Source organism: Stegodyphus dumicola, chromosome 1, assembly GCF_044657685.1.
Source record: "Stegodyphus dumicola isolate Sdum_Otavi_A_Nest chromosome 1, ASM4465768v1".
Taxonomy (NCBI): domain Eukaryota; kingdom Metazoa; phylum Arthropoda; class Arachnida; order Araneae; family Eresidae; genus Stegodyphus; species Stegodyphus dumicola.
In genome coordinates this window covers 231,362,251-231,650,608 of record NC_140768.1, presented here as the reverse complement: position 1 = coordinate 231,650,608, position 288,358 = coordinate 231,362,251, and the positions used below count along the sequence as shown (strand labels likewise).

General features: G+C 33.5%; 2 protein-coding genes and 3 long non-coding RNA genes across 10 annotated transcripts; 2 read left to right on the top strand and 3 right to left on the bottom strand.

Annotated features, from left to right (window-relative positions):
- The first annotated feature begins 50,206 nt into the window (after window positions 1-50,206).
- Window positions 50,207-235,055, top strand: LOC146999508 (uncharacterized). Of its 5 annotated transcripts, XR_015043794.1 has the most exons (5): window positions 50,207-50,985; window positions 57,440-57,526; window positions 65,113-65,149; window positions 129,457-129,519; window positions 230,132-235,055. It is a non-coding gene; the product is annotated as an uncharacterized LOC146999508 (long non-coding RNA). The 5 variants fall into 5 exon arrangements; XR_015043793.1 differs by lacking the exon at window positions 57,440-57,526; XR_015043796.1 differs by lacking the exons at window positions 57,440-57,526; window positions 230,132-235,055 and adding an exon at window positions 163,486-167,438 and having other exon boundaries at window positions 50,214-50,985.
- On the bottom strand, window positions 61,520-148,666 carry LOC146999509 (uncharacterized). Of its 2 annotated transcripts, none has more exons than XR_015043798.1 (4): window positions 148,406-148,666; window positions 147,881-148,069; window positions 137,480-137,685; window positions 61,520-61,665 (listed from the first exon to the last, which is right to left on the bottom strand). It is a non-coding gene; the product is annotated as an uncharacterized LOC146999509 (long non-coding RNA). The 2 variants fall into 2 exon arrangements; XR_015043799.1 differs by having other exon boundaries at window positions 147,881-148,015.
- A 21,125-nt stretch (window positions 235,056-256,180) lies between the features above and the next one.
- On the bottom strand, window positions 256,181-258,778 carry LOC146999507 (uncharacterized). Its single transcript, XR_015039788.1, has 3 exons — window positions 258,547-258,778; window positions 258,318-258,446; window positions 256,181-256,403 (listed from the first exon to the last, which is right to left on the bottom strand). It is a non-coding gene; the product is annotated as an uncharacterized LOC146999507 (long non-coding RNA).
- A 16,966-nt stretch (window positions 258,779-275,744) lies between these two features.
- Window positions 275,745-280,888, top strand: LOC146999506 (uncharacterized). Its single transcript, XM_085826330.1, has 3 exons — window positions 275,745-276,458; window positions 279,438-279,597; window positions 280,344-280,888. The coding sequence occupies exons 1-3, from the start codon at window positions 276,389-276,391 to the stop codon at window positions 280,738-280,740; spliced, it is 627 nt and encodes a 208-aa protein (XP_085682456.1). The 5' UTR covers window positions 275,745-276,388; the 3' UTR covers window positions 280,741-280,888.
- Window positions 280,889-281,013: 125 nt separating this feature from the next.
- On the bottom strand, window positions 281,014-287,009 carry LOC146999505 (uncharacterized). Its single transcript, XM_085826324.1, has 4 exons — window positions 286,600-287,009; window positions 286,381-286,500; window positions 284,326-284,451; window positions 281,014-284,220 (listed from the first exon to the last, which is right to left on the bottom strand). Exons 3-4 carry the CDS (start codon window positions 284,369-284,371, stop codon window positions 283,613-283,615), a joined length of 654 nt encoding a protein of 217 aa, XP_085682450.1. The 5' UTR covers window positions 284,372-284,451; window positions 286,381-286,500; window positions 286,600-287,009; the 3' UTR covers window positions 281,014-283,612.
- Between the last annotated feature and the right edge of the window lie 1,349 nt (window positions 287,010-288,358).

Below are 288,358 nucleotides of genomic sequence, written 5' to 3'. Positions count from 1 at the left end.
CGCATAATTGAAAGGTCCATGGTTCGCTTCCCGGCATTGCTTATTTTTCATTTTTTCTGCTTCCAAAATACCTAATGTCTCTAGAACGTAAAAAATAACAAAAATTGTGTTTATGATTTCTCATTCATGAATAAGCTTTTGATAAAATTATTCAAGCTAATTTGTTTTAAGTGCATTCTGCACTCTGATTTATCCCAGTTTGGAAAGTGTGTCTAGAAGCAAAATATTGTTTGCATTTTATTCTCCTTCGAAAAAAGTTTCAACACTTCAAATGTATTTACTGCCTTTTTTATCTCATACTTTCTCTGTGTATGCATATCGTACTTCCTCAGAACGATATATGTATATAGAGGACTGTCGTACTTCCTCGGTCCTACTTTTACATCGCACTTTATCGGAAGCTCATTTGATTTAACTGTAAGCGATGAAAAATACTAAGGTTATCTGCCTAAAGAGCGTAATGCTTTCGTGAAGCATTCTGGAAGGAAACTTACCTCACATTTGTACTCCCTATGGAGAAATCCACAAATGCAGCCAGGCATTTGCCATGATTCTGGCCCAGGTCGAAAACTCAAATTCTTTGGGCTTATCCAATCGGCCATCAGGAGGCCCAGTTTTATAGAAAATTACTTGAATCAAGTCATTGAGAATTTAATAATTTGTTGTTACATAGTATCTGCTAAATAACTTAAAGATGACATAGATTTAAAATTCTAACATAGTACAGCGGTAATATCTCTGAACACTAGTACTTCGAACTAGTGTCTAGTTCTGGCGAACAGGCTGACTCCATGGAGGCTTTCATGGTTTTCCTAATGTGTTAACGTCAGTGCCAGCCAGTTTTCCTTAAGCAGTTCTCCACGAAAGCATGCCTTCATTAGGCAGATAATACCTACGAATACTTGTTTTGCCGCAATCAAATAAATAAAACTAAACCTAAAACACTTACGTGTTTTTGCCACCTTTTAAAGGACGTTTTACACACAACATCCTCCTGTAACAGCAATGAGATAATTTTACTTGATCGCATATTTCATATTGATATATTTTACCCGTTCCAATATTCAAAAGGATAATTATAACACTATTTTGACTGATTATAGAGTTAGAAATAGATTATAGAACAGATGGACATAGATGACAGAAATCGATCTTTACACAGAGCTTGCATCATCGTTACATTGTGGTTGAACTGACTGCTTATATTATATACAGGTAGATAACATAAATTTAAGCATAACAAATTTATGAGTAAAAATATTACTTTAGAATGAATATTACACAAATATTTTTCAGAAAAACAATTTAAGGTGAAAATATTGTGCGATATGCATTCTAAAACAATATTTTCCTCCTTAAATTGTCTTTCTGAAAACCGTAACTGGTTTTATATGTAATATTTTATAAAAGGAATTAAAGAAAATTTAATCAGTTTTTCTTTAAAATTTCAACTTTCCTTGAAAAGAAAATGTATTTAATGTGTTTCTTCTCAAGGTATGCTATTTAGATTATTTCTTGACTTCCTTGTAGAATATTTACAAACAAATAAAACTGATACATTTGAGATCATTTGATATTCAAACAATATATTTATTTATTTTGAAACATCTTAAAAAATCTGATGCGGGCACCACATGACTTCCTTGTACGACAAATAAATGAAACGCAATTCTTGCTAAACTTCATTTAAACCTATTTCGTTTGAAAATGAGATATGATCTTCCATTTCAAAATGCCCCTTTGGCACTGCCGAAAGCAATAAAAAAGTGAGGTGCACAATTAGATGTTATACAGATGCCCCATACAGAAACTTTCAACATTCTACGGTTAACCTTTTTGAGTTATGCGATATACATGCATACATACGTACAGACATACGTCGCGCTAAAACTAGTCATAAGTCCCAAATATAAAATTTCAACATTTTATGTTAAGTTATGCGACATACGTACGTGTAAACGTCATGATGGAACTATTCAAAATGGAAATTTCCTTTGAAATATGAAAATCGAAATGTTTCGCGATTACAATACTTTATTTACTTCTCACAAGTCAAAACGATGTCATAAATAACTAACTACTAATAAATTTATGATGCAATCTAAAGAATTATTTAAATCTAACACTTTAAACTGGAATAAACTTATAATATTTGAAAATTAAATATAAACATAATACTAAAATAAGTTGCGAATAATTTGTATTCGAAAAACTGGAACACGAGAGAAAAAAATTCTCACAAATTCCCTTTGTATATTAAAAAGTATTTCCTCAGAAAATAAGGATAAAAAAAAATGCAAGATTAATTTTTCACCATTATCGAAGCAATTCCTTAAAGAAACTGAAAATTTAAAGCATTTTACGTACTTTCTCTTACTGATGTATATTGACTAACTTTCTGTATTCGGCACACATCTTGATTTAAGGTACGAGTAATATACAGCATATGTGTTAGTGTGCAAATTATAAAGTAGCGAAATAGGAGATAAAATACTATTTTAGCAACCAGTCTCGTTACGAAGATACCATAAGGAGAAAATCTAATTTCACTCGCTAAATTCAACGGAGGGGAGAGTTAGCTTAATTACATCCACATGGTAAGGGGGGCCCGCTTTTGAAGCAGTTTGAGTAAAAATGCTTGCCGCTTTTGCGACAGTCCTGGTAAGAAAACACGATTATTTTTAAGTCGTTTCCTGAAAAAACCCGTAACGCTCGGGGGGTTAAAATATTAACATGGAAAGGTGAAAAAACAGCCTACACGCGAAATAAAACTGTTAAAATCAATGTTGGAAAACATGTGAATGCACAAAAAAAAAAACTAATCTGATCGTTGTGAAATGTGAAAAGTTAATACATATAAAAACAGATCGATGGAACAAGTTAAAACAAAATTGAAACATAATAATTAAAACATAAATTGCAAAAATTATAAAAATTATAATTAAAACATAAATTGCAAAATTATAAAAATTATAAAAATTACAAAGCGGAAAATGGTAAATTAACCCAATTGGACTTCCAACCAGGCTTTTCAAGGGAAAAATAGTTGAATGTCGAACTCAGCTAACACCATATATATATATATATATGGGATGATTTTGCGGATAGACATAGGAATGTCGAAGCTTGGCATCAGAGTCCGGGCTTTGTTTGACTGAGTGGAATACAGCAGAATGATGACACAGAAGAATTTATAGCTCCATATCTTTATTCCATTCAAACGGCAGATTATTATTCTTCTAGACTAAATTCTCCAAAATTACATATTCTATAATGATTTACTAAATAAGATTAACTTTAAATTCACTGCGTCATAATTCGAACAAAAAAATGCAGAACAGCAGCAGTACAGGTCTTAGCAGCAGAGGGAGAAAGTGGTCTCTGTGACACAAAATGACGCGAATTCGTTATTTATAGAAGCGGGTTACATAATAAGCTGGAATGTTCTCAAAAATATACTTTTTGATCACAAGCAGTTATCATGATTTCACATACGCTGGGTATTAAAGGTATGACATAGGCATTTTTGTAAGCCGCGGTTTTGGCAGAGCAGAAGTTAGGAAAGGAACATGACGTAGTTACTTGTAAGCGGTTATACCTAGTAGATGCAGAAAGTAATCTAACCTGGGGGATTGGTTAATTTTAGACTGATATGTAACAGGGAAGATCCCGCATTTCGGAGAACAGATGAATTTAGGTGACGAGAACTTCATGTCTAGAATTATTAATTTTGAGGTCCCCAATTATTCTTAAAGCAGCCATCGTATTTTGTTATATCTTGCATATAATATATATGAAAATTTTATTACTAGCAATTATGATTAAATATATATTATAACTATTATAATTATGCATATTAATAATGGTTAATAACAAAATCATTATTAATTAATTATTATTACGTACAATACATTGTGTGTTAGCAAAAATTTATAATAATTATATATAATATATTAATATTTTGGCTTAATTAAATTAATATAAAAATCTGTATTTTTTCTTTAATTAACATTACGGATCACTGGGAATTGAAGAAAATGCAGAAAACTAATATTGATAATCCCAATATTTTCAAAAACAATTGGCATGCCATCATAGTTTTCACGGGAAAGTTAATAGAAAAATGAGCGGAACCAGTGTTTCAAAAAATGCAGATCGTAAATCTATTGTAAAAATAATGATTACGAAGAACATAACAATATATGTGACATATATTACGAAAAATGTATACGTAAGCTTCAAGCATAAATTTGTCAAAGCATATTTACGTTTGTAAGCATGAAAATACTGTCTGTAATTATTAAGTTTCTCTCATCCACAGCCAGGCGACAAATGAAAAATAATAATTAAAATCAAGGAAAAAAAATTACCTTAATTTGGTATACATTTTTAAGAAAACTACTGAACTACTGAACTCCAAGAGTGCTCCGACAGTCTTGTCTTTTCGAAAAGCAAAAACGTTTTACTTCTGAAAAAGGTCCTGCTTGTTTCTGCTCCATTTGATATAATAGCTTACGTATTACTTAAATTTTTATTAACCTACATTATCTTACTGTAGTTGTACGCACATGAAAATCAGTTGTTTTATAATTTGTGCTTTGTTTACTTGTAAAATACATGCATACATTCAATTGTGTGAGTGTACGTGAGTATATAGTTACATATATGTGTGTATAAGTGTATATTTCGTACAATAACGTCTACGCAATAATCTGCCTGGAAAAACATTAGTAAGCCTGTTTGGGAAGGATCTTTTCGAACAAAACGGTGTTAATTAGTTGCTGTACTTCACCACATATAGCCCATTCGCACCATCTGACTGGATATAATTTTGTTATGGATCAATAGAGTAATCCTAATTATTCTGAAACAAACATTATATAGTTATATACACATATAAGCGCTTTCATTCCGAAAAACTAAATATACATTCAAAGAGCTCTCTTCGCAGCGCGCAACAGCAGAATGTACACAAAACTCATGTGACATCATTCATGTGGGTGGAGTTAACGGTGATATTCATCTGGACTGTCATTGGCCAAATTCAAGGCGTTGCTCTAACAGAAAATTTTGCTAAGATGCGTCACGTAAAGCCATGGACATTATGGTTAGAGAAAAGGCATCTAATAATCTTCAGATGGCCAGCGGTATGTGGCAGGTGATAGGAGGTAATCTTTCTTTATTGTTTTTCATTTCGGCAGGCTTTACCACAGGAACAATTTCTTTTTTTTACGGGCACGTTCTTTCACACTTGATTTTCACAAACACGAAAGGCTGGTTTTAACAATTTTGAATTGTAGGTTTCGAAATCACTGGAGTACCTACCTTCCTGGGTAGAAGTAGGCACGGTTAGATTTTTTGGGGAAGCCCAGATAGTTTCTTTTTCTTTCGCCTCAGGTGCATAACTCTTCCTGCCATATTGAGAATTAAAAGCATCTGAAGTAAAAGTCCAAACTAGAAGTTTTCCCTCAGGATCTCTGAACAGTCCGAAGATGGAGAAATTCGTCGCGTCCAGAAGTATAGAAGTCTAGCTCCACGTCTTACAGGTCGTAAGCACTGACCCTGCCATCGCTAAATCTTCTCTACATACTAGGAACATTATTCAGTGCGGTATGTAAATGCACTAAACTACCTTCTTCGTTGATACTTAATTGCAATAAAACGTTTCTTGCATGAGCAACATTAATCGGAAATTGCTTGGGAGCCATTGTAGGATCACATACCTACACCTCCGATGAGATCAAACGTAAAATTGCGAAAGTTGGTCTGCCTAGATAAGCCAAGGGCAAGTACAACTTCACACTCAACAGCTCAGACAAATCCCGGAATGCAGGTTAGGACCTCATTTTTAGCGTGTTAGATCCCAATGAACGGAGAGAATAAGAATTGAAGCTTAGTGCAAAGTTTTCCGGAAAACCATATCACAATAAAATGTTCAGATTGCTAATTTTGATTTTGTAGTAGAGGAAACTAGTTTGGTTTACCCATATTGCTGCGAAAATTGTTCCTGTAAAAGAATTTTGGAATTTTCTTATAAATTCGCACTCTTTACAGTAAATGGAGAATTGTCGGCACACAGATTTCTAATCTAAGATTGGAATTCTGTTGCAGAAACATATAGAATTAATACGCATGCAGAAAAATATCCTACCTCTAACGCCTACATCCCAAAACGCACTCTACGAGGGAGACGATACTATAATTTTCATTGGGGAGTTGGAAAGTTAAAATTCTTGCCCATGGGTAGGGAAGAATAAGCCAGGTTTTGTGAGGAAGGCACCGGCAACGGACGGTCTTTGTTTACATTTGGAAGTTCAGAAATTTGCAAAGTGAAGTAATAAGCAGTTTTTCTGTTTGCGAGTTAGAGCAAATGGGCAAATTACGTCTACAAATCCCCGTTTGTCTCTGTTTACTTTTAAGTAAAATAAATAATATAAATAAGTTTTTGTGCGTGGTTAAATAGACCCAGTTATGAGGCTTTTTATTGTATATTGTTTTTTATTTGTCAAAACAACACTTTTTATTTAATTTAAGTTCAGTCAAACTCAGACACACATTGATAGCTATTTTCAACACATTTTGAGTATACATCCTCCTTACATAGATATGAGTAAATTGAAAGTATTTTCGTTCTAGGCTCACGTAGAAAGGCTGTTATTATGATGATTCAAACAAAATTCATTAAACTATTAAACTAACAATCATACACTTTTTAAGATAGTAAAAATAAAGATAAATAGTAACAAACTAATGAAAAGAACAATTTCAGAAGGATATTTTTGAAACACAGATAAATTTGCTAAGAATTACACTAATCATAACTCTTTTTTTTTAATTTAGACAAAAAGAATAGAGTCAAAAACTACGCTGACGTTCTTGATGGAAACCTCTTGCATAACTGCCTTCATTGCAAGGAATACTTATTTGAAAAATAAATTGCTAATTGCTCGAAAATTTTTAGTTGGATAAAAATAAATGTAAGCATTTATAATAAAATTGATATGAATTATTTAGTAACAGAAGAAATTCCATAGTTTAATTAATTTATGTTTTTAATTAAAACATAGAAAAGAAGCTGACTATTATTCTGATTAATTAAGACGTTTAGTTTTTAAAAAAAACTGAGCTAGTAATCAGAGTGCTAAAAATTTTTTAAAAAATTAGATTTTAGTCTAATTTTTTTGTTTTTAATGAAACAAAATTATGAAAATAATGACTTCTGAAATAATGAAATTATATCAATTAAAACAAAAATTATAAACATTTTTTTCTAAATTCAATTTCTACTTAGGTCAACAATGAAAAAATTTTTAAAACTTAAAAATACAAAAAAAATTACATTAAAAATTTTTAATATGTGAAAACATATTTAAAAAAAACCTAATCTTTGAAATTTTATCCTCTAATTTATTACACATAACGGTACACAATATACAATAAAACAAATATCACTAGTATAGTATACATTTAATTATATACATAATATAAGGCGTGCAAAACATGTTTGAAGTAATCTCAACTATATACATAATATAAGACGCGCAAAACATGTTTTAAGTAATCTCTTTCCACACGGCATGGCTGCCGGTCCAATCGCTAAAGTACCAAGTCTCGTATTCACGCCACCAGCCTGCCTCGATCGGTTTTTCCGAGGAATCTCGAATTCTTTTAATACGGTGTCTTTAATCATAATATTGTTATATCAATCCATTTCATCGAGAGTCGCGATCAAACTTTTAACTTTTGTTTTTAAACTCTGCAAAATAATTTTCCCTTCTTCAGATATTTTATAGAGATTAAGAATCACTTCAGCATGATGTAAAAAGAACAGCCATTTCTCAGCTTTCGATGGTGGGTCAAACATAACTCCTTTCATTATTTTCAAATGTTTCAATAATCGTTTCCCTTGCTCTAAGAATCTCCTATATCTTGATAAAAATAAGAACCTTAATTTCTCATTTCCATATAAAATATACTTTCTCGGTGTCTACTGGCTTTAACGCCTGACATTCGAATCATGTTATTAACAGACATAAAAACAATTATAATTTTCTAAGTTAATATGGTTAATATATAAATTAAGAAGGACTTACCTTTGATCCCGATAGTGAAAATATCGAACGAAGAGCACAACTTGACGCTGTTAACTTTAATCATGAGCACACTGCAGTGGCACCTAACTTGACATGATTACAACACGGTAATTCACATTATCCCTGATTTAACTTTTCACGATTTCACTAGGATGATGAACACTGATGATCCCATTTTACCACTCACTGGCTGTTAACTTTTTAGCACATCACGCTTTCACAAATCGGATGAATTTATTCGCACACATGGCCCTAAACGCGCCATTTTCTTTCGTCATAAAAATCTTCTCTCATCGTAGATCCATTCGTGAACTATCACCGAATTTCATTTTATAACTTTCAGTAACTTTTTACAACCATATTTATTTATTATTTTCACTATTTAGTGATTTCCTTTTTCACAATCTTATCCTATCGACTGCGCCGATTTGCACCTCGCGCCGTTTCAAGTCCGAGGCGGGTTCGGTCATTTCTCATGCACTCGCCATAATAGGAAAATAATCTCCATCATCTTTGAAATTTTATCCACTAATTTATTAAACAATACACAATAAAACAAATACCACTACTATACATTTAGCTTAAGTTATCTCTTTGCACACGGCATGACTGCCGGTCCAACCGCAAAAGTCACAAGTCTCGTATTCTTCCCACCAGCTTGCCTCCACTCTGTTTTCCGGCGTAACTACGTCCCTTCCTTTAACCGTCTTTCGCCCCTCGCGGATAAAATGTTCTGGAAACGTCTTTCGCTAAGGGAAGTAACATCACAATACCTAGCTGAATATACTGAAAAGAGCTTTTTTATCATTTTAAATTTTAGAGTATTTTACAGTATATTTTGTTACGCATAGTAAAATTTAGCACTGATTATAATCAAAAGCTCTTTTCGGCAAATATTTGGAAGCGTAGTAAATAAGGTATAAAAATTTCAGATACCTGTGAGCAGTAGTTCTTGAGAACAGGTACTACATCGAGTATAAAAAATCACGTTTGGGGGAAAAACGCGATTTTATGTAAAAATTCTCAATTATCAAAGTATTCAATGACAAATTAAAGCTAGATTTTGTACAGTCCTAATTTTCATAGAGATTAAAGAACAGTGTTTTAAGAAAGCTAAAATTGTAGAGAATTTGAAAATGCAAATATCAGAAATCCTCATTTTATGAAATGTTTTGGCTTTCATCACCCCTTCAACTATTCTATTCTTTAAAGTCCTTTCTCTTTTTTTTTCTATTCTGGTAAAACTTGATATATAAATTTAATTCTTTGTCTTTTAATTTTTAATTTTATATCTCTGGTCGCATTTCTCTTTAACGATTAACATTTTGCATTTGGCTTATTATTATTATATTAAAATTATGCAAAATGAACAAACAGTAAATAATGAGATGCTCAATTAAAAACAAATACAGATTTAATGATAAAAGGGAAATTTTTAATGTCATTACAAACAAGATTTCAAGGGGTTCAAGAGGCCGTTGCCTAAAAAAAAAAGAAAACAATTCGTCGTTTCCGGAAGAAATGAAACTTTAAAAAATATTTTCGTTGTCACAAAAACCAAACTTTTTGAAACATTACGTTATTCAAACTCTTACGTCACTTCCGAGTGTCACGTTATCTAAGATGGCATAGGTTTCGGCTACGTACCCAAGCCTCTGGCATCTCCTGAGGGCGGTTGGTTACTACACCTGAACCAACGATAGTGAACTTCCGGTGATATCCTTCTGTCTGTACCTGAATGAAACTGGCTCTATTTGACGGCACACTAGCGAAACACTAAAAAGTCATGATTTAAACGACGATGATTTGAATAATTTAACTGGAATTTTGAGGACGACAATTTAGATTAACTGCTGCTGATTTTTTATTTAGGTGGTCGTGAGTATATGGTTTAGTGATGAAGAGTATGAATAATTGAGTAGGATGATAATAAAACTTTAGGTAATCGGGCTTTGTATCTAGGTGAAGTTTTTTTATTCTGACGACGACTTCAATGATGATGATGAAGATGATACATAGGATGGTTTAGAATGACTGATGTGATTTGGGTGATGATGGTTTATCTTATTCTGACGATGATCATGGTGACGCGATATACATGATGGTTAAAATGACGAAATGTATTAAGTGATAATAAATATTTAGATGAATTTGATGGTGACATAGTTTTGACTGATGACGATTTTATACATGATGTGAGAGTGATTTATATAATACTTTAGAGGAGTTAGACAATAAAGACGATGATTAAATGAGGATGAAGAAGATGATGATTTGGTTGATATTGCTTTCTATTTAGATGATCTGGAAGATTATGATTTATCTATCTCGACGATGATAATGGTGATGATGACATATACGACGGTTTAAACTGAAGGTATGATTTCGATGATGATGATTATTTAAATGATGGTTTTGAATTATCTGGTGATAATTTTATAATTTCTTTCTTGGTTATTCAGATAACAATTTTGATGGTGATTTAGAAGTTTGAGGTGATGAAGACGATGATCAAATGAGAATCATATTGTTGATGGTGGTGATTTAGATGATACTGCTTTTTATTTAGTTGATTTGAGCTATAATGATTTATCTTAATTTGGCGATATTTTCAATGACGATGATGATGATAATATATATATATATGATGGTTTAACATGAAGATGTGTTTTGGGTAGTTATGCTTAGTTAGATGTCTTAGATTAGCAGATGAAGTTGATTGAATTTAGAAGGAAATTTATATATATGATGATTTCAATGAGTTAGATATTGATTTAGATGAAGGTATATTCATTTGATAATGATTATTTAAACAATAAGAGGGTCGTCCGAAAAATTACTTTGCCGTAAACCATAAAAAACAAAGTCTTATTACCTGGAAAAACCTATTGCAAAAGATACAGCTATATTTCTGCTACTTCTCAGCATAAGAAACATCGGAACTATACCAATTGTCATAGCGTCGGTTACCTATTTCCATTAGAGTGTCATAGAAGTCTGTCGCCTGGGAAGAAAGGCAGCCCGTCACATTTGTCTGCAACATTTCACCTGTAGGAAAGTGTGCCCAGACAAGAACGTCTTCAGGTGCAATAACACGTGGAAGTACTTAACAGCAAGATCGAAGCCATAGAATGGATGGTCAGACATCTCCCAGCGAAACGTCTGCAACATATATTTTGTGGAATTCCCCGTATGCGTCCGATGTTGTCGTAGGACACCACAACACCAGCACTGAGCATCCCAAACCATTTGTTCTGAATGGCTCTTCAGATGTTCTCTAGTAAAGCGCAATAAAGATCAGCTTTCACCGGAGCACCACTCGCCAATACGTCAATGAGCAGAATGCCTTTACTATCCCAGAATACCGTGGACTTCAATTTCCGTGCATAGACTGAGGATCGTCCGGCGCGTGGATCCCTGTGACGCCAATCAATTGTGAGTTGCTGTTTTCTGTGGTGAAGTGAGCTACCCACATCTCATCACCTGTAACGATTCTGTTAAATTGCGTTCAATAAACTGATTTATGTATCTGCTGCCTCTAGTTCTTTGTGTTTAAGTTTTGAGTATTCGAAATAGAACTCAAATACAATCAATCATATATATAGATTACATATCAATTCATATATTTGAATTAAATACATATTTACTTACCGGCCCGAAACTTTCTTAACACGTTGAGCGGGGCGCCGGTCTCTGGGGACCGACAGTGAACTTTCCGTGTGGCCGGTGTCGGTCCCTGGGAACCGACACTGGAATTTTCGTTTGCCTGGCGTCGTTCCACGGAACCGACACTATAAGTTAAAAAATAAATATAGTCTCAATGAAATGTGATCAAATTTAGCATTAATGAAATGTATTGAAACATTCTAAACAAAAATACGGCTTAGCTTTAAGGCTTAGCTCGCTGCCGGCTGAACGGAAAGGACAGCAAATTCGGCGCCGAACTCAGCGTGTTAATTAGAAAGCTACCGCTCGGCCTTAAAAACGCACAGCAGTTTGGTTTAAATAACCATTGATAACACTATTCTATAACGTTTTTCTATAACGTTCTATAATGTATTATTCTATAACGTTCTTTGTACGTTAAAGTACATATAGCACAAGAGTGTGCAAGGAAACTGATATATAACAAATTTATTTAATATTTTTCATATAATAAGGATAATTTCAAACTGTAAACATAATTCTAAAAATCCATGACATTATCGAATTGAGACCTGTTTCGATGTCAGATATATCTCGTAATGAAATCTGATATTTTTTGAAATTTAACAACTAATTTTTCGAGGTATTTGACAGTCCAATCTGTATAAGTTTCATTTATTTGTTTAAATGTTTGTAAAGTGTTATCACAGATTTTCATAAAAAAGGGTGTGAGAGATAATTGATAAAATTGATAGATAGAAATGGAGGGAATATTATGCATTTGTTCAGAAACATAAACGTAGTATTTGTGAGATTTCTCGCACAGCCAAATTATAATTGTTTTGTTATTTCTTTTTTTTCATATTTAATTCTTTTAAATTAATTTCTCAAAGTTTGTCATAATTTATGTGACTCAACTAGGTACGAAAAATTGATTCGGAATGTAAAAGAAATATATGTATTCTGTAACATTATTTTTTGTAAAGTTTAATTTTTTTTAATTAACAAGGTCTGTAACCAATGTTTGCACTTATTTAATGCACGGAGTTCCAAGCAATTTCACTCATCATCCTACAAGCTGCAATAAACACAAAAACACAACTCTGAAAATGAAATATTCTAACAAGGATTGTAAAGCCAAAGGCATATAACTAGTCTCCTCTGTATGCTCAGATCATTCAATATGATTTCTCTCACAGCTTATACATTTTCAGATGAGTTACTCACGTTCGTTTTTAAAGGTAATCAAAATAATGTAAAACTGCAATTAAAAAGATTAAAATTTCGACAAATTGACTAAATGAAAAATATATTCGCTGGTCGCTTAAAATTGCTTCAACGGTACCTAGTTCCAAATTGCAAGACGGGTATTCCACACACGGATAATCGAGAATTAGTATAACATTCTACAGCAAAACATTGCAAATTCCGTGCTTTTTTCATATAATGCATTCATGCTGTCAGATTTATTATGTCTAATCTTATAATATTATTGTAAAATTACTGCCGGTAGAAATCATTCCTTGAAAATGAAGGCCCCTTGCCACCTTCTTGATGCCTAATTTCAAATGGATAATTCAAACGTGGCGAAAAGAGAAATATTAAAATTTTCAAAAATTCGTGTTTACGGTTTTTTAATACCTAGATTTACCACTGCTAACTAATATTATGATATAATAATATATTAATAATTAGTCAAATGAAATTTATGTGGCTTCGTGTCAACCACTTGGTATTTTTAACGCTGTGTTTGAGCAAAAACAGAATATTGTTTATTTAAGCTATAATAAACATCCTACAGTAACATTTAGTTATTGTACATTGTTTTTTATCAGCACTTACGAGCTGAAGTTTCGTCTTATTAAACTATCCATATTGGTGTTTTTCATGCTCCTATATTGTTTTTGTATATAAATAATGGAAATTACAATTGGGATGATCAGTTCCATAAAACTCTCAGTATTCTGCAATCCTAACCACATGACCAATGGTGCCCCAAACATACAAGAAACAAACAGGTATTTACAAGTAGGAATGATTTTCGAAACGTTTGCTTAAACACAAAACAAAATAAAACAAAAGGGTCGAATCAAAATGTTAATGTTTCATAAAAATGTGCAGGATAATGTTAGATGTAAAGCCTGTTTTCGTTTCCCTGGCAGACGTACTAGGAAGTTTCATAAATGAAAGTTTTCTCTTTTGGTGGGATAGTGGCTGTGACCTATACATCGAGCATTCATTGCTGGACAGTACGTGTATAATTACAGATAGATAGAGATAAGTAATTAATAGAGTATTTGACATATATAAACTCATCATTCAGATCTTCGAAAGTGTTCAAATAGTAAAAACACGATACCGTATGCTTTCACCACTTCACTTATGATGTATACTATGCCCATATGAGGTACTTCTCCCTGTTAGAGTTAACTAAATCTTAGCTATTGAAATATAGCATTTTCAAATTCTTTCCATTTGAATTTAACATGAATAATTTTACTCTGATCTCTCTCTTTCTTTTCTGTTTGTTTCTTACTTCTAGCCATCTATATCCAGTTCTATATCTTCTACTTGTGCCTCTGATATTTAATGTAACGGCATTTTGCTTTAGAGTAAATAGATTTAAATTAATTAAAAATTACATTCCTATTTTCAAAATACTTTTATTAATATTTCAAGGTAAACATTTTGATATTCGTCAAATGGAACTCGAACCTAAAATTTAATTTTTATTAAATCTTTAATCTATTTCCAGCACTATGCATAAAAATGCCCTTTCTTGTTAAAATAACGAAACTGATTTCAGATTTACTAGTAATGAATCTAATTGCAAATTGCTTAGTTGACATTTTTCAGCTCTCAGAATACATTCCATTTAACTATGCAGTAAATCGAATGATTGTTTGCAGTTAACAATATGTAAAAAGCTGTTTGGGCCCGGTCGAGAAACAGGTGGTTTACATCTGGAGGAAACGAATTTTTGACAATGTCTATATACTATATATAAACGAATAATTAGAAACTTCCGCGTAATGCTCTTATGAAATAATTCACTGTATATTAGAAAAGTACGAGAAACAGACGCATATTTTTTCGAATGAAAAAAATCGAAAAATTATGTGCTTACTAAAATCAAAAATCTCAGGCGAACAACAAATAAGGCCTTGTAAGGCCTTATGTATTGTTCCTTATAAGTTATATGAATTTCCTTATAAGGCCTATTAAATTATACACACTTTTTGCTGCTGATCATTTAAATTTATTTCTTCGAATTGCTCTTTCAAACTTGAATACCCGATTCCTAAAAGAAAGTTGCTGATTTTGAAATAATGTATACTGCTTAATTTTGGTCGTGCGTTTATGAATTTTTTCTAATTTTATTTCTTTATTAGCGGAAGTACCCGATGTCAATTAAGTTAGATTGAAAGCAATGTATCTAACAACAGAGAGAACGATACCGTTGTAATCCTTCTCTAACGATGTAAAAAATACGATTCATAGTTATACATTTTTCAGTCTGGTGCGATATGCAACCCCACATAAAAAATTTCGATAGAAAAATATAATTCTCTCTCATTGTATCAGAAGCAATGTCACTCAGCTTTTAGTGATTTTCGTCTTTCTAATCAAATGGCCATAACAGCTCAAGTTCCATCCAATATTTCACCTATATTCAACTTTAGTCGATTCAATGTCGCAAAATATTTATCATAATTGATGAGAAATCAATAACGCAAACAAACAAACAAACACACAAACAGACATTCTTCTTTATATATATAGGTTATGTAAAATTGACAATTTTTTTTATTAACAAAATGTAAGATTTGCAAGCGAGCAGTAGCAACACTTTTCGAAATAAAACAATTCTATCTCCAACGCCCGAGACTGTTACCACTAGGAAAAATGAGTGCGAAAATTAGAACTTTAATTAGTATTTTCGCTCATGAAAGTGGTTAAGATGAGAATAGTCGAAATGGCTTCCCTCGAATTTTCGGAATCGGGAATAACGTATTTAATGTTTGGGAAAGCTATTTTTATTTCATCTTTTATCTATTTTCGTATTTTAACAAACTCTAGGATTTGAAAGAGAGCAATGGTAACAACTTTCGAAATAAAGCAGATTTTCGTCTCCAGCTTGCGAGACTGTTGCCACTCGAAAAATGAGAAAGAAAATTATCGTTTTTCAGAGTTTTTATTTATAGCTCTGTATTTAGCTACTTTTTTTTTTTTTTTTTTTTTTTTTTTTTTTTTTTTTTTTTTTTTTTTTTGAGAAAAGTGACGTCGACCTAATTGTAGAAAGTTTGGTGGTGATAGCTATAGTAGTGACCGAGTTATGAGAGGACAAACACACAAACTTTCTTCTTTATATACTATATAGATAAAAAGTATGAAACGTTCCCAAATGTAAGTATACGAACCGCGAGACTGTATTAAAATTTGGATTTACTTATTTGTCAAAAAAGAATTTTTTTAATTATTCGACATCGCCAAAACATGAATATTTTCGTGATTTAAAAACATTTCGATAACTGGAAGTATATTACTACAAGCAACGATTGCAAAAATAAAGGTCGTGTAGGGACTTTTAAGCCGGATAAAGGATGTTGGTGTACATATACGTGAGCATATACATATACGGTTGGTACAGCTAACCTGCAATATAAAGAGAGAAGCAAGCCTACTCTTTAGAAAATTTCAATATTCTTCGGCTAATCGTTTTTGAGTTATGCGAGATACATACACACATATATTATATCTACATACATACAGAGAACACGAAAAAATCCCTTTTAAATGCATTATAAAATATACTATGAAAAGGAAGAAGTCTTTATTCTGTCCGTATGAGATGTCGCACAAAAATCATCCAAATGGATTCAGATATGGACAAAATGGATATTTCCACTGAAATGTGATACTTGAAAATTTTCGTAATTATAATACTTCCTTTATATTGTAAAATGCAGTAATAAAATATTACCTAAATGGGAAATCTTAAATAGATGAGAATTAGTACCAGAATTCCACAGCTATACTTTTAAGAAGTGGTCGTAAAAAAAAGTGGTTCGCTGAGAACTTCGTTCTAAAAGTTCAAGCAATAACTAAAACATTTTCGAATAAATTGTGTGTGAAAACTGTATGTCCCGTCGTTCAAAAGTAGTGGACTGTAAATTCACTTGATGTTCCCTCAGTCTAGAACCCAAGAAACCTCAGAGTCATAATGTTGACCGAAACTACTTTATTGGCTTTCAAACATTAAGTTGGCTGAGGAACGGCGAAGAACACTTTGACACCTCTGACTTCAGTAGCGGCTCACCAAGTAAACTCGGGAGAACCTCTGCTTAGTTGAAACTCACAGCAAATTAAAAGCTCTAAACCCGAGCTTTACGATCCTAACAAATTTGTGTCTGCGCCTCTCCCCGGTACAAAGAGAGAAATACAATTTGCGTAACATAGAACTAAAATATTTAATCCTTTGCGGCGCACTGTACGTTAAAGTCGGAATTTCAGCAAGAAACGTTGTATTCAGTCTATTTAGTCCTAAATAAGTATACAGGTAAAATTTTGTAAAAATTGCACTTACCGTTTTAATTCTGTGGGTGTTCCATGAGGTGGAACACTGCGCCGCCAGAGCTTTGAAAAGTGCGACTAAGCGAGCATTGCAGTGAAGCACGAAAATGAGTAGAAGCGTTTGCATAAGAATGAAAAAACTCTGTATTATGGCTGTATACATGGTTTCCTGGATATACACAATATTCTTGAATATATAGGGATAAATGAGATACATATCTACATACACAAGTCCTATATACAAAAATGTTTATAAATTTTCCTATTTCTTAGCTTCGTGAAATTGTTCAAAGCAAGTCACACCTTTTTGATGGAAGCACAAACCAACTAAGACTAAAATAATTAACTACGATTAATATTAACAAAAAAGAAAAATAAGCTTATAATATATAGATACACGAAAAATATCTACACAATTATTGAAAATAAACGGGAATGAGACTAAAAAGGCAGCAAAAATTTCGCGTAGGTCTAAGTAAAGATGAGTCAAGCTACTAATGAAATTCCCGCCTAAAAACTACCCCCAAAAATTTCGAGATGCCAATATTAATGCTTTCATAACACAAAAACCACCTCGCCCCTCAATGCTGCTTTGTTTGAATTCATTCCCTCCCCAAAAAAAATCAACAGAAACAGAAAACGAAAACAACGGATGTTCTCTCCTAAGAGCACAGATGTTCTGATTAGTAACAGCATGAGATTGCTAAAGGCGCAGTGTTCCCGCTAATGGAACACCTGGTTTTATTCAATGATTCTGCGTATGATTTTTGTATGAAAGATTAAAAAAATAATTTGGAGTACAGCCAGCAAAATTATGCCTATTTTTCTCCAAATAAAATTTTTATATCATTAAAAAAATAGAGAAAATTACTTGAAAAAAATGGATTTTAATAACACATAATAAATTAACGTTATGTGTCTCCTTGTGATATGCTGCTATTTACGGTTTAAAAAGAAAAGTTCAAAGTATATTATAAAAGCATTTTTATCTATTTACGGTTGAATTTAGAGGCTTTCGAAGCGATTCAATTTGGGTGTTCCATGTAGTGGCACACTGAGACACAAAAGCTTAACCATATTTTAGAATCATTTATAAAAATATATAAATGTAAAGTTAAATATAAAATATTCGTTTCAAAGCGATCGTTGACGATTCCATATCTCTTTAGTCTTCCGTTGATGCGGTCATCTTAGAGAGACATTGTGAAAAACCTATATTTACTTATTTTCTCAGAAACATCGGTCATCTTAGGATGGTAATCGACAAGAGGATTTATTGTACCTATATTTTCTTTTTGTAAAATTCTGCGTTTACATTTTCTAGATCTAAATTTAAATTTGATCTTTCTCAAAAAAATAGTGTGAAAATGAATGCATTTCCGTTAATAATCTATTCCGTTAATAACTCTATCTGGCTTTAGGGGTCCAGAGGTAAAGTCGTTGAACGCTGGTAGCTAGACCCAGCACAAAAACACGCTGCTTGAGAATTTTGTGGTTTTTCTAATGTGTAATGTGCGTACGAAACTTTTCCTGAGAAAGTCCTCCCCAAACGCTTCCCTCCCCTTAGGAAAAGAGCCCTAACGTGCTCTTCCAATAATCCAATAAATATAAATACGGTACTGAAATATTACATAGTTCATCCTGACTTGTGTCATCACAACTAACGAATCGCAACATGCAAAGGATACTTATATAAAAGGATTACTTTGAAGAAGCTGAAGGAAAAAGAACAAAAGAAGTCTTAATTTTATTCAAAGAACATAATATTAGAAATTTCAGACATGCATAAAACTTTTAAATACATTTAATCTAAAATAAATGCTCCTTTTCCCTTTTTTAATTTTTTAAAAATATATTGTTCATGAAGAACTGCCAATACAACTTTATGAAATGACTTAATTAAATAATAACGTTTAATAGTTAAGTAAATAAATTTAAAATTCTCTTAAAATAAAAATTAAATACTGCGTAGTACTCCCATACGTATCATTAATTTTCTACTTCCTTTCAACTTTTCAATGCAAGAGTTCCTTCTTGGATTTTTAGCAAAAAATTATTAATGAAAGGAAATATATGAAATATAGAGGTAAAAATATTCCTCATTCTTACTCGCACCTATAATTCATTACTCGAATACGCACCAGCACCTTTTAAATGTAGAAAAGATATATCTGCAGAATAATCGTCATGCGATTATTTTATTTACTCTCTTTTATAGGAATATATTTTCCACGACGATATTTTTAAACTGCGAAGTTTTGGAACCTCTTTCTGTTCTTCGTCGATGTTTTGTACCACGATTGTTTTCTTCGATGATGTTTTAGACTTACGATATGTTTTCCTGCCTTCTTTTCTCCCACATGTTTTCTACAACGAAGTTTCCCTCTTACGTTGTTTTCTCCGCTACGTTTTCGTCCGCGATGTCTTCATCGGACCTCCTAGAATTCACTCGCAAGCAAGCGAAATAATCGTTCCATTTAGACTCTTGTCCTTCGACAAAATAATACCTGGCCCATTATGGATTAATGCAAATGTACAGAGACGTATAAGATTATGGGGTTCATTTAAAAATGACTTTTCAGTCCACTTTCATATTAGTTTGATTACCATTAAAAACGAACATGAGAAAGGTGTCTAAAAATTTGCGTCTTATACTTAGGAATTTTTGAATAAGATTACAATCAATTTTTTTTTTCTTATGGTTGGCACTTGCCTATGTCGGCATCGTCCTGCCCTAAGGCCAGATCGGTAGTCTCTTTATCATGGAGGCGCCTAGTAGGCGGGACATCCTTGCCTCCTATGAAGGGACAGACAATTTTACATCCATGCCTTCTCCGGGATTCGAACCTGAGCCCTACGGTATCGCACTCAGGTTTCCCTAACCACCATAACGCTAAAAAAAGGCTTGCAGCTACAGATTTGATTTTATTCATGACTTATCATTATAGTCGTTAGAATATTTTATTCTCACAATTAAATATTGTATTTTTTTTTTTTTAGCTTTCACAACGATGATTCAAATTTTAGTGTTTTTCCAGCATCAAAGCGGTTGCGCACATTGATTACAGACATGTTGTTTAAAAAAATAAAATTTACGAAAAAAAATGCAGATCAATTTTTTAACAGTGGGAATCAATTTTTCGTAACTATTTCAGTAGTGTCAGTTAATTCAGACTTGTAGAGATTAATATTCAAATATTAAAACTGAGACTCGGTCTTTCAGAAAGCCTCACAAGTACTTTCTCTCTTTCCATAACAATGTATGTTATTGTCGTTATGATTGATCAATACCAGTATTGATCACCGATAATTTTTAAGAAAATCTGTGATAACTCTTTACCGACTTTTAAACAAAGGAATGAAGCTTATACAGGGTGAGCTGTCAAGTACTTCAGAAACTGTGTTCTTAAACGTTTAAAAATATTTCATATCTTTTAATGAAATACATCTGACACTGAAGCATGTCTCCATTCGATGATGCCACCGATGCTTGAAATTATATTCACAGTTTCAGCATGTTTATAACAAAAATTGTAACCAATGTGCTACTCATTAGTTTTCTCATATACTCCTGCGCTTTATGTACTTTAAAATTACAAACGGCTACAACTGTGTCTCTGTTCACCTTGTTTATTTAATCAAACTACTTTGTCTTTAACTGACAGAGTGTTGGCTTTATAGTAATATATACTTCTCACACTTCTGCTGCTTTGTTTTGTGTTTAAAATGTTTCTTCAGTTTTATTTGGACCGTAAACGCTTCAAGAAAGTAATTCAGAAATCTGATTTAGAATGTGCGTGTTGATGATTGACTGATTCAGATTCTTGATTATTTTCTGATTAGATCTCATTTGCGTCTGCAAGAAGTGCCAATAATTAGGTAATAAATCTATGCAGACTTTTCGTCAGAACTCGTTGGTATGCAAGTAAATAAAATGCTTACACAAATGAATAAAATACTCCTCATATTACCATTCCGACGTTTCATATACAGATAATTTGACTAAAACCTGATAATAATTTATATTTTCTCTCTCATTGTAATGTTTCTTTATACTTTTATAAACGTTCTTCCAAATAAATGTTTCCACAAAATTATTACAATAGGTTCTCAAGCATTACCCTCTTAACCTTCTAAAACCGGGCCGAAATTCTCATATTATAGCTTTCAGACCAGCGCAATCCGAAACAGTTTTGCCCCCTCTTTGACATTTTCCTAATGAGAAAAGTCGTCAGTTCCCCTCCATGGATGAAGTAAAATTTACATGTTTGTCGGACGCCTACGTCCCATAGTAGAGGAGTTGCTAGATTTGCAATTTTTTCGATGATTATTTTGCTTTCATATTTAAGTGAAAGCAAAATTCTAAATAAATAGTGCATAAATAAATGTGCAGTACTGGATGCATATCCAGTGCACACTTTATTTAGAACAAAATGTATGCAATGTTTATATTTCATTCACTATTTCTAATCAATCTCGTAAATAATTTGTGAATTTTTTAACTTTGTTTTCACTCTTCATTTATATTCGCGTATTTTCGTATTAGAAATTAGCAAGCGAGAACAAAATTTAACAAAATATAGTAAATACAGACTAGATCTGTAAGTCTGCAGGCCGGAATGCGATTTTTAATAACATATTTTCATTAATAAAATAATGGTAATGACTAATTTAATGAAATAATAATAATAATATTTATTACCATTAGATGATTAGAATGAGATTCAATACAAATAGATTTTGAGATGAACTTACAGCAATAATAAAGCTTTACATAACAATAACAGAGATTTAAATCTGCTTTTTTCGATAATTTTGTTATTATAATATAAAAATCAAAATCCGAGATACATTGGTTGCGTTTAATAATTAATTTTAACAAATATTACATTGGACTATCAGGCAAAGAAGGTATATCTTTAACGAGAATTTTTCTTTGTAAAATTGGCTTTTGTTTATGTTAGCCGAGAAAAAAATTCGTGACTTATACATGCAATCATCAAAAGAATTTTGAGAACAGTTTTAAATGTTCATGAAGAATTAATTATACGTCAATTTCTTTCCATAGGTAGAAATTTCGTCTTTAACTATCGTTATATCCAAAAGTTGAAGTCTATTTCATTTTCAACGAATATTCTATTTGCACATAATATATTTTCCAATTTATTTTAGAAAGAGTAATCTTTCACGTTTTCAAAAGAATAAGGAAATATTGGGTGTTGATACCATGTAGTAAATTTGTTTTTTATATTTCTTCCAGTAATGAAAACGATTACCCTGCAATATTTTCAAAGCAAAATTAAGAAAACCGTTTACGCCAAATTGTGCATAAAGTATCTTCTCGTGTATATTTTTATTTAAAGTGTGGAATTTTCTCTTTGAAAATATCAAAAATCATGAAGAGCAAAATTAATTCATGAGAAATAACTTTGAAATGCAATAATTCCATTGTAATATGACATAGTGGATAAAAGTGCAATACAGTTTATTTATTCACAAATAATCCCCCTCATATGCGTAATTTATGTACTGTCGATTGAGAAATATAGGTTAGTAAATTAAACCGGTTAATTCAATACTTTTCCTTTATCAATATTTTTACCTGCTCTTCAGGAAAGCGGTAAAGGTGGCTGAACACTTATAGCTCGCTTGGATTTGAATCCCGGATAAATAGTTGGAGTCATGGTTTTTGTGTAACGTAAATGCAAGCCAGCTTCTCTTAGAAAGTCCTCCGCGAAGACATAACTCCCCTTATACAGGTAATCGTTGGGTGCTTTGATGTAATTCAGTAAGCGAACAAATTAATCCAATCAATACCGAAGAACGGGTTGATTACATGTGGAGTTTTCCACCAGGAATGTAAATGCGAGCAATTTTCTCTTAAAAAGGTTTACACGAAAGCATCCATTCCCTTAAGCAGATAGCGTTCGCGTGCTTTTCCGTAATCCAATCCTAATTTTCATACATTTAGTAGTAAGTTGACATACACCTTATTACAGACAAAATAACAACTTTTTTAAGATATTTTTTTATCAACTTGTCTGAATTCTCTCTATCTCTTGAAGAGTATAAGAATTTCAGCAAATAAAACTGGCCAAAATTTTATAACATTTAACTGATGTTTTGATTCAGTTTAGAAGTAACGTGAGCTTTACTGATATTTAAATATTTTTTGGCAGATCTCATCATAAAAGAGGGTGTAAAGATAAATTGATTTTATTTAATTTACAATCAATGAAAATCATTGAAAGCAATCACTGAATGAATGAAAATCAGAAAAACTATTATGCATACAATTGTCTCTTATTTATCTCCTGATAAATCAGACAAAATTGCCTGCATAATAGAAGCACTTTGAAAGAGTTGACAGTTCTTAAGGGTTTTATGCACTCCACAAAACAATGTCAAAATAAAATCTTATTATTCATAAGTATGAAAAGGAAGTAAACGAGTAAACGATAAAAACGGTTTTACCTATTTTCTAGAAGGGCATTAAATCTAAAATATTAATCTATTCTTATTTGTTATGATTAAAGAACATTAAATATGGTAAGCTTAAAGAGCGTGCAAAATCGCTGACGTTTTAATCATAGCAAAAGTCAGTACTAAAAAAAATAGCATTAAAATTATGAGACAGATTGAGAAAGAGATGGCCTCTATTTAATTTTCAAGTATATTGGCGCGAGACGAAACCTGCGGTTTTTGCCAAAATGTAGCTAAACTGATAAGAAGAGGGAAATAATGCGTAGCCAGCGGCTACTCTGAGCAGCGACAATGGACCACCCAAAGATCTACAGATAGGCGATTCTCTAAAATGGGGAGGGCATGGATGGTACGACAGTTGTACCGATGCCGGCGTCTGAGAAAGTCATTCTCCTTGTACAACTGCTGTACCAGCCGGCTTCGAGAGGTTAATCGCATTTACGTTTACTCGGCTGGAGAACTCAGTAAAGGACTACTTACCACAATGCCCACAGTTGGATAATCTTCGGTTTCTGGCAAGTACTATCTTAGCTATTAAAAGGCAGCAGACCAACAATAAAGTGCTATTCACATTCAATGTTCGCATGTTTAGCTATTGTCTATTTTGCCTTTCTGCTCACTTTTCGAATATTTGATTTTGAGTGAAACGATCGTTAAGATAGTAGGTACTTTGAAATTTATAATCATTCATCCTTTGGTATTTAATTAGGAAAATTCTCATCGGAAGACTCAGTGTGAAAGTAATTCAGCTAACAGGGAAGTACTGCTATATGCGGTAGAATTACATTTGCATAAAGGTATAAAACCGGCCCTTTAAAAGAGCTTCAACGTTTTCATATGAACGTGTATTTCTGTTGAAATTCAACTAGTTGCATAAGCACAAATCTTCATAATTTATTTTGAGATGGTGGAAAAACAGTGCTGATGTGTTATCAAGCTAAAAAAAAAAAAAAAAAAAAAAAAAAAAAAAAAAAAAAAAAAAAGGGGAGGACTGTGCTATATCTCCCGTTCTACTGGGCCGATTGACAAAATTCAAACTGCGTTTTTCATGTCTCGAAAGCGCGACTTAGGAATATATTAGATTTATACATAGCACTATTCTAACGTAGGAATCTAACATAGGCATGTGTTGAAATCTTACTCCAGCTTTGGATTAGCGTGAAACGTGATTGTTTACAAGCTCTTTTGCGATTTCTAAATTTCTTTTGACTTTTTTGAAGGTGTTTTTATTATAACATTGCAGTTTTTGTTTAGTATTTTTATCACCTGATAATTATGGAAAATTGTGAGGAAGATGTAAAAAATAAAAGATCTTATATTCATCGACCAAAGAAAAGAAAGTTCCAGGGAAATCAGCATAATGATACAATGAATAAGAAGTGTGGTGTCAGTTCTTCGTTTAAAAAATTAAATAGTGACACTGTTTTGCCACCAAGAGATAAAGATAACTTTAGAGCCTAATTTTAGTGGTTATAGACTATTTGATTTGGATATCCTATTTCAATGTATTGAAAATAATTTATGTTGTAAAATTTGTAATGTTCATTTAAGTGAACTATTTCATCATGGTTTAAGCTCAAAATTTGAGTTACTATGCTCAAAGTGTTCATGTAAAAGAACTTTCAGAAACTCTAATATGATGGGTGTCCGAAAAAATATATCAGAGCTAAACAGAAGATTTACGTATGCAATGCGAACTCTTGGTCAAGGGAAAGCTGCTATGCAGAAATTCTGCTGCGTTATGGATCTCCCTCCTGTGATTGCACATCGTTCTTTCAAATTCGTCGTTAAATGTGACTGTAAGTGGAGACGGTACATGGAAGACTCGAGGACATACGTCTTTGGTTGGAGTCTGTTCCGTAATAGGGTCAGAAAGCAACACAGTAATCGATACAGAAATACTGTCTTTATATTACAAAGGTTGCGAGTCATTTCTAGGAAATGACGTAAGTGAACACAAGGCCTGTTTGGAGAATCATGCTGGTTCTTCAGGAAAAATGGAAATGAATGGAAAGATAAACAATTTTTCATGTTCCATGGAAAAAAGAGGTGTAAAATATACTTCTTATATTGGTGACGGTATCAGGTTCAATGTTCTGTCTTACTTTCTTCGGGAACATGCAAGGACCTGACTCGGAACAGAGAGCTTACTAAAGCTATGTTCAATAACTGTGGGAAGTAGACAGGATACACAAGAAGGGTATACAAAACCCTTTGTTTTTCTCTCTTTACAATAATTTCCGTACTTCGGAATACAAAGACCCACTACTTGTGGTCTAAACGTAAGAATATAAAAATATTTAACTAAACTCTAACTTAACTTTGGAATAATAAACGTGGAAGATTGGCCTTATATTAACAGGAAGCCGTATGTAGTACAGAGAACTGTTAACACTACAATACGTTTAAAAATTATCACGAGGATTAAACCTCTGGCCTGGAAGGCAACCAGCAACTGAGTAAAACTTCTAAGGTTAGCGGCCTGCTTCGACTAACTCCATCCTCTCTCTCGCTTGGCAAAAAGCCACAACTTAAGTACTTGGCGTTCGACAGACAAATTTTGCATAAATAAGTTAACGCTTTTAATTCTGGCCGGAAGTAGAAAATAAGAAGTGATAGTAAAGATTTAAAATAAAATAAACGTTAGTAAAACTTAAGATCCTTACATAGGTGATGCAAAACCATTTGCAGGTATCACTGACGCCAAACCATATGGTTCATTAAATATAGAAAAAATTGAGCGTGTTGGACATATTCAAAAACGAATGGGAATATGGCTACGCAAATTAAAACTTGAAAGAAAAAAAGTAAAATTAAATGACGGTAAAATCTGCCTGGGAAAGGGAGACCAACAGATAAGTTAATAAATGAAATAACTTCGTATTATGGTAATGCGATTAGAGAATATAATGAGTCTGTTAGTGATATGAGAAAAGCCATTTGGGAAATTTACTACCACAAAATATGGAGTGATGAAAAGCCGATTCATGACGTTTGTCCTACAAATGAAACCACATGGTGCAAATACAATAAATCTAAGCAAAATAAAGCTGATTATAAGCATATAAATTCTGAACCAGTCGCTGTAATGGAGGCAATAAAGCCAGTTTTTATAGATTTGTCACAACCTTCGTAATTGAGACGTTGCCTTGGCGGCAAAACACAAAATAATAATGAATCATTTAATTCCTTAATTTGGAAATTTTGTCCAAAGACATGTCGTGCTGGTAACAGGATAGTTCAAATTGCTGGAAATGAAGCAGTAATTGCTTTTAACGAAAGGTCTGTTGGTAGACATTCTGTAATGAATGAGCTACAGCTTTTTAGAATTAAGTTTTCTATTGAAGGATTTTTACAACTTGATAACAAGAGAATAGATAACGCAGAAAAGAAAGGCTTGTCAGAAACAAAACAACAGCGTAACCTTGAAAGGCAGCAAAAAGTGTAAGAAGTGCAGGCCTCCATAAAAATGATGGGGATGTTTATTGTGCTGATGCGTTTTAATTTGTAAATAAAATTTTAGCAGTTTAGCATACAATTTGAAGTAAGTCGTAAAAGATTTTTTCACCCATGTTAAATAATATGTATATTATACAATATAATACATATCATATGCTTAAATGCTTGAGTTTATTTAACTAAAGTGGTTATGTAAAAATAAATTTTTGTGCAAATATGCCACATGTATTTTAATATACGGCTATCATTCTGTCATGGTAATGTATATAGCAAGGTAAATTTAACGTGTTTCATACTAACAAAAGCTTCTGCAATTTATTAGGATTTATACTTTCTAAATATATTTTGAAAATAAATATACTATGCACTTTATTATTAGAAAGTTATATACTTAAGTATTGGCATTAAAACTCAAATTTCTTAAAATATGGTTTTTTACAGTTGTATACATAGCATTTAAAGTATGCTAAAGTTACATTGTGGAAGAACTATTAAATGTTTTATATGTTTGATATACAGTAATATATTACAGAGAACTTTAAGACATTTGGCTATAAGTAAATTCTTATTTGTAAGGAAGTTTTAGTTTTATCATTCTTAGTCGATATGTTATACTTCAATGAATGTAGCAGTTTAGCATACAATTTCAAATAAGTCGTAAAGGTTTTTTCCCACCTATGTTTAAATAATATTGCATAATATGATACATATCATATGCTTAAATGCTTGAAAGTACTTAAGTGATGTGGTTATGTAAAAATAAATTATTTGTTCAAATAAGCTACACGTATTTTAATACACGGCTATCATTCTGTCATGGTATTTTATATAGTATGGTAATTTTAATGTGTTTCATATTGACAAAACCTTATGCAATTTATTAGGATTTATACTTTTTAAATATATCATTTTGAAAATAAATATACTATGCACTTTATTATTAGAAAGTTGTATACTGAAATATTTGCTTCAAAACTCGATTTTCTTAAAATGCATTTTTTCCCAGTTGTATACATAGCATTTAGAGTATGCTAACGTTACCCTGTGGAAGAACTATTAAATGATTTATATGTTTGATATACAATAATACATTACAGAGAACTTTACCTGAAACATTTGCCTATAAGTAAGTTCCAATTTGTAAGAAAAATTTTAGTTGTATCATTGATAGCGTAGAAGTTTCAAATCATTTTTAGTTGATATGTCATACTTTGATGATGGCAGCTTATTTTACATTAATTATGCTTATACCAACTATTGGAAATTGTATAATATTAAAATATCTCTCAGAAAATAAGCATTTTATATATTTTATAACAAGAGAAGTATTTAAAAAAATATTTACATTAAAACTTGATTATCTCAAAACATAAATTTTCACTGTTGCGCGCATGATATTATAAAAACGGTTCTTGGTACACACTTTAAATTTAATGGACTTCTTTATATGAGTATTATCATCTAACTGAACCAAAATTATATTGAATATTTTAATAGTCAAAAATTTTACGTATGGAAATATTAAAAAATTTTATTAAAATGCATTGTATAAATTTAGTTCTAAATAAAATGAGAATTTAACATGAAATTCTTAAGGTTTTTGGTTCACAGTTGTCTTTAGATGCTATACAAGCTGTATATTAACTATGAAGTTAAAATATATAACAGAATATTTTAAATTGTGCACGCAAAGTGGGAGTATTACGTGAACATATAAAAAATTACCTCACAAAGAAGATTAAATTATAAAAACATTTGTGGCAACACAAACTATTTGCTTACTAATTCAGCTGTGCTATGTAGTCAGCTATAAAAAACTGGAAGTAATAGCTTTAAAAATAAATATGTTATCCCAATTCTTACAACAGGATTATATTCAGAGATTTTGAGGGTTTTAAGGTGTACGAGACCCCTTAACGTAGTTCAATGGAGAACGTGATGCAACCACTTCGCATTCCCCAATGACTTTAGCTTTGGCACTTACGTTTCAACCTTCACCGGAATGACGGCCTAGATAATTAACGAAAGAACATATTATTAGTACTCATTTCGTGCTCTTAACGTTCTTAGCATATTTCATAATGCCTTACCGGAAATTTCTGTTTTCAGCTATAATCCTGGAAGGAAAAGTTCTGTTCATGCTAGTTCTATCATCTCGACTTGAGGTTTTGGATGATGGTAAATTACTCATGTATCGATTGTTATACTAAGGGAACTCTATTTGTATGCCTCATGATTGAAAATTCCATTATTGCCACCAACCATAACCGAAATCTGAAAGGATTTTATGTGGGACTTCTCAATATCTGGCAATCTCTGGCAAATTCCGCTCAACATCCACGATTTGTTTTAGTGACTTCTTGCTGATTAGCAGCATTATCTTCTGTGTCCTAATGTCTTCTGCAGTTCTTTCGTAAGTGTTCATCACCACTGCAGTTCTAGCATACTAAGATTGCTTTCGTCTGACGTCTGTTCCACCTCAAGGCACTTACTTAAGTGGGTAGACTGCCTGGACGAGCTGTCACTTGTCCACTAGCTTCTGGGTTGGAGTAGTTCCGATTGGGCAATGATGTGTGCAAGTTTCTGAAAGGACTGCCACTTTTTTCATGGCGTACACTCTAGGCATTTTTTAAATCCTTGAGATCCACTATTCGCAGTTGTTTCTATACCTCAGGTTCCCGTATGCCACCGAGGAAGTATTTCATGGATTGTACTTCACGTATTTCTGTTGAGCAGTCAAAAAGGAGAGATGGGAGAGAATTTCGATATCAGTGGCGAGCTTCTGGATTATTTTGGTGAGCTTCTGCTATCGAGATATTAACTGCAGCCTTCTGTAGCCTTTTAAACACTTCTTAGTAGAGCTTTAGCGTACCGGTACAGCATCAAAATCTAGCCTCTGGGTTTCTAGAAGAGTGGGACCGATATCGTCTTCTTCTATTCTCAGAGAAGCTGCGAAATTACAGGTTTGTCTTCGGAATCCTACCCATTTCCATTTGGAGCTATACAGAACTGAGCCTTGTACATATGCCAAATGTTTTTTCCATCACACGTGGAAAGCATGAGAAATGGGTCGGAAAACATAGGTACCAATTTAAAGGTATCATAATCGTCTCCAGTTGTCATTATGAATGTGTTAAAGCTGTCAGATTCTTTGGCGACAACAGCAGAAACTCTGTCATCGATTTGTTGTTCGTCATCAGAAACTCTTCCTTTGATTTGTAGTTTGACAGCATTAACTCTTTCTTTGATTTGTTGTTTGACAGCAGAAACACGTTCTCCAGTTTCCCTAACTCTCCTTTCGACCATGTTATTTCTGCTTTCAAAATCCTCGAAAATCTTCTACTGTTCTCTTTTATTTCTTCTTGACAGGCTTAAGTATCAATTTTGGATAGACTCCATCTTTCCTTGAACTGGTATTATTTCCCCTTTCCCTCTTTTGTTGGAAGCATTTATCTCTTCTGTAAAGGAATCAACCTCTCCTTTTATATCTTCCTGGAACGCAGCAAAGACTGTCACAAGCTGCCTCAGATGCTCCTCAATTGTTCTTGTCACTAGCATTCTGTCCTACTTCTAACACCCAAAATTGTTCCTGGCATAAAGGTTCGTAAAGCATGCGGAAGAGCTGGTAGCTTGTTAGAATTTATTTGTCCCGAAAAAACACTAAACAATTCTGGAGTTTTTCGAAAAGTACGAGTAAAAAAATATAATTCCAAAAATATACGAAATATAAAGGAACACTGCTAGTAGTTATCACTTTAAAGTGCTGAGAATGATGAAGAAAATACGATGAAAAGCGAACGTAAAGAGCGAACATAAATCTGTCAATACTTCTTACTCTATGCTGAACTGCAAAGTTCAGAACTGAAGTTGATTCTAGTCTTATCCCATTTTCTCACTCTCCATACCAAAAGCGCGAAACTGACAAAACTGTTGGACGTTCGAAATTTTGGAAGAGAAAACAAATGAAGCCACAAGGAAAAATCTACATGGCTTATAATGATTGTCACATTAAAAAACCTATAAGCTGTATTTACAGTGGTACCTCGATATACGAGTGCCCCAACATACGAGTGTTTTGAGACACGAGCTACCGAGCGAGCGATGTTTTTGCTTTGAGACGAGAGCAAGATTTGAGATACGAGGAATCGCACACTACACCGCTGTACACGACCGCAACATGCGCGCGCATGTTGGTGTCGTGTGCAGCGTCTAACAGTTTCTCCCACCTCAGACTAGTCCTCACTCTGAGTGCTTGTTTCCCTCGTTTTGGAAGCATTTTAGATAAGTTGGGTTCGCGTTTTTTGCTTTTTGTACATTTAGAAAACATTATCATATTTATTTTTATAACCCTGGGTCCAAAGAAGATGATGATGTCTATTGAATTAAAGCGTTAAATAATAGAAAACCATGAGCAAGGTGTGCGAGTAATTGACTTGGGGAGGATGTACGGGCGTAACACATCAATGATATTTACTGTGCTTGAACAAAAGGAGTGATGAAGTATAACGCCAACTAAGGGCGTTACAATAATTTTTAAGCTCCGACCTCTCTCCGTCAAGACATGGAGAAACTACTGATGGTGTGAGTGAGAGAGAAGCAGCTTCAAGGAGGAACCTTAACACAAAGCATCATATGTGAGAAGGCACTATTACGAGTTATTTACGAGCGATTTACGGTTATTTTCTAAAGAAGATCCCACACTCTTCTACAAACGTGGAATCGGAAGACCCGTTTAAAGCCAGTCGGGGCTGGTTTGACAACCTTAGGTAAAGGACCGACCTTCACTCCGTCGTCAGGCATGGTGAGACAGCAAATCCGGATGTAAAGGCAGCTGATGTTTACATCAAAATGTTTTCCGAACAGATAGTAGCCAAAGGATACATCCCCCCCAGCAAGTCCTCAACTGTGACGAGACAGGGCTTTTCTGGAAAAGGATGCCGAATAGAACTTACATAACGGCAGAGGAGAAGATGCCAGGTCACAAACCCATTAAGGATAGATTAAATCTAGCAATTTGCGTCAATGCGAGTGGCGACTGTAAAATCAAGTCTCCGCTAGTATACCATTCGGAAAACCCCAGAGGCTTTAAGTCATATAATATTTTAAAAGAAAACCTGCCAGTTATAATTTTAAGAAGATATGTGGAGGGCAAATCCGAAGGCGTGGGACAGAATGAACTTCTTTGTGGAGTGGATAATTCTGGTGTTCTGTTCTGGTGTTGGCCTCGACAATGCCCCTACTCACCCATCAAATCGAGAAGATGATTTACTCGAAGAGTTCAAGTATATAAAATTTCCCTACCTACCACGCAACACCACTCCTATCCTGCAGCCCATGGATCAGCAGGAGATTTCTGATTTTAAGAATTTGTACACCAAGCACATTTTTCGCCGCTGCTTTGAGGTGACAGAGAACACAAACCTTACCATTCGAGAGTTCTGGAAAAACCACTTTAACATCGTGATGTGCCTAAGAATTATTGTTCAGGCCTGGCTGGGTGTTACAACGTCTGCATGGAAGAAGCTGTGGCCTGAGGCTGTAGCTGAAAGAGAATTCGAAGGATTGGAACCCAAAGTGTCAGTGGTAGAGGAGCTTGTTTCTCTGGGAAAATCCATGAGTCTCGAGGTGGAGGAGAGACATGTGAACGAACTCGTAGAGGAACAGTCTCAGGAGCTGACAACCGAGGAGTTACACGATCTGCATTTGCAGCAGCATACGGTGGTTCAACGAAAAATTAGTTTTGAAGAGGAGCCAGAGATGGAGGAGGTTATCCCTGCAAGAGATATAAAACAGATCTTGAGAATGTGGGATAAAGTTGTAGAGTTCGTGGATAAAAATCACCGCGAAAAAGTTGCAACTAGTCCTAAATCGGAGTTGTTCAACGAAACTTGCCTAACTCGATTACGCAATACCTTGACAGGTAGGAAGAAACAAACCTCCTTGGACAGTTTTTTTAAACGATCTGCGGGTGAAAATGAGCAGATCATGACAAAAAGAGCGAAGACCAGTGACAAAAATTAAGCGCTTCCGTAGGCACTTTTTCTTTTAATTATGTTTTTATAGAATATGTATTTGTTATTTATAAATAAAGGTTTCTTCTTGTTTTTGAATAAGAAACTACATTTTTCTTATTCAAAAACAGTTAAAAAAACAGCTGAGGTCGTGTTTTGGGAGCTGGAACGGATTAATGGCATTTCGATTTCTTTCAATGCGGAAAATTGCTTTGAGATACGAGCAAGGTTACGAAACATATTAAACTCGTATGTCAAGGTACCACTGTACTTAATTATATAATCGTTAGCAAGCAGATAGTAATAATAATTTTAAAACTCTGCTGCTATCAATATACAAATTATGTTGACTAGTATAATTAATTTAGAATTATGCGAATACATATAATATAAGATGATGTATGTTACTACAGATACATGTTAATATAATACATATATAAGTCTGTGCATATATATGAAATCATAATTCTTTTTATACCAGTTAACAGTTAGAATTACTGAAAAACCATGAAAGGTTCCCCAAGAATGAAATATGGTGTAACAATGAACACTTAGTTTAGAAATTCGATTCTATTATATATTGTTGTAAAAGTCATTGTAAGAGTGAAAATTCTTCATTCTGCCTTAATGCGATTTTTTGCGTTTAATGCGTTGTTTGGTGATTTTATGATCCCGAATTATATTGATGTGATATATTAATACTGCATTTGTAGATATACGTTTTTTGAGAAACGAGTCAAAGCGATTGATTTTTTTGTAAAAATTTTGATTTATCCTTATTTTATTGACGTGCACCAGCACTGAATTGAGAATGGCTTGTGCTATGCTTCGATGGATGAAGAAGCGTTTGTAAGTAATGAATATTATGAACGTTTGAACATATTTAAATGAATAGTATTAAAAGTATATATTTACTTATATCATATACTAATACTTTATGGTAAATTTTTCATTATAAATCTCATCACAGTTTCATTTCTCATTCTATTGCATTTCTATAGCGGTACATAAATTTTGTGGTTTACATATTGTAGATTGCATCAGTTTTGCAGCGCAATTTATTCCTCGGTATGTTACTTGTAGTGTTATTAGAAATTCCATTATTTTTGTATTTTTTCTGCAATTGGTAGTATCTGATTAGGAAATTTATGTTTCATTTCAAGATATATATGAAGTTGGTTATATCAAGTGTTAAATAAACGTTGTTATTCGGGCAATAGCGTTAGCTTTATCGAGATAGATAAATGCAATTCTTATTTCTTAAATACACAAGATATAAAGACACACTCGAATAGTAGATTCACTCACTTTACGTTTTTTAAGGGTTATATATATACATTAAGGGCGTGTTCAAAACAACCATTGACGAGTAGTCTTGGCGTAATTCGTATTCATACCAAGATTATCCATTTTTCAAGGCAATAATTTTTGATATTTTTGCTAAACCGCTTACGAAAATATAATTTTCCGAATCCTGAACTCTTATGCATGGAAAAGCAGATTTTAAGATATTTGTTTTGCAATTTGATGCAAAATTCGTATTTTTAAAACACTGATGTATATGTTCTTTTTTTAAAATTCTGCCAGTATATAACATTATATAACATTCTTGTGTTATCACCATTTATAGGTGTCGCTTGCTGTACAGCCTGCTGAATACATTTTACTTTCTAGGTATCTACAATTACATCGTGTTGTTTCGGTACGAACAGTGGCGAAGTATTCATCACTTAGATACATTTAAAGATAATTAATTAATTTTTTCTGATTTTGATATATATAATATATAGACAGGATTACTGATAAGAAATTTAAGGAAATAGTAAATAAAGAAGTAAATAGAAAAATTTCTTTCAGGTATTGTGAGATGTCAATATAAACTTCATACATTTTACTAGGGGGCTGTTGACAAAGCAAAATCTTTACTATATATGTCTACGAGCTCTACGTATACAGTGTGTTGCTCAAAGTAAACTTCCTGCATTGTGAAGAGTACTACGTGTATGTCGTGATGCGTTCATGCGAAGCTTGTTTCCTCGTATGAGCTCTGCCTCTTCGAACCGAAATTGCCCGTAATCTGCAGCGTCTTGAGTTGTTTATGCAGGTTCTTGAGCTGTTCTGGTATTTCCTGTCGAATCTGACGATGACGCGGACAGTATTGTATCCTTCGTTTACTTGCGACAAGTTTCTTGTACTTGCCTGCTGAGTCTCCTAGTGCTTTTTACGTCATTTTTTCTGTAGCTCGCTGTAACGTTTGTGCTGTCTTCTTGCGTTCAGACATTTTAGTAAATTGAAAAAAAAAATTATGTAACTGTAGTAAAGTAACATTGCATCTAAAATATGTTAAATACCTACAGAAGTTTAAACTTCTACTCAGAAAGGAACTATACAATAAAAGAAATTAAATTTTTATAAATAAAATTAGAATAGCATAAAATGCATAGAAACATTTCACTATGAAGAAAATGTATTCATTCTTTCCAAGCAACCAGCTATTCGTAAATAAATTTTTCTTGCCAAGTCAGGAAACAAAGACCTTTGACACTTGGGGTAATACATTTGAAGTTATGATTTAAATTAATTTTAATATAACAAATTTGCAAAATCTCAATAAAAGAATTAACGTAGCGATAGCATATCGTGTCACGGATCTAAAGGTGAAACATAAACGTTGCCAAAAGCAGCTATTCATTTAAAATACTGAAATTAACGAAATATTTTTCGACATACAGTGACGTTATATGTAATCACGTGCTTTCTTCAACTCAGAATATAACCGTAAATAATAACAATAAGTTTCGAGTTTGGCAATACTATTTATTTCATATTTTTTTAACTTAAAAATTTCTCTTAAACAATACGATTTGAGAGTGAGAAGAGCCATCATTTTTCTAAATAAAGCAATTTGATCTCCAGCGCTTTCCGAAATTTTATATAACATCTCGAGTGATAGTCGTAGGAAGATAACAATAGTCGAAAAGTTTTACCAAGAATTTTTGAAATCCGAGGGTACCTCCTTTTAAACTCAAATCTCCCCCCCCCCCGTTCCGGAGGATATGATGTTACGAAGAAAAAAAAAAAAAACAAAGAGGCAAAATCCCAAATATATTTAAACTGCTGATTCCTGTTTACAATATTCAATTTCCTTTAAAAACATTAAGCTTCATTTAAATAAAAGGAAAATAAATTCAGACATTTTCCCTAGCTTTCAAGCTTTTATTGTATTTTTAAATATTCTTTTTGTCACTGTTGCGCAAGTTTTCCGTGGCGTCATTAGGAGCCGTAGGTCGAAAACATATAAGAATCATTGCTATAAATAATGATCATATGATAAATTGCATACATATGCGATTCTTTTGATTAGAATTTGAGTACAATTCTTTATACATCAGCTACTATGCCCCTTTATGTAACGACAAGGATTATTTTCAATGATTATCCGATGAGAATGATTCTTTACAATGATTATTTGATGACAATGATCATTTGCAAAGAATATTAAAAGCCGATGACTACGATTACTTAAATAGAATATGCATGTCATTCGATGACAACGATTATTTCCAAAGAATCTTCGATCACGTCACTATTGTATATCGCTATACTTCTGGGGTTGGGGGGGGGTTGTGTATTGTACTACGGCCCTGTAATTAAGCGTTTTAAATTACATCAAAAACGTTAGTAAAACTTAGGATCCTTACATACTACCCGCCAGAGTTAATTAGTTTGAAACTGAGGTCTAAAACGACCTTGTTGAAAACATTTAGCTCTAGAATCTAACGCGAGGCCAATCTTTTACAAACATTTCTCTCTAGAAACTAGATATTAAAAAGTCGTTTTTACATTATCATCTCTATGGACAAGTATTTTCATCTGTACTGCATCTATAAACAGTAGTTTCTTTGTTGAAATCTGGTTCCTTATGGAAGGAAAACTAGTTTAATGAAATGTTACACAATCAAATGGCAAGTAACTTGAATATTTATATTTCTCCTTTAAAATTCATATTTCATTCATGACGTTATTTAATTATCTCCCCGTGCTCTCTGTCTTGTGTTGTAAAGAAAAACACCAAACACGAGCGTGTCTATGTACAAGTGTTCAACACTACCGCCTGCAATCAAAACACTAACGTGTTAAAATTCAACATAACAAGACCTCAGAACACACCTTATATTCATCTCTAAACCCTGAGGTACTATTCTGAAAAGTGGCTAACTCTGAAGTGTAGCGTCAGAGAGCCTAACTACATTCATTCAACCTTTATCACATATTCACAATAATTTGCTCTTTATACAGTCACACGAATAAGTTAAAATTTTTGGCATTACTCTAATATTTTTACTTTTAACATATCACAATATTTCTTAACTTTTAAGATAACAGTTCACATTGTATATAAGGACATATTAACATGCCGTTAATTTTACGCATTTTAAAACATACATTAGTAGTACATTGTTAACTTCTATTCTTTTCCAAGCAAGTGCCAATTCTTCTGCATTGAAATTCTACATTTCAAAAGTCTTTCAGATTAAAACTTCTTTCTTGCCAGAATCTTTTAAATAAAATTTTATACAATAATTTTTACAATTTTCTTAAGGTACCTTTCTCAAAGATTATCAATGCTTTTTCAATATTCAAGTATTTACACATTCCTATAATACATTAATTTTAGTTTTACTCGCGAGTAATTGAAAAACAATACCAAAATAGGTAACAACTCCTTTCTCGCCTTTTTGGCGATAAAGGTAGGCCTCACATGAGGTAAAAATTCTTGAATTCTGCCACTTGCAGTAAGATTGAAAAATTAACTTACGGTTTCAAAGTAACATAAAGTTTTACTTATCTTTGTGATATTCAGACATCCTTTTTTCTGCCCAGTCTTGGAAGGTAGCGAAGACTACGGTCTGGTTCATCTTCCTTCTTGTGCGGGTTCGCCTTTCGGTTCCTTCCTCCATGAGCTTTCTTTTTCTTCCAGTTCGGTCACCCTTGAAGACCTTTTTTTTAGCATCTGCCTGTGGTCTCGGCCGTTTGATGGCAGCTGGTCTTGGCGGAACCTGAACAACTGTCTCTCGTTGTTGCCTGGATCTCGTTGCTGGCTGTTCAAATTTTTCTTGCGTCTTTGCATCTGCAGCTGGTCTTCCTTCATCAATTCGTCGACATTTGCTGCGTAGACTCCTATCCGATGGGTAGATCTTCTGTTTTGGAGCCGTGTTATAGTTGCTGTCATTTCTCCTGGCTTTCTTTGCATTAGTCGTACTTCTCCCTTCTTCATTCTGGGGTGGTCGTGCCCTCTCTTTTCTGGTCGGTGGAACGACTTCTTTTTCTTGTTACCTTCAGTTTTCCAACGGGGGAACTTTCTTTTCAATTCCTCCTGTCTACTAATGGCTTGCCCTTGGGATTGTCGTTGTTCCACCTCTGGAGCTTGTGCCTGCCGTGCCGGATCCTGCAAAAGATCTTGAAATAGTGGCATTTTATTACGATTATAAAATGGTTTTATCTGGTCTACGTTTGCGGTGCAGGTTTCACCATTCCTGGCTTTTAACACCACTAAGCCTGAGTTACTTTTTCTATGACATATGGTCCTTCAAATCGTGGATAAAATTTGGCAGTTTTATCTTCTGGTGCTGAAGAAAGTTAATGCTTAATTTTTAACACTTCATCTCCTACTTTATAAGTTACTCCCCGTCGTTTCATATCATAATAAAGCTTCTGTTTTCTCTGTGCTACTTCAGTGTTCTTTTTTGCTTCTTTAATTTATTTTTCTATATTGCCCCTTTTAAATTCTGGGGCTCTTTGTTGAACATAAAATAATTTATCTAACGGCGTTATAATCTTTCTGCCTAAAAATAACTCAGCAGGAGTTTTGCCCGTCGTATCATGTTTTGCGGTCCTAAGGGCGAAACCTAATTCATTGACATAGTTAACCCAGCTTTTATGAAAATTTTTAACACAACTACGGACAATTTTCATTACATTTCTATTGACCCGTTCCGCTATATTTGATTGCGGCCGATACGGGACCATTTTTAAATGGCGTATGCCCAGTTTTTGGCACATGTCTTCAAATACATTACTTACAAATTGAGGACCATTATCCGATATTACTTTTAGGGGCGCCCCGTATTTTAAAATATATTTATTTAAAATAGAATCAGTAACTAATTTCGCGGAGGCTCGTTTTAAGGGAACTATTTCGATCCACTTACTAAAATGATCAACCATAACAAGAAGATAGCGACATTTATTTAACTGACTTTTTGGGAAAGGGCCCAATAAATCGATGCCAATTATTTCATTTGGAAATTCGGATTTAATACTATTTAGAAACCCGGCCGTTCGGAAATTAATATAATTAACTGCTTGACATGTTGGGCAGGACTGGACATACGCCCTTGTTAGGACCTTGTTTCCTTTTGCAGCTCACGAAAATAAACTGCTTCGCGTACGCGTTGGATGGTTTTTCGAATACCAGCATGAGAAGCTAAAGGGGAGTCGTGTAACTCCTGCAGTATATTTAATCTAAGACTAGCTGGGATAACAGGTCGAAATTCGTTGTTGGAATTCGTAGTTTTTGTATAAAATAATAGACCATCTATTAGTCCTATTTCTTATCGCCACAATAACTTGGTGGCTAAAATTTTCAGGATCCTTTAAATAATCATAAATATTTTTAAATTCAGGATCCTTACCCAGTTCGGTTATCACAGTTTCTCGGGAATGTAACTTACATGCTGTGAGCATTGCCACCTTTACAGTATCACCTTCTTCATCTATTTTTATTCTGGATAGGGCATTAGCTACGATATTTTCCTTTCCGGGGCGTGTGCTTAATTACCAGATTATACTCTTGTAACTTTAGTGTCCATCTTATTAACCTTGGGGATAAGTTTTTCCCTGAGTACAATCTAGTTCCCGCCGCATGATCAGAATACACTGTTATTGGATCCTTTCCAAAATAGACTCGGAACTTTTGCACTGCTAACAGAACTGCAAGTGAATCTCTCTCAGTCGCGGAATAATTTCTTTGCGTTTGATTTAAAGTTCTACTAAAAAATGCCACGGGCTTCTGATTTTGCGAAAGTATCGCTCCTACCGCATAATCCGAAGCATCCACTGAAATTTCTAAATTCTCATCGTTTTCAGGAAATTTCAAAACAGGGGCTTGCGTTAATGCTTGCTTTAATTTTTCGAAAGCACTATTGGCTTCGGCCGTCCACGAGAATCTTGCCTTTTTCCTTTTTAATTTTAACAATGGTTCAACAATAGCTGCAAAATCTTTTATAAAACTCTAACTTCAATCTTTGGAAGAGTCAAATTTTTCACAATAACTGTATTTGTATAAAACTGTATTTGTATATAAGAGGACTTTTCTTGGCCTTCGGATTTCCGCACCCTCCCGTCAGCAGAAATCCGTTTTAGTTTAAATTTTCTTTCTTCCTTTCCATGCCTTCCTTGTTTTTCCGCTGGCCTTCAGACTTTTTTTCTGGCTTACTATTGAACTGTCGACGTTCGCCGGTTGTTTTTGGATACTTTTTGGTCCTTGCCCTCTGATTCGATTTGCTTCCGTAGCCGTGTTCTTGCCTTTGCTGTGGTCTTCGCGCACCAAATTGGCTTCGTTGCTCATACTGGCGTCTTCATTCGATGTCCGCCGTTCTTCTACTTTCAAACTGGATTGCTAGCTCAAATAACTTTTCCAGTGTAGTCGGATTCCTTAATTAAATAAAGTCTTGTACTTGGGGTACTAAAGTCGGCAAAATCACTTGGATTATCTCAGGATCCGGACGGTTTCCATACAAGAGTTTAAAGACGTGAATTTTTCTTAAAATAAAGGTGGAAAGATTTTCGATTCGTTGCTGGTATATACTGAAGAGTTCCATTTCTAAACTTGCACGATCTCTTACGACAGGGAAGGCTTTTACTAAGGCAGTCTTAAAATTTTCGTAAGTATAAGTGGGACTTCCCGCTTGAAACAAGTGACTTCTGCCTATACATTTGAACCAATTAAGCGCTTGGCCCCTCAAAGCGCTGGTAGCTAAGGTGACTTTATGGAACTCATGGACTGGATACAGCATGAAGTGGTCGTCCAATTTTTCCAAAAAACTGGTTACCGGTGAGTTTCCATTAAATGTTGCTTCTGGTTTCATCAATGCGCGCATGGTCTGTACGATGTACCCAAATCCTTCCAGGGCGGCCGCTGGCATTTCTGGATTCTGAGCCGCTTCTGCAGGCACCACAGGTTCTTCTTGAAACTCGGCCATGGTTATTCTTCTTCGTCGGGCGCCACTATACGGACTTGTATTCCTCTTTACTTGCTTTGAAAACATGAACTATCCTGACTCGGAACAGGGAGCTTACTCAAGCTATGTTTACTAAATTACGTGATTCAAATCTTATTTATTGCAACAACTTAAACTGTTATGTCACTTTCAATTGCACAAGAGGCCCTTGCTTTTACAACTGCATTTATTTGTGGAACACTTCCTTTCGCAATAACATTGTGTACATACACTCCTCTCTTTTCAATCTACACCAGAGCATATCTGTGATTGTCGACATACACAGGTGAGGGTCCGAATGTAGAAGAATGTAATGCAATATTCGATCTTTCACCGACGTATTTGGTGAATGTTAACATTCTCCGGTGAAAGTCGACATTCTTTAATTTCGGTCTTTCAAGGTAACATATTTTTATACGATTATATACATACATACATATATATATATATATATATATATATATATAACACTAATTCAGAAGTCAAACAACAAAAATCAGCGTTAATTTACAAAATTTTCACAGGACTAGTTTCGGTGGTTTTACCGAACCATCATCTTCAGCTGCAAAACCGCAAATGAACAAGATAGGAAATAATGTTTAGATAAGATAAGAAAGCCTGGACAAGAATAAGCAAGTGGCGTCATCTGTTGGCGAAACCAGAACTAAAACATAATTTCTCTAAAAGCCGAAGGCAAATTTGGATTGGAATTAGGATCGTTAACTAGAACAGAAAGATTTTTATGAATGTGAAATGCCTCTAGAAAATCCAGTTCTCCAATGGAAGATGTTTTTTGAATAATTTTGGCAGCAGAAAAATTGAAAGTGTGATTTTCGGACCAACAATGTTGAGCAACAGAAGACTTCTGTGTTTCCTTTTTTCTAACATATGCCTCATGTTCTTTGACGCGAAATTTTAAGGCTCTCTTAGTTTGGCCAATGTAAATTAAACCGCACTGGCAAGGAATCCTATAAATACCCCAGGAATTCATATCCGGAATGGGGTCCTTGAGTTTAGAAGTTGGAATTTTATTGATGGGAGAGTAAACAACCCGAAAGTTAAATTTCTGCAAAATATGTGCAACTTTATAGCTAATTGATGGAAAGAAGGGAATAACAACAGAATTTTTATAATCTCCTAAAATAAGAGTGTGGCTTTTAGTGTGTTGAGATGAGAATTTTTTAACTGCTTGATTAATAATGTTAGGTGAAAAGCCCCTGTCAATAGCTATTGCTTTTAAATAATTTAGTTCTTCATCAAGGGCTAGTTTGGAGGAGCAAACTTTGAAGAGCACGGAAAACATAGGAATAAAATGAAGCTAACTTTTGTTTAGTCGGATGACATGATTTAAAGTGTGGTGGAAGGCAAACCGATGAAGGTTTACGGTAAACTGTAGTACTGAAGTTGGATGTGTTGCGTGTGACCAGAATGTCGAGAAACGGAAGAGAATTGCAAGTCTCAAGTTCAAAAGTGAACTGAATAGCAGGATCAATAGAATTCATTGTTGAAAGAACTCTATTTAAATCATCTTTATTACCTTCAAATAGGGTAAAAGTATCGTCTACGTAGCGGAACCATGCCGGGAAGTTTAAAGTTTCAAACAATTTTGATTCATAATAATGCATGTAGATATCAGCCAGGATGGGACTGAGGGGGCTTCCCGTGGCTAATCCCTCAGTTTGCTTGTAATATTTATTTTGGAAAACAAAATGTGTTTGTTTCAAACAGAGTTGAGTGAGAGAAATTAGCTCATCAATTTCGATGCAAGAGAAATGAAATTCGCGAAGTCTGGTTTCTAGACATCTTAATGCACCCTCCACTGGGACATTGGTGAATAATGATTTTACATCAAAAGAAACCATGAGTAAATTACGAGGAGAAATGTTTTTAACCTTTTTTACAAACTCTATTGAATTTTTTATGGTGTAAATGTTATTGTCTAATAGAGTGGAAAATCTAGAAACTAAATATTTAGCTAATGGATACGAGGCAGTACCTAAATTTAATACAATAGGGCGGAAAGGAATACCACTTTTATGAATTTTGGGAAGAACATATAATCTGGCACAATTCGCAACAGATGGGATAAGCGAATGTTTTAAGTTGCTTGAAATGATTTGCGAAGATTTGATCGCAGTTTTTATTTTGGATAAGTCCGAAGGTGAAGGATCTTTAGGGATCGGATTAGCTTAATTTAACTAAGCTTAATTTTGTTGAATATATGCTTTTTTTTTTCTTTTCAATATTCTTTAACACGAAAAAATATTTCAGTCCCCTCAGTTTTGTGTTAAATGATTTTCACTGTATATCTCTTGCACATAAATCCCTTTCTTACATAAAATATAACTGTAAGTATAGAATAACTAAATAAATTGTAAAGGAAGTTTAATTAGCAACTATGAAATCTTAAAAAAGTACATAGTATGAAATTTATAATGGCAAATATTAAAAATAGATGAAAGTAAATAAAATTTAAATTATAGAATATACTTTATAAAATTAATAATAAGTGGTTAAAATATATTTTTTAATTACTTAAAACATAGAAGTTATTTGGCAGAGATTGTTGGATATGAAATTACTACTTCAAATTTTCAGATTACTATTGTTCATATTTAAAGTCTCAACTTGCAGTCTTAATCCACATAACAACCATTGTAAAAATCACCCGTTATCATATTCCAAAGATCAGCAGCATACATTTTTTTCAAAATCGTGCATAATATTAAATATTGGCTTTTGATAGTCAAGTTGATACAAATAAGATGAACTGTTTTTATGATTTTAGACTAAGTTTATTCTTACATTCACTTATTACAATATTTCATTTTTTATATGCTCGGCTATCCAAAATTTCAAGAGCTTTCCGGATATTTTTTTTGTCGAGTTTTTACTATACATACATTTCAGCATTTACATCGTCAAAATTGCACAGACACATACTTGAAGTGAATTTACTTTTACAACTGGAAAACACTTATTCGGAGATTGTATTTCTTTTTCGTTCATGAAAATCAAAGTTCATTACACAAACATGCATTCACACTGCACAAGCATGTATGGAAATTCTTAATACATTTAGTAAATAAATCAGAAAATATTTTAATGTATAACAAATGAATAGTAAGTAACTAAGCTTTTAGTTAGTAGTTAGCTTTTAGAAGTAGTTAAGCTTTTATAAAACAGAGCATAATAACACAGTTACAAAGATATTTAATGTTATAAAGTTAGGTAATTTAGTAAATTTCAGTTGTTCATCAAAGCAATGAATTATGAAGTTCCTTGTGTATCTTTATAAATGAACTTTATTGCTGTTTTAAGCAATTAAACAACTGTTCAAGTTATTTTAATAATTTTGAAATATATACACTAAAAGAAACAATAAAATGTATTAATCTAATTGTCAAACTTGATTTTGGCACGAAAGTCTGCAGAATGCTTCGTAGTTTTTAAGCACATAGAGGCACTGCAATTCTTATTCCTTGATCTGAAGTTTTCTGCAATTTTTTTTTTTTTTTTTATTTAAATTGCTGTATTGGCACACATATAATTTTTGTATAGTGGCTTCAGATGTGGATAAGTTTTTCAAACACTTTCGTTTATTTTACTGGCGTCGCTGAATTTTGCGATGAAATGCAGCACATTTATTGCCGAGTATCACCTTCCAGACTTTTCATACTGTTAATGTATACATCAGCAGTGAATTATTCTCCTCTTTCCTCAAATACACTACGGCGTTAAACAATAACCATTCACTAAAGATTTTGCGTAAATTTCCACTCATAATAATTTAAATTGCGAAAATCTCACAATTAGCACCTAAACACACTATTCAGGAGCACAATTCTTTCGAAAGCGCACCGTAGTAGTCAAAAGTGGGGTAGGCGTCTTGCCAAACTAGTCGATATTTCCGTGACGTCAAAAATTTGAAAAGTGGGGTAGGGTTTGGAAATACGCGTCTCCTTCCCTATGAGTATTAAGATATAGGTACTTTCGCCTCAGACGAAAGAAAAAAAAATTCTGGGACTTGTATATATTATTTTCCATTTTTACTGTACGATACTGTGTCAAATCTACGATAATGTGTAAAAGATATGCCAAAATTATTAGTTGCTATTATAGCTTATCCAACGAAAACTTCATCTGTGGCCGATATATGGCGTTGTAGTGGCCCAGTTATTGCATGAGAAATAATTATTTTTTATTTCATATATTTGTTCATGTGTTTAATTATTTTATAAAATTAACTTTAATATTTTGTTAATATTCATATTTATATTTAAATTTCTTTATGCTGAATGGCAACTAGTTCTAGTTCTGATTCATGATTGCTAGGTTTTGGTTTCAAAACGTTGCTCGTAGCGTCGCATTTCGATAGCCGGAAAATAAAATGCAATAACTTAGCTATTTGTTTATAATTCATGCTGTTCCTAGTCATAAATTAATTTTAAACATTAGTAGCCAAGGCTACATCGTGGTGACCCTGATTAATTTTCGAAATGTCAACAAATGACTCTTCTGAAACTGCTATGAAAGATACGATGCAGTCACCGGAGCTTCATAAGGTGAGTGTAAAAATATCTCCTTTTTGGACTCATAAACCGGAAATATGGTTTTTTCAAGTTGAAGCTCAGTTCAAAATTAGTAATATCGTTTCAGAAGAAACGAAATTTAATTATTTAGTTTCACAGCTTGAACCTAAGTTCGTCGAAAATATTTGGGACATTGTAACGAACGATAGTGCCACAAAATATTCGGATGCTAAAATTAGGTTATTACATTTATTCAAAGAAAGTGAAAATGTACGGATTAAACGTTTGATTACTGGTATCGAACTTGGAGACATGAAACCAAGCCAACTTTTGCAGAAGTTGAGATCAGTTGCTACTACAGATGTGTCTGAAAATCTAATCAAAACTTTATGGCTGGAGAAGCTACCTGACTCCATAAAAAATATATTATTAGTTAGTGATGAAGATGTAACCAAGTTAGCGTCTATGGCAGATAAAATTAGTGATATGAATCGGAAACCAGAAGTATTTAGTACTAATGCTCCTTCTGTTCCCGCAAATGATTTGTTGCAAAGAATTACCTTTCTTGAACAAAAAATTGATCAAGTAACCATTCGCTCAAGACGAAGGGACTCGGATTTACGTAATTCACGTTCACGATCTCGAAGCCAACCTCGTAAACGATATGACCCTACTGGCAAATTTTGTTTTTATCACTTTCGTTTTGGAGCAAAATTCATTCTAGAGAAATGCAAGCCTCCGTGTGCTTGGGTAAAAAACGATTTCAAAAACCAGGAAAACTCGAATCTGCAGTAGGTTCAGCGGCAAACGCTGCTGCAGAAAATATGAAGGATTGTCGCAAATTTCGTTTATTCGTTCGTGACCGAAGATCAAATTTGCACTTTCTTATTGATAGCGGAGCTGACGTAAGCATAATTCCTGCTACTTCACAGAATAAATGTAAAACTGAATATAAACTGTATGCAGCTAATGGCACAGATATTTCCACTTATGGCATAAAAACGCTAACTCTTGATTTGGGATTACGTCGTGATTTTTAGTTTCCATTCATAATTGCTGATGTCACAAAAGGTATTTTAGAAGCTGACTTTCTTCACAAATATAAATTGCTTGTCGATATAAATAAGAAAAAATTAATTGATGGCGTAACACAGCTTTGTGTCCAGTGTGATGTCGCTGCTATTTCCAGTGATTACTCAGTAACCACATTAAATAAATCCATAAAAATTTTCGATTTACTGTCGAAATATCCCGAAATTTCTAAACCTAACCTTTTTCCTACACAAATTAAACATGGTGTTACACATTTTATTTCGACTGTTGGTCAACCCGTTTATTCAAAGGCACGACAGCTCGATCCAAAACGCTTAGCTATAGCTAAAGAGGAATTTAAATTTATGCTTGACAATGGAATAATTCGTCCATCAAACTCCCAATGGTCAAGCCCCTTGCACCTTGTTACGAAAAAGGATGGTTCATATCGTCCTTGCGGAGACTACCGACGATTGAATGCGCAGACGATACCTGATCGATACCCAATTCCTCGCATTGAAGATTTTCATCATATTTTAAGAGGTACAAATATTTTTTCTAAAATTGATTTATTCAAAGCTTATTTTCAAATTCCCATTGCAGAAGAAGACAAATGTAAAACGGCTATCATCACTCCTTTCGGTTTATACGAATTTAATGTAATGAGTTTCGGTTTAAAAAATGCTCCTGCAACGTTCCAAAGATTTATTCACGAAGTCTTTAGAGGATTAGAATTCGTTTTTCCCTATTTAGACGATATACTCATTGCATCCAGTACCCATGAAGAACACGAAAATCACCTTAAATTAGTTTTCGAAAGATTACATACATTTGGGTTAAGAATTAATGTTTCAAAATCTGTCTTTGCTGTTCCCCAAATCGAGTTTCTAGGCTACCTAATTACACCTAAGGGTTCCCGTCCTTTGCCAGAAAGAGTTCAAGCTATTACTAACTACAAACGACCAGAAACAATTCATGAACTTAGAACCTTTCTTGGAATACTTAACTTTTATCGTCGTTATATAAAGGATGCAGCGAAGAATCAAGCATTGTTACATGCGTATCTCAAGGGAGCTAAAAAGAGGGACAAACGTAAAATCGAATGGACTGAAGAAGCTGAAAAACAGTTTGAAACGTGCAAGAATGACCTGGTGAACACGGCACTGTTGTCTTTTCCCAATTCTGAATTACCTCTGGCGTTATTTACAGATGCTTCAGATACGGCGATTGGCTCAGTGTTGCAACAATATGAAAACTCCTCGTGGAAGCCAATAGCATTTTTTTCTAAAAAATTAAGTGATACTCAGCAAAAATATAGCACCTATGATAGAGAACTATTAAGCATATATCTTTCAGTTAGACACTTTAAGCATTATCTAGAAGGAAGAGTATTTACAATTTATACAGATCACAAGCCCTTAATATTCGCCTTTCGTCAAAAACTTGACAAAGCAACACCTAGACATGCTCGCCAACTTCAATACATCTCCCAGGTTTCGACTGATATCAAATATTTAAAAGGTGAGAATAATATTGTGGCGGATACGTTATCTAGAGTTAATGAAATTTCATCGATAGATTATGCTAAAATAGCTGATGAACAAACTCAAGATGAAGAACTGAAGAGTTTGCAAACCACTACTTCCTTGAATTTCAAGCAATGTTCTCTACCATCGGGGAAATATTTGTGGTGTGATACATCAACTAAACATGTTCGGCCGTATATTCCTCAGGCTTTCAGAAAACACGTCTTTCAAAGAATTCATGGTTTATCACATCCAGGAATAAAATCGACTATGAAATTAATGACATCAAAATTCATTTGGCCTAACATAAAAAAAGATGTACAGTTGTGGACAAGAACCTGCATTCATTGCCAAAAAGCTAAAATCAATCGGCACACCAAAACAAAATTAGGTGAGTTTGAAGTATCACCAGGAAGATTTTCTGTCATCCATATCGATCTCATACGACCACTTCCACCATCTAAAGGGAATATTTATTGTCTTACTTACATAGACAGATTTTCGAATTGGATGGAAGCAATTCCTTTAGAAAATATTTCTGCTGAGAACGTCGCAAGAACCTTTTATAGCAACTGGATTGCGCGTTTCGGAACGCCAAGTAAACTCATTAGTGATCGTGGATCCCAATTTAAAAGTGATACATTACGAGCTTTGTCCAAAATCTGTGGCATCAATTTACAACACACTACTGCCTACCACCCCTCGTGTAATGGCAATGTTGAGCGCCTTCATCGAACATTGAAAACAGCATTAAAAGCCCACAACAACATATCTTGGACGGACACGTTACCAACAGTACTTTTGGGTTTGTAAACTATTCAACAGTACTATTCAAGAAGATACCAATCATTCTATTGCGCAAGTAGTTTATGGCCAGAGTCTCAGACTTCCTGGCGAGTTTTTCAGCGAACCAAGTATCCAGACAGCATCGGAGACTTTTGCTAATAAACTCCAGAAACAGATGGAAGTTGTTGGACCGAGACTAATTCGTAAAAATTCATCTGAACAGATATTTGTCCATAAAGACTTAAAAACTTGTTCTCATGTGTTTCAGCGAATAGATCGGATAAAAAAAACCTTTGGAACCTCCTTATGAAGGACCATTTCCTGTTATTGATCGCAAGGACAAATATTTTACTATTAGCACAAAAGGAAAACATGTTAATGTATCCCTGGATCGCCTGAAACCAGCATATATTTTAGCTGAGGAAAATTCTCAGTTGATACAAGCTGACTACAGTAATTTGCAGAGACCGGACTCAAATTCGGATGTGAATCAAAAACCTTCTCGCACAGGCAGAACTATACGTTTACCTGTTAGATTCAAGGACTGACTAAATTATTTTGATAGTGGTTAACACTGCAATACTAGTTACTACCTATTTCTCCATCTTCGTAACGTAACTTAGTTACTGGTGGGGGAGTAGTGTAGTGGCCCAGTTATTGCATGAGAAATAATTATTTTTTATTTCATATATTTGTTCATGTGTTTAATTATTTTATAAAATTAACTTTAATATTTTGTTAATATTCATATTTATATTTAAATTTCTTTATGCTGAATGGCAACTAGTTCTAGTTCTGATTCATGATTGCTAGGTTTTGGTTTCAAAACGTTGCTCGTAGCGTCGCATTTCGATAGCTGGAAAATAAAATGCAATAACTTAGCTATTTGTTTATAATTCATGCTGTTACTAGTCATAAATTAATTTTAAACATTAGTAGCCAAGGCTACAGCGTCACCCCTGATCAACTTCTTCACTACTGAAGACTTTGCACTTTTATTACAAATGCATATGACTTTTCCAGTTTATGGAATTTAACGAACTTTTACAGGTCCTTAGGGGATTGATAAACATGTAGTGGTAAAGGCCCTCGGGTCGAACACTACTTAACGAATAATGATCTCTGATCTCCCCGTTGAATCACTATTATAAATGTTCGTTTTACTTTTCAAACTGTTGCCACCAAATGTTAGAGTCTTGCATTATATTTGAAGAAATTAAATAATGAAAAATTAGAGTAGCTCCTAAACACTATACCATCTGGGGGGCAAGATCTTTTTATTATAAATTAATTTTAATAGAAAAGTTATTTTAACATATGTGCGTTTAAGAAAAAAGAGGAGGGAAAATTTCCCAAAAACGCAAGCACATGAATTTTGGCAGCATAGTTTTGTCGAAAATTGCGCGATTTGGCAACGTTGAAACGTAAAGCTGATTCGCTGGTTGTGTTTGCGCCAATGAACAAATGTGTTATTTACCGTGTGCTTTTCTTTTTAAAAGTTCCGAGACTTCAATGGATATTGATGCGGGTGATGAAGAAGAACGCTTCAAAAGGCTTGCTGTGTATGTATTCACTTATATATATTTTTTTTCAAATACACAAAATATTGGTAAAAGTTTACAATTGGGTGCCCCTTGTTTTTTGGCGATTCTTTTTTTGATGCCAAGATCGGCACCAGGAAGGTACAATTTCTTGATGGTCGCTACACAAAACAAAAATAAGAAGTCAAAGAATTGTACAGACTCTGTGTCCATGAACACATTGATCTGTTTTCACTTAAAAAAAAATCCTAGAATTGCACAAACTAGGCATTGCGCACTGCCTTAAATTTGCCCATGTACACATCATTCTATTTTCATTTAAATAAAATCAGGAAGCTAAAACAGAGTTAAAACTATCATGGTAACCAGAAGTAAGGTTTCATCGCCAAAATTTAAAAAAGTTGTCGTGAAGCGAAGGGGCACTCAGTTCTACACTAGAGCGAAAATATTTATATTCGTGATCTGTTTGTATGTAGGAATTCAATATACAATTAAAGTAAAATGTTTGATATCCAAATGTAATCGAATATGTGTAGTTTCCTAAAAAAGTGCCAGAATATTTAAATGTGCGAAACTAAAAGTATAAAATGTTAGTTTCCTTGAATTATGCGTTTTCTTAGTCTTCATTTTACAATAAATCCAGATGTTAAGTATAAGTTCAAAAATAGGCTGACTATATTTTCGTCATGTCACGTTATATTAAGTTGACCATTATTCTTCAGAACCGTATGTTTAGCTTAAAATGCTCGTTAAAAATGGGACAAAATGCCATAACGCACAAAATACCTTAGATGGAGCTCACACTGTAAATAAACTAGAAACTCTTAAATTTGTTATTAGTTTGCAAGTAGAAAAAGGGAATTTTTTAGTAAAATTTTTGGTGAATCTTCGGATTATGGTAACTTGGCGAAACTTTGGCGACCATCCCTGCTACAGCAACCTGCTAGTTTTTTTTTTTTTTTTTGGATGCCATTTTGTTTTCACGAAGTAAAGCCATGTTTTATTTTATTTTTTTTTTTTACTCAAAATTTTTTCCAACAATCTGCTAGCCGAATTACGCTTATGCTAGAACTTTTATGGAACAAAAGTGCTTAATCATGACGAAGATTAGGTGCGAAATTGGGAGGAAGTGTAGAATCGCCCACTGCTTGCTGCGTTTTTAAGAATTGCATATACACGATATCTATGTACACATCAACCTATTATAACTTAAAAAAAATCCCAGAATTGCACAAAAATGGCATTGTGCACACTTTGGTATTGCGCACACAAAAATGACTTTATCCATGTACACATTGACCTATTTTCACTTAAAAAATAAAAATTAAAAAAAAAAAAAATTACAAAAATCCAATTCTTCTTACTCTTGTAAAAAGCACCAAACAAATAAGTGGGCGATTCTGCACTTTAGCAGCGAAATTGTTCTTAAGTGCTTATTAGCTATAATCCTGTTTGGAATTTTCCGGAAAATGTCACATGACATGTCTCATGATCTCTCATTTCTCTGAGACAAAATAATCTGTGATTCGAACTGTGTACTTCTCAGATTATTGCTAAAATCCTAGCTAGTAACCTTTATCACCTTACCAAAATGTCACCAAACTACCTGTTACCATGTTCCAAAGATTAACCAAATTTTTGAAATGATCTTTCTGAAAATTTCTAAAATCATGTATTTAACAGCTTTTGACACTATAACATATTTTCTGAAGCAGGGCAGAATTTGAAAGGTGAAACCTCTTGGAAAACACACAAAGATGTCTTGTAGAATATAATACAGTATTATCAATTAATTACATAACTGCTTTTCTCTTACTTGAAGCAGAACTTTACTAATCTTGTGAGATATTTAGTCCAAGACAATTTAATTATAATATTGGGTACTTTTCCGTTTCGCCGGCGCAAATCTCGCCAAGCAGACTTTATTGACAGCAACATACAGTATACACATAAAAAATTTAACCAATGTTAGTTTTAAGAATTTTTTATTTTGAAGGCATAAGCATTTTAGTATGGTTTAAAATTTTGTAAAAAACCAATAAATAAAGACAATAAATTTGTAAAAAGACATTAATTTAAGAATTTACTTTGCTTTCATCCTGATTCGCCGGTTCATATCACGTGACCCCAAGTGATCTTATCTCATGTAAACTACGCTACAAAAATATAATTCTCTCAGTAATTATCTACATTAATTTCTTAATAAGTTAATAAGTTAAATCTTATGGAATACAAGTTCAAATGCAAGAATTATTTTAATTCGTACGAATAGCTTACTCAGAAATTATGTAAAACCGCAGTGCTTTACTTCACTAGTGCATTCTCATTAGATTTGATGAATTTAACCCTTGATTTTCCTTTTCTATATCTTTGCGTTCAGGTGAGTGGTGTGATTGCATCGTAATTAATTACCGCGAATGGTCTTAGGGCAAAAAATTTAACTATCTTGTAAAAATTCTATGTAATTGTATGTCAGTATTGAAAGAAACAATCAATCTGATAAGAAATGGCTGCGACTTGTTTTGAAAATGAAGGGTAAAAGTTTGCCAGCGAAGATATTCCGTTTGGCATCAATTGTACCATTATTGGCGACTTTATCGTTTGTGCCGGCAAAACGGAAAAGTACCTAATATTATTTTTCAAACTTAGGTATATTTATATTGTAATAGATGAGTAAGAATTAAGGATACAGTGGATATTTAGCTGAAATATGCTAATCAGCCTAAATGCTACTATTTATCCAGTAATGTTAAATATTTAGGAAGAGAAAAATTTCCACACTTTTTTTTAATAATTCAGGATCTTTATTGATTATTTATAATGGGGATATTTCCATTCTATTTTATTTCTTTCTTCCTGTTAAATAGTCTTAAAATTTGTTTTAATTAAAAATAAATAAAAGTTGTAGATTGATAGAAGCTTTCCGTAATGTGAAACAACCTTTCCATGAATACGTTTCTTCCCATAATGTTATGCAATTGCAACTTTAAAATATTAGATTATGTTAATTAAAATTTGGGTAAAATCCTATAAGAGCCCTTGGCGACAAACTGGGAGAGTGCAGAATCACCCACTGCTCCGCACGTTTCTCAAAATTGCCAACTTGAAAATAGCAAGTAAAAAAATTGGGGTAGAGTAGACTTTAAGGTACCCCTTGTATTATGGTGAAGTTGTTGTTTGATTTATCACCAAGTTGTTGTTTCATTTATGGTAGCCTGAGTAGTTGAATGTTATGGAAACCCTATTGTGACATAATCGGGTGCATGATTCTGGGAAATTTTGAATCATGGGATGTTTTGTAAGCGTTTTTGTGGTGTGTGTTGGTTTGATTCTTTAGACAGTAGAATGGCCGAATGTAGTAAGATTAATTTGAAGTTTCTGTACAATTTGGAGCAAAAGGGGAAAAGAGCTTTAATTGACTGGTGTGTAAATGTAGGTTTACTTAGTAGCCATTATAAGTGTTCTGTATGTAGGAAGGATATGCGTCTAGTCGAACGTAAAAATCGTTTAGATGGATTTGAATGGGTTTGTAGGAAGAAAAGTTCAGATGGTCACTATGTGAAGTGTTCGATCAGAAAGAGTACCTGGTTTGAAAAAAGTCATTTGAGTATGATTGATATTTTGATTTTTACGTGGCTCGGGGTGTACGAAGCGAACTCGAAAATCATGGTAAGTGAATATTTGCTTTTGGTAGTGCTTAAATATATAACATGTTTTTTCTTTTCTATGTTATTTTATTTTTTGGTTTAAAATGTATTTTATTGAGATTTTGCATTTTTTTCCCCTATATTGTAGAATTTGGTGCTCCTTTGACTTTTTAAGTGTAAATATATCAATGTGTACATGGACAAAGTAAAGGGAGTGTGCAATGCAAGTTTGTGCAATTCTGGGATTTTTTTTAAGTGAAAATAGGTCGACGTGTACATGGATAAAGTTAAAAGAGTGCACAATGCCATTTTTGTGAAATTCGGGGATTTTTTTTTTTTAAGTGAAAATAGATCGACGTGTACATGGATAAAGTTTGTGAAATAACGAAGTATTTATGACCTAAAGGGTATCAAAATTTACAAAAAAAAAAAAAAAAAAAAAAAAAAAAAAGAAGCTTAATATTGATTTGTTTGCCTTATTAAACATTTCTCTCAATGCAAGTTGTTTAAGTTGCTCCGTTTGTTGCGCTAATACATTCTCTTTAATTCTGTAGACAGGCATAATCCTTTGCTTAGTTACATTGTTGAAGTCCTGTAACTGCTGTTTCGAGAATTCCGATTAATTTGTCAATCAAAATTTTCTCGTTGTCAGTAACTTCTCTGTCACTTTCTTCACTATCAGTAGCGTATTTTCTGGATCTAGAACTATACTACAGATTTCGCCATTCATTAATTGATTGATGATTGAGAAGGATTGTCATCACAATGAAAACTTCTTTTATATCATCCTCATTTATTACAGCTTGTCCACATTTCTTTACAAAATCCGTTAATTGGAAAATTTCGCCTTTGTTTTGCTATATCCGAAAACCTTTAAAATTAGTGGCTATCATCATCAAATTTAGCTATCCTTCACTGTACATATTTGGCTATGCATCATGAGCTTGGCGACTAACGACAAGTTGTTCTGTTAAATTTTATCTTGCTTCTATCACGCACTGAGACAATTATGCCTGAATTATATTAGTTTTGTTATTTATCATACTTATGTCTATTTCTTTCACGTGCTTAAGGCTTATTAGAGTTCTGAATAAATAAATTCCCACATATATTTCAGCCTTATTGAAGGCCGGCGCTAGATATCTTACCGCCTGATGCAGTCTCTGTGGGTCCTAAATTCTCCGAGTCTCTGCAGCCATACGAGCCCTGGTGCTGGTTCTGGGTTTATGTGAATAACAAATCAATTATTCTTAATTCAAATAGCCATAAATTTAATCTTTGAGTCTATGAGTATCATCAACAAAATCTATTTTTATCACATGGAAAGAAATGTTTGGTAAATGTTTCCTCGTAAACATTTTTTTAGCACATTTAACTTAAATCTGTAATCATCGCCAAGCGTAATGTCAACATATAAGGTTACCATACACCTTTATTATTCAATTACTAACAAGAAAAATTGGGTACTTTTCCGTTTCGCCGGCGCAAATCTCGCCAAGCAGACTTTATTGGCGACAACAGACAGTATACACATAAAAAATATTAAAAAAATCTTAGTTCTAAGAATTCATTTTTTGAAGGCATAAACATTTTAATATCGCTTAAAACTTTATAAAAAGCCGATAAATAAAGACAATAAATTTGTAAAAAGACATTAATTTAAGAATTTACTATGCTTTCATGGTTCAAAATCCTAATTCGCCGGTTTATATCACGTGACCCCAAGCTATCTCATCTCACGTAAACTACTCTACAAAAATCTAATGCTCTCAGTAATTATCTACATTAATTTCAAGTTAAATCTTAATTTGGAACACAAGTTTAAATGCAAGAAATATTTCAATTCGTACGAATAGCTTACTTAGAAATTATGTAAAACTGCAGTGCTTTACTTCGCTAATGTATCCTTATTAGAATTGATGAATTTAACCCTTGACTTTACCTTTTCTATATTTTCGGCTTCGGGTAAGAGCTGTGATTGCATCCTAATTGACTTAACTACTGAAAATGGCCTTAGACATAAAACTGAACTATCTGATAAAAATTCTATGTAATTATATGCCAGTATTGAAAAAAACAATCAATCTGATAAGAAAAAGCTGCGACTTGTTTTGAAAATGAGGCGTAAAAGGTTACCAGCGAGAATATTCCTTTTGGCATTGATTGTACCATTATTGGCGACTTTATCGCTTGCACCGGCAAAACGGAAAAGTACCAAAAATTGTTTAGGCATCGCTACATGAATCATTACTGAAGTTGTCATGTTTTGATAAACATGCGGTGATGAAAGGAAAGTATAATAAATAATGATTCCCAAGGTTGGCGTCAGATCAATGATGTATCTATGTGGAATGTTTCAGTTTGAGATGTGTACCATAAAGCGGATACGCAGGAATGAAACCAAGTTACTGATCCTGATCGTACACATTTATGCTAAAAGGTTTGTTTCTTCAATAACAATGTATTTCATTTAGTGTCAAAGTGAAATTAAGAATTGGCACACTCCAGATGTTTTATTATGCTCGGAGGGGGGTGGAATCAAATGTGCATGCGTAAAACCTAGGAGAAAAATGTTGTTGGTGGTTTTGAGGTCCGGATTTTAGATCATTTCGGATAATGGACGTCTGGATTTCAGACTTTGTACTGAATTTCTTATTTATTTTGATTAATATAGCAATTGGATTATATGGATGATCTTTAACTTTGTTAGAGATTTCTTGCTGGTAACTTTATGCTTTCTTGACTACTGTTATTATAATGACTTTTGAAATTGCTTGTTTTCATGAATGTGTTTGATTGATTTAGAAATTCTGAATTTTCATCCACAGAGAACCCGTTGGCGCCGTTGCTGTTTTACTTGCCAAGTTCACCTATGGTTGATGGGCGTTGGTTATGAGATATTAAAACACATGGAAGTAAGCCGCGTAAACATGATATTTAAAGAATATAATCAAAGTAATTAAAGAATAAGTAACATAAATTCACGTTAGCAGAGAAAACAATATATTAAGCATATGAAAGTGAAAATTCAAAATTAACTGGTTAAACACGATGCACGAAAATAAATTTGTATTTAATTCAAGTTAGCACAGAAAACAATATGTAAAGCTTAATGGAAGTAGAAAAATCATGTAATATTGAGCTTTGTAATAATGACCCTTTTTCTTGGCAATTTCTTGGGAAAATTGAGATCTGTCTTTGAATATCTTTCAGTATTATAAAATTCCAAAATATTTATGTTTTTAACAGTGCAGTTTCTAAAGAAATTGTGAATTTACGATTAATATCTTCATTGCATAATTTTAAAGTACTTCCAAAACTACGATTGAAAATCCATTATGATCGCATAAATGAAATGAATAGATATTCTCATTTAAATAGAAACTTAATTGCAACTGATTACATAAAAGTTTTTTTAGTAATAAATTATATTCTGCTCTGACTTATTTTTTTAAATTTTATGTATATGTTCATGTATTGCACGAAAAAACCAACGTATTAACTTTACATTTGGCATATCGATTTTTATTAAGACTTGCTTTTTTGCATGTAACCAGGGTTCATAGCGGTCCTTATAAGTGCATATAAGTCCTTATATTTGAAAATAAAATATAAAGGCCCTTATAGGTGCTTACTTTTTCTTTAAAGCCCTTATTTTTTTGTTTTTAGTGCTTATTTTTTGCTTTTAGTGCTTTTTTTTTAATGAACGCGCTATTTTCCCCCTACCAAAGCCGAAACTAAATAAACAACTTTTCTTAATATTGAATGTCAGGTGGTGAATCATACTCCCGGAAATAGCTTTTCCCCCTTTCTCTGCATTAACATAACCTTTGGTGCGCACAAAGAGTACAGACAGGTGCCCGTCGTTATATTGGTCAAAGAATTGCGAAAGCTGTAGAAAATTTTGGTACATTCGGCATTCTTTTCCTCCCACCCAAATACTATACACGTTTAAATTTCTATCCAGATCTTAATAATTTGCATTCTCGTTCCGCTTGGTCAGTTCATATTTGTGTTTATTATGATCATTATGCTTATATTATGAGTATATGTATGAATGTTTATAATAACAGTTGCAGTAACTGCTGAAGTATAGTAAACTTCCAAAAATGGTTGTATTTTAACATAGCGTTTTAGGAATAATACTCGGAATGGCTTAAATAAACGGAAAGTAATCGAATAGTCAAAATAATTTAATTTTTTTTTGGCCAATACATTATATAGTGCGAAGATTGGGAGGTTCTCCCCTTTCTCCGCAAAATCTCAAATATTGAAACTGTTACAAGTTCGCTGCAAAACAAGCAACGGACTTTTTTTTTTTTTTTTGTCACTTTCCAATCTGGATTGAATAGGACTAAAAGTTCTGCGGTCTACCAACCCAAGCGAAGAATGATTCTATTGCGGAAATTTAACGCCGTCTGTTGAAAATTAGAATGAAAAACACCCCAGTTACTCATATTTAGTTCTTTATTCTCCCAATTTCAGCAGCTGTTGATTCCGATTGCGTAATATCACGTAGGGAAGAATTATGGCACACGTATTGTGCAATAACGTTTGCGATATTTCGCAGAGATAATTAATTAATTAATTTTGATGTTCTGTTTGAGATTTGTTTATGAACACTTAAAAGAGTTTTACTGTGCTTGCTAAGCAGAATATTTTTCAGTTCCATTGGTTTATTTTTATATGATTCACATATCAAAATGTCAAAAGCATTTATTTAGCAGAAAAATCTAAAAAGTGGCTACAGTCAACCCCCCCCCCCTCCGCTCCTCTTTTTCAAGTTACGCTCAACTGTCCGAATATTCGCCAGTTTCCAAGTATGCGGCTTAGTTAAGCTTTTACTGTTAAAGGATGACTGCATGAAGCAAATTTCTGTCTTCTGATTTCAGAAATGTTCCTCTTTTTTACTTAAATTACTTTGCTTGCAATATCTGTTAAGAGAAAACTGATATACAATGAAAATTTAGAAAATATTCAGAATTTAGATTTAAATTATTTAAATATTAATATGAGTGGAAAAATAAATTGTATTTATTATTAGGTTCCAAGCAAATACAATAAATATGCCTTATTATTATTTATTTTCTCTATTTTGAACTGAAATTTCATCATTAAATCTTGTAATATAGTTTAGTTCTGCATAGTTTTTTTTTTTTTTTCTCTCATTGTAAACTAGTTCTGTAAATTGAACTATTATTTAAAATTTAAAGGGAAAAAAAAAGTAATTATTTTCCATGGTTGAGGTAATGCTTATTCTCTCTTAATAAATACTGCATTTCTCATATTTTAAATTACAAGTCTAATTAAGGTTATGCAGTTGTGTATAATGTCATTAGACAGGTGCTTATTTTTTTTCTTAAAATGTGCTTGAAAAGTGCTTATTTTTTTAACTAAAATGTGGCTATGAACCCTGTGTAACTCATAACGAGAACCAAGGAATATATCATTTTTTGTGCACTGCTTTGCAACTGATATACAGCTCATCAGCAGCTAAACAGTAAAGTGACTGAACTCTGGTAGTTTAGTTAGCCAAGCTAATGGGCAAGTTGTATGATTGTTTTCATGGTATTCCCAATATGTAACGTGGATTCAAACCAGTGTCCTTCAGAAAGACCTCCTTGAAGGCATCTTTTCTTTTAGGCAGATATCTCTCCCATGCTTTTCCATAATTTAAACAAACCCAAATGATGTATGCTGCTAAAAATTTTATTTAAAGTCCATATTTAATAACATTAGAAAATTGCAAATATGGTCCAAGTTAGATCATTTTTAAATGCATATATTTATTTTAATTACACTAATTGTATATATTTATTATATGAATATTTTAAATGTCCATTTTATCATTAATTATTATTAATATATTTATGGACAACATTTCTTTTTTGATTGTTCTGTCCAATGTATCCTTGATTTTAATTTCACATTTAAATTTTCACACCATAATTTTATAAGTCTTCTGAAATTTAGTCACAATTTCACTCAATTTAACCGCGTAGTTCACAAATGCAGCATAAAAACTATGTTAATATCAGTCACCAAGGATGTATGGATTAGGTTTTTCATGCATAACCATGAGTTTTTGAGTATCCATAAAACTATTCTGTCATTTTAGAGAATCAATAATACTTTTTATTTCAGTTTAATCATCTCTTTGTGTGTCACACCTGAAATCTTCTCAAATGTTATTGTTTTGTTTATTTCATGCTTATGACTGCATAAGAAGACTTAAGTGAAACAAATGTGTCACAAGCAGTGACACTGAGATGTTATTTCACATATAACTGAGAAGTACAGCACTAATTAGCACTGTAATTGTTAAAGAAAGTATCCTGGCTTGTAAAAAGCTTCGTTGCATGTAATGTGAACTTAATAACTTTATCATTTTAAAATTAAGAAGGGTTTGTGTGTACTTAATTCAATATACAAAGCATGTGAGAGCTGGCTGAAAAAGGCATGCTTTTGTGAATATTTTCTAGGGTAAATAGGCTCATGGAAAACCACGAAAATGTCACAAAATTCACAAAACACATACGAAAAAAATAACCTGCACAACCAGCTCGTTTTTCAGGATTTGAGCCGAGATTGAACTACCACTATTCAGCCTTCTTAACCACTCGTAGGACTAAATATGTAATATGTAATATCATGTAATCAAAAGTTAACTATGTGTTGTGTAACAGGATTGCTTTCTCAAGTATCGAGGTAGGAAATACTTAATCTATTCTTTTTTTTAAGTGTTTGGTCATGGTATTATTCATTACATGTACTTTCCATAATTCATATAGAATATTAATATTTCTACTACAAGTGTCTTTTTTAAATTTTTAAGTGTTTTGCTTGTTGATATTCTCAAAATTGTATCTGATAATTAGTATAATAGGTATAAATACAGTAGACATATATAATCGATCAGGAGTGGCTAAACTTTATGTCAGTGAGAACCACAACTGCATATTTACATCATAGGTGAAGTAGGTTTCAGACAGCAAGAAATGTCGATTCCAAACAATCATTCAGTGACAGTCTTAGTTCAATAAGAGCCATGTGCCTGTAATGAATTAATGAATGCATGACTTTTAATACATCCATTTTACATAAACAGTTTTTCAATGTTATTTTTATCAATTTACTTGTAAACAGTTTAAAGCATTTTATGTTGAAACAACTGCCTGTCTTTCATAGTATATTTGACAGTGCCAATAATTTTCAGTATTGAAATTCTATTCAGTAGCATTGTTAATAAAACTTTTGAAGAGTCATTTGCACTTGGATTCATTACACAAGTAGTGGTTTGCTAATTTTGATGACTTTGAGTATCCATAAAACTATTCTGTCATTTTAGAGAATCAATAATACTTTTTATTTCAGTTTAATCATCTCTTTGTGTGTCACACCTGAAATCTTCTCAAATGTTATTGTTGGAAAAGCATTAACAATATATTATCTGGTTAAAGTTTTAAGCCATAAATATTGTTTTTCTCATAATTTTAGATGACCATACCAATAATAAAAACATTACTTAATTAATTATTTAAAATGCATATTTTGGCAGGTGATGAAGTCAAAATATTTTATCGGTTGGAAACCTCATGATTCTGTGTGCTTAACGCTACGTTAACAGCCATGTTACCAATTATCATTAACCCCTCTCCCGCCATATTTTCTTCCACAAACTAGCATCTGTCACCGAAAACTTCCTTTATTATATGAAAATATTTCTATCTATTTGTTAAAAGTTCATAAATAATAACGTGAAAATACAAAAAAATAATAATAAATAAGTGAAGAATAATTTAAATTGGCAAATGCGAACAATGACGGTGATAATTCAACAAAATGAACGTTAGAGGAATGGTTGCAACCTTCTTACAAGCGAATAGGTTGAATCTGCCGGATTACCAGGTTTGAACTATTATCGCCAAAGTTGGCGATGTTTACATTTGCCGGGTTCTTTGCGGAAGTGTTCCGAAATTCTAATTAGATGTAAACAAATTTCATTTAATAATAATTAAATGCCGTGTAAAGCTTCAAACTTATTTTTTTTTTTAACTAATACTTAAAAGATCTAACATTGTGGTTCTCAACCTATTTTGCCCTATTCCACCCCTTTCACCATTGCTAGAAGATCATTCCCATCGTGCCCTTCCTTTTCAGTACTTGAAAAATGCATATATATATTTATTTAGATTGCTTTTGAACTTACTTTATAAATTAAACCAAAAAAAGTACAGAAAATGTTGGTATATACCAGGATTCGAATAAAAATAGTTTTTTATATTTATAAACCACAGCTGCCAACTCTGCTTTTTCTTCTGGTCTCCTGGTAGATCACCAAATCTCGATAAACTTGTCTCAGTTGCAACAAACAGGGCGAAAAGAATGACCGGGGTAAGAAACGTTTTTGTTATTATTTTGAAAGGAAAAATCAGTGACAAGATCTTACTTACCATTGTATCATTCATCAAGAAGCGCTTTGTGCTCGACATTTCCAGAAGAAATTTGCAAAGTTATGGAATTCATAATTATATTATTGTTAACCTCATTATTACTACAGCTTTTAATCATCGCCAGTTTAAAGAATTTTTAGTTGAAATGGAGAGCGAGTACTCAGATCTTCTGCTGAATAATAAAGTGCGTTGGTTATCAAGAGGAAATGTTTTGCATCTTTATTAACAGAAGTTAAAGCATTACTCCTTGAAATGAGTGTTTATAATCCAGAACTAATGAATGATCAGTAGATCCAAAAATTTTATTTTATGGTAGACGTTACATCTCATCTAAATCAGCTTAATCAAAAAACTATAGGGAAGAGGTGTGTGTGTGTGTGTGTGATTATGGCAAAGCCTCGAGGGCTATCTGCCTAAGAGGAGGGATGCCTTCGTGGAGGACTTTCTAAGGGAAACTGGCTCGTTTTTAACATGTTACACATGGGGAAAACCACGAAAACACCCATGCAGCCAGCCCGTTCGCGGGATTCGAACCTCCTATAGGGAAGAGGAAACACAATTTTTCTGATGTTGGAAGAAGTTATTTCATTTGAAAGCAAATTATCTCTTTCTGCTCAAGATTTTTGAAACAGAAACTTTGGTTCACTTTCCAAGCCTGTTGAAACATTCTCAAGAAAATAGATCTAATATTGACATTTGCCATTTCAAAACAACAGTTTTATGACAGAAGTTTTTCTCAGCGGTTTCAGGAATTCTGAATCAGCAAAGCAACATTAGCCTTTGTTAAAAAACCTCTTAATACTAGTGCAACGGAATTGCATTTCTCTGTTTATATTCACATTGGCAACTCTGAAATCAATTGCTGAATTTAAAAAAAAAAAAAAAAATATGAAACTTGAAATTTGAACATTTTAAGTGCTGATGTAGAAACATCGGAGAAAAATAAATGTGTGCTTAGTTCACAGCACAAGTAATCTGGAGAAGGAAAACATGTGGAATAATATTATTCCCGACTCATGCAATCAGCTTAAAAAACTAACGTTTGATGTTTTTCTTATTCGAGTCTACATATTCATACGATCAATAATTTTCAAGCATGAACTTTTTGTCAAGAGTAAATAGAGAAGTCATCTTATTCATGAAAACTTGTAATAAGGCTTAAAATGAAAAACAACATACAAAATGCAAACTTTTCAAGAAGATGCAAGGCCATTGTTTACATTAGTGTTTTGTTAGTCATTATTGCGATTCAAGTTTTTCAATATATTGCAATTCTCTTTTATCAATAAAATAGTATCGTTATTAAGTATAATATCAAGTTTTATTCGACATATATATATAGTTTAACTAAGACTTAAAAACTGAAATATTGAGTTAATTTTAGGGAGTGTTGTGGAGCGAAAAAAGATGTAGTGTTGAGAAAGGTATAAGATGGTTTGGACATATGCAGAGAATGAATGGAAGAAGATACTTGAAAAGAGAATACAAGTATTAATAAATACAGTGCTGAACTGTTGATAATTGACTCTGTTGACTAATGAGTTTGCCTTCACTGGCCAAAGGGATATAAAACTGAACTGAGAGCAAATTGTGTGCCATCTCAAACCTTTTCTGCTGCATGTACTATGGCCTAAAAGGCTGAATTGTTATTATGCCCAACAGTGTTATGTTGTTATATGTAAAGATTTTAAACAATTATTTTTTTGTAACTGTTTCTGAAATTATTAACTTAGTGTTTTATGTTCAGTTTCAGCAGTTTTCTTAGTGTTGATTAAAGAGTTACTGTTTATTACATTTGCTATTCCTTATTACTGCACTAAAGGCTATGATTCTGTATACATTAATTAGCAGCATGTTTAAATTCTTAGTTAAAGGTCTTCAATTTAGTTTCATAATTATTTATTGTATACCTTCTTCATATTCATCTTAAATTTCAGAAGAAATTTACTTCCCAGTTTAGTCCTTTGAAGCAACTTATATGTAAATATTGTATAGCATATTCTGTTATGTACTGACTATTGAAATGCATTTTTATTTCTTTTTTGCAGGACATTTTGCAGTTTGAAGTCTCTATGTACTACTGAGGTAAAAAAATTCTTTTATATCTAATCTGAAAATGAAATATTTTTTCATAGGCAATAAATTCAGTTCTTGACAACTGCATTCTAAATTAGAATTTTAAGCACATGTGAGAAAACAGGAAAGTGCTTTCCAGTATTTAATTTTAAAAAAAGTTGAATTTTTATTTTCAGAAATCATCTTAAATTTATTTAATAAAGATCATGGCAAATGATTCCAAAATTTTTGGTGCATGTTTTACTTGTCCCCAGAACTTTCTGAGTTGTCCTGCTGTGGATAATTTCTACATAACCACTGAATTTCTGTGATTCTGATTAATTCAGGCTCCTAAGAACTTGATGTTTGTGTCATTATTTGATTTTTAGGAAAGTGATTATTCTAAACCTCATGTTTATAAAAAAATTTACTGTAGTTTGAAAATATGAGTCTTGGATGATAATATCAGCGACTCTTTTAAATATAAGCTACAACTTGCTTAAAAGTATCTTATGCAGTTAATGCCACTAGATACCTTTCAACATAAAAAACATCTTCAGAATTATTTTTATTTCTTGCATTTGCTGCAAACATGAAAGAAAAGAAAAATCTTATAATTAAATTTTGTTGCTGTTAAACATTTCTGTAGTAGAAGATAAGCATGTTTAATTTATAATACTTTTTATGTATTGTTTGACATATTTAGAAGTATTAAATATGTATATGATGCACAATTTTGAAATCTACAAAATAAATTTTGTTGTATATAAAATTTAATTATAAATATTGAAGTAAAATAACAGACAATAACATTGCAAAATTAAAAATTTACTCTTACAAACACTTCAAAAAAGTGAGAATAAAATGCATTAAAAATTTAAGCAATATTTTTTATAATTTAAAAAAGTATCTCTTCATATAGTATTAATAAATACAGTACAAAGTTCGAAATCCGCACTAGCCGATTCCGGATTTGGGATATTTCCAAATCCTGTGGGGGGCTGTAAAGTAATGTTGCTTTCTTACATTAAATTCAAACAAATAAATTTGTAACAAGTTTTTATTTTTAAGCAATAATATAATCACCCTCGTTATCAGCAACCTTTTGCCATCTAGTATGCAGATTTCAATCCCAGATCAATAAAAATCAATTGGTTTTTGAGTAAAATATCTCAAGATGGCATTTTGGACATCATCAAAATTTTGAAATTTTTTGTTACTAAGAAAATGTTGTAGGGATTGGAATAAATGGAAATCCGAGGGTGCGATATCGGGCGAATATGGTGGGTGAGGCAGTACCTCCCACCCCAATTCATTATGTTTTTCCAGTGTTCGTCTTGCACAGTCGTGTTGCAGAATGACGCCTTTTCCGTTGACAATCGCCGGATATTTTCCAATTAAAGATTGGTTCACTAGATCCAATTGTTCAGAATAAAGGTCTACATTAACAGTTTTTCCAGATTTCAGCAATTCAAAATGAACAATTCCACGAATACTCCACCAAATACCCAGAAGTGCCTTTTCAGGATGTAAACCCTTTGTAACCCCTATTAAAACTGCCTTTTGAGTTTTGGATTATCATATAGGACTTATTTTTCTGTCTCCACTAATCAAGCGATCAAAAAATGGTTCTGTATGGTGCCGTTGAAGCAATACATTGCGTGTGATGGATAGGTTGGCTTTGTTCTCTTCGGACAGATTATGGGGGACTCAAACACCTGCTTTGCTTATTTTTCCATTCTGCTTTAAATGTTTTTGGTCGACCAAGGTTGGTTAAGAGTGTTTGACAGTTCCTCGATTGTTTGACATTGATTTGCGTCCACTTCTGCCCTTAGCATGTTGTTGTCTATTGTTGTTGTCGACATGCGTAGAAACGACATTACTTTTTGGTCCCCCTAATAATAGATCATCAATTTAAATCTGGTAAGATGGCATGCAGAAATTATACAATTAAAATTATGAAATTGTAATTTATGAAATAAAGAACAATTATGATCTAAAGGGTATCAAAATTTACAAAAGAAAGCTTAATATTTGTTTACTTTATTAAACATTTCGTTCAATGCAAGTTGTTTAAGATGCTCCCACAAAAAATTCAAAAAGTTCCTTTTTCTTTTTTCTTGTGTCATATACAGTGGACTTTCCAATGCCATACTCCTCACATAATTTTAAGACGAATATGCCTGTATGCATTTTTTGCAGCAATTCCACATTTTGTTTAATGGACTTCTAAACATGGTTTCGCTTTGTAGATCCCTTTTGTAACTCCAGAATTGGAAACTCTTTTCGACATAATCGAAAGTTCAAGCTTAGTTTTTATAAAATTTCTGTAATAATAACAGTCTGCGAAAATTAATAAACTGGGTCAAATTAGAAGGTCAGGGAGCAGCGCAGTCTGCTACATTAATTTAAAATGCCTTAGAATCAGTAATGATAATTTTAGCCTAACTTAATAGCGTGTGTTATACGTTATTGGCTATGTATCACAAGATTGGCAACGAAACCCAAGTGGTTTCGCTAAATTTTGTCTTGCTCCTATAGCATTCTGAATTAAGCCTGAATTGTAATAGTTTAGTTTTTTACTATACCTACGTTTATTTCTTGCACATGCTTCAAACTAATATGAGTCCTGAATAAATAAACTCCCACATATATACTTAAGGCTTTATCTAGGGCTGGCGCTTGAAACCGCCTGGTATCGCCTCTACAGGTCCTAAATTCTGCTGCAAAGCGCTTTTGTAAGTTCTAAATTTTAACCATGCCTAAACTTTGGAACCCAGTGCTTTCCCTAAATCATAAATACTTCTCATCCCTTAATTTTGACACTCGGTGCTTTCCCAAATTCCAAAAATTTCAACTTCCCTAAATTCTGCCGTCCAATACACACATATCTATAGTGCAGGACGGGTTTAAAAATTTTGCTTTTAATTTTTAGCCTATTATTATGTTTTTTTTATATGTATGTATATAGGCATAAATAAATGCAACAAAATAAAGAACAAGGTTATAAGGTATTTCTCCCGCCTTCCTAGCATCCCTTCGTGGTATAGTGGTTCTGCATGCTGAGCCGGTATTGTCAGAGGTCCGTGGTTCGATTCCCAGCAAAGGCGTTGTTAATTTTTCATCTTGCCTGCTTCCAGAAAAAAATACCTAATGTCTCTAAAGTGGCGCCCGAACTAAAAGGGTGTTTCATGAGGATTCTCTGCGCCCAGGATTTGGCGATTGGGTCCCCTAAAAACCTCAGTCGCCCTTTCAAAAGGGGAGTATGTAAGGTATTTCTCGTGCCTTCCTAGCATCCCTTCATGGTGTAGTGGTTCTGCACGCTGAGCCGATATTGTCAGAGGTCCGTGGTTCGATTCCCGGCGAAGGCTCTGTTAATTTTCATTTTGCCTGATTCCGGAAAAAAATACCTAATGTCTCTACCAGGTATAAAATATCAAAGAAAAAAATCTTAAATATACAATGTTCATTAATGTATGTATATGTATATAATATCAATATAAATGTTAGGTTCTGAAGCAATTAGAAAATTTTTAATTACACATACACACACATATATATATACATTTTATAAGCATATATAAAATAAAGCGATTTTTAAATTACTTATATGGTTTGTTGTGGTTTATTTAAATATAGCAAAGCACTCGACGGCTATCTGCCTAAGGGTAAGGATGCCTCTGTAGAGGACTTTCTAAGCAAAACTGGATCGTATATGCGTTATACATGGGGAAAACCACGTAAACGCCCATACAACATGAAAATGGATTGTCTGGTCCGCACTTCTTAAGCAGAAGTATCACCAGAGCCAATAGGCTAAGGAAATTTTCAATTTTGGAGCAAGAGCTCAAAGATCAAATAATGCCAATTAGAATTTTTGAAAGACCTAGTTAGAATTTTGAGGTCTTCTGACTAGGAGATGTGTTGGCCTCGCCAACGTCTTTATTGAAAAAATACATTACATAGCATGTTTTTATATTTACAAAACAAATTATTTTTTGAACATAAATTGAGTTATACAATGCAACATAGAATGATAGGAAGAACAAAGTAAAGAATCAATATTAAGTATTACAATAATTAAATGATTAATAACATGGCAAATAAAAGTACAAAGATATTACATGATACGATTGAATTTACAAGTACAGATCTAATTCATTGTGATATGAGTATTCCAATATAAGTACAATAATATTATATAATACAATCAATTTATAAGTACAGATCTGATTCATTATGGTATATGTATTCCATAAAACTTGATAACAAAGATCGTCCCTTGTCGTTCTTAATTAGTTGTTTTAGAGTTTCTAAAGTTATATTTTGTTTGAAAATTTCTCTACGTTTTGTTGATACACTGGAACAGTCTATAATCATATGAAGTGCATCTGCGGATTCACTACCACATTGACACTTGCATGTAGATTCCTTTAGTTTGAATCTGTTAATATAAATCGGAAAGGCTCCGTGATTAGTGATAACTTGATTTAAAAAAAATCACTGAAATGCCGTTTCTCCGAAACATTCGGTAGAAGTGTGAACGTTTGTCGTCCTGATGCTATTACTCATAGGGATCTTGCAGTCTAGGTACGTGTTCGAGTAAATCCCTTGTTTGGCTAGCTCGTCGGCTTTTTCATTGCCGGCAGTGCCTTGGAGTCCTCTTATCCAATGAAGCTTCGCTTTTGTAAAAGCCAGTAATTTCTTTATGGCGATAATGTTCTGATTATAGATATTGTATTTATGGATAGACTTTAAAACAGCCTGGCTATCCGAATATATATGCGCAGGACTGGGGTGTGATTTTAACCATAGTAATGCTGACTTTAATGCTAAAGTTTCAGCTTGATATACTGTACTAGTCTTATCCAGTTTAAACATAAATTGATCGTGACAAACTCCATTCATGAAGGAACAGAAGCCAGCTCCAGTGCCGTCTTCACTTTTTGAACCGTCCGTATAAATTTCTAAACCTTTATTGATTGGAGGCTTGTTGTCCCATCCGAAGACTTGAATATGAGCTGGATGAGAATGCCATTTAGGTACTGGGAATTCAATCTGATCCCGTGAAAGTTCTAAGTCCTCATATTTAAAGTCAGTCCATCCTCGTTTGGTACGTTGGATGATGCTTTCCATGTCCAATTTAAGATCAAGCGGCATAATTCCAGCAATCACTTGAAGAGCTGCAGTAGGGGCAGTCTTATAGCTTTTGGTCATTGCAAGAAGTGCTATGCGTTGTATAGAGTTTGTTTTGTTTCGCATTTTTACCATAGGTGAGTACCACCAGGCAGGACATGTGTATACTATGGTACGCTCTATTGCACGTTTATAAAGTTCTTTCAGAACTGGTTTGGGCATCCCAAGTAATCTAAGAAGATTGTTCATTATTTTACAAACTTTAGATTTAATATAATCTAGATGAGGTAGCCAGGTAAGGCATTCATCTATGACTATTCCAAGATATTGAATGGATTTTTGTTGCTTAATGGTATGATCGTTCATCTTTATTGTCGGTGCTGAATAGGCTGCACCACGCTTTTTGATTGCTATAAACATAGACTTTGACTTTTCGGGAGAGAATTGAAGTTTGCACTTGAGTGCCCATTCTGATAGTTTTTGAAGCGCCAACTTTGCCTTGGTTTGAATTTGCATATGCATAGATCCTGTTACTAGGAGTGAAACGTCGTCCGCATAAGCTTGGATGTGGATTCCATCTTCAAATTCGAGTTTTAAAGCTATATTCATTACTATATTCCAGAATAGTGGTCCAGAGTTGGATCCTTGTACACATCCTTTTTCTTGTTTTATGGAGTATTGAACATTATTTATTTCATAGATTATATGTCTATTATCCAATAAACTTTCAATAACTTTATAAATATTTAGAGGACATCCCAGATTGCGGAGTTCCTGTAGTAGGAACGGCCACCAAATATTGTTGAATGCACTCTTGATATCCAAAGAGATAACATTGGTGTAATTATTATTACGTCGGTTTGCTTCTATTTGTGAGACTATGTTGTCCTTGATGGCATCTGCTGAGCATTTTCCCGCCGTGAAGCCGTATTGTTGTTCACTTAATTTGGAATTCGATACTAAGAAATAAGTCAATCTGTTAGTGATTAATTTATCATAGACTTTACTCCATGCGTTAAGCAAGCAAATAAGGCGGTAAGCATCAGGAAGCTCACCATTTTTTCCTTCTTTTGAGAATAATACTAATTTCGCTGTCTTCCAGCAGTTAGGAAATATTCCTCGACGGAAGAGTTCATTAAGTAACGCTACTTGTAATTGTGGGTTAGCATAGAAAACTTCAGCTATAATTTCTTTAGATATATTGTCCATTCCAGGTGCTTTGCCTGGATTGAGGGATTTGATAGCATTTTCCACTTCTGGAATCGTAAACGGAACATCATTTATTGAATTATATGGATTCCTTAAGTTGTTACGAATTGTCGTATGAAACTCCGTGTCTTCGCTGATTATATCTTTAGGAAAGTGGTAATCCATTAGGAAACGTATAGTTTCTTCTATTGTGGAAGTCTTGGTTTTATCTGGTTTGAGTAACGCTTTTAATTGTAGAGGGGATTGCATAGTCCCCTTAGCAATGTCATAGTGTACCCCGAAGGGTGAACTAGGACTTAGACGCTCCAGATATCTTTTCCAGGTTGTTCTTTTGGCTTGCATAAGCTTTCTTTTATAGAGAGCAAGCTCTTTTTCATAGACTTGCTTATAGTGTGCCCTTAGTTCGTCATCATGAATACATTTGTGATAACGCTTTCTCAAAGCGAGGATTCTTTTTCGTAATATTGAGAGTTCCGGGGTCCACCAAGGGACACCTTTGTGTTGAGTTTTAACATATTTTCCCTTGGCGTGGGTTGCCAAGTCACAGTATTCCTGTATTTTCTGAGTCCGCTTAATTATAAGTTGATTAAGATCAACTGTATCTTTAGGCAAGTAAGATTCCATTGAACCAAAAAAGTGACCAATTTTTGCCTTCAGTAAGAGCCAATCCATTTGTGTAAGTTTATATTTGACTCTTTGAGTTGAGCTAGAATGTTGATACGTAATTTCAAAAGAGATATAACAATGATCACTTAAAGTGATACAGTCCATAACTTTCCAATTATGAATGAAAGACGTGGAAGAGATTGATCTGGAAGCTGTAATATCAATCCAGCTCTTTCCCCTTGTGCAGTTGTAGGTAGGGGGACCATCCGGATCGTTTTCAACAGCCAGTCTATGCATTGTTAAGAATTCTCTAAGTGTGCGTTTTCTGGGATCCTTGAAGGGGGAGCCCCAGAGCACACTTTTCGCGTTTAAGTCGCCAAGGAGAAGAAGATCATGTTGATCGTCAAAGTAACGTTCAGCTAAGTTTAACAGAGTAGTTAAATCTGTTAAGTCCGTTATAGGTTGAGTATAACAGTTAAAAATGGTTATTGTCCTATGTTCAATCTTTAATGTAATAACATTTAAAGTAGAAGAAGCGTAAGTATTCAGAACCGTAAGTCGTGGGTTAACCACCACTGTGGCTGTTTTGGGGTGGTCATTTGGAGAAAAAATGTTTGAGTCGGAAAGCCAGACGGCTTGTCATTGATACAGTATGGTTCTTGAATAAAAATCAAGTCGTATTCAAAGATACAAGTCTTTAGTTGTGCTGTTGCGACATGTGATCTCGCTAAATTAATCTTTTGCAACGCTTTTATATTTTGAATAAGTTCTCTAGCCATAATTGATTTTTCTTCGAAGATCTTCAATTTCTAGCTGTCTGCTAGGACAGTCTTTTGAGAAACTTGAGTGCTGCTCGTCAAGGTGCTTATCACTATTCGCATTTCTTTCTGCACAATGAATACATCTTTGGTAGTTATTGTCACAATTTTTGTGGGAATGTCCCACTTCTCCACAATGTCCACATGCCTCTTCTGTTTGGCATTGTTTAGAAATATGTCGGTATTGGCAGCATTTAAAACACTGCGTTGGTCTGATGTATTCTCTTAAATTGAAACGTTCCCAATTAACGCACAGTTTGCGTAACTTAGTAAGTGTTTGAAAACCTCCGGTGAGGTTTCACAAACCCAATGATTTCCGTTCTTATGCTTGATAGGAAATTTAACCTGTAGGCCATCACCATCGATGCCTTCGTTTTGGGCTAAAATGGCTTCCTTAAGTTCTTCCTTAGTCAAGTCCCTTGGAATATCATATATTATAATTTTAGGAAGCCTACGTGTAGGACGAACAATTTGTAGGTCCTTTTTAAGTTCTGGTACAGTATTTATTTCATTTTCTAGCGTCTCTATGTCTTCCGCTTTATTGGTCTCTATTAAGAGACCACCTTTTGCCTCATTTTTAAGTCTTTTCACTCCAATGTGGAGCTTTGTGGGATCAATAGTTTTTAAGAGCTTCTTTCTGATGTTGTCTGGTTTATCCCCTTCATTTGTGGGGTATAAAATAGTGACATGTTGTTTATCTGGTTTTCTCCATGTTTTGGATCGGTCACGAGCTGGACGTTTAAGTACGTCCGCATAAGAGTCTTTAATGTTTGGCGTTTGATGAATTTGTCCTTCCATGTGTGCCATCTCGACACACTGTTCAGTTAGAAGGTTGAACATCAATTGAAATTGATGTCGAATATCAGCGGCTACTGCCTTGTTTATGCCAGAAGCTTTATTTGTCAATATTGTCTCTAAGGTGGCAATATATGCCTGTCCTTCTTTGAGAATGTCTTTAGAACTCATTTTGATGTAGGCAGAGTTATTCAACGCTTAACTAAATAAGATGCACTGGGTCTGTAGACCGACCTGGTACCCTGGGGTTCACACCAAGTCAGTAAGTAGTAGGCACTTTTGCTCAGGTTTTCGACCCTCCTTGGAGAGGGAGCCCCCCGACCTTGCCAAGGTACCCGAGCACTGGGAAAGCACGAATGAACAGGTGAAACAAATATTCAAAATTATATCAATTTTGCACATTAATATCGCATTTCAATCGCATACAAATCGTATTTCTAATCGCTTTCCCCGGGGAGCGTAAACGCCCATACAGCCATTCCGTTCACTGGAATGCGAACTCCGGACCGAACTATCACTGTTTAGCGGCTTTACCACTCAGACGCTCATGAACCTTCTCCTCACATATACATGCATATATATATTATAATATTTACATGTAGAACATATGTTATGGTGAAATACCGAAATCTGGAGAATGTCGACTTTCACCGGTGAATGTTGAACATATAAGAATATATTTCTTCTCCGTAATTCAGTCACGAAAAAAAGCACTTGAGACTTAAAATAAGAACTTAAAACACACAGTACATTGAAAATGAGAAAGGAAAATAATAGAAGTTAAAAACTTACTTAATTATACAGTGCGTTCTAAATGAGAAAATAAAATAATAGTAATAAAAAGCTTACTAAATTATGTGACTCAAATCTTATTTATTGCAACAACTTAAACTATTATGACTTCTTATGAACTCTCTTTTCGACCTACACCAGAGCATATCTGTGATTGTCGACATAACACCGGTGAGGGTCCGAATGTACAAGAATGTAATGCAATATTCGATCTTTCACCGATGTATGTGGTAAATGTTGTCATTCTCCGGTGAAAGTCGATATTCTCCAATTTCGGTGTTTCACGGTAACATATACGTACACATTAAATTATTAAATTATATTTGCATGTCGATAAATTATATTTACAGGTTGATCATTGATAAAAAATTATAAAATATTGTACGGAATTACTTCGCTTCCTAGATTTTTCGTAAGCTTCATCATATTTCTAAAACAGAATCTAAGTGGTGATCCCATTTTATATATCTTATTTTTTCTGCACTGAATTATATTTAGTGAATTATTTCACATGATTATAGCTGAAAATGCAGTTTTACAAATGAAGAATTTAAAGGCAAGAAGAGAATTAGGTCATTTTCTAATTATTCTTGAAGCATTTAAATTAAGAAAAACAAATGGCAGATTAATAGAGATCACTGAAATAAAGTGCTCATAGAGGACAGATTAATATGCAAATAAATTTTAGTTTTCATTAAGTAAAACAGAATTCATCTGGCTTCTGTGAGAAAGGAATCAATCCAAGAAACTATTTTTCTATTTTCGCAATCATAATTTTTTAAAAAAATATTCAAAGAATTCATATTCAAACATTGCAGTCTATTATAATCAGTAATAATTACCTAAAATGCAATTTTAATCAATATTAATTCTCATTTTCTCTTTGATAACCCCTCTTTAGAGTTAAATAGCAGTCACAGCATTTTTCGGCTACATTTTCCTTTATAATATGCTTACGTTTTCATTTACAACTTTTAATACTCTGGGAAAATTTCAGTATGAGAACCCAGAAAATTATTCTTAGTGATGCTAAGATTATTGATCATTGTCATGCCGCTGTGCTTCAAAAGAAATCCTATTGTTTAAAGGTTCATATCCTTAACCTTCCGACGTTCATATCCTGGCCTTAACATTACATTCATATCCTGACCTAAAAATAAAAGCTGCGAGTCAGAATTAAAGGGGTTGCTCATAGGCAACCTTAGTTAAAAAGAAGTTAGAGGAAATGTTAATCAATGCATAATATTATCTTTTGAATTAAACACTAACACACTATTTGATCAAGTTCAAATAGAAAACAGATATTCGGCATTTGATTTGAAAACAGATTAGACTTGCAAACAGATATTCGGCATTTGTAAAGAAAATAAGGATGAATCAATATGAGTTTGTTTTCTGATTGCAAAACCATCTTAAGATACTATCGGATTTAATCTTTAAATTATTCCAATAATATTCAGAATAGTGGGGAGCCACTATTCTTAACTAAAATTCACTAACGCAAATCCTATTTTGGGTTGAAATGATTTTCATTAATTACGTTTTAGAATCTATTAGGTTATTTTTTTATAATACGCCGAGAGGTATTTTTGAAAATGAGCAATGCCTTTTGCCAGGACTCGAACCTGAACCTCTCGAATACGCGCCTAGTGTGCTAACCGTCACACCACAAAGGCATACTGGAAGGAGAGAGAAAATACATTATCCCTTTTAAAGGGCAAATGGAAATTAGGAAACCCGATCGTTAAATCCTGGTTGTGAAGAATCATCGTTCACAACATTTTAGTTCGAGCGCCACTGTAGAGTCATTAGGTTATTTTAAAGGAGCTGTGAAAAATGTGCAAAGGAGTCGCCGGAACTTGAACCTGCACCTCTCGAATACGCGCCGAGTGTGCTACGGTTACACCACGAAGGCATGCAGAAAGGAGGGAGAAAATACCTTATAACGTTAATGAAAAAATACTAAAAATATCTAAAAAGTTAATTTTTTAATTACCTCAGTTTTTGTACTGATAAATGATAAACTATTATAATATGAAAGAACAAAAGGAATAAAATTAATTATTTACTGATATTTGAGAACTCACTTTTTTACTTCCTTGTACGAAGTAAGTTGTACTTTTGTAAGAAGTGTCGCAGCCATGAAAATTTTCGGGTATCATATTTCAATGAAAATACCCATATATTAACTGCTATCAGATACAATGAACGATGTTTTTGCATGACATCTGTAGGTAAGAACAGAATAAAGGACTCTTTTTCCCAAAACGGTTTGCAAAAAGGATTTAAAATGGATTCAGGACAGATTTTTTTGTGATGTCTAGATGTACGTATGTAAGTATGTAGCTCGCATAAATCAAAAACGAGTAGACTCAAAACGTTGAAATTTTGTATATGATATAACATGTAGTTGTGCACCTACCTTTTTGGTTGGATTCGGCTGCACCAAAAGTGTATAAATAAGCAAATATACCCACTTTGTAACTCAGCTGCGTGAGCTCAGTTTTTTTTTAAATTAATTTTTATATATTGGTAAATTGTGCATGTTTTGCTTTAAAAATGATTGAATTATGTTGTTCTTATCTCCCAGTTAAAGTTCTTATGCCTTTAGTTAATCTGCATGCAATAGTTGTAGAATTATTAGCTATTTAAAAGTTTTTTAAGTGCGGCTAAGCCTAATTTTTTTTTACTATAGCTGCCATATTTGTTTGCATTTGAAACTTAGCGAAATAGTGAATTCAGTTTCTGCACTTTTAGTGTCTTTTTGCCAAGTGGGACCCAAAGTAAAAGTTTTGTGCACCGAAAAATCTGCCTTCTTGTCGCTGGCATAACTACTTGTTTTTGCGTAGAAACAATAATTTTAATTGTAAAAATTGTTTTTTTTAATTGTTTTAATTGTATTTGGTGTTTCAAGTCTCTATATTTTGCAATTTTTAATAAAGCTATTTTGAGGTTTTATGTATTTTTGTCTTGTCGCAAAGTGAGAATTGAATTAATTGAAAGAGAAAACTATCTCTAATGAGAGAGGAAATAAGTTTCAATGAAATGCAGAAAAAAAATGTGCGTATAATTTAATATTCCGCGCAAGGGAAGTCGTGGTCTACATATCAGACTTTTTAATGCTGTGCTTACAACAAATCGTTTGAAATAGATTTTGACAAGTAAATATAGCAGTACAAAATTGGGTGTGTTTCATTCACTATATGCGTAAAGTTCTTGATATTATCTATATCCATCACATTTAGGAGCTCACTTTCAGTTATATTAATACCAAATAATTCAGTGAAATACTTAAACCAGCTAATTTAATAAAAAAAATTCACACTTGTATTTTCGTACACTGAAAATTTTCTTATCCGTAATATAAAACACAGCACAAGAAATAAATATTTTGCAAAACAGACAAAATATATATATATATATTAATATTTAATAAGAATAAATCTTATTATGCAAATTTGAAAGGTAGTTCTGAATATTTTTTAATTGGCTGTTACATTGGCGAATGGCAACTGTGTGATGAAATGACTTGAAAAAGTGGTGGCGCTGTCTGTTACAAAAGTAATAACTAAGTACCAAAATTCGCCACATCGCAAGTCACGACAATACCCCTTTCCTGGCTCCCGGCCACTTTATAGTTGAGAAAAACGGGTCATAGCAGTACAGCAGTAAAGTCGCTGAACGCTGGTAGTTTGACCTGGACTCAATTTTGGGCGAACGGGCTGGCTGCATCGGCGTTATCGTCTTTTCCCCCATACATAACGTGGGTATGAGTCAGTTTTCCTTAGACATTTCTCCAGGAAAGTATCACTGCCCTTACTGAGGTAGTGTGCTATGCCGTAATCAAATAAACCAAGCCAAAAATGTGAAGAAAACGACGAAACTGCGATGCAGCTAGGATATGAACCCTGTTCGAACTACCTGTTTTCACCTATTTTTCCGCTTTGCCTCTGGTGAGCTAAATACAATTTGAAATGAATTGTATTAAGGAACTGGCAGAATTGAAGACTTTTAAGATTATATGACTGAATGTTGCTAAACATGATAGAAGCGGTAAAGCCATGTAAGAAATTATTTGACTTTATATGATATATCTCAAGATTTGTAAGCAATAAAAATAAACAATTCTCCCTGAATAAAACAAAAATCGGCTGCGTTTTCTTTCGATCTAGTTCCTTTCCAGTTTGTAGAATTAATAACTAAATTACGTTTAGACTTTTTAAAGGTTCATGTCGTAACAAGCAAACCTTTTCTTTATGTTTGAACGTAAAGAGCTCTTTGTCCCCGCTAAGGTCTTTGAAATATTAAATTATAAACTGTTAGCTAAAAGTTGATTACGTTCGATTAGTAATTTACTTAAATAAGTGATTAGACAGAAATTATAATTATTTAATCGTCCATGTATGAACTTTTTAAAAGTCGCACAACATATTAAGCAGCAAGTTTTCTGTTTATGCTTCAACCTAAGACAGACAGAAGTCTTTCTTCCCGCAGGGTGTTTATTTTGATTGATGTATTGAGATTACGGTAAAGCACACTATCTGCCTAAGGAAAGGGATGCCTTTGTGGAGGTCTTTCTAAGGGAAACTGGCTCGTATACACATTACACGTGCGGAAAACCACGAGAACGTGCATGCAGCTAGAGGATTCGAACCTCGCCCGAACTGCCAGTGTTCAGCAACTTTTACCGCTCGGCCGCTAGTGGGCCTCTCCTCGCAGGTCGAAAGATCAAGCTTAGAGCGAACAAAGGGAAATTCTGTGTGAGAGAAAGCTAATTGTGCAGCATTTTAATACAGAATTTTTTAAAGACCAGATAAAATACTGCATTAAAAAAATGTTTGATTGGAATGTATTAATTTCTTCTCATTCAAGGCGATTACACTTAATTAACCATTCACTTTTTGTTGGGAATTAACAGAAATATTTCGAAAACTAGATCATTTGGGATACGGTTTATATGCTTTCACTATAAAGAATCAAATTGGAAAAAGGTTAAAAAATCGCGAAGAAAAGTCTCTTTTTTGTTATAAGGGCAAAAAAATATCTTTTACTTATATATGCTATTAAAGAAGTGTGTGTCTTAATACAGTGTAAATTGATGGTTTAAAATTCATTTTATCTGGTAGTATCATTTAACTTTTACAGTGAGTGTTATTTTATCCTACGAGTATCACCCATAAGGAAGGTTTCTTTCTAGCAAGTTGTAAAAAAAGTCGATTGCAAAATTTGTGTCGTATTTTTAACTGCCTACCTTCAAAGTGAAAATCTGATCTTTTGCTTTTGTTTATTATTTGAAAGAAAATTACTAAGTAGTAGCATTATTTTCAAATAATAATTGTGAGGGAAAAAATCAAATAAATATAAATAAAAAAAATTTTGAAAGCATTCAGATTTTACATTACGCCCAAAGGGGCGCTTTTTTAACATTTTGTATGTTACCTTTACTTATTAAATATCATGTTCTTCGCATTTAAACCATAAAATTCAGTTCGTCAGCAATATTGCAAAATAATGTTAAACGGGGCATAGCTTTAGAATTTCCAATACACAGTCTCGCGCTCTGGAGATAAAAATGATTTTTCCTTACAGTCTTGCCGTTGTTCGCTTTGAAATCGTGGAGTTTGTTAATAAAAAATTTGTTAAAGTTTTACAAAATATAAAATCGAGAATTAAACAAATTCTAAATTTCGGCTTCCAAATGCCCATATTTGGGTGGAAATGTTCAGTATTCAAAGTTTGATGACTCTAGGTATTGTTGTTTTATCACAATGCAGAAACATACAGGGGTTGGACAAAAATATGGAAACACCTTTAAAAAAACATGTTTCTTTGCTTAATATGAGGTAGGAAACCCGTTGGCATCCAAAACAGCTTGCAGTCTTCTCGGAATGGATAAATACAGTTCCTGTATGTTTGCCAAGGGAATATTATACCATTCTTCCTGCAAAACGGTGGCAAGTTCAGATAACGATGTTGGCGGTGGATAACGAGAACGCACTTTCGGTTCCAATGTAGACCACAAAGGTTCGATAATATTCAGGTCTGGTGACTGTGGTGGCCAGGGGAGATGGGACAACTCATCCTCGTGCTCAGAAAACCAGTCCTGGACAATGTGAGCTGTGTGAACAGGGGCTTTGTCATCTTGGAAGACACCATCACCATCGGGGAACAAAGTTTGTACCATGGGATGAACTTGATCGGCCAAAATGTTCACATAAGTCTTGGCAGTCATGTGCTCTGACACAGTTATCATGGGGCTAGCAGAGAACCACGATATGGCTGCCCAAACCATAACAGAACCCCTGCCATGTTTCACTCTTGGCAACAAGCAGTCTGTATTATAGGCTTGAGATGGCGTTCTTCAGACGTAAACTCGGCCAGAAGTGGGAAACAATGTGAAAGAAGACTCGTCAGACCATATTACTCGCTTCCACTGCTCTGTAGTCCAGGCTTTATGACTTAAACACCACCTTTTCCTGTTACGGGCATTAGCATCACTGATGAGTGGCTTCTCAATTGCAGCACGGCCAGCAATTCCCTGTTTATGAAGCTCTCTTCTAATTGTTTTGGTACTCACAGGGTTCGGTAACACAACATTCATTTCAGCAGTAACTTTTGCAGCTGTGGTCTTCTTATTTTTCGTCACAATTGCCCTTAATGATCGTCTGTCACGATCACTCAGGACACACTTTCGTCCGCGCTGTGATTTAGCAGATGATGTTTTTCCGCTTTTCAAATATGCGGAATAAATCTTTGATACAGTACCTCTTGAAACACTAAACACCTCGGCTACCTTGCTTACGGAAGCACCTACCATACGTGCTCCAACACTTTGCCCACGTTCGAAGTCTCTTAACTCTGACATAATGCAATGACAACCTCACATAACTGTACTCTGACAACAACTGAACTGTTTACCACATTTACGAAGTTGTATAGGTGGCGTCAGTAGTCAAAAATGCCAGCGCCACCTACATATTTCATTAAAATCAATCTTTCTTTTCAAACGTGCATTTCACAAGGTGTTTCCATATTTTTGTCCATCCACTGTACATAACATTCATGCAGACTCTTCATTAAATATAACACAACGGGGCTCTAATATTCGGCGGCAACAATTTAAAAAGTGAACCGACATTTATAGTGAGCCAACGTAGAATGCTGAAACGAAATTAATAGTCCTTCTGGGCAAATCGCCTCTTTGGAAAAATAAAAATACAATTTATTACAATGATGGGAACGAAAAGCGGAATATTGGGACATTAATTTATTCAGAAATGCTTATAAGGTATTTCTCCCACTTCCCTAGCGTGCCTTCGTGGTGTAATTGTAGTACGCTGGGCCGGTATTCCAGAGGTCCGTTGTTCGATTCCAAGTGAAGGCGGTTGCATATTTTTGCATCTTTTCTGCTTCTAATTAACCTAATGACTCTACAAGTGACACCCAAATTAAAAGGGTTGTGGATGAAGATTCTCCACACCCAGGATTTGGCGACTAGGTCCCCTAAAACCCTAGTCACCCTTTCAAAAAGGGGAGTATATAATGTATTTCTCCCACTTTCCTAGCGTTCTTCGGGTGTAATGGTTCTGCACGTTGGGCCGGTATTCCAGAGGTCCGTGGTTCGATTCCCGGCGAAGGCGGTTGTTAATTTTTCATCTCTCTGGCTTCCAAAAAATCCTAATGATTCTACATGCTTTATAAATGTCGCTTTTAATTTAGATGATTTTGTAGAGTAAACCATTAGGCCAAATTTTGTCAAATGCGATGTCCAGGAAGCAGGCAACGAAACAAGATTTATTATTAAAAGCTTCTGCAATTTTTTTCTGCTAAAATTGAGAATTAGTTGTTGAATGTCCTTGACAAAAGCCGAATTGATTATTCTGAATGTTGGAGTGGGATCTGACCTTTCAGGTCAGGTCAGGTCATAACGTTATACTTCAAGTTTTGTACTAATAAAAGTACATTACTTGACCTGTTATATTATCCATTAAAGGCCTTAGAAATGTATTGGTGCTTGTCTCATAAGGATGCATGTAAGTAGTAAAATAGATTCCTGAATCACAGTATTAATTCGAGATGTTGATTACAAAAGTGACATCTATGCCAGGGATGTAATTTCAATTTACTAACGTAAGTCAGAGGTGCTGGTCACGTGTGCTATTTCCGTGATGTTGATTGGCAGAGTCGAGAGATGCTCAAGATGACATATTTTGCTTTATATTAAAATAAATAATAGACTATTTACAAATCTGATGAATAGAATTGTATTCTAACATTATCAGTAAACTTAGAAAAATATCAGTATGATGATGCTGATGCATGATGATTAAAGAAAAATATAACTTGAGTATAGAGGTGTAGCTGCTAATCGGCCAATACAGTTGCAGATAAATAAGGTAATTCCTTCAATAAAAGTTCATTCAAGGTTCAAAAGAATTGAAGTATAGCAAAAATCTTGAGTAAATACTGAATAATAAAATAATAAAATACGATGATGAGTATATACATATGTTACCAACGAACATTATGATGAATTGTCCTTGGTCTTTTGTACGGCTGTTCTATAATGTAATCGTAATTGCCCATGTTTTTGACGAGATTTGAGGGATGATTTTCGATTTTATTGTAGAATTTATAGACGGTCTTTAGTATTTCTTCGTTAGTTGTGTTAATTTTCATATGTCTATGTAGGACTTCATTTCTTACGAACCACGGAGCACCCAGCATGGTTCTTATGATTTTATTTTGCAATGTTTGCAGAGGCTTTCTGTTCGTGCGTGCTGCTGCTGCCCACTGGCGAACCGTAAAGCATTACAGGACTTATGAGTTGTAAATAGATAATTTTTTTTGTATTTATGCTCAGTTTCGAGTGTCTATTGATTATTGAATATACACTCATAAAAGCTTGCATAGTTTTGGCTTTGGTAGCTTGTGGATGAATTTTAAAATTAAGTTTGGAATCTAGGTTAATGCCAAGATATTTGACTGAGTTATCTGTATTGACCGGTTGATTATTAATGTACAGATGATCGCATACAGGTCTTCTATTAGTGCGTTTGAAGATGATATTAGTACTTTCCTGTGAATTAATTTTAATCTTCCATTTTTGGAGTCAATCTTGGATATTATTAACAACATTTTGCAATTTGTGTTGAGCATAGGTAAGGTTGATGGATGTAGAAAAGATAGCAGTACTATCAGCATACTGAGCTAACTCAGTACCTGGATAATTTGGGAAATCATTTATATAAATAATGTAGAGATAAGGAGCCAAATTTGCTCCCTGAGGGATGCCAGCATTAATTTTTCTTTTGTTTGAGTAGTCAGAGTTGATTCTAACTTGGAAGTATCTGTTTTGCAGATAATTGAAGACAATGATGATTAGAGCAGGAGGGAAATTGTAGGTAATAAGTTTGAATATAAGGCCAGTATGCCAAACTTTGTCAAATGCTTTTTCCACATCGAGGAAAAGAGCAGCTACTGTTTCCTTTTTATTAAAGGCTTCACCGATCTTTTCAACGATGCGGGAGACTTGGTGAGTGGTGGAGTAATATTTCCTGAAGCCAAACTGATAAGGAGAAATTATGCTATTATCTTGAGCATATTGTTGCAATCTTTTTTGAATGATTTTTTCAAATAATTTGGAAATAGTAGGTAAAAGAGAAAATGGTGTAACTTGTGGTTAATTTTTTGTCCTTTCCAGGTTTTTTAATGACAATAATAGTAGCAATTTTCCAGACATTAGGGATGTAATTATTCCTCAGGCTGTCATTGAATAAGTTGACAAGAAAGATCATAGCTTTTTTAGGAAGATTCTGTATGGCAGTATTTGAAATTTTGTCATAACCGCTGGCTTTTTTAGGATTTAAATGCTTAATCAGATAGAATACTTCAGAGGGAGTGTTAGGAGGATTAGCTGTGCTCCTATTGGAATTAATAAAGTTATGAACTTGTTCTTTAATGTTGTTGTCTTCCGGATGCGAAAAGTTATTTTTGAATTGTTCTTCATAGACATCTGCAAATTCATTGGCAATATCTACAGGATGATAAATAACTGTGTTGTTGTTCTCAATAGGTCCAATTTTCTGGTTGGTATTTCTTAGTTTTCTGGCTAATTTTCAAACAGAATGATCTGTATGAGATAAGTTTTCTACAGAGTCGTTCCAGCTGTCTTTTTTAAATTCAAAGATAGAATGATCTGTATGAGATAAGTTTTCTACAGAGTCGTTCCAGCTGTCTTTTTTAAATTCAAAGCATAATTTTTTGACTGTGTAGTCACATCTTTTATAATTATTATGATCTCTCTGGTCTCTAGTTCTCTGCCAGATCTTCCTTAATCTGTTCTTGTTTCTAATTTCTTCTACAATATTGATAGGAAGGGAGTAGTCTTTTTTGGATGAATTTCTAGTTGCTTTATTGATGGCATCCAGAATTTTATTGTTAAATTTAGTAGTTGCTTCTTCTATTAAGTCTGGAGTAGTCATTTTAGCTGCAGCAGAGATATTGTTGTATAAGATATTAAACTAGTATATTTAAAGTCAGTCGAGTTTACTTGAGTAGGCTGTGGGGGCATATAATGCTTAATATTATTCAAAATGAACATAATGGGATTATGATCAGAGTCCAGGTCTGTGATATTGATAAGGTCTGGAATTTGAGGGATATTGCAGGTAATAAGTATGTCTATAACATAAGAGATGTGGTTATTATTAGCCGAAATGTGTGTTGGCTCTGTGGTAGCTAGAATATTGATAGGAGAGTTTTGCATATAATTATACAATCTAACTCCATTACTGTTAGTAAGTCTGGAGTGCCATGCTGGGTGTTTGCAATTTAGATCACCTGCAATGATGATAGGGTATCCCAAGTTGGAGATATAGTCAATTTCGGCAGTATTGATAATTTTTTGAGGTGGTTTGTGCACTGAAACAATTAGATATGGAGTATAATTATTGCTTTAGATTAGGCAGGCACAAGCTTCTATTGTAGAAAAATTTGGCAGAAGATATTCAGTATGTTTGACAGAATTTTTTACAATGATAGCTGTACCTCCTCCACTTTTGTGCATTTTATCATTTCTATAGACTCCATAATTTGCAACTTTGAATTTTTTATTGGGCTTGAGATGTTTCATTGAGTAACATCATATCTAGGTTGTTTTCAAACAAAAATTTAGTATTTTGTAAATGCTGCCTTAGTAAACCATCACAATTGTAGAAAATTATCTTGGTGTAGTTTAGTCTATTAAAATTTGAATAATTTTGGAAATTGTTTGTATTAGTCATTATTGATATTTTTGTAGATCCTGAGTGCTTCAAATCCTACAGTCATTTTGTCAGTGACAAATTTAGCATTACAGAAGTCATCATAAAGATCATATATTGAAGCCATGAAAGCTATGAATTTGTCTAGGTTTTCCCCTGTACGTTCATGCCTGTTATTTATATTTTTTCTCGGGATTGTTCCTTTTTGGCATTAGAATTGGAATTTTTGATGGGATTTATTTTATTTTAAACTTCAGTTGCATATGAGTTAGTGTTTTCAGATTGGTTAGCAGTATCACGTAACCTGTCATAACTTTTTTGAGAGTTTTCTGAGGTAGCATTGCTTTGAATATTTTCCATTTCAGAATATTTAATATTTTTTTTATTTCTTCATTGTGGTTATCGTTACTATTTAGATTTCCTGGTCTGCGTGGGCAAGAGATAGAGGATGCTAGGTGCGGTCCCAGGCATAGGATACACTTTGCATTATAATTTTGGGTGCCCTTAAAAGAGCAGAGATGGGATCTGTGATTTTCAGCACATCTTACAAAGAACAGACACTATAGTACCATATGATTCCTGCCGCGCCTGAACACAGCGAGGTGTATTATGACACGCTCGCTGTGTATGATTGTATCGTTGACAGTTATAACACTGGGTAGGCCCAGGTTTAGATTTGTATTTAATAATGCGGACCCATAGTCTTATGATTTTTTCGAGGACTATGGGTCCGCATTATTAAATACAAATCTAAACCTGGGCCTACCCAGCGGTACAACTGTCAACGATACAATCATAGTGATAATTTTTCGCGTTTTCACTCTTCTCATTTAAAGCATAGTTGCTGCAGTGGACGATTTTTCACCAAATATAAACAAATATTTCACTTCTTTTCTCATGATTCACTCTTCCACACATGCAGATGCAACTTTTAAGTAATTTAAGGGGCGTTTTTTTAACATTTTGTGTGTTGCCTTTATTTATTAAATATCGTGTTCTTCGCACTTAAACCATAAAATTCAGTTCAACAGCAATATCCAAAATAATTTTAAAATCAGCATATTTTTAGAATTTCCAAAACACAGTCTCGTGTGGAGTGTTTCTTTTTTTTTTTTTTTTTTTTTTTGTTTTGTTGTTGTTGCCAATTCTCGCTTTGAAATCGTTGAGTTTCTTAATCAAAAAACTCATAAATGTTTTACAAAATATGAAACAGATAATAAAGCAAATTCCAGATTCCCAATTTGGGCTTCCAGTTGCCTATATTCGGATGGAGACGTGCGTTATTCAAAATTGGATGGCACTACGTACCGTTGTTTTATCACAATGCGAGAAACAAGCATACATTTATGCAGATTCTTCACTATTTAATTTCTTTAAATATAATACAGGGCTCTAATATTTGGTGGGAACAATATAAAAAGTGATTCGCCGTTTATAGTGAATAAACGCAAAATATAAAAACGAAACTAACAACCCTTCTTGGCTAACGCCCTTTGGGCTAAAAATGTGTTTATCTGTAGGAATAAGCGCGTTTGAATAGAGTAAGTAAAAAAAAAAAAAATAAAAAAAAAGTTCAGATTTTAATGATTGCCCAGATGAACTATTTTAAAGTTAATATTTTTTAACAGTAGGAATTATCGATCGAGATGTCCATGGATAACATGGGGACGTTATGTATCTTCTCTATATTTAAAAAATGACAAGGTGTGGAAAGTAATTCTATAAAAGTACTGAATGTTTTTTATTATATATATCATGAACGAAATATGCTTATTTTTTTAAATAAGTCGGATTAAAAAGGGAGGAAAATAATATTTCTCTTAAACAGTTTAGTTTGTTCATGAATAATAGATAGATTAAATATGAAATAAGAATGTCACGTTTGCGAACGGGAACAGACTCGAAATAAATAGAAACGACGCAAAATCTCTTTTCGAGACCAATAGCCCTTTTAAGTAAAAAAAGAGAAAAGTAACTGGGTACAGGACATTTAGTAATTAAAAATTCAACTATTATTAAAAAAAATGTTTTTTGTAGGTAATACTGTATTAAATCTTTTACGATGAAATTGATAAAACTAATAAAGGATGAAATTAAATAAAACTAATAAAGGAATTAGTTATTTTGTGTATTTAAGTATTTTGTTTATTTTATTTATTTTATCGTTGGAAAATTAAAGTTAAAAATGTCTTGGAACATTGCGGTAATAGGTATGAGAAAGAACCAGTTCTGATAGGCTTTTCTTGTAAAACAGCTGGAAGAATTTTAAACTTTTGAAAATATAAGGTTCTAGTTTTTCTTTGTTAAAATGCGTCGAAAAAATTCTGAGATATTTTTTTGACGAGAGAAAATATACAACTTGCTTTTTATAATCGTGGAAAATTGAAGAGAAAAATAAGTGTAAAGTAAGCGTGCATGAAATCTACTAATTCAAAATATTTACTTCGAAATACAGCAGAAATTTTTTTTAAAAAAATAAATTGCGAACAAAGCGTCCAAGGCATTTCAATAGCCGTGGAAGCTGGATCATTAAAAATAATATTAGTAATCTTTTAAAACGATAGCAGTTAAACTGAACGAATATTTAGAAAATCCGCTAATTAAGAAACCGTTGGGCCTATTTTAAGAAAAAATAATTTTCATGACCAAATAACTTGAAATAACCATTTCTCGTTGAAGCGAATTGAAAGGCAAATTTACACTTCGTTAAGATGTTTTGAAAACCTTCAAGGTTCTTCGTATTCAGTCAAATTGTAGGATTTTATGGTAAAATTAACCGGTTATGATTTGAAATTTTACTATTAATCTTTATCAAAATGAAACTTGATGATTATTTAAGTTGATGTTTTGAATGTTTCAGAATTAGAGCTCGCTTACAGTTACATATTATCGCCAGCTCTGCCAGAATTTAATCCGGCTTTAGATATTTTGCTAGCCGACTTTTGAAAAAGCGCGCCGTTATTTACTTAAGTAAACTATTTTGTGTGTAGTATCAGCCTTCTTTACTTGAATTTAAACGCTCAGTTCTATGTTATTTTAAGTACCGGAGGTGGTAGAGTTTCATCTGTACACAAGCAGTGCCTCCTGTTAATTTCAACAGTTCAATAAAAACGTTATTGCCTTAAAAAAAAAAAAAAAAAAAAAAAAAAAAAAAAAACTTTAAAAAAGACCTTTTTAAGAAACCTTAAAAAAATTTCTGTCATTTGAATTCAAGCTGGAGCGATAACTTATTGTCATTATAATAGGATCTGGGATAGGTCTTACAACTTTGTTATTGTCTTACAAGTGAAGCTTTTCACATTGAGTTAACATAAGCTTCTATGTAAGTAAAACCCTATGATATTTGTAGGTAAAAATGAAGTCAGCATTTTTGGGAGTGATAGAAATCGAATGGTGTGAGGTATGGAAAAAAAACCCCATATTGAACTTCAAATGAAAATTTTACATTTATAAGGTATTTCTCCCGCCTTCCTAGCGTGCCTTCGTGGTGTAGTGGTTCTGCACGCTGGGCCGGTATTCCAGACGTCTGTGGTTCGATTCCCGGCGAAGGCATTGCTCATTTTTCATCTTGCCTGCTTCCAAAAATGCCTAATGTTTCTACAGTGGCGCCGGAACTAAAAGGGTGTTGGATGAGGATTCTCCACACCCAGGATTTGGCGATTGGGCCCTCCAAAAACCCCAGTCGCCCTTAAAAAGGGAGTGTATAAGGTATTTCTCCCAGCTTCCTAGCTTGCCTTCGTGGTGTAGTGGTTCTGCACGCTGGGCCGGTATTCCAGAGGTCCTGGTTCGATTCCCGGCGAAGGCGATTGCTCATTTTTTATCTCTCCGGCTTCCAAGAAATACCTAATGTCTCTACAGGTTAGGTTATAAATATGGTAAAGCGCACTTGTCCAAGGGGAGAGATGCCTTCATTGAGGATATTGTAAGGTAAACTGGCTCGATATGCGCATGGAGTTCAGGATTTACGCCAGCAAAATGCTCTATCTACCGATTAAAAAGAGTCCTGTACCACCTTAGCGCGCGATTTCCGCGAGCGTATTCTATTATAAAATTTGCTTATTTTGGTCCCTTTGTACACTGCGCAAATAAATAAATAAATAAAAATACAAGGACAATTCTAAATGTCCCATTCTACTGGGCCTATTGACGAAATTCAAACTGTATTTTTCATGTCTCGAAAGTGCGACTTATGATATATATTAGATAGAAATGGGAGCTTTAGAACTGTCTCTTTTTTTTTTTTCCCAGTGTACATATTTATTTTACTCCCTTTTTACCAGGAATACATACCATATTCCCGCGCATAACAGGCACCTGTAATTTCAAATTGCATTTTTTAATTTTTAGGTATATTCGCTGCATAACGGTGTAGAGTTCTTGGGATTTTTGAAGGAGACATGAAAAATGAGCAGTGCCCTCTCCCGGAGACGTAGCTAAGGTTTTGAGCGCTCGGGGACAACTGAAGATTTTGCGCCCATTTCTGTGTGCAAGAATAGAAAACATTTCATTTTAAAATTCGGTAACATCAATTTGGCGCTCCCTCGTTGCTGCGCCCGGTGACAGATGTCTCCCGCCACTGCCGTCGCCGGGACTCGAACCTGGACCTCTAGATTACGCACCCAGTTGCTAATATACTTCATACTACAAAAGGAAAAAAAAAAAAATGACATCGTATGTTAATTAGCACAAGACACAAAATGTGTTCTAAACCAATGTTTCTCAACCGCCGGTCCGCAAAAAAATATTTGCCGTCCGCGAAATATCCAGCTATGTGTCCAAAAATTGTGCCAATGGGTCGAATTATTAAACTTACCGGTCCGCTAGAACGTACCGAAATATTTTACCGGTCTTTGGAGTAAATCTAGTAGAGAAACACTGTTCTAAACTACAGATAGATATTATTTTTATTATCTTTTTACTTCTGCAAATAAATCTTTCCTTCTACGTAAATTAGGTTTAGAAATTCGATGAATTTGAACAGGCTAGTCTATTGAACATGAAATTAATGGTATATGTCTTTAAACAAATTTTATTCAGCGAAATTTTCTGCAAAAATTTGCATTAAGATCATGTTTATTATATTCATACAAGTGTTTGTGGCTGTAATATCCCAGCTTTACTTCTTGAAAATCGTTAATCGCTCTTTACAATTCAGATGATTTTTTTTTTCATTTAATTCGCATTTTAGAAAAGTTAATTTTTTAAGAGAAGAACTCGGTCTATCTCAAATAATTTATGATAGAAATCTAAACTATAATCACATAACTGAAAACTATTACAAAAAAAAAAAAAAAAAAAAAAATTCCAGCGCACGAGACTGTCTATCGGAAATTCCAACAATATGCTCTTTAAAACATTTTGTGATACTGCTATTGAACAGATTTTTATGGTTTAAGTAAGAACATGATATTTAATAAAGAATAAAGGTAACACACAAAACGTTAAAAAACGCCCCTCTGGACGTAATATAAAAATCTGTTTTTTTTTTTTTTTTTTTTTTTTTTTTTTTTTTTTTGAGCCCAAAGGGCGTTAGCCCAGAAGGGCTATTAATTTCGTTTGGCATTTTGCGTCGAAAACTTTAAATGTTCGTTTGACTTTTCAAATTTTTGGCACCAAATATTATCACCCTGCGTTACATTTAAATAAATTATATAATAAAGAATTTACATAAATGTGTGTATGTTTCTCGCTCTGTCTTCAAACAACGGTACCTAGAGCCATCTAATTTTGAATAACGTAATCCTCCCTCGAATATGGGCATCTAGAAGCCCTAATTTGGGATTTAAAATTCATTTTATTATCGATTTCATATTTTACAACACTTTAACGAATTTTTGATTAATAACTGAACGATTTCAAAGCGAGCAATGGCAACACTATAGGGAGAGGGGGGGAGCACTTTCATCTCCAGCGCGCGAGACTGTGTATCGGAAATTCTAAAGATATGTTCATTTTAAAATTATTTTGCGTTATTGTTGTTGAATTTATGGTTTAAGTGCGAAGAAAATTTATTTAATAAATAACGGTGACACACAAAACTTTAAAAAAGCGCACCTTAGGGCGTAATGTAAAATCTAAAAGCTTTCAGATTTATAATTAAAAAAAACATCTTTTTTCCCATAAATATTTTTGTTTGCCTGATTCCTAGAAATAAAATCAGGAGTAATAATCACTCTTACTTGGAAATTCTGTTTTCCTTTTACGAAATCGTTTACATTTATCTTATCTAAAAACAATAAATTGTAATTTAAAAAGCTAAACGTTATTGATGCTACAGATTTTCAAATAGTTTTATAAGGTAAAAGCTCCGTTAAAAAGGATGATGTCAAGCAGAATGTAATTGTTTAGTTCATTAAAATCACCGCACTTAGCGTTATTTATTCTCAAGAACTAATAAATTTAGAAAATATTTTAGGAATATAATGATAACAAATTGCCATTTCCTTTATCAGACTGGAGTGAAAAACAAAAAAAAGTTCTAGAAATACAATTTTGGAACACGTTGTTTATGTTCAGAGGCTATATTCTCTCGTCAATGTATAAGGCTTAAATGCTTCTGATGAAGTAAAACATGTTAGAGTATTAATAATAAAATACTGTGTAAGAATTTTTTGCAAGCCCTTTTTACTTCCTTGTACGAAGTAAAAAGGAAGTATTGTAATCGCGAAAAGTTTCAGGCAGCATATTTCAACGAAAATATCCATTTTGACCGCTATCGAATGCAATTTAACGATGTTTTTGCGCGATATCTGTACGTGAGGACAGAATAAAATACTCTTTTCCTTCAAAAAAATTATAAAACTGCTTTAAAATTAATTCTGAAGAGAATTTTTCGTCGCGTCTGTATGAACGTATGTACGTACGTGCATGCGTACGTACGTACCTCGCATAACTCAAAAACGAGTAGCCTCAGAACGTTGAAATCTTGTATATAGGACTGCTATAACATTTAGATGTGCACCTCGTATTTTGGTGCAATCGGCCGCACCAAACGTATATTTATATATATATCCACTATGTTACCCGGCTCAGTAATCTCAGTTTCTTTACTCTTATATGTTTGTAAATTGTACATTTTTTGCTTTAAAAATAATTGAATTATGTTGTTTTTATCTTCCGGTTAAGGATTTTATGCCTTTAGTAAATCTGTGTGCAATATTTTTAGAATTATCAGCAATTTTAAAGTTATTTAATTGCCGCTAAGCTTTTTTTAATGGCGGCCATTTGATGTTTACATTTGAAACAGGAGACTAGTGGATTTGTTGCCAATCTAGAGAAACTTAGCTTCGCAACAACAAAGATAACGCCTTCATTTATTATTTAAATCATGCTTAATCCTTTCTGGAATTTTTTTCGAGGAAATAAGCGTTTAAAATTTACTTCGTAATTTTTAATATAGATATTTTGAGTTTTTATGTATTTTTGCCTTCTCGCGAAGTGAGAACTGAATTAATTAAATGAGAAACACTCAATCGTCTGTGAAAAACTATTTCTTTCTTTTTTTTTTTTTTTTTTTTTTTGCTTAATTTCTTTTATACATCATTCTAGCTTTATTATAGTATTTGAATAGAACATGTGGCAACGATTAGATAATTCTATTCTTTAAATGATATAAATTTTGTGCATTATGAGTTATAATATGAACGAAATATATGAGTTAACTGTTATATAATTATTGGATTATATAACAGTTAACTTAGTTTCCGTTATAAAATTATTATATAAGTTAACTGTTATATAATTATTAATACTGTTAAGTGAACCTAGCGCCAGAGTGTCGCTATGGTAAACAAATACTAGAGTTAATTTTAAAGAATGTATTTATTCTATTGTGGTTTATGCGCTGTCGGCGAAGTAGATTTAATTCAATCCAATAAGTTTAAATGAAATGCAAGAAAAAATGCGTATAATTTAATATTCCAATACAAGGAAGTCATGGTGTACACATCAGATTTTTAATTCCGTAAGAAAGAGAGACTGTAATAAAAAATTCAGATTTTACATTACGGCCACACAGCCGTTTTTTTTTAACGTTTTGTGTGTTACCTTTATTTATTAAATATCATATTCTTCGCACTTAACCATAAAATTCAATTCAACGGCACTATCGCAAAATAATTTTTAAAATGAGCCTATCTTTAGAATTTCCGATATACAGTCTCGCGCGCTGGAGACAATTAGCCCATAGGGGCTTTGTCCCTGAAGAACTATTGTTTTCGCTTTGCGATTTTGCGTTGGATCACTATAAATGTCCGTTTCACTTTTCAAACTGTTGCCACCAAATGTTAGAGACCTGCATTATATTTGAAGAAATTAAATAATGAAGAATCTGCATAAATATAAGTATGTTTTTCGCATTGTGATAAAACAACGAGACCTAGGGCCATCCAGTTTTGAATGACGTAATCCTACTGCGAATATGGACATCTGAAAGCCCAGATTTGAAATTTGTTTCATTATCGATTTCATATTTTGTAAAACTTTTACGAATTTGATTAACAAACTCTACGATTTGAAAGCGAGCAATGGCAACGTTGTACAGGGAAAGAAAAGAAAAAAAAAATAAAAAATAAAAAATAATATATATATATATATATATATATACACACAGTAAGACCCCGCTTAACGCTGTTTCGTTTAGCGCTGTTTCGGTTTAGCGCTTTTTTATTTCAACCCGGGGATTCCACGAAATCGCTCGCAGCATAAGGGGATTCCCCGAAATATTATGCAGCGATAGGTTTCAAATACATATCCGAAAGAGTGTACTTGTATTTCTTGTTTGGTGCGGTATTGTACAGACATATTTTTATTATTGAAAACATTTGTTGACATTATTGTAAGTATTAATTTACATATTTAATACTATATAACAGTGTCAAATATTTTGATCTTTAGTTTTTTACTATGGGTGATAATGAAAAAGAAAAGAAAGCAACCAGAAAAAGCATTTCACTCAAAACTAAAATGGAAGTGATTAGAAGATTAGATTCTGGTGAACGTCAAACTCTAATTAGTGCTTCATTGAATTTGCCAACTTCAACAATAAGGACCATCATGAAGAATAAAGAAAAAATACTGTCATCGGCAACTGCAACTACGTCAAGCTATGCAACTAAAATTACCCGTTCTAGAAATAATATCATAGAGGAAATGGAAAAACGACTGTCTATATGGATTGACGACGAAATTGACCGCAATATGCCATTAAGCCAATCTATCATAATGGAAAAAGCTAGAAGAATTTTTTATTACATTCAGGCTGAGACAATTGACAAAAGTGAAACTTTCGTTGCTAGTCGAAGATGGTTTAATAGATTTAAACATCGAAATAACCTTCACAACATAAAGATTACAGGAGAAGCAGCAAGTGGTGATACAAAAGCGGCGGCTGAATTTCCAGCGATATTAAAAAAAAAATAATTGAAGAAGGAAACTATCCTCCAGAATTGGTTTTTAATGTTGATGAAACAGGCTTGTTTTGGAAAAGAATGCCGAAACGAACATTTCTATCCCGTGAAGAGAAACGGGCACCAGGATTTAAAGCTGCAAAAGATCGCTTAACCCTTCTACTAGGTGGTAACGCAAGCGGAGATTTTAAATTAAAACCATTACTAATTTACCATTCCAAAAACCCAAGAGCGATGAAAGGCATATCTAAATCAACTTTACTTGTAATTTGGGAGTCTAATAAAAAATCATGGATAACTGCGAAAATTTTCCAGGATTGGTTCACTGAACATTTCTGCCCGTCTGTTAAACGTTATTGCAAAATTAAAAAACTTGAACAAAAAGCACTTCTGTTAATTGATAATGCTCCAAGCCACCCAACAAATTTATCAGACTTAACAACATGCATTCCAGTCGAAGTGGTTTTCTTGCCGCCTAACACAACTGCCTTAATTCAACCAATGGACCAAGGCGTTATATCAAATTTTAAGGCTTATTACTTGCGGCGAACCTTTAAGCAAATGTTTGAAAAAACAGACGGAGAAGAGAACCAGTCCATAAGAGAATTTTGGAAAAACTACAACATCGTGGATGCTGTAGAAAACATAGGCCTTTCTTGGAATGAGGTAACAGAAAGATCTTTGAAAGGAGTATGGAAGAATATTTGGCCGGATTTAAGTAAGAGCGATGACGTTGGACACTCTGTCGATGTGGATGAAATAGTGGAAGAGATAGTGAAATTAACGAAGCAAACCGGTTTTGAAGGGGTAAATGTGGAAGATGTCGTAGAAATAATTCAAGAAGCAGCGGCTAGTCTTTCTAATGATGAGATCAAGGAATTAACTGAACAAGAAGAAAACAAAAATGTTGACAGCAGTGATTCAGAAGAAGAGCAAAAAGAACTTTCGATGGCGTTTGTAAAAAGGAGTTTGTCTACCATAACTGAAATAATGGATCAATTCATTGAAAATGATCCGAATTTTGACAGGAGCTCAAAAGTAAGGCGTGGTGTTAGAGATGCTCTATCCGTTTATGAAGAACTTTTAAGAGAACAACGCAAAAGAAAAAAGCAAACAACATTAGATGCTTTTGTCACAAAAAGGCAGAACACTGAAAACGCGGAAGGCTAACTAAATATGACTGACTGAGAATTTTATTTGTTTTTTTTTTTTAAGAATATTCGTTTTGTTATTTATATTTTGTTTTTATTTTTGCAAGAAATAATAATGTGGTATTAATTTGGGCTTTAAGAAATAAATGTTTGGTTTTATTTTTATTAAAAAAAACATACTTTTTAAATTTAATACCTAACCAATTTCCTAGCCATCTTCCCCTAACCCCAATATTTACATGTAAAGATAGCCTCGTTTAGCGTTGTTTCGCATTACGCTCTACTTTGATGGAACGTATCCCCCGCGTTAAGCGGGGTCTTACTGTATTTTTTATCCTGCAGTTGTTTCTTATCCTTAGTTAAAATTGCTCTTCTTGACCGAAAGAGAAATTCACCCCACCTCATAAATTATTCACTTCCGAGGTTGGGAAACACAAAGCTTGGACCCACATAAGCTTTGTTTTTCCCGACGTAGTTAGTTTTTACAGAAGATTCGCTGCTTCTGACGTAAAAGGAGGTGCATCACTAGTTTTCCGCTGATACCATCACTGACCAGAGTTTTCTGCAGATTATGCTCTTCCAGCGTAGTAAATCTTCAAGGGAAACTCAAATTTTAAATTCTGAGAATTTTTTTTTTTCAGGTGTACAGGAATATTAATTAAAAATACTGATAAAAGTGTTAAAATATCAAACAATAACGGCACTCTTCTGTTATCGGGACTGGATTCAGAAATGTATGTATGTGTGTGTATGTATGCATGTAAGAAATGTATGTATTCAGAAATGTATGTGTGTGTATGTAACATATATACGTCCATACATACTATGTATGTATGTATGTATGGACGTATATATGTTAGAGTTGCCACGCTACCTGCAAAATCGGGAAAACCGGAAAAAGTCAGGGCATTCGAAAATTGACCAAAAAAGTCGGGGAAAAGTCAGGGAATTTAAATATTTTAGTCAAAATCGGGAAAAGTCAGGGAATGTCATACGGCCCAAGGCCCAAGGCGTTTGACTTCCGGAGTACCTTCGCAACTTAATGCAATTACCTCCACAACTTCGATAAGGAAAACTGAGTTGAATAAGAAAAAGCAATGGCTAAAGAAAAATGAACAAACCGTTAAGGGTTTACTATGAAAGAAATGAATAAGGAGTCCGCGCAAGGGACGAGTAATTCTCTCTGCTTTCAACTTGTAATCCAAGATTGAAAGAGAGAGAGGTGTTGATTGAGGCGAATTCCAGAACGCATTGCATTAATGGAATCGGAAAGGTTGGAAGAGAACAGCCGGGAAACATGTTGTTCCAGGGCTTGGGAAAGGTAATATTAGGTAATACGGACAGCCGCAGTGATGGCTGATGCCTTGGGGATGAACGGGGGGGGGAAGAGTCTTGCGACTAAACTGGAATCCAGGGAAGAAGGAGCGAAGAGGCATGGAGGTAGGAAAGGAACTTCCTACCTCCATGCGAAGAGGAGGGAGGGGATAGCCTATTCAGGAAGGCGAAAAGTTCTCCGACCGCCCGTGGCGAGTAGAGAATGGGAGCAACTTTTCGAGTGGAAGAGAACCGTGAAGAAAGTTAACTGCGAAAAAGACGGAGAAATTTTTAGAAGAGGATTTAAAGGGACTGGTATTGAGCAAAAGAAGGAAAGCAGGGAAAATAAAGGAAGGATTAAAAAGAGAAATTATATTAAATTTAATTATGGAAAAGGGTCGTGAAGTGATGAAATGCAAGCTTGTAATACCTGTGAAAAAATAAGGAATTGGAACTTAAATTTAAGTAAAAGGTGGTCTGCACTGCAGGAATGATTAAATTAAAGATAATTTATTGCAGGATTATTTAAGTCTCAAATTTAACGAAATTTTACTAGAAGTTAAATTAGTTTAATAAGTTGATGTTTAATATTGCTTATTTTTAAAGTTAACTTTAATGCTATAAGTCTGGTCCGTGAAAAATGAAAAGGTGAGGTCCTGATAAATGGGGGGAGGTCATGTTTAGTGGTACAGGTGTAGGTCGCGATGAACGAGGCCAGATTAGATCCGGCGGGCAGTGATGTAAAAAGGAGAGTTAGTTAAGGGTCGCCGGGTTAGGCCCGTGAAGTGCTGGTTAAAGTTTAAAGTTTAAGATTAGAAAGAATTCCTAGTCAAGCAAGCACCTCCGCTTTGGCTTCCTAGGAAAGATGTTAAATGTTCTATCAAGAACGCTCTTAGGTCGCTTAGCAGAGCTGGGCTCTGCTGGATTATAGGCAGGAAGTGAATGCAAGACTGGGTTTTCAATCTGAGAAAGTCTATTGAAAAACTTGGCCGAATTTTGCCGAAAAAAGGCATCTAGGGGTAAAATTTTGAGATCGTTATGGAGCACTTCATTCCGGACGAAATAATGAGCATTGGTGAGTATGCGAAGCGTGACGCTCTGGAATACTTGGAGTTTCTTTAGGTGGCTGTTGGCTGCGGTTGACCAGATGATAGCTGCATAGGTGAGGATGGGAAGGATGGTACTGCGATAAAGGAGGATCTTGTTGCTGAGAGAGAGGTTGCTGGTTCGGTTGATAAGTGACATTAGTTGGGTTCTGACAGTTCTTGCTTTGGCTATTGTATAGTTGATATGGGTACTCCAGAGCAGCTTCGCATCTAGATAAACTCCCAGATATTTATAGGAATCCACCCAGGGTATCTCCTCTTCAAATAACCTGAGTGGTTGGAGTTGACTATGGACGTTCCTCTTTCTGGAAAAGAAAACGGTGGCGGCACTTTTTGCGACGTTAATTTTGATTTTCCAGGTAATGAGCCAGGACTCCATGTCTGTTAAATAAAGTTGAAGGTGATTGAGAGTGGCGTTAAGTGTTGGCTGCTGAGAAATGATGGCTGTGTCGTCCGCACAAAGGGCTAGATCGACACTTGGTGATTGTGGTATGTCATTTACATACAAGTTGAAGAGCGTAGCGCTAAGAATTCCTCCCTGAGGCACCCCCGCCAGGATAGGCCGAGGAGAAGAAACAGAATATTTAACTTTGACAGAAAAGGTACGATTATTGAGGTAAGAGTGCATTATGTGCACGAAATTAGCCGAAATTTCAAGTCGCATGAGCTTGAATAAAATTCCGATATGCCAACACCTGTCGAAAGCCTTTGCTACGTCTAAATAGACTATAGTTGTAGGCTTTCCACTGCGAGATCCTGTGTGAATGATTTCTACTACCCTCAGTAGCTGGGTCTGAGTTGAGTGTTTTGCGCGAAAACCGAATTGTTGAGGAATAATAATATTTCGGTTTCGGCAGAAATCATTCAGGTATCTAAGCAGTATAGCTTCGTAGATTTTACTAAGTGAAGACAGGAGGCTGATCGGTCTGTAATTTTGAGGGACTTTGGGTCCATACCAGGTTTTAGAATAGGAATGACTAAAGCATTCTTCCAGCTATTAGGATAATATTTTAACCTTAGCATTGAGTTAATCAAAACTGCTAGGTAAAATATGAATTTAATAGGCAAATTTTTAATCATGCGATTAGAAATCCTATCAAGGCCAGGTGCTTTTGCAGGGGTGAGATTTTTGACAATTGCAGAAATCTCAGTCATGGTTGTGGTAATGGGTTCCTCAGAATGTGTATCTGAGGAGAGAAATTCTTCAACTTGGTGTTGGACTTCATGCGTGTGCGTTGCACAGGTATCGAACATGAGTCCAGTGTTTAATGAGAATTGTGTTTGAAGACTGTCCGCTATGCGTTCAGCCTTCTCAGTATCTGTTAATGCCATCCGGTCATTGACCGTGCTCATTAGGGGGGGAATGTCATGTTTAGGTTTGCGAAGCCGTGCGCTAGCAACCCAAAGGCTATTGTCAGAAGTCTTTAAGGACTTAAGATAATTTGAGTATTTATCATCTGCGTACTTTTTAATGTCAGACTTGATCTCATTCTGGATTCTTCGCAGTTGTACTCGAAAGGATTCTAAAAGTGTGTTTTGCCAATCTCTGCGAAGACGGTTTTTAATTTTGATTTTATCCTTAATGAAGTCAGGTAATTTATAGTGATTAGGCCTGAATTTGGGTTTGGAAGCAGCCGTGAACGCACTTCCCAGGGTTTGGTTGAGCCTGTCAATGGCTAAGTCAACCTCCTGATTATCGTTAATTTTGATAGGGGGGAGAATACTATTTTCCAAAACATACCGAAAGTTGTCCCAGTTAGTCGAGACTTGCGCCGGTAAATTTTGATTGATTTTGGTAGTTTTAAGGGTGAGGTGAACCGGATAATGGTCAGAGGACAATTCCGGAATCACTTTGATCGAATAATCTAATGGAATATTTTTAAATAAAGCCAAATCAATAATGGAAGGAGCACCTAACCCCCCAGGAAACTGGTAATGGGTAGGTGAGATCGGCGCTATAATTTGGGTACGGGCGTCCTGAGCCCAAATTTTGAGTTTATCGCCATAGTTGTTGGCATTGACACAATCCCAACTTCTATGACGGGCATTTAAGTCTCCTGCGATAATCAGGTTATTTGCTACACCACTTAATTTTCTGAGATCAGAGAGAAAGGCAGGTCCCTGTCTCGGAGGCATATAGCAGGACGCTACTGCTATTGGGGGGGGGGGGGAATTTTGAGTATGAATTTGAATAATTGTCGCTTCTAGGGCCTCCAGTGGTGGCGTGGGTATTCTAGAATGCTTTAATGAGCGTTTTACATATATGCTAGTACCGCCACTAGCACGAACAGTGTCACTGATGCATACCTCTCTATCATTTCGGTAGCATAACATAATTCGCGATGTTCGCGCTAAGTCCCTCAACCAGATGTACAATCCTGTACGAGGAAGAGGTCCATGTGGTGCTCATTAATAAAATCCCGGACTTCGTGGATCTTGTTCTTTATTCCGTTGGCATTCCAGAACGAAATCAGTAGCTCTTCATCTCTATTTGGATCGTTGAACGTGCTGGTTTAGTTGAGGAGTCCAACGTAGGCCTCGTAGATAAAAAATGCTCGCTCAGGTCCGGTGGAGACTGTCCGTAGCTGAGGCAGGGCATTTCTGAAGGCTTGTAGTAAGGTTTTGTGGTCGATTCCGAACTCAGATGAGATCTGGAATACTCAACGGAGAGTGTCGGTACAGCTGCAGTCCTCAGGAGTTGGGGCTAGAGCCTGGGCCGGTGGTGCTGGCTGTGATGCAGGTCGCAGTGCCGGGGCTTGCTATGTCATACGGTGATCCTCCAAAAAGCGAGTTTTGCGCCAATGTTGGAAACGATCACTTTGTTGGCGACTTATGTATCGGATGAGTGTCATTCGGCCAGCTGGCGTAGAGCCAATTTTCGCATTGTCTTTTAGAAAGGCAAAGCAAGTTTTCGAACCGCGAGAATCCTAAAGACTCGCTTGTGCAGATTATGTTGAACTGAAGAAAATACTTTTCCATTCTCGTATGCAACAAAATCGGTTTAATCCTAATATACGGTACCATGGACTCTGATCTAATGTAAGAATGTCTATGTAAAGAAAGAAAGGTTCCATAGACGTAATGTAAATCAGTTTGCTAGAGTGTCGGTAGAAAGCGGAGGGAAAAACTCGCCAAGGGAAAAGAATGCCAAGGGGATTTGGCGACGGAACCTGACGGCCAGAATTTCCCTTTCCGCGATGTTCTTAGACTTTCGTGATAATTTATACTCGGATTTTCGTACTTTTTTTTGCTCAAAATAGCTAATCTATTAATTAATTTACTCGCACAAAAATTATTTTCTTTTCCTTTAAAGGAAATTTAAAACGATATTCGTTTTATGTACTCTTGATAAACTTGACCTTTGAATTTCGCGAGCTCCGGCGACAGATATTTCGCGCATACGGAGCTGTTTCCCTCAACGTTGAGACGGAGCCATTTCTGTTGCAGAGAAGTTTTTTTTATCTTAACAATACATATTTAGTTTATTCTAACCTCCATGTACGGTACACACAGGATTTGGTGATATTATGATGAGCAGTAACAACAGTTACCTTTTTCTGTCTCTTAGTCTCTGTTTAAGAAGATGTTGGGCAGTAAACCGGTCATTTTGGTGTTGGCGGCAGTTTTCAAAATTCTACCAAGGCCGTAGCAAAGACTAGGATTTTATCGCAAAATCTTTTAAACTTTTTTTTTTTTTTCATTTTAATAAATGCCTTATTTTTCATTTTGCAGTAAAATAAAAAATCGTAATCAGTCAGTAAAAATAGTAATCGTTTAATCTGACTATATTCGCCAAAATATCATTGATTATGGTAATTCAATTTTTAAGTAATTAACTTCATTTTAATGTTATTTATAGCATTTAATGTTTAAATCCTCTAAATTTATTTATTATTAGTTAACAATACTTTCAAATTTAGGCAAATTTCTCTGGCATAATTCTGAAACTAAATCTAGCAGTATGATGACATACTATCACGAAATTTAATGCACATATTTTTGTTTATGTATGCTGCTAAATAAATATAAAATACCTGAATTTATTTTAAAATATCATTAAATAGATTTATTTATTTCGTTTAGCTGCAAAATGTCTGCAAAAAAACTCGTTTTTTAATCCAGATCGGGCAGATTCTAATCTCAATCTTCAGTGGAGAAAACAGCTCCTATTATAGCTATAATAGTAATTCTTTCAGGATTTTATTATATAATGCCTCTGATGCAATTGACAAACTTTTGTGTTTACAAATGGTACTATAATTAATTTACTTCTCAGCGCAGCCAACACGCACTATGCGAATAGACTGGAGTTTTCTCAAAACACACCTGGAAAATCTGGAAAAGTCAGAATTTCATTCTCCTCTTTAAGAGGCATACATACTATGTATGTGCTTATATGTGTATATGTATGTGCGGACTTACAGTTAGTCAATAAAGTCTGCGTACATCAAGAAAAGTAATATCAAATCCAAATTTTAAGGTGCGAAAAGGGTAGTTTCTTAAAGTTTTATTTTTTAAATATTTAGTTTCAATAAGGGACTTTGAAATTATTTAACTGTAATATTTTCATATCTAATAATTTATGCACACTAATTTTTAAAAGATAAGTGGCCAGAAATTAAAGCCTATAAAGTTTGCGTACAATGCGAAGGAGGCAGGGGATTTCTTATCTAACTTTTAAACTTCAAACTTGAGAATGCAAAGAAGGTTACACTTTGAAGGTCATTGACTTCCGAAGCAAATTTCACGTTGATTGGAAGTTGCTATTTCTATTTTCTTTGACGAAAATGACAACCAATAAAGAAATTCCTTTAGTTACGAGACAACTAATTATCAAATTGAGAGATGAAGGTAAAACTCTTCGTTATATTGGTAAAACCATTAGAAAACCATTTTCTAGTGTGCAAAGAGTTATTCAAAACTATCTTGACACTGGTAGTCTTGCTGTAAAACCAAGATGTGGGAGACCGAAGAAGCTAACGCAGAGAGAAGAAAGAAAAATTCTTTTACGAATTAAACAAAATCCTAAACTTTCTTCTGCAAGCATTGCAAAAGACATTTTTTTAACTAGCAACAAGGAAATTTCTACTGAAACTGTACGAAAAGTGCTGCGAAAGTCCAAATATCATAGACGCAAACCTAGGTCTAAGCCATACATTTCCGAGACAAATAGAAAGAAAAGAATTGCTTTTGCCAAAACATATTTAAACTCTTCGCAGGACTTCTGGAACAATGTAATTTGGTCAGATGAAAGTAAATTTACAATATTTAAAGTTAATGACCACCCTATTGTATGGAGAAAACCAGGAACAGAACTGAATCTGAGAAATTTAAATCCAACTGTCAAACATGGAGTTGGCGGTGTGGTAGTATGGTGGTGTTTGTTGTCGAAAGGAGTAGGAAATTTTCACATTATTGATGAAGTCATGGATAAGTATGTTTATCTGGATATTCTGAAGAAAAATCTACGAGACAGTGCCCGAAATTTAAACCTTTCTAATACCTTTATTTTCCAACAAGACAACGACCCGAAACATACAGCTAAAATTGTGAAGGAATATCTCCTCTATCACACTCCAAAACAGTTGCGTACTCCACCACAGTCACCAGACCTCAAGCCAATCGAATATTTGTGGGCAAAATTGGAGAAATGAATTCGAAAACACAATATTACGTCGCGAAATAAGCTAATTAGTAAATTGCAGGAAGAATGGGCGAAATTTACGTCGGATGACACTGAAAAACTAGTTCAGTCAATGCCCAGACGTCTGCAAGCTGTTTTGAAGAATAAAGGATATCCTACAAAGTATTGAAGTAATGTAAAAAACTTATATTTTGCTTTTTTTTTAAAGTGTACGCAGACTTAACTGGAGGGAATTTCTGAGTTTTTTTGACAAAATATATTTTTGAAAAAATGTAAAAAGTATTACACTGATATTATTTACTTTTTATTTAAGCTTACAATTTTAGATAATAGAAGAAAAAAAAATGCAATGATTAAAATACATTTTTCTATGCTTTAAGTGTTTTTTTAATTTAAAATTTAGTCTGTATGCAGACTTTCGTGACTAACTGTATGTAGGTGCCTGTATGTGTGCGTGTATACACAGACATGCATACGTTTTTACACTGCGCGAAAAGCGGGGGGGGGGGGGAGTTCTTTATACCTTGTTCTACTGGGCCGATTGACAAAATTCAACTTGCGTTTTTCATGTCTCGAAAGCGCGACTTAGGATATGTATTAGAGTTATATATAGCATTGCTCTAACATAGGCATTTTGACACAAAATCGGACTTTTTCTGAAATAACGTACCAATTTTTTTCCCCTCTATATTTCGATTCTACGAGTTAATATTAAATTTTCTAATTTATTCTACGAGTTAATATTAAATTTTCTAATTTTTGGTGAAAAATTTATGGAGAAATTTCAAAAATCCACCTTGGAGCATTTTTTTTTTTTTTTTTTTTTTTTTTTTTTTTTTTTTTCTCCCCAGTTTGAGCCAAGATTAATTCACTCAGCGAACTTCTTAATTGGTACTTACGTATTATCGCAACCAGGTTGGCGCTATTTGTAAGTTTGAGTAAAAAAGTATGAATAGAAAGAAAATGTACATTTATTAATTACAGATAATTTTTAATACAGTTTTTTATATTATTTTGTTTTAAAATATAAAATAGCAATTAAACCCTTCCGGTTTCGAATTTGAATAAGTTGCAGAATTATTTTTTCGGCGGAAATCTTTTGGCTATTGCTTTTAGCACTGATTGAAAACCGTATTCGCCATAACCATGTACACGTCGACTTATTTTTACTTAAAAAAACATCCCAGAATTGCACAAAAATGGCACTGCGCACACTGTTGACTTTATCCATGTACACTGCTATTTTTTCATAAATTACAAAAATTTGCACGAAAATGCAGGAAAATTTTGTGAATTTCCACATGCTCTTTTTACAAAACTACGTATAACACGTAGGGGTGCCGTAAGTAGGGTAGCCAAATTTGGCAATTTATGCGAATTTTGGCCTGGTTGCGATAATACGTAAGTACCTCTTAATTTATTGCAATCTATTTTCCGTTCCTTTTTTTTAATTATACAGGAGCGGGAAAAAGTCATCGTTCTTACTTTCAACTAATTTTAACAAAGTGCGTAAATGAGATTTGGCGTTATTATCGCTTATAGCAAATATGCCAAATTTCAAAACGCCCCAATGTGTAAATTCACGTATATCTTAGGAAATTCTGGATAAAAAAAACTCGAATTTTCGTAGATATGCTTAGAAATACAACTACTTTAAGATGATGGTAAAAATTTTATAGGTCAGAATTCAAAATTTGTTTCGAAAAATTGATAAAATTTGTTTAAAAATACAAATTAACAAATAAATCATAAAAAATGGGTGAATTTGATTTGGAATGAACTTAAATTTCGAAATGTGGAAGGAAAAATACAAAAAGTTTAATAAAAAAGAGATATTAATAAATATATATATTAAATTCAATTAACATGGAGGAGCTAAAATTTTGAGAGCGAATTTTTTAAAAATTCCCGTGCGAGTTTTTACAAAACTTGGCAATCTGGCATCATTTGAGTCGTAGAATCGAAATATGGAAAGAAGTAACATACTGTGGGTAAAAAAAAGTATTTGCACACCTACATTTTTGTTTGCAATTCATAAAAAGAAGCATTAAGAAATAAAAAAATTGGTATTTCCAAATCAGAATAAGTTTAATCATCCGAAACAAACAGAAAAATTACAATAATATAAATAACAATGCTTTTTTGTAACAAAATTAAAATATCTCATATCAAAAAATATTTGCACACCTGCATGAATACAAAAGAAATAAAATATATAAGCAAATTTCAAATAACTAATATTTAGTATGCATTCCTTTAGCATCTATTACTGCTTGTAATCTTGCTGGCATTGATTTAATTAAATTTTCTGTAACAGTAGGGTCAGTATTCGACCACTCTTCAATAAGGGCTTAAGAGCAGATTTGCTTGAAATCTTCCTTTTTCTTATTTTTAAATCCAAAGAATTCCACAAATTTTCCAAAGGATTTAAGTCTGGTGATTGTGGTGAAGTGGCAAGTTTTCTGGGTACATTATAAAGCAACCACATACGTGTTATACCGGCAGTGTTCTTGGGATCATTGTCTTGCTGAAAATAGTACGAATTACTGATACCAATTTTATTGCACTTTGTGGCAAATTATCTCGCAACACATCAATATAGGTTCGAGCTATCATATTCCCATCAATAAAACACAAATTACCAACTCCTTTGCTAGCCATGCACCCCCAAATCATAACATAACCTCCTCCATGTTTAACTGTAGGTAACACATTTTGGGTATGAAAAGCAGTACAAGGTTTTCTCCAAATTATTTTCCTGCCATCTGATTTAAAGATATTGAACTTACTCTCGTCGGAGAATATGACATTTTTCCAGAAATGAATTGGCTTATTGTTATATTCCTTAGCGAATTCAAGTCTCTTCAGACTATTTCGTTCAGTTATGAGAGGTTTTTTTTCCTTGGTGATCTCCCATAAATGTGTGCTTCATGCAGGACATTTCGAACACTTTGGGCACAGGTTTGAACTCCAGATGTTGAAGCGACATCATTGGCTAAAGTAATTGCACTAACAAATGGACTTTTTGATGCTTCTCTTATGAATTTTCGCTTCATTCGCAGTGAAAGTTTCTTTGGGCGTCCAGAGCGCAAGTTATTTGATGTAGATCCTCTTTCTTTATAACGTTTTATAATATACCGAACAGTAGAGAAGCAAACATTTACTTTTTTACCTATTTCTCGATAACTTAGGCCATTTTCACGTAGAGACACAATTTTTTCTCGCAACGAAATCGGCAATTCAGATTTCTTAGGTGCCATTACAATTTGAATCGACAATCAACTGATAACGTTTCGACAACACCTAGTCGTCTTACGTACGTTATTTACTGCGGGATGACTGTCAAATAATAGCATAAAAATGCAAATTTGCTAAAGTTGAGTTGAGTGTGCAAATACTTTTTTGACATAAGCTATTTTAATATTGTTGCAAAAAATGTTTTTTTTATTAATATTATTGTATTTTTTAATTAATTTATATAAATAAGCTTATTCTATTTTTAAATGCCAATTTTTGTATTTCTTAATGCATTTTCTTATAAATTGTGAACAAAAATGTATGTGTGCAAATACTTTTTGTACCCACTGTACGTATCCTAAGTCGCGCTTTCGAGACATGAAAAACGCAATTTGAATTTTGTTAATCGGCTCAGTAGAACGGCAGATACGGGAAGTGTCCCATTTTGTGTTTTTGCGCAGTGTACTTCGCCAACATCACGCCAAAGTCGCCTAATCTGTACTTTTACTATTTTCACTTAAACGCATTTCTTGTATTATTTTCAATGCTTCGCATTGTATCAGAAGGGAACACGCATATTTTGTGATAGTATTAGAAGAGATATTTTTTCTAGGAACGATAACTTGTTCGGTTTTCAGTCTCTTGAAGCAAACATTTTTAAATATTCTTGATTTTTGGTACGATGTCGACGACACATAAATCCACATGGCTCAATTTCTCTTCCTTGTTCTAAATCATGGGTATCTAAACTAGGACCGTTTGAGGGCCACTTTGTAAAGGATAAAAATTTGCGAGGCCGCATTGCAAAGAAAGAAAAATTTGCTGGGCCACACGTACAATATTTTTAACAAATTGAAATAAAAATTAGCTCTATGTTGTTTTATTAAAATAAATTAATTTCTTTTTATTATTAATTTATTAATATTTGAATTAGATATTTATGTTATTATTAATTAGTAAAAGTTTCATTTCATTTAGTTCGGATTTCATACAAATGGAAAAAGTTCGAATTAATGAAGATGGTTGAATTTGCTTTTGTTGAACAAGCAAATCGATATCGGGTTCAATAGACGAGATAGCAATTCTTAATGCATTTTCAGGATGTTTGTCAGTGATCTTTGTTCTATATTTGTATACTTCATTCTTGAAAATAATTGTTCACGAATATAAGTGAAGACATTAATAAAGCATGATTGTTAAAATTAGGATATTTATCGCGGGGTAGGTAATCTTTATAAAACTCCAGTAAAAAAAAAATTTCAAATTTTTCTTTCAGTTGAATGTCACTTTGCATATCAACATGACATACTAAGATGTTTTTATTTAAATTTTTATTTTAAAATAAATGCCAACGAATCGAGTTCAAACATTTATTTTTTAATAAAAAAGTATAAATTTAAATACTTTCACAATTTGCGTTTGGGCCGCACTTTAGACACCCATGTTCTAAATGTGTGATAACAAAATGGATTGCGAAAATGCGTATAAATCTAATTAAAATTAAATACAGTAGAATCCCGCAAACATGACTCCCCATATCCAGACATTCCGTATAACTCGACAACCTTTTTAAGATATTTCTAGGCCAAACAGAGCAAATATTACGTACAGTACATATAATTATTGTTTACGCGTTTATCTTTCCTGTTCTCTTCAAGGATTTGAGTGTTCTTTTTCCGTAATTTTTGCCGTTTTTGCATTTTGCCATTAATTCTTGGAACTGTCTAACAAATTTCAAGGTATGTTGTAATACATGGCAACGCTGTTTGCTTCTTTAGAGGTGGTGGTGGTGTAATTAATTATGGCAAAGCACACTAGGGCTATCTGCCTAAGGGGAGGGATACCTTCGTGGAGGACGTTCTAAGGAAAACTGGCTCGTATACATGTTACACATGGGTAAAAACCACGAAAACACCCATGCAGCCAGCCCGTTCGCGGGATTCGAACCTCGGACCGAACTACCAGTGTCAGCGACTTTACCGCTCGGCCGCTGGTAGGCCGCTTCTTTAGAGGATACGAAAAAAGTCGGGTAGCGGCTGGCCGCTGTCTCACATACCTTTATATTGTTGCGAAATCAGAGCTTAAATTGCACGGGTTCTGGTACTTAATTACCGGAACTCGGCTATTAAGTACCGGGTTCCGGTACTTCTTAGTTTTTAGGATAAATAATAATGCTAGCCGGAGCCCTAAAAAAGAAGGCTTCGGTACTTCTTCTATGGAACTGAACAACAATTTCAGTGGAAATTTGATATCGAAAATTTTATTTTAAGCAATAAAATTATATTAAAAATTACTTATTAGATTTATTAAAGTTAGAGATAAATTTAAAAAAAAAGACAAAAAAGAAAATCTGAAAGGTTTCAGATTCTAAAGTACGTCCAAAGAGGCGTTTTTTTTGAACATTTTGTGTGTTACCTTTACTTATTTAATATCCTGTTCTTTGCACTTAAACCATAAAATTCAGTTCAAGATAAATATCGCAAAATAATTTTAAATTGAACATATCTTTGTTTCCGAGACACAGTCTCACGCGCTGGAGATAAAAATGTTTTTTCTGTACAACGTTGCCATAGCTCGCTTTGAAATCGTAGAGTTTGTAAATCAAAAATTCGTTAAAGTTTTACAAAATATGAAATCGATAATGAAACAAATTTCAAATCTGTGCTTTCAGATGCCCATATTCGCAGTAGGATTACGTCATTCAAAATTGGATGGCTCTAGGTATCGTTCTTTTATCACAATGCGAAACACATACTTACATTTATGCAGATTCTTCATTATTTAATTTCTTCAAATATAATACAGGGCGATAATATTAGGTGACTACAGTTTGAAAAGTGAAGCGGGCATTCAGAGTGATTCGACACAAAATCGCAAACGAAAACAATAGTCTTTCAGAGACAAAGCCCCTTTGGACTAATAATCTAATATATAGTACGAGGGCCATCCAGGAAGTAGATTACGTTTCCGTCTGTGTCCGCTAGGGGCGGGGCTAGCGCGGCCATCTTGGGGTCAGAGCGTTGCGCAGCTCAGTCTGCATCTAGCCGTGCTAGTGAGAGGTTCGTGCTGTGCTCCGTTCAGATACTGTGACGGTTTGAAATGTCTGCGTTAATTGAAAATCCTGCGAGGTGCGCTCAGTAATAAGGTTTCTGACTGCAAAAAACTGTAAACCGATAGAAATCTATCGGCAGCTTCGTGAAGTGTATGGGGACAACATTATCACTGAAGGTGGAGTGCGTCAGTGGGTCATAAGATTTCAAAATGGCCGAACCAATGTTCACGACGAAGATCGAAGTGGGAGACCCAGCATAGTGACCGCCGAACTTCTCGAAAAAGTCGATGCTAAAGTCCGTGAAAATCGAAATTTCACAATAACGGAACTTTCTTTGAGTTTTCCACAAATTTCGCGAAGTTTGTTGCACGAAATCATCAGCGAAAAGCTTGGTTACCACAAGTTTTGTGCAAGATGGATTCCAAAAATCTTGACAGAGGACCACAAAAATCAGCGAATGGCTGCAGCGTTGAACTTTTTGGACGCTTACCATAAGGATGGTGACTCTTTACTCGATCGCATCGTTACTGGTGACGAAACATGGGTGAAACATGTGAACTGTGAAACGAAATTGCAATCAATGCAGTGGGGGCACACAAGTTCTCCCCAAAAACCCAAGAAATGCATGCAAACAATGTCGGCAAGGAAGATGATGGCGACTGTTTTTTGGGACAGAAAAGGTGTAATTTTGGTGGACTTCCTGGAAAGAGGCACTACAATAAACTCTCAAAGGTATTGCCAAACTCTCCAAAAACTCAGAAGAGCAATTCAAAACAAGCGCAGAGGAATGTTGAGCTCTAAGATCTTGTTGATTCACGACAACGCCCGGCCCCACACGGCAAATGTCACTCGTAAAGTTCTTGAATCTTTTAAGTGGGAGTTGTTTCCTCATCCGCCGTACAGTCCCGACCTGGCACCGAGCGACTTCCACCTATTCCCAGCAATGAAGAAGTGGCTGGCTATGCAGCGTTTTGATGACGACGCACAGCTGCAAGAAGAGGTAACGAAGTGGTTGAAGGCGCAGGCGGCCGAATTTTTCGACGAAGGAATTTCCAAGCTCGTACATCGCTACGATAAATGCCTTAATTTGTATGGTGACTATGTAGAAAAGTAGTATTTGAGTGTGGCTTTCATCTGTATATAATAAAATTTGTTTCCTATACTTTGTTTATTTTTTTATTCCAAAACGTAATCTACTTTCTGGATAGCCCTCGTATATTTAATCGAATAATAAATTATTCGATTAAATTATTATCTAATAATAAAGTTATTAGATTAAGTTATATTTAAAATCACCAAAGAAATAAATTTTAATATATTTCTTTTATTATTTATCACTTTGATCATTAATTATTTTAATGATTAACAATTTTATTAATTATTTTATTTATTTATTTCTTCTTGTTCCTCTTTCCTGAGGGTCTACGGTAGGGCTTCGGCTCTCCTAATCTTAGAAATTAAGCCCTGTGTGAAACGTTAGAACATCAGTTTTCAACCTTTTGTCTAACGCGTACCATCTAAACAAAAATTGATTGGATTGGATTATTTAATTATGACAAAGCACACGAGGGCTATCTGCCTAAAGGTAGGGATGCCTTTGTGGAGGACTTAAGGGAAACTGGCTCGTATACACGTTACACATGGGGAAAACCACGAAAACGCCTATGCAGCCAGCCCGTTCGTGGGATTCGAATCTCGGACCGAACTACCAGTGTTCAGCGTCTTTACCGCTCGGCCGCTGGTAGGCCCTAAACAAAAATTGAAAAACTTTAGTTCCACCACTACATTTTACATTGATTATTTTTCAATTTCTCAAATGGAGAAAAAAAAAATTTTGCCATTTGCACAACCTGTTGGCTATTTGCATTAAATATGCACGCATAAAAAATATTCGATTAAAAATGGGTTTCCATTTTAATTATCAAAATTTAAGTTATAATAATTAAATTCTAAAATTGAGTGCGAAATTGGGGCCCATTTAAGAGAGATAATTTTCATTATTTCTGGTTTTATTTCACTTAGTTTTAACCGTAAATTAGGATCCACTTTTAATTTAGTTCTGTATTTATTTTTAAAATACAGCATGGAAGAAAATCCTTATTCACACAAATAGGTTTTGCAAAAAGGCAATAAAATTTTAATAACTTTATTTGAAATGCCTTTAATTTTTTTCCACGATTGAGCCGCTAGTTAGCCAGTTTTCTTCACGAGATTTTTGTGTGTGTGTGTGTGATTATGGCAAAGCCTCGAGGGCTATCACAACGAGATTTTTGAATTTAATATTTAAAAATACTTTGTTTCTCTTGATCCCAAAAGTGGCTCCCAAAAGTGTTCTTACACTTATGATTTTCATTGAAATAGGGCTCTATCCATTAATTAAAAGTAAACTTTCTGAATCAGATTTTAATAATAAGAAACTATAATCTATTCGTAACAAAATGACATGTAATATATTTAAAATAAGCGAAACTTTATTTTTAAGGAAATAATAATCAAAAAATGACAAACATTTTATCTCACAAAAGTCTTCGTACACTTCAAAAAAATCTTGACATATTATTAAATATTTTCATTTTTCGTTCAATTAATATTAGTAGGATATCCTTTAGCATCCACAACAGCTTTTAAATGTCTGGGAATAGATTTTAATTTTTTTTGTAATTTCTGTATCAATGTTCATCCATTCTTCCATCATGGCTGTTTTGAGTTCGCTTTTCGTTTTGATGTCGTGTTTTTGTACTTTAACCTCTAGCTCTTTCCAAATGTGTTCTATGAGGTTTAAATCTGGCGACTGAGTTGGTGTTTTCAAAACCTGTGGACAATTGTAGAGACACTACAGGCGAACGTTGAGAGAACTTAGAATCGTTATCATGAATAAAAATAAAGTTGTTTCCAATACCCAAATTTTGGGCTGATAATTTTAAATTGTCTCTTAAAATATTTAAATAAAGAGAATGATTCATTATGCATCAATTAATACCAAATTACCTAGTCCTGATGCTGTTATGCCCTCCCCCCACACAAGTACACCTCCACCGCTTTGCTTAACTGTTCCAACTAAGTTCTTAGAATAAAGTTCCTCATTTTTTCTTCTCCATACAGTTATTCGACCATCGCAACCAAAAATGTTAAATTTGCTTTCCTCAGCGAATAGGACATTATTCCAGTACGTTTCGGGTGTATTTATCTCTGATTTTGCGAATGAATGCCTAAGCTTTCTGTTTTTCTCACTAACAAAATTTTTTTACGGGGTGAACGCTCATGTAATCCAGCTTCTCTGAGAACTTGTCGAACAGTTTAAGGTGAAATTGAAGTAGAAAACTTTGCATTAATTTCTGCAGAAACTTTTACAGCACTCAAATGTGGGTTTTTCACAAATTTTCTAATAATAAATCTCTCATCACGTTTAAATAGTTCGTATATCACGTTTAAATAGTCTCATCACGTTTAGTTAACTTTCTCGGTCGACCTTTTTTTACCTTGTTTTCAATCCGATTTTCTTCTTTAAAGCGTTTTATCACATACTGCACTGTAGAATGTGATACGTTAACTAATTTAGCGATATTTCGAATTGATTTAACTCTACTGTGGTGACAAATTATCAATATTCGAATGCTGTTTGTAATTTCTTTACGACTGCAACCCATTTTTCAATAATAAATAGAATATTATGAAGTAAACAATAAAAAATTAAAGCAAGCGATTTTTTAAATGTCACCACATTGCAAAAGTTAAAAAAAGCGGCGAACTGTAATTCTAATTTTGATTTTATCTAAAAATATTTCAGTGTACAAAGACTTTTGTGAGATAAAATGTTTGTCATTTTTTTATTATTAATTTCTTAAAAATAAAGTTTCGCTATATTTTAAAAATCATGTAATTTTGTTATGAATATGTTATAGATCTTATTATTAAAATCTCATTGAAAAAGTTTACTTTTGATTAATGGATAGAGCCCTATTTCAATGAAAATCATAAGTGTTCGAACACTTTTGGGAGCCACTGTACCTAGCCAACCGGAAAAAAGAAGAAAGAAACAAAGTTCTTTCATTTCGTTAGAGATATATCCGAGTTCTTTAGGGTGAAAGGCAACAGCAAGAGCAAAGTTAAATTCCCAGCGAGTAACTAAAGGACATGTCTGAATATAATAACAGAAAATACGAATAAAATTCTGTTGACTTTGCATCTTTCGATACGCGCCAAAGCGGAAAAATAGATACTGTTTATGAGCTTTGCATCTGCCTTTTAAAACACTGCAGTTGAAGTGAACTAACTTCGTGATTCATGAATTTCCTTACATCTACCTTTTCGTTTCCAACGTTTTCGTATAGTAGCTAGGGTTGCCATAAGGTAACTAAGATTAATTAGGAAAAAAAAAAAAAAAAGAATACTATTTAAAACTGTGTGATTACTTTGAAAATGGCTAAATTTCTTACAGATACAAAGCATACTGATCGGAAATCATATCCAAGAAAGCTAAGCTAATTGTCATTCTAGCCCACGATGCAAATTTCCAGAGAATATTTTCATTAATGGTCCTCAGGAATCGGATAAAAGTAACAAGTTTGCAGTGGAGGCAGTTGAAGCAATTCTGATTTGTCATTACAATGACTCACGCTCAATTTTGAAATTATGTGAAAGAAGAAAATGATATAAGTAAGAAAGTAAAATCAACATAAAATATGACTGGCATAAAAAGGATTGGTTTTACATCTTTTTTATTACTCATTGTTTAGGTTCCAAAAACTTTATTCATTTTTTGTCAGAGTAAAATAAACCATTTTAAATGTAGCCTGTAAACATACCCTATCAATGCTTAACAGTTATGCCATTCCTATTCATAGCAGTTAAATTTTAACGTAGGAGGTCCACCAGCTGCCGAGCGCTAAAGTCGCTGAACACTGGTAGTTCGAGTCCTGGCTAACGGGCTGGCATGGGTGTTTTCTTAGTTTTCCCCAGTTTGAGCCAATTTCACTTAGGAACTCCTCCACGAAGGCATCCCTTCTCTCAGGCAGATAGTCCTCGTGTACTTTGCAGTAATTTAACAAAACATTAATTTAGGAAACCTGCCGTCCAGACGGGAACGTAACCGTAACCGAAGAGCCTGATTTCGAATCCCGGAGAAGGCATGTATGTAAATTGTCTGCGCCTTCATAGGACGTAACGGTGGCCGCTGGCCCCATAATAAAACGACCTCCTTTTCTGACCTTAGTAGGGGGCAACGCCTATAATCGGTTAGTGCCCGCCATAATTTAAAAAATAAATAAATAAATAAAATAAAATAGAAAGGCTTTCACGTGTTATATTACTCTCAAAGGGGCTTTTTTTTTTTTTTTTTTTTTTTTTTTTTTTTTTTTTTTTTTTTAATTACGTACATATACACGTTTGTGTTGATTGTGCTGCGTTAACCATGAGGCCTATTATTATCGGCCAGGAGGGTTGCAGTACACTCGTATATATTACATTACGTTACACATACACATTTCGAGAGCATTTGGGCTAAAAATATTTAGAAACAGCATATCTTTAGAATTTCCGACAGATAGTCTTGCGTGCTGGAGATAAAAGTGTTTTTTCAATACAATGTTACCGTTACTTGATTTGAAATCGTTGAGTTTGCTAATCAAAAATTCGTTTTGACAAGTTTTACAAAATATGAAATAGACAATAAAAGAAATTCTAAATTCGGGTTTCCGGGTATCCATATTCGGGTAGAGAACTACGATATTCAGAGTTTAACGTCTCTAAGTAACCCCCCCCTTTTTTTTTCCCGCACGATGCGGGAACCATACATGCATTCATGCAGATTCTGCATTATTTAATTTCTTTAAATATAATACAGGCTCTAATATTTGGGGGCAACAATTTAAAAAGTGATTCGCTGTTTATAGTGAATCCACGCAAAATGCCAAAACGAAATTAATAGCCCTGCTGAGCCAACGCCCTTTGGGCTAAAAAAAATAGGAAAGCTAAACTTCAGTCCACTTCAGGTAGTTTTTATTAGAATTTACGACTACCTGGATTTAGTGTCAAAATGGTCTTCAGTTTTTAATTTTTTTCGAAATTGTTTATGTCGCCAATATCGCCAATTTAAAAAATAATAATGAAAAATCTGAAAGGGTTGATTTTACCGATCGTCCAGAAGGGCCTTTTTTTCCCTTTGAAAGTGGAGATTATGGGCAGAGACGTCCCAGGTGGAATAACGGAATATTTTAAAGGATAATACAGGTACATAATACATTTAGGGTAACACAGGAATGTTCTGTATCTCTTGTGTACTTAAAAACTGAAGGAAATATAAAATGCAATTCTATATAATTAGATGTATCATGAATTAAGTGCATTTTTACTTAAACATATTAAAATGTAAATAGATAATATTCTTTAGAATTGCATCTATTTCTTTTAAATAGCTTAGTTGTTAATACTGGACAAACGAAAGAATTATATCTTCCGTTTTTCCGAAAGGCAACTGACTCGCATGAAAAGTGAAACAACGAAAAATCTTGTTTCAAGCGGGGGGGGGGCGACAGAGGCAAGACAACACGCGCCAAACAATTTTCTCTAGACTAAGTTTCGATTAAGGTTAATTTTTCTAAACTAAAGTTTAGTTTAGAAATCTCTATTTTAATTAGTTACTGAAGTTATCTTTAGTTTCTAAACTAAAGCTGTCTTTAGTTATCTTTAGTTTTTATCCCTGCCTTGAGCTAGCTGTAACGATCTGTAAACAAGTAACGAAGTAATAATCATATTCAGTTGTTTTGAAAATGTGGAACACATTTAGTTTAATCTTGGTTAAATAAATAAATAAAAATTTTTTTTTTAAAAAATCAATCTTAGCTTTTCCAAAACCCCACGAGTGACCACTCAATACCGGTAGTTCGACTAAAATTGCAAACCTCTTCGAACTAGTGGGCTACATGAGTACTTCTCTTGGTTTTTCACTTGTCTGTAACATGAGTATAATCTAGTTTCCTGAGAAAGACCTCCACAAAGGCGTCCCATCCCTGAAGGTGATACCCCTACAGTACTGTGTGTATTCAGTTAACATAACCTAATTTTTTAACCCGAGCGGGCGGTGAGCCAGAAGGGCTATTAGTCTCAAAACGGCATTTTATGGCGTTTCACTATAAACGGCGAATCACTCTTTAAATTGTTGCCACCAAATATTACCGACCTGTATTATATTTAAAGAAATTAAATAATGAAGAAGCTGCATGAATGTATGCATGTTTCTAGCACTGTGAAGAAAGTACGGTACCTACAGTCATCCAATTTTTAATAACGTAATCCTCCACCCGAACATGAGCACCTGGACCCCCGAATTTTGAATTTCGAATTTTTTCCATATTTTGGAAAATTTTAAGGAATTTTTGATTAACAAACTCAACGATTTTAAAGCCAGTAGTGGCAACACCGTACAGAAAAAAAAGTGTTTTTATCTCCTGCGCGCGACACTGTCTACAGATGTTCTGTTTTTAAACATTTTGCGATATTGCTGTTGAATTGAATATTATGTGGCCTGAGTGTGAACACACAAAACGTTAAAAGACGCAGTTTTGAATGTCATATAAAATCTGAAAACTTTCAGAATTTTTTTAAAATTTTACTTACTTATTTGTTTATGTATTTTTCAAAATTGGTTTCACGCTGATTTCCTTCAAATGTTAGGTTAGGTTATTTGGCCAAGCACATTGGCCAAATAACGTAGGTTTGATTTCGTGGAGTAATTTCTAAGGAAAACTGATTGCATAGTAAAAATCACAAAAGCCAACGCAGTAGTCAACAGTTTTAACTACTCGGGTACAGTGGAGCCAGATTTGCTTCTAAAGAATTTGGAATTTAGTGACAGAATATTACAGCCATGCGCCAAAAAATGGATAATGATCCAATTCCAGATGAAAAAAAAAATCATATTTTCTTGAAAGGAAAATCATGCAAACTGTCATTCTGTCAACCAAGAGTTTGAATCCCCCCCCTGTTAATCAGAAATTGTAAAATACAGTAAATGCCCCTTAATGTTATCATTTGGATATTGTTATCGAACTGCAGAAATTCCTCTAATTTGTATATGAAAACATGAAAAATACATCACTCATTGCGATTAACAGTTCGGTTAATACGATCCAAATATTACAAATACATTTTTTAAACAAAGGTTTCTTTTAAAGTTTAATATGGTTTATCAGTTTGAGTTTATGTATAAACATGGCTCAAGTGGAATAGCGACACATTTTACAGGATATTAGATGAATTATGCGTTTAGACTAACGTATTTCGTCCATTTTACGCCTATTTATTTCGTTTTTTCATAGTTGCCGGTTTTTCCCGGTTGCATATTTCCGAATTCTATCCCACCCCCTTTTCGAATTCAAATAAAATCGTGACTGTTTCGTATCATTTAAGTCGTTATTGTATTTTTCTCCATGGATAATTGATGTCATTTTTATTGCCGAAAAGGAAGATTGAGCGATTCTCCAATTGTATGAGGTTTTAGATTTTTCGTAATTAAATATGAAATTTGTAAGGATGCCGATGAAACCTCAGGAACTGTTGTATATTTTCTCAAAAATACATTTTGATATTTCACGCTGTTAGTTAATTTCTTAAAAATTAATCAGATTTATTTACTAAATCGTTATGTTTAGTTTCCAAATATAGTTTTAATTTAACAGGTTTCATGCATTGATTTTTCATTGCATTTAACACACAACGGATATTCATTTTCCACTGATAATGCAACATGTAAAACAGTATCTAATAAACTCTTCTTGATATTTACTTGATTTTTTATTAGAAGTAGAAAGAAAAATGTTTATTAGATGTCTGGCCATCATTCCCATTTTCACTCTTGCCGATTTAATCCCAGTATACGTTACACACGGGATTGGGTGAATTTTGCGACATTATTATAAGCAGTAAATGGGTCATTTTGGTGTTGGCGAAAATTTTCAAACTCGCGCCAAGACCATACCGCGTTCTAGGATTGTACCCTCTTTGTGTAGCCATTTATCCATCGAACAAAACTGAATTTTTTTTTTTTTTTTTTTTTTTTTTTTTTTTTTTTTTTTATCATCCTTCAAGCACGCAATCGAATTTTCCAATACTTCGAAAATGTTATATGCTTGCTTGACAACAAATTTGGTTAGAAATAGGGAACACAAGTGTGTAAACTATGCATATTACAATTATCGCTGCGCGCTTTGAAATTCAATTCTCGAATTGTTCAAGCATAACGCCTGAATCAAGGGGAAAACAATACAATCAAAATTAATATATGGAAATGATTAATTTAAAATTCCTAGTAAATGTTAAACATCCAAAATTCTTTTCAAATGCCGTTATATTTTTTGTTGTCAAATAAATTTTTTTTGAATTTAGCGACCCCCCAAAATTTCTTCGCGACTTGCGTACCATTGCCATAATAACGCTTTGTATTCATGTAAACCTGATTAATTCTGAAGTGGTTTAAATTCTGTCAGAAACAGTACAAGTGATCTATTTTTCAATTGCATTTGGAAAAAATGATTTCAGACTTGTTTTCAACTGCATGTAACAGAGTATTATCAGAATTACGGGAAAGTGCGACTGTGAAAATGTATAAACATCAGCTGTCCAATGTGAAAAATAATGTTATCATTTGGATATTGTTATCGAATTGCAGAACGCCCTTCAGTTTGTATACGAAAACATGGAAAATACATCGCTTATTGTGATCAACAGTTCGGTTAATACGATCCAAATATTACAAATACATTTTTTTAAACAAGGTTTCTTTTAAATTTTAATATGGTATATCAATAGAGTTTATGGATGGACATGGGTCAAGTGGAATAGCGACACATTCTACAGGATATTAGATGAATATGCGTTTAGACTAACATATAATATAACATCTTTCATATATTCCAAAACGAAAAAAGACTTTCGGCCCGCCGCGTATTTAGAGTGCCCCCCATGCCGCACAGACACTATACATTTACAAACATCCATGCAGTCTCCGGGATTCGAGCGCGAGTCTTTCGGTACGGTACTCAGAGTCACTAATCACTATCCCGGTTGGAAAAATGTGATCACATTTAATGGAGTCTTGGTGTATCACGATGGAACGGTGTTTGGACACAACAGGGTGCCCAGGCACAGTCGCCTTAACCCTTCTACAACAAGTAAAAAATTCCTAAATAGTGCACGAAATAACTAGAGCAACGCATATAATTTATATGTATATTTGTATCTAATTTAATTCTTGCTTTTAATTTATTCCTTTTACAATTGAAATTTTGTTATTCATGATTTAATTCCAGTCCCCGTTAAACATTTTTAACAATTTTCATTCAAGTTGCTTAAAAACATCTTTCGAAATAGAACTTACTAAGTATGGATTCACTCTTTTCAGATAAATCTACTATAATTAATCTTAGAAGATAAATATAATCAATATTATTTAGTAAATAAATTATATATATATATATATATATATGGATATGGTATGTGTGTGTGAGAGAGAGAGAACACGTTTTAATTCTAGTTTGCAGTACATACGGGATTCGGCGGCATTATGTGTCATTTTGGTGTTGGCGACGATTTTTAAAGTCGCGTCAAATGCTGTTCCGTATACTAGGATTTTACCTAGAACAGGGTTTCTTAAACTGTAGGTCACGACTCCCGTGTTGGTCGCGGGACCTGCAGTAGGATGTTGCCAAAATTTTAGCAGTTTTGATATTTCTTTAACTTAATATAATAATTTTACAGTTATCAAATATTTTTACACAATGTATCTGAAAATAAAAAAAGCTAGACAATACAGACAAAGGGAAAAACGAAAACGTTTCGACGCATTCTTTTTATAATATAAACGTTCATTTTCCTTGCTTTGCACGTGAAGCTGTCATTTCGTTTGTTACATATTTAAAAATTTCACATCGTTCTATGTCTTAAAATTAGAAATTAAAGGGAATGACCTGAAACTGCAATAGTATATTACAGTACAAGTGAAAAAAATTGAGAGTTTCACTCACGCGTGTGTCTTATTTGCGCAATACTTATGGAGTCCCACAAAATTTGTGTAAATATTACGGGGTCCTGAGGTTTAAATTAAAGTTTATTGCAAGGTGGTAGTAGAAAGTTTTCCCTGCCATTTATATAACCGTACTTGCTACAATAAGATATTCCGCCTCTCCCGAGTAGCTAGTCAAATTATTTCGTTTGTCTAAAACTGAAGTGAAACTCATTTCAATTTAAATCTGACAGTTTTCGGAAGCGAAGTGTTTGTTTTAGACTAAAAAAATCACCAGCATTAATTGAAATGGTAACAAAGGATTCGAATTTGCAATGACCAATGCCTTTATCCCCACATCATCAAAGAATTATTTTTATCGCCAAAAAGAGGGTTCCGCAAAGAGGTAAAATTTAGTGCCAAATGTTAAATTTAACAAGAGTAACTGCCTTCTACAGTGAAAAAAAGGTAAAAACACTGAAGGACTTAATTTAGTAAATTTTTTTGTGTCAAAAAAGGGCCAGAATCAATTTTGTGAGGGGTTACATCATGAATTTTGACAAGCATCGACGTTTCCTTGATCAGTGGTTGTTAACAAGAGCAGAGTGAAAACGCTCGAACTTTATGTCGCCAAGTGCTTCGGGTCTGGGAGGGGGCCGAAATTTACAATTAGCAAACGGTGCAAATCCATCCAATGAAATTTTAGTGTAATTTTTAACTGATTTTTCTGATTGGCTAGAAAGGACACATGACCGTTCGCCACTGACTTCGCGACGAAGTGCAAAAGCTTTACGGCTCATACTAAGGCTATACTAAGGTTTAGAGGAGCCTTAGCTCATACTAGACTTTAACTTTGTTGGATCTAGGTGCTATTCTTGCGATTATAAATTCTCTATATATTTTTCATTGTCTAATTTGATCTAATTTTCTAATTCTTTTTAAGATCTTTAATAGCTTTCTGTTTGATATATTTTTTGTATAATTTTCTAATTCTTTTTAAGATATTTAATCTTAAATATCTTTGTATTTTTGATTTTTTTTAATATAATTTTCTAATTCTTTTTAAGAATCTTTAATATTTTTGTATTTGATATATTTTTTATAAATTTTCTAATTCCTTTTTCAGATATTTAAGCTTTAATATCTTCGTACATAACTAACCTTACTAACATTTGTATATAAATACTAATTTTTCTTACTAACTATTAACATTTGTATATAATATTTTTGTAAATAATCTTTGTAATAAATACTTTTTTTCTTGCCATTAAAATTTTTGTATTGTAGTATATATATTGTAATTTACTTGTGTAATAAAAATAAAAATTTCTGAAATGGAGTCCGAGCCTTTCAGCTCCAGGTAATGTATATTTGCGTATTTATATTGTTTTATTTATTTTTTAGCACTTCACTCGGTTTGTCGGTACTACCAATGTCCCGGTTAAATCTTTGTTGATGAAAATTAAATTATCTGCATTAAGTTTTTCATAATAAACTGTAGTTAAATTCTTTTAATGTATTGCATCAGTCTATTCTATTGGTTATCTATTTAATTAAGTGTTAATATTTGTGTTTAATTTTTTACATCAGTAATTGTTACTTAACGAAAGTTCATCCACTCATTAGTATGTACATGATTATTAATTTTATTTTCATCGTATTTAAAAGTACAGTTGGCGTCGTTTGATTTGCGTAACGTTTGTCTAGAGCTATTTTGTTAACTATATATATCGTTGAGCATAGCAGCAGAATTCAATTAATTTACTATAAATATAACTATAAACGGATAAATCGATGCTTTCACAGTATATTAGGAAAAGGAAACAATTGGTTTAATCCTCTGTTTGAAACAACGCAGCAAATATAAAATTAGGGTGTGAAGTGCAGAATCGCCCACTTATTTGGCGCTTTTTACAAGAGTAAGAAAAACTGGATTTTTGTCAATTTCCTTTGACTTTTTTACATCAATGTGTACTTGAACAAAGGAAGATGCACATTGCCGATATTGTGCAATTCTCTGATGTTTTTTTAAGTGAAAATACGTCGATGTGTTACCGCATAGGGTAAATCATCTTTATATGTCACAAATTTCATTTACATGATCAGCGCAAACTGATGCAAAACGGTGATATACAATCTTTTCTAAATTTGAAAAACTGAGATTTTAGTTGGAAAATGAGCTAGACAAGTTAAGGTACTGCTAAAATGCAGCTTTGTATTAACAAAACACAGAATCACAATGAACAGTATTTCGATAGACTTGCTTTCGATCGAATTTCGGATCCTTTAAATTCGGTGATATCGGAAAAGCTGTGATAGAAGTGGCGGTACGCCTCAATGCCGTAAAGGCTATCTATCTTGTCCGGAAAAGGTCTAATATTTTTTGCCGATTTGAATATTTTTTTTAAAGTTTGTTCAGCATATTGTGAATTTCAGAAATGTTGCATGAGTATATGAACACAAGATTCATGTAATGAGAAGTGCAGTGCATATGGATTGCTTTTGGAGCAAAAGCTTTAATCTGAGCTCCAATTCCCTTTTTTATCACGTTACCTGCTCCATCATAACTCATAGCTAATGTTGCTACCATCTAACCCGGATTTTGAAATTATTGAGATTATAGAATTATTATTGAGTGGACCTGTAATCTTAGCTAGTCTGAGAAAATGTAGGATGTCTTTCTTATCTAATATTTTTTGACTGTTCACAAATCATCTTGTACACCATCATAAAGTTTCCTTATTATTTGAAGTGACTTCATCAGTTATAATGGAATAAAAGTGAGCAATGGTATTGCTGTATGGGGAAAAAATTTCTTTACCTCTAGCACGCAAGGCTATTGGAAATTTTGAAGATAGGCCTTTTTTAAATATTTTTTTTATATAGCTGTTTACTTGAATTTTATGTGATTTATGTACGAAGAACAGGCTATTTGAGAATTAAAGGTAACACACAAAACATTAAAAGAATTCCCTTTGGGTGTAATATAAAATTTGAAATCTTTCAGCTTTTATTTTAATATTTTTAATTTTATATTTTTTTCTAAAGCACAAATGTGAATTACCCCAGAAGGGCTATTAGTTTCAAAATGGCATTTTGTGTCAAATCACTTTAAATGTCCGAAGCACTTTTCTAATTGTTGTCACCAAATATTATCACCCTGTATCATATTTCATGAAACTAAATAATGATAATTTGCATGAACATATGTATGTTTACGCATTGTTGAAAAACAATGTTGCCTATAGTCATTAAATTTTGGATAACATAGTCCTCCACCCGAACATATAGGCACTTGGAAGCCTGAATTTGGAATTAACATATTTTTATTATCTATTTTATACTTTGTAGAAATTTAACAAATTTTTGATTAAAAATCATAGTTTTAAAGTGAGCAGTGTAATTATTTTACATTTTGTAAAAATTTAACTAATTTTATATTGTAAACTGAAATTTAATAAAAGTAGTTAAATAAGAAATTAAAAGATCCAACTCAGTAAGTCAGAGCCGGAACAGCTAATGAAGGTTATGAGACTGTGATATTACTTTTGGTTTTGTGAAACGAAGGATTACTAGGATACTTTCAGATTGAAGTTCTGTAGAAACAAAAGTTTGAGTACCCTCCCCCTTTCTGAAGCTCTTTATTTGTTTATTGACTTTTGCTTATTAAAATGTCACTAAAGGAGATATGAGCAGAAAAACGTACATTCGGAGTTGCGATTCATATGTTACGCTGTAAGAAAGAAACGTAGTGCCAGAGTGTCACTATGGTAAATAAATGTATTGAAAGTAAAAGTGTTATTTTCTGTAATGTGTGTGGTGTTATTTTATTGTGATATATAGCTATTCATGAGAAATAGAATAATTCAATTCAAGTGTGTTTGGTGAATTGAATTATTCTATTTCTCGTCAATAGCTATATATCGCAATAAAATAACACCACACACACATTACAGAAAATAACACTTTTACTTTCAATACATTTATTTTCCATGGCGACAGTCTAGCGCTAGCTTTCTTTCTTACAGAGTAACATATGATTCGCAACTCCGAATGTGTACAACAAGAATCAAGTTTATCGAAAATATATTTCAGCAGCGATTCTAGTGGCGCATGCGCTATTAGACAAGATTCTGCTCTGTCGCCAAGTATTTCTCAGCTAATACAAAACAAAGCCACTGTACTGAAGATAACACAGTTCAGTGAAAGAGTCTCTAAATGTCAATTACATTTAATGTTGCTGACGCAGACTCATTTTGCGTAGGATGCATATTCATAAATCGTTTCAGATGAACATACACTTGTTCGTGGTGATTAGAGAACCTTTCTTCTAGTAATGAAAAGGCTAATTTATAATTAGAGTCAACTATGGATATTGACTGAACAATACGATTAGCATCTCCTCTTAGCTCAGATTTTAAGTACTGTAATTTGACCACATCTGTTAAATTAGGATTTGAATCAACACTGGCTAAAAAATATCTTTAAGTGGAAGCTACTCGTGTAAGTTACCCGAAAACGTTGGCAAAATAATTTTGGATAATTTAACATTGACCTAAGCATTCGTGAAAACCAAAGGTTCCTATTCAATTTCTTTGGAAAGCTTAGCTAATTTACGATTTAATTCGACTTCTACATCTAAGACAATATCGTCAATCTCTTCTTTCTCTTTTACATAAGCATCAATACAATCAAAAGTCTTTAATCCGGACTTGTCAGGACTTCAGCGATTCCAGATTATCGGTTTTCCCGGATTATAGATCATCAGTTTAAATCTGGTAAAATGGCATGCATAAATTATAAAATTAAAAATATAAAACCGTAATTTATGAAATAAAGAGCAATTATGATCTAAAGGGTATCAAAATTTACAAAAAAATCTTAATATTTATTTGTTTACTTTATTAAACATTTCTTTCAACCCGCGCATGCGTAAAGCATACATTATGCATAGAAATTAGAAAATTGCAACCTATTTGATGTGTATTCGTGATATTTATAATGACGAGGAATTTGATTTAAATTATATCAAAGAGGGAGCAAATCGAGATGAAATACTACATTTAATAAGGAATTATAAGCCGATTAAAATAAAAACATCTGCCATGAAGATGAGGATAGTGCTGAGAGATCAATTTCCAGTTCATTGCACGCCGTGACGTCCCCCCCCCCCCCCCGCAGAGCAGCTTGAAATTGATAAACAGATTTTGGAATGGTTAGAGAAACAAAGGATATGCCTTTATCCATTTTTTGCAGCAATTCCACTTTTTGTTTGATGGACATCGAAACATGCTTTCCCTTTGTAGATTCTTTGCAGCTCCAGTATCGGAAATTGTGTTTGACATAATCGAAAGTTCCAACTTACTTTTATTAAATTGCTCTAATAGTCTAAAAGAAAATAATAAGCCGTATCCAATTAGAAGATTAAGGAACAACACAATCTGCAACATTAACTGAAATAGATTATTTTAGCTTAGCTTATACCATCCGTTATACATTAAACGCGCATGCGTAAACGTATTATGCATATGCGTAAACGCATGCGCGGAAAATTTGTAGCTTTGAGGTCCGGATTATAGATCATTCCAGATTATGGATGTCCGGATTAAAGACTTTTGACTGCACTTTCTTCAATACATAACCCGAACAAAGAATCGAAATTGGAATTTATCTTTGTCTCGAACACTTTAAACTTATTCTTCAGCACTTCCAAATCACTTCTTTGGATATTTTTGTCGGCAACGTTTTGTTTTAACTTTGTTTTCAATGTATGTTTTTTCGCTGATATCTCCTTTAGTGACCTTTTAATTACCAAAAGTCAATAAACAAATAAAGAGCTTCAGAAAGAGGGATGGTACTTACTTTTTTGTTTCTACAGAACTTCAATCTGAAAGTATCCTATGTAATTCTTCATTTCACAAAACCGAAAGTAATATCACAGTCTCATAAACTTCATTAGCTGTTCCGGCTCTGACCGCCTAAACAATTAATTAAACAACGTTGAACAATTTAATTAATTGTAACAAATTGCCTCAGGCTCTTTTATAAGTATTAGTTTATGTTTTATAAAAATTTAGCAAATTTTTGATTAAGAAACATATTTTTAAGGCAAGCAGTATAATTAATAAAACATTTGTATTTTAAGTGTGCAAGACAGTCTGTCTGAAATTGTAGCTTTTAAATACTTTTAGTCCAAAGTAGCATTAGCCCAAACATCTAATGATTGTCTGTAAATGAAAAAAATTGCCCGTTTGGACCTAATTTTTATCCTATAAAATCTGAGATTGTTTTCATTATTTATTTGAGGGGTACTGAACCCAAGGTTTGCATAACTTTTCAACCACAAGGTTTGTGCTTACATTATTTTCTTATTTTTTATAAAAAGTTTTAGAAAAGTATTTAAAATAAATGGATCTTATATCGAGTTAAAGAAAGTGCTTACAGATTGTATTTTTTAAATAAGCTAATTATCTTTAAGATAAATGCTATTATTTTTTTATGATGACAATAATAGGAAAATAAGGGGAATAAAGTCTCCTGAATATTTCTTTTTGCAGAGTTATTTATATTAAAATAAATTTCATAATCCTTAATTTTATTTGCATGAATTTCACATATTTCATAAAAAAAACAGATGCATATTTGTATCCTATAAAATAATTTGTTAAAATTCTACAGGATATTTGAGTGGGCTTCCCAGACACTGTTATTTCATAAAATAACAAGCAAATATTTATATTGTATACATCAATGCCTTTAAAGATTACGTTATTTCATGTAATTGTAAGATACCTGTTTAAGTATTTATTCCATGCTAAAAGAAATTATTTGTAAATTAGGTGATATTAATTTCTTTAAAAGTAATTCATGGGTTCAGTGCAAATTGCATTTTATTTTATAGAAGAAATTTTGTTTCACAAACTTTTTGCATACACAAAGCTTTCGGTCGAAGGCTTCTTAGTATTTTTCGGTTTCGGCACGAAAATCGCCTACAGGTCGGCAGATAGTGTGGCTGGATACGAGGTTTTTATTTATGAACCTCGCGCTGTAACATCTTTCTCTATTGATTGCTATTTCCCTACTGCCAGTTGCCGCATTCATTCGAAACCATTTCGTATTTATCAAAATCTGACAAGAATATTCTGCGTGTCGTGATTTGGAAAGCCATCTTTCAATACGAAATAATCCGTAGATACACCTAGAAGATTAAAGGTGCCATTTAGTTGTTGAGTTATCGATGAAATGGTTTCATTTCATGGTTTTTGGACTATAGTTTAAGCCTAATTTTCTATCACGAATGAGGCCCACCAGCGGCCGAGCGGTAGAGTCGCCGAACGCTGGTAGTCGGTCCGAGGTTCGAATCCCAGGAACGGGCTGGGCGTTTTCGTGGTTTTCCCCATGTGTAACATGTATACAAGCCAGTTTCCCTTAGAAAGTGCTCCACAAAGGCACAGGCAGATAGCCCGTGAGGCTTTGTCATAATCACACACAATCATGAATGATGCCTTTTCTTTGTCAAAATTTTATTGCAAATTTTTCATCTCTGGCAATTTCTAAATAGATAGATTCGATGCACTTTTAAAAAGTTTAAAAAGTATACCAGTATTTCAGTGGTAAATTAAAATTTAGAGCTATCTAAATTTATGTGCAGTCATAATTCACTTGCATTTAGAAGTATCTAAATTTATGTGATGTCAATTTATGATTTAAATGGATGTGTGTGCCAAGTTTGGTGCTTTTATGCATGTACTGTCACTGTGGTTTATTATGGTCTCGGTAATAAAATTGTACCTATTTTTGTTTATTATAGGAATGCGAAGCACCCAAGAAGAGGATGTGAGCAAACAAGCCCTGTGGATGTGGAGGCTGAGAGGTAAGATACCAATTTTTTCTCTTGGCTTCTTTTTTTTTTGTTATTGTTGCTTCTTTGTCTTTGAGTATGGTAGTAAAGTCATGCTGCGATAATGATGTTAATGTCACACTGCGACTTTTGTATAACTTCACAAAGTGACATAAATTTAATTGCTTTAAAGCAGCGGTTCTCAACCTTTTGACTAACACATACCATCTAAACAAAAATTTAAAAACCTTAGTACAACCAGTATAATTATTGTACATTTTATAATACTTATTCAGTTTCTCAATATAAATAGAAAAAATAAATGTTTTGCCATTTGCACAAGCTATTGGCTATCTGTATTAAATAGGCACACATAAAAAATATTAATTAAGAATTGGTTACCATTTTAATTATCAAAATTTAAGTTATATACTTAAATTTAGTGTAAAATTTGGGCCTGTTTAAGAGAGATCAATTTCTTTGTCTGGCCTTATTTCACTTAGCTTTAAGTGTGATCCACTTTTAATTTTATTCTGTATTTATTTTTCAAATAAAACATGGAAGAAAATCCTTGTTCACACAAATAGGTTGTACGAAAAGGCAATAAAAATTTAGCTTTATTTGAAATGCCTTTAAATTCTTTTTTTCGGTGTAGCCAAAAGTTGTTATTTATGAAATCTTCAGTGGAAGTGCAATCACAGGAATTTTCTAACAATTGTTCTTTTTTTCTTCATAGAATTTTTGAACTTTGTTTCTTTGCCTACCACCTATTTTTTATCTTGTGTACCACCTGTTGAGAATTGCTGCTTTAAAGATCTGTGTGGGTGTCGCACAGTGTTACATTAGTTTAATCAGTATAATGTCGCAATAGCAGTATTTCAGACATCTCCTCCAGTAAAACTGATAACAGCAGAAAAGCGTTTTATTGATCCAGTAAGAAGTTACTCTTCCAGTTATTAAAATCTTAGTGGAATCTTTGGAATTTTTTAATTATTGAATATAGTCATCACAATCATATCAGATTTCCTCAGTGATTATTGTTATATCTCATTGTATTGAAATTATATAACAGATGCGTTTATGATTAATTTACATTTTTATGTAAAACTTTGCTCTCATAAATTGCTATAAAACTATATGCTCATAGTTTTTGTGTATCACTTTTGTGTACTTGCGTGTATTGCTATAAAACATATGCTAATAGTTTTTGTGCAAATAAAACTTACATTTCTTCATTCAAATATTTAGTATAGCCAATAACTACAGTGAGCATAGTTATGTGAATGAAATTAAGCATATAAAACAATTTGTTTTCCAATAAATGTAAGAAAGTTTTAAATAGCAAATTTTCTAGTGTATAAGACGCACTTTTTTTCTTTGAAAATAAGTCGGGGAAAAAAAGGAGGTGCATCTTGTATGTCGATACTCAGTTTTTGATTGCATTAATTTCTGGAAATTTCCTCTTTTTTTGGAGTTATGTGATTTTTTTCTTGTTTCCTTGCGATGTGTGGGAATATTACAGTTACGGAGAGCTTTGTAAATGTGCATCTGGCATGAAAACTGCAATTTTTGCGAACGACTTTTAAGTGTGGGAAATTTCAACTGTTTGGTGTTTCTTAAGTTTGTTGGCAAATTATGGTTCAAAAACAATGTTGAAATTGCTGTAACAAAGCATGCAAGCTGGATGCAGGCTTCAAATTTTGAGGTTACACCATCAAGAAGAAGGGGAAGGCCTAACATTTGGAAAGTTTGTGAATGGGTCAAAGCATCTTGGGATGCTGTGAAAACAGAGGCAGAGGTTAAATCATGTATGAAGTGTGGCATTATTAATACACTGGATGGTACAGAGGACAATCTGTTGTATGAGGACTCGAATGCTGATTTAGGAGAGGTTTCAAGTGACTTTTCATTTAGCTATGGTGATGAGTGTTTAGGTTTTGATGAAGAAAATTAAAAGCTCTTCCCCAGATGAATTGTGGGTATAAAGTATTACTTTGTATTTATATTTAAAATACTGTAAATTCATTATAATGAAATGTGTATAAAAAAGGGGGGATGTGCCTTATGCGCCTGCAAATACGGTAATAAAGATATAAAAATATCCATTCACTTAAGAGAAACTTAAATTCATTTCCTGCAAAAATTTTAAAAGATCCTTTTAATATATTTAATGCAGCCTTTTCTTAATTAATAAGAAGTTAATATTGTTAATAACATATTTTATTTATATCGGCAATTCTGTCAATGTATACATGTTTTTCGAATGGCCTTTCATCGAATTTTACAAAATATGACTCGTATTCATAATATAAGTTTACAATGTCTCCTTCAGCCTCATGAAATTAAACAAAATATGCATTATTATTATAAAAAATTATAATGTTATTATATGCATTGAGATGAGCAGTGACTGGCAAGAGTTTTAAAGCTATTTATTAAATTTTAAATTACTTTAAAATTGAAAGAAAGCTCCAAATTTTTAAATAGGTACTAAACATTTTGATGATTGTTTGATTTACTATTTTGAAGCTTTATTATTTATCATTTATACTTTTATTATTTTTGAAACTCGGACGCTTCCAAACATATGAATTTATAATACTTACAATTCAGTAAAAACAAATACAAACTTAAAATTTTAGATTCCTAAGCTTTCAAGACAGCTTCTGTACACAAAAGTACTCGCTGTTATACACTCATGTGCATAAATTAAGGATAATGCAAAATCAGGCAAAGGAAAAGTTAGAAGCAAAACAAATTTGACTTATTTGTAAAGCTTTTTTATTAAACAAAAGGTAAAGAGCAAAAACAGATGCTATATGTTTGATATTATTAAAAAAATTAGCGATTTTTTTTTTCTCCCTGGAGCAAATTACCAAAAAAAAAAAAAAAAAAAAAAAAAACTTATTTACAAAAAACCAATATTACATGGTTGGTTTGATTGTTAATACATTGTATGTCTCCCAGACGATGCAATACAGTCCGTACAACGCCTAGGCATCTGAGTATCAAATTATCGATCTGATCTTGGGGGATATTACATCACTCAAAAAGCAATGCACTCCGAAGTTCCGGTAGACATGTAGAAGGAGGTTGACGGGCTGCAACTCGTCGGCCAAGCATGTCCCACACGTGTTCTACTGGTTCAAGTCTGGTGAGAATGCTGGCCAGTCTGTACGGGTGATATCCTCCGATTGAAGGCATTCGCTTACGATATTTGCACGGTGAGGACTGGCGTTGTCATCCATAAACAAATTGTGTGCCCATGGCACCCCGAAACAAATGTACATGTTGTTCCAGAATGACGTCCCGATAGATATGGCTTGTCATGATTCCAATTTGAACATGAAGGTCAGTTCTGGAACCCAGAATAATTCCACCCCAAACGAGCACTCCTACACCACCGTAACGGTGTCGTTCAATGATGCTTTCTTGGTGGTAACGAATACCTGGAGCTCTCCATATGAAAGTCCGGCGAGAATCAGACTGCAAGCTAAACCTGGACTCGTCGGAAAACATCACACAAGCCCACTGTTGCGGTGTCCACAGTGCATGCTCTCTACTCCAGGCTAACCGCAGGCGACAGTGAGTTGCAGTAAGTGGAACTCATCTGACAGGTCTACGAACATATAAACCAATCTGCCCTAAGCGTCTGTACACGGTCTGCCTTGAAATTGTCGTACCAGTGGCTGAAGAGAGCTGACGAGGCAGGTCTCAGGCTGTGCTCCACCTGTTTGTTTTGGCAGTAACTGCCAAATACCGGTCCTTATTCGGCGCTGTAACTCTGGGGCGACCTGTGCTGTAACGTCTACTCACATTACCATCATCTGGGAATCGTTGCCAAAGCCTGGAGATGACACTCTGGACAATTCCAAGTTTGTCTCATACTTCCAGTTGGGTACGCCCACATTCCAGACGGCCGATAATTCTACCACGTAAAAAATCATCCAAATGCGTCCTTTGTCGGTTATTGCACTGAAATGCTTATAAAGCCCCTGCGAACTATTTGGTTATTGCACTGAAATGCTTATAAAGTGCCTGCAAACAATTTTACTTCTTTGCCTGTATTCGTTATATATCACTTTCTTACATTCTCGTCATTGTGAAGTACCATCGGTGTCATCTGGTTACTTCCTAAAATTTGCATATGATTCTTGAAGATGTGTGTAGTGATGTTACAGGTGATATTTTAGTATATTTTAGAGTTCGATTTCCGCGTGACTCCGAATTATCCTTAATTTATGGACATGAGTGTAGTAGCAACTTTGTTGCAGCATATTTTGGGTGCCCCCATGCTGCACAGACACTATACATTTACCACCCACCAACCTTTTTGAGATTAACTGTTATAGTAGCACCTTTCTTTTCAATTGTTGCAGGGAGATGAGTTTGCACTATCTCTAAAAAATACATTAAATGGAAAATTTACTTGTGAATTTTTAATTATAATTACTGCATATTTAAACAGAAAGTCAATTAATTAAAAACCATAACATTTTTGCGATGCAACTATCACATGGAGGATGTCCAAGGATTTTCAAGTTCTCTTTCCCTACGATCAGCTTCTTGAAAGAACTTTTCGGCTTGCAGCATATTTTGGGTGCCCCCATGATGCACAGACACTATGCATTTACAACCCCCGAACCTTTTTCGAGATTCGAACCCGAGTGCTTTGGTATGGCAGTCGGCCTGATCGAGCGGTAAAATATAATGTAAAAGAACAAAGCTTTACTTAATTCAGCTCAATTACTGACAAATGGATAGATAACAAACTAAGTAACAATACATCATAAAAATTAAATAGCAGAACAAATGAGGATTAAACATCATTTTAAGAATAAAAAAAAGTTAGACATTTTAAATAACATTTTAAACATTTGCGATCAGATAAAACTGCTATTTTATGTTGTCTTCTAATTCATTTAAAGTCTTCTTGACATAACAGGTTCATACACTAAATATATTACTCTTCCTTCATGCATTGGGATATCTTTCCAGATGCTAATATCTACCTGCTTTATTTCTTCTGGGATGGTCACATATGCATTTAGTAGCACTATGCACTATTCATGGAAGTCTGGTCTTATTTTATTCGATTTTTTGAATAATTAAGATTTGACTCAGGCTGAGAGCTACGGGTGCTGGGTGTGACTTAATTTGGCAGATTTCATATTATACGTAATGTAAGTTATCAAGATATTTTGTAAATGATGATGTACATAAAAATATATTTATAAATGTTGACTTATGTAAAATAACCTATGATAACTTCAGGGATTTAAATGCCCCCCTTTTTTTTTCACTTACCCAACTGTACTCTTCGGCTAGCGTGTCCGACATCACTTCAAAATATTTGTTACGATTACTATTAATATGTTTACGTTAGTCTCCTTTAACATTAATATGTTTCAATTCATTGACCTAAATAAATAAATATATAAATAAAAATTGACTTTAATCTATAAATGCATAACCAACAAGATTTCTTATTCTATCATTTAAGAAAATTATTTCAACTTCACAGAACACTCAAGAAATCTAACTTTCCTCAAAATAAAATGCAAATGTAATGGAAACTTATTTATAAAATCATAACGTTTTCATTGCTTTGAGTTCCATATTTGTATTTTAGTACATTTTATGCAGTTAGTTTTTATATAAAGAAAATAAGATAATACTGAAATAGAAAATTTTATTTAAGCAAAAACGTAACAGAAATTACTTTATAAAATGAAAATGTGTGCAAAAAGTAAACAAAATAAAAAAAAAAAAAAAACTATTAGGATTAATGTAAAATATTATTTTACAATACCACAGGAGCTATGTTGTTGAGAAACATTCTCTCTAAAAATTGAAGTTCTAATTCAGTTTTTAATTGGAATATATTTAATTCTGAATTTTTCGGTTGATTGCACAGTTAGGAGTTTTCAGCAACTCCACCTTTTCTTGCAATATTTGTAATCTACTTGATAAAGAATTTAAATTTTTTAAGATTAGATGTTGAAGTTCTGCGGAAGAGAAAAGGTCAGGGTATTACATATTTAATTCAGAAGTCAAACAACAAAAATCAGCGTTATATTTACAAAATTTTCACAGTAAACAGTCACTGTGAAAATTTTGTAAATATAACGCTGATTTTTGTTGTTTGACTTCTGAATTAGTATTTATTCGGCGTGTTATTGTGTCTTTATTACATAATTATTCTAAAAACCTGAAAACAGAACACTTTTAAAAAATTGACTATTGGCAAATTCAGAAAGTTACTGTTAAAAAATTTCCAGCTGCGGTAAGATAGATTTCCCACAAAGCAGGTTTAGGATTTGCTAGATTTGGCGAGAAATCACCCATTTGGCAACATCTTTCAGCGAAATTGGCAATATGCCGTAGACGGATGGAGAACCATTTAGAACGAGTTCTTACTGGTTTGACTTAGAATGTTCTCGAATGCATGCTAAAAGCTATATAAACCCTGCCTGTATGCGGAGTAGCAGTAGTATCTCGAGTCTATCGAGTTGATTTTCAGTCTAGTATTGAGTTGATTGGGGAGTGCGTAGAGAGAGTCTCTTAATGTATCGCGAGTTAGTGCATCATCGAGTCTTATCTTGGAGTGTGTTGAGCTCCAAGAACGATTGAACTGAGTCAGAAGCTGTATTCTAGTGCTTATTGTGGAGTGCATCGCGAGTTGTAGCGTCGAGAATCTCGACAGTACGTCGAGTTCTGAGAAGACTGAACCTAGTCGGGAGCTGTACTCTAGCACTTTGCTGTGAAGCTGTCTTCACTGTTATAGCCTAAAGGCTCTGTTGCTGATTGTTTCAATGTGCTTGTCGCAGTTTTTGGACGACTGTAAACATGTTTTTGGAGATGTCCTGAATAATACTGGCAAATACATTGTGTGTTTATTAAGTGTCATCGTTAATCACTCCAAATTGCATGAACCTGTACAGGAATGCAACAGTACGAAACCTTTATTGGGTCTTTCTGATGAGCCTGCTTTTGGAGTATTAGTCCTCAGATTTGCAGTGAGGACTAGCTAAAACAGATGCAGAAAATTCGGGTTGAAAATATTTTCCTTGTGTGCACTCTGGTAGCAATGGCAAGCACAGCTCTGCTAGCTGTTTTACTATAGTACTTTTTTACTGTTTTTTACTTGTTTACTTTTTTTACTCATCTGAAGAATCGGAAAATTTAAATCGCTGGTGTTTTTTTTTTTTTTTTTTTTTTTTTTTTTTTTTGTTGTTGTTGTTGTTGTTTCCGCACCAAATTCTGCACTTTTCGATGTCTGAAAACTTCATAGCCAACTTTAACTTTTCTATGCCTTTTTCACTGAAAATTTTAAATTTCCGTTATCACTCATAAACAATAATTTAACATAAAGCAAAAAGAATGAATTAAATAATCGTTTAATGTTAGATTAAACATCTAAATGTTCTAGCAGCATTTATTTGCTCATGTATAATTATCGAAATATTTGATGTAAAATTAAATTAACAGTCATGGCTACATTATTTTATAAAATTCTGCAAATTTCAGATATTTTGCAACAATTTATTCAATAAATAAATCAAATAGAATTTTTATGGTTTCGAATTGTAGGATTATACTATTTCATTATTTTTCCACTGCAAAATTAAGGTGACCGAATAGATTTTGAGAGCATCAAATTTGTATAAAAAAAAATGCAGTTAAATGTTAAAGCAAATATATATTATATCCTGATATGATTGTTAATTTTTGAATTTTTTAATACATGCATTCCTATTTTTAAACAACTAGTCTGGTAATTAAAATAATGTTAAGATTCAAAAACCAAACTACCAACTCGTACTAATAATTTATGGATAAAAGTACTAAAAATGGAGATGTTACTATATTTTAAAAATATTTTGGTACTGATGTCATTCATAACAGCATTTTCCATGTTCTATTCAGCTTTCTAAATTATACAGTGAGAAAAATGAGCAACAAGAACACATAATTATAGAAAATATCATACTTGTCGATGCAAAAATTTAGAGAACCCGGTGAAATTGCCAAAGTTCTCAATAAGCTGGGGCTTGATGTGATGCAATCATTTTGTTCAGTTTGATTCATTTTTTCATATTACATATGTCATTTATCCATATCAGCCCAAAACCAAGAATTTGGCACCGTTTGTACACCTTCATCAAATTCAGCAATGTAAAAGAAACTCTTGAAAAGCTAAAATAATTATTTTAGGTATTTTAGGTAAATTTAAAATAGATCAAGTCTTAAAATAAATAAAAAAGCACTATTTCATTCAAAATATTTCAGGTTCAAAGCATAAGTTTAGAGAAGAACAATTTACAAATAGATTTGAGTTTTAATACAATTTATTCCTGTGTTCTTATTAAATACGCATTACTGTTCTTTTTTAATCGATACAGATTTAAGTTTTGGTAGAGGGATAATTTTTTTTTACTTTGGTGTAATAAAGGCGTTTCTTCGAAAACATAAATTGGAAGAAATATTCTTGATGAATACTTACAAAATAATCTCTCTCTCTCTTTATTTATTTATTTATTTATTTTTAAATCTTAAATGATCATAAACAGCGTTTTTGTTAAAAATGCTATCTGTAAAATTTTCTTTAGTAAACACCAGCAAAATGGAAACTGCCCTAACATAATTAGAATTTTATTTATTTTATTAATGTATGTATAATGATGTATCTAAGTATGAAATCAATTAAAAATCAGCTTGCCATTTAAAAAAAAAGCCTTGCTTTTATCAATTAACCCAAGTACATTTAGAAACAAATTTAATTGGTTTAATTATTCAGAGACTACTTTTAAGGAATGACTATATAGAAAATATTTCATATGAAATAAAGTTGCAACACTTAACTAATAGGATCACGTTCATTATTCTTTGCAGAACTTTATTGACATAGCTAATTTTATCTGCATATACATGTTTATGAATTAAATGTATATTCAACTGAGTAAAAGGAAATAATTATTTAATTTAAATTTTGTATATTTTGCTCTTTAAACAACCTGTTATTAGTAGTATATTCTGAGGCAGGAAAGTGATGTTCTATTTTTATTGCATTGCATGATTATTTTCGTGTTATTTAAAAAAACATTAGCAAGCCTTGTGAAAACATAATCGAGTATATTTAGTTATCAATTAAATAAATTACATCATCAATTAAATAAATTACACAGACATCAGAAGTATGCAACCTGATAATGTAATGAAAGTATGTAGCATTTATGAAAAATTGTGGCTCGAATTGAAAGAACAGGAAATTTCTACAAATATTCTCATATTTAGAGTTGATTTTGGACTGACATCACTTTCATGAATTATTAGTTTTTTCTTCTTGATTGGTATGATGTCTCTTTCATCACTTGAGTATTCGTGATACAATTCTGCTTCAATAGATGATAAATTAGGGGAGATCTCACATCGACTAGACTTCATGATGAAATCCATAATTAACAATTGCCTGTTGTTTTTTTGTCCCCCTAAATCTTTTTAAACATCCGTATATAGATTTAAACACTTACTAAGCTCCCCTTGGAATCGGAGATTTCATTCGACATTTGTGTCATATTGTAAAAAATGATTACCTAATTTTCTTCCCAATTCAAGTCCTACACTGATGACTTTAGCTGTGAATGCAGCTGGTTCAGATTGGTCTTCATCATGTTTATTTGTTTCATGAATCATGTTAACTAACTCATCCTCATTTAATTCTTCATCAACCATTATTCCTTTAATATATGCTTGAGCTAAATCCTCAAAACCTTCTCCTACTACAGTTTGAGCCAATTTAGTGATCTGAGAATATTCACACTCTAATGGTAATCTATCATTCTCATCTTTAGCAACATCCAGCGTATTGCTTTCCAGCATGCGTTGAGCATTGATTGTTTAATCTGAGTATATGACAGTCCAACACAATCTAAGATTGTAAATTTCTTCCAAGCATCCATAAGAGTAAGATTCATTATTCTCCATTTTTTCTAAAATATACCTAAAGGTTTGTTTGATATACACAATGTTGTAAAAACCAGAAAATATTACTTGATTCAATGGCTGTAATAAAGAAGTTGTATTTTTTGGGCAAAAAGATTATTTCTACTTTTTTGTGTTGTAAATTTTGAAGATGACCAGGTGCATTATCTATTAAAAGAAGAGTCTTAAAAGGCAATCCTTTTTTACCTAAATAATTTTTGACATCTGGGACAAACATGGTAAGAAATCATTCATTGAACCTTATGGCAGTGACCCGTGCTTTCCTGTTAGGCATCCAATAAAAGGGAAGGTTATTTATATTTGTTCCTTTAAATGAACATGGTGTTTTTGATTTGTTAATAACCAATGGTTTCATTATATAATTGCCTGAAGCATTGCAACAGAAAAAAATTGTATGACTTTTCACTACCTTATGACCACTAGCTGATTTGCAAGGTACAGTCAAAAGTCGTTAATTCGGACACCTATAATCCGGAATGATCTATAATCCGGACCTCAAAGCTAAAAACTTTCTGCGCATGTGCCGCGTTAGCACATGCGCACAGGCGTTTTACGCGAGCGCGTAAGAACTTGACTACTGCGCATATGCGTGTAAGCAAGCGCAGAATACGTTTTCGCCTGCGCGTTTAATGTATAACGGACGGTGTAGGCTAAAATTATCTAATTATCTATTTCAGTTAATGTTAATGATTGCGTTGTTCCTTAATCTTCGAATAGGATCCCGCTTATTATTTTTTGCAGACTGTAAGAGCAATTTTATAAAAGTAAACTTGAACTTTCGATTATGTCAAATAGAATTTCCGATGCTGGAACTTCCAAAGGATCTACAAAACGAAAGTATGTTTCAATGTCCAACAAACAAAAAGTGAAATTGCTGAAAAAAATGGATAAAGACATGAAGAATGTGACAGAGAGGTTAGTGAAAACGAAAAAATTTCCATTGACCAGTTAGTCGGTATTCTCGGCACAGCAATTAACGGGACTTGAACAGCAGAACTCTTTAACTGAAAAGAAATTATGTCTCTGTTTATAGAATTAAAGAGAAAGTATTAGTATCACATAAAATGAAGCAACTTAAACAACTTACATTGTAAGAAATGTTTAATAAAGTAAACAAATAAATATTAAGCTTTTTTTTTTTGTAAATTTTGATACCCTTTAGATCATAATTGTTCTTTATTTCATAAACTACAGTTTCATATTTTTAATTTTAGAATTTCTGCATGCCATCTTACGAGATTTAAACTGATGATCTATAATCCGGAAAAATCGATAATCCGGAATCGCCGAAGTCCCGACGAGTCCGGATTAACGACTTTTGACTGTATTTTTTTTTTTTTTTTTTTTTTTCAGAACAACGTAGACACGTCAGCATTGAAGATCTGATCAGAAATGTAGGAGATCGTGGCAATTGATTTCAGCAAATTTTGCTGGATATTGTTGTTACATTCGAATCAGCAGATGCACTTTCTCCTTTCAATCTTAGATTATGTAAAGAATGCCTTTGTTTAAATATTATTAAATCTCTCAAACCAACCATGACTTGTGGAAAAAGATACCTTTTTTTCATCTGACAAAGTCGATAGTGACCGATTCTTAAGTGCTTTATAAATTTTTAAAGCCTTGTTTCTAATAGCATCAGTATCAATTGGAATCCATTTTAAATTTTCGTCTTCTACCCATATCTAATTCTTTTTCTAGTAGAGTCTTCATTTTTTTTTTTAATTGTCCTTATTGTGGCTTCATTCATGGAGTAAAATTTAGCAACATTTGTTACTCCTTCTCTATTACATAGATGATCTAATATTTTAATTTTTGCTTCTAATTTCATTTTTGATTTTTTTTTAAAAATCGTTTTGGCATTATAATACTTTAAAAAATTTACATAAATTATAAAAAATGCCACAAAAACTATAAATGTTGAAAACTTGCTAGTAAACATTCAGATATGTAGATAAAAATGATGTAATCCTTGCTGCTAAAATACTGATACTGCATTAGTTCGCGTGAACCATATAATTTAAAATTTTACTGTTATGAAATACATATACATACTATTGAGATTCCCCTAACACGGGGAATCCCCATCCTTGTTGTTGCCACCAGTGTTACCAAAGAAATGAGATTAAAAAATGACTTCAAATGTATGTATTTGCATTTATGCAGCAAATACTATTTTACTAAGTTTTTGAAATCTGTTAATTTTTAAACTGTGTAAAACTGAAATCATGTAAAACAGGTAAGTACTGTATAAATCGAGGGATAGGTGTATTTCCACGAGATGTTAATACATCAGAACTTTAAATGTCTGTACATATATACTTGAAGATGAAATCCTGCAAAGTTGACAAATAGAGAAAAAAGATAAATTTAGGAAAATGAAAATTAAAATGGAAATACAAATTTAAATTTCAATAAATTTGACTTTCTTATCGTCAAGACTGCACTTGCATTGTTTTAGAGTGGAATTCATACAGAAAAGCTTCTAATTTCAAAATTGTCGTGTAGTTTTTGTAGTAAAATATATTCCTGTTTCTAACTTTTCCAGGTCTAATAAAGAATACTGCTTTAACATATGGTTAAATAAAATGAAAAGGCATGATCTTTTGTAGTATTTGTAATAATTTGTCTGTCATGTTACCACAAGTTTTTGTTGGTGTTAATTGTTTTTTATTTTCATTTTTTACTCAGAATTGCAGAATTCCAGGTCTTTAAATTTCTAAAAGATAAGCAACAAAGCATAGTATTTAAGAAAAATTTTTATTATTTGCACTTCAAATGCCGCATATGTCAACTAAGTTTAAAGTTGTATATTTTAATACAGAATTAAAAAGAATTAACACCAACGTGCTGCTAATTTGTGTGTGTCCAGTGAATTAGAGGAAAGACCATTCTTAATGCCCATCAACCATGATTTACCAACAATGCGAGAAACAGGCCATCTTTGGAAATCAGAATTTATTTTAGCAACATAAACGTTATTTATACTAGATTTGCATTTGCTGTCATGTAAGTTTTTGATGGGCTTCTGAAACAAAAGAAAATATTTGTTGGTGGTATGATGAAATAAAATATTTGATACTAATACTCTCCGACTGTCATCTAAAATCACACAATCGTTTCCTTTGTTGAAACAATTTATTGTGAATAGGTTTTCTTTTCCTTTTTTATTTGGACATCTGCAGCTTCATTTAGAGTATGCCCTTCCTCAATGAACTAATGTTCAGTTGTAGTGGGTTCCTGGGCATAGCCTTATCCCAGTGTAGTAAGTTAATACTTTTACGAATGTTAAAGAAATAATGTTGCTGAAGTTCGTAAAAATAAAAATTCGAAGAGCAGTTATGGCAGTGAAATGAAATGAAAGCAATTGTGACATTATAATCAGTAGTAATGGCAGAGTTTGCAGCAAATATAAGATGATGAGTTTTGAAGTTAAAACCTAGAGCTAGTTGGAGTGTGAGCAGCAGAGGCAATCGGGGGCGGAGAGAGAAGAAAAAGCCCTTTTCTTCTTTTTTCTTCCCCCTCTCCTCGAGTATTCAAGGCTGAATGGTTCAGTAGTCAGGTGGTAGGCGGGAGCTTGTTGAACTTCTGTTGGCTGGCAGAGGAGTAATCCTATTGGGTGAAGTGTGATTTACAGTGTGCTACGGGGAAGGCCTAGGCTGTTTTCAATCCATACTCCTTTAGAAGGGTACAAAGACACACATCATTTCCAGGTTCCTGGGTTGTACCTTATCCTGTGTATAGCACGTGAAATACACTGGTGTGCAAAAATTAAGGACGAACTCGAAAAATTAGCATATCAGCTGAACGAAGAGGCAAAGCGGACAGAAAGACCAATCCCGAGATTAAGTAAGGTGATCTACGGTAGCACTTGCGCAGATATGCAGGTAGACATAATGGGGGAGTGTCTGAGTTGTATAAAGCATGTTGTCGGTGAAAGATCAGTATTTCTGGCAAAGAGATTGCACACCGTATAGCAGTTAAAATCACACTGAGTTGCTGCCTCGGCGAGAAATGGCGAATAATCAATCTGTTAGATGACATCTGGATGCTTTTACCCGAGGTCATTGGGAAGTTGGAGGAAGGCCGCCGTGTGACAAGTGTAGCTGCAGAGATCGGAATTGCTCACAGCATCGTTTCACGACTTTGGAGACAATTTAAAACTACAGGAACAGCTATCCGGGGGTTTAGTAGTGGTCGTTCACGAGGAACCACACCTGCAGATGACCGGTATATTGCCTTACAGGCCAGAAGAAACAGGCGGCAGACAGCGGGAGAAATCGCTAGACACACGACGCAGGCGACTGGACGACAGATATCGCGTTTTACCGTGGCCAGAAGACTGCAGGGTGGTGGTCTGTTTGCACGACGCCCTGTACGGTGTGTACCTCTAACGCCTGCCCATCGGAGAAGGCGTTCTCTGTGGTGCCGGGAACACCGGAATTGGAGAGACAATGAATGGGGACGAGTACTCTTTACAGATGAGAGCAGATTCAGTCTGAGTAGCGATTCTCATCGCATACTCATCTGGAGAGAGCGGGGAAGCCGCAATAATCGATCGAACATCATTGAAAGGGACAGGTATGGAGGTGGCGGTGTTAACTTCCGAAGGTTTAGCGAGACGGATGTTGTCTGTTTTTGGTTATGAAAAGTATAAATTGTTAGTGTAACTAACTGTGCGTTCTGTGTCTGGGTGTGAGATGTTAATGTAAAACTGAGTAGCGTAGTGATCAGCTAGTGACTCAGCTTTCTCAGTTTCTGTGTATGTGATCCCAGAGGGGCCATTAAGGGGCAGAATATTTGTGTAGCATCTATTATATCTAGAAGCAGCTTTCCATATACATGATCATCAGTAGAGAGTGATTCTAAATATCTAGACCATTTGTTTTGTGCGTGTACTGACTTCCTGATTCAGCCGATTTAAAATTCTCTTAACTTCTGGGCATCTGGTCCTCTGCCATATTTTTCTAGCTCTCTTTCTGTTAGCTAAAAGTTCTCTAATAGCAGGATCTCTGGCCCTACCAGTCAACGGGACCGCCTTGCTATTTTTCAGAGCACGGTTAAGTGTGCTAGTAAAATCTTCGATAACTGCGTCTAACTCGTCTTCACTGTGTATCGCGGGTAACGGGTACTGAGTGTTGTTTAGAGCTACCCAGTTCATAATAAAGGCTCTTTTGTGTGATGAACTATAGCTACTGATATTCACCTCCATTAAAACAGGGTTATAATCAGAGAATAGTTCACGTAATCTTTCTATCCTTGATGGTTGATAAATATTTTTTAGCAGGAAAAATTCAATAATGCTTGCAGAATTTATAGCATGTTGGGTAGGAGGGAGCTACAACAGTAAAGTTGGCCGTTGAGGCAAATTGATTAACAATGTGACCATTTGAATTATCATTTCTGCAGTTCCGATTTTTGTGGTGTGAGTTAAAGTCTCTACCTATGATAATTTTATTGTTTAGTTTGGATATAGCCATTAAATCGGCGAAAAATCCTTCTGTGGTTTACGGTTGAGTAACTAGATCGAGACGAACGTGATTGGTTGTAGAGTGTGTGGTATGATTATGATAGCTACCGCCTTCATGGCCGAAAGCTGTTGAACTGTGATTACAAAGTGAGAGATGGAGCGCTTAAGGATCCTCGTTAAGCGCTCCATCTCTCACTTATTTCAATTTTTTCCACCAGCATTTTTTGTGATTGGTTGAAATTCTTTCTTGTCTTCAATCCATACTAATTTAAAGGGATGGCTGAGTGAATGAGGGGGTAGAGGACATGATGGAAAAATTAAATTAAGCCTGCTTCAATATTAATTAGTGATCCGATAGGAATAAAAATTTTAATTTTCCCAATTTTTGGTGCTAAGCTAGGCAATTAGGTATATTACAATAATTAGTTAAAGAATAATTAATTAGTTTTTTGGGTCTTTTTTAAACTGGTGTAAAGGCCCTTATTTTCGTGAGCCCGTCGTAATCGCAAAAATCAAAGCTTTGCGAAATACTTTTTTTTTTCCCCCAACTTTACTTAAGTACTTTTAAAATTTTTCAACTTTCTGTTCTGTTCATATAAAATTCGTGAAATTTTCAACTCGCGAAATCACCGATATATTCATTTTTGTGAAAATTACGGCCTGCAAAAATAAGGGCCTTTACAGTAATTAAACGTTTATCAAAAACCTTTATTGTATGTCTCTGAGGATGGTTTTAGGCCTTTTCCTGTGTTCTTCGGATTTGATATGATTTAAAATTGGTATTGTGGACTTGTTTGCCCTGGTTATATCATTGTAGAATTTTTGACTGGAGGAACAACTTTTGGTTGTGGTGGTGTAGGTAAATTTTGACTTGAAGTGCTTCATTGATTTACAGTGTTAACTGCATTCTGGACATAATTAGTATCGTTTTCAGGGTCCAGAGGACGAAATATATTTTTCATGGCAATGAAATTTGATGCATCTCTAAGAATTACAGTTTTTTAAAATCTGTTTTACACGGGAACCGATTGTCCGATTTTGATGCGGTTTCCTGCATTCAATAGCAATTTTATGCTCCACAAATTTTATATCTGCATCTCAAATAGGATGCAAGTTGTAGGAAAATGCTTTTGAAAGCAGCAAGCCGCATCAAAATCACACGACTCGAAAGTTAATGATCCATTTTGATGCGTTTTGCTGCTTTCAACTGCAAATGCATGCCCCATCATTTTGATATAAGTTTTATGTCTGTATCTCAATTAGGGCGTAATTTCGCCGGGTTGTCTGTCTATACCAGGGTTTCTTAAACTGGAGTCGCTGGACTTGCAGCAGGGGGTTGCCTAGAATTTTAGCAGTTTTGATATTTCTTTAATTTATTATAATACTTTTACAATTACCAAATATTTTTACATAATACAATACATCTTAAAATAGATATGGCAATACAGACAAAGAAAAAAAAAATGAATCCGTTTCGACGCCTTCATTTTATAATAGAAACGTTCATTTTTCTTGCTTTGCACGTGACGCTGTCATTTCATCTGTTACTTATTTAAAATGTTCACATTGTTCTATGTCTTAAAATTAGAAATTAAATGTAGTGACCTAAAACTGCAAGTGTACAAAAGAAAAAATTGACAGTTTCACTCACGCATGTGTCGGATTTGCGCAGTACTTATTGGGTTCCACAGAATTTTTGTAAATACAGTCAAAAGTAGTTAATCCGGACTCGTCGGGACTTTGGCGATTCCGGATTATAGATCATCAGTTTAAATCTGGTAAGATGGCATGCAGAAATTATACAATTAAAAATATGAAACCGTTATTTATGAAATAAAGAACAATTATGATCTAAAGGGTATCAAAATTTACAAAAAAAAGCTTAATATTTATTTGTTTACTTTATTAAACATTTCTTTCAACAAGCACATGCGTAAAGCATACATTAAACATAGTCGAAATTAGAAAATTGCAACCAGAAAACTATTTGATGTGTACTTGTGATATTTATAATGACAAGGAATTTGATTTAAATCATATCAAATACGGAATACATCGAGATGAAATACTACATTTAGTAAGGAATTATAAGCCGAATAAAATAAAAACATTTGCCCTGAAGATAAGGATAGTGCTGACAAATCAACTTCCAGTTCATTGCGCGCTGCGATGTCCCCCCCGCAGAGCAGCATGAAATTGATAAACAGATTTCGGAATGGTTAAGAAACAAAGGATATGCCTTTTTCCATTTTTTGCAGCAATTCCACTTTTTGTTTAATGGACTTCGAAACATACTTTTGCTTTGTAGATCCTGTACATATTAGTAAATATATATCGGAAATTCTGTTTGACATAATCGAAAGTTCAAGCTTACTTTTATAAAATTGTCTAACAGTCTGCAAAAAATAATAAGCCTGATCCAATTCGAAGATTAAGGAACAACGCAATCTGCAACATTAACTGAATTAGATAATTTTAGCTCAGCTTATACCGTCCGTTATACGTTAAACGCGCATGCGTAAACGTATTATGCGCATGTGCACAGGCAAAGTCACAGCCGTAAAGGTCTTACGAGCACACGTAAACGCGACGCATGCGCAGAAAGTTTGTAGCTTTGAGGTCCGGATTATAGATCATTCCGGATTATGGGTGTCTGAATTAATGACTTTTTGACTGTATTATGGCGTCCTGGGAATCGCAAAAAATTCTCAGTGGTAATAAGGTATTGCAACTGAAAAATATACTATACGTATGTATGCCTTATAGGCTTACCATCCTCGTGGTTAGAATTAGCGTTTGAATTATCCGAGATTTCATGTTGTTTTCATTTTATATTTAACTTAAAATTATCATTAAAAGCATTAGCAAGGCTATCTAAGGGTTTTTTTAGCATACTGAGATATTTAAAAACACACTTACCCTTAAGGGGCTCCAGTACTTTCAATGTATCACAGTTTGCTTTTGCCGTAAGAGGTGTATGCTGGTCCATGTCCGATGCGACTCGTACAGCATCCAATTGTTGCTTGAGGAGACGAGTATTCTCAATCTTAGCTTCTAAGGGGATGATTTGAGTATGGAACGAGTTAAGAGAAGATTAAGAGACATATCCTAAAATAATATGTCCAATTGTATCAAAATATTAGCAGTTTACAGCTATAAGGTGAATTATTCAGTATAATGATTTTTTAATGTTGACACTGATGGCAAATTGCTGCTAGAAATTCTGTGGTTTAGAGATATATAATCGTCCAGAATATAATATTTCATCACAATTATTCTTTTTCAAAGTAAAAAAATAAAATTTACAATAAAGCTTAGAACTAACATGAAAACTAATAGATAGTTCTTGTAACTATGCAATACATCTGGATTTATATCATAAAAATATTTTTCAATAAATAATAGATCAATAAATAAGTATCTTAATATTTTATTCATACTTACGAGCCAGATGATGGGTAACAGGTATAAGAACACACCTCTATTTTCCATGCAATGCAGAAAAATACATAGTAGCTTCATCTGCCAAACGGTCTAGTACATTTATGCAGCATTGTTGTCTAACAAGACTCCAGGTAACTCGAGAATCATGGGAATATTCCAAGTAAACACCACTTTCCCATTGAAATTTTTAAATTTCAGTCACTTAAATCTAATATCCATACATAATTTACATAATCTTACCACATAAAAGATTAATCATTATTATAATTAAAAGATTTACTTCAAAAGATATTTTACAAATAGATATTTTAGATAGGAGAAAAACATATTTATTATATATGCCTTGTACAATGACTAGAACTTAAGTGTAACTAAGCAGATGGAACAAATAAATATAATACTGGTTTTTGAGTAAATGGAATCTAATTTCAAATTTTTAAACAAAGTAAGGGGGGTATCAAAGTATCAATATACGACAATTCCAATAATGAGTATAAGGATGGTACCTTACTCTAGATATAATATTACATGAATAATTAATTTTTATTAATCATGTATAAATATTCCTTTCTTTAGTTTTGTTAGTCAAAACATACTTTTATTTTTAATTATTAACTGTACAATGTTTGTCATTTCACAGCAAAATGCATTGTGAAGGAAATACATAAAGTCCATGCGGTGACCAGACAAAAGGACGAAAGTGCACACGACAAAAGCCCACAAAAATGACCCCACTGGGATAATTGCCCACGCGACTAATACCCACACCGATGAAAGCGCACATTGATGAAAGCCCACACAGATAAAAGCCCACATAGATAGAAGGGCACACTGATAAAAGTCCACACTAACAAAAACCCACACCGATATATACGTCATGAATAGAGATAAAATAAAAAATAAATGAATAAGAAATAATTGAACAATAAATTTAAGTAGCGGAACACATTTCATTTTCGTCTCCGGCTGAATTAAATTCGTATATATATATATAGTACAGAGAGTCAATCAAAATAATATAATTAAAAACATATACATGTATGTATCTTTGTTTTTATATTTACGCAAGAAATGGAAGTGCCTTTGTATAAGTGTGACAAAGGGAGGTGAAAGGGAATACTGGCCACACAGCTTATTTTAATTCTACAAAATTATAAGGAGTATAATATGTATGTAAATTTTCATCATATACAGAGAATAATTTATGAATAATTTAACACTACAGAAAATTTTGCATTATATGAATTTAATATGGAGAATTAAAGCCGAACTTTCATTTTAACGAAAAAAAATAAAAGTACAGTATTCTATTATGATTAAGCGCAAACACCGTTTTAATGGTGAATAAAAAGCATGGTTTCAAATAATCCAGTTAAATTTTGACAACTTGGATTTTACATAAATTAATTTCATTCCCACTTGAAATTTAATTTTTTTAATCATAATAATTACTCGTAAAATTTTTCAGGAAGTCATAGTTATTTTGGATTTCCTGAAAATGTGTGCTGGTTTTAAGTGGGCATTCGTCTTGTGGGCTTTTGTCATGTAGTTTTCTAACTGGCCGCTGGCTATTCAGGCAGGAAACCATTGCCTTCCTTTTCTTTTGCCCCCAGCTGTGTGAAAAAGCAGTTAAAGAGAGGAGAGCCTTGCTTAATTGCTTTATTCCCTATGGAACCTGGGGCGTCAAAGAAGGCCTCAGAAGGGAGGGTGTGGCAGGAGAACAATTAAAGAGGATTTTAAATGTTTTTTGTTAGTTACCTACTAGAAAATAACATTATCTGAAATTCCGCTTGTAACTGAAGTTAACCCCTTTCTTACATTTCTTTAGTATAGTTCTTGAATAACCTTTTGTCTAAGGATTTAGTTAGAATTTCAATTATTTTAAAAATTTCAATAATTGGAAAAATTTCAATAATTGGAAAATGAAAGGAATATTTTTTAACCATTTTTAAAGGGATAATTCACTGTTTTTGCAGTAAAACTGCAGAGTGGAAAAATATGCTAGTTCCTGATTTGATAGTGTCTCTAACAACTTTTTGATGAACTAATTAAACATGCTTGTTATATCAAAGCCATTGTTTAAAAGTAAAACTACTGAACTATTTCTAAAAACATTAAATTATTACATATATTAAAATTTACGTACAAGTAATATTTTTCATTTTAACTTTCATATGGTTGAAAACGCAACCATGTGAAAGTTAAAATGAAAAATATGAAACCGTAATAAAAGTTAAACTATTCGAATAATTTTAATAACACAGGTTTCTGAACTTAGCAACAAGAGGATTTAAGAACCATGAGCCCAGCGTTGTAAGAAAAGTAATCTTGCACATTAAAAATAATTTTTATTTCAATAAAAATATTATATTACTCGATTAACTGTAAACGCTTAAAAAACAGTTCATTTCAATTTACCGTAATTATTTATATACAAAAACTTTGATTGAAGCAAATTTAAACAGCATTTAGAAACTGAAAATTCACTGGAACACTTCTTTTGTGGGTTTTATGCTGTTATTATGTGTTGAATATTATTTCGCCTAGATTAAGAAAAAGAAACTCATAACATGTAAAAATTTATTAGGTAGAAAAACTATCAAATTAAGGTCATTTTCTTCTCCTCGAAGTGCATTGATTTCCTTATACGAATTTCATATTCTGACAGTACAGAAATAGTGGCCACATATCTTGTAGGAGGTATTTCTTAAAAGCCTCATGTGTTGACGATCAAGTAGAAAAAAAATGTTTTGTTATGGAGTTACGTTTTGAATAACTTTTTTCTTCTATTGAATGAGTTCAAAGTTTCTAATATCTTGTTTTCTAGCATGAAATGTTTCACCAGTTTTTAAGGTTCTTTTCTAAGAATAATTCTAATTCATTAAGCAGAAGTTAGTAAGAACAAGTAAGGTGTACTTCAAATTTGATCTCTTAGGTTTATTAGGTCTGGCTACCAAATAACTGTTTTTGAATTCAACATCAAATTTTAAACATATATTTTTTTTTTTAAATTTGTGTCTTTTATTTTCAAAAAACATGCACGTAATCCGAAGTTTCTGTGACAAAAGTTAGTATAAGAAAAGTGGGACAAATTAAATTATCTGTATATTTAGTCACTATTAAAAACGAATTCTGGCTAGACTATGGGTCCTCAATCAGGAGGAATAGCCCTAAGGGGAATTTCAAAGTTTCAGAGAGTAATTTAGTCCACCTTTTCTTTACGTATTAAGTATTTAGATTTAGTTTATGAATACAAAAAAGAACATTTATTCAAATTTTGGTATTTACCAACATGTTTGATACTTGTTTAATTTACTTAAAAAATAATCCGTATTTAAACAAACACATATCTACTTTTCAAGTTTTGGGAAGGAGAGGTTGAATGATCATTTAGCAATGGTGGAAAGGGTATATGGGGAAAAAGCTGGTGAGAATCACTGGTCTAGACTGAGCCAACTTGATTTAAATATAGAATTTTATACTCTATATAGAATTTTATACGAATCTTTAGTTCTTACTGTAGAGTCATTAGGTTTTATATATATATATATATATAATGTTGTATGATCTTAAATCCATTTAGTGCGAATACAAGTTATTATTACTTGCGCAATTGCTGCAAAGTTAGTTAATAATAATTTATTTCCTAAACAGTATTGATTATATTATCTCCCGAGTTTAATTAAAGTAGAATTATTTTAAAAGTGTGAATCTATACTGTATATAGGTATACAAAGATACACATACATATACATGTATGTGTATCTTTGTTTTTATATTTACGCAAGAAATGGAAGTGCCTTTGTATCAGTGTGACAAAGGGAGGTGAAAGGGAATACTGGCCACACTGCTTATTTTAATTCTAAAAACTGGTAAGTTATAACTGGTAAGTTACTGGTTAATACTGGTAAGTTATATTTTGAAAGATGTTTTGAAGTAATTTGAAAGCAAAATGTTAATAATGTTTTAACGGGGACTGGAGTTAAATCATCACGAAGAATAAAATTTCAATTGTAAAAGGAAAATTAAAACATGTAATCATTGTCATTGATCGAAAATTAGTTGACTTTTCAAGGGAATCAAACCAACTCCCGTTCAATGAACAATAATTGATAAAAATACGTAAATACGAAAGTGTTTCGTCTGGTGTCCGCCGACAACATCGCGGCAAAAACATCGCGGAGGAAAACGTCGCGGAGAAAACAACGCAAGGCGAAAACGTCGTGCTACAAAACATCGTGGGAGAACACATCGCAAAGAGAAAAACATCGCAGTTCTAAAACATCGTGGTACAAAATATCGTCGTCGAAAATAAAGCGGTTCAAAAACTTCGCAATTTAAAAACATAGTCGTCGAAAATATCGTGATAAAAAATAAAGTATCTACAAATCATCGCATGACGATAACATCGCAGACATGCTTTAATAACTGTAAATGGATATTCCCATAATGATTCGTGAGCGCAAGAGGGTAAGAAGGATAATTTTTACTTTCATATTTTTTATTAATACATTTTTGCTGAGAAAATAAAAAGGAAACTTAAGCATAGAAAATTAATGCAACTTATAGCACTTAATAGAATTTTAAATCGACATAGTTAACTAACAAAGACCATAATAAATTATTTTTAATAAAGATTTTACAGGTAATTTTTCATAAAAAGTATAATCTATTAAGTTGCATTTAATTTTCTATGCTTAAGTTTCCTTCTTATTTTTTCAGCAAAAATTTATTAATTAATAAAAAAATGTGAAAGTAAAAATTATCCTTCCTTACATCACTTGCGCTCACAAATCATTATGGGAATATCCATTTACAGTTATTAAAGCCTGAAAAAAGCATGTCTGCGATGTTATCGTCATGCGATGATTAATAGATACTTTATTTTTTACCACGATATTTTCGACGGCGATATTTTTAAACTGCGAAGTTTTTGAACCGCTTTATTTTCGACGACGATGTTTTGTACCACGATGTTTTAGAACTGCGATGTTTTCGCCTTGCGTTGTTTTCTCCGCGATGTTTTCGTCCGCGATGTTTTCGTCCGCGATGTTTTTGCCGCGATGTTTTCGGCTGTAACCGTTTCGTCTTTACTCGAGTTATAAGTTAAAGCCAAACCGGCAATTCTAGTCAGGCCAAATATTTCCGCGAATAGAAGGAATTATGAACCAATGCTGATATTCAAAGAACTTATTCTTATGAAGCATTTTAGTCAATTCAATTTGGAGTAAAAATCAATTACTGTAGAGAAATCCTATTTAACTCGAGTAATCGTCCCCGACACTTTGATGTTTATGCATTTGAGTACTATATTATTTGTAGAAATTAAACATTGGAAATTGTCATTATGAAATCGAATTCAAAGTAAAGTTGAAATAAACATAGAAGATTATAAAAAAAAAAGATAAATAATGCAAAATTTGTAAAAACAAATCAAAGACAATATAAAAATAATATAGAAAATAATATAAATAAGATCAGTGAATGTACATGAAGATATAAAGGCCAGAAAAGGTATTAAGTAACTGTCTATTAGCTCTTGGACAGTGAAAATGCTTTTTTCCTTTCTTAAATTCTTAATCATTGCGACACGACAATTAGCCAGAAATTAATTAATTTCCATTCACTAGTATTTTCAAAAAAATCTTAACAGATGGTGTCTCTCAGATAAGAACTCCACAAAATACATCCCTCAAGAATTCCAAGTCCCACCCACTACCATAAATTGCTTCAAGTTTTACCGACTGATATTATTCAAAGCCCCTACTGCCGTTAAGAATTTTCGGACACCCTACACTTCTGAGTCAGACACGAAGAGAACACTTTGCCAACTCCCCCACTAGAAAGAATGTAAGTTACTTAATACCTTTTCTGGCCTTTATATCTTCCTGTACATTCACTGTTCTTATTATATATTATTTTCTATATTATTTTTTATATTATTTTTATATTGTCTTTGATTTGTTTTTACAAATTTTGCATTATTTATCTTTTTTTATAATCTTCTATGTTTATTTCAACTTTACTTTGAATTCGATTTCATAATGACAATTTCCAATGTTTAATTTCTACAAATAATATGGTACTCAAATGCATAAACATGAAAGTGTCGGGGACGATTACTCGAGTTAAATAGGATTTCTCTACAGTAATTGATTTTTACTCCAAATTGAATTGACTAAAATGCTTCATAAGAATAAGTTCTTTGAATATCAGCATTGGTTCATAATTCCTTCTATTCGCGGAAATATTTGGCCTGACTAGAATTGCCGGTTTGGCTTTAACTTATAACTCGAGTAAAGACGAAACACTTTCGTATTTACGTATTTTTATCAAGTATTGTTCAATGAACGGGAGTTGGTTTGTTCCCCTTGAAAAGTCAACTAATTTCCGATCAATGACAATGATTACATGTTTTAATTTTTCCTTTTACAATTGAAATTTTATTCTTCATGATGATTTAACTCCAGTCCCCGTTAAAACATTATTAACATTTTGCTTTCAAATTACTTCAAAACATCTTTCAAAATATAACTTACCAGTATGGATGCACGCTTTTAAAATAATTCTACTTTAATTAAACTTAGGAGATAATATAATCAATTAATCAATACTGTTTAGGAAATAAATTATTATATATATATATATATATATATATATATATATATATATGCGGGAGAAAGGAAAAATAAGCAATGCCCTCTTCGAGACTCGAGCCTGGATCTTTCGAATACGAGCCAATTGTACTAACCGTTACACCATGAAGGCATTCTAGAAGGAGTGAGAAAATACCTTATATTAATATCAAGTGTCATACATTACAAGTTTAAAAAATTGTATTTGAACTCGAGTGGATAAACTTGAGTATTTTATGAACGATTGGAAATTCGAACAAGATATAGGCAGAGTGTGAGCTAATAGTAGAATTTTAATAAAGGCAGTTTTACAGGAAATTAAAGTATTTCAAAATATTTAACCTCATTTTACACTTTTAAAATATATTAAAAGTATTTTAATTGAAATTAATATATTTATATTCAAAATTCTTGGAAAGAAGATTTGGCTTGTCATCCCAATCGTTTTTCTATTTATTATTCTTAATATTATTACGTTAAAAGCCTTTTTGAAAACAGTGATTTTTTAATATGATAGCTTTATAATTCGTGATGACGAAATTTCTTAAAAGGAATTAAAACAAAATGTTGAATTATACTCCATCCGTCCCAAATTAGTTGTTACGTTTAGGTCGAAAATTTTGTCCCAAATTAGTTGCTACATTTCAAGTCGGTGGAGTTATAAGTAACTTTCTAAGCAGTTTAGTAAATTGACATCCGTAAAATTATATTAACAGTTACAGCAGTTTAAAATCAGATACATCCCTTCTACATTAAACATCTAAAAGTTGTTATAAACATAAAAAGCATTTATTATTGGAAACTTTAAATCATATGTTTCAAGTAAACCTTCAGCAAGGGAAAATCTTCAGCAGAGGGAAAAGAAAAAAACACAAGTAGTGTCTTTGTGTGTATGTATGTTTTACGAAAACGAGTACAAACGTTTTCGCTGGGTAAACATTGTTTGGTTCTTTCCACAAACAATCCGATACGGGCTAGTGTATCCGATTGTTTCGAGAAGAGCTGTTGAGTTGGCCCTGAAAAGGCAAAGACGTCTGTGTATATTCTTCGGAAAATTGTCGTAGCATTGAAAATTTTTTAAACGTTAGCGATGGAAAAATAGACGGGAAAATCGCATGTGCAAGAATTCTAGCTTCCCTCTTGGATGAAAGTTATAGAACCGCCTCACATACATACTGACGTTTCGAGATGTAGACAGGAGTGCTGTAATGCCACACTTTATATAAACACCGCTTCGCCTCAAGAGACAACGCAATTTGATTAAAAAAAGAGAAGATACGGCCACGTAATATTAAAATCGTAACACTAGCTGAATTGTTCTAACGTAAAAGTGTACGAGAAATCTGGTGAGTAATAAACAAGTAGTAATGTTTTGTAGAGACTACTAGTTTCGTTAACTTAATAATAAATCTAGGATGCCTGTTATGAATCGATCACCCTCTCAAGCGCAACCCTGGTTGGCATTGTGCCAAAACACATAGACTCGTCCAAAAGGGGTGGTATTACTTGCTGCGACGTGAAAGGTCTTCTCATCTCCGGAAAAGCTATGCTGGAGGGAAAGAAAGTCCCCATCCTTTCACCCTATTTTGAGAATAATTCGGTCCGAAATGCGCATGCGAGTTTGCGATCATGGTCGCGGATGAGTCGGTCATGCTATATCACAGTTCTTTGTGTTGCCCTCTGCAGCTTAAGCGATGGTGTAAAATTGAAATTACAAACGATAACCGCTTCGCCGACACAGCGTAATGCAAAGTTATGTTCGGGCTGGTAACCCAACATAGCGGAGAGGCGTGGCTTATAGGATGATTATGCTTGGTGGAAGTAAACACAGGAATTTAATTGTAGTTTAAATAACAAGCTTGAAAGATGGTACGAGACAACTGACGAATGTTCGAATTCCGATAATGAAAGTAAACATGCTTTAATTCCGAGTTTTATAAGTAGTGCGAAAAATTGAGAACTAAATGCGAGATAAATGTGATAGATGAAAACTACCAGTTTAAAAGGCAGGTGGTTGATATTTGGAAACCCGTCAGGATACATAATCTAGAGTAGACACTCCCATATGATAGTCAAACATTAAGGCATTAAGCTATACATTGAGGCAAAATTTTAATTATTAATTACAAGTGAAAATTAAGTATTTGTAATAAAATATCAAACGAGAGCATGTTAATGTAAATCCGGGCATAGAATCATAGGTTTAATAATTGAGAATTTCTTTTAAAGGAATGCCATTGATGTAGAGTTGGCTTCGATCGCATCGATTCGATTTATTGCATCATCACGTAGTTTTGATAAACGTTAAGTTGGAGTAGAAGAATTAAACCACCGTGAAATTAAAAAGAACAGTAACTGATTTTCTGTTTGTGAAATCCGATAGGAAAGAATGCAAATAAATGTTAATCTTCAGTGAAGTGTAGGCGTCAGACAAGTGTTTTAGCCTTTTACATAATAAAAACGTTCCAATAAAACCGTTGAAAAAAGAACGCAGAAAATTAAAAACTTGCATTGTCGACTGGTAAATAAAGTTATTCATTCATGATACTGCTTAATATGAGAAATGAACACAAGTTTAAACTGACATGCAAACATTTTAACAATATCTGCTTCACAGCCTAAGCGATAAAATGAATTTAATAACTATTAATCACCCCCTGTGCCAGCATATAATTGAAAAATCTCCTCTCTCCATAAACACTTTCATGCGTATGAGTTTTCCTATATTTTAGAAATTAATTTTATCAGATTAGCGGGAAAAGGTTTATTAGTGGTTTGTGACTCAGGACAGTTTAAAGGATTACTTGTATTCTTACACTGTTTAAAACATTCTGCTTTGTACATAGTCCTGCACTTCACAAATTCTACTCTGTACAAATTGGATATATTACACACAATATATGCCTTTGTTAATAAAATAATTTTATCTTTTCAAATATGTAGTAGTGCACAATATGGGACATCAAACTGAACTCTGACCATCATTAGTGCACACCTGCTTCCTGTTCAAAGTATATGAAATGCAGATATGAAATGTTCTCAGTGATAAATAAACTCACAATTAGGGTTAATTCCCTAGAGAACTCGAGCTTAAATAAACCTGAAAATTAACCCTCGGGCCGACGCTATCGAACACTTTAGCCACGTTTATCATGACTAAGACAACACATTGTTTATTATTAAAGGCACCTCTAATAAATTCTGTCAGACGCACCAACTGCTTCGTCACAGAGATTTTTTCTAAAGCCAAATTGCTGTGCGGGAAATCTGTCAAAAAAGGATGTATTCTGGCATGGATAACCTTTTCAAAATTTTGCTCGCATCGAAAAGAGGGCTGATAGTACTCAGTTTTTGTGAGGTCTTTGTGAGTGTTAGGCATCTTTTAACAGATTACGCAACGAGTGATGGTGTAGCACCGGGGTGCCTGGGTCTTAGACCCTATCCACAAATGAAAATATGCCACTTCGGGTACAATACAAAGTTACAACTTATAGTATTATATAAATATGCCCAGGATATCTTAAGGGTTTTTTTTCAAATAATTATTTATAATGGCCTTAATAAATGACTTGATGAATATTTGTAAGATGAATATTTGTAACACGCATACATGATTCGGTGATGAAAATGCTGTCCAGAAAAGCTGCAAACTCCGTCGAGCCATTGGGAACAATAATAAATGAACACATGAAAATTGTCAAGCAAACATTTGGTAAATACAAGACCCAGTCAGCATTATTAAAAATGTGATCATAATCATAGAATAAATTAAGTAAGGAGCTCAAGTTAAAAGTAAACAGTTACATACAATACAAAATCATACTATATATAAGGTAGCCATGGTGCAGTTAAGCTTAATCAAGAGTGTAACTAAGAACGGCCATAGGCCTTTTGATATTACATTGATCATTTGCGTCGTAATCATAAATTTTAATTGCAGTGTTGTTAATAAACTCTATGTCTTTATAGAATTTCTTAGCAAGGCGATAGTAAAAGGTTAAAATGTGGTCAATTTTCAGTTCAGCATGCAAATCTGTAAATCCGAAGCTACCATAAAACATTACTAATTTGTCTCAAAACCCCGTTTTGTGCAGTTTTCAATTTCTTCCTTAAGGATCAACTAGAATAAGCCCAAACAGAGCAAGCATAAGGCAATATTGGACGTAGAAGGGACTTGTTAAATGAGTAACTTGTTGTCTATAGAAAGAATGCTATTTCACGCTGTTAACCCGCGAAGACGCGCGCTGCTTTTAGCTACGCGAGGACGCGCGTCGGGCTCCGTAGGTCCGAAACGTTATTTCTTAACGAAATAAAAATAAAATTGTTTGTGTAATCGAAGAAAAAAATTAAATAATAAAAAGTATATAAAATATAAAAATATACTTTGAATTTAATAATTCTAAAAAAATTGTATTTTAATACACTTTTAAGATTGAAATTATTTATCATTAACAGAAAAAATCAGACTGATTTCTTTTTGTGAGCAAACGAAATTTAATACTAATTTATGTAATATTAAATTTTTACAGAAATATTTTCAAAAAAAAACTTACATTTCACATTTTTTTTGCAAAAAATCGCGCTGTGTTTACCGCAAACATTTTTCTCTCACTTAGCGCAGCAAATTTGTGGTTCTCGGTCCTTTACGCTATTACATATATGGCATCTTTCCCTAGAACACTCCTGTTTTTTTGGCGAGTGTCCTTCCCAATTTTCCCTATATCTGCAATTTCATTTTTCACTCAATTGGCGTGGAAATTTTGCTGCGAGCTTCTTTCTTGAATGTGATCCTTGAAAAGTTCTAATGCAAATTCTTTGATAAATAAACTTCGTTTTCTATATTGCACTACTGGCGTCCTCGAAGATAACAATAATATTCTAGTATTCATAGCTGCAATGTTGAACATACTAAAGAATACTGCCATTGATCATCTGTTGCTAATTCTAGCAGTACTATAAATGGTTACTACATCTATAGCACCCTTTGTTAAATCATTAAAAGTCATAATTTCTGTTTTTTTTATTTGCTTCTCCAGTCGAAACATCGATGGCTCTGTCATTATGCATGGTGGACAATAGAACAACGCATTTATTTTTGTTTGGTGTGTAGGAAACTAATGTCATATTTCTTTGAAATCCAAATAATGATGATCAAACTTCTCTTTTTCTGCCACAAGTAAAATATATTGGCAGTTCTTTTTTATTTTTTCTGATAGTTCCCACGAGCGTAATTTTCTTTTCAAGGTGATTCTTTACCAAGGTATAACTGGTAAACCAGTTGTACACGGTAAGGTTGCGCCCTGGATTCAAAATAGGCTCTCTAAACCTCTTGACTACTTTATCAAGACCATTTTCTGAGCTGCACGACCGTTTGGGTTGTGTTCCTGCATGAATTTCAAGATTTGAAGTACAAAATGTCCTTGCATCAAAAACAGCAAAAACTTTAATTCCATATTTTGCAGGTTTACTTGGAATGTATTGAAGAAAGGAGCATCTTCTTATAAAAGGTTCTAATTTTTCGTCAGTTGTGATGTATTCGCCAGCATTTTTAACGAACTTTTCAAAATCATTTCTTACCGGAGCCACTCTTCTAGAAGGACGATCTCTTAGGTCATCAAATCCCAAACATCTCATTAGGATTAAAAAACGTTTATGAGACACTGTTCGATGAAAAATGTCAAGCCCTGTCCCGTCAGTCGCCCAAACTTCGCAACATTTACGTGAGAAGCCTTCTATTTTAAAACAAAATTCTCGCAAAACAAAGAAGACAGATAAATGATCTGATTTCTGTAATATTCTTGTGTCGAGCAGCTCTCTACCTTTCAAATTTGATGGCTATCTTTGACAAGATATCAATTCACGGAAACAGAAATGCTGAATTCATTACTAGATTCATCGCTTGAATCTAATGTCTCTTCAGAATTCGATTGGTGATCACTAAACTGTTCTTCATCAATTATTTCTTCGTCTTCTTCATTAACTGAATCTTCATCAGTCAACATTTCGGCTAATAGTTTCTGTAATCTTTTCATTTCATCGTCATAAATCAAATAGCGTGACATTTTTGCAACTGCCTGACATCTTTCACATTTTTAAATGACAATGCTAGCGAGGGTCTCGGGCCTGGGAAGCCCGGCTACTCAGTTTCTGAGAAAAGATGGAGGGATAAATTCCGGAAATGATTGTGAATGACATGTACCTGACCTTAAACTCAGCTACTAAGAAGTTCGATAAATTTCACCAAAGGGTGAAATTTTTGTATTATGTTTTTGTAACGACCGGGCCTGGTCGGACTTGCCTGTACCAGGGAATTGACACTCCGTAGAAATGTAGGTTTTTATTGAACTTCTCCTTTTTTGTTAACAGGATTGCCTGAGTCTTTTCCACATTAACCTTAATTTTCCATCTGATGAGTCAAGTCTCTAATGCATGTATGTGGTTTTGTAGCTGTTGTATAGCCGGCCTTGTGTAAGGATCGCAGTGTCATCAGCATACATTGCGAGTTTTGTGTTGTTCAGAGTGGGTATGTCATTCACGTATATATTAAAAAGTATAGGTCCGCGAAGACTTCCCTGGGGGACGCCTGCAAGGAAAAGTTTAGGTGTAGAGAGAATTCCTGTGACACGAAAGACAAAGTGTCTACCTGTCATGCAGTATTTAATTATGTGTTTAATGTACTCTTGGAGCCCCGAAATGTGTAAATTGTAAATAAGAGCACCCAGCCAAACACGATCGAAAGTCTTAGCTTTGTCGAGAAAAAAGCCTCTTGTGACGTTATTACGTTGCAAGCCTTTACTGATTAATTCTAAATCTCTATACAGCTGTACACAGTAAAAGAGTCACAGAAAAACGGCTCAGAGTAAGTTTGTAATCACGTAAGTCAGGCACAGTCTTCTCATTTTCACTTGGATTAAGGATTCTGTACATACTAGCATAAGAAATATATTAGTTCATGCAGTTTTATACGTCGATATTTATAGATAATTGTTTTGGCTATGTTTATTATAATCTTGTTCACCGTAACGGCTGGAGTGCCTAAACCATCATGCTGTGTAAACAAAACTGAAATCTTCATCTCTGAATACTGTTCCACTAGTGTTTAAACCACTGAAATGGTGATTATGGTAGAACATCTTTGGTAAAAATTTACTCTACGGTAACCCTTGGCAAATCGTTTCTTATTTTATATCAAGATCGTCACCTGGAAGAATCGGCACAAATTTCAAGATTGCCGTTACACAAAACCAAAATAAGAAGTCAAAGACATACACAAACTTGGTGTCCATGTACACATCGACCTATTTTAACTTAAAAAAAAAAAACAGAAAACTGCACAAACTAGGTATTGTGCACTGCCTTAACTTTGCACATGTACACATTGATCTATTTTCACTTTAAGAAAACCAGAAAGTTAAAAATATCATGTTTACAAGAAAATATTCGCCACTGTCTTAACACACAGAGACAACCAAAAATACAAAAACAGAGAGGAATAAGTTACCAAAAATACATATTTTCTAACATAAAAATATTAAACAACAAAAAGAAAAATTAACACACAGAGACGAATAAATAAATGAAGCGTCATTTTTTTAACATACCTTTTTTTTCACATGCATACGTTTAGGCTTTCCACCACCATTTCCTCCATCCTCCAGATAAGCAATTCAATTAAATTCATCGTCTGTTATTCACCTCAGACATACTCAAACGATGGTACCCACACCAAAATAATAGCAAGTTCAAAATACAAGACCATACCACTTACGTGCAACCAAACATAGCAATTAAAAAGAATGGTAAGAACCAAAAACACGGGTCCGTACAAAAGGGTTACTATTACAAAATGTAGCCCAAAACTAAATTTATCACAACACGTTGGCAATATTTCCAGAAATAACCCCTTTATATTGACAAAAACTTATTTTTTTCAAAGGCTATTTTCGCCAACATTATCAACATTACAATAACGGAAAAACTTATTTGTCGCAATGGGCTTCCAGATTTCACGAACAACCAATACCACTTGGCGATTTTTTCAGACAAAAAACAAGGTGTACCATACAGTAAAGATTAGCCGCATCTTGATTTACTACTGCTACAACATAAAATATACGTCTTTCGTAGATTTTCTGCAGTTAAACTCAAAAGTTTAAAATTGCATTTTGCTTATCATGACCAGATTTTATTTTCTGCACGTAGTTAACAATTACTTATGTGTTGTCAGATAAATGTTACCAGATACAGTTAATTATTTTTTACTATCTCATGAGACAAGTTTTTTTGCTCCTGCAAGACAGCTTTACTTTGTGTTGCAAAATAAATTCCTTCTCACTCTTTTTAGACTTGCCTACACATTAAATTTTATGATTAGGTAAGATGTGATTATCATAATTTTGTTTCTCTCCTTATTTTGGCAACTTTATATGTTGATTCGTTATTTAGGTTACCTACCAGTGGCTGACTGATACAACTGCTCATATGGTTCAGCTGGTAGGTTGAGTTTAATTTCTGACATAAAAAATTTAAAAGGCATACCCCATGTTTATTTTACTATAATCGAATAGTCAAATTGAAGAAATAAATGAGCCTAAATAGATTGTAATATCAATGAACATTTTTAATGACAGAGATTAACTTAAACATAGTTGCATACAGCAGAGAAAAAAGGGCGAAGAAGTAAGAATGGTATACATATACATACATACGTAATAAACAGTTACGTCATCATACACCGCGCGGATAAACGCGAACGGCGCATGCGTCAGGAGAAGCTTTCTTAAATTAAACGTCGTATTATAATTTATGATACAACACAAATAATGGCTACTCTGTTTATAGGTACTATATGTTAAAATATTTTAAAAGCTTCCTTTAATTTGCATTCTAATAGTGATTTGTTTAAATTTAATTATGAATTATATTCACATGTAGTAATTGCATTTTATTTATTTTTGGCAATGGCTAAGCTCCAGTTTAACTCCAGTATTTAGAGTTTTTATATACAGATGAATACATATTCCTCTTTTACATGGATATAAGATTATTTTTCAGGAATTTAAGGAAAATGTGATAAATTGGATTTATAAAAACTATTTTGAATTTTGAAAAGTGTTTTTCCTCTGTTAACCATAATATAGTGCCATAAATTTCTGAATGTGTTTAGTTTTCATCCAAATAAATAGGTTTACAAAAATTTGTCATATTAATAGTTATTGCAGGATTTAGCATTATTATAAATATTTATTATAACAGATTTAGCTGAACTACATGTTTAGTCTCTCTGCAGATGAAGTCAAAAGTAAGTGGTTAGATATTTTTCTGTATTCCCCATTACGTAATTTTATCTGGTAAATTACCATTACTTATATACTAAAGGTGAAAGAATAAGCTTTCCTTGAAAATACAAAAATTTTTAGACATTTAAAAAAATTGGTATACTTAAAAAAAATCTCAAGCTGCCACATATGCGAAACTGAAAATGTTATATATAAAATATTTCAGAAATATAAATATTTTCACTGTTTGTTAACTATAATTCACTGAATTTGTTATATATAATCACAGATTAAGGTAGCAGTGCTTTTTCTCACTGCGATTTCTCATGTATTTTGATTCATAAATACATAAATATGTTGTATAAATATTTTCAACATTTCTGATTTTTCGATAGTAACCATAGGAGAAGGATTTGAGACTATCTGTGTAAAGTAATTAGGTTTTAGATCATCACTACACCTTCATATACTTTCACTGGAAGTTTTCTCTGTATATATACTGGGATGTGACACTAAGCAGTTGACAGTATGTATTTAAGAGGTCAAAGGTATATTGTAATTAGTATTTAAAATCCTGATAACATCCCATACACTGTCGGTGGAACCTAGATAGGATGTCCAAAGGATATACTGGGATGTGACATTAAGCACTCGGGAAGATGAGTTTAGGAGGAAATTGGGATATTGTGGGATGTCCTGAGGATGTAGTAAGTAGGACTTTAAATCCTACCAACATCCCATACGCTGTTGATGGGACATAGATAGGATGATTTTTGGATAAAATGGGTTGTGTTTAGGAGGTGAGTGGGATGTCCTGAGGATGTAATAAGTAAGAGTTCATATCCTAATAACATGCCGTACGCTGTCGATGGGACTTAGTTAGGATGTCCTGAGGATATACTGGGATGTGACACTAAGAACTCTGGAGGAGGTGTTTAGGAGGTTCGAGAGATATTCCGCGATGTCCTGAGGATGTGCGCATACCCCGCGAGCAACATCTTCGGGATATCCCAGGCATGTTTTTGTGCTATGTGGGTTATTTGTTTTTTCATCAAACTTGTTTTCTGATTCCAGTTACATAGCTTTTAAGGCCAGAAATTCGTCAACAAGTTAAAGTAAATTTGAATGATAGACGTTAGATGCTGTTTTCACAAATAGTTTAGCTTTCTAACAAGGTTTACTCATCTCAAGCGAACATAGTTTGCAGATTAGGTTACCGTGCTGTTTGAGCTGTGACAGATTAACAAATAGAATATGGTCTTTGTGCTGAAAATACAGCAAAGTCTAATAGATCGATACCATGAACTATTAGACCAAAACTCTGTTAAAAATTAATGTTTCATTCTGCTCAAAAACACTAATCTTAAAAGCTATTGGTCTGAACCTAGAGGCCATCCAAGTAATCTTAGAGAGCCAGCAAATGCATTTTTCTTCAGTTATTTAGCATTATTATGATACTATTTATCATGTCAAGGATTTGTAAGAACAAAATCGTGAAAATCCTGAGGATTTTCATGATTTTGAATTCAAATTTATATTATTTCGATTCTCACCAAAACCGGAACTGAAAATTGTGATATTAAACAAATTCAGAAATTTGAAGTTATTCATTTGATTATTTATGACTTGGCATTAAAATCGTTATAGACTATTTGGTTTTCATAATTATTTTTTACTTTCACTGCTGCTTGTATACTCATGTTTAAAGAATCAGGGAACTTCCCGAATTAATACAATATACACATTGACTACAGACACCTTGATATATAAAAAACTAAATTTAAGGAAAAAATATCTAGTAACAAAGTGCAGATCAGTGTTTTCACACACGCGTTTTGATACCCAATTGAGACACTTAAGCTATACCTGGCTAGTAGAGAAAAATAATATAAAACTGTTAAAATTAAGACTTGGATGTTGAATAAATCTCACAAATACTTCGTTTCTGTTTTTGAACAAATGCATGGTATTCTCGTTCATTACTGTCGAGGAATATTATCATTTGTCTCCGACAGCTCTTAAAAAAATCTGTCATAACACTTTACTAAAACAAATGCATGCAACTTATACGGATTCGAGTATTAAATATTTAGGAAAATTAGTTCTTCAAATTTCACATTTCTTTATGCAATACATGTGACATGGAAACAGGTTTCGATACGATATTGCTATGGATTTTTAAAAGTTTATTTCAAATTTGAAATTATTATGAGAAAAGTTATTACCAATTTCTTACTCAGTGGTTTTTTCGTACATTCTTGAGGTACATACATTATTAAAATTGCGAACTACAACACAATATTTAAGAAGAACTAACACGGCATTTTATGACGCCGCTAAGGAGTGCCAACATATGGACATTTTCAACCTATTTCACTATGAAATTTTACACGAGGACAGGCACCTCCGTCCATATGCCGCTTTTCTACTCAGTGGAAACCAGGATTTTCCAACATAATTTGTGTTTTTAAGTATGTAGTACTCTGAAAAACTTATTTGACTTGTAAATAATGATGTTTAGAAATCTTAGCCGGATGATCATGTGACACACACAGCCATGCCCACAAGATATTACTTATATTTTTCCTGTATATACTATTTTACTTTTTGGAATCGTATTTTATTTTCTGCATTTATGACTGCAACACACACCTTTTATGAACTGATTTAGTACTATTTTATGTATAACTATTGTAAAACTTCAGATTTACAGCGCTACGATGCCTGGATACCTCATCGCCAACCAGATGTCTTATCGCTCATCACGTGACATTGGTCACACCCCCTGCATCTGCTATCCTGTCTCCACGAGAACTACGTTCGGCATTTCCTTACCTGCAGCGCTCCTAGAAGCACCAAAGTTCGATAGCCGGAACACAACCTGCGATTTCGCAGGTTAATCGCGGCAAATAAAGCGAGTTGGAGTTGGAGACTGCAACACATAACAATAAATAAACATTTTGTTTTAAATGAAACTGCTTTGTCTTTTTAAGGCAGAGCGGTGGCTTATGAATAAATTCTATTTTTGTATTAATTTGTATGCTAGGTTCTGTCCCTAAATTATTTCTACAGTTTTATGCCCATCACAAAAGATAATAAAAATGTAAAGCTTATGTTTGATTTGCAGCGTGTTGAAGATTTTAATATTTTTTGATTAAAAATTGATTTATGCCTTCAAAAGCTGAATTATGTTTAGTTGAGGACCGCTTTTTATGTAGCCCTTTAAGACGGTCAGAGCATACGCTTGGTTTCAAGATTTCTTTCACGTGCGCGTTCGAAGTTTCATGCCGCATTTCGCTATATAGCTCCCCACCGTTCCCTGGGTATTTATGCCTGTTGCGATCCTTGCTGTTTTGTATTTTTTGAGTGATCGTTTTGCTGTGTTTAATTGCTGCGATATTTTTGGATTACTATGAATATTATTTCGGCCATAGATATTGAATTTTCCCGCTGGGACATTCTTCGAATTTTACGAGCTAAAATGGCACCAGACCTAGTTCGTAAGCCGATACCTCGTGCTCTTCGTATAAAGATACTATGTCCCTGGATGTGTAATCTTCTACTAATTTTTTTCGTGTGACACTTCAGACATTTTGGCTATTTCCGAATAATAAGATGTTCGACCATAATTATTTGGATAAATTATTATCTCTGGATGTTTCAAAATGTGATACTTCGCGCTGTGCACGTGTTGACTTGCTCATCGAAAATTTGAAACGTATCGGTATTGAAGCATACGCTTTCGCTCTTAAGGATAATATCGGTTCTCTGTTGCATTACTATAATTTACCTCAATCCAATGACCTTCAGGCGTGTGAGCAACAATTTCGTTGTGATAATTTCAAGAAAATTAACAAATGTGAAGACTGTTCTACTTCGATAATGGGTAAATTCGATTTCTTTTGCCAAGCAGAGAACGCGTATCATCAACGGGCAGTATCAAAGGAGTTCCTTGCAGTATGACCCTCGACATAACAGCCAATTTCACCATCACAGGGAAAAATTTAACTCAAAAATTTAAAGATAACCTCATTTAGACGCCATCCTGTGTTACACTTCAGATTCTGTATAGTGACAAAATATCATCTCTGAAAGATGCTAACTTTTTGCAAGGCTCCTCCCTAACTGCGCAGTGTCATATTTATTCGCGATTACCAAACCAATTTTAGTTCGAATATCAGATGTACAATTTACGAAATACTCGAATATAACTGACAAATGCCCTTCAGAATCACTTTCATTCAAAAATGTTTTCTTATATTACCGAAATTAATTTTATGCTTAGCTTTATGAGAAAACATTTACTATTTGTTTGAAACAATTGACACTTTAAATGATTAATCGTATTCTTGCAATGTTTACAAATCCTGTTTTTACATACTGGATATGTAACATACAATAATTTATTTTTGTTAACCCATTAACCGCTGGTGTTGCGTTCACGCAACGGTCAAAATAAATGCGTATATAAATATAACTACCTAAAATATTTTATACCAGCAGATGATTTTGTGTAGGGAATATTATGAAGATTATATCTGTAAAAAATATTTGCCTTCAACAATTCATTTTGTTTATAATAATTAATCTCATACTTTAAGCAAATTTAAGCAAAATTTTCGACCGTGTATTTTTGCTGAAAATATTTAAAGAAAGAATCGCCGTCTTTATGAGTGATCTATTTTTAGTCAAGGTCACCGTTTATCAGAACATTACATCACTCAGATGTTTAAATTTGATTTGGAAAGGAAAGGAAAATAAGTGTTGCGCTGACGTCAGCAGGAAAAGGGTAGTCGATCTTCTTTTTCACTCATTCCTTTCGATGTTCTGGTTCATGTTCTGGTTGTTTAAAAATGCCTAGAACGAGGTATCTTACATTAGAAGAAGCCCTACCCTTCAAAGATTTTTTGATGAAGAAATAGATGATGATAATGTTAATAATGACCAGAATGAAACTGATATTGTTGTTGTTCCCCCAGAAATTGCAGAATCTGGTGGCGAACAAGAAAGGAATGGCAAGACCTAGTATATTCAGCATTCAAAAACCATTGTATGGAGATGGTAGACATTTTATCGTAAAGTCCGTTGATAACAAAAGACTTTGTTGTAAAGAGTACCATAGCCAGACTATTTATAGATGCGAAGTATGTAATGTAGCTTTACATCATGATTGTAATCAAGCTTGTCATGCTTGAATCTTTCCATTGAAATAATCTGTATTTGTAAAAGAAATACAATGTATATTTTAATATTAAATTAATTAAAAGTAAAGTAATTTGGTAGATTTATAAAACGTTATACATCAAAAATGTAATCCTGCGCTCCACTCAAAAGAAACATCACACGAGTACAATCCTACTCACAAAACATCCGTAGTCTTATTCCGCTGACGTTGCGCGAACGCAACACTCGCGTTTTCCACAGGTGAGAGCTTTTTTTTTTTTTTTTTTTTATTTTCAATGTAAATTTATATTATAAATGCTTAATTTGATATTTGTTATTATTTTCATGAGAAAAGAAACATTCCTTGTAGTTTTGGCGATTAATGGGTTAATAAAGGTATTTTACCGTTTTAAATATGAAAGTCTTAAGATTCTCCTTCCCCGACCATAGCCTACTCACTTCCTCTGAGATTACACTTATTTTAGTATCATCTTTTCCTCTTTTTATCATTTTACGTCTCTACAATAGTTTTTATTTTTTAGTATTCCTTTCGCATTTGGTTATTAATGAGCAGAAACGGACGTTTGTCCCTGATGGGACATTAGACTCGAAACAGCATTTTTGTCGAAGCACTTATATCCGTTGTATTACTTTTCATGTTGATCACACACGATATTATCGCGCTGTACTATATTTAAAGAAATTATATGAAACATCCCTGGGTTAGGTGCTCATTTTCAGCCCGTTAGATCCTCGTGAATGGAAAAAATAAAAACTGGAGCTATATTCCAGGAAAACACTTTTCACAATAAAATGTTCAAATTGCTAACTTTTGCCTCTTAGTTCTTTTATTTAAAGAAACAAGTCTGGATTGCCATACTGCTGTGAAAATTATTACTATAAAATAATTTTGAAATTTTCCTATATATTCGCACACTATACATTAAATGCAGCATTGTTGGCACTGAAGTTTCCAATCTACGTTCGGAATTACGTTGCTGCAACGCATAGAAGTAATAAACATGCAGAAAAATTTTCCAGCTGTGACAGAAAACATTAGAAAACCACCGCTTCATCTCTAAGAGACAATGCAGTTCCATTCCAAAAATGAGAAATAGAACATTTCTTGATGCGAAATCAAGGAGAGTATATAAAGTTTTATACCGTATAAAAAATACTCGAAAACTGATATGCAAAAAACGAGCAATATTTTTTAATTGAAAGTACAGGATTCGTTTTGTTAATATTAAAATACAACCATTGCCATAAAAATGTGTGTAAAGAGAGAGTTGTCAGAATTAAACGAAATTTTACATATATAATTATTACTTTGATATAAGTAAGTGATTAGAAAATCAAAGAAAAGAGGATAATTTATTGCAGAAAAAAGTACACATGAACGGAGTTTTAGTACTCTGTTAAACCACCTGTAGCGCGAATGCACGATGCAATACGAGCGAGCATTGTGGCATACAAGTTCCGTACGGTGTCCTGAGACATATCGTTACACAGTTGCTGTAAATGCGCCTCTGCTTCGGCTAATCTCGTCGGCTGTCCAACTCGCCATCCCAAATGATCCCAGATGGACCCGCTTGGTGACGAATCTGGGGATCGAGCAGGCCAGATAAGGATGGTAATGTGCCGAAGGCAGTCTTGTGAGATCCGTGCTGTGTGTGGCCGAGCATTGTCTTGTTGAAAACAGGCTTTTGGGTGCCCTGCCATGAGTGGCAACACATGTGGCTGAAGGATGTCATGGACGTACCGCTGGCCTGCCATTGTGCCATGGATCAATATTAGGCGTGACCGTGTATCGTAAGCAATGGCACCCCTTACCGTCACACCAACTGTGGGAACGGTCTGTCGCTGTAAAGCGGATCCAGGATTGAGGCGTTCACCACGAGTGCTCCACACACGAAAGGGATTGTCATCACTGGTCAAATTGAATCTAGATTCGTCGCTGAAGGTGACCTGGTTCCATTCCGTTAAAGTACAATCTTGTTGTGCGCGAAATCACTCGAAACGGAGGCGTCGTCGGGTGGGTGTAGTTGGCAGCACACGTAATGGGTGCTACTATACTGGATGTCCCTCAAACCAGGCGCTTTGCGATGGTTCGGGAAGACACAGGATTCCGTATTGAAGCAGCTGCCTGTGTCCGGATAGCGGCCAATGAGGCAGTTGGCTCTACGCGTGCATATTGTATGATGTGACGGTCGTCTCGACGACTGGTCTGACCAGGTCGTCGCCCTGTAAATGACGTCACGCAGACCCACAATAAAAATTAATGGAGAGCGGATTAAGATAGTGTCGAAACTCAGATACCTTGGCGTCATTTTTGACGAAAAAATGAATTGGATCCCCCACGTGCAAAGCCTTAAACTAAGGACAACTGCAATAGCTCGACAAATGAAGATGTTCTATGGATATAAATGGGGACTGAACCCCCACATACAAAAGGTGCTGTATTCCACAGTGGTAGAAAGAATAGTCACGTATGCTGCGGCAGTATGGGCCTATCCAATGCAAGGGAGAAAGGTTAAACACACCTTAATGCCATTCAACGACCCTTTGCATTGGGTATTACCCGGGCCTATCGCACCACTTCAAGCGAAGAAATTAATGTGCTGGCAGGCTTACTGCCCCTGCACATCCGTGCTGAGGAGGAGGCGGCACGACAGCAAGTCTTACAACTAAAAAAATGGTCACATTTGATGAAGAAATTTACTCCCCTGAGGAGTATGAGGAAAGCTGCAACCCGTTGGATGTACACCCAGCGGCTAAAGGAAGAGGGGTATACGTCTCGGTGAAGCCTAAGGATAATAACCAGCCACTTGGCCTGACAGCTTACACGGACGGGTCAAAGTTGGACTAGAAAGTGGGCTGTGCCTACGCCGCCATGAGGCAGGGTTCATCATAGAAAAATGGAAGGGCCGGCTCAGACAAAACAACAGCGTTTTCCAAAGTGAAGCCTTGGCCATATTGCAAGCAATCCACTATGTACATTCCATAAGATGCAGGCAGGCCACAATAAAAACTGACAGCTTGTCAACATTACATGCGATATGGAACCCCGACCATCCCTCTGAAATTATTCAAGAGATACAGAAGGCCCTTAGAAATAATCCAAATTTTAAGATCACATTAGAATGGATAAAAGCACACGAGGGCCATGAAGGGAATGAAATGGCAGATCAGCTTGCAAAGGAGGCCACCACAGAAACAGCAATAGCAGAGACAGTTATACCATGGCCGCGTTCTTACTTTAAGCGTACGCTGAGATTGAAAGCCATGGGGAAGTGGCAATGTGAATGGGACGAGAGCAACACAGAGAGGAGGACCCATTACTTCTGTGGTTATGTGGACACAGACAGAAATATAGCAAACACGCAGCTCGCAAGGTTTATCTCAGGGCATGGTCCCTTTCCTGACATTTTCTACAAATGTGGTTTCTGCAATACAAGTCAGTGCGCATGTGGAGAACCGGGCTCGCCAGAGCATTACTTGGAGACATGCCCGCTGACTGAGGGTCTCCACATTAGACTACCAGATAATAACAGACAACCGTTCTGTAAATATCTGATTAAGCAACGGCACCTAATTAAAAAGATTGTGCAGCTAATGGACAAATTAGCGGAACTTAATCTGGATTTGTGCCAAATTGAGCTCCGTCACATAAACCGTATGTTATCCTCAAAATAAAATACCCTATGCAACTATAAGATTTAATTTCAGCAGTAAAAATTATAGACCCAGAATCAATGAGAGTATTAAGAATGTAAATATGTAAATAAATATAATAAGCTCGCGAGTAATACTATATAAATTTGCATGAGTCATACCTTCAACAAGCAATACAAACAGAAATGTAGAGTGGTGCAAGCAAGCAATGTACAGTGCATCCCCCTCAAAGTACAACGTAAATATGCTCAGTGCAAATGTGTTTATTAAGCAAGCGTGTTAATCAAGTGTGTTTTCAAGTGTACTCCAATTTACTGGCACACAGCATTATCACATATGTACCCGAAAATGTGCACTGTATACTCGAAAATGTGCATATAGGCCATCCTTAATATAAGAAATCTTATGCAATCATAAGGCCCAATGGTATCAGTAAAGATTATACATCTAGTATTTAAGAGAATACTCAAGAATGTAACTATGTAAATAGATTTCATAAGCATCGCTTGTAATATGTAATATGCTCCGCGTAAGTAAATATGTAAATATGATTGATGCAAAAGTATTAATCGAGTGCGTCGCAAATTGATTTCAGCATAAATAGTGCAAATATGTAATTAAGCCTCCTCAGTCTAGCAAGCAACATTACAAGTGTTGCCTCAATGTGGAAAGAGAGTTATGTAATGGTGTAAATATGTAAATAAGTTTCTATTGATAGCAAGCACTATTACAGGTGCAAAAACAAACGTTCACAACAGGATATGAATATAAAACTGCAGCAAATAAGGGATGTGAATATAAACTGCAGCGAATAAGTTTAGCAGGAACCCGAGGATGGACGACACTATGAATGTCTCAAAGCTTATAACACATGAACTTCTACCAATGAACCGAACTAATAAACAGAAATCCAATGACTGTACTATATGTATCAGTAATTACAGACAATCATATGTAATAATCGAATAACAATGTAACAAACAGAATTATAATGTACTAGAAAGCAATATAATGTGCCAGAAAGAAAAATCTGTATGTAAAACCAGAAAATGCATGTAATCATATGAGTAGCCATTGTAATGCCATCTGTATATTATTTCTATGATTAAATAAATAATGTGCCCGGGCGGTAGGATGGAGTGAGCTCCCGGGGGCAGTTTTAGACAGTAGGACCGCCACCGGGGTGAATTAGGCGTTGGGTTTGGGCGCCAGGTGTGGGGCCCTTGTGTGGCTTCACGGCTGTTTTAGATAAAGGTGGACGTGGTGCTACACCAATTAACCTATGGTGGAGGGGTGGTGCCCACGTCCTCCGTCGCATGTCGCATGTCCACTGGGTCGAACACCTCCTCAAAGAAAACTCAGAACGGCCAACCTGACGAGCTGCTCGCCGAGCTAACCACCCAGCTTCCATCATCTGGATGATTCTCCACCTCTCGAACTGTGACAGCTGCTGATATTGGCTTCGATGGCAGCGTAACGGCATGTCAACCTCAGCGTTTCCTGAGTAAAATATTAAGTACACTCAAACAATTCCTAGTTCCGCTGATATGCTAGAATTATCATGCGAACCTGCGTAACGTGATCCGTCTCTCTGAAGTAGTGCCGTTCGAAGCCTGGGTGTGGCATTTCTTGACTAACTGCTGTCGTGTTTGAAGGAGCGCTGAGGGTGAGGTAAGGAGTGTGACCATTGCCACGTGGGTGGGGAAATTTCAACTCATTGGTCTGGAGGAGTTTTGATTTGCTGTCCTGTGTCTCGTGAGTTGATAATGTCTGCTGATTTGTTGTGAGGATATTATACAGCATTTTTTACAAACAGTAATACAATATGAAACTTAAGATGGATAAGATAAATTTATTTACACTATATACAGGTCACGATAGCATTTCAATATTCGCAAATTAGTTAGGAAAATTTGTATCAATCATATGAGCTACAAAGGGTCTTAGTGTTCGATTTTCGTCTAACAGTTCATAATGGAAGGTAGCGAAATAGCTCAGAGTATCGCACTCAAGGGCTTTCGTAAAAAAACCTTCATTTCTTCGATTGAGATATTTTTACGTCCAATTTGAGGTCTTTATGCAGCTGGTCGTTACGCACGTAATAGTGTGCATTAATTACCAGACGGAGAAATTTAGATTGTAAAATTTTCAGTTTACAGATGCTCTTATCCGTAACCACAGCGCAAGCAGATGAGGCGTAAATTAGGATAGGCCTAAAGGTTAAAGTATAAATAAGTTTTTCTTCTTCAGGTCCACTCTGGAATTTTTCTCTATCATTGAGAAGACACTCAAACAATCTCTGCTTACCTGTTTTATACCCCAAGAAGAACCAAGTTCAACGCCATCAAGTGGCATTACGCAATTGGCTATTTCTAACGCTGCATTTCTAAGCATTTCCATATTTACCCGACATGTATCTTCATGCCAAATCTCCTTACGATCTCACAGTTACTTCTTGGTGTGCAAATTTTTATGGCAATGAGTGTATATTGCGTTGGCATGTGGATGCCTGTTTCCAGAATTCCCTTTGTTGCTGTTTCCAGCTATGTGTTCTGTATGAATCTACAGATGTTGATGAACGCTTTACTCAGATTACCATATTGGGTTTGATTACCATATTGCGCACCAGTACATTAATTATAAAAATTTGCAATCACAGAAATAAAAGCAATAGATTTGTAAAGATATATATTAAGGCAAATTCCTTTCTATTATTAAATTGCATTAAATATGAAAATTATTTGAAAATAATTGTAGTATCAGTACATACGGATTTAAACTGCTCTGAAATTTTGTTTGCACTGTTATATACAATTTTAGAAGCTATTTCTATACGCTCAGCATGTGAGGGTCCCACTAGCAATAGAGAATTAAAGTCGCTGGGCACTAGTTCCAATCCACGCGAACGAAAGGGCCAGCTGCAAGGGCGTTTTCTTGATTTTGACTTTCTGCATGCCTTCGTGATGTAACAATAGCATACTCGGAGCGTATTCGAGAGATCCTGGTTCGAGTCCCGGCTGCTGGTGTTGTGTTGTACCCCGACAACATCTGACGCATACGGCGAATTCCATAGGTGTCTGAGCCTCCATCCTATAGCTCCCATGTTGCTTTCAAGTATTTCCACTTGTTCTTGCATCTGAAGACTTTCCTGTCCGGGCATCACTTTACCACAAGAGAAATGTTGCAGGCAACTATGACAGGCTGCCTTCCTTCCCAGGCGGCAGACTTCTATGAGACTGGACTGCATATACTTAACCGACGATATAACAATTGATACAGTTCCGATGCTTGTTATGCTGAGAAGCAGCTGAAATATAGCTGTATCTTTTGCAGTAGGTCTTTAAAAGTTATAGTGCTTTGTTTTTTTTTATGGTGTGCGGGAAATTGATTTTTCAGATGACCCTAGTATTGTTTAAATAATCATCATCTAAATCAGTATCTAACCCATTGAAATGATCATCTAAATATAAATCTTCAAAATCCAATCAAATTCATCCGCTAAATTTAAATCAGCATCTAAGTCAGCTAAATAATCATAACTATCCAAAAGATATCATCATTTCAAACCATCATATATATATCATTTCATCATCATTGAAAACATCGCCAAATTAAGATAAATCATCATCGTTCAAATTAAATAAAAAAATCAGTATAATCTAAAGCTTCATCATCAAGAACACCATTCTCATTTGATCAGTATCTTCATCATCTAAACCATGTAAATGATCATCTAAATTTTTATCTAAATCACCAGAATATAGATTATAAAATTATCACCAGATAAATCAAAATTATCATCTAAATCATTTAAATTATCCCCATCATCCAAAACATATCATGTTAAACCGTCGGTTTAACATCAGTTTAACATCGTCACTAACCTCATCGTCGAGATAGATAAATTATAATCCTCCAGTTCACCTAAATAGAAAGCAATGTAACCCAAATCATCTTCTTCTTCATCGTCATTTAACCATCGTCTCCACTGCCGAAACCCTCTAAACTATTCTATAGATCACTATCATATCAGCTATAAAATCCTCATCAGTCAAATCTATATCATCATCAAAATCATCTAAATATTCCTCACCACACAAAACACATCATCATTTTAAACCATCGGATCACTATCACCATCGTCAGAATAAAATAAACCACAATCACACAAATCACATCATCATTCCCATACTAATCATACGAAACTATATATCATCTACACCATCATCAATGAAGTCGTCAAATAAAAAAAAATCACCTAAATACAAAGTACTATCACCTAAACATTTATTACCATCATGCTCAATTAATCATATTCTTCATCACTATAACATATAATCACGATAACTTAAATAAAATATCATCAGCAGTTAGTGTAAATCCTAATCCTTAAAATTCCAGCTATATTATTTAAATCATCATCATTTAAATCAAGGTTTTTTTTTTTTTTTGGTGTTTCGCTAGTATAACATCAAAACGAGCCACTTTCATTTAGATACATACATGTACAGGTAAAAGTGTTGGAGCTTCATTAAAGATTGCACATCTATAGCTCCCAATCACTAACCGAATAGAGCACGGACGGAAGCCCAGAAGAAGAATAAACCTGCTGATAGTTCTTTAAAGAGAGATTTAGAAGTTAGTTTTTAAGTGAGGAGGACAAAAAGGGAGAACGGTTAATAGAAGAAATGAAAAAAACTAGAAAAAGGGTCATTAGAAGGTAGTAGTAATATTGTAGTGGGTAAATCAATTATTAGCCCATCGGATGAGACCAGAACTCGAAACTTTGTGCTGTTGGGAAAGGAGGGAAATCTAATAAAACAGGTTTTACATCAAGCTTGTATAGAACACTAGCAGCTTCGTCTGGCTATAAATGTACCGGAAAAATGGCTGAAAGAAACACCAAACGGTAAATTTAAAAACAGCGTAGAATTTTACTCTGCAGAACAACTTCATAAAAAAAGTTATTACGTGTAACAAAACTACAATGAAATAAGCAATATCCCTTAATACAAATATTAATTATCCTAATAAATAAATTAACCAACTTCTCTTTGCAAAATCTTAAGAACTCAAATGGTATAAAGGAGGTTAAGAACTTTGTTTCCTAAAAAAATCACTCAGAACTTTTCAAAATCTTAAAAACAGTGAAATGAGCAATAAATAACACAAAATAATACAAGAAACAAAAAATTTCTTGAAAACAAAGTATAATTAATGATATTTTATCTTATATTTTCAAGAGAAAAAAATTACAATGAAATAAGCTATATCTCTTAATGCAAATAATTATTAACCTAATAAAAAATTAACGAACTTTCCGTTTAAGAAAAAAAAAATATGCAAAACTTTTCAGTATCTTACAAAAAGTGAAATAAGCAAAAACTAACATGAAAACAACTCAAAAAACATAAAATTCCGCGCAGAATTTTACTCTACAGAACAACTTTATCAAAAAAAAATTAATAAAAATGTATTATATATATATATATGTGAAGAATTTCAATCATTTATGCTGTGTTTTTTTTAGCAGCACAAAAACGAGCAAGATTAAATAGTGTACTCAACAGCCAAGTAAGAACATATTTTAAGAAATTATTATTTTTTTTTTGAAGAATCATAAATGTAGTCTTAGCTTAAATTATCAGATGATAAGTTTAAAAAACAGGATCCATTTATTATTATTCAGGCGAAATAGCAGTTACAAAAATCAGATATGCGGAGTAAATAAAAAAGAATTATTAATAACTTTTTGTATGAAGTTTACTGCATCGTAACATTTAACAAAAAGCCCCGATATTCCTTTTGCGAGTCTTTTTATAGCCTCTGGAAAGGCGGAGCTTCCAAAAATGACGTCAGCCAATCCAGTTCGCTTTAAATATTTCGAGAACATTCTATAACTGTACGTGTAGAAAAGGCGGGAAAAACAACTTGACTACGGGGCTGTGGATTTAATTCCGCGTACTTTCAAATAAGAGCACGTCGCCATTAAAAATGAAAAGACATACAGATAGAATTTCAAGTGTATTCTTGATTATGGAATATTATTATTACATATATATAAATGACAATGAAATATGCCAATGTCTTAAAAACAGTGACATAAGAAATACGATGAAAACTTGTTGCCAAACCCATATTTCTAAAACAATGGTGTATTGGTGTGTATTTTAATTATGGCAAAGCACACTAGAGCTATCTGCCTAAGAGGAGGGATGCCTTCGTGGAGGACTTTCTAAGGGAAACTTGGTCGTATACACGTGGGGAAAACCACGAAAACACCCATGCAGCCAGCCCGTTCGCGGGATTCGAACCTCAGACCGAACTACCAGTGTTCAGCGACTTTACCGCTCGGCCGCTGGTGCGCCCTAAAAGAATGAAACTATTCAAAATGATGCGATTTCATCAAAAATCTATCAACAACAATAAGACAGGAAAATTGTTTCCAAAATCACATTTTTAAAGATGTGAGATGTGCGAAGTGTACTCGGAAACTTCATTTAAAAATTTTTTTAAAAGTACAAAATATTATCAGTTTTCCAAAATTACTTTTGTAAAAGCAGTCGCAAGGATGAAAGTTTAACGTGTCCAAAAATCAAAGAAAAATAAACTGTACATTTTTAAAAATAAACTTTTTTAGAAAATATCCCTTTGAAAATGTGTTAAGCTCCATTTGTTAAATAAAATCGTATTTAATCGATTTATTGAAACAAGAAATATATTTTAAGTTCGTAAAATATCTAAGTGCTTACGTTTCATGACGATTTGAAAATGGAGTGTGTAGAGTAAAATCTCGCTTTCCTATAGGCCATTATGTCTCAAAACGACGCGATTTCGTCACAAAACATAAAATTAAAAAAAAATTCGAATTAGAATTTCGAAACAATCGCTTCGAGGTGCACTGGCCCTTGTCTAGATACACCTATGTAGCAAATTTTGTAGCCGTGTGTCTATTAGCTTACGCGCAGTGCAAAGGAAAGAAACACACAGAACACACAGACAGACTCTTTCTTTTATTATATGTAGAGATATCATATGGCAAATTTGGAATAATTCTTAAAATAGAAGAAAAATATATGTAGAATAATACATCAAGTATACAATAACACATAATGTGCCATTATAATAAAATTATAATTTTGAATAAAGTGCTAAAATATAGGATAATACATGATGAATCATATAATAAAGTTAATAAAATATAAGTATAACATGTAGAAGAGAATAAAATTGTATTTTAGAATTCATGATCTCAAATAGTTTTCAGTATTCATTAGGCAGAGTTCATAAGTCAGTAAAGTGTTCATGATTAGAGAGATCATAAAAAGTTCCTCGTTTAAGTTCATATATTTTACATGATTCATACAATATTCATAGCTCATTTTTGTCATGACACAGCAAATCAGTATCATGACTCACCTATTCAGTTCTAGTTTACTCTCACGACTCAATTTTTATATTTCATTCTGTTTATTATGGATTTTGCAAGGCTTTTTTTATTACGATCAGTAGAAATAAGTATTTGTGACAAAGATCGATAATTATCTTAAAATTCTACAAGGGTGAAAATTAAATATTTTGTTATATTTCGTCTGTTGTAGATGGGGTTACTCTGCATGGATTTAATCTAATTGTGTTAAGTTTTGGTGAATTTGTTTCATATTAGAATGAACATGTTGAAATTTGCTGATCGTTCTTTTGAATGATATATCAATATTTCTGGGTGCGCGAACAGGATACGTTTTCTTGAGAGGAGATGAGAAAAGATAGTGATCACTGTCTCCTTTCTAGCAGCATATACAGAAGTCAGTGTCTATTAAGTTTCTTTGACGAAAATAAACACGATATGGCCCATGGCCAGTAATATTACATGTTAAAAAGGATTTTGTACTCTTGGTGTCAGTATTGCAATAGGGGTAGAACTAGTAATTTCGTCGACCTGTAGATGCGTTATTCCATTGTTCTTGGCATATTTGGGTAATTTGTTCTTTTATGGAGAATCGAAGATAAGATTTGGGAAATTTCGTATATAGGAAATTGCTTTCTTGATTAGGAACAGCTTCTTTGCAAGTTTGTCGAATGTTTCGTTACCGGCATTTCTGCTATGGCCTCTTATCCATGATATATGAATTTTTAAATTATCTGTTTCTTAGAGAGGTTATTGATGTCATGAGCAATAAAAGACTGATTTTCTGGGTTAGAGATAGCATAGATGGCAGATTGACGGTCAGTATTAATATTTGATTCTATAATTAAATACTTCAATTGAATTGTTTTTAGTTTTAGTTTTTATTGATGTTTTCATTTTTGGGTGTGATACAGCAGGAGATGTCTATTGTAAGGAGCAGAGCGCATTTCGTAATCCTCTGTGATGTATATGGTTTTGTTATAAGTAATATTATGGCGAAGTTGATATATTGTAGAATAAATTGCTTCTTGAATGGATTCCACATGGAGTAGAATAGTTCCAGCTAAGATATTAAGAGCAGTACTGGAGGTAGTTCCAAAGCCTCTGGTAATATTAAGCGTAAATTGTCGTTGTGTTGAGGTAAGAATTTTTTCTTTTCTTGTTGTTATAGGGAATGGCCAGATGGCAGAGCCGTATGTAATCATTTTGGTTATTACTGTACGATATAGTAATTTGGTGATATGGCGATTTAAACCCCAGTTTGTGCCATGCACATGTCGAAGATTTTGACTTATAGAATGTGTACGAATTTTAAGTTCTTTGAGATATTCGATAAAATTTTGTTTTGATGTATTATAATTTCCTAGGTATTTGATTGATTTAGTATGCTTGATTTTTTTTTTGCCATTTATTTTAAGAGAAAGTTGCTTAGTAAGATTTTGTCCAGGTTTATTATTTGTCATGATTCTAGATTTGGAGGATGAAATATCAAGTTTAATTTTCTTGCATTCTTGCTGGAATATGGCTATTATTTCTTGACAATTTCTTCGAAGGATTAAATGGGACCTTCCACTAATAACAAATGCGACATCATCGGCGAAAGCAGTAATTTTAGCAAAAGGAAGCCAGGCACTTTTTATAATTTTATTAAATGTAATATTCCATAATTCTGCGATCATACATGCGCCTTGTGAACATCCACGAACTTGTTTTCTTCTGATTAAAGTATTATTATATAAAATGAGACTATGCCGATTATCAAGGAAATTATTGATAATTTGATAGATATTATAAGGACATTCAATATTTCTAAGTGCTTCTTTAATTGAGGGCTGCCATAATGAATCAAAGGCTGATTTAAGATCTAAGCTGATTATTGCGGAGTGTAGGTTATTGATTTTATTAACATTGATTTGGTTTAGGACTGCACTGGTTGCATGAATGGTAGATTTTTGCTGCCTAAATCCATACTGATTTTCATTAATGAATTTATGATGGTGAAAATGGTATTCAAGTCTTCCTATAATACAACGTTCAAGAATTTCTCCAAGAGCTTGAAGAAGGTTAATTGGCCGATAGGAATTAGGAATATCAGGAACTTTTTTCGTTTTGAGGAAGAGTGTGATTTGTCCTGTTTTTAAGCAGTCTTGAAAAATACAAAGTTGAAGACATTTATTGCAGATTAGAATTAGCTTACGATTAGTTTTATGTATAATTTGGATGCAGATTCTATCTGGTCCAGGAGCATTTTTGTTATTGAATTTTTTAATAATTCGATTGAGTTCCATGGATGTAAATGGGATATCATTTTCGTGGAAGTAGATTAAAACGAATTAATCTTTGTTCAGTTGAATCATCATATATGCTTTCGTTTGGTAGAATAACATCTAGGATGTTTTCTAAAGTCATCTTCGTAACATTTTTATCATTATTTCCCGTATTAGTGACTGTAAGTTGCGTTGGGTGGAAGATTTTGTTGGTTTCAATTTCGTACAATGAGCCATACGTATCCTGGTTGTTTGAACAATAGTTGCACCATGCTTAACGTTTTGCAGATATTATTTGCTTTTTATGTGAGGCTTTTCGTTTTTTGTATTTTTGAAGTAGGTTGAGTCGTTCTTCATCAGTTTGCGATGATTTGAGTTTTCTTGATCTTTTGAAGAAGGTACGTTCTTAGGTATCTTGAAACTTTCTGATAAGTTCCTTGGTAATATTATTAAGTTCTGTTTTAGTTGTACACAGAATAATAGAATTTAGAAAGTCATTTGAAATTGGATTGAACTTTTGTTGAAATTTCTTTTCTTTGTTATTATTGATTTTAAATCTTGTAAGTGCAGTAAAGGACGTATATTCAGTTATATCAAAAGAGATATATTTGTTATCAGATCAGTGTTCATTTAGTATTGATCTGTTGTTAATTTTATTATCAAGATGTGTTGTAGAAATAAGAAGATCAGTCCAATCTTTATTGTAGGTATTATCAAAGTTAGGTCGGTCAGTAAAATGATTATGTAGAATGAGATTGTTTGCATTTAAAAATTCTTCAAGTATTTCTCCTCTGTGATCGGTTTGTAAGTATCCCCATTAAGTACTATGGGAGTTAAAGTCTCCACTAAAACATGCGGACTATTATTATTGTTGTAAGATTTCATTTAGTATGGATAAGGTTTGATTTGGATTTTTGACGGAGATATATAGATACTAGTAATAAGAAGCTGAGATGCATTAGTATTGATTGAAATTGTGATTATATCTCGAGTATTAATAATTATTGTAGAATTCCATTCATTGTTTGGAATGAATATGGCTGTACGAGGAGTTAAAACAGCAGTTGAAGCATGACGTTGAATAATTGCCCAGTTATTTGGACTTCTTACTAATTTGCCAGTGATGCAATAATGTTCTTGTTTTATAATAAAATCTGCCAGATAATCTACTTGATACTGACATAGTTGGTCGGTGGCGGTCTTTGCTCTTTGAAGAGTTATTTTGAGAAAGCGGATGCCATTGTTATTCTTTTTATTGAAGGAAAGGGTCTATAGATAGTCTGCAGGATCTTGCATTATTGTTGATAATATGTATTGGATTTTACTCGTCTAACTTCTGTTTGATATGTGGACCAGGAAATAGCTAAAGCTGGATGTTTACAGTCAAATTTTGTTTCATACTTTTCATTGTTAATCCAACAGTTTATGCAGTACGGAGTTTGGGAATAACAGCAAGAAACATGATATTTTCCGCCGCAGAATGAGCATTTTGGTTTGTTTGTCTTATGAGAGAAATCCTGACAGACTTGACATCTGCATACACCGATAAACTCGGTTATTTTATTGGTGCGCCATCCAATATATATTTGTTTTTTACTCATAAGATTTTGGAAAGTTTGACCGTGACATTTTATGATCCATTTATCAGTATTATTTTGATCATTCAGTTTAAATAAAGGTCTTAGCTCGGAAATATTTGATTATGTTTCTTGGGCTATAATTTGAATCAAGGCGTCAGAGTTGAAATGTTTTTGGAATATTATGAATTGTACATTTTGGTATTCTGGCTTCAGGAAATTTTACGTTAACTATATCTTTTACAACTGTTTTGGCAATGAGGTTATAGCTGATTTTTCCTATACCTTCTAGGTTATGACAGTGTATTGCAAGGCTTCCTTGAAGAAGGGTGTTTATTTTTTTGACGTTGATATTTAATGCTTGCAGTGGTATTATTTGCAGTGGTATATGATTTATTTGTTCTATTTTTCTTTTCCGGATCTTGCTTCGTTTGGTCATTAAATCAATCGTTCTACAGTCGTTATCCAGTTCTGGCTCTTTTCGGTGTTCATCCGGTTTCCTTTTCGGGTTTGACAGTTCTTTTTCGGTTCCAGCTTGTTTTTCAGATTTGGATTCTTTTCCGTTTTTTGCTTCTTTTCCAGGTATTGCGTCTTTTCTGACTCATCTATCTTTCCAGTTCTGGCATCTTTTCCGGCTCTTGCTTCTTTTCCATTTTTTGCATTTTTTCCAGTTTCTTCTTCATTTTCAGTTCTTTGTTTTTTATTTTTTGCATTTTTTCCAGTTTCTTCTTCTTTTTGAGTTCTTCTTTGTTTTTTAGTTTTTGCATTTTTTCCAGTTTCTTCTGCCTTTTCAGTTCTTCTTTGTTTACTTGTTTTTGTATCTCTTCCAGTTGTTTCTCCATTTTCAGTTCTTCTTTCTTTTCTAGTTTTTGTATCTCCTCCAGTTTTTTCTTGTTTTTTAGTTCTTCTTTCTTTTCTAATTTTTGAATCCATTCCAGTTATTGCTTCTTTTTCAGTTCTTGCTTCTTTTCTAGTTTCTGTTGCTTTTCCAGTTTTTGTTTGTTTTTCAGTTCTCCCTTCTTTTCCAGTTTTTGCTTCTTTTTCTGCTCTTGTTTCATTTTCAGTTCTTGCTTCTTTTCCAGTTTTTGCTTCGCTTCCTGCTCTTGCTTCTTTTTCAGTTCTTGCTTCTTTTCCAGTTCTTGTATCTTCTCAGGTTCTTGATTCTTTTCTAGTTTTTGTATCTTTTCCAGCTTTTTCTTCTTTTTCAGTTCTTGCTTCTTTTCTAGTTTTTGTGTCAATTCCAGTTTTTTCTTCTTTTTCAGTTCTTGCTTCTTTTCCAGTTTCTCCTTCTTTTCCTGTTCTACCTTTTTATTCAGTTCTTGTTTCTTTTCCAGTTCTTGCATCTTTTCCGGTTCTCGCTTCTTTTCTAGTTCTTTCTCGTTTTCCAGTTTTTGCTCCTTTTCATGATCAGAAGGAGGGTTTTCCAATCTACAAAATAATCAGTATATCTTTATTTCAGTAGTAAAAAAGTGAAAGTAATGCAACGACGATCACGTTTAACATGTACAACACTTCCATATTTAGATACTATATAACACTTTGGGCTCAGTTTCATAGAGAAAAATCTCCCCGTAGGTTTATTGTTTGACAGAATGTTTTTCTACAAAGGGCGAATTTGTTGTTTTCGTTATAAGGACCTAAAGCCAAGCAAAGAAGTTAAAGAATTTGGCGTGATTTGTATGCAATAAGCTACCACCATGAATCTCACGTAGAGCGTGATAATTTGCAAAGTTTCACTGCCTTACTTTTCCTTACTTAATTTTTACATATGTTGTAATAATAATAATAGTAATAATAAACAGGTGTCTTAAAAACAGAGGGAAAGAATGGCGAAAATTGCAAAATAGGAGGAAAAAATGAAACTGAAATGAAAAATGAAACAACTACAAACAAAGGATGGAAAAAGCATTTTAGAAGATATACACCTAACGTACTTTCTGAATCAGCAAAACCTGTATTTAAACGAGTATAAGTTTGAGAGCTTTAGATGCATTTATTTTTTGAATCAATTACTATTTCTTACGCATGCCAGATATCTTAAATTTCTTCAATTTTTGTATAATTTACTTACGTATTTTGTATTTTAACCTTTTCTTATTATTATCCCAGTAGAGGTAACCTTACACATCATTAAATTATCTCCGAGTTTCATCATTTAAGTCATCTTTCTCTCAGAACAATCTCTTTGCATCGCTGGCTGCACAGGTTTCAAATTTTCTCTCGTTATTCCAAATTCAGAACATTTTGCTGGTCTATTTCGTCGTCCAGCAGAGCAGCACTAGGAGTCTTGCCACCATTTGTATTCAATTGAAAAATTATTCTCATTCTTCAGTTACATTCTTTAAGTTTTAATCATTTATACAGGAAGAAAGAAAGAAATCAAACACAGTAAAACAAATTAGGAAAAGAAATATCTGTTTTCTCCTATATTTATTGTTCCCTGTAATTTCTTTTGCCTGTTCCATTAAATTTATTGAAGGAAAATTTGCTAAGTTTTTCAGAATGTATTTCCTAAATCCTTATGCGAATTAAGCCTTTCGGAGCGTTTCGGCTACACTTTAATGGTTTTTAAAATGTAATGTTTGAATATTGACAGCTGCCTATACTGAAATATTTTCTCCATAGTCTTTAAAAAAAGAAGAATTAAAGTTCCAGGAGATTTTTTTAATGAAGGACACACATTTCTTATTTGAAGGGCAAGAGGAAAAAAAAAAGATATTTTCGGATGGGAATATGTAGCATTGTAAACACCGTGTTTGTAAATTTCATCATATAGTAGCGACACTTGAGTCATAAGTAATTATGCACATATATGAGAGAGACGACATCGAGGAAAAATGAAATGGCAAAACAGGGCCGAAACAACTTTCCTGGCCGCTACAAACAACACAAAACACAAGAAAGAACGGACACCAATTATGCTTAGCACAAGAGAAATTAAAAAATAGGAACAAAATTAGACACTTATGGACCTCAAAGAAGGTGTTCGAAATTACGACCTGCGCCCTGATGCAGGTATCACATCTCTCGCACATCGACCATAAGATGTTCTGGAAAATACTGTGCATCCTGAGGACTTTCCCAGCAGCTGCCACGATATGTGCCACAAGTTCCTGTTGGACTTCTAACAGGGATTTCGTGCACTAATGTGTTGACGTACCCCGAGCGGAAGTGATAATGCAAGTGAGGTCTCGTGATCTTGCTGAACAATGCACTGGACTACCCCTACCAAACCCATGTTTAGGATACTTTCCTAAGGAACTTTCGAATACTTTCTTTGATGACGATCCAATGTTTTTGTTCTTATTTCATAGTTTCCGCTGCGCTAAGAATAATAAAGAAATATCTTTACACTGTTCGTACCCTATTTTTCTTGTGTAGTCTCTCGTCACTATGGCGCCAGGAAAGCATTTCCGACCATGCATTGCAATAAACGATTATATATATATATAATTTATTTCCTAAACAATATTGATTAATTGATTATATTATCTCCTAAGTTTAATTAAAGTAGAATTATTTTAAAAGAGTGAATCCATACTGGTAAGTTATATTTCGAAAGATGTTTTGAAGTAATTTGAAAGCAAAATGTTAAAAATGTTTTAACGGGGACTAGAGTTAAACCATCATGAAGAATAAAATTTCAATTGTAAAAGGAAAATTAAAAACATGTAATCATTGTCATTGATCGGAAATTAATTGACTTTTCAAGGGGAACAAACCAACTCCCGTTCAACGAACAATAATTGATAAAAATACGTAAATACGAAGGTGTTTCGTCTTTACTCGAGTTATAAGTTAAAGCCAAACCGGCAATTCTAGTCAAATATCCTAAATATCTTCGCGAATAGAAGGGATTATGATCCAAAGCTTATAGTTAAAGAACTTATTCTTATGAAGCAATTTTGTCAATTCAATTTGAAGTAAAAAGCAAAATCTGTAGAGAAATCCGATATAACCCGAGTAACCGTCCCCGACACCTTCATGTTTATGCATTTGAGTTCTATATTATTTGTAAAAATTAAACATTGGAAATTGTTATTATGAAATCGAATTCAAAGTAAAGTTGAAATAAACATAGACGATTACAAAATAAGATAAATAATGCAAAGTTTGTAAAAACAAATCAAAGACAATATAAAGTAATATAAAAAAATGTAAAAAATAATATATAATAAGAACAGTGAATGTACATGAAGATATAAAGGCCAGAAAAGGTATTAAGTAACTTACATTCTTTCTAGTGGGGGAGTTGGCAAAGTATTCTCTTCATGTCTGACTCATAAGTGTTGGGTGTCCGAAAATTCTTGGCGGCAGTGGGGGCTTTGAATAATATCAGTCGGTAAGACTTGGGTGAAGTAATTTATGGTAGTGGGTTGGACTCGGAGTTCTTGAGGGATGTATTATGTGGAGTTCTTATTTGAGGGAGACTGTGTGTTAAGATTTTTTTGAAAATACTATTGAATGGAAATTATTAATTTTTGGCTAATTGTCGTGTCGCAATGATTAAGAATTTAAGAAAGGAAAAAAGGAATTTTCACTGTCAGAGAGCTATTAGACAGTCATGAAATAGGCCCATTTTTTTTAGCTAAAGTCATGAAATAGGCCCATTTTTTTAGTAACAGTATAATAACAGCATGAGTCTGAAGACAATTAGCTTTTTACAATATATACAATTGAGTAATTACATTATATACAAATCCTTCAACTGATAGTCATACAACTTATACCGCCTTCTCAGGTTTAGGAGGAAATTATCATATCCCTATCAGTTACATGATTTAGAGTGAGTATTTAACGCCTGCTCTTTTAAGGATATGGTTGATAAATTGAATGGGTATTAGATTATTTTTGAGAATTTTAATAAGGAGCAAAATTTCGCGTTGTAAATCTATTGTATCTGTGCATATAATTTTAATTCGTTGTATTTGATTAATTATACTATTGTTAATTACTTTTTTGGATATGTTGGAGTTCCAATTTATTAATTTCTTAGTATTGAAATTGAAGTTTCTTGTTTTGTCAAAAAGTAAAATTTTTTTGTAGTTAATGATTTGAAGATCTAGAAAGTCTATGCTATTTTGTGAATTATTAGTTTTATTAAGTGTAAGACAATTCGGATAAATCTCGGAGTGTTCAATTTTATCAAAATTATTAATTGTAATAAGGTCATCAATATATCTGTAGGTGTGTTTGTAGTAATTTAAATCTTGTAGTTGTAGATTTTTTTGGAAGTTAAATTCTTTGACAAATAAAAAGATATTACAGATCGAGGTGCTGGAATGTAAGCCCATTGGCAATCCTCTGACTTGTTTAAAAATTTGATTTTGAAACTTGATGTAGTTATGAAAAAGTGTGCATTTTAGGTAGGTTTCCCATTTGTCAAGAGTCATGATACTGAGCATATCAGGGAAGAGTTTAGTTAGATCAAGTAGACTGGTATAGATTTCTTCTAGAGGAAGTGAGGTATATAAGTTTTCAAAGTCATAGCAATTAATGTTTTGGATGTTAATGGTTTGAATGGTATTAATGACAGGAGTGTTATTATGAATGATCCAGGATTGTTATGATTAGTGTTACAATCATTGAAAATAAATTTACAGATTTTATTAAGTTGAATTAAAAAATAATAGTCTACATTTTTCTTGTAATTTATTAGTTCCATTAGCAATAAATCTGAATTTTAATTGTGTTTTATGGAAATTGGGAATCGCCTAAAGATTAGTAAATCTGTTGTAGTTTGCATTGAAAGTAATATTGAGTTTCTTATGAAAAGTTTTAAACCTGTTTATTATAGATGTTTCTGTAAGGTTGGCTAATTGATAAGTAGTTGCGTTGAGAAATTCTTTATGAATAATTTCTGCGTAGAATTGTTTTCATATAATAAGTTATTAGTTGCTTTATCTATTTTTGTAATAGTAAAAAGCTGTTTTAATGTTTTAATATCTGATGTAATTTGTGACCAATTCAGTGTACTTTTAAACTTGAGGTGACTGATTTCGGTGGATATGCGTTGAAGAATTTTAGCTTTCCATTTTTAGAAGGTATCTATGGGTAAATTCAGTTGATAGCTTGCTTTAACTATAACTTTGTTGATAGTGTTTTCGAAAGTCTTGTAACAGAAATTTGTAGTCATGTTTCTGACTGGTCTAAATTTTGTACCATAACTCATTAGTGTTTTAAGTTGATGGTTTTATATGATATTCAGGTTGCCAGTAATTATGTGCTGGTGATGAGAATCCACGTAATTGCTGTAAATTGGTGTCTTACAATGTCATTCTGCTGTTTCATCTATTTCATGGTGGTTAGTCAGCAAGTTGCTTAAGGTCCTTTGATATTTAAATGCAACCATAGGTAATGTGTAAACTGCGGGGAAGTAATCTTTACAATCTCTGATTATTCTTGAGAAATGAATATTGTCAAACTGCGGATGTAGAAAATTGACTTTAAAATAAATTTTGCGTTGAGTGAGACTATTAGAGAGTCCGAAAAGACTAAAATGGAGAATCATGTCTTTAATGATTTGTATATCATCGTAGCTTTCTTGAATGAATTTTTTTAGTTTGATAAGGAATTTATTAGTACAGGAGTGTAACAGTTGAAAAGTTTCTTGGGAAAGTTGTCTGAGTCAAAAAAACATTTCAATTGTTTTTTCAATGCAAATGTATCCAAAGTGGATAAAAATCTTGCATTATTTTTTATTTTGCTTCCTCTTATTTCTCTCTGCGTTTTGTTGCTGTAGTGCTTAAATTGGCTGAAAATAGACTTCTTAGAAGTATCTCTATGACTATGTATATAAGTGTTAAGTCCATATGGATAAAGTGAACGTTGTTTTAGTATATAGAGAGATTCCTAAAAAATTCGTGTTTTGTGATTGGGTATTATATCTAGTATCTGAAGTTGAATAGAGTTGAAGTCATGGTGTTTAAAGTGCTCTAATTCTGCTGTATTGAGTTGTGATGGTGTACTTATTTTAATGCTATTTTTTGTGCGTTGAATTTTTTGATTTGAGCTCTATGGTTATTGATTCGAAAGTTAAGATTGTTTTTAGTCTGTCCTATATATTTTATATGTCAAGTGCCGCATGTAATCATGTAAATACAGTTAAATGTTTTTTATAAAAATTGTTTTTTGGGTTTATCTGTAGCAGGCATGGCGTTAAATTTTCAAGTTTTTCATCTCGTGGAATGACATTTAATGATTTCAATTTGAGATAAACTAGCAAGATATAAAAGTAAGGAGGCTGCTAACCTTCAATACAGTAAAGGTTTTGTATAAGAACTTTATAAATTTTAAAAATTGAAATATTAAAAAAGAAGAATGGAGGTAATATATAAAGTGGGTACATTAGGCAAGAGATAAATAGCGCTAATAACTGCTATCAAATGTTGTATGATCTTAAATTCATTAAGTGCGAAAACAAGTTACTATTACTTGCGCAATTGCTGCAAAGTTAGTTAATAATAATTTATTTCCTAAACAATATTGATTAATTGATTATATTATCTCCTAAGTTTAATTAAAGTAGAATTATTTTAAAAGAGTGAATCCATACTGGTAAGTTATATTTCGAAAGATGTTTTGAAGTAATTTCAAAGCAAAATGTTAATAATGTTTTAACGGGGACTAGAGTTAAATCATCATGAAGAATAAAATTTCAATTGTAAAAGGAAAATTAAAAACATGTAATCATTGTCATATATCATATATATATATATGTTACCGTAAAAGACCGAAATTGGAGAATGTCGACTTTCACCGGAGAATGTCAACATTCACCAAATACGTCGGTGAAAGATCGAATATTGCATTACATTCTTGTACTCGTACATTCGGACCCTCACCGGTGTATGTCGACACTCACGGATGTGCTCTGGTGTAGGTTGAAAAGAGAGGAGTATATGTACACGCTGTCATTGCAAAAGGAAGTGTTCCACAAATATATGCTGTTGTAAAAGCAAGGGCCTCTTGTGCAATTGAAAGTGTCATAAGAGTTTAAGTTGTTGCAATAAATAAGATTTGAATCACGTAATTTAGTAAGTTTTAAACTTCTATTATTTTCCTTTCTCATTTTGAATGTACAGTGTGTTTTAAGTTCTTATATTCTTAAGTTCTTAATTTAAGTGCGTTTTTTCGTGACCGAATTACGGAGAAAATATAATATTCTTATGTGTTCAACATTCACCATAAGTAGATGGTGAATGTGGACATTTACCGGTGTAAGTCAGAAATAAGAGTATTTGGAAAATATTTCGGACATACAACAAGCGACTACGTGAATGTTGACATTCACCGGTGAAAGTCGACATTCTCCAGATTTCGGCGTTTCACCATAACATATATACGATAAACGTATATATATAGATATATATGTAAATGTGTGTGTGTGTGAATTAATGTTAGGAATTCTGATCGCACATATTGATCTATAATACAGAGCAAATTTGGCAGATGAATAAGATAAAATATTCAGATTTATTTCAATTCATATTTGCGGCTCCAATTCATTTGAAATTCTAAACCTACCTATTTCTAGAATATTTATATTTCTCATATTGTTGTAATAGGAAGAAAGTAGCACGACGTCGTGTCAGCGGTGACAGAGATAGAAAAAAATGTGCATAGTTCGACAATATTGTGGCTTAGTAAGAGAAATATTTGATTCAGGAAATTTAAATTCCCACTTAGCTAGATCATCATCTTTATGTAAATCATGTGATGGGGATATATATATCTACATAAATATATTTTAATTAATTAATTTTTATTTTTTAATTTTCTATTAATTCAAAATTATTTAATATTATATATTAAAAAAATAATTACAATGAAAAGTTGGAATCTGGAAATTTTTATTATGTTTGATGAGTACATTCTCAAAACTCGAGCTAAATAATATTCTAAATCTCTGTAAATCTAGAAATATATAGTCTAACAGAAACAGATGAAGAGAACAATTTATATTAGATTTGTTCCGAATAGAGTATAGGATGGATTTCAGTGTTTACGTAATTTGTTTTACATACATATATATTATTATTTATAAACATAAAGTCCTTTTTGTCTTTGTTACTCTAATTATATCAACTATTTGACATTCAACAACTAACTTCATAACAACTTCTCATTCACAAATTTTACAAACTGGCCGTTTAAACACGTGTATTTTGTATATTAGCTTTCTGTTTAGATATTTCATTAGTTAATGCAATAACGTTTCCTCATAATCAAAAGGTATGACAATAAATTTGAATTTTTCACAATAGGATTTTCCATCTTAAACATTTATAATATATTTTTGTAATGAAGGAATGAAAAAAACATTAAGTTAATTAATTATAAATCTGAAAACGTATTATTTTCCAGACCAGCGTTTTTGTCAAAAAATTATTAAAGGTATAATTAAACTGGACCTGAAACATTATGTTTTGTTTTATTATTTTTTCCGAAAAGACTTACGTCTCCGACACGTATTGCAATCTTAAACATTGGGGATCCAATTCTTCTAGTAGTTGATCGCTGTAGTATATTCCTGCTTCTCCTTCTTCTTCTTCAAATATACGTCGATAATTATTTGCGCTGAAATATTTTTATTTTGTTAAATATATATGTTCATATGTTTGAATTCATTAATTTAATAAATGATTACTTATACGTTTTTTGTCAAAAGTAGTAAGTTACAGTTTGCGAGCATTTTTACAGATTGTCAAAGATTTTTAAACGCTCAATGTTCCACGAAGAAAATATCTTTACTTATTCAAAATCTTTTAAAAACAATAAATATGGAAATGAATATTCCTCTTATTAGCCTAAATTCCATTATGAGAATATACAGGTATAAAAGGAAATGAAGCTGCTGGCACCAACAGCTCAGGATGCCATATTAAAAGGTCTGATTGACATCTATCATCTCAAATCAAACCATGCAATCAGGAAAAAATTTTCCAAACACGTTTTAGTAAAATAACAAACAGGATGGGACGAGACAGATACAAGAAGATTGCTCGACGGTTACCTCCCGCAAGTATCCCTATAAAGAATAAATTTTTTTCTCCAATTAGATTGGCAACAAGTCATGGAAAGTTCCCATTTTATTACCAGAGATTCTTAAGAAGCACGTAAAATGCGAGCGCGAAAAACCTGCAAATCTGGAAAACCTAAGCTTTATAAATGGCACTCTCCCTTACTTTCCCTTCTTAGAAAAAATAACCAGGATTTGCATCAAAAATTCCAGAGAAACGTGTTTCTACAATATGAAGTGTGTGTCTGCACTTCAACAATTTATGAAATATATTATTGAAAGTGAAGGAACTGTGATTATAAGTATCTAATCATATTACAAAAGTGAATAAGCATATATTTAAGAACAAGAAAATTTTTTAAACGGTGGCTTCCGTTGACCATGCTGATGAAATTTCCAGTCGTGCGCAATTAATCAATGTTTGGGATCTCAACCTGATGGCTGCGTATGCTGAGTCGATGACTGATCATTCATTTGGACAATTTCCGCACAGGATTAAAAATTGCCTTCCTACAGACTTCTTCACTTAACGGGCCATGCGTTCAAAACACAGATTTACACGTTAACTGAAATGTATAAAAAAATTAGCGAAAACAAAAAAAGTATTTAAACGCACAATATCTCTTCGGATCTTCCTATGTTCCTGATTATTACATCTGCTGAAAACAATTTAATACGTTTAAATGCAACTACATTTCATTGAAGTGATCTATTAAATGTTTAACAGTTTTCTGCTGTTGACTTCAACAAATTTAATAATGTTTGGTATTTCATTTGTTTCCAGCAACACCTAGTCTCCTTTGCAAAGAAAATTAATATTAACTTTTGTAATTAAGAAATGATTTAGATGAAAAATTAAATTGGACTGGAGATAATGTCTCGGTTGTTTTCGTTAAAAGAAGTTGGTGCTTTCCTAATTCAAAAAATATCTCCATATATATACATAACATACATGTAATTAATTTACACACTTAAAAAAAGTATTCTTCACATGGTATCTTCAAATGGGTAGATACGATAGCTGAAAAACAAGTGTCGGACTAAAGCGGAGCTGCAAAGAGCGATTTGTTGTACTGATACTTCCGTTTATATAATTCTTGTTATTCGATGCATGTAGTTTTGTTGAAATTCGTGTTACAAATTGCTTTATTCTCTGATGTAAAATGAATTATCCCAAATTTTATTCAGAAGATTTAAATAACGGTTTCGATCACAATACACAGCAGTTACTAGTAAAATATCTGGATCAGTGACTTTTTGACGTCATTTAAAACGCTTAATTACAGGGCCGTAGTACAATTCCCAACCGGCCCCAAACCCAGGGGTATAGCGATATACAATAGTGACATGATCGAAGATTCTTTGGAAATAATCGCTGTCATCGAATGACATGCATATTCTATTTAAGTAATCATAGTCATCAGCTTTTAATATTCGTTGCAAATAATCATTGTCATCGAATAATCATTGTAAAGAATTATTCTCATCGGATAATCATTGAAAATAATCTTTGTCGTTACATAAAGGGGCATAATAGCTGATGTATAAAGAATTGTACTCAAATTCTCAATAAAACAATCGAATATGTATTGCAATTTATCATATGATCATTATTTACAGGAATGATTCTTAAATGATTTCGACCTACGGTTCCTAATGACACCGAGGAAAACTTGCGCAACTGTGACAAAAAGAAGATTTTAAAATACAATAAAACCTTGAAAGCTAGGAAAAATGTCTGAATTTAATTTCCTTTTGTTTAAATGAAGCTTAATGTTTTTAAAGGAAACTGAATATAACGTCATTGTATGTCGAAAATCTTTCGTTAATATCAGTATTTTAAATGAATAGCTGCTTTTGGCAACTTTTATGTTTCACCTTTGGATACGTGACACGATATGCTATCGCTACGTTAATTCCTTTATTGAGATTTTGAAATTTTGTTATATTGAAATAAATTTAAATCATAAACTCTAATGTATTACCTGAAGTGTCAAAGGTCTTTGTTTCCTGAGTTGGCAAGAAAAATTTATTTACGAATCGCTGGTTGCTTGGAAAGAATGAATACATTTTCTTCATAATGAAATGTTTCTATGCAGTTTATGCTATTCTAATTTTATTTATAAAAATTTAATTTCTTTTATTGTATAGTTCCTTTCTGAGTAGAAGTTTAAACTTCTGTAGGTATTTAACGTAATTTAGATGCAATGTTACTTTACTACAGTTACATAATTTTTTTTTTAATTTACTAAAATGCCTGAACGCAAGAAGACAGCACAAATGTTACAGCGAGCTACATAAAAATGAAGTAAGAAACACTGGGAAACTCAGCAGGCAAGTACAAGAAAACTTGCGAGCTTCAAAAATGAATGAAGATACAACTAGAAACTCAGCAGGCAAGCATAGTGACAAGAAAGCTTACACATTCAAGAAAGTGAAGAAGAAACGAATAGGAGTTCCAGCAGACAAGCAGCAACTCAAGAAACTTCGCGTGCTAAAACTGTATCAGAAACTAGTAGAACACACAAAAGACATTCAGAAAACCAAGAAACACTGCGTGCTTCGGAAAGGGAAGCCGAAGCGAAACGGAGGCCCATTAGATAAGTGGAACGTCAACAGAATATGCGCGATGAAGAGAAGCGATGAAGATAAGTTGCGCGATGAAGATACGTTGCAAGTAAACGAAGGATACAAGACTCTCCGCGTCACCGTAAGATTCGACAGGAAATACCAGAACAGCTCAAGAACCTGCATAAACAACTCAAGACGCTGCAGATTACGAACAATTTCGGTTCGAAGAGGCAGAGCTTGTACGAGAAAACAAGCTTCGCAAGAACGCATTAAGTACTCTTCACAATGCAGGAAGTTTACTTTGAGCAACACACTGTATACATAGAACTGGTAGACATATATAGTAAAGATTTTGCTTTGGCAACAGCCCCCTAGTAAAATGTATGAAGTTTATATTGGTATCTCACAATACCTGAACGAAATTTTTCTATTTACTTCTTCATTTACTATTTTCTTAAATTTTTTATCAGTAATCCTGTCTATCTATTATAGATATCAAAATCAGAAAAATTTAATTAATTATCTTTAAATGTATCTAAGTAATGAAAACTTCGCCCCTGTTCATACCGAAACAACACGATGTAATTGTAGATAGCTAGAAAGTAAAATGTATTCAGCAGGCTGTACAGCAAGCGACATGTATAAATGGTGATAACACAAGAATGGTATTTAATGTTATATACTGGCAGAGTTTTAAAATAAGAACATATACATCAGTGTTTTAAAAATACGAATTTTGCATCAAATTGCAAAACAAATATCTTAAAATCTGCCTTTCATGCATAAGAGCTCAGCATTCGGAAAATTATATTTTCGTAAACGGTTTAGCAAAAATAACAAAAATTATTGCCTTGAGAAATGGATAATCTTGGTATGAATCCGAATTACGCCAAGACTACCCGTCAATGGTTGTTTTGAACACGCCCTAAATGTATATATATATAACCCTTAAAAAACGTAAAGTGAGTGAATCTACTATCCGAGTGTGTAATAGTATGATAATGCTATGTCGTATGAACATAACTTCTTGCATTGTAAATAATCTGTAATATTATGATAATGCTATGTCGTATGAACATAACGTTTTGCATTGTAAATAATCTGTAATAGTATGATAATGCTATGTCCTATGAACATAACTTCTTGCATTGTAAATAATCTGTAATATTATGATAATGCTATGTCCTATGTGTTGAAGTATGTTGTAACAGTAAGTTGCGCTATGTCCTAAACGTTGTTAGTGCTATGTCCTATGTTTACTGTAATCAGGTCCCCTGTGTCCAGAGAGCTAGTACATGGGGGCTATACCATTTTTGTCAATGGCGATGGCGTGGTGCCCCCTGTACTTGTTCCTGTCCTGTCCTGTCCTATCCGAGTGTGTCTTTATGTCTTGAGATTTTAAGAAATAAGAAATGCATTTATCAATCTGGATAAAGCTAACGCTATTGCCCGAATAACAACGTTTATTTAACACACGATATAACCAATTTCATATACATCTTGAAAGAAAAACATAAATTTCCTAATCAGATTCTACCAATTGCAGAAAAAAGACAGAAATAATGGAATTTCTAATAACACTACAAGTAACATACCGAGGAATAAATTGCGCGGCAAAACTGATGCAATCTACAATATGTAAACCAAAAAATTTAGGTTCCGCTATAGAAATGCAATAGAATGAGAAATGAAACTATGATGAGATTTATAATGAAAAATTTACCATAAAGTATTAATATATGGTATTAGTAAATATATACTTTTAATACTACTCATTTAAATATGCTGAAACTTTCATAATATTCATTACTTACAAACGCTTTTTCATCCATCGAAGCATAGCACAAGCCATTCTCAATTCAGTGCTGGTGCACGTCAATAAAATAAGGATAAATCCAAATTTTCACAAAAAATCAATCGCTTTGACTCGTTTCTCAAAAACGTTTATCTACAAATGCAGTATTAATATATCACATTAATATAATTCTGGATCATAAAATCTCCAAACAACGCATTAAACGCAAAAAATTGCATTAAGGCAGAATGAAGAATTTTCACTCTTACAATGGCTTTTACAACAATATACAATAGAATCTAATTTCTAAACTAAGTGTTCATTGTTACACCATATTTCATTCTTGAGGAATCTTTCATGGTTGTTCAGTAATTCTAACTGTTAACTGGTTTAAATCGAATTATGATTTCATATATATGCACAGACTTATATATGTATATATTAATACGTATCTGTAGTAACATACATCATCTTATTATATGTAGGCGCATAATTCTAAATTAATTATACTAGTCAACATAATTTATATATTGATAGCATCAGACTTTAAAAATTATTTATTACTATCTGCTTGCTAACTATTATATAATTACGTACAGTGGTACCTCGACATACGAGTTTAATTCGTTTCGTAACCTTGCTCGTATCTCAAAGCAATTTTCCCCATTGAAATAATTCGAAATGCCATTAATCTGTGCCAGCTCTCAAATCACGACCTCAGTTGTTTTTGTTAAGTGTTTTCGAATAAGAAATATGTATTTTCTTATTCAAAAACAAGAAGAAACAATTATTTATAAATAACAAATACATATTCTATAAAAACATAATTAAAAGAAAAAGTGAAGTGCCTACGGAAGCGCTTAATTTTTGTCTCTGGTCTTCGCTTTTTTCGTCATGCTCTGCTCATTTTCACCCGCAGATCGTTTAAAAAACTGTCGAAGGAGGTTTGTTTCTTCCTCCGTGTCAAGGATGCACGACTAGTTGCAACATTTTCGCGCGTTGATTTTTATCCACGCACTCTACAACTTTCTCCCACATTCCCAAGACCTAAGATCACGCTCTCTAGAAGAATTTCGGCTCGACAGCAGTTGTCGCCCAACAGTGGCGGAGGGGTAAAATCGCTGAGCACTGGTAGTTTCAAACTGGTTTCGATTCTAGGCGGATAGGTTGACTGCATGGGAGGTTTCGGAGTTTTTCCTATGTGTAACGTGTATATTAGCCAGATTCCCTTAGAATGTTCTCCACGAAGGCATCCTTCATCCTAGGCAGATAGCGCAAGTGTGCTTCGTTATAATCAACTAAATCAAACCAAACACCAGAATTGCCTGTGTGGAACAGACAGACTAAACACTTGTCGAGCACCGAAGCTAGAATCCTAAGATTCGAGGACGAATACGAAGGTTGTGGAAACCGGCTTTCCTATCTCCATGCCAGAAAACCGCTAAGCGGAAAATATTTTCAAGTTTTTTGTGGTGAGTAGGCGAAATAAAGCAGAATTACGATTATCGTAGGATTTACGTTATAATCATGATGGTAAAGTGATGTAATTATATTAAAATCATGACCAGTATATGAAATTATTCGTCAAAGTTTTGGAATGATTTTGGTATATATGGTTCGAAGGTAGCATTTATGACATTGAAGCATCCTTTTTGAATATTTATATAAATATGTCGCGAGACTGCTCAACTAAGGTGAGATCGTTATAGGCAAGGTCGATTATGCTGACATTTTCTCAAGTCAGTAAATTGACCAAAGTATTATACTTTGGTACTTTAGTTTTACACTAATGTTGAGAGGAAATAAATGTTTCTTTGCTCTTATCTGTTCCGTAATAGAGTTCCAGGTAGAGTGTGATATATGTAGGGATTATAGCGATGTTCAAAGTAAAAGGTATACAGGAAAGAAAAGTGACAAAAAGAAAAATGTGCCTTAAGTTATAGTTGATTTCTTTCTTTCAGCAAATCATGTATATTCTAAACGCGATCGTCTAATACTATAACCAAAATTTATCGAAACATCGCGGCATAAAAATACATAGCAACGAATTTTCAAGCATAATTTTTTTTTATAAACTGACTAACATATTTACATTTTTGTGAAGTAGCATATTTACATGTATACGAAATGAAAAATAGATATGAGGTAATAATAAAAAACTAAATAAAATATGCTCCCAAATAAAGACGTTAAGGCAATAATTGCTACACAAAGACAGAAAGTTGGTAACTAAACTGAGAAATTTTGCGGCGAAGACAATTTATTAGTTCAAAAATCTATAAATATGTCAAAATAGAATAAATTCTATGTAGAAATGTTAGCAAAGATACTGTTACGAATTTGGTATTTAAAAAGCTAATGTTACTTCAATTATAAATTAAATGGTTTTATTTCTCGCGCAGTGCAGGGCGTGACGAATATTAAAAGAAAGCTAAGCAGGAAAATTGAAAATACAAGATGGCGTGCATTAAATAAATAAATATCTCTTTTTGATTTCGAGAAAGTACTGGAAAATTCTAGCGCGTGATTTTAAAATCTTATAAAAGGAGGAAAACGTCTCAGTTCGAAGTAGTTGCTTAGTTTGTCGTTGTTTAGAAAACTGCTCTTGTTGATTGTAGCGAATTCGCGGATTAGCGTTCTTTAGCTGTTTTGAATTACGTTCTATTGGACATTTGAGTAGTTAAAAGATAACTACTGTGAGATATTGTAATACTGCATGATAATTTGAGAAAATGTAAGCATTTTTGTTGTGATAATAATAAATTTTTGTTCATTTTTCATCGGACTTGTGCATTCATTTCATAACGAACTCGTACGCACGCAACAATTTTTGGTGTCAGAAGTGGGATTTGAATGCCAATAACAAGAGCGATGGAAGAGCAATTAAGGCAGTTGATCTCAGCCTTTACCTCGTTGAAAGAAGATATGAAATCTAATCAGGAAAGGATTGAAGCGGGACAAGAATCCGTTAAGGAAGAGATAAAGGCCATTCAAGCTGGTCAATTAACTTTTAAAGACGAAATAAAAGCCGTACAAGTAAAGATTGAAAAAAGTCAATACGAAATGAAAAGAGAAATTGCCTGCATAATGGAAACCAAATTCGATGCTATGGAAGGCAGAATAGATGTGGTTGAAAATAAAGTTGGGCAAATTGAAGAAAAGGTTTCTTCCGTAAAAGGTCAAATTGAAGAAAGAGTTTCTTCGGTGAAAGAAGAAATAGAAGAAAGAGTTCCTTCTGTAAAAGACCATATAGAAGAGCGAGTTTCTGCCGTCGAGCAACAAATTGATGATAGGGTTTCAGCCGTTGCGAAAGAAGTTGACACTTTAAAGAAGAGCATAGCGAACGAAAGAAGCAATTCTGAGGGTTTTAAATTCTTACCGATGCCTGCTCGTCCATCTCTGAAGATATCCACATATGATGGGAATACATCCTGGCAAGTGTATAAAACACAATTTTCTATCGTTTAGGATGCGAATGGATGGGATTCCCAAACTAAGGCCTGCTATCTCGCCGCTTCTCTGAGAGCAGACGCAGCGGATATCCTGCAGACGCTTCCAGAAAACCAAAGACTTGACTTCGAAGCTTTATCCGGCGCATTGGAACTGCGCTTTGGCGAGAAATGTTTAAAAGACTACAGCAGGCTTCAATTAAAATCCCGTCAACAGAAGCCCACCGAATCACTCCAGGAACTCGCCACAGATGTTGAAAAGCTGTCCCACCTCGCCTTTACGGAGTGCCCGAGAGAAACGAGGGAAATCCTGTCCCTGCAGTACTTTATCGATGGCATCCGGGATCCCGAAATACAGAAGGCTCTACGAATGGCGGATGTTAAAGATTTGAAAAGTGCTTTAGTGTACGCCATGAAATTCGAGGCAGCCCAGCAAGCCACTCGTCGAGACCGCCACCCCGTGAGAGCTGCTCAAGTCCAGCAGCCAGAGAATCAAGTCACTGCTCGTCTAGACGATTTAACTAGACAACTCAACGCCTTGAGACGGAATATTGGTGATAAGAAACCGACCGTTAAGTGCTGGAACTGCGGTGCTGAAGGACACATACGACGAAACTTCAGAACACCCCAGGGATGTTAAGACCGCTCCTAGCAAGCAGCAGGGAAACTAATTAGTGGCCATCTCGTGGGGCGGAGGTTGCCAGATAATGAAAAGCCCCAGTTTAAAGCGCTTCAGATTTCTGCAGTGAGAGGCGGCAGTAATGGACTTTTTGTAATAGGACATATTAATGGAGTTCCCTGCAATATGACAATAGATACAGGAGCCAACGTTACCATCATCCGAAAAGATTTGGCTCAACAATTGGGAAGCAAACTTATCTGGACGCCGCCCTGCGTTACCCTCCAGACTGTGTCCGGTGAGAAGATCGATATCGCGGGGAAAGTGAACGTTAATATCAGGTTTGGAAGTGCCGCTTACCATCACATAGCATATGTAGCAGACGTTACAGATCCTTGCATACCCGGATTAGACTTTTTAAGGAAATATAATTTTTCCTTGGACTTTAAAAATAATGAATTGCATTCTGCGTCTGAGGACATAACGTTATTTGGAATTAATAATGAAGAAGTTAAATCTGTCCACAGAATCATAGCACAAGACAATATCACAATACCGGCAAGAACAGAAATTTTACTCCCTGGATCTATAGCCGAAAACAGAGATTTTCGCTACGGCATCATAGAATATCCCAATAACTCTAATACCCCGAAAGGAGTACTAGTAGCCTCAACACTCGTCGACTTATCGAGAATGGTTATTCCTGTGAGAGTTGCCAATGTAACTGAGAAGGCGAGAGTTATTAAGAAAGGCGACGTGGTTGCAGCATGTACTCCAGTAACCAGCGTTGAAAGAAAGAGCAACATCCCAGAACCCGTGTCCTCAGAGAGCATTACATCGGAGTTATTGCAGAATGCGCAATTAAACGATGAAGAGAAGAATGCTGCCGATCGCGTCATTAAAGATCTTCAAGTTGTTTTCTCCCGCTCGTCTTCTGACGTGGGTCGAACTAGTTTGACGCAACATAGAATCGATACAGGCGATCATCATCCGATCAAGCAACATCCAAGACGCCTACCGTTTGCTAAACAGGAAGAGGTACGAACACTTTTAAAGGATATGGAAGAAAGCGATGTTATCGAGCCTTCAGCAAGTCCATGGGCATCTCCCATCGTTCTTGTCAGAAAGAAAGACGGCTCAACAAGATTTTGCGTTGACTATCGCCGGTTGAATGAGGTTACGAAGAAAGACAGTTACCCTCTTCCTAGAATTGACGACATTTTGGACACTCTTTCTGGAAGCAAGTGGTTCTCAACACTTGATTTAAAGAGTGGGTATTGGCAGGTAGAAATACACCCTGATGACCGAGAAAAGACGGCATTTACTACGGGACAAGGGCTTTGGCAATTCAAGGCGATGCCGTTTGGACTGTGTAATGCGCCGGCAACATTCGAACGTCTTATGGAGACTGTTTTGAAAGGCCTTTCCTACGAAGCCTGCCTGATATACCTGGACGACATCATCATCGTCGGAAAGAGTTTTGAAGAACATTTAGAAAATTTTAGGAAGGTGCTTCAGAAACTGAAAAAAGCCAATCTGAAGCTGAGCCCCGCTAAATGCAAATTGTTCCGAAAGGAAGTGACTTATCTGGGACATGTCATCTCTGCAGAAGGTGTACGCACGGATCCTGAAAAGATATCAGCGGTTAAATCCAGGACACGTCCCGAAAATGTCCATCAGCTGAGAAGCTTCCTAGGGCTTTGCACCTACTATAGGAGATTCGTGAAGGACTTTTCTTCCATCGCAAGACCCCTTCACAAGCTGACAGAGAGCAAGCAAACGTTCTTGTGGACAAAAGAATGCGAGGATGCATTTAACAACTTAAAGGAAGCTTTAACATCTGCTCCAATCCTGACGTATCCTCAGCTCGACAGACCATTTATTCTCGACACGGACGCGAGCAATGACAGTGTCGGTGCGGTTTTGTCCTAAGAAATAGACGGCCAAGAACGTGTAGTAGCGTACTGGAGCAAGTGCTGGTCTAAACCGGAGAGGAATTACTGTGTCACCAGGAAAGAGTTGCTCGCCATAGTCAAAGCTGTAGAACATTTCCATCATTATCTATACGGCAGAAAATTCCTCCTCCGCACGGACCATGCATCATTAGCCTGGCTTTTAAATTTTAAGAATCTTGAGGGTCAAATAGCCAGGTGGATACAGAGACTGCAAGAATATGACATCACTATCCGTCATCGAAAGGGATCATCACACGGGAACGCCGACGCCCTGTCTAGAAGACCTTTGCCAGAAAGCTGCCGATATTGTTCCAGGGTGGAAGCGAAATACGAGCTGCTGACTCCGGTCGCAAGACAAATTACAACATCAACATCGGCTGATCGAGACCCGTGGAGTGATGATGAAGTCAGGAAAGACCAGCTGGAAGACCGTGACATTAAACCCATACTTGATTTAATAGAGTCATCAAACAGAAAACCTACATGGCAGGACATTTCTATCTGTAGTCCTACAACAAAACAATACTGGGCACTCTGGGATTCACTTCACATTCGAAACGGCGTCTTATACCGGAAATTCGAGTCGGATGATGGGAAGACGTGGGACCTCTGCCACGAACTGCTGATGGTAACAAATACATACTCGTTGTCATTGATTACTTCACCAAGTGGCCTGAAGCGTATCCTATTCCTGATCAAGAGGCTGTTACAGTAGCTGAGGTGATGATACAGCACTGGATTTCCACGTTCGGGGTGCCTCTTCAGTTACATTCCGATCAGGGAAGGAATTTTACCTCGGTAGTAATCAACGAACTATGCAAACTACTCGGCATTGACAAAACCCAAACGACGCCATTACATCCCCAGTCGGACGGCATGGTAGAGAGGTTCAATCGAACCATCCTTAATAACCTCTCATTAGTGGTTTCCAGAAGCCAGCAGGACTGGGACAAGAAATTACCACTCTTTTTACTGGCTTACCGCAGTGCTGTTCACGAGACTACCGGCTATTCCCCATCACAGATGGTCTTCGGTCGTGACCTTCGTCTGCCTTGTGATCTATTGTTTGGACGCCCTCCGGATTCTCCTTCATCGTCTGAGGAATATATTCAAGATCTCCAGGCCCGGTTTGAAGTGATGCACAACTTTGCACGAGAGAGAGTCAAATTGGCGACAGAGAAGATTAAGACCCGCTACGACACAAGAGCTACTGAACATCAATTCCACGAAGGAGACAAGGTGTGGTTGTGGAATCCGACTCGACGGAAAGGACTTTGTCCGAAATTACAGTCACCTTGGGATGGCCCGTACACAGTCCTAAATAGGCTGAATGACATCGTGGTTCGGATTCGTAAGTCTTCGAACTCTAAACCTAAAAAACCTTCGAACTCTAAAGTCGTTCATTACGACAGGTTAGCTCATTACTATGGCCATAGTACGTAATGTAAATAATTGTAAATAGTATAAGACCATGGTCCTTTTTGTTTTTAAATGTATATTTGATTTGATTTGTATTTAGTATTTGATTTGCATTTAGTATTTGATTTGTATTTGATAGCATTTGATTTGTTTTATTTATTGCATTTATTGTTCATGTTGTTCATTATTGTAATGTAATGCTTATTAATGCATGTATGCCACAGTTGTAAGTTTAGCTTCCTGTCCAGGGATTGTACTGCCCGGGACGTGCAGTCCTTGGGAAGGGGGCAGTGTTACGAATTTGGTATTTAAAAAGCTAATGTTAGTTCAATTATAAATTAAATGGTTTTATTTCTCGCGCAGTGCAGCGCGTGACGAATATTAAAAGAAAGCTAAGCAGGAAAATTGAAAATACAAGAGCGCGTGCATTAAATAAATAAATATCTCTTTTTGATTTCGAGAAAGTACTGGAAAATTCTAGCGCGTGATTTTAAAATCTTATAAAAGGAGGCAAACATCTCAGTTCGCAGTAGTTGCTAAGTTTGTTGTTGTTTAGAAAACTACTCTTGTTGATTGTAGCGAATTCGCGGATTAGCGTTCTTTAGCTGTTTTGAATTACGTTCTACTGGACATTTGAGTAGTTAAAAGATAACTACTGTGAGATATTGTAATACTGAATGATAATTTGAGAAAATGTAAGCATTTTTGTTGTGATAATAATAAATTTTTGTTCATTTTTCATCGGACTTGTGCATTCATTTCATAACGAACTCGTACGCACGCAACAATACATTACTGAGAGCCTGCAAACACAAATTGTAAAACAAGTTTTCGAAACAGTACAGTGGTTGGCTTGTTTACACTTAGATGTCCATTGCAATGAAATGTTTCCATGGCGTATTTGAAGGGCTCGATTTGCAATAGCAAGAACTTGGCATCCAAAACATATCCTCAGCAATCCTTCCGCTAATGTCAATGGCAAGCAACTTAATAAGAGAATAAAACTGTATGCATAACATTTGGCCCATTTCACTTTGACTGCAAAGAAAGAAAATTTAAATGTTTACCTAACAAACCTAACGGTTTTGGTAATTGCATGACAACTAAATATTCACTAAAACTCGAAAACTGTTTTAATGTTTGGCTCTGAAACCGCCGTACCTTCCACAACGGCGTGGAAAAGACAGTGATCATTGTTAAAAAATACCGCTAGTACTTTTTGGCAGGTTCTTACATGATTTACGTGTAAATACGGCTGGCTTTTACATTTATTTTTTTCTTCTAAACATTGGTCATTGTCTGCCCATATTTTAAGATTACACGTTAATATATAAAAGTATCGTTCAAAATATTCATTGACGTATGCGCTCGATTTTTTAATATATGTTGCGGTCACTTTAAATTAATATCTGTATGAGTTAAAGAAATGTAGAAAGCAACGAGCGAATGAAGGACAAGAATCGAAAGATAACTTCTTTGTAACCATTTACAGAAAATGTAATAACTGGTTTAATTGGACTGGGTGATGAAAAATCTTCCATCATTTTCATATTTTGGTATATTGGCTTTAGAGCATGAAATAAAGCAAGCTCAAAATATGACCTAAACGTATTTACTCATGAAATCAACAGTAGCAGTTAGATACTCACTTCTCGGAAGTTATATCAGAGCGTGAAATAAATGAAGCTGGATGTATATAAATTGGCAAGATATAATATCGTTGAAACAAACGTAATTTTCCGGGAAACTTTTATTACAGATCTGGTGGCATGGGCAATCCAATGTAATTCTGAACCCAAATGGCTGTCTGAAAATGGAAATTGTCAGATTCTCGGAAAGAAGAAAAAACTGAAGTCAATCATTAAATCAAGAGCTAATTTTTTCTACATCAAAGAAAACTTTTGACCTAATCTGTAAACGGTAGAACATAATCTGTTAGATATAGTCACTTTGTCGACATGGGATTCGGTAAAATAGATGAAAGTTGTAAAATATTTATTCATTTTAATTTACCAGGTATTTTATGGTTACGCATCTTTACTGTGAGTTCTCTCTTACCTCTTCCCTGTCAAAATGTAAACCTTAGTTCGTGCGTATTTAAATGAGGTAGAAAAAGGTAGTATTAAGGGAGGTTTTAGATTAGAACGTGTACGGCTTGCTGAAGGACACATTACCAGTTCGAATTCTACGATAGCAGTCTGTCGTTATTGTTGTATATTCTTGGCAATAGTACTTGTCCTCCTCGTATATGATTCAGTGAACTTCGCGTTAATAATTTCTCTGCAGCCTTTGGGCTAGCTTAATATTTAGCTAATTTTTTTTAATAGAAATACCTTACTTTTAAATTGCAAAAAAAAATAAAAAAACATGCGTTTAAAAATCGCGATGCAGTCTTAACTGGTGGCATATATTTTTTTTTTTTTTTTTTTTTTTCATTTTTCTATTCAGTCGTTTTTCAGCTAATCACCTCAACGCTCAGTTTTCTTACTAAGATGGCTTTAAAAACTTATTTTGCCTTCTTAATATTAACACTCTGTGCGTTTACTTTATTTATTAAATATGATACTTTTTGCCCCTTAAACCACCTAAAATTGGATTCAACTACAAAATTACAATATATTTCACAGCAGCATAAATTTAGAATATCCGATAAACGGTCTCGCGTGCTGGAAATAAAAATGTTTTATTCGGTACAGTGTTGCCACTGCTCGCTGGGTTTGTTAATAAAAAATTTGTTTTACAAAATATGAAATAGGTAATAATTCCAAATTCGGCTTTCCATGGGGCCTTGCTGGGGTGAAGGGCAGCGCTACTCTAAATCTGATGGTTATCGGAACAGTTGTTTCTTCACAGTGCGGAAAACCTACATACATCCACGCAGATTCTTCTTATTGAATTCCTTTAAATAAAATACAGTGCGATAATATTTGGTGGGAATAATCTGAAAACTGATACAGCGCATTTAAATGTTTCGAATCAAACTGTCGTTTCGAGACTGATATCCCGTTCAAGATAAACGTCCATTTTGGGGTAATAAGTACAATATGCGAAACAACTGCAAAATTAACAAAAAAAAGCTATTGTAGAGAATTCAATCGCAAAAAGAGAATGATTCAATCGCAAAAAGAGATGACACCAAATTACGTGTAATTACGGAGGAGGTGATTAGGCTACAGGCGAGGTTGAGAATGTTTTGACTTTTATATTTGAAATGGTAAATTTCCTTTATTAACTGTTATTAGCTATTGTTGTATGTATAATATCCAATCTGTACAAGCAGAATTCGTAAACAGTGCAAGAATGCATTTAATCATTTAAACAGTCCCTTGTGTCAAACGACTCGCAAACATTTTACCAATAAGTTAAGTAATTTCGGAAATATACGAAAAGATTTTTGGTATGAAAGTGTTTCTTCAGGAAAGGGCTCTTTCAGTTTCACAAGAGTATTTCTTGACTTGCAAGTCTGATATCCAAATTAATATGGGTTTCGTAATACTTAATAAATATTTTTAGAGCCACAGCGCATTTAGAGAGGGGCCTTGCAAAGATCAACATTAGAATTATACGTATCGAGTGCTCTTGGAAAAATTAGTAGCCTTCAGAGATGCTATTTTATAAATGTTTGTAGAAAAGGAGAATTAATATTTGTTAAATTCATTTTATCGTTTAGGCTACTAAGTCGATATTTTAAATTTTTACGTTTATTAAGGTACTGTTAAATAGTTTAAATTTGTTTTCATTTTTCATAATAAGCCGAATCATGAAAGAAAGAGATTGCTTACCAGTCGAAAATGCATGTTTTTAATTATTTTTCCTTTAATGATCTTTTTTAAAACTTTTGTATGGGAACTTATATTATTTCATTAAAATTTTTTGAAATAGATTTGATAAGATCGAATGAAGTGTCAAGAATTTAAGAAAATGCTAAACATTTCTCTGACTCCGATAAAATTAACATTTAATTTTCATTTCTCATATCGAAATTCACAAATAGGAAACCAGGCATTGTTCTTTTTCATTTCATGGTGTTCTAATTTTTCCACTTCAACTGAACTTTATCAGAAACTAGATGGTGATGCAATAAATAGATGTCATCGAAACGACACTACTATATTAGTAGTGTTCCTTTATAGGAAATTATCAATATTATAGGTTTTTATAAACAAGATTTTATGCCGCTGTTTACATCAACATCCACACGTTTGATATTTTAATATAAATATTTAATTTTCCTTTGCAGTTAATAACAAAACTTTTGCCTTAGTATATGGCTCTACAATTGCATTGCTTTTATTTCTGAGAATGCATATTTTTATAGTTATTATATCCATGCTCACCCCAAACCCAATACGGTAATTTAAGTAAAGTGTCCGTGAATATCTGTAGTCGAAGAATATAAAGCCGTAGATGGCAACACAGGGAATTTCTGAAGACAGCGTAGACGCATTGTATTTTAATATTATATAAACAAATCTTGTACTCTATATATAGAAAGTATTGCCCGCTTATTGCATACCAGTTTTCTCGTCCGCCTATACGGTATAAAAGTTTGTCTCTTTCCTGCTCAGGACACATTTAGTTTCTAAGTTTAATTGTTTTACTTTTTTGAATGAAACTGCATTGCTTCTTAGATGTAAAGCGGTGGTTTTGTAATGTCTTGGTGTGGAGAAAATGTTTTTCCGTGATTACTAATTTTATGTAACATATATCCGAACTTTTTGGAAAGGTGAGTGCCGACATTTCTCCTTTTAGTGTTACATGTGTGAACTTATAAGAAACTTCCGAAATTCTTATCTAAGGAAATTTTTCTCAAAAATATGGGTAAACCAGACCGGCTTCATGAAGTAAAAAATTCAGCAATTTGAACGTTTTATTGCGAAACGTTCTTTCCCGGAGGACATTGCACCAAGCTCCAGTTTTTTATTGTTCCATTTACGGGGATTAAGAAGGCTAATGAGCACGTAACCCAGTGAACCAGCTGTTGTGTCGATGGCGAAAAGGAAGAAGGCAGACAATAAATTGCTATAAAAGTTGCTTAATTTTGAACTCTCCACTCCCACGATTTAGACTCCTGCTTGTTCTTCCTTGCTTATTGACGCTGAAAAATTAAACTGTGTAGATTAGAGATGATGGGATGAACATAAGTCTGAATAAAATTACATGAAAGAGGGAAGCCGAATAAACAGTGAAAGATTCCTTGGGAGATGTGTTGCAAACGGCCTACTTCCGTTTACTAGCGTATTTTTGACATTTTCGCTGACATTGAATTTACAGATGAAACTCCTACTAAATTTCTTTAAGAATGCTTTACTATTCCCAAATTCAGGATCCCGGTGCAGTTATTTATTGCATAATTCAGCAAACCTGAATTTTTTATGCAAAATTCTAAGTGGCAGAGCGAGCAGGAATTGTGTAGAAAATTGATGTAGTTTTATTCCGGGATAAAATTTTCTTACAAAGTGAAATAGCTAGTACTATTACACTTTCCAGTTTCCTCCTCTCGTATTGCAGTTTTAAAGCATTATTTTTATTCCTTCCCATTTCAACTAAAACTGTCAGTGAAATTCAGTCACTAAACATTGTGGTCGAGCGGAAACAAATAAGAAAAGCTACCTTCAGTATCGATGCAGTGGTGAATAGGAAAAATTTGACAGAAGCAAAGATTTAGAAATAAAATATTTAGGAATGAGATTACTATGAACGAGTGCTACTTCAACGAGTGTTTCGTAAAATTAATTTAAAATAAAAACTCGGATGCAAATTTAAAGGTTCAAATCCCGCGAACGGGCTGGCTGCATGGGCGTTTTCGTGGTTTTCCCCATGTGTAACGTGCATACGAGCCAGTTTCCCTTAGAAAGTCCTCCACGAAGGCATCCCTCCCTTTAGGCAGATAGCTCTCGTGTGCTTTGCCATAATTACGGATGATCTGCTCGGAGGATTCGACAGAAGGAGAGAGGCTTGTGACTCGATTAGTTTTCATTATTATCATTTTTTTCTTTTCTGCGAACAAAACGGGGAAATCCCTTTTTATGTCTATGTATAAATTAGAGTAATGTAACATTTCCACTTGTGTGAAATATCGAAAAAGATCTCGACATTGAATGATCCGTGCTCCGATTATTTCAACTGTAACGTGCACTTTGTAACCTAGTGGGTTGCAATATATTGAATCTCGAGAACATAGAGTCCGCGATTTTATTTTTCGTTAAGTACGGATACCAAAATTTTGAAAGCAAAACGAAAGTCGCGTTTAGGGTACAGAAATAGCTCAGTCGTATTTAGGGTGCAGATTTAGAATAAAATCGCATTTAGGTTACAGATATTAGTCGCCCAGATATAGCTCAGAAGATTGAAAACGAAAGTTTTAAAGATGGTTTGATTTAATGATGGTTTGGTTCAGATTTATGTACGGGATCCATTTTCCATAGTAACGAAAAATGCTGATGTTCGGATTAAATGAGATTTAGCTGAACTTTATGATTTACTTGAGAGCAAGCTCATGGCCCTCGAAAGCTCAAAGGTAGAACTAAGGAAGAGTTTGCTGAATTTTTGGAGCCACTTGTTGAGTCCTGCTTACCAGAAACTGTTCAATGGATGATGCTTCGTCCCAGCAAGATAGTGCGCGCTCTTTGGATAAACGTTTGTGCTTTCTTCGAAACCAAGTGCAAAGGGAGGAAAGGATTAAGCTCGCACGTAGCCGGGTCGGGAGCTTCCCTTTCTGCTCATTCACGTCCACATTCTGATGTTCCCTATTGCTCTACAGCTGCTGCCTTCGTAAATTTCCAAGGCAATACAGGTAGGCGGAATTTAGGTTGTATTTTTTGTTAGAAATCCCACAATTCTGCCGAATGTTTTTCTGCTCGCAAAATGTGTTTAGAAGATAAACTAAAGCCTTTGGTGCAAACGCCTGTCTATTTTCGCCGCCTACGAGTTGGACATAGCTCACAGGCCTTCAGAAAAAAAGTAAAATGTTTAACATGTGTATAAATTTCACTATACCAATATGTGCTCTAATAGCGAAACTGTAAAGCGAAATGAAACTGAAAGTACTGTTTTTTCAAGTAATGCATTGTCTAATCAGCCAACTGTTAATAAAAATGTGTATTTGCAAACATTTGATTTAAAAATAGTTTTCGAAGGTACACAACTTACAGTTCGTACGATTTTCGACAGTAGTTCACATAATCTTATCTTTCAGAAAGGGTCATCACGTTTTTGCAACTGCGTCCCAAATAGAAACAAACCATTCTTGGGGAGAGAGAGACAAGTCCTAATTGCCATTTAGTGTTTGATGTTAATTTAAGAAATTTTGAGGGAACGTATGAACATAACTTTGAAGTACTTACTCATAACAAAATATGCGAATCTGTTCCAAAAATAGTTGATCACAATACCCTAAATTAAAAGGTAGAAATATCACCTTGTCTGATTTGCAAGCTAAGGAATATAACATTGAATTACTTTTAGGAGCAGATGCCATCGGGGACATTATTGCTGGCAGCTCTCTGAAACTGCACTCGGGTGTGTCTGTAGTGGCGACTGAATTCGGATACACTGTGATTGGTAAAGTAAACAGCTTATCTGAAAAATCTACTTCAGCTACTATTCTAGCATTACTGGAAAATAATTTGTTCAACAATATAGTGTCGTTGCATTCCTCTAATCTTGTGTAACCGAACTCTGGAATTTAGATGCCATTGACATAACAGACCCAACCGAAGATGTTAAACTAGAACTTGCTCACACCAACACAGTTAAGCAATTCAAAGAGATATTAAATTTTCTTTCCGATGGCCGATATGAATTGCCACCATCCTTTAAATTTGAAATTCTGTTACCTAACAATAAATCTATGACCTTTAAAAGTCACAAAAGAATGTGTCGACGAATTGATGAGAAAATCAGTTAGGTGAATATAAGGTAGTTTTTAAAGCAACGGGAAGATCTAAAAGTAATAGAAAAGAATTTAGTATGCTTGATTTTTTTCGCCATTTATTTTAACAGAAAGTTGCTTAGTAAGATTTTGTCCAGGTTTATTATTTGTCATGATTCTAGATTTGGAGGATGAAATTTCAAGTTTAATTTTCTTGCATTCTTGCTGGAATATGGCTATTATTTCTTGACAATTTCTTCGAAGGATTAAATGGGACCTTCCACTCATAACAAATGCGACATCATCGGCGAAAGCAGTAATTTTAGCAAAAGGAAGCCAAGCACTTTTTATAATTTTATTAAATGTAATATTCCATAATTCTGCGCTTATACATGCGCCTTGTGAACATCCACGAACTTGTTTTCTTCTGATTAAAGAATTATTATATAAAATGAGACTATGCCGATTATCAAGGAAATTATTGATAATTTAATAGATATTATAAGTACATTCAATATTTCTAAGTGCTTCTTTAATTGAGGGCCGCCATAATGAATCAAAGGCTGATTTGAGACCTAAGCTGATTATTGCGGAGTGTAGGTTATTGATTTTATTAACATGGATTTGGTTTAGGACTGCACTGGTTGCATGAATGGTAGATTTTTGCTGCCTAAATCCACACTGATTTTCATTAATGAATTTATGATGGTGAAAATGGTATTCAAGTCTTCCTATAATACAACTTTCAGATTTTCTCCAAGGGATGGTAGAAGGTTAATTGGCCGATAGGAATTAGGATTTTCATGAGCTTTGTTCTTTTTGAGGAAGAGTATGTTTTGTCTTGTTTTATAGCAGTCTTGAAAAATACCAAGTTGGAGACATTTATTGCAGATTAGAATTAGCTTAGGATTACTTTTATGTATAATTTGATAGCAGATTCTATCTGGTCCAGGAGCATTTTCGTTATTGAGTTTTTTAATAAATAGATTGAGTTCCATGGCTGTAAATGTGTTATCATTTTCTTGGAAGTAGATTACAACGAATTAATCTTTGTTCAGTTAAATCATCATATATGTTTTCTTTTGGTAGAATAACATCTAGAATGTTTTCTAAAGTGATCTTCGTAACATTTTTATCATTATTTCCCCTATTAGTGACTGTAAGTTGCGTTGGGTGGAAGATTTTGTTGGTTTCAATTTTGTACAATGAGCCATACGTATACTGGTTGTTTGAACAATAGTTGCACCATGCTTAAAGCTTTGCAGACATTATTTGCTTTTTATATGGGGCTTTTCGTTTTTTGTATTTTTGAAGTAGGTTGAGTCGTTCTTCATTAGTTTGCGATGATTTCAGTTTTCTTCGTAATGCTCGTGTTTTGTGTTTGACTTAGCGGAGTTCTTTCGTCACCAGTTGATTTTTATAATGGGTATTGATGATCTTTTGAAGAAGGTACGTTCGTAGGTATCTTGAAACTTTCTGATAAGTTCCTTGGTAATATTATTAAGTTCTGTTTTGGTTGTACACAGAATAATAGCATTTAGAAAGTCATTTGAAATTGGATTGAACTTTTGTTGAAATTTCTTTTTTTTTTTGTTATTATTGATTTTAAATCTGGTAAGTGCAGTAAAGGACGTATATTCAGTTATATCAAAAGAGATATATTTGTTATAAGATTCGGTATGTTCATCTAGTATTGATCTGTTGTTAATTTTATTATCAAGATGTGTTGTAGAAATAAGAAGATCAGTCCAATAATTTTTGTAGGTATTATCAAAGGTAGGTCGGTCAGTAAAATGATTATGTAGAATGAGATTGTTTGCATTTAAAAATTCTTCAAGTATTCTTCCTCTGTGATCGGTTTGTAAGTATCCCCATTAAGTACTTTGCGAGTTAAAGTCTCCACAAAAAACATGCGGACTATTATTATTGTTGTAAGATTTCATTTAGTATGGATAAGGTTTGATTTGGATTTTTGACGGAGATATATAGATACTAGTAATAAGAAGCTGAGATGCATTAGTATTGATTGAAATTGTGATTATATCTCGAGTATTAATAATTATTGTAGAATTCCATTTATTGTTTGGAATGAATATGGCTGTACGAGGAGATAAAACACCCGTTGAAGCATGACGTTGAATAATTGCCCAGTTATTTGGACTTCTTCCTAATTTGCCAGTGATGCAATAATGTTCTTGATTTATAATAAAATCTGCCAGATAATCTACTTGATACTGACATAGTTGGTCGGTGGCGGTCTTTGCTCTTTGAAGATTTATTTTGAGAAAGCGGATGCCATTGTTATTCTTTTTATTGATGGAAAGGGTCTATAGATAGTCTGCAGGATCTTGCATTATTGTTGATAATATGTATTGGATTTTACTCGTCTAACTTCTGTTTGATATGTGGACCAGGAAATAGCTAAAGCTGGATGTTTACAGTCAAATTTTATTTCATACTTTTTATTGTTAATCCAACAGATTATGCAGTACGGAGTTTGGGAATAACAGCAAGAAACATATTTTCCGCCGTAGAATGAGCATTTTGGTTGGTTTGTCTTATGAGAGAAATCCTGACAGACTTGACATCTGCGTACACCGATAAACTCGGTTATTTTATTGGTGCGCCATCCAATATATATTTGTTTTTTACTCATAAAATTTTGGAAAGTTTGACCGTGACATTTTATGATCCATTTATCGATATTATTTTGATAATTCAGTTTAAATAAAGGCCTTAGGTGGGAAATATTTGATTATGTTTCTTGGGCTATAATTTGAATTAGTTCATCAGAGTTGAAATTTTTTGGAGTATTATGAATTGTGCATTTTGGTATTGTGGCTTCCGGAAGTTTTACGTTAACTATATCTTTTGCAACTGTTTTGGCAATGAGGTTATAGCTGATTTTTTCTATACCTTCTGGCTTATGACAGTGTATTGCAAAGCTTCCTTGAAGAAAGGTGTTTATTCTTTTGACGTTGATATTTAATGCTTGCAGTGGTATTATTTGCAGTGGTATATGATTTATTTGTTCTATTTTTCTTTTTCGGGTCTTGCTTCGTTTGGTCATTAAATCAATCGTTCTACAGTCGTTATCCAGTTCTGGCTCTTTTCGCAGTTCATCCGGTTTCCTTTTCGGGTTTGACAGTTCTTTTCCGGTTCCTGCTGGTTTTGCAGATTTGGATTCTTTTCCGTTTTTTGCTTCTTTTCCAGGTATTGCGTCTTTTCTGACTCATCTATCTTTCCAGTTCTGGCATCTTTTCCGGCTCTTGCTTCTTTTCCATTTTTTGCATTTTTTCCAGTTTCTTCTTCTTTTTCAGTTCTTCTTTGTTTTTTAGTTTTTGCATTTTTTCCAGTTTCTTCTGCCTTTTCAGTTCTTCTTTGTTCACTTGTTTTTGTATCTCTTCCAGTTGTTTCTCTATTTTCAGTTCTTCTTTCTTTTCTAGTTTTTGAATCCATTCCAGTGTTTGCTTCTTTTTCAGTTCTTGCTTCTTTTCTAGTTTCTGTTGCTTCTCCAGTTTTTGTTTGTTTTTCAGTTCTTCCTTTTTTTCCAGTTTTTGCTTCTTTTTCTGCTTTTTCAGTTCTTCTTTGTTTTTTAGTTTTTGCATTTTTTCCAGTTCCTTCTGCCTTTTCAGTTCTTCTTTGTTCACTTGTTTTTGCATCTCTTCTAGTAGTTTCTCCATTTTCAGTTCTTCTTTCTTTTCTAGTTTTTGTGTCTCTTCCAGTTTTTTCTTGTTTTTCAGTTCTTCTTTCTTTTCTAGTTTTTGAATCCATTCCAGTGTTTGCTTCTTTTTCAGTTCTTGCTTCTTTTCTAGTTTCTGTTGCTTCTCCAGTTTTTGTTTGTTTTTCAGTTCTTCCTTTTTTTCCAGTTTTTGCTTCTTTTTCTGCTTTTTCAGTTCTTCTTTGTTTTTTAGTTTTTGCATTTTTTCCAGTTCCTTCTGCCTTTTCAGTTCTTCTTTGTTCACTTGTTTTTGCATCTCTTCTAGTAGTTTCTCCATTTTCAGTTCTTCTTTCTTTTCTAGTTTTTGTATCTCTTCCAGTTTTTTCTTGTTTTTCAGTTCTTCTTTCTTTTCTAGTTTTTGAATCCATTCCAGTGTTTGCTTCTTTTTCAGTTCTTGCTTCTTTTCTAGTTTCTGTTGCTTCTCCAGTTTTTTGTTTGTTTTTCAGTTCTTCCTTCTTTTCCAGTTTTTGCTTCTTTTTCTGCTCTTGTTTCATTTTCAGTTCTTGCTTCTTTTCCATTTTTTGCTTCGCTTCCTGCTCTTGCTTCGTTTTCAGTTCTTGCTTCTTTTCCAGTTCTTGTATCTTCTCCGGTTCTTGCTTCTTTTCTAGTTTTTGTATCTTTTCCAGCTTTTCCTTCTTTTTCATTTCTTGCTTCTTTTCTAGTTTTTGTGTCAATTCCAGTTTTTTCTTGTTTTTCAGTTCTTGCTTCTTTTCCAGTTTCTCCTTCTTTTCCAGTTTCTCCTTCTTTTCCGGTTCTTCCTTTTTATTCAGTTCTTGTTTCTTTTCCAGTTCTTGCTTCTTTTCCAGTTTCTCCTTCTTTTGCAGTTTCTCCTTCTTTTCCGGTTCTTCCTTTTTATTCAGTTCTTGTTTCTTTTCCAGTTCTTGCATCTTTTCCGGTTCTCGCTTCTTTTCTAGTTCTCTCTCGGTTTCCAGTTTTTGCTCCTTTTCATGATCACAAGGAGGGTTTTCCAATCTACAAAATAATCAGTATATCTTTATTTCAGTAGTAAAAAAGTGAAAGTAATGCAACGCTGATCACGTTTAACATGTACAACACTTTAATATTTAGATACTATATAACACTTTGGGCTCACTTTCATAGGGAAAAATCTCCCCGTAGATTTATTGCCTGACAGAATATTTTTCTACAAAGGGCGAATTTGTTGTTTTCGTTATAAGGACCTAAAGCCAAGCAGAGAAGTTAAAGAATTTGGCGTGATTTGTATGCAATAAGCGACCACCATGAATCTCACGTAGAGTGTGATAATTTGCAAAGTTTCAGTGCCTTACTTTTCCTTACTTAATTTTTACATAAGTTGTAATAATAATAATAGTAATAATAAACAGGTGGCTTAAAAACAGAGGGAAACAATGGGGAAAATTGCAAAATAGGAGAAAAAAAGGTAACTGAAATCAAAAATGAAACAACTACAAAAAAAAAAAAAGGATGGAAAAAGCATCTTAGAAGATATACACGTAACGTTCTTTCTGAATCAGAAAAACCTGTATTTAAACGAGTATAAGTTTGAGAGATTTAGATTCATTTAGGTTTTGAATCAATTACTATTTCTTACGCTTGCTAGATATTTTAAATTTCTTCAATTTTTGTATAATTTACTTACGTATTTTGTATTTTAACCTTTTCTTATTATTATCCCAGTAGAGGTAACCTTACACATCATTACATTATCTCCGAGTTTCCTCATTTAAGTCATCTTTCTCTCAGAAGAATCCCTTTGCATCGCTGGCTGCAGAGGTTTCAAATTTTCTCTTGTTATTCCAAATTCGGAAAATATTGCTGGTCTATTTCGTCGTCCAGCAGAGCAGCACTAGGAGTTTTGCCACCATTTGTTTTCAATTGAAAATTTTATTCTCATTCTTCAGTTACATTCTTTAAGTTTTAATTATTTATACAGGAAGAAAGAAAGAAATCAAACACAGTAAAACAAATTAGGAAAAGAAATATCTGTTTTCTCCTATATTTATTGTTCCCTGTAATTTCTTTTGTCTGTTCCATTAAATTTATTGAAGGAAAATTTGCTAAGTTTTTCAAAATGTATTTCCTAAATCCTTATGCGAATTAAGCCTTTCTGAGCGTTTCGGCTAATGGCCGAAATCACTTTAATGGCTTTCACAATGTAATGTTTGAATATTGACAGCTGCCTATACTGAAATATTTTCTCCATTGTCCTCGAAAAAAGAAGTATTAAAGTTCCAGGAGATTTTACAATGAAGGACACACATTTCTTATTTGAAGGGCAAGAGGAAAAAAAAAGATATTTTCGGATGGGAATATGTAGCATTGTAAACACCGTGTTTGTAAATTTCATCATATAGTAGCAACACTTGAGTCATAAGTAATTATGCACATATATGAGAGAGACGACATCGAGGAAAAATGAAATGGCAAAACAGGGCCGAAACAACTTTCCTGGCCGGTACAAACAACACAAAACACAAGAAAGAACGGACACCAATTATGCTTAGCACAAGAGAAATTAAAAAATAGGAACAAAATTAGACACTTATGGACCTCAAAGAAGGTGTTCGAAATTACGACCTGCACCCTGATGCAGGTATCACATCTCTCGCACATCGACCATAAGATGTTCTGGAAAATACTGTGCATCCTCAGGACTTTCCCAGCAGCTGCCACGATATGTGCCACAAGTTCCTGTTGGACTTCTAACAGGGGTTTCGTGCACGAATGTGTTGAATTACCCCGAGCGGAAGTGATAATGCAAGTGAGGTCTCGTGATCTTGCTGAACAATGCACTGGACTACCCCTACCAAACCCATGTTTAGGATACTTTCCTAAGGAACTTTCGAATACTTTCTTTGATGACAATCCAATGTTTTTGTTCTTATTTCTTAGTTTTCGCTGCGCTAAGAATAATAAAGAAATATCTTTACACTGTTCGTACCCTATTTTTCTTGTGTTGTCTCTCGTCACTATAGCGCCAGGAAAGCGTTTCCGACCATGCATTGCAATAAACGATTATATATATATATATAATTTATTTCCTAAACAATATTGATTAATTGATTATATTATCTCCTATGTTTAATTAAAGTAGAATTATTTTAAAAGAGTGAATCCATACTGGTAAGTTATATTTCGAAATATGTTTTGAAGTAATTTGAAAGCAAAATGTTAATAATGTTTTTGGTTAATAATGTTAATAATGTTTAGCAAAATGCAAAATGTTAATAATGGGGACTAGAGTTAAATCATCATGAAGAATAAAATTTCAATTGTAAAAGGAAAATTAAAACCATGTAATCATTGTCATTGATCGGAAATTAATTGACTTTTCAATGGGAACAAACCAACTCCCATTCAACGAACAATAATTGATAAAAATACGTAAATACGAAGGTGTTTCGTCTTTACTCGAGTTATAACTTAAGGCCGAACCGGCAATTCTAGTCAGGCCAAATATCTCCGCGAATAGAAGGGATTATGATCCAATGCTTATACTCAAAGAACTTATTCTTATGAAGCAATTTAGTCAATTCAATTTGGAGTAAAAAGCAAAATCTGTAGAGAAATTCGATATAACCCGAGTAACCGTCCCCGACACCTTCATGTTTATGCATTTGAGTTCTATATTATTTTTAAAAATTAAACATTGGAAATTCAATTTGGAGTAAAAAGCAAAATCTGTAGAGAAAGCCGATATAACCCGAGTAACCGTCCCCGACTCCTTCATGTTTATGCTTTTGAGTTCTATATTATTTGTAAAAATTAAACATTGGAAATTGTTATTATGAAATCGAATTCAAAGTAAAGTTGAAATAAACATAGAAGATTACAAAATAAGATAAATAATGCAAAGTTTGTAAAAACAAATCAAAGACAATATAAAGTAATATAAAAAAATGTAAAAAATAATATATAATAAGAACAGTGAATGTACATGAAGATATAAAGGCCAGAAAAGGTATTAAGTAACTTACATTCTTTCTAGTGGGGGAGTTGGCAAAGTATTCTCTTCATGTCTGACTCATAAGTGTTGGGTGTCCGAAAATTCTTAGCGGCAGTGGGGGCTTTGAATAATATCAGTCGGTAAGACTTGGGTGAAGAAATTTATGGTAGTGGGTTGGACTCGGAATTCTTGAGGGATGTATTATGTGGAGTTCTTATTTGAGGGAGAATGTCTGTTAAGATTTTTTTGAAAATACTAGTGAATGGAAATTAATTAATTTCTGGCTAATTGTCGTGTCGCAATGATTAAGAATTTAAGAAAGGAAAAAAGGAATTTTTCACTGTCCAAGAGCTATTAGACAGACTAAAGTCATGAAATAGGCCCATTTTTTTAGTAACAGTATAGTAACAGCATGAGTCTGAAGACAATTAGGTTTTTACAATATATACAATTGAGTAATTACACTATATACAAATCCTTCAACTGATAGTCATCCAACTTATACCGCCTTCTCAGGTTTAGGAACAAATTATCATATCCCTATCAGTTACATGATTTAGGGTGAGTATTTAACGCCTGCTCTTTTAAGGCAATGGTTGATAAATTGAATGGGTATTAGATTATTTTTGAGAATTTTAATAAGGAGCAAAATTTCGCGTTGTAAATCTATTGTATCTGTCCATATAATTTTAATTCGTTGTATTTGATTAATTATAGTATTGTTAATTACTTTTTTGGATATGTTGGAGTTCCAATTTATTAATTTGTTAGTACTGAAATTGAAGTTTCTTGTTTTGTCAAAAAGTAAAATTTTTTTGTAGTTAATGATTTGAAGATCTAGAAAGTCTATGCTATTTTGTGAATTATTAGTTTTATTAAGTGTAAGACAATTCGGATAAATCTCGGAGTGTTCAATTTTATCAAAATTATTAATTGTAATAAGGTCATCAATATATCTGTAGGTGTGTTTGTAGTAATTTAACTCTTGTGGTTGTAGATTTTTTTGGAAGTTAAAGTCTTTGACAAATAAAAAGATATTACAGATCGAGGTGCTGGAATGTAAGCCCATTGGCAATCCTCTGACTTGTTTAAAAATTTGATTTTGAAACTTGATGTAGTTATGAAAAAGTGTGCATTTTTGGTAGGTTTCCCATTTGTCAAGAGTCATGATATTGAGCATATCAGGGAAGAGTTTAGTTAGATCAAGTAGACTGGTATAGATTTCTTCTAGAGGAAGTGAGGTATATAAGTTTTCAAAGTCATAGCAATTAATGTTTTGGATGTTAATGGTTTGAATAGTATTAATGACAGGAGTGTTATTATGAATGATCCAGGATTGTTATGATTAGTGTTACAATCATTGAAAATAAATTTACAGATTTTATTAAGTTGAATTGAAAAATAATAGTCTACATTTTTCTTGTAATTTATTAGTTCCATTAGCAATAAATCTGAATTTTAATTGTGTTTTATGGAATTTGGGAATCGCATAAAGATTAGTAAATCTGTTGTAGTTTGCATTGAAAGTAATATTGAGTTTCTTATGAAAAGTTTTAAACCTGTTTATTATAGATGTTTCTGTAAGGTTGGCTAATTGATAAGTAGTCGCGTTGAGAAGTTCTTTATGAATAATTTCTGCGTAGAATTGTTTTCATATAATGCTAAAGTTATTAGTTGTTTAACTATTTTTGTAATAGTAAAGAGCTGTTTTAATTTTTTAATATCTGATGTAAGTTGCGACCAATTCAGTGTACTTTTAAACTTGAGGTGACTGATTTCGGTGGATATGCGTTGAAGAATTTTGGCTTTCCATTTTTATAAGGTATCTATGGGTAAATTCAGTTGATAGCTTGCTTTAACTATAACTTTGTTGATGTTGTTTTCGAAAGTCTTGTAACAGAAATTTGTAGTCATGTTTCTGACTGGTCTAAATTTTGTACCATAACTCATTAGTGTTTTAAGTTGATGGTTCTGTATGATATTCAGGTTGCCAGTAATTATGCGCTGGTGATGAGAATCCACGTAATTGCTGTAAATTGGTGTCTTACAATGTCATTCTGCTGTTTCATCTATTTCATGGTGGTTAGTCAGCAAGTTGCTTAAGGTCCTTTGATATTTAAGTGCAACCATAGTTAATGTATCAACTGCGGGGAAGTAATCTTTACAATCTCTGATGATTCTTGAGAAATGAATATTGTCAAACTGCGGATGTAGAAAATTGACTTTAAAATAAATTTTGCGTTGAATGAGACTATTAGAGAGTCCGAAAAATTTAAAATCGAGAATCATGTCTTTAATGATTTGTGTGTCGTCGTAGCTTTATTGAATGAATTTTTTTAGTTTGATAAGGAATTTATTAGTACAGGAGTGTAACAGTTGAGAAGTTTCTTGGGAAAGTTGTCTGAGTCAAAGAAACATTTCAATTGTTTTTTCAATGCAAATGTATCCAAAGTGGATAAAAATCTCGCATTATTTTTTATTTTGCTTCCTCTTATTCCTCTCTGCGTTTTGTTGCTGTAGTGCTTAAATTGGCTGAAAATAGACTTCTTAGAAGTATCTCTATGACTATGTATATAAGTGTTAAGTCCATATGGATAAAGTGAACGTTGTTTTAGTATATAGAGAGATTCCTAAAAAATTCGTGTTTTGTGATTGGGTATTATATCTAGTATCTGAAGTTGAATAGAGTTGAAGTCATGGTGTTTAAAGTGCTCTAATTCTGCTGTATTGAGTTGTGATGGTGTACTTATTTTAATGCTATTTTTTGTGCGTTGAATGTTTTGATTTAAGCTCTATGGTTATTGATTCGAAAGTTAAGATTGTTTTTAGTCTGTCCTATATATTTTATATGTCAAGTGCCGCATGTAATCATGTAAATACAGTTAAATGTTTTTCATAAAAATTGTATTTTGGCTTTATCTGTAGCAGGCATGGCGTTAAATTTTCAAGTTTTTCATCTAGTGGAATGACATTAAATGATTTCAATTTCAGATAAACTAGCAAGATATAAAAGTAAGGAGGCTGCTAACCTTCAATACAGTAAAGTTTTTGTATAAGAACTTTATAAAACTTAAAAATTAAAATATTAAGAAAGAAGAATGGTGGTAATATATAAAGTGGGTACATTAGGCAAGAGATAAATAGCGCTAATAGCTGCTATTTAGCATATCCAATGTTGTATGATCTTAAATTCATTAAGTGCGAAAAGAAGTTACAATTACTTGCGCAATTGCTGCAAAGTTAGTTAATAATAATTTATTTCCTAAACAATATTGATTAATTGATTATATTATCTCCTAAGTTTAATTAAAGTAGAATTATTTTAAAAGAGTGAATCCATACTGGTAAGTTATATTTCGAAAGATGTTTTGAAGTAATTTGAAAGCAAAATGTTAATAATGTTTTAACGGGGACTAGAGTTAAATCATCATGAAGAATAAAATTTCAATTGTAAAAGGAAAATCATATATATATAAAATCTTTATATATATATATATATATATATGTTACCGTGAAAGACCGAAATTGGAGAATGTCGACTTTCACCGGAGAATGTCAACATTCACCAAATACGTCGGTGAAAGATCGAATATTGCATTACATTCTTGTACATTCGGACCCTCACCGGTGTATGTCGACACTCACGGATGTGTTCTGGTGTAGGTTGAAAAGAGAGGAGTATATGTACACGCTGTCATTGCAAAAGGAAGTGTTCCACAAATAAATGCTGTCGTAAAAGCAAGGGCCTCTTGTGCAATTGAAAGTGTCATAAGAGTTTAAGTTTTTGCAATAAATAAGATTTGAATCACGTAATTTTGTAAGTTTTAAACTTCTATTATTTTCCTTTCTCATTTTGAATGTACAGTGTGTTTTAAGTTCTTATATTCTTAAGTTCTTAATTTAAGTGCGTTTTTTCGTGACCGAATTACGGAGAAAATATAATATTCTTATGTGTTCAACATTCACCATTAGTAGATGGTGAATGTTGACATTTACCGGTGTAAGTCAGAAATAAGAGTATTTGGAAAATATTTCGGACATACAACAAGCGACTATGTGAATGTTGACATTCACCGATGAAAGTCGACATTCTCCAGATTTCGGCGTTTCACCATAACATATATACGATAAACGTATATATATAGATATATATGTATGTGTGTGTGTGTGTGTGTGTGTGAATTAATGTTAGGAATTCTGATCGCACATATTGATCTATAATACAGAGCAAATTTGGCAGATGAATAAGGTAAAATATTCAGATTTATTTCAATTCACATTTGCGGCCCCAATTCATTTGAAATTCTAAACCTACCTATTTCTAGAATATTTATATTTCTCATATTGTTGGAATAGGAAGAAAGTAGCACGACTTCGTGTCAGCGGTGAATGAGATAGAAAAAATGTGCATAGTTCGACAACATTGTGGCTTAGTAAGAGAAATATTTGATTCAGGAAATTTAAATTCCCACTTAGCTAGGTCATCATCTTTATGTAAATCATGTGATGGGGATATATATATCTACATAAATATATTTTAATTAATTAATTTTTATTTTTTAATTTTCTATTAATTCAAAATTATTTAATATTATATATTAAAAAAATAATTACAATGAAAAGTTGGAATCTGGAAATTTTTATTATGTTTGATGAGTACATTCTCAAAACTCGAGCTAAATAATATTCTAAATCTCTGTAAATCTAGAAATATATAGTCTAACAGAAACAGATGAAGAGAACAATTTATATTAGATTTGTTCCGAATAGAGTATAGGATGGATTTCAGTGTTTACGTAATTTGTTTTACATACATATATATTATTATTTATAAACATAAAGTCCTTTTTGTCTTTGTTACTCTAATTATATCAACTATTTGACATTCAACAACTAACTTCATAACAACTTCTCATTCACAAATTTTACAAACTGGCCGTTTAAACACGTGTATTTTGTATATTAGCTTTCTGTTTAGATATTTCATTAGTTAATGCAATAACGTTTCCTCATAATCAAAAGGTATGACAATAAATTTGAATTCTTCACAATAGGATTTTCCATCTTAAACATTTATAATACATTTTTGTAATGAAGGAATGAAAAAAACATTAAGCATTATAAATCCGAAAACGTATTATTTTCCAGACCAGCGTTTTTGTCAAAAAATTATTAAAGGTATAATTAAACTGGACCTGAAACATTATGTTTTGTTTTATTATTTTTTCCGAAAAGACTTACGTCTCCGACACGTATTGCAATCTTAAACATTGGGGATCCAATTCTTCTAGTAGTTGATCGCTGTAGTATATTCCTGCTTCTCCTTCTTCTTCTTCAAATATACGTCGATAATTATTTGCGCTGAAATATTTTTATTTTATTAAATATATATGTTCATATGTTTCATGTTTCATTAATTTAATAAATGATTATTTACACGTTTTTGTCAAAAGTAGTAAGTTACAGTTTGCGAGCATTTTTACACATTGTCAAAGATTTTTAAAAGCGCTATGTTCCATGAAGAAAATATCTTTACTTATTCAAAATCTTCAAAAAACAATAAATATGGAAAGGAATATTCGTCTTATTAGCCTAAATTCCATTATGAGGATATACAGGTATAATAGGAAATGAAGCTGCTGGCACCAGCAGTCCAGGATGTCATATTAAAAGGACTGATTGACATCTATCATCTCAGATCACAACTTTCAATCAGGAAAAAAATTTCCAAACACGTTTTAATAAAATAACAAACAGAATGGGACGAGGCAGATACAAGAAGATTGCTTCACGGTTACTTCCCGCAAGTAGCCCTATAAAGAATAATATTTTTTCTTCAATTAGATTGGCAACAAATCATGGAAAGTTCCCATTTTATATCCAGAGATTCTTAGAAAGGCACGTAAACTGCGAGCGCGAAAAACCTGCAAATGTAGCAAAACCTAAGCTTTATAAATGGCACTCTCCATTACTTTCCATTCTTAGAAAAAAATAACTAGGATTTGCATCAAAAATTCCAGAGAAACTTTTTTCTACAATATGAAGTGTGTGTCTGCAGTTCAACAATTTATGAAATATATTATTGAAAGTGAAGGAACTGTGATTATAAGTATCTGATCATATTACAAGAGTGAATGAGCAAGTATTTAAAATCAAGTAAATTTTTTAAACGGTGGCTTCCGTTGACCAGGCTGATCAAATTTCCAGTCAAGCGCGATTAATCAATGTTTGGGATCTCAACCTGATGGCTGCGTATGCTGAGCCGATGACTGATCAATCGTTTGGACAATTTCCGCACAGGATTAAAAATTGCCTTTCTACAGACTTCTTCACTTAACGGGCCATGCGTTCAAAACACGTTAACTGAAATGTATAAAAAATTAGCGAAAACAAAAGAAGTAATAAACGCACAATATCTCTTCGGATCTTCCTATGTTCCTGATTATTACATCTGCTGAAAACAATTTAATACGTTTAAATGCAATTACATTTCACTGAAGTAATCTATTAATTGTTTAATACTTTTCTGCTGTTCAATAAATTTATGATGTTTGGTACTTCATTTGTTTCCAGCAACACCTAGTCTCCTTTCCAAAGTAAATTAATATTAACTTTTGTAATTAAGAAATGATTTAGATGAAAAATTAAATTGGACTGGAGATAATGTCTCGGTTGTTTCCGTTAAAAGAAGTTGGTGCTTTCCTAATTCGAAAAAAATATCTCCATATATATACATAACATACATGTAATTAATTTACACACTAAAAAAAGTATTCTTCGCATGGTATCTTCAAATGGATAGATACGATAGCTGAAAAACAAGTGTCGGACAAAAGCGGAGCTGCAAAGAGCGATTTGTTGTACTGATCTTTCCTTTTAAGTAATTATGTTATTCGATGCATGTAATTTTGTTGAAATTCGTGTTACAAATTGCTTTATTCTCTGATGTAGATGGAATTATCCCAAATTTTATTCAGAAGATTTAAATAACGGTTTCGATCACAATAGGCAGCAGTTACTAGTAAAATATCTGGATCAGTGACTTTTTTGACGTTATTTAAAACGCTTAATTACAGGGCCGTAGTACAATTCCCAACCCACCCCCAACCCCAGGAGTATAGCGATATACAATAGTGACATGATCGAAGATTCTTTGGAAATAATCGTTGTCATCGCATATTCTATTTAAGTAATCATAGTCATCAGCTTTTAATATTCGTTGCAAATAATCATTGTCATCGAATAATCATTGTAAAGAATCATTCTCATCGGATAATCATTGAAAATAATCTGTGTTATTACATAAAGAGGCATAGTAGCTGATGTATAAGGAATTGTACTCAAATTCTAATCAAAAGAATCGAATATGTATTGCAATTTATCATATGATCATTATTTACAGCAATGATTCTTAAATGATTTCGACCTACGGCTCCTAATGTCGCCGCGGAAAACTTGCGCAACAGTGACAAAAAGAATATTTAAAAATACAATAAAAGCTTGAAAGCTAGGGAAAATGTCTGAATTTAATTTTCCTTTATTTAAATGAAGCTCAATGTTTTTAAAGGAAATTGAATATTGTAAACAGGAATCAACAATATAAATATATGTGGGTTTTTGCCTCTTCGTTTTTTTTCTTCGTAACATCATATCCTTTGGAACGGGTGGGGGAATTTGAGTTTGGAAGGAGGTACCCTCGGATTCCAAAAATTCATGGTAAAACTTTTCGACTTTTATTATCTTCCTACGACTATCAATCTAGATATTATATAAAATTTCGGAAAACGCTAATTTTTCGTATTCATTTGTCCAAGTGGCGGAAGTCTAGCGCGCTGGAAATCAAAATGTTTATTTGGAAAAATGTTGGCCCTTCTCATTTTCAAATCGTTGAGTTTGTTTAAGAGAAATTTTTAAGTTAAAAAAAAATATGAAATAAATAGTATTGCCAAACGTGAAAATTATTGTTGTTATTATTTACGGTTATATTCTGAAGTTGAAGAAAGCACGTGATTCCATATAACGTCATTGTATGTCGAAAATATTTAGTTAATGTCAGTATATTAAATGTATAGCTGCTTTTGGCAACTTTTATGTTTCACCTTTAGATACGTGACACGATATGCTATCGCTATGTTAATTCTTTTACTGAGATTTTGAAAATTTGTTATATTAAAATAAATTTGAATCATAACCTCAAATTTATTACCTGGAGTGTCAAAAGTCTTTGTTTCCTGACTTCACAAGAAAAATTTATTTACGAACCGCTAGTTGCTTGGAAAAAATGAATACATTTTCTTCATAATGAAATGTTTCTATGCATTTTACGCTATTCTAATTTTATTTATAAAAATTTAATTTCTTTTATTGTATAGTTCCTTTCCAGAAGCGAAACGGATGCCCATTAAGCAAGTGGAACGTCAACAGAATATGCGCGATGAAGAGAAGAAGTTGCAAGTAAACGAAGGATACAACACTCTCCGCGTCATCGTCAGATTCGACAGGAAATACCAGAAGAGCTCAAGAACTTGCATAAACAACTCAAGACGCTGCAGATTACGGATAATTTCGGTTCGAAGAGACAGAGCTTATACGAGAAAACAAGCTTCGCATGAACGCATCACGACATACACGTAGTACTCTTCACAAGGCAGGAAGTTTACTTTGAGCAACACACTGTATACATAGAGCTCGTAGACATATATAGTAAAGATTTTGCTTTGGCAACAGCGCCCTAGTAAAATGTATGAAGTTTATATTGATATTTCACAGTACGTGAACGAAATTTTTCTATTTTCTTCTTCATTTACTATTTTCTTAAATTTTTTATCAGTAATCCTATCTATATATTATAGATATCAAAATCAGAAAAATTTAATTAATTGTCTTTAAATGTATATAAGTGATGAATACTTCGCCTCTGTTCATACCGAAACAACACGATGTAATTGTAGATAGCTAGAAAGTAAAATGTATTCAGCAGGCTGTACAGCAAGCGACATCTATAAATGGTGATAACACAAGAATGTTATATAATGTTATATACTGGCAGAGTTTTAAAATAAGAACATATACATCAGTGTTTTAAAAATACGAATTTTGCATCAAACTGCAAAACAAATATCTTAAAATCTGCCTTTCATGCATAATAGTTCAGCATTCCGTATATTGTATTTTCGTAAACGGTTTAGCAAAAATAACAAACATCATTGCCTTGAGAAATGGATAATCTTGGTATGAATACGAATTACGCCAAGACTGCCCGTCAATGGTTGTTTAGAATACGCCCTTAATGTATATATATAACCCTTAAAAAACGTAAAGTGAGTGAATCTATTATTCGAGTGTGTCTTTATATCTTGAGTAATTAAGAAATACAGTAAAGTTGCATTTATCTATCTCGATAAAGCTAACGCTATTGCCCGAATAACAACGTTTATTTAACACTTGATATAACCAACGTCATATATATCTTGAAATAAAACATAAATTTCCTAATCAGATACTACCAATTGCAGAAAAAATACAAAAATAATGGAATTTCTAATAACACTACAGGTAACATACCGAGGAATAAATTGCGCGGCAAAACTGATGCAATCTACAATATGTAAACCAAAAAATTTATGTACCGCTAATAGAAATGCAATAGAATGATAAATGAAAACTATGATGAAATTTATAATGAAAAATTTACCATAAACTATTAATATATGACATCAGTAAATATATACTTTTAATACTATTAATTTAAATATGCTGAAACTTTCATAGTATTCATTACTTACAAACGCTTTCTCATCCATCGAAGCACAGCACAAGTCATTCTCAATCCAGTGCTGGTGCACGTCAATAAAATAAGGATAAATCCAAATTTTTACAAAAAATCAATCGCTTTGACTCGTTCCTCAAAAAACGTATATCTACAGATGCAGTATTAATATATCACATCAATATAATTCGGGATTATAAAATCTCCAAACAACGCATTAAACGCAAAAAATCGCATTAAGGCAGAATGAAGAATTTTCACTCTTACAATTACTTTTACAACAATATAAAATAGAATCGAATTTCTAAACTAAGTGTTCATTGTTACACCATATTTCATTCTTGGGGAATCTTTCATGGTTGTTCAGTAATTATAACTGTTAACTGGTTTAAATAGAATTATGATTTCATATATATGCACAGACTTATTAATACGTATCTGTAGTAACATACATCATCTTATTATATGTAGGCGCATAATTCTAAATTAATTATACTAGTCAACATAATTTATATATTGATAGCAGCAGACTTTTAAAATTATTTATTACTATCTGCTTGCTAACGATTATATAATTAAGTACAGTGGTACCTCGACATACAAGTTCAATTCGTTTCGTAACCTTGCTCGTATGTCAAATTGCTCGTATCTCAAAGCAATTTTCCCCATTGAAATTAATCGAAATGCCATTAATCCTTTCCAGCTTCCAAAACACTACCTCAGTTGTTTTTGTTAAGTGTTTTTGAATAAGAAAAATGTAGTTTCTTATTCAAAAACAAGAAGAAACATTTATTTATAAATAAAAAATACATATTCTATAAAACATAATTAAAAGAAAAAGTGAAGTTCCTACGGAAGCGCTTAATTTTTGTGACTGGTCTTCGCTTTCTTCGTCATGCTCTGCTCATTTTCACCCGCAGATCGTTTAAAAAAACTGTCCAAGGTGGTTTGTTTCTTCCTTCCTGTCAAGGTAATGAGTTAGGCAAGTTTCTTTGACCAACTCCGATGCACGAATAGTTGCAACTTTTTCGCGGTGATTTTTATCCACGAACTCTGCAACTTTCTCCCTTATTCCCAAGATCTCCTTTATATCTCTTGTAGGGATAACCTCCTCCATCTTTGGCTCCTCTTCAAACCTAATTTTTCTTTGAACCACCGTATGCTGCTGCAAATGCAGATCGTGTAATTCCTCGGTTGTCAGCTCCTGAGACTGTTCCTCGACGAGTTCGTTCACATCTCTCTCATCCACCTCCAGACTCATGGATTTTCCCAGAGAAGCAAGCTCCTCTACCACTGACACTTTGGGTTCCAATCCTTCGAAGGCCCTTTCAGCTACAGCTTTTGGCCACAGCTTCTTCCACGCAGAGGTTAAGGTTCTCGTTGTAACACCCAGCCAAGCCTAATCAATAATTATTAGGCATATCACGATGTTAAAGTGGTCTTTCCAGAACTCTCGAAAGGTAAGGTTTGTGTTCTCCATCACCTCAAAGCAGCACCGAAAAATGTGCTTGTTGTACAACTTCTTAAATTTAGAAATCACCTGCTGATCCATGGGCTGCAGGAAAAGAGTGGTGTTGGGTGGTAGGTAGGGAACTTTTATAACTTGACCTCTTCGAGTAAATCATCTTCGAGATTTGGTGGGTGAGTAGGGGCATTGTCGAGGAAGAGAAGGGTTTGTATGGGTAGGTTGTTTTTCTGTAGATATTTTTTAACCGAAGCGCAGAACACCAGGTTTATCCACTCCACAAAGAATTTCCTGGTGACCCACGCCTTCGGACTTGCCCTCCACATAACTGGCAGTTTTTCTTTTAAAATATTATATGACTTAAAGCCTCTGGGATTTTCCGAATGGTATACTAGCAGAGGCTTGATTTTACAGTCGCCACTCGCATTGGCGCAAATTGCTAGATTTAATCTATCCTTCATGGGTTTGTGACCTGGAGTCGTCTTCTCCTCTGCCGTTATGTAAGTTCTATTCGGCATCCTTTTCCAGAAAAGTTGACACAGTTGAAGACTTGCTGGGGGGGATGTATCCTTTGGCTACTATCAGTTCGGAAAACATTTTGATGTAAACCTCAGCTGCTTTCACATGCGAACTTGCTGCCTCACCATGCCTGACGACGGAGTGAATGCCGGTCCTTTTCCTAAAGTTGTCAAACCAGCCCCGACTAGCTTTAAACGAGTCTTCCGATTCCTCGTTTGTAGAAGTGTGTGAGATCTTCTTTAGCAAATAACCGTAAATTGCTCGTGCCTTCTCACATATGATGCTTTATGTTAAGGTTCCTCCTTGAAGCTGCTTCTCTCTCACGCACACCATCTGTAGTTTCTCCATCTTTTCACGGAGAGAGGTTCGGAGCTTAGAAATTATTATAACGCCCTTAGTTGGCGTTATACACTTTATCAACTCCTTTTGTTTAAAAGAAAAGGGGAAGAAAGGAAAAGACAGTCGTGTTAATTCTGTGGACTCAACATCTGCAAAAGATGCTCCTACAAATTCAGTTCGGCCGTCCAATCCTCACAGAAATCGCCAATGTCTACATCCAGCAGTACTGTGTCTCCCACAACTGTCCCTGAAAGTACGAACTCTACTACAACATTATCTGCCTCAGCAGTTAGTTCAACAGGTATCAGTCAGAATCTTAGATCAAATAGCTACGCTGCAAGCGCAGCAACAGAAGCACCAAAAAAGAATGTCAATTCTGTAGATAAAGTTCTTACCAATACCAAAGTGAACTCTATACATTCTAATGAAAGTCATCCTCCTCCACAAATACCTAGTAATACTCCTCAGACTGCAGTCATGGACCAAAAATGACCAGCAAAGGCTAAACGAGGTGTTAAAAGAAAAGCAGATACAACTACACCACCAGCTGTTAATATTGTTATGAATTTGGTATTTAAAAAGCTAATGTCAGTTCAATTATAAATTAAATGATTTTATATCTCGCGCAGTGCAGCGCTTGACGAATATTAAAAGAAAACTAAGCCGGAAAATTGAAAATACAAGAGCGCGTGCATTAAAGGCCTTTCGGTCTTCGTCCTCATCTTTCGGAAACTCAACGCAGCTACTTAAAAATGCGTTTTACGGAATACAGCTGAAGATTACGAAATACTTGGATACTTATATGTTTTATTGTTAGCATAAATTTAGGTATTTTGCATAATGAAACTCGAAAGGCATACGAAACGAACGTGCGCCAAGATATTTATTGGCGAGAGAAAGTAAAGTTCGTGAGCAATGCAGTATATTTGATTTTCACCCTAGCTACTTGTACCTGGCCAAAGGTCTAATCCAGTAGTATTTTCTCTTTTCAGGTACGGTGTTAAAGTATGTTCCTCTTGTTCTTTTTTCTTATTGCCTAAAATAGGTAAGCCTGATGATATTTAGGACTGATGATGATTCTATGTAAGTTATCTCCTTTTCGATACTTCAGTGTTTTTAATGTCTGTGAAGATTATTACTTTTTGTTATGCTTAAGTTAAGCAAAATTATAATATTTTATTAAATAAAGATTTCGTAGTTAACTTTTTGACTTATGATTCTTTAATTCTGTGCTTGAGGAAACGTACTCATTACGCCTTCAGTGCTAATGCACAACCAACATTTATACAGGCATTCTACTGCATTTGACAGTACTTTCCTGTTCTATCAATTTTTTTTCACAATGGGCCTTGTGAGAAAAATTCCTTGGTGAAGCGGTCGAAACGCGAACGTGTATGCAAGAAATTTGAGACACTTTGTCTCAGTAAGAGTTCGATGTCCAGAGAAATCATGAAGTAAATCGCAGGTGGGGTGCCATCTGCCGGTCAGGGTTTCTTGCAATAGCTGTTGAACTGTATTTTCAGAAAGAAATCACATCGAGGCGGAGCCAGAAGCGAGCGGGAGTCAGTCAGGAGTAGGGGCGGAGTTAGAATAAGTTGCTATATTAAACCTCTTTTTTATTATTAATGTAGCTGAATATGAATACTCAATATGTGGGCCACGTACGGCCTTCTAAAATAGTCATCTTCTATTTTCTCAGAATTCAGTAAATCCGCGAAGTCTGCAGTTAAGTTTTGCTCCGCTTTTCTGTAAAAACTTTCATTTAACTTATTGAGATGATCTTGAATGTATTCTTTTTTCAGGTCGTTGTGGAAGTTCTTATTTCTGAGAAAGTAAGGCCCCGATCAGGCGAGAGCGTAAAGGGCATAAGTGGTTAAAGCCGAGCTCTGTTGCCAAGGGAACCAGTCTCTGCTACGTCACAGAATCACAGGTCTCGTGGCATAGGGTTCAAAGTTTTCAACTTTACGCCGAGTTTGGGATAAGCGTCGACCAATCAGCGCGAAGCTAAAACGAAGCGGTTTTCTTTAGACGATTTCGCTGTCACATTAAAGGTGATATTTTTTTAATATGGAGCACATCGTATCCGAATGAGTTGTAATCGTATCCGAACAAAATAATGAGTTGATCTTGCAAGAAATCTACGATGATGACATGCATTTTTTAATGAGTTTTTCAATTTATATTGAAAAATATGGATAAAACTCGTAAAGCGAAAGTTAAGCTCAGGATTATGCACGCTGTGTATGATCCTGTAGATGATTGATCCCATCCAATATTTTTCATTTTATTATGAAAATTCATTAAAATTTCCGTAAGGAAGCTGAGCCTTTCTTCCGTAAATGAAACGTTTTGAGAAATGGAGTAATTTTTTTTTTTTTTTTTTTATAATATGAGGCATTACCTCCATTCCATTAAGGTTTGGAGAATACTTGATATTGAAAGTGATGTTTAGGGGTAAATTTTGCCCAATTATTTATGCATGCGTCCAGCTTTATTTGCAAGGATAGTCTAGAAATTTTAAATCCTATCACAAATTCTTGACATTATCACTTATCGTCGGCAGTTTTGATTAATAACAATAACATAACAATGGGGAATTTTTTATTAAAAAGCCGAGATTTCCCTGGAAAGTACACATAGAAAACGCTACTAGAAGTCCGAATTTATGTTTGGGAAAAACGAATAGTAATCTCTACTGCTATTTAAAAGGTTTGATTTATACATTACTCCATTTAGCGTTTAGCTTTAAATAAAATCCTGAAATTGGAAAACTTGCTAGTTTAAACATATTTTTGATTTTGAATCCTACAGAAACTGTCTTCACTCACCATTATTTTTCAAAAAGTCTCGCAATATATCGCAAATGCATTTGGTAGCTAACATTTCTAAAGACATCTTAACTACAATGGAATCAAAAACTTAATTATATGTTCCAAAACCACCGCTTTGCTCAAAGAGACAAAGCAGTTTTATTCAATAAAGAACAAAAAACGACAGACAACGTTCTCATTTTGACAATTTTCCAAAATTTTATATGCCGAAAGGAGAAGAAAAAAACTGGTGGATAGCAATTTTTGTAATAATTCATATTAAAGATTATGAATGGGACAAGGAAGGATTCGTAGATCTAATGCCGTCGCTGATACTTAGATGACAGCATTTAGCCGACAACTACCCAATTATTATTTAAACTTACTATCAGTTACCACGTTTCTGCTGATTTCCCATAATTTTTAATATTCAAGTAATTTTATCACCTATGAGTAAATTTTTTTTCATTTCTTCAATGAGCTTTAATTCTTGAGTAATTTAACATAAATTATGGCTTTTCATGTATATCGTCCAAATTGAAAAAAACGTTGAACTTTCTCGTCAAGGAAAAGGAATAAAGAAATTAAAAAAAAAAAAATAGCTAGTTACAGTCCGTCACTAAATTACATTTTTATTTTGAATCTGCAATAATTACCCGTATTTTTTCTTCATTCACTACTTCATTCAGTCGATGCATTAGGTTCCTCCTCCTAACACACTTCGCGTTATGGTGTTCTGCTGTTCGTAACTTCTGTAATAGAGCGACGCTGCATTCCACTATTTTTAAGCTAAGGATGAGCAATTTGTCTCATCTCTGTGAGATTAAGTATCTTGAAATTAAATACTCGGTTCCGTAACATCATTTTTATTTACCACGCCTACCGCTTAAAACGTTAGAAAGATTAAAGTTTAGGAAAATAAACTGTTGTATAATGTTAATTTAGAAGAAAAATAACGTTTAAAAGTTGTTGTTTTTTTTCTATTCAGAAATTAACTAATTTTTGCAAAATCTAAATTTCAATCTTTGTATCTTCAAAAAGGTACTGACATCCAACTCGAGCTGGACTTAGTTTTAATTTCAAACTCCACCCACGAAACATCTTGCGTCGGAGTGTGCGCGAGAATTTTGAGTATTATTTATGCGTACCTCCAGTGGAGCGGTGTCATGGTGCACCAGGGTACCTGGGCCGAAGCCCCTACCCCTTGTAGATCATGTTTGAAAGTTTCGAATTATGATAAAAAATAACTTCTTTTGGGGATTTAATTTTTTTTTAATAAAATTTTTCTTTTCTTTTTTTTAATTTTCTTTTTTATTTTTATTGGATCCTTTGAGAGCCTTTAAAGGGTATAGAGATTTTTTATCGCTGTAGAGATTTTTTTATCATCACTACAGCGAATTCTTTGGGATTTCCTTCTCGCAGCATTGCGGTGTTTGAGGAGACTTCCTTACTTCCTTTAACCTTTCTGGGGGCAATTTCTTGCTTTGCATCTTTGTGAGCAGAGATAATTTTTTCTGTGATCACCTGGGAAAAAAGTATCAATTTTATCCCCCGATTATATCGTGGGTAATGTGCAGTGAATTTTGTAGAGAGCTTTGACAAGTTTTTGCCAGTCCATGCGAAAGGCTCTGGTGTCTACTGATGTCAAGAATCATTTTAACCGGATTGTGATCCGAAGAGAGTTCGTCAAGCACGGAAATATCCAGTGGAACACTGGTATTTCCTAGTCAATAATTCTCATAATAAGTCAATAATTCCCGTAGACCCAGAGTTATACTGTGTTGAGTGTTTATGCGTCAGGGTGTTTTGTTGAGTATTTTGCCGCCGAGAATTTTGCGTATTATTTATGGAAATTCCACGGTGGTAAAAATATACTATGATTGTGTCTTAATATAATATTGTGTATTACGATTTGCAAGTCTTGATATGCAGTTTTCAATATACTCAGTTATATTAATTGTTTTCTATTTTATCAATATGCGTCAAAAATTATAAATATTCATGCATTATGACAGCAAAAAATATGTACTGAAAATAAATAAAGTTGAATCTTTGCAACAGAAAATTGAAAACTTAAAATTGATAGTACAAGCATGATTTTGAGCTAATTTCTTTTGTAATGTGTGATAAATATGTGATAAAAAATAAGAATGTAATGCCTAAAATGACAAACATAAGAATGACAAATTGACAAAAACATGAATGCTATTTCTTCGTTCATTATTTATTTATGTAATCGTTGGTTAACCAATGAATAATTTGTTACTAAATGACCTAAATATTTCAGAGACATAAGTCATATTTATTCATATATGTTCTTTACTTTTATTTACCTAATTAAGGATATTTGATTTTGATCCATTTAACAATTCTTCATTTTGCGGGTAAGAATAAGTTTATTGTTAAGCAACAATAAGTTTGTCGGAAACAATAAGTTGCCATTACTTATATTTGAGCATTTGCAACAATATTTAAATTTCAGATAAATCCAGAATGTTCTATGCAATTGATTTTTTTTAGTCAAGCTCGAACTTATTAGCCGAAGGGGTGTTAGCCCGGAAGGCCTGTTAGTTTCAAAACGGTATTTTGTGCCAAATCACTATATCTTATTACTTTTCAAATTATTGACACCAAATATTATTGCCCTTTATTATATTTAAGGGAATTAATTAATGAAGAATTTGCATTAATATATGTACGTTTCTCAGACTGGGAAAAAACAACAATACCTAGAGACATCAAATTCTGAATAATGCAGTCTTCCACCTGAATACGGGCAACTAGAAGCCCACATGTTGAATTTCAAATTTGTTTTATTATCATGTTCACATTTTTTAAACTTTAAGGAATTTTTTATTAAGAAACTCAACGATTACAAGCAGTGGCAACAACTGCGCGGAATAAAATCTTCCTATCTCTAGAGCGCGAGACTGCCTATCACAAACTGTGAAGATATGCTGTTTTCAATTATTCTTAGCTCTAATGCTCCTGAAACGTGAATGCATGTGCAAATGAAAAAACGCTCCTTTGGGCGTAATATAAAATCTAAAAGATTTTAGACATTTTTCTTCCTTTTTTTTTAAAAGATAAAAGCGAATGGCTTATTAGTGAGCACAACCTCCGGAATTTTCTCATCGCGTTTCCCTTTTCGAGTTACGGATCAGTAATTGAGGTTTGTGAATCCGACGTCTTTTCGGCATTACAGAACTTAAAACCAGTCGACCCGAAATACCATTTGAGAGTTTACTGAAGGGGCAGAACGTTTGCAAGACCTTTTAAGTCCATCTCAGTTTCTACTAATTTTCAGTTTTTTAAAGCTTAAGCTTCCATTTTACATTTTAAACAAACATTTATCAGGTAACATAAAAATAATGAATCCAAAAGTAAAAATATCTCTCTTTTCTTCTTGCATTCCCAAAATCATTATTCGAATATGCATTTATTAGTCTTAAAATCTCTAAAACACATGTCTGCGATGATTTTAGGGGCTTTATATTTTACCACGATATTTTGGACGCCAATGTAGTTTAAAGGGACGCATATGTAGTTTAAAGAAGCATTAAAATTGTCCGCCGGGCATTTTAAACCCTTATCATAAGATTTACTGTTTAATCTATGGAGATAGGGCCCACCACCGACCGAGCGTTAAAAGCCGCTGAAGACCGGTAGTTCGGTCCGGGTTTCGACTCCCGGCGAACAGGCTAGCAGCATGGGCGTTTTCGTGGTTTTCCCCATGTGTAAAGTGGATACGAACCAGTTTCCCTTAAACAGACCTCAACGGGGCATCCCTCCCTTTCCGTGTAATGCCTAAGGGCGGAGTACGTAATAAGCAAAAAATCTATGGAAGTACTTATGAATGTATTCTGCCTTCAAATTATCGTGCAGTGATTTGTTTCTAATACAGAAATGTGCGTCTGGAACGGTGCGCAAGGTTTTATTTGCTACAACTTGTAATTTGTGCAGGTCATTATTCTTTGCCGTAGCCAAAACTGGCTAGGCGTAACACATGATAAGTCGCAAAATGGAAAGATAAATTTGTCGCTTCCTGCGTAAGTCCAATTTAGAACACCTACGAATTAGAAGATTGAGTTGCTGCGCAACACCTTTAGTTTTGTTATACATAGTTGATATGGGTGTTCCAGGTTAGCCTGTGATTGAGATAAAACGCCTAGATATTTGACCTTGTCAACTGTGGGTACCCTCTGGCCGAATAGGTACAGTGACTGAATAACAACTCTTAAATCCTTCTTGCGTACGATTAGCAGTTTAGACTTATCAGCATTGATGGAAATCCTCCAGTTCGAGCACCATTCTTCAGTATCGATTAAATCTGAAAACAAAAAGCTGAAACTGAAAGTTTCGTAATGTCGATTTTTGCCAAATCGTTCAAACTATTGAGTGCGTGCACCGGTGTCTGAATGTATGAAAGAGTGTTTACGAATTGATTAAGATGTTACAAAAACTATTATGTAACATTATATTGTTGAATCGTAATTATATGTATATTCGGATATCTCTTTTAAGCAGCACCATTTTTAATTATTTCAGTAACCATTGCTACTGGATTGTCAGTTATCTGAAGAGTAATGCATTCGTTTGCCTCACGGTACATTCCATCGTATAACCACTAGTAACGTAGAAACTAATTTCTAGCTTTCCTATATACTAAAACGTGTTCCGCGTTGGTCTTAAACATGGTCTTATGAATTTAAGTAGATGTTTCAGCGATAATGGGAAGTTTATTGCATGTGACTAAGTATTTCCAGTTCTTTCTCCGAATTTCAAATTCAACTGTTCTTTTTAGTTCTTTTATGGAAAAGAATTTTTTTGCTTTTAGAATTTATATACATCAGCACAGTGAGAGAAGCCAGTGGAGTTTATTCTCTGCACTGATTTTTTTTTCTACTTCAGGATTATTAACTGTTTTGCTGTAATTATTTCCTTAAAATCGACGTTTCTTTAGCGATTGCATTCCATATGAAATTCAGGTAGAGAATTGGTTTTCTTGTAATCAATTTACAGTTCCTTTTTTACGAAATGCAGAATCCCAAATTTTAATCCGAAATTTGCTACCTTGCTTTGTGCTTTAGTAGAGATAAAAATGGATACACAAAATTAAGTTAAAAATTCAAACAGAGACAAAAAATAACTATGTTCGATATACACAAATACAGTAGCTCATGTCTAAACTTTGCGTTAGAAAATTTAAATCTGTTAGGAGATGTGCAGCATAAGGACATAATTCTTTCTCCTCTTGTTGAATTTCTAATTGAAACAAGTTAAAATTCTTGAGATGGTTACATGCATTAGCTTTTTTTCAAAAATTTGTATTTTGTAGAAATTGCAATCTTTCAGTGCGCACGTAGGAATGCGAGAAATCGCAAAGTTTCTAATTCAGCGACCTCGAGCTATCGGGTACGTGAGCTTATAGTTCAACGTAATGAAGTCATTCAGCGGGCGTCTTTATTCTAAACACCTTTCTAGTGACAAATTTTTGCTGACTTACTATTTTTAGAAATGAACCAAAAATAAACATAATTATAAAACTGTAGAGCCAACAAAAAGAAAACTTCTCTATTTTCAAGATCCAAATTCTAACTAAAAATTGTCCGAAGTACTTAAATGCTAATTTAACTTCTTTGATCTCTAATGCTATAATATGTACAATCATTTTCCTAAATTTTGGGACGGTTTAAATATTTTGATCTACAACTTATTATAAACAGTAATACATTAAGAATTTTCTTAGAATACTTAAGTTAGTTATTGCGAATTAAAATCTACTTGAAAGACATAAGATTTATTTATTTAAAGACTCATGATATGGGCATTACATGATTAAAATGATGTCTTATTTGGAGCATTCAACAAGGTTCAATATTTGATTCGAACCTTAATCACTTGTTCACTCTGAAGAAATAATAGTTTCTTCTCGTGGTGCCAAACATTTTCTAGCTGCTCGACATCATATTATCAAAACAGATATATGGATTTTAGCTTCGTAATACTGCATGTTAGACAGATCATGGACCAAAACGCCACCGTTCCCCTTGGAATGGTATGGACAAAAAGCGTATTATTACTTCTAATAAGATTAAATATTACTGATAAGGGACTCTTCTAAGTCTTGTTACTAATAAGTCTTACTTTTTACCTGTTACTAATAAGTCTTATTTCTAATAAGACACTTGTATTATGACTGGTACAAGAAGTTTACCTCTGTATTACTGGCTATCGCAGTGCTGTCCGCCGAGACTACTTCCCCATTCCAGATGGCCGTGGCTTTTGGTTGACTTGTGAACTGGTCTCCGTCCATATGTGCCTTCCATCTGAGGACTACATTCAAGGTATCCGGGCACGGTTTGAAGTGATGCACAATTTTGCACGACAGCGCGTAAACCAAGCTAAGAAGATGAAAACCCGATACGAACAGAAAGCTACAGGACATCGATTCAACCATGGTGATAAGGTGTAGTCATAGAATCCGATTCGACCCAAAGGGCTTTCTGATAAAATAGAGTCACCTTGGGAACGGTCATTAAACAGACCTAAACAGGCTGAACGACGATGTAGTTATGATCCGTAAGCCATCAAATTCTAAGCTTTAAGTCTTTCATTACGACAGGCTAGATCCTGACCAGCCATACCATATATTCTCCGTGGCGTATATAATGCACATAGAAACATAAGTCTATGGTCCTGTTTGTATATCAGTTTCTAAATTTATGCTTTTATGTATTGGTTTAGTATTTGATTGGTTTTGCGTTTATTGCTGAAATTATTGCTTTAGTACTGCACTGATATTTCCTTAGTAATAAGAATATCTACCTCTCCAGGTTTGGACTGCCCGGGACATTCAGTTTTCGCGAAGGGTGCAGCGTTACGAATTTCGCATTTATATGAATAATTTTAATGAAATTATAAGTGAAATGTTTGTATTTTTTCTGTATTTTTGTTGCCAAATTTGAAGAGAAGTCGCCGAAAGTCGCAAAACGTGGAAACCATTTGGCAACATTTTGGTCGGGTCCCTGTATAACTGTAATGGGTATTGTAATTAAAAATTAGTCATTTGTATATATAAAGAAAAATGTCTGTCTGTGTGTTTGTTCATGATTAACTCAGTCCCTACTATAGCTGTCGTCACCAAACTTTCTACCATTCTTTTCCGGGTTCTGAAAACTAGCTAAAATCAGAGATATTTTTTAAAATCTCTGAAAAGCGCTAATTTTTGCGCTCTAATTTTTCGATTGGTAAGAGTCTCGCGCTTTGAAGATAAAAGTGCTTCGTTTCGAAAAGTGTTGCTACTGCTCGCTTTCAAATCGTAGGGTCTGTTAATTGAAAATATATAAGTTTTATGAAGTCTATATACCACGAATAGTTATACAGTTCATATAGTATATATAGTTTTACGAAATCTATTTATCTATATCTATCTATATATATAATTGAAATATAAATTGAAAAGCTAACAAGTAAAGTGTGGTAAGACCTATTTGGCCTTAAAAATTTTGCGCAAAATGCTGCAAAAATATGAAAGAATAGGAAGAAATATAGTAGTGAGCTCGCTAAAAAGTTACCAGGAGCTGTGGCTCCAAGAAATAGTTCAACGCAGTATTTTTTAAAATATTAACATGGAAGTAATTATCTCTATGTGATTGATCTGAGCCAGTGAATTGAAAGTAAAGAGGGAGCTAGCCTGCTTTGCAGTGTTTTTTGGAAGGAAGACTAACCTATCGTGAATGTGGAACTGTAAACAGTATCCGGTAACTCAATAGCTAAAGCTTAAAAAAGTTGAAATCAAAATTCATCTAAAACTTATAGAAACTTTTAGCGCTGGCAGCTGCTAAAAAGAAATAAAATTGAAATAGAAATTGAAAAGCTAATAAATAAAGTGTGGTAAGACCTATTTGGTCTTAAAAATTTTGCGCAAAATGCTGCAAAAATATGAAAGAATAGGAAGAAATATTGTTTTGAGCTCGCTAAAACGTTACCAGGAGCTGTGGCTCCAAGAAATAGTTCGACGCAGTATTTTTTAAAATATTAACATGGAAGTAATTATCTCTATGTGATTGATATGAGCCAGTAAATTGAAAGTAAAGAGGGAGCTAGCCTGCTTTGCAGTGTTTTTTGGAAGGAAGACTAACCTATCGTGAAAGTAGAACTGTAAACAGTATCCGGTAACTCAACAGCTAAAGCTTAAAAAAGTTGAAATCAAAATTAATCTAAAACTTATAGAAACTTTTAGCGCTGGTAGTTGCTAAAAAGAAATAAAATTAAAATAGAAATTGAAAAGCTAAGAAGTAAAGTGTGGTAAGACTTATTTATCGCATCAGACTGAAACATGTATGACTATGAATCGTATTTTTTTTGCATCGTTATTAGAGAAGCATCACAGCGGTACCGTTCTTCCTGTTGTTAGATACATTACTCTCAAACTAACTTAACTGGCATCGGATACTTCCGCTAGTTACTGTTTGTAGAGTGAACCTAAACAAGTGGGTAGAACTTTAGGAGGTGATAGAAGGCAGCTATACAAGCAATATTCGTCATGGAATGTACGATCAAAACGCAAGCGGTGAGAAGTTAAATGTAGATTTCCACTGTTACATTTAAAGATTTAACACAAGAATGAGAGGAGATTCTTCAGAAAACATTTTTAACAGGAATGAGACTGACGAACATTCTCAAAGAAATTTCTCAAAAGACATTCCGCCAGATAGAATGCAGGCATCACACCTGCGGGATAAGGACTGAAGCATATTTGCGAAGACACCAGCGATTTCTCAAGTATACCCGACAACAACGGCGGTCTTGGTGACTAGATCCGTATTGGTTTCAATGAGGCATTGGTAGATAATGCTTTTCGTATGGCCCCACAGGAAAAAGTGCAGACACAAGAGATCCGGTGCACTTGGTGGCCAAGCTATGGGACCACTTCGACCAATCCATGGCCCTGGAAATTTCGCGATTTCTTATAACCAGTCATCCTCTCGGCAATGCATGGTAGAAAAGGTCGTTGGGTGCGAGAACAGACCCTTTTTATACCATTTACAATGTCACCTCGCGGCCACCCGTTTGCAGTCCGATTATGCATTTTATGATGAATATTGCTCGTACAGCTGCCTTCTATTACCCCCTAACGTTTTCTCCACTTGCTCAGAATCACTCCATATATCTAACTGTATCCGGTTCTCATATGCCCTCCAGTAATTTCGAGAAGTAAGAGAGATTTCTTGGCTGCCGGGATAGAAGGAAATAAGACTGGAACATCGTTAATTTCTGAGTAGTTGTTGTTCTTATTTCAGATCTGAATTATGAGTATTTGAGATGCCGGAGTGACTTTCGCCTTCCAGATGCACTTCACCATTACGTTGTGATTAACATTCTTAGTAGGTTGAAGTGTAATTACTGATTGTAATCTGTGATAATGCGAGCAAGCGTACGAGTGTTTTTGGGAAACGGTTCCTGCGCTGTGAAGTGTTTCGTTTGAAAAAATAAATTTTATCAAACTATTATCAATTAGTTTTGCATTTAATTTATTGCAAACTCTGACGTAACAGTATTTTTATACACACAAGAAAAGCTGAAAACTAAATAAGTCCACATCAAATATGGAGCTAAAAAAAAATTTTTTTTTTCGCATATTGAATTCTTAGTATTAATATTTCAATTAAACATATATTGCAATTGTATAAACAGTAGATAGTTAGTATTCTTGATAATATTGATGCAAACATTTTGAATTAGAATACGTAAAAAAAGTTCATTATATTGTTGCGGGCGTGCGGGTTCGTAATAGATTGAAAGCACGAGTCCGATAAAAAGTTAATAAATATTTTTTCTTATCACAAGAAATATAACAAAACGCTTGAGTTTTCGCCAAAGATATTCGTACAATATCAGGCAATAGTTATATTTTAAATTACTAAAACGTTAAGCAGAACGCAATCCAAAACGCATAAAAAGCTTATCCGATCTCAAAAATTACAGCAGCTAAGTAAACCACAAATGAGCTGAGATGTTTCTTTCCGGCTTTTTAAACAGGCAGGTGAAAGTTTTGGTAATTTCTGTTTTCTCGAGGTTTCTAGAAAGCAAAAGGGTAGAATTACGAGATATACGTATATTTATTAAATGTTAAACGTGCGTGCTCCTGTAGTTTTACTTTTTCGTTGTAGCTTTCTGTTAAAATAAGTCTCGTGTTGCATCGCAAGGAAATATAAACCAATTTTAATGATAATTCTATTAAAAATAGCTAACTAAATACAAAATCCGTAACAATATTAAAATGTTTTAAAAACTTTTAACAAATTTCAGATTTAAATAGAAGTTTGGCAAAGGAATTGTGAACAAAAATATGAAAAAAAAAATTCCTACCTCCGGTCCTCACATTTACACTAAATTTTCAAAACATCCTATTTGGTTTCATCTTAACAGTCATTTTTGTTTGACGAAACGATCCTCTCTGAACGTTTTTCTTCGTGCTGATTTTGTCCATTATCACTCTAACATGCTACATCCCAGGATCATAATCCAAATGATATCTGTTTTGATAACATAGAATAGCTGTGAAGTGTTTGGCACCGCAATGTAAAACTAGTTATAGTAAACAAATGATAAATTAATTCAAATTTTGGACTAATAACGAATTCGTTAATCATTCGAATATTGAGTGAATAACAAATTCAAATATTGAACCTTGTTGAATGATCCAAATTAATGACCTATTTTAACTATACAAATGTATATATTTAAAAAAAAATGTTATGCCTTAAATGTAGATTTTACTTCATAATTGCTCAAATATTCCAAGACAGCTGCTGATGTCTTGCTGTTCATAATGTGTAATAGGTCAAAAAAATTTAAACAATTCCTAAATTCAAGAAATTGATTGTGCATGTAACGTTACAGAGAAGCTAAATGAACACTTAGATCAATTTAGCTAGTGTTACTTCAGACATTCTTTTATTAATATTGGTATAATAATATATGATTATAATAATATTAATTATTAATATTGGAATTAGGATATTTTCTTTTTGTTGGTTTTGGTATTTTTGTAATTATTTTTATGTTTAATTCATTACTCAAATATAAAATTAGTAATATTATTTTGTCACTATTAGATAAACTGAAACACATTGTCTTAACTTATCGAATTTTATCACAGTTATTTAAATGTTCTGTTAAAAAATAGAGCTGTCTCTTTCTTCATCAAATGAAATGCTCTCAGAAAGAGGAGTTATTATTATTTGCCATATGGTACATTGCTTTCACTGGGTAAAGGTTTCGACAATACATGGTATTAAAAGTGATGTTGAGAGGTAAATTTTGTGTAATTATTTATGAATACTTCTAGCTTTATTTGCAACGCTAGTCTCGAGAGTGGGAATTCTGTTGATGAATATTCGCATTATTAATCATGATTTTAATACTAATTATCATGAACTAATTAAAATGCCAAAATTTTCCTTTAAAATAAATATAGCAAATCCTATTAGAAATCCCACTTTATATTTGAGGAAAATAAATAATAATCTCTAATGTTATTTACCTGGGTTGATTGATAACTCATTTCGTTTAGTGTTATTTCATTCGTTCTGAGGGCCCACCAGCGGCCGAGCGGTAAAGACGCTGAACACTGGTAGTTCGGTCTGAGGTTCGAATCCCGCGAACGGGCTGGCTGCATGGGCGTTTTCGTGGTTTTCCCCATGTGTAACGTGTATACGAGCCAGTTTCCCTTAGAAAGTCCTCCACGAAAGGCATCCCTCCCTTTAGGCAGATAGCCCTCGTGTGCTTTGCCATAATTAAATACACCATACACCATACACCATTCGTTCTGAATGAAACGTACCTCGTTTTATATCTGGCATACCTGTATTTTTCGTTAAAGCTTCCAAAACTCTCACATTGTTAATTGTATGTCAATTCAGAAACCATGCTGGTTTAAGCATTTCTTTTTGGAAAAAAAAAAATGTCTAGGTTTGCTTTTGTTTTCATTTTGGTTAATTTTAAATTAATTGAATTGACGTCAATCACGTTGCATATCAATTTCCAAAACATAACGCGAATATATTTTGCAAATGAAAGTATTCTAAACACAATCTAACAACGAAACAAATAACAAGCTAATCTATGTTCCGTAACCATCGCTTTTCTTCAAACAAACAAAGCAGTTTTATTAAATAAATAGATTAAAACAGGCGCAGCAGTTTGGTAAAAAGAAGCAAGTTTCAATTTTTTATACCAAAAGAGGGTACGAAGAAACTGGTGGCAATTAATTGGTTTACAATTATTTATACAATTCTTTATTTCTCGGAATCAAAACTATTGGCGAAAACTTAAATTTCACATTAGTCATCCAAAATAGCCCACCAGCGGCCGAGCGGTAAAGACGCTGAACACTGGTAGTTCGGTCTGAGGTTCGAATCCCGCGAACGGGCTGGCTGCATGGGCGTTTTCGTGGTTTTCCCCATGTGTAACGTGTATACGAGCCAGTTTCCCTTAGAAAGTCCTCCACGAAAGGCATCCCTCCCTTTAGGCAGATAGCCCTCGTGTGCTTTGCCATAATTAAAATACATCAACATCAACATCCAAAATAAAAACGCATAACTTCAAAAATAATTTTGCTCAGTTTTTCATTCACCAAACAGTAAGTCAGTTTGGGTATTTTCTATCTTAGATGTCGCAAAAATTGGTTGCGGATTTAACATTTTAAATGTTCCTCTCATAGACATTTTAATACTTGTATTTTTTACATAGAGTTTCATCTTTAGTTTTACAGACATTCATCTGTTCACTAATTACGATTAAGTTTTACAGCCAGAACAGATGATACCTGATTACATTAAGTGGTATTTAAGACAGAAACTTACTTACTGGTACTTAACACAGTTGCTGAAAAATATTACATAGTGAAAGACAGGGTACAAAATCAGAATCTGAAAACTTATTGACTTACTATAAGCTGTTTAATGCTTGAAATATTTATGATTAGATAATATCTTTTACATCACCGACATCTAATAGTGATATGATATACTTTAAGTATAAATATACAGTAAAACTTCTCTATAATCTTCCATAATTTTGTACAATTTTGATATTTAATGGAGGTGGTTACTTCACAAGGCATGATTCTGAGTGATAATTAATATCAATGTTTGTATCATCAGAATACTTGACATAGTCACTTAAAGAGGTATAGTTGCTGAGGAAGACTTTTCTGTACTTCAAACAATGATTTACATATTTTAAAAAGTATATTTTTCTGACACTGTTATTTAAAAAGTTTAACTCCTTCTACTCTAAATAAAAATTTGATATTTTTATGCTTAAGAGTCATTCATTTAGTTGTAACTTACAGGAAGATATCTTAAATGAATAAAATTATTTAATTTATGAAAAAACAGCAGTTAGAGTATATTGATGGGTGCCCCCTTTATTATCAAGGGAGCGCACGTTTGTGCAATTCTCTGATGTTTTTTAAATGAAAATAGGTCGATGTGTACATGGAAAGTCAAGGGAGTGCGGGATGCCAAGTTTGTACAATTCGCTGATTTTTTTAAAGTGAAAATAGGTCGATGTGTACATGGATACCGAGTATGTGAAATCTCTTGTCTTTGTGTAGCGGCGGTTTTTGGCACACAAATCGGTGCTACACAAGTAAAAATAATATGGTCAAAGATTTGCACAAACTCGGTATCCATGTATCGCCAATTTTTGCCAAGGGGCACCCGTAAATACGCTTTTATCAAAACAGGCTTTAAGGCATACTATCAGTTACATTTTAAATTCCGGTTATTTTTCAACACTACTTCAAATACTCTAAGCATATGTTTGCATAAGTTACATAACTTTTGCATCAGCAAAATTTATAACTTAGCAAATATGAACTATGAAAAAAAATATTTGAGCTTACCTTGACCCTTGGATTTACTAAATCTATGACACTTTTAACGCCAAAGAAATTCGATGACCGAAAATACGCGATGATTTATTTAATCTGGTTTTAAAATGGGTCATTTTAAGTTTGGCTATATCAACAACATATTACTCAGTATTGTTGGATAGTGAATTTGTAATTCTTTTTCATTCTTGAAATATATACACATGACAGAATTGGAATAAAAATTTTAGGTTTTTCAAATGAACTCATAGATTGAACTAATTTGTTGAATTTTATCAAGTAGTTCTTAAAAATACAACTAACGATTAATTAAAACCAACTGCAATTCAAATGGATACTCTTTGTCAAAAAGGAGCAGTAGAACTTATTTTAAACATTCAGCAATAAACAGTTTTCTGAACACATTTTTTAACGTAACGGCAGTTTCAAACATAATAAAGAGAACAACATTCATTCTAATGAGGATAATTTTGAAAATAATTCACATTAAAATATATCTCAAAGAGATTTTTAAATGAAAAGATGACACAAAAGAATTATTCTCAAAAAAATACATGTTATCTCAGATATAGAAGAAAATTGGCATTGAGCTGAGTATTCAAATTAATATATGCAACTGACGTATCATTACTTAAATTTCCATGATTTGATATTGAATGCTATAACTATTAAATATTAGCAAATGCATTTTATAATGAACTTTGCACCAAATTTAAAATACAAAATTTATAGTAAATTTTTATGTAAATTTTCATTATAAATACTAGAATGAATGTTGTACCATTTTATTAATATTTTACTTTTCAACAAGCATAAAGAAAAATAGAATTTTTTCCCTAATGTTCATAGTATGTTACATCACAGTTAAAAATATGTCATGTTAGTTAAAATAAGTCATCGCATTTCGATTATTGCCTTTTGTAAATGCTGGTTATAATGTAACTTAATAGATGCTTTATAAGTTGGTAAAGACTGTCCTAAATTAAAACTATCTTAACACAAAAAATAATATACATTGAATACTTTTTCTACAAATATGTAATTGGTATCCGACTATATAATCTTTTAAGGCGAAACTTATCGCATGTATTAATGAAATAATATTCCATTTTTAATTTATGTTATTTTCAGGAATTTTTTAAATATATTACATTTATTTTTTCTTTTTCGTCGAGATTAATAATAACATACATAGTGTAATAATGCTCTGAAAAATATTCTAACGCAATTCCCGCTGGGATTAATGATAACATGTATGGAATAATAATGTTGCATCTGTCCACAAAATGAAAAATATGAATATTCTAACGCGATATGTTTTAAAAGATACATAAATATTTAACATGAGAAATTATTAGACTATAGATAGAACATTAATATTAAACTTATTTGTTTTGAAACTAACATATTAACAAATTTGTTTCTGTTTCGAAATATGAGCACTTTAACTGCATACACCTGCAGATATAACGAAGAAAAAATGTTGTTATTTTACTAAATGGAACACAAGCTCTGTCATTTGAAATCTATCTAATAATCATTCAACACAGATTTATTTAGGAGTACTAGAATTATAAGCTAAACATTAAAAGAATTTAATTATAGATACTGTAAAGAACATAACAAATACATTACATAAAATTAATAAAATACACGTCAAACACTGATCTCGAACTTGCCTCGACAGTATGACACGATAGCAAAAATAATGACTAGCATGGCGACTATCATTCATCTCTCCCGCTAAAACACTTTTTTCACCTTTTGCCTGATTGGTTCTTTTCTCTCAGCTGTTTTAAGTAACGTGATCACACGCTACGGACAAAATCAAAGCAAAACTTCTTCAAAAATTCCTGTAGAGTTTACAGTTTGGTTCAATTCTGTGTACTTTACAGCTATTTCCTTCGTAATTGCTCGCATTTCTGTAACTATACAAAACTTTTGTCGTTAAACTTCCAGGTTTTTTTCCTACAGTGCAGTCTTGTAGAGATTAATATAAAAGTAATAAAATTCAGACTTGGTTATGCAGGAAATCTCGCAAGTATATCGCTTCTATTTCTAAACAAATGCATGATATTCTCGTTCATTGCTATCCATCCATCCATGCATGTATTGCTGAGAAATCGCGGTAATCTCGCGATTTATCCAGCTGAATGATACATTTGCCGCAAGCGTGCTTAACATAATACTATCCAGACCGGTGGCAAACGCTATCTAAAATGTAGAGAAAATGGGTGCGATATGCGTCAGGCACCTATCTGTATTCATCACTCTTAACTGTAAGTGTAAACCTCTCATAACACGTTACTAATTCAGAAGTCAAACAACAAAAATCAGCGTTAATTCACAAAATTTTCACAGGACTAGTTTCGATGGTTTTACCGAACCATCATCTTCAGCTGCAAAACCGCAAATTAATTTCACTTTAAGAACAATAATCAGTTTAATTACATAGGCTTCGTATAAGTAGTTAAAAAGATTAATCTTTTGAGAAAATGCTCTTGCGAAGTTCAAAAAGGAAAAAAATGCAGTGATGTATCCTTAAATCAACAGTCACAGTTCTAGACAGTTTTGGTCTCCTGCTGATCTTTGTTTCTGGTTTTGAATTATGTTATCTATCATAGGAATTTATTTTTGATAAAAATGAATAACATGCACAATTCATTGCACAGTGTATAATTTAATGAATAACACAGCATTTATTATTTATTATCCACAGAAATTTTGATGCGTTAAATTCTTGTCATTTCTCTAGTAGAAATTTCTAGATAAGACATAGGTGTTTGTAATTTTAATCTTTCAGCAAATGAAAAAAGTGCATAATGATTGTTAAGATTTGTAGAACATATTGAGGAAAAGCCTTTTTGAATTATTAAATCCAAGTAAGAAGATGTCTCGTGTTACAAAGGTTGAGTGAAGTTTACAGAAATTAAGAAAAGTAATACCATTGTTTACTTTGTACTGTATTCGAATGTAACCCCGCTTTTTTTACTTCCTTGTACGAAGTAAAAAGGAAGTATTGTTATCGCAAAAAATTTCAAACAGCAAACATATTTCAATGAAAATATCCATTTTGACCTCTTCGAATGCAAATTTAACGATGCATTTGCGTGATATCTGAATAAGGACAGAATAAAAGACTCTTTTCCTCCAAAACTTATAAAACTACTTTAAAATGAATTCTGAAGAGGATTTTTCCTGGTGTCTGTACGAACGTATCTTGCATAACTCAAAAACGAGTAGCCTCAGAACATTGAAATTTTGTATACAGGACTGCTATAACATGTAGATGTGCAGCTCGTATTTTGGTTGCAATCGGCCGCACCAAACATATATAAATATATTGATATATATATCCACTCTGTTACCCGGCTCAGTGATCTCAGTTTCTTTACTCTTATATGGTTGTAAATTGTACATTTTTTGCTTTAAAAATGATTGAATTATATTGTTCTTATCTTCCGGTTAAAGTTTTTATGCCTTTAGTAAATCTGTATGCAATATTTTTAGAATTATCAACAATTTCGAAGTTGTTTAAGTGTCGCTAAGCCTAATAATCTTTTTTTGATGGCGGCCATTGCTTGTTTACATTTGAAACAACAGAGTAGTGGATTTGCTGCCAATCTAGAGAAACGTAGCTCGCAACAACAAAGATAACGCCTTCATTTATTATTGCGAATTAAATCATGCTTAATCCTTTCTGGAATTTTTTCGAGGAAATAAGTGTTTAAGATTTACTTTGTAATTTTTAATACAGATGTTTTGAGTTTTTATGTATTTTTGTTTTGTTGCAAAGTGAGAACTGAATTAATTGAATGAGAAATACTCAATCGTCTGTGAAAAACTGTTTCTTTTTTGTTTTGCTTGCTTAATTTCTTTTATATATTGTTCTAACTTTATTATAGTATGTGAATAGAACATGTGGCAACGAGATAATTCTTTACATGATACAAATTTTGTGCATTCTGAGTTATAATATGAACGAAATATAATACTGTTAAGTGAACCTAGAACCAGAGTGTAGCTATGGTAAACAAATAAAGTGAATTTTAAAGAAAGCATTTATTCTATTGCGGTTTATGCGCTGTTGGCGAAGTAGGTGTAATTCAATCCAATAAGTTTAAATGAAATGCAAGAAAAAATGCGTATAATTTAATATTCCGTACAAGGAAGTCATGTGGTGTAAACATCAGATTTTTCCAGAAAAAGCATATGGAATTCAGGAGTGCGGCTTACACATGAAAATGATTAGAAATAAGATGCATACAAACAGCTGGAAACACAGCAAAATGTATTTGGTGATTGAGTATAAAATCCATTGTTGGGAGAATGTTTCATAGAACTGTACAAGTTTAGTTGTGGTTGCAGGTCATGGTGACCAGTTGTGGGATACTAGTACTAGCGATAATGATACTGGTAGTGCATGTTCCTTTTGATTGGAAAAAGAAAAATAATTAATGTATGGTAAGTACTGTTTTCCGCTAACTGCTTTCACACCTGCAAAATGGAAAAAATGTTGTATACAGGCTATCTGTCATTTATCCTCAGGAATTTCTTTTTTTTTTAAATTAGGCTTATTTAGAATATGGTATTTCTCCTAAAAGAAATTATATATAAAAAATTGAAGAAGGTTGTATATATATGCATGTGCATGTTTATAGTTTAGAGAGTAGTACTACAGTGCAATGCAGAAATATTCCATACTGCTTTGCACAGAAATATGCTGTTCTATACTTATTTCAATATTGCATTCTATAAGTTTGATTCAAAAATGCCATTGCAGATATTTAGTGTATTCCTATAACAATAAGGCTATTGTCAAAGTATGTTTCTGAGTTGTCATTAAAAAAAAAGGTATGCCTTGTACTTTCTTAATGTAATTATTTTGTTTGAATATAAAATAGCAGTGTTTCCTAGTGACCTTGCGGTAACTACTTCCACTCGTTTTTTTGTTTAGAGAGAGAATCGCCATGAGCCCTATAACTCTCTATAAAAAATTAGATATACTTTCCTTGCCAGGGAACAGAACCTTCGTTTGCAAAGTACTCGGCATAATTATCTCTGATATTTTTGGCGAGACTTGTGGAGTTGTTTGAAGATTGTTGTGAAACAGATTTCAAACTTTCACTACATCTCCAGAGCCCATCCTGGACCTCTCCGTTCAACAAAGGGTAGTCACCGTACATTTTGGGACAATATAGTTTGTTACCATTCTGAATTCCATCTTTAATTAAAAAGTTGTGGAGGCAACAACAGGCATTTACAACTGTCTCACTGTTTTCTGGAGTTAAAAGAAGTGGTTTTCTTAAAACCTGCCAGTGAGATGACAGTATGCCAAATGCATTTTCGATGCATCTTCTTGATCGAGAGAGTCTGTAGTTATAAATTTTCTCTGAGCATGATAAATTACTCCTGGTCCGAGGATATGGTCTCAAAAAATGCTTTTTCAAACCAAATGCTTCATCGCCTAAAAATACATGAGGCAAAACTCTTGCACTTTTAGGCAACTTTTTATCATGTGGCAGATTCAGCATATTTTGATCCACTGCTCGTCCCAGGAAAGAATTAGAAAAAAACCCTGCATCGCTGATGCGTCCAAAATTACCTAAAAAGAAACGTACAAAATTTTTATTAAAGTCGTATATGTAATTTTTTAAATAAAATATTTTGGGTACAACATTATTACTATAATCTATGAGAATTATTATACCTATATCTACAAATACAAAACAGTAATTTGCGTCACAAGATGCCATCAACACTATGCTGTTGAATTTTTTGTAGTTCGTATATGTCGAACCTGCCAATGCAGGAGCTTTTATTTCAACATGTTTTCCTGAAAGAAAGAGAAAAAAAAGATAAGGGGAAGGAACAGGGCAATTACACGTGAATTAACACGTTGACTGCCACAGGAAAGTCAGGTAAAATACTCCGTTAGACTTTTTAATTATGTTTTCTTGTCCCCTTTAACTTAAAATCAGTTCTATACTTAGTCCAAATATTTATTAAATTATTAAATAAATAATAATAATTAGTTTACAATGTAATTCACCATAAAGCAGCACAAGAATTCATCGTCTTGATAGTAGAAATTAGTAAAATTAAACAAATAGTGAAACACCATATATAACCAAAAATGAATAACCTAGTGAATGTATAAACATCTTAAAATGTTCAAAATTTCTCATATTCGTTAAATAAACACTACAATCCCTTTAATTACAACATTGTTGTCTTACTTCGACATAAATAATAATTACTTAAAAGATATTGCAGCAAAATATGTATTAAAATTGTAATAATTCATAGAAAAGTTTCCAGAAACCAAGAATATAAAGCAACTTTGTAAGGCCATTGCAGTAATTTTAGTCCTGTAAATCTGTGTGTTTGTGAAGCACCAGTGACTTATATGGCTCCAAACAATAAAAAACCTGTGAATCACATTCAATGTTGGCTGTGAAAAGTAAGGCCACCGTTGAATTATCACTGATGCTCCTAGCAGTCAAGGTGTTAAATAATATTTTTATAACTAGGATATTAGCATATAAAATTTAGCACTTTCATTATATATCATATTTGATACTAAGTATTTGTAATGCTTGCGGTATGAATTCGTTGGTGGCGTGTATAATGTAATAGATGATTTAGAGGTAAAAGTTTTTGGATATTTTATTTATTTTATATGTGGAAATGTTCATTACTTTTTCGCGATCAGGTAATTTCATATATGTTCTTTTTACCGGGTTTAAAGATTGAGAAAATTGTCATGTATTTTCGTGAAATTTTTCTAATATGAGAAAAAAGCAGTGTACAAGGATATAGTGAAGAGTGTGCGCAATGCCATTTTTGTGCAATTCTGGGATTTTTTTGAAGTAAAAATAAGTCGGCGTGTACATGGTTTATGTGTATGTGTTATTTTGAAAAACGCGTAAGGAGTATGGTATTGTGCACTTTTTCCCAATTTTGCAGTGAATATTTGTCATGATTAAGCAGTTTTGTTAGATAAAATTTCTAGCATAAGTGTAATTCGGCTAGTAGATTGTTGGAAGAAGTGTTCAGTAGATAAAAAGAAAAGAAACATGTCTTTACTTCGTGAAGACAAAATGGCGGCGGAAAAAAAAAATAGAGGGTTGCTGTAGGAGAGTTGGTCGCCAAATTTTCGCCAAAAAAACGCCAAGTTACCATAATGTAAAGATCAACCGAATTTAGTTATTCTACACTTTGCTTCTTATAATAATGAATAAATGTAGGAAAACCAAGATAAAACATAAATAGCTTGAGGTCATAATGTGTAAATAGATAAATAAGATATGTACACATATATTCAAAAGAATAAATAATAAAGTTAAATTTAATTTAAATAATTCTCTTGTGCCATTGCTGCAAGGAATGAAATTTGAATTTAACAAACATTCTCTATTCATAAAAAGAAAATTTAAATTTAACTAAATTTTAAAAAATGAAGTAATGCAAAGAAATAAATGATTAATTATTGCTGCGAACTAATCTAGACTATCATTTAAATTCTGAGAGCATATATAAATCAAGTGCAAGTATCGAAATCCATGAATAAATATATAATTCCAAATTAAAGCCTAAAAAATTTATAAAAATGCATAAGTGAATAATTCTTGAGCAGGCAGGAGACAGACTTATTGAGGGGAAGTTACCTTATGGCTTGCCTTTTAAATATATATTTTAAAAAAATACTTGCATTTGACTAAGTTACATATATAACAAAATTATTTACCTTAAGCATACAGAAAGCTTCTCAGATGGTGTCAGAGGTTTCCTCATGCAAGTGTTTTTTTTTTTTTTTTTTTTTGGGGGGGGTCATTTTCTCACTCACAAGAGACAATAAATAATCATACTGTTTAACCTATGAAACAGAAAAAAATTATTAAATACAGCTATTAATTAAGCAAATAATTAATTAAAATTAAAAATAAGAATAATTGTTTTAACTTTAAATACTTAACCGACATACGAGTGAAATTGAAGAACAAATCTTCGTTTCCATTTCTGAGTTTCGGAAGAAGCTCGTTGTGCCAACCAAGTATTGGCCTCTCCAAAAAAATATCTCTCGACCATTTCGTTTTTCACCTTCTTCCGTTGCCTCTTGGCTAATGAGAAGGGCAGATAAAAGATCATTCTGTTGAGCCAGTAAAACTTTGTGGGGAGCTGAAAAAGCCATGGCACAACGAAAAAAACAAGCAGAGCGAACGCGGGAAATCAATCGAGCAGGAAAGTTGTAGACATTGCACGCATGCGCAAATTTAGCTTCTCTCATTGGCCACATCTTACACCTCGTTCTCGCAAGTGTGAACAGGTCTCCCGTATTTTATGACCTTATGACTATGCCTCTATGCGCTTTACGCCCTCGTCTGAACGAGCCCTGAGAGAAATCGGCTAGATGAGGCCCATTGAAGTGGCACCACTTTGCTGGTTCCGTGAGTGGTACTGGACACGTTTTAGGAACATGCGAGCCTCCGCAGTTGACACATACCCAATCTCTGGTGCAAAGCAGGGAGCTGTGAAAAACTGATTCATGTATATAACATTGGGGGGGGGGCGTTTTTTTTTCTTTTGAGTGATTCAATCTGAACACTGAGGTAGCCAATTCTTTTTACTTGATGCATAGCCTTATTTGCATCAGTTTTTTTTTCAAGATGTATAAGAAAAAGGGGCATTGGTCTATTTGCACGTCGGTTTCTGTGAAGAGCGATGTATTTGACGTCGAATCCTTTATCTTTTAAGTCTTGGGTGATGTCCACTGGATTAATTGTAGTAGGGAGGCCTCCGATAACAATTTTGAGGACGTTTTCCTCTGGAAGTTGATAGGTGTGTTTTTTTAGATTAATGTCCGTTACAACTTAACGCACGTATCTGTGCGTATCTGCGTCTGGTGTGTAGTATATTTGCTTTTATCTGTCCTATAATTTACTTGCCAGTTTGTATATTTATATTCTGTATGAATTCGCCAGGTTGTATTATATCATCGATCACTATGGGAGGAACTCGTATTTGATTTGATTTTGCTTCATTATCATTATTCTTATTTGTTTTATATTTCTGAGGTTGACTTTTATCGGCGGTTGTTTCTTTATTCTTTGCATCGTGAGTGATATCTTCTTTCTCAACCGTATGCTCGATTTTCATTATGTCATTGGTCTAGTCTGGACACCGGTCGAGATCGATATTGGAAAACCAGTCGGGATTCTCTTTCCACTCGACAGCAGAAGGGAGAGCGAGTCTGGCCCCTTCAAATTCCGTCGGTGGAAAGTGAAGTGGAAATTCCGTACGGAAGTGACGTTTATTGCATAGCCAACCAGTCTATCTCACCTCTACATTGCTCCAGGCTCAGGGGAAGGGGGTAGTTTGTTGTCAAACGGGCTGTTTCGCACGTGCTTATTACTGAGGATGGCGGTAGAAAAAAATATCGAGTTCGAGTAAATGGTGAAATTTTTTGAAAAAATACGCTGCTGGATTTAGTAAAGAGTATGGAAAAAAGAAATGGGGAACATTAATGGATATTTTAAACGCAGAAAGAAATGGCCTTTTCAAAACTTCAGGTATGTGAAGAAAGGTAAACATAATTTTACGTATGATCTTTTGCAAAATGGAAATTTTCTAAAATGTTACATGTTCGTAAACTATTTGTTAACAGGAATTTTATGTTTAAAATACATTATTTTGTCTGAAAAGGTTATGCAACAACGTCATAAGTCAAATCATTGAAATATAGCACTGCGAATGCGTGTTTAATATTCCTAATGAATTTGAATAAAACAAAATTTTAATTTTTAGCAATCCATGATTATATCAATAATTTTATTTATTCAGGAATTATACCTATCACACAGCTACAAATATACTATGTATCGTAGATACCAATAAGCAGTGAGTAAAAACATAACAAACTTTTAACAAAAGTAATAGGAAGTAAAATTAAATAACTATAGGTTAAATTGTAAAACATATTATCTTGCACACACACACACACACACACACACATATATATATATATGTATTTTAACATATGCAGTGAAAGGAAATTGCAATACATATTCCTATTTATACCCTTTTTAAATCGATCCAACCAGTGACCGTGTGGTAAAATCGCCGAACACTGGTAGTTTGGTTCGAGGTCCAAATACTACGAACGGGTATGTTGCATTACCAACATATCTCTGATAACCAATATATCTGTCATTACCAACATATTTCTCGTAAATTCCAAAAGCATAAAAAAATTAAGGCATACAAAACCTGCTTTAAATAAAAAAATATATGTATATATAAATGCATTATAAATATATATTAATACATGCAGTGAAAGGAAATTGCGGTACATATTCCTATTTATGCCTTTTTTAAGTCGATCCCACTAGTGGCCCAGCGGTAAGATCTCCGAACACTGGTAGTGCGGTCCGAGGTTCGAATCCCGCAAACGGGCTGGACGCATGGGCGTCATTACCAATGTATCTGTCATTACCAATGCAATGACATATATCATTGGTAACTTCCAGAAGCATGGAAGTTTAAGGCACAGAAAATCTGTTTTAGATATATATATAATATATGTAACTGTATAAATATATTAACAGATGCAGTGGAAGAAATTGCAGTACATATATATTTATACCATTTTTAAATCGATCCCACCAGCAGCCGGTAAAATCGCTGAACACTAGAAGTTCGGTCCAAGGTTGGAATCCCGCGAACGGGCTGGTTGCATGGACGTTTTCGTGGTTTTCCCCATGTGTTACGTGTATACGAGCTAGTTTTCCTTAGAATGTCATCCACGAAGGCAACCCTCACTTTAGGCAGATAGCCCTCGAGGCTTTGCCGTAATTACATAAAACCAAAACTAACCACTTTTTAGATCTGAATAAATATACACAAAACTGATGTAATATCTAAAAGTAGACCACATTAAAAAATCTGATAACTAATTACAAATCTTGCATTATAATATTGGCAAGAATTTAACCGAAAATTATACAGGAATTGAACTTGTTTTATACAGGAGATTCTAGAAACTATTGGAAATTGACATTGAAACTACTTAAATAATTTTTTTTACTCAAAGCAATTTAATGTAAATGTTGAATTTAGGATGTGCATAGTTTGAATTATATACTGTGTATTCTTTAATGCATGTCTAATGTATTACATTTTTATACACTACAAATTCAAATAAAAGTAGAGGAAAATACATTATAATTTAAAACATAAAATTGCAAAATTTATAAATTACTCATCAAAACATGAAATGAAGGACATTGATATATACATTAGTTTAAAAATTACAATTTTAAATTAAAAGTATGTACCCCTTCTTTATATGTGAAATAGGAAGACACCAAATATATTATTTTCACTAAAATTTAATTAAGGCATTGGTAATGTAGAATAAATAAATAATGTAGAATCGTCAGCATCAAATGCGTTATTTCTATAGCGAAATACTCGAGTTTTTCACAAATCTTAAGAAATTAAAATATCTATTACGTACACTTTCAAAAACAATCCGTGACCTCCGCCGTCCTCAGTTTAGCTCTAAAACGACGGTCAGAAACTTAAACCGCAGCTGTCCAGCTGACGGAAAAATTTCCGACGCGTCGATCTCTATAATGATTGAAACGATGACACCAGACTCGCTCTCTGTCAAGTAGATCGCAAAAAGCGACCCCTTCTTCTATCTCGACGGTGTCCAGACTAGGGCCCTCAGCTTCATCTACTAGGTGTTGATATTGCTGAAACTTTTCAAAAAGTCAGCAAAAAGGTTCATTTTTTTCATTACGACGTTTTTTTAGCAAGAGGAGGGAGCTGCAAAGTGATTTATGAGATAATGGCAAGAATTTCCGCAGCACATGCAATAATTAAAGGATTTAAAAGAATCAGAGCCATGCAATAATTAAAGGATTTAAAAGAATCAGAGAGAATCAGAGGAGTAAGAGATTTCTTGACATCCAAAGAGATAACATGGAAATTCATACCTTAGCCTTTCCTATGGTGGGGAGGGTTCTGGGAGTGTTGGATGAGAAGCATCAAGAAACCTCTGAAGAAAAGTTTTGGAAATTTTTAATAATGTGTCAGACAAAGAGACTTTAACTAGGAGGAAACTTTACTATAGTAGGCTTTTAAAATTAACATGGATCAATGGAAAGAGCAATATTTACTCCATTTAAAAAATGGATATAACTTTGCTAATCCTAAAACTGAGCGCAACCTTAATACTGGAGACGTTGCGTTGGAGGTAGAAGAACCAAAACAATCCAAACTACTTTGGGACATGGGTGCAATTAAAAACGTGATGATAGGAAGACATGGACGTGTTCGAGCGTGCCTCGTTCGCACGCCCAAAGGGCAATTCAGAAGAACGATCCAAATGTTATATCCTTTCGAAATTTAATTTAGAATTTTTGATATTATTGAGCTTTTATTATTATATTATTAATTATTATGTTCATTTATGGCTTTGATATATACTAGTATAGATTATTCTTTTATATTATTCATTTATGTATGTCAAACTAGTATAAAACCATTATTAATTAATGTTAATATTGTTATGTAAGTAAGTTTGTGTACTCTTATTAAAGAGTACAGGTGAGAAGTGATGTAGAAAAAGAGATAGAAGGCGCTGCACCGCCCGTATGTTTAGCTAATTAAGAGTTTTCACCAGAGAGAGATGGGAGTGCTTGAGAGTGGTATAAAGTAGATATCCTGTAATCTGTATATAATACTTGTACATAGTCTTTGATTCATAAATAGCTTTAGTTAAAGGAAAGTGTCTTTATTTGATACCATAACATATGAAGATCACCGATGCCGCGTATGGAATATTGAGTAAGTTATTACATACAAGATTTATGCAGTAGCTGGAGTGCTTAAGATTCCTGACTTCAATCTAAAAAGGAAGCTTGGGGGTAACTTAAGCAGCGTTGTGAAATCCTTTCCGCGATTCAATTTACTTAAAGGTGGCGCTTTCACACATTAATGTGGCGGATAAAAACCGGTATTTTGATTTGTGATCTGAGTGATGGAGTTGCATAGCTTTTCCGAAATGCTTGATTTTGTTCAAGGAGGCGTAAATTCTCGTTATATTACTGAAGCAGAGAATATTTTAAAAAGCGGATCATTTGGTAATGCACGGAATTTTACTTGAAAAATCCAATGTACAAATTTTAGCTTCCTAATTAAGGATAAGTTCTATAGTGTCCTGGGGCCGTAACCTCCTACCGTGCGACAAGATCTCGATACGAGAGTGACATAGCAAGCGATACCTTCTCGTTCGACTGCTACTAAAGATTGATGAAAGCGATTGCTGATCGCATGAAAGCGAAGGAAAGAGTGAAAAGCAGCAGTGACATAAGCGAAAAGCGGTGACCGTTGTGTTCGCCCCGGACCGGCGCCCCTGCGCTGGCTGTATGGTGGAGGAGTGGGTGCGGTACGCATGTTCCTAAAATGTTCTCGTTGTACCCCCTGCTGAGAAAATGCTGAATCACTATTGGCTGATCGGCTTGCTACCGTGGCCTATATGTACAGTACCTCCTAAAGGTGCTGAGTAGGAGGTACTGACATGTAGGCCTCGCGAAAGCTCTATGTCTATATAGTTACGTCTATATTCTTGTAACCAATAGCAGCGAAGCAGCTATCACAGCAGGAGGTACAGCGAGTACGTTTTAGGAACATGCGTGCGGTAAAAGGAAGGAAAGGGCAGAAAAGACGTCTTTCTTCTTCGCTTTCTAGCATTCAAATGTTTCAATTTTGTGACGTCATGCTTACTCCATCTATTCTAAGCACATTGGCAACCTAGACCAAATCTAGTCACGTGACAGTACGCTTTTCCGTACATTACGAACTAGTTTTGTATTTACTGTAATGTATGTAAGTTAAAATTAAATAAGCTGTTCTATATACGTATATTATTTTTACTACTAGATTAAACTTCTGTAAATATATATATTTAAATTATTGGATACATTTAGTTTTGTATTTTGATATTTAACACTCTGCTTGCAGAACATTTGCCAGCAATTTTAGCCGGCAGGCAGAAAGATTTAACACCTGCAAAAACAAATTGTTCTTTGTCGCACGATTTCATCTTTGTGGTGCAAGTGTTTAACGTTTCATTTTCGTTGAAATTCGACATAAAATCAGGTACGTATTTTATTTTAATTGTTGTTTAATCATCAAAGAATAATGTGCAAAAGAAAATTTGATGAAATATCTGACATGATTTATAGTGTCGAGAAAAAAATTTCAGTAAACATGGAAAATCTTCGCCTGGAAGCGATTTTAAGATCAACGTGCAAGCGGCTGAAAACAGATCTTCACAAACTCCGACGAAAACAAAAGAAAAAAAAGATGACAAAGAAGAATACTGATGTTCGCTTAGATCTAAATGAAAAGTGGATAAATGATGAGACTATCAGTATGTGGAAAAATCCCCCAAATGATTTATGTATCGCCGTTAGAGGGCGCTTCGCTTCTGAAAAGGAATGTTAGTTTTTAGTTTGCGACGTAGTTAGTTAGCAGTGAACCTTCGATGCAACGAAAGTTGCTTTGTAAATAAAATGATTATTTTTGTAGATTGTTGAAATATTTCACTTCATTTAGAATTAGAACCACCTTTCGCAATATGGCGCATCGGTGCCGAGAACCTCTGGCCAATTTAGAAGTTTGTGTTTTTTAATTTTGGATATCATTTTATGCGAAGACAGCCAAGGTAAGCCTGTATTTTCTATTTTTATATAATATGGAAGATCTTATTGCTAAACTGAAATCGAAACGAAAGGTATTGAGGACCGGAGTGTCCAAGATATTAAAGAAAATTGAAACCGAACTGAATAAAGATGATAGTAGTATAAATGTTAATGTATTAGAAGAAATTTTAGACCAGTTAAACGAAAAATCAAAATCCTTGAGTAATTTAGACGCTGAAATAGAGTCTACAGGCTGAAGAGAAAATACAAGTGTGGCAGTTTAGAGGAAAGAAAGAGTTGAATAAGTTGGAAAATTCGGACAATGCAAATAGATACACTTCTAATGAAACCGTTACAGAATCCCAAAACGAAAGTAACAAATTCACTCGTCTTCCAAAATTAACGATCTCTAAATTTTATGGTGATTCTTCGGATTGGTTAGAATTCATAGGTCAGTTCGAAAATGCGATTGATAAAAATCCGAATTTATCAAAAATAGAAAAATTAATTTACTTAAAAAGCTTTCTTGGTGGCTCAGCCGCCAAAGCTATTTCTGGTTTCGCTCTCATCGAAAATAATTACGAAGCTGCTCTTGAACTGTTACGTTCCAGATTTGGTCAAAAGAACATCTTAATTAATTCGCATTTAGGACAACTCTTAAGTACTTCACCTGTTAGAAATCCTAATGATATAAACGGATTAAGAAAACTTTTAGATCACGCCGAAGTACAGATAAGAAATCTTGAAGCATTAAAAATAGACTCTGATACCTACGGAAATCTCTTAACGCCTTTAATTTTGAAATTACTTCCTAATGAATTCGTTCTTGATTATAGCCGAAAAATTAAAGACGAAAATTGGGATTTAAAAGGTTTGTTAGCCTTTTTGAGGAACGAAGTATTCAGTAGAGAACGCGCGGCTTCTGTTAATTATAATTGTAGAGAAAAATATTCGCGATTGGAAAAGCATTTGCCCTTCAAACATAAACATTCTCCAGCCATAACGAGCAAGCCGTCTACAGTTGAGTTATTAGCGGCGTCATCCGAATCGCAGTGTCTGTTCTGCGGGAACACAAATCATAAATCTGCGGATTGCGAAGTTTTAAGTGTAGAAAAGAAAAAGGAGATCTTAAAAAGTGAATCGCGGTGTTTTTTATGTTTAGGTCGGTATCACCGGATCCAAAATTGTAAACAAAAAATAAACTGTGCCTTCTGCTTTAATAAACACTCGAAAGCCATTTGTTATTCATTCCATCAGAAAAAAGATAATGAAAAACCTAAAAAGAAAACGTCGGATTCGAGCGTTATTTCCGCTGTTTCGTCATATAATTCCGATGAAAATAGATCTAATAAAATATTATTACAAACGGCTTCTGCATTGATTCGAAATAATGATAAATCTGAAAATGTCATAATTCTTTTTGATAATGGCTCAATGAGATCTTTCATAACCAAAGATGTATCTACTAAAATGGAACTTCCGATTGTTAGAAAAGAATCACTTTCTGTTTATTCCTTTGGTGATAAAAGTGCGTTAGAAAAAACCTTTAATGTTGTTAGAGCAAAACTAGAAAATGTAAACGATCCTAATCTTAATATATATATTGAGCTTCTTGAAACCGAAAATATATCCAATACTGTTATCTCTCCTCCAGATTTGAACTTTGCTAAGAAAAATAAAATTTTACAAAATCTACAATTAGCAGATTGTTGTAGAAAAAGTGACAAAATGGATATTCTCATAGGGGTAGATTTCTACTATTCTATTACTGGTAAAATTAAAAGAATTTCAAGAAATGTTGTAGCCACAGAATCTTTATTTGGGTGGTGTTTGCAGGGTAAAGTAAATAATGATCATAGTGAATTATTAACTATGAAAGTAATTGTAATTGAAAACTTGATATCAGATCAGTTACAACAGTTTTGGAAGCTAGAAAACTTGGGTTTGGAAAGTGATACTCAAAACGACAAAACTGTTGATTTAGAAATTATGAAATCTTTCGAATCTGATATCAGGTATAAGAACTGCAGATACCAAGTGAAATTACCTTGGAAACCGAATTCAAAACATTTAATGGAAGATAATAGGGATATAGCACTTGAAAGATTTAAGAAATTGAGTAACAAATTTAAAATTGATAACTCTTTGTTTGTTCAATACACAGAGGTTTTAAAGGATTACGAGTTAAAACATATTATTGAACCAGTTCAAGAAGACAATCAAAATGATAAGACCCTATTTTATTTACCTCATAGAGCAGTCATCAGAAATGATAGAGCAACAAGCAAACTAAGAATAGTTTATGATGCTTCAGCCCATAAACCAAAAACACCCTCTCTAAATGACTGTTTATACACTGGTCCGAACCTATATCCTGATATTTTTGATTTATTGATAAAATTTAGACAAAATTCGATAGCCTTTACAGCGGACATTACACAAGCATTCTTACAGATAGAGTTAAATGAAGAAGACAGGGACGTTACACGATTCTTTTGGAAAGATGATCCTAATGATAACAATGAGAGTTTGAAAACCTTTAGATTTACTAGAGTTTTGTTTGGAGTAAAATCTAGTCCCTTTCTTCTCGCTGCTACTATTAAGCATCACCTTAAAAAATATTCAGAAATATATCCTGAAACAGTAGAACTCTTAAACAACTACCTGTATGTTGATGACATTATTGGTGGTCACCAAAATTTAGAACAAGCCCTGAAAACAAGTTTAGAAATTGTGAACATTTTTAATGAAGCTAGCATGTCACTACATAAGTGGCATACTAATTCCAAAGAACTCAAAGATATTTGGCATCGCAATGAATTTTCGATGCAAGAATCTCCTGAAGTTGTCCCGATCAAAGTGTTAGGAATTAACTGGGATACGGATAAAGATAATTTTTATTTTGACACTCAGCACTTGACAAATTTCATTTCCTCGTCAATCAACTCAAAACGTTTTCTATTGCAAACCGCAGGCCGTATTTTTGATCCTGTCGGATTTTATGGCCCTTTCACTATAAGAATAAAGTGTCTGATTCAGGAAATTTGGTCTGCCAAAATTGATTGGGACGATGAACTTCCACCTGATCTTAGTTATAAATGGAAAGCCTGGTACGAAGAAATTGAAGAACTGAACCACCTCAGAATTCCCCGCTACTATTTAGAAGGAATATTAGATGCAGATGTGAAACAAATAGAACTCCATAGCTTTTCTGATGCTAGTTTGAAAGCTTATGGATGCGTGGTATATCTGAGAATAGTTTTGAACAATGGAACTTTTCAAACAGTTTTTGTTGCTTCCAAGAGTAGAGTTGCTCCTCTGAAATCCCTAACACTTCCTAGATTGGAGCTTTTAGGTGCGCTTTTATCCGCTAGATTGAGTGATAAAATCGCAAAATGTTTAAAATACGAAGTAATCCCCTTCCACTGGACTGATTCTCAAATAACGTATTTTTGGATTCAGGGATCTCCCGAAAAATTTAAATCTTTCATCAAAAACAGAGTTTATGAAATTCAGAAACTAACTGAAAGCAATAATTGGCATTATTGCCGTGGGAAAGATAACCCCTCCGACCTCATATCACGAGGAACTACTGTTGCTAATTTAAGAAGTTGTTCATTTTGGTGGTTTGGACCAGAATGGTTGCGAAACAAACGTATAGACTGGCCAGTTCAACCGAAGTTTGACGTGGGAAACGATAAGCAACTAGAACTCCGTAGTAAGATATCTGTTTATGACGTTGTTGTGAATAGAGATGATCAACTATTGGATATAACAAAATTCAGTAATGTGCTGAAATATCTCAGAATTATGGCATGGGTTAGACGTTTCGTTGCTAAGGCAAGAAAACTGCCTGCTAATAGTGGAACATTAAGTGCCTTTGAAATTCAGGACACTGAAATTTTTTGTGTTCGTAAAGCCCAGATGGATTTCTTCACACCTGAAATTAAGGCTCTTCAATCTAACAAGTCAATTTCTCCAAGCTCTGATATATTCAGCTTGGCACCGTTTCTTGATGAAAATAAAATTCTTCGAATTAAGGGAAGATTAGAAGAAACCGAATATACAGTTGACGAGAAGCATCCAGTTCTTCTTCCTAAAGATTCCAAATTTACTGAATTAATTGTAAAAAGGGAACATAATAACGTTCTGCATGCGGAAGTTGCAGCAACTTTAGCCAAACTAAGACAGAAATTTTGGATTCCTAAAGGCCGTCAGTTGGTAAAGAAAGTCTTAGGGAACTGTTTAATTTGTCGGAAATACGCAGTAAAACCAGCGAAACAAATGACAGCTCAGTTACCTAAAGATCGAATTGTTGAAACTCCACCTTTCTATGTTACAGGCGTGGATTTCACAGGTCCAGTTTACATCAGGTCTGGAAACGACATTCAGAAATCATACATCGTATTGTTTACGTGCGCTGTTACACGAGCGTTACATCTGGAACTCATTTCCAACATGTCTGCAAACAAATTCATTTTGGCTCTCAGACGTTTCATTTCGAGAAGAGGAAACTGTCGCACCTTTTATTCAGATAACGCGAAAACTTTCAAATATGCTGCCAAAGATTTACAGTATTTTTGCAGCATAATTAAAGGTACAGACTTTCAAAATTTTCTAGCAAATGAAGGCTTGACTTGGAAATTTATCGTCGAGCTTGCTCCATGGTGGGGAGCCTTTTATGAACGCCTTATGAAAACCATAAAGGAACCGTTGAAAAAGATATTAGGCAGAGCTCAACTGAATTTTGAAGAATTTATGACTGTGTTGACAGAGGTCGAAAATATTGTGAATAGACGTCCTTTGACCTACGTTTACAACGATTTACATGAACGTGAACCGCTTGCACCGGCTGATTTTCTATTGATCGGACATAAGGATGAATACCATACAACTTTGCTGAGATACTGAATAACTCTCCAACAAGAAAGAGTCTAATAAAACGAAAAGAATATCAGACAACACTTATAAAACAGTTCTGGAAAAAATGGAAAAATCAGTATCTTCTTCAGCTGAGAAATGCTCACTTCTTTGGTACACCAGAAGCCAAGAAAAATCTTAAAATTGGTGATATAGTTTTACTTGAAGGAACAACTAAATCTAAGTTCCTCTGGGATTTAGGTCGAGTAATTCAAGTCTTCAAAGGACGTGATGGTCTTGTACGATCATGTGCGGTAAAAACTAAAAAAGGGGACTTTAAGAGACCTGTACAATTGATATACCCCCTTGAACTATCAGACTGAAAATGAACTAAATTTGTAACCTTTTAATTTTACTTCTTGTATTTCATATTCACTAACATTAATTTTAGATAATTAGTTTAGTTATTACTAATAATTTACTGTTTGTAATTTGAATTAATATTTACGTATTGAGTAACATTTGAGTTGATGCAGTTAACTATATGTTTATTTTATAGAATTTCCTTTTGCAGTTTATATTTACATCAGTTGAATGTATTTGATATGTAAGTTGCTTTCTTATATTATATTATTTGTATGCTGAAATAGTGATAATTTTTGCAGAAATAATCAGGTGGGGAGTGTGGAAAAATCCCCCAAATGATTTATGTATCGCCGTTAGAGGGCGCTTCGCTTCTGAAAAGGAATGTTAGTTTTTAGTTTGCGACGTAGTTAGTTAGCAGTGAACCTTCGATGCAACGAAAGTTGCTTCGTAAATAAAATGATTATTTTTGTAGATTGTTGAAATATTTCACTTCATTTAGAATTAGAACCACCTTTCGCAATACAGTACGAACATCAAACATAAAGACTCATCCACTGAAGAGGATGTGTTAGGTCTGGATGAATTTTTTAGGAATTTGAAAATGCTTAACATTGAACATAAAGTTTCATCCACTGAAGACGATGTGTTAGGTCTGGATTATTTTTTTAGGAATTTGAAAATGCTTAACATTGAACATAAAGTTTCATCCACTGAAGACGATGTGTTAGGTCTGGATGAATTTTTTAGGAATTTGAAAATGCTTGGATGAATTTTTTTAGGAATTTGAAAATGCTTGGATGAATTTTTTTGAAATTTGAAAATGCTTAGTGAGGTTAAAGGTAGTTGTGTGTTTATTAATGCAAAAATCTTTCGAGGCGGACTGCTGTTACGCTTAGAAATAATTTTTTGAAGGTATTGGGATCTGTTTAGAGAGATACTTTAGGGAATAAAATGTACAGCCTCATTGTTACATTTCTCTCCAAGAACATGCTAGGGTATTAGCACATCTCATTTATGTTAACTCATCTTGAATTACAATCCTTTTGTTAGCATTCATGAATTGCCTAACTGTAGGATTATTATTCCACCTACCACATACACATATCAAATCAAAGAATAATTTAATGTGATCCTGACTATTTTATATGCAGGCAAGTAAATTAATACTGGTTCTGAACACTGTATAACATTTCTATATTTCTAACAGTCCCAGTAAACTCTCAGCACATACAATCAAACCCAGCAATCCAGTTCTTCTGTTTGTTTGTATCGAGAGAAGTTTCTCTGGATACGTTTTTAAAGAAAAAGGGTATTTGATAGCATCTCTTAAGTATTCAGAAACATTCTGAGGATATAACGGCTTCTTCCATTCTCGTTGACGTATATTTTGAGAATTAAAAATATTGAAAATACGATTGATGTGCCTAAGCAATTTCAGTGTTGTTAATGAATTTTCAAAATTTATTAAGCCCATACTTTGACACTCTTCAGTTGCATCAGCAACTGAATCACACATCATTTGTGCTGCAAGTTGTACACTCATTTTTTGCCGGAACCATTCCAAATGGCATTTCCGCAATTTATTTGATAGATGCAATCCTTCTGCATCTTGTACTTCTTGCAGTTTCACAAGGAAACTCCAAGTTATCAATTGAATTTCATTATCTATTATACATTTCTTCTCTCCCAATGTATTCCTTATTAATTTCAACATGTGACATGGGTCCAGAAATGCAAAAATATTTTCTTTATTTGAAGGATGCTGAAAAAAAAGTTAACAAAGATTTGTTAGTATCAAATGAACATCCTAAGTGTTTGGCCATGCTCCTGTTGCATGCAGTCCCATCAAATGTTAATGATACTACCTTGATACCAGTTTTTTCAACTAATATTAGACACTGCTAAACTAAATTGCTTAACTGAGTCCAGAAATACCATCTACATGAAAATAACCTATTGGTAATTTCCAACTATTGCTTATGCACACAAGCATAAAAGCTACGGCTTCTTTTGCAACAAGCAGACAGTCATTGTTTAGATCTGTCCCCATATCGACATAGCCATAATGTTTCTTGCCATTCCATCTATAAGCAAACTGCATATAAGTGGGTATTGTTTAGCAGATAGTGCTTCATGTGTAAGAAGTCCTAAAATTTCATCACTGAAGGCTGGTGAACCATCAACACATTTATATCAATTGCACAAAGTCTGTGGTTGTGGCAAACATGTGTCAAATGTTTCCCTAACATAATTATATGCCTTAGAAGAGTAAAAATGTAGCATCATTGCAAAAGATCGCAATTCTGGTGTATATTTAATAGAGGCAGGGTTTCCTTTGACCTTGGCTATCCTGGTGTTTCAATATTACTTTATTTGCACCTCCCAGTCTCTCTAATATATCCATAGTATCTTTCTCTAAAATCATTATGACTATAAACAAAACTTTCGTCTTATCCGCATGCTACACAGCGGCCACGATCATCAGTCGTGATGTCACATTGCTCACATTTCTTCGGCTTCAATTTTCGTCGAAGATTGTCATTTAAATTGAAGCAGCGCTTTCGTTTTCTTCACATCTGATGGAAGCATCTGGGAAAAAGAGGGGAGGGCTGTTTGACTGGTTTTAGTGGCAGGAAAGTAGAATTGCTGTTTCACCGATTATATGCATGGGTGTTCACTCTGTTAGCGCGGGCTCTTGGTGCTTAGAATTGGAGGGGTGATTTCTAAAGAGGCAATTAGATGATTATTGTGGTATCTGACTTTATTGGAGAAGTTAGCTGTGGTTTCTATATTCGTTAATGTTCTTGATTTTTAGAAAACATTTTATTTTGGATGAATTGGAGTGGTTTTAAATTTGTGTTTGTGGCATGACCCCAGATTTCGCATCCGTAGAGTAATGCAGGTCTTAAAACTTGGTTATGAGGAATGATTTTGTTTCTTAAGGAAAGATTGCTTCTTCTTCCTAGTAGGGGGCGCATATTGACCCTGGTGTAATTGCGTTTTTGTTTTGTTGCTTTAAATTGCTGGGCAAAAGTAAATTTATGGTCAAGTATTATTCCAAGGTATTTTGCTTTGTTTTTGCATTCCATTTCTTCTTTGAAAATGATATGGTTTGGGAGGTCTTTTATTAGAATTACCTTTACTAAATAAAACTGGTTTGGATTTTTGGGTATTAATTGCGATTCACCATTTGATGAGCCAGTCTTCAAGTTGATTTAGATATTTTTGTAGTTGCAGCCAGACGTTAGTTAAGGTGGAGGCGTAAGTTAAAATAGCTGTATCATCTCCGAATAGCCCTATTGTGATAGATAGATTTCTTGGAATATCGTGAGTATATATATATTATAAAAATATGATATGGAGAAAGTGCTGATCCCTTGAAGTGTACCTGCAATTGTACTACTTCTGGAAAAGAGACTGCTATTAATTTTGACTGAGAAAGTTTTGTTATCTAGGTAGGAGGCGACAAGTCGGATGAAGTGGTCTGGAAAATTTAATTTGATGAGGTTGAATATAAGGCCTTTGTGCCATACCCTGTCGAACGCTTTTGCGACATCCACCTGTGAGCAGTTTGGCGTTGAATCCATCCGTGACATAGTTGATAACTGTTAGTAATTGATGTGGGTGCTATGTTTTTCTCTGAAGCCAAATTGTTGGTCAGGCAGGTAGTTGAAAGAATGAATATTTTGCCGGATATTATAAAATATCATACGATCAGTTATTTTTGTAAGGTTGCTCAGTAGACTAATGGGACGGTAATTATCTAGAATTGCTGGATTGGAGTAAGGTTTCGGTAAGACAACAATAATTGCGTGTTTCCAAATTTTAGCATAATAAGCCAGTTTGATGATGCTGTTGATAATTTTAGTGAGACAGGTGATGGCGTTGATGGTAAGATTCTTCAGAGCAATATTTGTGATTCCATCGTCTCCTGGGGCTTTTTCTTCTTCTGTAAATTGATAAATTCCGCTACGGTGATAGAATTTGTAAGGAAAGTAAAGTTGCGAGGTCCAGGGGTATTGCGAAAGTTGTTAACAAGGCTACATTTGTTGTGCCTTTATCATATGGGTCAAGGTTATGAGTGAATGTTTCTTAGAAAGTGTCTGCAATAGCGTTCGCTTTGTCTTGATTGGAATATACGACGCCGGAGCTCGTGTGAAGGTTAGGGATTTATTTATAACTATTTTTGAGATTTTTAGTGATTTTGTAAAGGCTATTATTGTCTTCTGTAGATAAGTCATTTAAATAATTTTTCCATCTGTCTTGCTTGAAATCTGCGATGCTTCTTTTAATTTCATTTTGGATCCTGTTGAGTTGGTTTTTAATAATGGGTCTCCAGAGTTTTGCCAGATTTTTCGAATCCTGTGTTTTCTTCTAATCTTATCCTTGATTTCCCAGGGGAGAGGCATAGAATTGTTTTTGATGTTACTGGTAGCTAGATTGATGGCATGTTGAATATTTTGGGTGAATTTATCAATTTCTTCTATTTAGGATTTTTTTTCAATTTTTGGGTTGCCTGATATCGTAGAGGTTAAAATTTCGGAGAACTTGGGCCAATTTGTAATTCCCACACACCGTTCCAAAGTTGGGGAGTAGGCATTAGTGGATATTTCAAGCATGATCGGGTTGTGGTCGAATGCTAAGGCTGGAATGGCAGAGATGGTGCAGGTTGGAGTTAGGCTACTGGAAAGAAAAAAGTCTATTGTAAAGTGGCTATTGTACCCGTAATGCGTGGGGTCATCGGTGACATGTATGTTAAGATTTCTATTTTGAATGAGGTTGAAAATTTACCTGCGTATTTTATTAGATGAGTTACGATTCCATAATCTAAGTTTGGCGTTGAAGTTGCCTTTCACTATTGCAGTAGAGTTTGTAAAATGTAGTATTCCTAGTTCTATCATGTTCGGATTATTTCTTGGTGGGATGTAAATATTAGAGATTATGTATCTTTGATTGTTGAATTTTATTATTATGCTGTTGCTTTCAAATGAGATTGAATTATTGGGGGGAATTTGATGATCAAGACCTCTTTTGACATAGGTGCAAATTCCTCCCCCCTCTTCCTGTGTCCTGGTCTGTCCGGTAGATATTATAATTTGCTATTAGTACTTTTTTGCACGGCTTCAGGTGAGTTTCTTGAATAAGAATTATGTCTGGTTACAGGTCTTGAATTAGGTAGTTAAATTCTTCTTTTTTGCCAAACAGAGTGTTCGCATTCCAAAAGAGTATTTTTAGTGAGCTGCGACTGTTATTGATTGGATTGTTAAAAATAGTTGCTAATTTTTTCTAAGACATCTATAATGACTCCGAACTTTTCGATTGTGTTGGTTGCTGATTTAAATTGCTTGATTCCACTAATAATGACTTCCCATACATCTTTGAGACTATTGAAGTTGAAAATTCCGGAGACTAGAGAGCTATTGGATTTTTGGGAGTGTTCGCTGCTATTTTGTGTTGAATTAGTATTAGTAGCTGGTACTGTTTCTGTCTTGATGTTGTTTCTTGATGTTCTGTCTTGATTTTAGGTGTTGCACTTGGTATGAACTTGGATTTATCTGAGTTTGGGCGTGCCGGACACAGAGCCCGTTCAGACGAGGGCGTAATGGACATAAGTGGTTAAAGCCAAGCTGCGTTGCCAAGGCAACCATCTGTGCTACGTCACATAATCTGGTTTAAGGCTCGTGGCGCAAGGTTGAAAGTTTTCAACTTTACGCCGAGTTTGGGATAAGCGTCGACCAATCAGAGCGAAGCTAAAACGAAGCGGGACAATTTCGCTGTCACTTCGAAGGCGACATTTTTTTTTAATATGGAGCGCATCGTGTCCAATGAAATTTTAATCGCTGGAGTCTAGAACCATCCCGTAATTTGGGATGCAAGATCCATGGACCACAGAAATCTGAACCTCGTTCAGAAAGCCTGGGAGATGATTGCTGAGGATACAAATTGTGGTGGTAAGTAAATTTGGTACTATTCGGTTTCGAAGGCCGTAAAAAAATTGCAACGAAAATGTATGCGCAAAAGCGCCAAATCTAGCAAACGCGCCCATTTAACAGCACGCCAAATCTAGCGTACGCGCTGATTTCAGATTGCGTAAGTTTATATAGTTCTGTATTTCTTAAGACGCCATTGAAATACTAGTTTAATTTTTAAATCATTTTTTGATTTTAAATCCTTTTTTGATATCCTATGGATTTAACAATATGGGAATTGCCATGACGAAAAGTCGGCAATAGAATTTTGGGTAAAGTGCAGAATCGCCCACTGCTTGACGCGTTTTTAAGAATTGCACATACTCGGTATCCATGTGCACATCAACCTATTTTCACTTTAAAAAAAATTCCCAGAATTGCACAAAAATGGCACTGCGCACACCCTTGACTTTATCTATTTACACATCGACCTATGTTCACTTAAAAAGTAAAAGAAAATTGACAAAAATCCAATTGCTTTTTACCCCTTTTTACCCTTGTAAAAAGCGGCAAACAAGTAAGTGAGCGATTCTGCACTTTACCGAGAATATTTTCAAAGGAAAGGCATCATTCATTATAGAAAATTACGTTTGAACAACCAACGAGATGAAATTATGCTTTAGCGATAAGCCGGTAGCGAAATAGCGATGCAGGCATCCATTCATTATGTTTAGCAATTTTTATATAAATTATAATAATGATCTGAAATAGTTATTTACTCATATGCTTTCATTCATTCCTGTTTAGCCTTTTTCATATAAATTATAATAATAAATTAAGTATTATATGAAATTAACCTTTCATCTAAATTAAAACATGAATCTTAAATAGTTATTTACTATAATACTTCCTTTCTTGACGCAATTATTAAGGTTGCCGCAATTATTTTTGGCAGCATTGGCATTAACAATAGTTTGGCGATTTTTTACGGCCCTCGAAACCGAATAGTACCGTAAATTTTTTGCCCTTTTTGTTTTGTTATTTAGATCGCTAGGTCTTAATTAAATTCGCATTCATATTTAACTTGTCTCTTGCATACATGTTTTTTTTTAAAGTCCATTATTAAATTTGATTTTGTTAATTTAAATTTGATTTTGTCTGTCATTATTATGCTGATATGATTATGGGTATATGTAGGATACTGTGAATGATTTATATATATATATATATGTATGTATACATGCATTCATCATTTGAAAACCATTACAGTTTACTAAATTAACAGTGTCAGAATGCGATTTAATTACAAATTTTATTTGAATTTCCAAAATATAAACAATTTTTATTTTAACTGCATATTAACAAGAAGAAAATTTGAACTTGATTTATATTGGTTAAAAGATCTACAGCTATTTTTGGAAAATGAAAGTAAAAAATATATAATACTGTTATAGAAATTTATCTGAAGCAAAGATATGCAAAAGTTTCAAATCTGCATGTTTGGCTGGTTTCATTTATCTGTATTATTATTGCTATTATTATTTTTGTTATCACAGAATAAGAAAGAGAAACCTATTCAGTGAGGTGAAATCAAAGAAAATTCAATTTTACTGTATCGTTGACTCTTTTCAAACCATTTAAAATTTCCCTTTATCTTTATTTATGTATTTAAATTTCTTTCAGTGTCATAGAAAGAAAACAGTGTAGTAATTTTTGAAGAAGCTTAAATTAAAAATGGATATGTATGCCATGTTTATTGAATAAAAAGAAAATAATTTAATTTAAACTAGTAAGCATGTGTAATGCCTTTTCATTGCTATGGAGCCAAATAATAGGGAAATAAAGCCAGGGAGAAATGTGAAGTCCTTGAACTTGAAATGTTTTAGTTGTGCAAGTTCAAAAAATAAAATGATTGATGTTTGACCAAGCTAGTAAAATTACTTTAAAAACTTCATTACGAACATAATTCACATTCATCTCAGTTACTTCAATAACATATCACATTATAGTGATATGTCATCACATTTATGTTCTAAACTATTTACTCTGAAGGATGAAATTCTGAATATGTTTGTTTTATGAATGAAGTAGAGAGGATTAGTTTTTGGATTTATTGATTGAATACTATTTCTGTATTATCTTACTAACTTATGTGACAAATTGACATTTTAGATCAATTACAAAATGTTAAATTCCACTTCCTCTGTCAGGTTACATATATTTGATATATGAAACAATAATTAATCCTCTGGCCCCCAAGAAAGGTATTCATATGATACCAAACCATGTTTGCATGCCACAAAGATAAAGCTTGTAGAAAATTATAATTATGCTTTTAAAAAATGGCACCCAACTCTTTTTTTGAAATAACATGGTTCACCAGTAAGAAGAAATACACTTTTTTACACAAATTTTTTGTTCTATCATGAATCCACCCAATTTTTTTAAATTTTTATTTTGACAATTTATCATCATTATTTATCAGAAGTTGTTCAGTTTATCCCCACACATGCTTCATAATGTAGTTGTTGAAAATAAATACTATTGCATTGCTCTGAATTTATCTTTTGTGGAATAGCAATAAAAATGTTTTACCAACTTTGAATTTTCATGGCAGTTAAATAAATATGTGAGCTCTGTCTGATATTTAACTTCTAGCCTAACACTGTAGTATTTAAAACCTGCAAAGTAAAATTTTATAATTGGTCTTCCCAAATTGAATTTTGATTCATCGCTAAAGACAACCTGGTTCCATATGTTGTAGTCAAGTGTGACAGCATTCCAAACAGAGAAAATGGTGTATGTCATTCAGAGCACATATATCTTATTGTCAAATTTTGTTATGATCTTACAATTACTTCATGAGGCATAAGATTTTATGGCAATGGGTGTATTTATTAAAATTTTGCAACTTCAAGTAGACATTTATTTTTTCACTTAAATGAACATTTACTATCTTAACAACTTGTTCTGGTAAAATTAATTCGTGAAATATAATACATTTAAAAAAATTTATTATAGTGAAAGAGCTTCAGTACCGTTGGAAGTGCATCCGAAGGTCATACATCAGGTACAAGAAGACCTTGACAACAAGAAGCGGTGATGGTGCTGCATCAAAAATAAGAAAATTTCCACTTGCTGAGCAGATGGCCTTTTTAGAGGATACTATCAGACATAGGCGGTAAATTCTGTTTTACGTATTGTAACTACTATAACACAAGCCTGTTAAAAATGTAGAAATTATGTAATTTAATGAATTGTTTTTGATATTAAGTTGTGAATATAACATAATTCCACTTAGGAAAACTAAGTGGAATTATTGAGGATTTTTTATTAATGTACAATATATTATCAGTACATTAAAAAAAAGCATATTTTAAATGATTAAGATTTATTTTTAGTAATGCAAACTAGATACTAGGTATAAAACTAATTTTGAAAAATGTGTAATATTTTTTTATTTTTTGAATGTAATAAAACCAAAAATGACATTTTAATTAAGAAATTGATGTTCATAATCCGGAATTCTAGATGTCTAGTATTAACTTAGAAAATGAAAATGTAGATTTTGAAGGCCATTGTAAAACTGATAATTATCTCGCAGTGACGAGAATAATACATAGATAAGAAACTTAAATCATGATATTGCAACTTCAGTATACAGATCCTCCTAGAACAGAATAGAAATAAACTTGATACTCAAAGATTTCTTTAATGTATTTATTAATAATTCCTATTAAAAATCTCATAGTGTGTAAGCCTTAGTTAAACTATTATTCAGGATTTATTAAATATATTCATTAATAAATAAGCAGTTATTTAACAAGGTTTCACTAAATCTTCATGTATATTAGAATTTTTAAATTCTGTGTGTAGTGGCAATTTTTTTATTTTAATATTGTGTATTATTTTATTTTTCTAACGTAGCACTCGTTTCAATGTAAAACCAGCAGTGGATGGGCCTAGTTGCAGCAATGCATCACTGCTTCCTGTTGCTGAGGAAGAGATTCTTTCGTCACAGGACCTATTTGATAACGAGGATGTCAATCATCTGGATGTGTCCTGTGACGAAGATCATCAAAATGAAACTTTGGAAACTCCAAAAGTATTGAAACGAAAGGGTCAAAAATTTCAAGAGCAAATTTTGAAATTGATGAAGAGAAATAGCGATATGATGGCCAAAGAAGTCTGTGATGATGACATGCATTTTTTAATGAGTTTTCATAACAAATTGAGAAATATGGATGAAAATTTAAAAGCAAAAGTTAAGCTCAGGATCATGCACGCTGTGTATGATTTTCAATTTATTATGAAAATTCTTTAAAAAATGCATGTTTGTAAATATTTCTTTGTATATATTTTACTTGTAAATATCTCTTTATTTATTTTTATTGTAATTACTTGTAAATATTTTTATTGTAATATTTTATTTATTTATTTTTAAAATAAATTTATTGAAAAAGATGAAAATATGGTATTGCTATTTGCTTTAAGTGCTGATTTTCTTTTCAAACAAACTTTATAAATTCATTTTATTAAAACATCAAATTGGTATCATGAATTGTTGGCTTCGTGCAGTTTTAACCATAAAAATACTAACATTAAAATTAATTTCACTTTAAGAACAATAATCAGTTTAATTACATAGGCTTCGTATAAGTAGTTAAAAAGATTAATCTTTTGAGAAAATGCTCTTGCGAAGTTCAAAAAGGAAAAAAATGCAGTGATGTATCCTTAAATCAACAGTCACAGTTCTAGACAGTTTTGGTCTCCTGCTGATCTTTGTTTCTGGTTTTGAATTATGTTATCTATCATAGGAATTTATTTTTGATAAAAATGAATAACATGCACAATTCATTGCACAGTGTATAATTTAATGAATAACACAGCATTTATTATTTATTATCCACAGAAATTTTGATGCATTAAATTCTTGTCATTTCTCTAGTAGAAATTTCTAGATAAGACATAGGTGTTTGTAATTTTAATCTTTCAGCAAATGAAAAAAGTGCATAATGATTGTTAAGATTTGTAGGACATATTGAGGAAAAGCCTTTTTGAATTATTATTAAATCCAAGTAAGAAGATGTCTCGTGTTACAAAGGTTGAGTGAAGTTTACAGAAATTAAGAAAAGTAATACCATTGTTTACTTTGTACTGTATTCGAATGTAACCCCGCTTTTTTTACTTCCTTGTACGAAGTAAAAAGGAAGTATTGTTATCGCAAAAAGTTTCAAACAGCAAACATATTTCAATGAAAATATCCATTTTGACCTCTTCGAATGCAAATTTAACGATGCATTTGCGTGATATCTGTACATAAGGACAGAATAAAAGACTCTTTTCCTCCAAAACTTATAAAACTGCTTTAAAATGAATTCTGAAGAGGATTTTTCCTGGTGTCTGTACGAACGTATCTTGCATAACTCAAAAACGAGTAGCCTCAGAACATTGAAATTTTGTATACATGACTGCTATAACATGTAGATGTGCACCTCGTATTTTGGTTGCAATCGGCCGCACCAAACATATATAAATATATTGATATATATATCCACTCTGTTACCCGGCTCAGTGATCTCAGTTTCTTTACTCTTATATGGTTGTAAATTGTACATTTTTTGCTTTAAAAATGATTGAATTATGTTGTTCTTATCTTCCGGTTAAAGTTTTTATGCCTTTAGTAAATCTGTATGCAATATTTTTAGAATTATCAACAATTTCGAAGTTGTTTAAGTGTCGCTAAGCCTAATAATCTTTTTTTGATGGCGGCCATTGCTTGTTTACATTTGAAACAACAGAGTAGTGGATTTGCTGCCAATCTAGAGAAACGTAGCTCGCAACAACAAAGATAACGCCTTCATTTATTATTGCGAATTAAATCATGCTTAATCCTTTCTGGAATTTTTTCGAGGAAATAAGTGTTTAAGATTTACTTTGTAATTTTTAATACAGATGTTTTGAGTTTTTATGTATTTTTGTTTTGTTGCAAAGTGAGAACTGAATTAATTGAATGAGAAATACTCAATCGTCTGTGAAAAACTGTTTCTTTTTTGTTTTGCTTGCTTAATTTCTTTTATATATTGTTCTAACTTTATTATAGTATGTGAATAGAACATGTGGCAACGAGATAATTCTTTACATGATATAAATTTTGTGCATTCTGAGTTATAATATGAACGAAATATAATACTGTTAAGTGAACCTAGAACCAGAGTGTAGCTATGGTAAACAAATAAAGTGAATTTTAAAGAAAGCATTTATTCTATTGCGGTTTATGCGCTGTTGGCGAAGTAGGTGTAATTCAATCCAATAAGTTTAAATGAAATGCAAGAAAAAATGCGTATAATTTAATATTCCGTACAAGGAAGTCATGTGGTGTAAACATCAGATTTTTCCAGAAAAAGCATATGGAATTCAGGAGTGCGGCTTACACATGAAAATGATTAGAAATAAGATGCATACAAACAGCTGGAAACACAGCAAAATGTATTTGGTGATTGAGTATAAAATCCATTGTTGGGAGAATGTTTCATAGAACTGTACAAGTTTAGTTGTGGTTGCAGGTCATGGTGACCAGTTGTGGGATACTAGTACTAGCGATAATGATACTGGTAGTGCATGTTCCTTTTGATTGGAAAAAGAAAAATAATTAATGTATGGTAAGTACTGTTTTCCGCTAACTGCTTTCACACCTGCAAAATGGAAAAAATGTTGTATACAGGCTATCTGTCATTTATCCTCAGGAATTTCTTTTTTTTTTAAATTAGGCTTATTTAGAATATGGTATTTCTCCTAAAAGAAATTATATATAAAAAATTGAAGAAGGTTGTATATATATGCATGTGCATGTTTATAGTTTAGAGAGTAGTACTACAGTGCAATGCAGAAATATTCCATACTGCTTTGCACAGAAATATGCTGTTCTATACTTATTTCAATATTGCATTCTATAAGTTTGATTCAAAAATGCCATTGCAGATATTTAGTGTATTCCTATAACAATAAGGCTATTGTCAAAGTATGTTTCTGAGTTGTCATTAAAAAAAAAAGGTATGCCTTGTACTTTCTTAATGTAATTATTTTGTTTGAATATAAAATAGCAGTGTTTCCTAGTGACCTTGCGGTAACTACTTCCACTCGTTTTTTTGTTTAGAGAGAGAATCGCCATGAGCCCTATAACTCTCTATAAAAAATTAGATATACTTTCCTTGCCAGGGAACAGAACCTTCGTTTGCGAAGTACTCGGCATAATTATCTCTGATATTTTTGGCGAGACTTGTGGAGTTGTTTGAAGATTGTTGTGAAACAGATTTCAAACTTTCACTACATCTCCAGAGCCCATCCTGGACCTCTCCGTTCAACAAAGGGTAGTCACCGTACATTTTGGGACAATATAGTTTGTTACCATTCTGAATTCCATCTTTAATTAAAAAGTTGTGGAGGCAACAACAGGCATTTACAACTGTCTCACTGTTTTCTGGAGTTAAAAGAAGTGGTTTTCTTAAAACCTGCCAGTGAGATGACAGTATGCCAAATGCATTTTTGATGCATCTTCTTGATCGAGAGAGTCTGTAGTTATAAATTTTCTCTGAGCATGATAAATTACTCCTGGTCCGAGGATATGGTCTCAAAAAATGCTTTTTCAAACCAAATGCTTCATCGCCTAAAAATACATGAGGCAAAACTCTTGCACTTTTAGGCAACTTTTTATCATGTGGCAGATTCAGCATATTTTGATCCACTGCTCGTCCCAGGAAAGAATTAGAAAAAACCCCTGCATCGCTGATGCGTCCAAAATTACCTAAAAAGAAACGTACAAAATTTTTATTAAAGTCGTATATGTAATTTTTTAAATAAAATATTTTGGGTACAACATTATTACTATAATCTATGAGAATTATTATACCTATATCTACAAATACAAAACAGTAATTTGCGTCACAAGATGCCATCAACACTATGCTGTTGAATTTTTTGTAGTTCGTATATGTCGAACCTGCCAATGCAGGAGCTTTTATTTCAACATGTTTTCCTGAAAGAAAGAGAAAAAAAAGATAAGGGGAAGGAACAGGGCAATTACACGTGAATTAACACGTTGACTGCCACAGGAAAGTCAGGTAAAATACTCCGTTAGACTTTTTAATTATGTTTTCTTGTCCCCTTTAACTTAAAATCAGTTCTATACTTAGTCTAAATATTTAATAAATTATTAAATAAATAATAATAATTAGTTTACAATGTAATTCACCATAAAGCAGCACAAGAATTCATCGTCTTGATAGTAGAAATTAGTAAAATTAAACAAATAGTGAAACACCATATATAACCAAAAATGAATAACCTAGTGAATGTATAAACATCTTAAAATGTTCAAAATTTCTCATATTCGTTAAATAAACACTACAATCCCTTTAATTACAACATTGTTGTCTTACTTCGACATAAATAATAATTACTTAAAAGATATTGCAGCAAAATATGTATTAAAATTGTAATAATTCATAGAAAAGTTTCCAGAAACCAAGAATATAAAGCAACTTTGTAAGGCCATTGCAGTAATTTTAGTCCTGTAAATCTGTGTGTTTGTGAAGCACCAGTGACTTATATGGCTCCAAACAATAAAAAACCTGTGAATCACATTCAATGTTGGCTGTGAAAAGTAAGGCCACCGTTGAATTATCACTGATGCTCCTAGCAGTCAAGGTGTTAAATAATATTTTTATAACTAGGATATTAGCATATAAAATTTAGCACTTTCATTATATATCATATTTGATACTAAGTATTTGTAATGCTTGCGGTATGAATTCGTTGGTGACGTGTATAATGTAATAGATGATTTAGAGGTAAAAGTTTTTGGATATTTTATTTATTTTATATGTGGAAATGTTCATTACTTTTTCGCGATCAGGTAATTTCATATATGTTCTTTTTACCGGGTTTAAAGATTGAGAAAATTGTCATGTATTTTCGTGAAATTTTTCTAATATGAGAAAAAAGCAGTGTACAAGGATATAGTGAAGAGTGTGCGCAATGCCATTTTTGTGCAATTCTGGAATTTTTTAAATAATAATAAATAATAATAAAAATAAGTCGGCGTGTACATGGTTTATGTGTATGTGTTATTTTGAAAAACGCGTAAGGAGTATGGTATTGTGCACTTTTTCCCAATTTTGCAGTGAATATTTGTCATGATTAAGCAGTTTTGTTAGATAAAATTTCTAGCATAAGTGTAATTCGGCTAGTAGATTGTTGGAAGAAGTGTTCAGTAGATAAAAAGAAAAGAAACATGTCTTTACTTCGTGAAGACAAAATGGCGGCGGAAAAAAAAAAATAGAGGGTTGCTGTAGGAGAGTTGGTCGCCTAATTTTCGCCAAAAAAACGCCAAGTTACCATAATGTAAAGATCAACCGAATTTAGTTATTCTACACTTTGCTTCTTATAATAATGAATAAATGTAGGAAAACCAAGATAAAACATAAATAGCTTGAGGTCATAATGTGTAAATAGATAAATAAGATATGTACACATATATTCAAAAGAATAAATAATAAAGTTAAATTTAATTTAAATAATTCTCTTGTGCCATTGCTGCAAGGAATGAAATTTGAATTTAACAAACATTCTCTATTCATAAAAAGAAAATTTAAATTTAACTAAATTTTAAAAAATGAAGTAATGCAAAGAAATAAATGATTAATTATTGCTGCGAACTAATCTAGACTATCATTTAAATTCTGAGAGCATATATAAATCAAGTGCAAGTATCGAAATCCATGAATAAATATATAATTCCAAATTAAAGCCTAAAAAATTTATAAAAATGCATAAGTGAATAATTCTTGAGCAGGCAGGAGACAGACTTATTGAGGGGAAGTTACCTTATGGCTTGCCTTTTAAATATATATTTTAAAAAAATACTTGCATTTGACTAAGTTACATATATAACAAAATTATTTACCTTAAGCATACAGAAAGCTTCTCAGATGGTGTCAGAGGTTACCTCATGCAAGTGTTTTTTTTTTTTTTTTTTGGTCATTTTCTCACTCACAAGAGACAATAAATAATCATACTGTTTAACCTATGAAACAGAAAAAAATTATTAAATACAGCTATTAATTAAGCAAATAATTAATTAAAATAAAAAATAAGAATAATTGTTTTAACTTTAAATACTTACCGACATACGAGTGAAATTGAAGAACAAATCTTCGTTTCCATTTCTGAGTTTCGGAAGAAGCTCGTTGTGCCAACCAAGTATTGGCCTCTCCAAAAAAATATCTCTCGACCATTTCGTTTTTTACCTTCTTCCGTTGCCTCTTGGCTAATGAGAAGGGCAGATAAAAGATCATTCTGTTGAGCCAGTAAAACTTTGTGGGGAGCTGAAAAAGCCATGGCACAACGAAAAAAACAAGCAGAGCGAACGCGGGAAATCAATCGAGCGGGAAAGTTGTAGACATTGCACGCATGCGCAAATTTAGCTTCTCTCATTGGCCACGTCTTACACCTCGTTCTCGCAAGTGTGAACAGGTCTCCCGTATTTTATGACCTTATGACTATGCCTCTATGCGCTTTACGCCCTCGTCTGAACGAGCCCTGAGAGAAATCGGCTAGATGAGGCCCATTGAAGTGGCAACACTTTGCTGGTTCCGTGAGTGGTACTGGACACGTTTTAGGAACATGCGAGCCTCCGCAGTTGACACGTACCCAATCTCTGGTGCAAAGCAGGGAGCTGTGAAAAACTGATTCATGTATATAACATTGGGGGGGGGGCGTTTTTTTTCTTTTGAGTGATTCAATCTGAACACTGAGGTAGCCAATTCTTTTTACTTGATGCATAGCCTTATTTGCATCAGTTTTTTTTTTTCAAGATGTATAAGAAAAAGGGGCATTAGTCTATTTGCACGTCGGTTTCTGTGAAGAGTGATGTATTTGACGTCGAATCCTTTATCTTTTAAGTCTTGGGTGATGTCCACTGGATTAATTGTAGTAGGGAGGCCTCCGATAACAATTTTGAGGACGTTTTCCTCTGGAAGTTGATAGGTGTGTTTTTTTAGATTAATGTCCGTTACAACTTAACGCACTTTACTGTGTCTGGTGTGTAGTATAGTTGCTTTTATCTGTCCTATAATTTACTTGCCAGTTTGTATATTTATATTCTGTATGAATTCGTCAGGTTGTATTATATCATCGATCACTATGGGAGGAACTCGTATTTGATTTGATTTTGCTTCATTATGATTATTCTTATTTGTTTTATATTTCTGAGGTTGACTTTTATCGGCGGTTGTTTCTTTATTCTTTGCATCGTGAGTGATATCTTCTTTCTCAACCGTATGCTCGATTTTCATTATGTCATTGGTCTAGTCTGGACACCGGTCGAGATCGATATTGGAAAACCAGTCGGGATTCTCTTTCCACTCGACAGCAGAAGGGAGAGCGAGTCTGGCCCCTTCAAATTCCGTCGGTGGAAAGTGAAGTGGAAATTCCGTACGGAAGTGACGTTTATTGCATAGCCAACCAGTCTATCTCACCTCTACATTGCTCCAGGCTCAGGGGAAGGGGGTAGTTTGTTGTCAAACGGGCTGTTTCGCACGTGCTTATTACTGAGGATGGCGGTAGAAAAAAAAATCGAGTTCGAGTAAATGGTGAAATTTTTCGAAAAAATGCGCTGCTGGATTTAGTAAAGAGTATGGAAAAGAGAAATGGGAAACATTAATGGATATTTTAAACGTAGAAAGTAATGGCCTTTTCAAAACTTCAGGTATGTGAAGAAAGGTAAACGTAATTTTACGTATGATCTTTTGCAAAATGGAAATTTTCTAAAATGTTACATGTTCGTAAACTATTTGTTAACAGGAATTTTATGTTTAAAATACATTATTTTGTCTGAAAAGGTTATGCAACAACGTCATAAGTCAAATCATTGAAATATAGCA

Bases quoted from the DNA above. Each gene is read 5' to 3' on its own strand.
- LOC146999506 (XM_085826330.1), top strand. From the start codon at position 276,389: ATGGACCACAGAAATCTGAACCTCGTTCAGAAAGCCTGGGAGATGATT. The intron at 276,459-279,437 runs GTAAGTAAATTT...AATTTATTATAG, and splicing joins TGAGGATACAAATTGTGGTG to TGAAAGAGCTTCAGTACCGT. The intron at 279,598-280,343 runs GTAAATTCTGTT...TTTCTAACGTAG, and splicing joins GATACTATCAGACATAGGCG to CACTCGTTTCAATGTAAAAC.
- LOC146999505 (XM_085826324.1), bottom strand. From the start codon at position 284,371: ATGGCATCTTGTGACGCAAATTACTGTTTTGTATTTGTAGATATAG. The intron at 284,221-284,325 runs GTATAATAATTC...GTTTCTTTTTAG, and splicing joins TTTTGTATTTGTAGATATAG to GTAATTTTGGACGCATCAGC.